General features: G+C 37.0%; 18 protein-coding genes and 1 pseudogene across 24 annotated transcripts; 11 read left to right on the top strand and 8 right to left on the bottom strand.

The window, feature by feature from the left end:
• Positions 1-9,726: 9,726 nt before the first annotated feature.
• Positions 9,727-18,373, bottom strand: LOC306873967 (UDP-glucuronosyltransferase 2C1-like). The gene is made up of 2 exons (XM_079423589.1): positions 18,170-18,373; positions 9,727-11,657 (listed from the first exon to the last, which is right to left on the bottom strand). Exon 2 carries the CDS (start codon positions 11,647-11,649, stop codon positions 10,054-10,056), a length of 1,596 nt encoding a protein of 531 aa, XP_079279715.1. The 5' UTR covers positions 11,650-11,657; positions 18,170-18,373; the 3' UTR covers positions 9,727-10,053.
• Positions 13,427-16,228, bottom strand: LOC306874334 (UDP-glucuronosyltransferase 2A2-like; annotated as a pseudogene). The gene is made up of 2 exons: positions 16,206-16,228; positions 13,427-14,988 (listed from the first exon to the last, which is right to left on the bottom strand). The product of its transcript is annotated as a UDP-glucuronosyltransferase 2A2-like (transcript).
• A 27,714-nt stretch (positions 18,374-46,087) lies between the features above and the next one.
• LOC306874333 (protein ELFN1-like) lies at positions 46,088-48,523 on the top strand (the record flags this gene model as incomplete). Its single annotated transcript, XM_079424301.1, has 1 exon — positions 46,088-48,523. The coding sequence occupies one exon, from the start codon at positions 46,088-46,090 to the stop codon at positions 48,521-48,523; it is 2,436 nt and encodes an 811-aa protein (XP_079280427.1).
• Positions 48,524-72,532: 24,009 nt separating this feature from the next.
• Positions 72,533-148,546, bottom strand: LOC306873442 (mitotic spindle assembly checkpoint protein MAD1-like). The gene is made up of 18 exons (XM_079422730.1): positions 148,483-148,546; positions 147,424-147,598; positions 146,421-146,561; positions 145,983-146,162; positions 144,908-145,032; positions 144,734-144,815; positions 144,422-144,552; positions 144,210-144,324; positions 143,006-143,067; positions 135,816-135,902; positions 131,304-131,448; positions 119,986-120,126; positions 119,459-119,515; positions 119,088-119,179; positions 116,995-117,085; positions 104,092-104,296; positions 99,024-99,214; positions 72,533-74,117 (listed from the first exon to the last, which is right to left on the bottom strand). Exons 2-18 carry the CDS (start codon positions 147,568-147,570, stop codon positions 73,956-73,958), a joined length of 2,154 nt encoding a protein of 717 aa, XP_079278856.1. The 5' UTR covers positions 147,571-147,598; positions 148,483-148,546; the 3' UTR covers positions 72,533-73,955.
• A 65-nt stretch (positions 148,547-148,611) lies between these two features.
• On the top strand, positions 148,612-154,330 carry LOC306873441 (phosphomannomutase 2-like). Of its 2 annotated transcripts, none has more exons than XM_079422728.1 (8): positions 148,612-149,003; positions 151,574-151,685; positions 151,787-151,863; positions 151,957-152,048; positions 152,494-152,593; positions 152,770-152,845; positions 152,958-153,073; positions 153,231-154,330. In XM_079422728.1, exons 1-8 carry the CDS (start codon positions 148,929-148,931, stop codon positions 153,336-153,338), a joined length of 756 nt encoding a protein of 251 aa, XP_079278854.1. In that variant the 5' UTR covers positions 148,612-148,928; the 3' UTR covers positions 153,339-154,330. The 2 variants fall into 2 exon arrangements, with proteins under 2 accessions (XP_079278854.1, XP_079278855.1); XM_079422729.1 differs by having other exon boundaries at positions 148,811-149,085; positions 153,231-154,190.
• Positions 154,067-158,628, bottom strand: LOC306873440 (integrator complex subunit 15-like). 2 transcript variants are annotated; one of them, XM_079422726.1, is made up of 8 exons: positions 158,476-158,628; positions 157,665-157,881; positions 157,216-157,437; positions 156,763-156,928; positions 156,242-156,543; positions 155,953-156,154; positions 155,819-155,858; positions 154,067-154,924 (listed from the first exon to the last, which is right to left on the bottom strand). In XM_079422726.1, the coding sequence occupies exons 2-8, from the start codon at positions 157,860-157,862 to the stop codon at positions 154,627-154,629; spliced, it is 1,428 nt and encodes a 475-aa protein (XP_079278852.1). In that variant the 5' UTR covers positions 157,863-157,881; positions 158,476-158,628; the 3' UTR covers positions 154,067-154,626. The 2 variants fall into 2 exon arrangements, with proteins under 2 accessions (XP_079278852.1, XP_079278853.1); XM_079422727.1 differs by having other exon boundaries at positions 157,665-157,869; positions 158,476-158,612.
• Positions 158,629-161,628: 3,000 nt separating this feature from the next.
• rgs11 (regulator of G protein signaling 11) lies at positions 161,629-175,375 on the top strand. The gene is made up of 17 exons (XM_079423370.1): positions 161,629-161,771; positions 162,339-162,435; positions 163,609-163,659; positions 166,045-166,151; positions 166,267-166,318; positions 166,469-166,527; positions 166,636-166,712; positions 167,808-167,889; positions 169,677-169,742; positions 170,041-170,064; positions 171,928-171,989; positions 172,220-172,333; positions 172,435-172,550; positions 173,875-173,962; positions 174,277-174,415; positions 174,780-174,862; positions 174,950-175,375. The coding sequence occupies exons 1-17, from the start codon at positions 161,709-161,711 to the stop codon at positions 175,068-175,070; spliced, it is 1,401 nt and encodes a 466-aa protein (XP_079279496.1). The 5' UTR covers positions 161,629-161,708; the 3' UTR covers positions 175,071-175,375.
• An 829-nt stretch (positions 175,376-176,204) lies between these two features.
• Positions 176,205-187,904, bottom strand: LOC306873849 (transmembrane protein 8B-like). The gene is made up of 13 exons (XM_079423352.1): positions 187,725-187,904; positions 187,403-187,580; positions 185,660-185,870; positions 185,281-185,405; positions 184,184-184,446; positions 183,756-184,084; positions 181,400-181,493; positions 181,194-181,311; positions 180,919-181,058; positions 180,657-180,835; positions 180,063-180,209; positions 178,521-178,637; positions 176,205-178,346 (listed from the first exon to the last, which is right to left on the bottom strand). The coding sequence occupies exons 1-13, from the start codon at positions 187,783-187,785 to the stop codon at positions 178,053-178,055; spliced, it is 2,256 nt and encodes a 751-aa protein (XP_079279478.1). The 5' UTR covers positions 187,786-187,904; the 3' UTR covers positions 176,205-178,052.
• A 5,350-nt stretch (positions 187,905-193,254) lies between these two features.
• Positions 193,255-194,019, top strand: percc1 (proline and glutamate rich with coiled coil 1; the record flags this gene model as incomplete). Its single annotated transcript, XM_079424300.1, has 1 exon — positions 193,255-194,019. One exon carries the CDS (start codon positions 193,255-193,257, stop codon positions 194,017-194,019), a length of 765 nt encoding a protein of 254 aa, XP_079280426.1.
• A 2,132-nt stretch (positions 194,020-196,151) lies between these two features.
• pdia2 (protein disulfide isomerase family A, member 2) lies at positions 196,152-201,001 on the top strand. The gene is made up of 11 exons (XM_079423385.1): positions 196,152-196,440; positions 197,270-197,476; positions 197,580-197,713; positions 198,116-198,253; positions 198,821-198,937; positions 199,114-199,239; positions 199,358-199,555; positions 199,752-199,872; positions 199,951-200,132; positions 200,533-200,661; positions 200,775-201,001. Exons 1-11 carry the CDS (start codon positions 196,200-196,202, stop codon positions 200,838-200,840), a joined length of 1,659 nt encoding a protein of 552 aa, XP_079279511.1. The 5' UTR covers positions 196,152-196,199; the 3' UTR covers positions 200,841-201,001.
• A 1,051-nt stretch (positions 201,002-202,052) lies between these two features.
• Positions 202,053-203,805, top strand: LOC306874331 (uncharacterized protein; the record flags this gene model as incomplete). The annotated part of the gene is made up of 3 exons (XM_079424299.1): positions 202,053-202,191; positions 202,279-202,364; positions 203,623-203,805. The coding sequence occupies 3 exons, from the start codon at positions 202,053-202,055 to the stop codon at positions 203,803-203,805; spliced, it is 408 nt and encodes a 135-aa protein (XP_079280425.1).
• A 7,401-nt stretch (positions 203,806-211,206) lies between these two features.
• trim2b (tripartite motif containing 2b) lies at positions 211,207-227,065 on the top strand. Of its 2 annotated transcripts, XM_079423356.1 has the most exons (13): positions 211,207-211,373; positions 218,093-218,246; positions 218,814-218,974; positions 220,194-220,345; positions 220,714-220,894; positions 221,415-222,177; positions 223,325-223,428; positions 223,513-223,680; positions 223,789-223,957; positions 224,098-224,168; positions 224,303-224,443; positions 225,567-225,761; positions 225,867-226,003. In XM_079423356.1, exons 3-12 carry the CDS (start codon positions 218,867-218,869, stop codon positions 225,717-225,719), a joined length of 2,010 nt encoding a protein of 669 aa, XP_079279482.1. In that variant the 5' UTR covers positions 211,207-211,373; positions 218,093-218,246; positions 218,814-218,866; the 3' UTR covers positions 225,720-225,761; positions 225,867-226,003. The 2 variants fall into 2 exon arrangements, with proteins under 2 accessions (XP_079279482.1, XP_079279481.1); XM_079423355.1 differs by having other exon boundaries at positions 225,567-227,065.
• A 915-nt stretch (positions 227,066-227,980) lies between these two features.
• On the bottom strand, positions 227,981-234,783 carry LOC306873859 (RING finger protein 175-like). Of its 2 annotated transcripts, XM_079423373.1 has the most exons (9): positions 234,366-234,783; positions 232,933-232,970; positions 232,381-232,522; positions 232,132-232,286; positions 231,030-231,137; positions 230,578-230,698; positions 230,285-230,418; positions 229,938-230,039; positions 227,981-228,850 (listed from the first exon to the last, which is right to left on the bottom strand). In XM_079423373.1, the coding sequence occupies exons 1-9, from the start codon at positions 234,384-234,386 to the stop codon at positions 228,730-228,732; spliced, it is 942 nt and encodes a 313-aa protein (XP_079279499.1). In that variant the 5' UTR covers positions 234,387-234,783; the 3' UTR covers positions 227,981-228,729. The 2 variants fall into 2 exon arrangements, with proteins under 2 accessions (XP_079279499.1, XP_079279498.1); XM_079423372.1 differs by lacking the exon at positions 234,366-234,783 and having other exon boundaries at positions 228,333-228,850; positions 232,933-233,172.
• A 1,429-nt stretch (positions 234,784-236,212) lies between these two features.
• fgb (fibrinogen beta chain) lies at positions 236,213-239,930 on the top strand. Its single transcript, XM_079423386.1, has 7 exons — positions 236,213-236,305; positions 236,522-236,725; positions 237,070-237,253; positions 237,528-237,869; positions 238,497-238,619; positions 239,000-239,285; positions 239,400-239,930. The coding sequence occupies exons 1-7, from the start codon at positions 236,228-236,230 to the stop codon at positions 239,626-239,628; spliced, it is 1,446 nt and encodes a 481-aa protein (XP_079279512.1). The 5' UTR covers positions 236,213-236,227; the 3' UTR covers positions 239,629-239,930.
• A 1,903-nt stretch (positions 239,931-241,833) lies between these two features.
• LOC306873869 (fibrinogen alpha chain) lies at positions 241,834-243,563 on the bottom strand. The gene is made up of 4 exons (XM_079423383.1): positions 243,436-243,563; positions 243,017-243,200; positions 242,580-242,725; positions 241,834-242,257 (listed from the first exon to the last, which is right to left on the bottom strand). The coding sequence occupies exons 2-4, from the start codon at positions 243,108-243,110 to the stop codon at positions 241,961-241,963; spliced, it is 537 nt and encodes a 178-aa protein (XP_079279509.1). The 5' UTR covers positions 243,111-243,200; positions 243,436-243,563; the 3' UTR covers positions 241,834-241,960.
• A 640-nt stretch (positions 243,564-244,203) lies between these two features.
• LOC306873851 (fibrinogen alpha chain-like) lies at positions 244,204-247,402 on the bottom strand. Its single transcript, XM_079423354.1, has 6 exons — positions 247,262-247,402; positions 247,035-247,145; positions 246,721-246,904; positions 246,439-246,584; positions 245,315-246,200; positions 244,204-245,044 (listed from the first exon to the last, which is right to left on the bottom strand). Exons 1-6 carry the CDS (start codon positions 247,313-247,315, stop codon positions 244,347-244,349), a joined length of 2,079 nt encoding a protein of 692 aa, XP_079279480.1. The 5' UTR covers positions 247,316-247,402; the 3' UTR covers positions 244,204-244,346.
• Positions 247,403-274,918: 27,516 nt separating this feature from the next.
• On the top strand, positions 274,919-276,820 carry LOC306873867 (lecithin retinol acyltransferase-like). Its single transcript, XM_079423381.1, has 2 exons — positions 274,919-275,455; positions 276,286-276,820. The coding sequence occupies exons 1-2, from the start codon at positions 274,928-274,930 to the stop codon at positions 276,436-276,438; spliced, it is 681 nt and encodes a 226-aa protein (XP_079279507.1). The 5' UTR covers positions 274,919-274,927; the 3' UTR covers positions 276,439-276,820.
• Positions 276,821-277,710: 890 nt separating this feature from the next.
• Positions 277,711-280,091, top strand: LOC306873868 (lecithin retinol acyltransferase-like; the record flags this gene model as incomplete). The annotated part of the gene is made up of 2 exons (XM_079423382.1): positions 277,711-278,217; positions 279,936-280,091. 2 exons carry the CDS (start codon positions 277,711-277,713, stop codon positions 280,089-280,091), a joined length of 663 nt encoding a protein of 220 aa, XP_079279508.1.
• A 502-nt stretch (positions 280,092-280,593) lies between these two features.
• On the top strand, positions 280,594-286,344 carry LOC306873856 (putative RNA-binding protein 46). 2 transcript variants are annotated; one of them, XM_079423369.1, is made up of 6 exons: positions 280,594-280,650; positions 281,229-281,383; positions 282,283-282,620; positions 282,813-282,942; positions 283,732-284,538; positions 285,297-286,344. In XM_079423369.1, the coding sequence occupies exons 2-6, from the start codon at positions 281,251-281,253 to the stop codon at positions 285,488-285,490; spliced, it is 1,602 nt and encodes a 533-aa protein (XP_079279495.1). In that variant the 5' UTR covers positions 280,594-280,650; positions 281,229-281,250; the 3' UTR covers positions 285,491-286,344. The 2 variants fall into 2 exon arrangements, with proteins under 2 accessions (XP_079279495.1, XP_079279494.1); XM_079423368.1 differs by having other exon boundaries at positions 280,635-280,756.
• Positions 286,345-288,358: the final 2,014 nt, after the last annotated feature.

Below are 288,358 nucleotides of genomic sequence, written 5' to 3'. Positions count from 1 at the left end.
ACCATCCTTTGTATTTAAAGCAGCTTTTGCCCTAGGTGCACTTGTGCATAGTTTTTCAGGGAGCTTTGCAGGTAGGTCTCTTGAAGACGTTCTTGGAGACGTTGCCACAGTTCTTCTGGATTCAGTCTGTCTCAGTTTGTTCTGTTTCTTCATGTGATTCCAGACAGACTGGATGATGATTAGATCAGATCTCTGTGTGGAGCACTGGCTGTTGTCAGACAAAAATCTCACTGGATTATTACAATTAATGGCAATATGAATGTTTGGAAATGTAAACTGATATTTCCTTCTGACACACTACAGCAAAAGATAGAAATAACTGACTTAAAACCACTTTTAGCTGGTGAAAATACTAGTGTTCTAATAATTTCTGGTGACCACTGTACTGTATATATACTGTATGTGTGTGTGTATATACTGTACACACACACACACACACACACACACACTTTTTCATAAATCACAATCCTATATATATATATATATGTGTCTCATATGCCACATCTTGTCATAATTTGTAAGATGCTAATTTTTATGAAAAGTTATATTTTTTTATCTTTATTTTATGTTGAAATATGCCTGGACATTTCCTGAGATTAAATATTTAGTTTACTTATAAGATGTATATCTTGCAGAATATATTTTCTTTTCTTGATTTTGTATTAAATTATGCCCCGAACATTTCCTGAGATTCAAATTTGCAGTGGAACATTTATCTCTGCTGTCTCTCATTCACATAAACACATGTGTACATTTGAATTTAGGAGAGAATATATATCAGCTTACTCAAGCACTCAGATTCACACTCTACGCAGCATGTATATGTGCTTGTGAAATTCCTGTGAGTGTGATAATTCATGCTTGAGGCCTCATTAGCGCTATATTTGCATATTCTTATGGTTTTTTATCTTAAATCAAAGCATTACGGTCATGTGAGATGCATATTTCATATCATACAAGGCATATGAATTTTATCTGTATAAGCACACTTTTTTTTCCACCCACTCTGGGCAGGAATCCTCTAGAGACAGAGAACTCTTCATGATGAACCTCATTCCTGCAAGGTGTCCTCTTTCAGAAAGGCAGAGAAGAGGGAGGATAGAGCCAGGAGAATGGAGGAGATACAGAGGGGGGGAAAAAAACAAAAACTGAAAAAGGCAGTAATTTTTCTCACATTACAGGTTTGAGGTACGAATCTTCTTTTTCCTGGGATGGGCAATATTTCAAAAAGAGATGGGCAAAAAGGAAAGAGAGAGAGAAAATAATAGAACATTTTTCATATAATGATGGTGTAGCTTCAGGCGTATTGAAAGGTGTCAGACCTGCACTTCAGACCCTATTTCTTGTGACACGTACCTGTTTCTGTGTGTGTGTGTGAGAGAGAGAGTTTACAAGAATACTGGCTCTTTCCAAATAAAACGTGTTTTTGTGATTTAAATTCATTTCAGGCAACACATGCATTTTTTAGAACATGTACAGACTGCAGTATTTTCAAAGGTTCAATGAAATTGTGTGTGAGTAAAATACAGTGCATATAATTGTTTTGTTGTTCAGGTATTCAAAATAATAAAAGTTCATTTCTGTGCCACTAGCATCACCTAAACGAATCACAAAAATACAGCTATATACTAGCATTTTGTTACACATACTACTGAAAAGCTGAGCTACTGTCTCACTACTGGAAAAACTAGTTATTGCCATTCCCAACCCTGGTTATATATGTAATTATACTCTCGTATTGTACTTCAAAACCTGAGGCTGCTATCACACCGGCACTTTTTATTGCAGAACAAAAACACTTACACAGAAATATTCATACAGAGCATTACACAGTGTACTGTTACAATAATGGTAGCATCAGGGAGATAAAGTGAAAAAAATAATACTGGGAATAAGTAATTTTGTGTTTTTTTGTTATTTCTTGCACCAATAGCCTATATTGGATCAGTTCAGTTTTACACAGTGTAAACAGAATATATTGAAGGCATGTGGAGGATCTTATTATGTCATCAAGCAGCAATTAAAATTAAAATACTATATTGACAATAAAACAAGAAAATATAATTAATTTGCAAGGCTACTTAAAATAATGTAAGACTTAGGCTAGGGTTTGAACACTTTTTCAATATATAGACCACATTTTGGAGTCATAAACAGCATTGACATCAAGTTGATTGACCTCTTGGCAGTCATCAGCAGGCACAAGACCCTTTAACAGTCAGTAGTGCTAGACAAACACGCGTATCTGAGGTACCTGCGGTGACAAAGTGTGGTAAGCACTGCTTTGATGAAACTGTGGGAGTGAGCTGTTACAACTGGCAAAATATTCAAGAATTTCTCATCTCAGTTTGAGCACAGATCGAACGGTTTCCACAGTGTGACACAGCTTACTTTGAACATCTTGTTTTTTCTCTTTTATTTACCATTTTTGCATTTTATTGAACCAGCATGCTATCAGGAACTGCTGACATTACACTCCTTTTAAATCGTTTTCTTTTAGGACACACATTTCGACGTAAAAAGCAACAAAATAAAATAGTATAAACCAACTAATGGTTTGATCTATAGCAGATGGTGAGAGAGAGTAATTGTAGACTAAGAGGATATGTCGTAAAAACAGGATGAGTGAAACAGCTGGAATGAGGTACAATCTTCTTGGCACAGAAAATAAATAAATAAAATTAATGGATGTGTTTATTTTTTTCTTTATGCATCGTAACTTTTAAATTCCCCTTCAAAAGTTTTGCTATTTCACAACATTCAAATTTTCTGTCTTTTACTTCCATTCTAACCCCAGTTAGCATCCTGTACTGCGGGAATGTAAAAAAAAATAAATTTAAATATTACTGAAATGAATGACTTTTTTAAATATTTAGTCACATTTTAAAATGAGTTATTTTTGAATTGGACCACATTGACAGATAAATGACCACATTGACTTTCACTGTATTGACAAAACATTTTTTTTTTTATATATTCTTTTCTGTTTTAAGTCACACAGTTGCACAGGTTTGGAACGACGAGAGCATGACAAAGTAGATGACAACAAAATCTTCATTTTTGGATGAAGTATTTCTTATAAAAAGGCATATTTGTATTCTGTTCATGAATGGATTGACTTACAGAGTTGACTTTAAAATGACATTGCAGTGCACCCTGATGCTTTTGGGAACGTCACATTTGGAATGCGTTATATACACTGACAGATTCCTCACCTCTCACACACACACACTTCTGATTTCTACTTTTAATTAGGTCATAATGGAATGAGATATGTAATTAAGGAGCACCATCCTGTGACCTTTACCCGGTTCTGTACCTGCCAATAAGAGCAGCACCTTCAGCGTAGAGACAGCAGATGGAGACCAGGTGTGTGTGTGTGTGTGCGGTTCACCTGTGGAGCCAAGAAAAAATGTGTATTTCAGTGAGAGCGTGTGAGAAAGGTGGGCAAGTGGTAAATGGACAGGTGTTCAAACAGACACAGGGCATGTCAGATGCTGTGCCCAAACGCCAGGATTTGTAGAGGATGTGTGATACTCGCTTTTCTTTTAGTCAAAAATAGTCATTTTATGAGTGGCATCTTTTACAAATGATTCACAATGCAAGCCAAACAGTAGAACTGATTGCTATTATACTAGCAAATATTTAAAGTAATTTGCTGAGGTATGCATCAGTATTACATTGTTCATACCTTATGGTGATTCATCATGAGCAAATGACGATCCAGTTGGGTGAATCAAAAACATGCCAAATAATAAATTTAAAAGACATTTTTGCAAAAGTTTTAAATGACTTTTCAGAAGCAACATTAATGCAATCCAGTAATTGGCCTTGACAAAACTAAACACGAAAGTGTGGTAACAATGCATTCATTCATTTATACAGAAGAAACTCTGAATGCTGAAAATAACTGTTTGCTTAGTATTGTTGATTAATAAAGCCCAGATTTTGGATTTATGCTCTCTAAAGAGACTGTGAAAAGTCATTAAAAGTCTTTACATATTAGTGAAACAATATGATTATTTGGCAATGCGCACATACACACATTAAATTAGACGGTAGCCAGAATACAGTAAAATTTTCCATAGCAAAATAAAAAAATCTTCTGTAATCTACTGTACTTTGCGCAAACGTTTATGACCTTCATCTGATAAATGAACACAATTTAAGGTGTTTACTAGACCCTTTACAAAATTGTGAGGTCATTAAGTGTAATCAGATTATGCATACAAACACACTCTCAATGTTCCTCTATCACATGTATTCACTCAAATACATTTGACCTATAGATTATAATTGTCCAATTTCCATGCTTTCAAATATGCATGATTGTGTAATGCACTTAGTAGTGCAATTCTATGCACTACTCAAATCCATAATTAGAATTACAATCTGCTTTCATCTGTCCTTGTCTTAGAATGTATATTTTACATATTTGAAAGTTTATATAATCACAGACACACATGCAATCAGAGATTATGATTGCTAGGATAGTAATGAGAGAGTATGAGTGTGTCTGGAGAGAGAATGTTTCTGCTCAATATACACTGTAAATGGCCTACATTTCTAAAAATTTTGATCTGCAGTGATAAATGCAATATAATATGCAATGTTTAAAACAGATACATGTACCAAACAGCAGGATGCAACATTGTCACACAACCACCACGTTGTATGTTTAAAGGACTAGTTCACCTAAAAATGCAAATTTGCTGATATTAATTTTTTTTTTTAAATGAAGTGACATGTGGCCAAGTATAGTGACCCATACTCGGAATTTGTGCTCTGCATTTAACCCATCCAACGTGCACACACACACACCGTGAACACACACCCGGAGCATTCGGCAGCCAATTCTGCGGCGCCCGGGAGCAGTTGGGGGGTTTGGTTCCTTGCTCAAGGGTCTCACCTCAGTCGTGTTATTGAAGGTGGAGAGAGCACTGGTTCACTACTCACTACCCACTACACTGACAATTCCTGCCAGACCTGAGACTCGAACCCACAGCCTTCGGGTTACAAGTCCGACACTCTATCCATTAGGCCATGACTGCTCCTGTAGTCTCCCTTACATCCACGCTATAACTAAGTTTGTCAGAGCAGATTTGGAAAGATTTTGCATTACTTCAATCACTCACCAATGGATCCTTTGCAGTGAATGGGTGCCGTCAGAATGAGAGCTCAAACAGCTGTTTGGACTCATTCTGACGGCACCTATGCACTGCATTGGTGAGTGAATGAATGAATTCTGACTCAAAAACAAACTCATCTACATCTTGGACAGCCTGAGGATAAGGAAATTTAGAGACACTTGTAATTTTTGGGTGAAGTATTCCTTTAATTCACTGAGTGCCATCCAGTTATCACCTTGAAAATTAAGCGACTGCTCTGCATTTTTAATCCAATTTTGTGTAATGACTCAGGATGGAAATGTTAAAATAGCAGCTATTATAATTTCCGGTTCATTCGCTAGAATCGCTGCATTTCCATTTCATTCGGAGTCAAGTACAGTGTAGTCAAGTGCACTGTAGGAATCAGTACTCTGTGCATACTGTATATTCTGGCATATGTAGTTAGTCATCCGGGTGTTTCATGATAGTATGCACTGCACAGCAGAAATAGCATACTACCACACTTCTCGCACTATTACAAACATATCCTGAGAAAAAGAGACGTGATAGTAGTGTTAAAACGAGCATAAGAATGAGAAACACTCCTTAAATATGTGCAATAGGTAGTAAGAGGCAAGATAAGACAGAGATAGAGAGAACAAGAGATGATGGGAATAAAGGAAGAGACACCTTGACCTTGGTGGTCTTCTCTTCAGCTGGCTCAGCAAGTCTGTGTGGTTTGTGTATGTAAATTGGATGCAGGAAGCAACCTGTCTGCCTGTGTGTGCGTGGATGGCTCTCTAAATTAACTGTTTAGAAGTTGCTTAATGGCCAGATGGCATAAAGCAAATGAGTTGGAGTAAGAACTGAGTTTGCATATTTATGAAGCTTTTCTGAATAATTAATGAGATGCAAATGGAACTGAAGTTGATGGTGAGGGCAGTGAGATGTGTAATGCATACGTGTGTGTTTGTTACATGCAGAAAGCCATCAATGTTCTTCAACACCCTTGAGTTCATGAGCAAACAAAAGGATCAAGAGGCAGCTGATGTCTTATCTCATCTCCACGTACAAGTGCTTTCACGCTCTCTCGCTCTCCTGCAGTGCACACATTTATTTAGCTAATAAACGTCTAAATGAGGATACACCATAAGCATGATTCAGATGGGATTCGACTTCTAAATGATGTTTGAGCTGCAAATATTTACATCGGATGTCTGGGATTTCACCAGTGCTATTTTAGTATCATTGAGATACTTTTTAAGGCGTTTTTTTTTTTTTTTTGCATTTTCCATTTCAATTTTAGCTAAAGTTTTAATAATTTTGTTGTGTTTTGTCATTTTTATTGATTTTTGTTAATTGTCTGTATAGCTTTTACTCATTTTCATATCAGTTTTAGTTATACAGTATATGAATAAATGAAAACGATAAATGTTTTCTTGGTAACTAGATGAAAAAAAAAATATATGATTTTAATTTGACCTAACTTTAATAACCCCAGATTTGACAAACTGATTCAGAGCTCTGTAACAGTTAAAGCAGGAGTGTCTTTTTTGTTAAATGTAAACAAAAATATATTTTTGGTTAAGTAGAAACAATTAATTCATGCTTTTAAACTCAAGATATCAATTTAGACAGCAATTGAAGTACCACACGATCCTGGTCCATAATTTTCTCACAGGTGGCGAGAGAAAAACTATTTTTTTTCCATATAAGAAAGCATCAAACCTCTGTAAAAGCTGTCGCTAAAGTGTTTTTTGTAATGTCCATTCATGCTCTGTTTGTCACAATTATGTGCTATTTTTTAATTATTTTATAGCAAATTTTGATATATGTGATAGTGTAACTAATCCATTGAATTAAACTACAAATCTCATAATTAATTTGATTAAACCAAAGATGCAGTTTTTAATCTCAATAAAGTCATAATGTTCTAGTGAACTCTTTTTCTCTAGAAACACACCATTTTTTTTGTTTGTTTTTTTGGTCTGTTTCAAGGTAAATTAAATCCCATTTTATATGTTTACTGTGGTCGATGGCCCTTCTCTGAATCGGTTTCAGTTTGTCTGAAAAGCATGACGAACGACTGAAGGACATTTCCAGCATCCCGCACGCGTGTGTCACAGTTTAAATCTGAGGGGGATGGGGAACAGCTGTAATTACTTGCTTCAGTGTACTTAAACATTCATCAAAATCCCTGCTACATTATGCTGTGTATCCATATTCTGACAGACACTATTGTTGAAGGGAATACTCTAGTCTACTCTAGCATACACACATATGCAAAAACAGCTCTAGGACTGAACATAAACAAATGCACGCCGTCCTTTGGGGGGCAGCATTTCTCCCTGTGCAGCAGTTTTGTTTCTGAAAATAGATGCACATGTGAGCAATGGAGAAACTTTAATGTGTCCGGATTTTTTAGCCCAGTTTTCACACATCTCACATCCTCATTTTTTAGAATGACTAATAGGGTAAAAGTGCTGCCCCTCAAGGAAAGAGAGAGAGAGTGACAGAGAAAAGGAAGTTTGTCCTATTTAAGTGGACAGAGAACCCTTTGAAGGACATTGAAACACACACACACACACACACACACACACACACACAGACAGACAGAAGGAGCTGCTACCCTCAGGCTGTCATGGTAACCTGGATAAATGATGAAAAGGTTTCTGTTATCTTGCTTTATTGTGCTCTAGAGTGCTTTATTATTTTGGTCATATTATCATCAAATTAGAATGCTAAATATTGCATATAATAATCTGTGGTTTAAAATAACTTACAGTGCATTTACATATTTTTTTTTAAAATCTGCTTTTTTAAAGAGATTTGAGATTATTAAGATTAAAAAATGATATTCTTTAAAGTAAGCTTAGTGTATATGAGTCGATATTGAAGTAGGCAATAACTCTAAGGTTTGTCATAGGATCCCTATATGTTACAGAGAGCATAATAAAAATGTGTGAACATCACCATCATAATGTCTAAACCTATATACTGCACCTGCTGAGACTGCTGATGTTCAGACATTGTCATTTCCTCTCTGATGTTTGCCAGAAATAGCCTGCATGTTGTCTAGGTGAAGGATAATGGGGATGATGCCAAACAATCCTTAAAATAAATAGAAAACAACGACACAAAGAAAATATGCTTGCACATACACCTACTGCATTAGACGGACATCCTTTAAAACCTCAGTTGAACTATTATGATGTGATGTCAAAAAAGGGAAGAAATGCTTTTTATATCTGCTTGGATAAAAGCTTTCAATTACGCTTATATTTTTAGCAGCTTGGTTGGCAGCATATTAAAGTACTAAAGCAGCAGAAAGTTCTGCTGTTTGTTTTGTAAAATGTGAAGTCAGGAAAATTTCAAACAGGCATACAGATTATGTGTGTTCCAGATTTTCTATGTATATGTGTGAGTGTGTAGTGTACAGATGTTCACAGCAAAAATGCAGGCAAGTGGTTAGTGTGATGAGTAAGGGAGTATGTAAAACTACCAATAAACCTGACTATAAGAGACAAGGCGAAGTGTATCTAGCTCACTGCATGAACACTGTATGCTTTGGTGTTCCATTACTTTGAGAAGGAGAGAACCATTGCTGCAGTGACTGTTAAGTTTTATTCAAACTCCCCACAACATCTTTATTTTTTGCCGTTATCTCTATATGTATATAAATAAAACAGTTGTTGCCAAAGTTGTCAAAGCATATTTGATGTATTTTAAAGTAGCATTTTTTTTTTGACTGACATTCCAGAATTGTCAGAAACCTCACTATCATACAGCATGGTGGATGTTTATGGTTGCTAATGAATGAAACTGTTGAATATTGAATCTGCATCTTGTATACAGTATTCTTTCTGACGATGTTTGACAACCGACAAAACGGCTGAACGCGGCAAACTCCTAATTACTAATAATTATGTTAATTAAGTTACGTGATTTTGAATGTAACCAACCATTAAGAGTCCTTTGATTTATTCTTGAAACATTCGCCGTTTTGAACGAATTGCTTGAATGCTAATTCAACAGTTCACTCATAATATTGGCGTATCAATGACCTACTCTTCCTCAATTGCTTTGCCTCATTTTCAAAATATATTTTGGGTTTATTCAGGTTAGATTATCTTTTATCTTTCAATGTTTTGTTCCTAGTTTTCAAGGGTGAGGACAAGTCACACAACCCATTCTGGCATCTTCCTTATTCTGTCTAAGATATAGGCAAATTATAGTCTCAAAAACGTATTTATAGCATAATCTTTTAGGCAGTGGTAATAACTCCTGGGGGCCCACATATGCTGTTCAAATTGATCTTTATCCTTAATATGCCATTACTTACAGTAAACTAAACTTGGACTATATCAGATAAGGCAGACATATAAAATGTGCAATGCTGTGCGTCCCCAGGACTGGAATTAAGAACCACTGCTTTAGGGGATTGAAGATTTCGTCCTGATCTAGGCTGCTAACACAAAAGTCAAAGATGTGAATCATAAACCGGAGACATCTACATCCATTGTGCTCTTGAGCAATACATAATCACAGTAAATAGGCTGCCCCAGTGGAACTGTCACTATTGCTTGTGTCATTCAGAATAAAACATGTCTGCTGAATGTCAAGTAATGAAATGTGTTTATTGTTTTCCATTGATGAAAAATGCCTTTGGGAAAGAAATGGTATGACACACTGTAAAAAAAATGCACATTATACTGCTAACTGGGCAGGTAGTAAAAATATATATTATTTCCCTAATATATTTTCCCAAGTATTCTTGTCTTTAGGTGCAACAAAGTATATCTGGAGATAAGCTGGGACAGATAGATGTTTAAATAACACTGTATAAGGTAAAATATTTATTTTAAACCTAATTTCAAGGTATTTTCATACAAAGCAGGAAAGTTATGCAAGAAATGCAAATCACACAAGAACATATTCATCCTCATTAGTTTAGTTTTAGTTTTGTTTTTCTCATGCATATTCTGCAGCAGAAATATTTGATTACTGCATATATAGTCAGGATTATGAGAGACACAGCAGAAAGCAGGAACAGTATGACATCAAGAGAGTGATAAGAGTACCAGGGCATTTTATAAGACTCTGTGTGCAAGTGAGCAGCACCTTTGTGCCTCATAACAAACTCAATCCAGAAGATGGCATTGTCCAGAGGTTTCACTGGAACGTCCTTGTGAAGCCTTGAGAGCCTCTGCATGTTCTCCTGATAAGAGGGATCATAAAGCACCTCTTTGACAGTTTTAAGGAAGGAGTCCTTATCCACTGTGGCAAAGTCTAGAGTCTTGGCTACACCTCGTACTCTCATTTTTGCAAGATTATCAGGCTGGTCAAAAATCAGCCCTAATCCAATGATTGGTACCCCATGGTAAATGGCTTCTTGAATCCCATTGGTTCCTCCATGTGCCACAAATGCTCTGGTCTTAGGATGACCCAGAAGATCATTCTGAGGCATCCAGTCCATCATAAGGGTGTTGTTTCCTAGAGAAGATGGTCTCTTTCCTTTGTACCTCCAGATGATCTTCTGTGGAAGTTCTGCAAAAGCTTCAGCAATCGCCTCAGCCATATCATCAGGAAGCTGACCGATGAGAGTGCCCAGAGACATGATGATGACACCATGATCACCAGAGCTCTGCACAAAGTCCTCCAGATCTTGGGGAAGAGGCTTTGATGGCTTGCATTGAAAACCTCCCATGTAGACAATGTTTGGCATAGTGGGACGCGGGAATTCAAAAATAAAATCAACTCTATGGAGCCACAGATCAGCACTCTGAGTTAAAGAAAAGTAAGATGTTCCTGGGCCAATGAACTGTTCGCAAAGTGCATTATACGTTGGAGAAACCAAGAGAGCAACCAGTATTTCAGTTATGGTGTACATCACTACATTCTTCACTCTTTCCAAGAAACTCATGCGGTCTGATAACTCCAGCATTGGAAAAGGTACATATGAAAGTGGTGAAGGAGCTATAACAAAATGAGCCTCATTGTACACTGTCCAACGGACATTGTAGACAATGGGCAGTTTGAGATAGTGACCCAGTATGATCCCTCCGAACATGGCCGGATCTGTAAGAATCAAATCATACTTGGTGTCTGCTAAGGACTGCATTAGTTGCTGGTCTTCAATCATGTTGACTATCATCTCACTTTCTGTTTCAATCATCTTTAGAGAACTTTGCCACATCTCTATCTCCAGCTTCAGACGAGCCCAGGTGGAACCTTCCCTCATAATTCCTATAAATCTTGATACAACCATCTCAAGGAATTCTTCACCAAATCCTCCATCAGACCTCAGAGTGACTGATGTGTAGTGAGGTGAGAATTCTTTGATGTACCAGCTGTCTGCCACCCGAATGACTGTAACATTGTGACCTTTGCCATGAAGTGCCTCAATCAAGATGTTCATGTTGACCCAATGACTGCCATCCATAGGAAAGACAAGAACCTTCCCGCTTTGAACAACTGTGAAAGTCGTCATCAGAAGAGTTAAAACGACTGGCCCAAGCACCTGGAAAACCTGTCCGTTCATAGTTCCTGCTGCAAAGCAAGAGAACAAGCACATTTTAAAATTATATCCATATATAAATCATCTTGCAGCACCACCCCTTTTAAGCAATAAAGCGCAGCAACACTTTAGCTGTATAACAAAAACAAAAATAAGTGAACTCAGTAATTCCGTAAGAATAAGGAAGTGGATGTTGCATTCAGTAAATTTATTATAATACAGTGAGAACAATAGTAGAAAAGTCAAATCAGTCATTTGTTCTATTAAAAATTAATTTGTCACATTGCCACAAAAAATAACTGCCATAAAACCCCAACCATTTAGACCATTTGTGCACTTGTTCACTACTCACTGCTGTGTGTGTGCACTTGGATGGGTTAAACGCAGAGCACCAATTTCGAGTATGGGTCACCATACTTGACAATACGTCACGACTTTTAGTAGAATTTCAACATCATTTAGCACAGTTCAAGAAGGTCAAAATAATAACAATCACACAAATACAGAGACATTTTTGCTGCAGCCGTGTCTGTTTTTAAGACTGCTAAACCCACAATAGATCGGGCCCTACCAGAGGATGCACTACAAATAATACTTTCCGTCACTTTGATAGACTGGGTTGTAAATTTCCCATCAGGCTCTTTTTTTATCCCTTAGTAAGCTACAGTAACACTTGGCATTTTTAATGTGATACTGACATAATAGGAACTCCTATGACAAGAGCTCTTTTAGTTCTATCAAGCGCTGGATTATGGGTACTTGGCCTTTCTTTTTATTCTGCTCTTACAATGTGAAAGGGACAACAGGCACTGTGCTCTTCTTGTCACCCAGTTTGATTAACAATATAGCATTAATTAATCCACTGCACTATAATAGGAATCTATACATTGCCGTTCAAATATTTGTGGTCAGTAAGATTTTTCTTAAATAAATTAATATTTTTATTCCACAAGGATGCATTAAATTGATCAAAAGTGTCAGCAATGACATTTATAATGTTACGAAAGATTTCTATTTCAAATAAATTGTGGTTCTATATTCATGAATCCTGAAAAAATATATAATTGTTTCCACAAAAATACTAAGCTGCACTGTTTTCAACATTGATAGTAATAAGAAATGTTTCCTAGCAGCAAATCAGCATATTAGAATGATTTCTGAAGGATCATGTGACACTGAAGCCTGGAGTAAACCAATTTTTTTTATTGTATTATTGAACATTCAGATGGTTTATATTGCAAAAATAATTTATGACAGGATGTTCAGGAGCTGAGAAGAACACTAAAGGTCATTGCACACAGTCCAAAATTTTAGCATGCGTTTTTCCATACTCCCCATCCGTTTCCTATCAAAATGCATGCTACGGATGCGAAAATGCAGAAAATCGAACCTGATCCGAAATTGTTTTGACGGACGAAAGTTTCGGAGGCAGTGTGCAAACGTGATTGACACAACGTGAGGTCGTATTCATTTTTTAACATGCGAAAATTACGGATGAAAATTTCGGACTCAGTGTGCAGTGACCTTAAGACATTAGATATATGTATGAAAATATGTATGGCACTGTATATGATACAAAAATGGCATGTTTGTACAATATTTGTTAATATATAGAGTAAATATTAGAATGTAATATGGTTAGAATAAATCAACATTTATTAATCACAATATGAAAATAATTTTAATTAAGAGATCGACCTGTTTACTTATTTAAACCAGATCTGAATATAGTTGAACACAAACAATAAAGCTGTAGAGACTCTACAGTACAACATAAATATTGCTGATTTAACAATTTAACTCATTTGCTTTTGTTTTTTGTTTTTCTCATGCATATTCTGCAGCAGAAGTATTTGATAACCACATATATAGTCAGGATTATGAGAGACACAGCAGAAAGCAGGAACAGTATAACATCAAGAGAGTGATAAGAGTACCAGGGCATTTTGTAAGACTCTGTGCACAAGTGAGCAGCACCTTTGTGCCTCATAACAAACTCAATCCAGATGATGGCATTGTCCAGAGGTTTCACTGGAACGTCCTTGTGAAGCCTTGAGAGCCTCTGCATGTTCTCCTGATAAGAGGGATCATAAAGCACCTCTTTGACAGTTTTAAGGAAGGAGTCCTTATCCACTGTGGCAAAGTCTAGAGTCTTGGCTACACCTCGTACTCTCATTTTTGCAAGATTATCAGGCTGGTCAAAAATCAGCCCTAATCCAATGATTGGTACCCCATGGTAAATGGCTTCTTGAATCCCATTGGTTCCTCCATGTGCCACAAATGCTCTGGTCTTAGGATGACCCAGAAGATCATTCTGAGGCATCCAGTCCATCATAAGGGTGTTGTTTCCTAGAGAAGATGGTCTCTTTCCTTTGTACCTCCAGATGATCTTCTGTGGAAGTTCTGCAAAAGCTTCAGCAATCGCCTCAGTCCCATCATCAGGAAGCTGACCAATGAGAGTGCCCAGAGACATGATGATGACACCATGATCACCAGAGCTCTGCACAAAGTCCTCCAGATCTTGGGGAAGAGGCTTTGATGGCTTGCATTGAAAACCTCCCATGTAGACAATGTTTGGCATAGTGGGACGTGGGAATTCAAAAATAAAATCAACTCTATGGAGCCACAGATCAGCACTCTGAATTAAGGTAAGGAAGGACATTCCTGGTACAATGAACCAATCGCAAAATGCATCATAATTTGGAGCAAACAGTAATGCGCCCATAGCTTCAGCCACAGTGTACATCACTACATTTTTCACTCTCATGCAGTCTGATAACTTCACCATCGGAACAGGAACATAAGAAAGTGCAGAAGGAGCTATCACAAAATGCGCTTCACTATACATTGTAGACAATGGGCAGCTTCAGGAAGTGGCCCAAAAGAACACCTCCAAACAAGAGTGGATCTGTAAGAAGCAAATCATACATGGCATCCCTAAAAGACTGCATTAGCCGCTGGTCTTCCATCATACTCTTTATCATCTCACATTCTACTTTGGTCAACTCAAAAGTACCTTGCCATCTCCCTATCTCCAGCTTCAGGCGAGCCCAGGTGGAACCTTCCCTCAGAATTTTCAAAAGTCTGAATGCAAACGTCTCAAAGAACTCTTCATCGAATCCTCCTGGAGAATTTATAGTGACTGATGTGTAGTGAGGTGAGAATTTTTTGATGTACCAGCTGTCTGACATTCGAATGACTGTAACATTGTGACCTTTGTCATGAAGTGCCTCCACCAAGATGTTCATGTTGACCAAATGACTGCCATCCACAGGAAAGACAAGAACCTTCCCGCTTTGAACAATTGTGACAGTCGTCAGTAGAAGGGCTATCAAGATTTGGCCACATGACTGACAAAACTGTCTGGTTCATGGCACCTGTGGTAAAGCAAGAGAACAAGAGTGAACCAGTGAAAGACCTCAAAACCAGCTGATAACTTAAATCATCTTCATTACTAACCACATATTTTTCAATATCAAAATTTACCACATATTTTATGTATATATTTGACCTTCTACTATTGTTTTGTCAGGGCACTGAATATAAAAACTGTCAAAGAACAAATGCACTTTATGGACAAAGTGATTTGAAAATGAAATGCTAAATTTGGGGAACAAAAGCTCCACTGATTGGAAGTGTCACACTTTGTAGGAGCAGGGAAACGAGGAGGCAAGGAACTTCATCAAATAACTGACTTTATTAATACAAACACTTAGGGACCGCTGGAGACATGGAAAGACAACAGAGACCGGACACAGAGGCAGGGAAGCAGAAGGCTTATAAACACTGGGGAAACTAGATAATTAATAACACATGGCTGGAAACTAATCAAGGAAACTAAAGAACTAAATGGGGACAGGAACAGGAAACTGACCAAATATTTCACTGCATATCGTACTGTGTATGACTGTGTATGTGACAAATAAAATTTGAATTTGAAATATGGGCATGAGGGGAGGGTAAACACAAGACACAGGAAGACAGGATTGACAGTAAAGTCAAGTCAAGTCACCTTTACTTATATAGCGCTTTTAACAATACAGATTGTGTCAAAGCACTTAACAGTATCAAATTGGAGGATAGAGTGTCAGTAATGTATAAAAATAAGACTAAACACTCCATTTTCAGTTAAAGGCATTTCAGTATTGAATTCAGAGATGTCATTGTCTAGCTCAGTTTAGTTTAAATAGTATCTGCGAAATCAAATTGACAATAATCGCTAGAAACGAAGTGTCCCCAACTGAGCAAGCCAGAGATGACAGCGGCAAGGAAGATGCATGAGTGTTCATGTCATCTAAAAATCAATGAATAAAAGACTATGTTGATTAAAGATGAAAATATGTGCACAAAATAAAAATATACTGCAGATTTTTGGAGAAACAGCTAAAAGAAAGACTTTTTACATTTGAAAGTCAAATAAGTAAGGTCAGCATTAAGGTCTACTGCTCCTAGATCTATATGCTGTTCATATTCATACCAAAAAACATGTTCTTACCCATGAAAATGTGGACTGCAAAATCATTACCAGGTCAGCCTTTGTTGAGTGTAAGATAAGTCAAAGAAGTACAAGTACAGCTTACTCTCCTTCAAACTCAATGTGCATGACAAGACACAAATACTTTAATGTAAGTGAAGGGTCGGTCAGTCTTTAATAGGGAAAAGAGCATTTCCAAGTGGAGGTATAGTTAATGAACTACTATTTAACGTTACAACCGTGGTGCAGAATCAGAACTGCCACAATTCCATAAAATTAAACTATTTTTACCCAAAATGTACATGCTTTTGGCAGATGCTTTTATACAAAGCAACTTACATTACTTTCAAGGTATAATTTTATCAGTTCATTCATTCGAATTGACCCCATGGCTTTGATGATGCAAGCACCATGCACTACTGTAGCTCTACACTACTGCTCTACTGAATGAATGAATGAAAGAGGCATTTATATAGCGCTTTATTGTGCATTGCTGTACACCCAATAACCAAGCTGTGTGATAACCAAGCTGTGGTAGTCAACTTTATTGCTTATGAGCTTATTAAATTAGCTACAATAAAATGAAATAAATTCCATAATGTATTCATTTTTTATGTTGAATGTAATGTAAAGGATTGGTGCATTTTGGCCTGGAATATCTTCCAAGCCAAACAACATAGATTTCAATTATACAGCAATGATTCACTGGGAGTCAATGAGATTATCATGAGTGCTTTTACATGAGAAAATATATAATGAATTCAATAAACTTTTTTCCTGGAAGCCAGCCCAGTTTCATTATATAAGCTCTGTAATATTTTATACCTTGGAAACATGACATGCTAAATCATGGTCAAGTTGTAACATAAGTCAGTTTACTCTTTTTTGGCCCTGCTGCGCACTCCCATAACAGTTCAATTGCACGTGTATACTACAGTGTGTGAGTGAAAGTTCATGTTCTCAAAGGAGCAAAGGGTATTTACCTCCAGAGCTGGAGCAAGGGAGTAAAGCATTAGGTTTAGCATTAGTAAGGTCTTTAATTCATAGTTTTTGTCTTAGCATTTGTAAAAATATTAAAATATACAGCATTGTCAAGTTCACTTTTTAGTTGTACTTGATAGTTGGGCAGTTGCTTTGGAGGAAACTTACAGACACCAAAATAATAATAAATAGATTATAGGCCAAGTACAATTTTTGCCATTGACAGCAGACGTGTGCTTCTCCATTTCTGAAGTTCCAGCTGCCACTGCAACCAACCATCTCCACAAATTTTTATCAGTATACAAAGACATAATTAAGTTCTATTAGAAACAGAGCAACAGCTTAGATATTTCAGTGACACTGAGGAAAATCTGAGAACTTATTTATTTTTACAAAATATAGTAAATGCATTTATTTATTTATTTATTTTATGATCCGGACCTTAATTTAAGACTCTGTGTTAGTTTCTTTATTCTAATTAATAGTAATTGCTACTTGGTCTTGGAGTGAACAGTGCAATGTTGGTTGGGAGTTTAATACAAGCAAATAGGCTATAATATCTTGATTTTTTTCGCTCAGTGAAGCGGGCATGTTCGTTCAGAAGATCAAATCTTCCAATTCCAATTCTGTCCAATTCACATACTATCCCTCTGAATAGATTAGTAATCTTTAATATCCTACTATTTAGCGTGTATAGTATGCGAATTGGGACTTTCGCCGAATGCATTAATTCATGCTATAAGACAGGAAAGCAGTCAGGCGGTTGAATAGAAGAGAACACGGCGAACGAACGAACGATACGAGTCGGTGCGTAAAATGTCACGAGAACAATTTGTTCAATTCAAAGATTCCATCAAAAACATCGATGCGTTCACCAACTAAACTAAACACCAGAGCAGCCCAATTTAAAGTAGCAAAGGTAACACCCTGCACAACCCCACGCAAAGCAAAAACATGGTTTCAGATGCTTAACCACCAGCACACACAGTTGCATTATAATAAAATTAGTCGCTATGTAAAAACTTTACAGGTAAAACACTTTCTTGTTTTTCTAGCACTTGTTTATACAATTATACACGTGGAACTCACCAATGCGCGAACGACAGTATTCCTCAAGAAAACTTCCACGAAGTAAACAACTCCGTCCTGCCAGCTTTTTACCACTATATTAAGTAAAACATTCGTTCAACTACACTATTTAAAACGTTTTCCTCTGATATCAGAGTACAATCGCGTTATGCTTTTTGTTCTTCAGCCAGTAACCTAATATTTTCTCTTTTTACTGAAGTGTCTGAATGATATGACAGATTTACAGGATATGGCTCGGTTTACATAAAAGGTTATGGGAGGGCCAGATGAAAGGACTAGTGCAGGGAGCCCAGTGACTATTTGTCTGTAGATCATGCAAGTTTTCCTTGCATGTATTTACATGCATATAAGCATATAAGTGTTGTGAAATAAACTTTACATGAGTAACATCTCTGATCAGAGCAACATGCATTAGTCAGCTCAGTGTTGGTTGATGCAGGTTCATAAAGACAGACAAATCATGTACTCCACTGGATTGTCAGGGCACTCCAGTTTGCACCGTGCACCTCTGAACTGTCCATAAAGTGTTATTGATTTTGTACAAACTTAAACACACTGTGGCGGGAGGAGCCAACGACAGACACAGTGGGCGTGGCGTCAAGCCTCGGAGAGGTTTTTATTAAACAATATTTAAAATAAAGTGTCCAAAGGGGGAAAAGTGTCCAAAATAAACAGGGATCTGGTGTCCTCGTTGTGCTGCGGGGCTCGTGAAGGAGGGCAGTGTTCAGGAGGGAAGGGTCCAGGTAAGGGGCGGAGTCCGGCGGCCGCACGCGCTCCCGTCTGGAGGTCCCGGGGCGCGGGTGACGGCGGCTTCTGTGGCGGCTTCGTCCAACTCCTTCATCCCCGGGTGCTCGACGGGATTCCACGGCCCGGCGTCCTTGCCCGACGGCCGTATCGCGGGTGCAGTGTCGGCCGGACTGCGGGTCCGGCCGCTCGCGTCTCTGGCGGCGGCAGGTAGTTCCCTCTACGCTCCCTTTCCTGGACCCACGAGGACACCAGCGTGCATGCACGGGGAAGAGACCGGTCTCCCGAGGAGAGGCGCGCTCGGCGTTTAAACGGCGGCGGTGATGAGGCTCTACTCACGTCAGGTGCGCCTCATCACACGCCGCCAGCCCTGGCTGTTTCAGCGCCCCTCCTCTCTCACACACCCACTCCCGTCGGGAGCCTGGTGAAGGGCGGCGAATACGGGACGGGGTGGTGATGATAGACAGGGGGGAGGCAGCCGACTCGTCACATTCCCCCCCCCAAGCGACATCCCCGTCCGAGGGTCGCCGCCCACGCAGGAGTGCTACCTTCCTCAACCAGGCTCCAGCGGTCGGAGTGGGCGGGGCAGGGATTCCTCTCCGGGCAACGCTCCCTCTCGCACCGCGCCGGAGCCGGGACAGAGAAAGCGGGTTTTAGTTGACAGCCTCAACCAACCACGGGGTAATGATGACAAATAGACAGAATGTCACTTACCCCATTGGTGGCTGGGAGGCTGTCCCCGTCCTTCCTCCGTCCCCGTACGGGCTCTACGGCTTCTTGCGAGCGAGAGGGGATGACGTCATCAGATGTTGCCCAACTGTGCTGTCTAGGCTCCGCCTGCCCGCATTCTCCACCACTGTGGCGGGAGGAGCCAACGACAGACACAGTGGGCGTGGCGTCAAGCCTCGGAGAGGTTTTTATTAAACAATATTTAAAATAAAGTGTCCAAAGGGGGGAAAAGTGTCCAAAATAAACAGGGATCTGGTGTCCTCGTTGTGCTGCGGGGCTCGTGAAGGAGGGCAGTGTTCAGGAGGAAAGGGTCCAGGTAAGGGGCGGAGTCCGGCGGCCGCACGCGCTCCCGTCTGGAGGTCCCGGGGCGCGGGTGACGGCGGCTTCTGTGGCGGCTTCGTCCAACTCCTTCATCCCCGGGTGCTCGACGGGATTCCACGGCCCGGCGTCCTTGCCCGACGGCCGTATCGCGGGTGCAGTGTCGGCCGGACTGCGGGTCCGGCCGCTCGCGTCTCTGGCGGCGGCAGGTAGTTCCCTCTACGCTCCCTTTCCTGGACCCACGAGGACACCAGCGTGCATGCACGGGGAAGAGACCGGTCTCCCGAGGAGAGGCGCGCTCGGCGTTTAAACGGCGGCGGTGATGAGGCTCTACTCACGTCAGGTGCGCCTCATCACACGCCGCCAGCCCTGGCTGTTTCAGCGCCCCTCCTCTCTCACACACCCACTCCCGTCGGGAGCCTGGTGAAGGGCGGCGAATACGGGACGGGGTGGTGATGATAGACAGGGGGGAGGCAGCCGACTCGTCACATTCCCCCCCCCAAGCGACATCCCCGTCCGAGGGTCGCCGCCCACGCAGGAGTGCTACCTTCCTCAACCAGGCTCCAGCGGTCGGAGTGGGCGGGGCAGGGATTCCTCTCCGGGCAACGCTCCCTCTCGCACCGCGCCGGAGCCGGGACAGAGAAAGCGGGTTTTAGTTGACAGCCTCAACCAACCACGGGGTAATGATGACAAATAGACAGAATGTCACTTACCCCATTGGTGGCTGGGAGGCTGTCCCCGTCCTTCCTCCGTCCCCGTACGGGCTCTACGGCTTCTTGCGAGCGAGAGGGGATGACGTCATCAGATGTTGCCCAACTGTGCTGTCTAGGCTCCGCCTGCCCGCATTCTCCACCACTGTGGCGGGAGGAGCCAACGACAGACACAGTGGGCGTGGCGTCAAGCCTCGGAGAGGTTTTTATTAAACAATATTTAAAATAAAGTGTCCAAAGGGGGGAAAAGTGTCCAAAATAAACAGGGATCTGGTGTCCTCGTTGTGCTGCGGGGCTCGTGAAGGAGGGCAGTGTTCAGGAGGAAAGGGTCCAGGTAAGGACCCGGTCCGGCGGCCGCACGCGCTCCCGTCTGGAGGTCCCGGGGCGCGGGTGACGGCGGCTTCTGTGGCGGCTTCGTCCAACTCCTTCATCCCCGGGTGCTCGACGGGATTCCACGGCCCGGCGTCCTTGCCCGACGGCCGTATCGCGGGTGCAGTGTCGGCCGGACTGCGGGTCCGGCCGCTCGCGTCTCTGGCGGCGGCAGGTAGTTCCCTCTACGCTCCCTTTCCTGGACCCACGAGGACACCAGCGTGCATGCACGGGGAAGAGACCGGTCTCCCGAGGAGAGGCGCGCTCGGCGTTTAAACGGCGGCGGTGATGAGGCTCTACTCACGTCAGGTGCGCCTCATCACACGCCGCCAGCCCTGGCTGTTTCAGCGCCCCTCCTCTCTCACACACCCACTCCCGTCGGGAGCCTGGTGAAGGGCGGCGAATACGGGACGGGGTGGTGATGATAGACAGGGGGGAGGCAGCCGACTCGTCACAACACGTTATGATGTTTGAGCATGTACTTCAACATAATTTAGCAAATATCCTTTGAAGTCTTCCACCGAGTATGAGCTTTGACATACCTTTTCTCTGAAGCAGTTTATTTATTTTTTCCATGCTGTCATTATTTTTAGACTTTGCCCCTTGACAGATGAAACTATGTTGTGGTTGAGGTGACATATGCATTATTTATAATTACAAAAATCTGTCGCAATGGACTTTTTAAGCAGTTAAACTCTCCTTTATTTTCACTCCCAGCTTCATACTGCTTAATGGAACTGCTATATGCCAAAAAAAAAAAAAAGTAATTAAAATCAGTTCATTTAATTCAGAATACAATAATGGAAGTCTTTCCTGATGAATGCCTTGTGGAAGTTGTGAGCGCATGTAAAATCTCCAATATATTATTAATTCTCATTACTAATTGATTGAATAGCTATTATTTTTCTGAATTATAGAGCCAATGGAACACTTTATGCCACAAAATGGGTTATTTGCAGCATAAATTATATAGTTATGATTACTTGGACCCTGGAACATTGTAATAATAAATTAATAAATAATAATAATAACAAATACATACATCAGTATTTATATCTTGTATTCGAGTAAAACAATATCTGAACATCCTGAAAAAAAAGATACATTAACTTGAGTAGAAAAAACGCAAAAGATATTAAGACTTCTTTTCATGCAATATATCTTGAACTTAGGCAAATTACCTTCCTGGCAATTGCTTTTCTTGCTTCAAGCATAAATCTGACCAAGTTTATTGAAATTTATGCTTTAAGAAAGCCATTTGATAGTGGGGTAGGATAATTAAACTTAATTCAAGATATATTTTTTGAAAACAAGTCTTAATATCTTATGATGTTTTGTTTCTCATTTACATATATCTTGTTTTAAGGATATTTTAATGGGGGAAACAAGCCAAAAATACTGATTAAGAAACTGCAGTGAGCATATTATTTATATAATTCTCTTTGGGAGAACCCTCTGCATACTGTCATTAATTTAGCATTTCATGTTAATCTCTTTTCTGTACTTCTACTTTCTCCTCCTGATATCTTGACATAATGAGGTATCACTCATTTCCGGTGATGTGATACTATCACCTACTAAGCTTGAAATTCAGCTGGCATCCCTAGCTATCAATTAAAACGGCACGATCTGCAGTAACCTCTGTTGATTAAGATTCTGCTGGTGTGTGGATGGTTCCAACTGGCGTAAAATTGGTTGGGGGCGGGTGGTTGATGCTTCATTTGAGTATTCAACAGATCTGATGCTTCTCCATGTGCTGTTTACCAGAACACTGTGTCATCTTTTTTGTGCCATGCAGTCAAAATGAGTGGGCTGATTTCAATGTTAATGTGAATGCATTTTCATATTTATTTATTTTTTTACAAATATAAAGCAAATTAAAAATGCACATACTGTACAACATCTAAGAATCTGAAAAAGTGTTATAGTCAGAATGAAAGAAAATAAATATTTATTTATGAGCAATGAAATCATCAAACTATTTGGCCAGCAGATATTGCAATTGATAAACTGTACACTATATTTTTCCGGTTAAAAACACACGTGACAACTTGCCCCTTTCCCCTGCTACCCCAGAGGGTAGTGCTCACTGTATCGAATGTCTGCCTCATCCTACTGTGCCTGGAATACAAATGAATATATATAAGTGTTTGGTTATTCACCCATTGATTTCTGAAATAGGTGATGCAACCAGGAGGTCCTTGAAAGAAACTCCAGAACACTCCGTGAAGTACCGCTCACACAAAACAAAAACGTACGCTTAAAAACAAAGTATACACACACTGTCGACACAATTATAGCACCTGTTCTACCAAACGTTTGCTTTCCCTGTGTTCTGCAAGGTTGCTGAAACAGGATTTGGTAATTTCTGACTTACTGATACAATTTTATGCTTTTCTGGGTCACTGTAATGTAATAGCCAAGAGATGAAGGCATGTGAGTTTTTGTGTGAGAGAATAAAAAAAGCAAAAATACAGTAAGGAGCTTACACAGACTGTATACCTCTCACACATGACCCACAAACGTGGAAAAACTCGCATGCACATTTTTACATTGATTCAGACATGCTGCTCTGCTTAGAAATGTAAATGCATCCAGTCCTGTCCTTGCCAGTATCTCATATCCATCCTCATATTTCCTGCCATTCCCTATACTTTCCTCTTTCCTTTTGCTGTATCCAGAAAGAACAACAAGGTACATAAAGGGATAGTATTTATTTACTCAAACTCCAAACCCATATGACTTTCTTCATACAAGGAACTTTCAACACAAAAAGACTCAGGCTTAATGGATTGTGTCAGCAAAATTATATTAAGTTGTTTGATGCATGTTCTGCTAAACTGAGCACTTGAAGTTTTTTATTTTTCACGGGACTCATACGCGAGCGCTCTGCATAGCAAGTGCAGTGCTGTACCAGGTGAGCTACCGAGCAAGTTTTCTATCGCAGAACATTTTTACTACATCAGCGTTTTGAGGTCATAACATAGTATTATTCAAGGAACCACACAAAAATAAGACTTTATTATTTGATAACCTTCCCCATAATCATACAGGTATGTTTTTGCAAAAATGTATGTTGAATTTTTCCAATGAGCCAACCTTCTAAACGTCGACCACAGACTGTCCAAACAGAAGAAAAAAATACAATTAAAACACAATAAAAGTAGCCCTTAAGACTTGTGCACTATATTCCACATCCCCTGAAGCCATATGATACATTTGTGTGATCATTGGAAGGGATTTAAGTGAAGATTCTTTAAAATATGAAAGATTTTCCACACACACACACAAATGCAAATGACAAAATGCAATAATGTAAAAGTTAAGAATGAAAAATGTGAACATGAAGGTAAAACTTTCTTTTTTGAGCAAACAGACACTCTAGAAACCATTTGCCGAAATGCACAACCCGCTGCGAACTCATTAACCTGGCAGTTAATTTGAAGAAAGTTTATCTACATTATTTAAGGTCACAGCAAAGATGGCAGTAATGTACCACAGTATGTCAAGTTAATTGTACTGAAAGACAGCGCTCCATAAGCACCCTGTTCATTTAATTAACACCAGTTAAAGGGACAAAAGAACAGCCACTGAATGAGGAAACACACAGAGAGTGAGAGAGAGTAGTGAGAAAGTGAGACGATTCGAAATAATATGATACTACATCTTTGACTGATTTGAATCTGACACCCAATAATCTCTCTTTTCATTCATTCATGAATAGATAGTTGGAATGAAAGTCTACAAGTACTTTATTGTGCCATCCCAAAGAGGCATAAAATCACTTTCACATACTTTTACATTAACTGTTCCCTTCTGGTGGAATGACCTGCCCAACTCAATCTGAGCCGCTGAGTCCTTAGCCATCTTCAAGAAATGGATAAAAACACATCTCTTCCATCTTTATTTGACCCTCTAACTCTAGCACTCTCTATTCTAATTCTATTTTATGTATTTGTTTCTTTATTTAATAATAAAAAAAATATATAAAAAAACTTGACCCTCTTAACCCTTGCACTCTCTATTAATTTTCTAACTGCTTGTTTTCTTTAAAACAGGCCTCTAACACTAACTTTCTCTATTGTTTTTCTATTCTATCTACTTGTTGTCTTTTTATTGTAAGTATATGTATATACACTATATTGCACTATAAGTATTGGGTCACCCCCTTCTAATGAACATGTTTGACTACTTTAGTAATTTCCATGAGTACAAATCTTAATGTTTAAGCATATAATGATATTCTACGGAATTGTGTGCTTTTAATTTTATAGCAACAGTTTGGACAGGGCCCTTTTCTATTCTAACATGACAGTGCCTCTGTATATAAGGCACGGTTCAAAAAGAAATGATTGATTCAGTCAGTGTGGAAGAACTTGACTGGTCTGCATAAAGCAAAGTCCTAATCCCAGCTGAACACCTCTGGTGTGAATTTAAATGCAGACCTTGAGCCGAAAACTCATCACCAAACCAGAAATATGCACGGATCAGGAGAGAAATATGCACTGATCAAGCACAAACAAGCATGTTTACAAGCAAAAACAGTCCAAAACCGCTCTCAAAACGTGGGTGGATTTTGATGTGAGAGGACAAGGGATGGACTTTTTCACTGGAAGAGTTATTATGGATTATGCTCTTATTTATAATAACAGTTTATATTAAAATGGCTTAATGATGGATTGGTGTTTTTACAAATGCAGAGCTTTCACAAGATGTTAGTTGAAATTAATGTTAGATGAAAAAAGATTACAGAAATGTTTCATGAACAAAATATAAATGAGAATTTTTCTGAGAATGTTAAAGACCAGATAACTTTAAACAAACATTCTATTAACATTACTGGAAGAATGTTTGTTTAGAATGTTCTTTTCCAGAACATTCCGAGAATGATCTCTGTTATGTTTGTCTTACTTTGGTAAAGTTAAATCATCTGAACATCCTTAAACATCGTTAAACAAGTAAAATTTTCCTAAGAAGGTAAATGAGACATTTTTTATTCATTTGTTTCATTCCATTCATTTTCACATATTTGGTACAAAAATGCAGATACGAATGCTTGGCCAAAGCATTGCAAGCATGTAGTTTACAGTACTGGGGATGATAGAGTTTATTTTAAATGTCTTTTTTACTAACCACATGCTGACAGTTAAACCAGCTTTGATTAGGTTGCAAGATTCTAGAGACTTGGGTAGTTAAAAAACACACCTGTCAATCACAGAGAACATTTTTGCAAATGCAAAAATACACTTACAAACACTTAAAACCCCGCTACCACATACAGAGAGAAAAAATGAAAGAAAAACAAATGGTCTAGATTTCCATGAACATATCTGCTGTGATTCTGTCAGAGATGTTGATAGGGCTATTGAAGTCTGTCTAATGGTTGCCATCACAGATCTGTGATCTCTCATAGTGATAGATATTTTGTGTGCGTATGACTGTAAAGGTGTCAGGTTGTGGAAAACGAGTGAGAGATTGCCACAGTGCATATTCCTTAGAGGCCTTACAAACCTGGGTCAGTGTGACTTAACAGAGCAGATTTCAGGAACATTAGGTTCTATATGTAGGCCACACAGATGGGTGGATCAGAGCAGGAGATTTTCCATGTCAGAAAGTGAATAAATACATAAATTAATGTCAACTACGTCTTTCTTAGGAGATGCTACAGTAGGTTACAGCTACAGTCAATTGTTACCCAATTATTCAGAATTTAACAGCGATTAGAGGAACAGGAATCTTCAATTATAATGTCGCTGCTGTACAAGATCTAAATTGGAAAAGTTTCTTCAAGATGGAATGCTGCCAGAACTTTGATGAACGAGGTGAACAGTTTCTTGGCACGCTGTCTTTTTGAAGTCATTGTAAAGGCAGTGTAATATTTAAATCCAGAGGCCATGGAAAGCATTCTGGTGCATGTACCTCTCTTGAATTTGTTAAATGTCATCAAGCTTTTGTACTGGCAGCGGAGAAATGATTTGTGTTATATGGTTGCTCATTTCATTATAGATCCATAGTGATGGTAATAGACATTGTGGGTGTATTGTGGGATCTCTGGCCTCTACTTCAAATTATTCCATATGAAGTATAAATTCAATACCCAATTATATTCATGTCAAATTACTTCTGTTATGATAAAGCAATGACATCCTTGTTTGTTAAGAAAATTAGAAGGCCAAGTATTCAGATAAAAGCCATTCTGAACCCGAGTATCAATGCCAAATTACATTTTTTTGATTTCTGAAGAAAATAATACATAATTCAGTCAAACCTAAAAGAAACAGTTGAGATTTCTGCAATAGTGCTAATAAAGTTAATGAGTTTTAAAAACAAAATAATTAGATTTATCAATAAATCCAATTTGTTTCTATCGCATACATTATAACTGAATACTGTTTGTTCCAGCTAGCTATATTTTAACCATGTTCATACTTTTTGAAAAGTAATTGTTTTTATTAACATATTTATGCTGATTCTAAGCAATTTCAATAAATGCTTTTTGAAGTTAGGAATGTCTTGGTGTAAATAGTTTCTTCACTAAATTGATTCAATCCAATTGGACATAAATGTAATATACAATTCAAAAACATAAATCTTAAATTTAGTGGGGAAAAAGTCAAAATAGGCCACTTACCAGTGTCTGTGATATTCTGGTCCATTATACATATGGCTCATGTCCCTCCTTCAATATAAGTTATTTTATTCTGCTCATTTTGTAGCTAAAAGATCAGTGCTATCATTCAAGTTCATTCATACATAAAGTTCTGAACAATAAAAATGGTGATGCTTTATTAATGAGACTGCCCTGAATCATTTTAATGACTCAAATGTATGACTCTAATCTTATATGTGTGTCTGCAGATCTTCTCAAAGGACATCTGACTGGATACTTGAGCAACTGGGAGCACCAATCAGATCTCTGCAGCAGTGTGGGTAGGACATTTACATCTACACAGATACACGATTTAGACCTCTACTTATGGCCTAATGATAGTAAGCAAGTTTGATAAATGATGACCAAAGGACAAATACAATAAATAGGGAGCAGAGGAGATACTTATCATTCCGTTTCCATCTCATTTGCTGTAGATGCTGCAAATGAGAAATGCTACTGGAGGAAAATTAAATATATTTTCATATTTTATAGGCTGTTCTTGCTTCTTTGCTAACAAATATACATATACAGTACATATACACTGGACTATGCTGAACATGCTTAGGTAACAGAAAAGGAATGCTACCAAAAGCAAACGCACAGTCAATAGTGTTGAGCAACTGAGGGCCAAGGCAAAAGGTACAGTTATTTCTCTTAGTTTTGCTGTGATGATAGAGCTGACATCGAGGTCAAGTCTAAACGTTTGTAGCTTCAATCTGATTGTCTCTCGCTGTAATGTACCTCTGGGTGATCTGGTCTTTAACACGAAGCTTTGATTTCAGAACAGAATGTTCTGGCACTGAAAGCATTTGCTATATCATACAGTCAGGCACTTGATGTTCAAACACTCCACAGCGCTGAACTGTCCTTCACAGACAAATTATACACCCCTGGTGATTGTTTTAGATGCTATGTGAAAAGCTGTCAAGGGGTAACAAGCACTACAAAGAACTGTACAAAAACTGTTAGGGATCCTGCAGAAACAGAGGAACAGGTTTTATAGGCCACGTTCACACAGCGATAAAATACAGTCGTCAGTCCTGTTTTTCAGTCATTAATACGGTTGTGTTCACTCACATTTTGGTTATTTACGGGAAGCACAACCACATTCACTCCTAAAAATAAAGGTTCCAAAATGGTGTTTTTGCAGTGATGCCATAGACGAACCATTTCTGGTTCCCCAAAAGAACCTTTCAGTGAACAGTTCCTAACAACGCTATCTCACGACCAAATCGTACGTATTTCACGAGGTGGCTAATTTGTACGACCTCACTCATGATTTTGTACGATTTGTCTAAACCCTGTAGTGAAGGGTAGGTTTAGTTTATTTGTACAAATTCATACAAATTGTGCTACTCGTAAAATACGTACGATTTGGCATAAAACCTATGAATTTGTACGAGTGAGGTCGGATGAATTCATACAAATTAGCCACCTCGAAAAATATGTACGAATTGACGTGAGATCGGGCTGTTCCTAAAAGAACCATTTTGAAGAACCTTTAGAAATCTAAAGAACCTTTTTCAACTATAAAGAAACTTTTCTGCATTTGAAAGATTCCATGGATGTTTAAGGTTCTTGATAGAACCATTCATGCCAATAAAGTATCTTTATTTTTAAGTGTTGTACACTGGAAAAAAAACTTATTTTTGTAGGAGATTCTCAACTTTTTGTTGTATAAACTTGAGAAAACTCAAAAACCTGCTGAAGTTGGTTGCCTTAAAATTTTAAGTTGGCTCAACTTCTTTTTTTTTTTACAGTGTATAACCTAACATGAGCTGTGTGTCATCTCATCTGAAGGTTTAGAAACTCTGTCCTCCACCAGAAATATGTGCGACTCAATTTCTCCACTCTTTACTGAGGTATAAAAGCTGCCGTCGGTTCATTTGATGGATGACATCGTGCCTCAACTGAACTTTTGTATATTTTATAATAATTAACTCCAAATCACTTAAATAATCTGAAAAAGTAGTCAAGTGTACACTGCCATTTACATTTTTGCAAAACTGTAATATAATGAAATATTTTTTTTTACAATTTAAAATAACTATTTGAATATATTATATATTTTGAATATGTTGTCTATATTAATATATTTTAGAATGTTGATACCTACACCATAAATCAAAATGCAAGCTATACTTCTCTCACACTAAACTATTGAGAGTTAAGGGCAGAAATCATGACATGCTCAAAAAATAAATAAACAAATAAAACTTCCTTGACATTATCAAAGAGCGAGATGACCAATCACAATGGGCCTGGCAGGCTTTTGTAATTGTTGCATCACTCTGTCTCAAATGACCTTGCTGGCTTGCTCTTTCCTGGTCCCAGCTGAATAAAGTTAGATTGAGATTCATGGGCTTTCTCCTGCACCCCCGTCCTCTGACTAATGCTTATCTTTATCCATTCCTCTTTTCTCCTCCCCTCCAACCAGCCTGTTTCTCCTTCACCAATAAAAGTTTATTTTATTTTCCTTTTTTGTAACAGAACAGCAGATTCATTTTGAGGTTGGGAAAGAAAAATGGACAGCGAAAGAAATAGAGCAAGAAAGCTCATTTCTTCTCATTGTTCTTTTTCCCTCGTGTATAACCACGCACACAGAGATGCATGCTTTTGCAAGTAGCATGCAGTGGGTCCAAACGTCTGAGACCTAATAGGGAAAATGCAAAAATCTTTTGCATGGTTTTAATTTAATACAAAATGCAACAGGTTTTTAATGTGGTCTCAGGATGTTTTGGTGTCTACTAGAAAGTCTAATTATAGGGTATAAGTTATATAGGGCATTAGGTTTATCAAATAAAATTTTAAACATCAACTATGAACAAGAAATGAAGGTAAAGCTAACCCAGATGCTTGAGGTGTTAACTTATATGATAATGTGGGAAATATTGAATAATGCAGGGAATATTTCAATATTTTTTATGTTCAAAAATGGTAATTGATCAAAAGTAAAGGCATTTATAGTGTTACAAAAGATTTCTGTTTTAAATAAATGCCATTCCTTTGAACTTTAAATTAATAAAAAAATTATTTAAAGCATCACAACTGTTTTTAACACTGATGATCATGTTTCTTAAACAGCAAATCAGCATATTAGAATTCTTTCTGAAGCATCATGTGACACTGAAGACCGGTGTAAAGATGCTGAAAATACCGCTTTGCCATCACAAAAATAAATTAAAATATATTAATAGAAAACAGTTATTTTAAATTATAATAATATTTCACAAAATTACGTTTTTTACTTTTTACCATTAAATAAATATTGCCTTTCAAAAACATTTAAAACGTCTTACCGACCCCAAACTTTTAAGACTGATTTCAGACAGACTTCCAAGGCACTACATGCCACGTCTGATAATCTACAACATATTGAACATACTGGAGTGAACTTCAGAAATAACCAAGCAAAGATATATCAACTACAATGCTGATTTTTATTTCTTTTTTATGAGTCATAAGTTTGAAGAAAACGAAACACACAAAACCACCGACAGCAAAGGAAATATCTATTCTGCCTTCAAAAAGCGATTGATGAAGGCCATCTAGACAGGAGATTCAAGAGTTTTATTTGTCATATACAATTATGCTATGTAAACACTGAATTCAGACGGGTCTTAAATGCCTTCCTACCACCGTATACAGCCGGTGGCGACAACATGTTTCAAGTTAGATTGGGATGGAGAAACCAGAATGAAAACATCCTTTAAAGGCAACAAAACAGATATGAATCAGGTTTTTAGAGACCCTCACCAGTTCTATTAGGTTGGCGTGTGTTTGTGTTGTGCTGAAAGAGAGAGGACAAACAGATGCAATAGAACACAATTGTGCGTCTGTCAGTCTTAAGGTTAAGCCATGGCTCTGTGTTGCCTCACCTCCGTATGCAGCTAATAGGATTTACAGGTTTGGGATTCATTCGCTTACAAAGCTTTGACTCCCTCAAGACAACATAATCCCTCCTTAGCACAGCTAATAGAAACCTAGCGAGCATTTACTCACCTCCGTCGAAAGGTGTACAGTTTGTCTGTCAATTTGTTTCATTCAAAAGTAAACACAATCTATCAGAAGGTCCTGTTGATCACCTTGGGACACGATAGGTCGGTTACATTGGCTGTATGATATTCAAGGGAATGATGGTTGTCCATATCAGTCAAGCTCCATAATGAGGGGGATCAGCTGCTGATAGATGCATAAGCTTAAGGCTTAAGGTTTGCTTTGGCTATGCAGATAATCTATGCAGGTCCGAAGGGAAAAACACACCCAGTACATCTAATGAATTTATTTAAGCAAAGGGCTACATTTGTCTAAGAACCAGATCCAGAACCTCTGGATTTGGATCTGGAATCTGTTATTGAATCATTTTCACAATTCAATTATGTTTGAAAGACATTAACTGTATGCTACTATGTTTGCTAGTGTTTCATGAAAAATCATAAATATTAATGTTGTCTATCAGCCAAATTTGATGTTTGAACATGACATGAGAGTTTGACATGAGAGTTTGAAATCACATAGTTTTTGATTTGTTTTTGCCCTTTTATTTGTGAACAATTCTTTTTTATTTTATTTAAAAGGCAAACTCAAGTACATGAAACGAAAACAAAAATAATAATAACATACATGAATATAAAAACAACAATGGTCTGCATGATTGTACGAGGAGAAAAGAGCAAACAACTGAAGCAGAAACAACAGAATTATCAGTTAGGATCAGGGAGAATTACTTTCCACGAGGGATGTACAGGCAATTATGTCAGCATTATCAACATTTCTGTCTAAAATGGAAATATTTAAATTTCTTCAAACAGTTATCAAAACACCTTTAGTTTTATTGTCAGTCAATTGATGCGCTTCGTCCGGTGAGTGCATTAGTTTGGTCTCGCCGTGTTTCATGACAATCTTCAGCGTAGCAGGATACTGAAGAAAGGTCTGCAGACGTGCCTCTTTTAATTCCTTCCGTATTGCACTGAAGGAGCTCCGCTTCTTTGCCGTCGCGGGAGAGAAGTTGGGGAAGAAGCTCTACATTTCACCGTCACCCGCTTTTACAGGACCGCGGCGTCTTGCTTCATTAAGAATCAAATTCCTGTTGTTGTAGCGTAACAGTTTGAAGAGAAACACTCGTGGTTTGGAGTGATCAGTTGAAGCTCTGGAGTAAACTCGATGCGAGCGTTTGATCTCGATATCTCTGCCCACAAGTGATGGGATCCAAATCGGCAGTGACCATTTCAGAAAGCCGATCGGGTCATCCTTCTCGGCCCCTTCAGGTAGTCCCAGCAGGCAGAGATTACTGCGTCTGCTGCGGTCTTGTAAATCAGTCACCTGCTGCTCGAGGTCATCCAGACGGCCAGTGTGTTCTCCGATCACTTTTTTCTGCTCTCTCTGTTCGCCGATTAAAAAGTCAACTTTAGAGCATATATTCTGGATTGTAGCCATGTGAGAGGCAAGTTCGGTGCGCATTGCTGCTAATTCAGGTCTTCATCGCTTTATAGTGACCGCCATATTGCCTTCAATGTGGCTCGGCCCACCGCGGCTGCTGGTTTTGTTTTCTTCTTAATTGGCGAGGATGATGGTGAAAGTTTGAAAGATGATAGAGTTTCCGACTGTGTGACATCTCCAGACCAATGACAAACGAAAAAACTACCCCAAATGTAAAAAAAGAAGATGAATGTGAATAGACACAGGCGCATTAAATAAGCCACACACACACACGTTTGTTTTTGTGAAAAGTGGGGACATCCCATAGGCATAATGGTTTTTATACTGTACAAACTGTATGTGCTATTGCCCTACACCAGGGATTGGCAAGTAAGTTTGGCATTGGGCCAAAATAAAATTTCGCCACTAGATTGCGGGCCAGAACATAGTCAAAGGATAATTTAAGAAATTAATTGATGAAAAATACAAATAGAATTGCCTGTGACAGACTGTTACAGTGTCTTTTGTAACTGATAGTGAGCTGTTACTCTGTATTAAATCCTGTAGGAGGACAATCATGAACAAAAAGCCACATTTGTGTGGCGGTGTCCGGCAGAGTATATGAGCGGAGTGGAGCGTCAACAATTCCCCCTCCGTGCTCCGAGCATTTAATAATCACTCCGCCCTGGGTTCAAATTAATGGCTCATTTTCTGAATAAAAATTAATTTAATTCTTTCTTTAAAAAACAAAAACTACTGACCCCAACCTTTTGAATGATAGCATAAATATCCAATTGAATGAAATAAAATTACTAATTCAGATACTAATACTAAATTACTAGTCCAGATTGGGCTTATTCAACCGGAACCGGCAATGCTTTTATTTTCTTGCTTTTTTCCAGCATTCTTCTCCACTCTCAAAGTTTAACCTTAGCGCTTGACTTTTAGCCGCATAGTGTACGAACTTTCTTTGAGTGAATTGCAACACCAAAGATATTGATGACTTGCTTTGGAGCTGGGCTGCGAGAGACAGATCTGAGGTGTGAGACCTGGAAGCAGGGTCAAAAACGAGACCCTCTGTGTCGGAAGAGAAACAAGTATTAAACCGAGCTCATGCCTTGCTTTCCTAACAGGTGGCGGACGGTGTCATCACGCTGTGCTGAATGGAAAGCCTTGAGCACTGCACAGCGGACTGCATCGCTCCTGATCTATTCAGCTCATGTTTTTACTGTTGAATTTGCTGTGATTATGTCCTCACGCTGTTGGCAGTGAGGTTGTGGGTATAGTTTAGATATAGCAGCATAAGAATGGGCAATATCACATTGAGGTGAAAGACAAAGGTTAATCCACGAGGTATGTGCCCTGAGCACTATAACAATAAAAGTGTAAAAATAAATAATAGCATTGTTATGGGCATTGTGGTTTCTCAAGCTGGCCATAATAATAAGAGAAGATAAAGAAAACCAATAACAACAGAACTCAAAGCCACAACACCATGACAGGCACAGAGGACTCAAATCACACTCAACAAGAAAACAATATAAATAAAAGAACACAAAAAGGCGAAATTATATTATAGCCTTTACCGCAGGGAGGGGGAAATAAAGAAACTAACAGGTACAAGATCAAGAGGAGATCATAGCCTGACACCAGATATTTCAACAACAGCTTTACATTCCTTCACATTTCATACTCCACAGTCACTTGGAATTACCAGATCATTCAATGTAATAGCATTAAAATAGCATACAATTTAATTCATTTAAATATTTAAACCCAAAATGTTCAGCTGAGACTATTCATGATATTATGAATATCTATGATAATACAGTACATAACCATTCCAAAGTTTGGAGTTAGTATGATTTTTTAATGGTTTTTGCAAGAAGTTCACCGAGATGTTCATTAAGGCTGCATTTACAGTATTTTTTTAAAGGGTAAAAACAGTAATATTATGAAATATTATAACAGTTTGAAATAACTGTGGAATAATATAAAGTAAAAGGGTTACTCCAGTCTTCAGTGTTACACGATCCCTCAGAAATCATTCTAATATGCTGATTTGATGCTCATTTCTAATTATTATCAATGATAAAAACAGCTGTTAAAAACAGAGAATTAAAAAGAACAGCATTTATTTGAAATAGTTTTTTGTCTTTACTGTCACTTTTGCTTAATTTAATACATCCTTGATGCACAGTGTTCATTAAAAAAATATATATTTATATATCAATACTCACTATATGAGCTCTTTTATGGAGATGATGTACAATGTAAAAGTCGTAGGCCATAAATATATATATATTAAAAAAAATTCTGAACTCTGAATTCAAAACTACAGTACTGTAAAAAGTTTTAATGTAAAATTGCTGTGAAATGAAGATGCTGTCAAAAATAATGTCAGAAATGGATTTTATTTATCAATTAACGTCTATTAACTAAATTAAATCCACATTTGGTGTGACCATCCTTTGTGTTTAAAGCAGCTTTTGCCCTAGGTGCACTCACGCATAGTTTTTCAGGGAGCTTTGCAGGTAGGTCTCTTGAAGACGTTCTTGGAGACGTTGCCACAGTTCTTCTGGATTCAGTCTGTCTCAGTTTGTTCTGTTTCTTCATGTAATTCCAGACAGACTGGATGATGATTAGATCAGATCTCTGTGTGGAGCACTGGCTGTTGTCAGACAAAAATCTCACTGGATTATTACAATTAATGGCAATATGAATGTTTGGAAATGTAAACTGATATTTCCTTCTGACACAGTAGTCTAACACAGTCTAACACAGCAGAGAACTGAAACGAAGGACATTAAAAGAGACAAAGCGCACATGTGTTTGTGCATGTAATTTTCCAAAACCCTCATCTTTTCTCTGCACATCATTTCATCTTGTCTGTTAGTCTCTCATCTTTTATACACATTCTCATCTGGCTGGTGATGCTGAACAGCTAATGGAGAATGTCATGATGACCAGGTGTCAAGAGCACTGCAGACCCCAGAGAAAGAGGAGGAAGAAGGGAGGGGTGGCCACCATCTGTGTCTTGAGCTGGTTGTTTTATTCCTCCTCTACGCTTATGTGAGAAATCCTTTAGTTTGCAGGTTTTGTTCGTGTGTATAAAGAGAAATACTGTCAGCTCTTATTCTTTAGATGTGTGTGTTTGAGTAAAAACAGGAAAGAGGAAGTGAATATTTGAAAAGAAGCTGTCGGAGTACTTCTTAAACTTCACAGTACATATTACACATAATGGATTCATTAGGCTAACGTGATCTCATGAAAATGTGGTTCTGAGACCAGGCTGATTAGGCAGCTGAGGATAAAGAACCACTCTTTTTTGTTATTAGGACTCTTAAACAACTTAGATGCTCCTCCATCTTACTAAAAAGTGTGAAGCTGTGAAGATTTCATGCTGAGTTTAAATGGACTGTCTGAATAAAATGTGAGTGGTTCTTGCTTTTTCAAAACTCGCTGCCAAGCCAAGCAATTATTAGCATGCGATAAGGTTGTTATGGGTGCTTTCATGGCTGTTATATTACATGTTAAATTAAATTAGATGTAATTCAAAAATCAGGTTTTAGAATATTTAGACTGAACTCTTTTGGTCTGTTTGAATTTGGAGATTACCACTGATATTCAAATAGTAATTTTGTCTACTATGTTGGGAAGGTTACTTTAGAAATGTTACAGATTGCAAGTTCCCCAATCTAAAATGTAATAACTATTTCAATTACTTTATTAAAGCAATGTAACTGATTACATTTGATTACTTTTCCAAAATTGTAATGTTTTCATCTGTTAATAATTTTCAAACATGTAAACCAGGAAGTTACAATAGTACTCAACACTGATTACTGGCAGATTTTATCACTTCAATTAAGATGAAAACAATTTAATAGCACAACCAACACATAATCAAGAAATAGTCCACACCAGAAGCTATACTGGTTTTGAAATCAAATATTTGCATAATTATGACATTAATATTTGCATATCAATGAAAAAAACCCTGTAAATATAAAAAAATAAAGTTAAAATTATGTCATTTATTCCAACACATGTAGGTGATATACTGTATATATATACTGTACATCATTCAACGGTGATAACTTTCTTGAGCAGCAAATTTGCAACTTTGCATTACACAATAAATTACATTTAAAATATATTTAAATGGAAAAATGTTATTTTAAAATGTAATAATATTTCTCAATGTTAGTGTATTTGTAATCAAATAAATGCAACCTTGGTGAGCCTAAGAGACTTATTTTAAATACATTAAATCATCTTGTATGTATATAAATAATATACATGCTGTAAAAAATCCAACTTTCAAAAAGTTCTACTTACAAATGTAAAAAAGTAGCCTGAACAAAGAATATTTGAGGTATTTTGATGTTTTCAGCTACCAGTAAGACTTGTCAACTGTTCAACATTACGTTTTGTGTTTGAAAAAAGTATTTTGCAGAATTACACCGATTTTATAGAGTAAATATGAAGAAAATCCGTCTGGGTCTAACAATGCAGACAGCAAGAATACAGTATTAACAGACAGCAAACGCAGTCAGCTTGTAACAACAGTTGAGATTTACACAAAAGCCAAATTACAGCAAGCATTCATATCCTTCAGTAAATATATTCACACTGCCAAAATACCGAGCGGTAAGCCACGCTACTCAGTTTAACTCTGTACCTCTGCGGTGGTTTTTGTGATTATCTTCTTCAAACACTAATACATTATTATGATTGTATTCTGGGACCGCATCCTTATAGACATCCTTAAACAGTCAAATGCAAAATTTTAATCCATGCATGCGGTGTAAAGCCTCCATGACAAAACACACACACACACGTCTGGTTTGCTATCCTTGTGGGGACTCTCCATAGGCTTAATGCTTTTTCTACTGTACAGACCGTATTTTCTATTGCCCTAAACCAAAACTACACCTAAACTTAGCCCTCACAGGAAACTTTCTGCATTTTTAGATTTTCAAAAAACGACATTCTGTGTGATTTATTAGCTTGTTTACCCGTGGGGACCTCAGATTAGGTCCCCACCATGACACGAGTCCCCATGAGTCTGTGTGTATTCAGGTTTAAGTCCCCACCTGAATAAAAAAACAGGTACACACACACACACACACACACACACACACACACACACACGCACGCACACACACTTTCTTACTCATTATAAGTAATGTATTCTGCTTTAATTAGAGAGCTGCCATCACTGTGAGGTCCAGCTGAGAAAGAGTCAGTGGGGAATCTAAACAGCATCAGCATGCAATAACAACATGCTAGAAAACTTTACTTCAGGTATTACGCAGCATCCTAAACACACTCCACTCACCATTATAAAACGCATTGTTCCGGCTCTCAACTCTGATTAAATGTGCTGAGAGAAATAGAGGAAGCATTTGTGAGAAAGTATTATTGTTTGCCATGCTTATTATAGTGACATACAAAGTGCAACAAAGTTTTCTTTCAATTCCCCCCAAAAATGATTTTTAAAGCTTCAAAATGCTGCTAACATACTGAAATGAGTGATTCTGTGGAATCCATGAACTCTAAATATTGTGTCTTTTAGAGAAGTTGTGTGCTATTATTGTTATATGGAATAAAGCCATATCTAGAAAACATCATAAACTAGAGGTTTTTTGACTTTGCAACTAAAGAACACCCACAAAAACGTTAAAATGTTGTTTTTGATCATTGAAATAAAGGTGAATTATAATAGTATACAAATAATAAATAATACTAACACTGCTAAAAATCTGTCTCAGACCTCACCAAAAATGAAACAGACGTCCCTGCCTTGCAACTTTAGTTACTGGTTTGTAGCGTGGTGTTTTTGAAATGTAATAATGCGTATTAGTTTTTGCCTTGTTCATGATCTGTGCTCTGCAAAGCAATGGAACAGATTTCTGGAGTGTGAAGGAACGTCATTTAGCATCAAAATTTCCCAGGGCCAATTTCATATGCTTAAGCACCCTCGCTCTCACACAGATACACAAACACATTTACAATGAAGTGACGCTTTAATCCAGTGCGCTTCACATCACTAATCTGCAGGGCAGTACATGCTACATATTAATGAATCAGACAGCATTTACACAATATTTGACTTCACATGAAGTGAAAGAATCTGCCTTACATAGTAAATCATCTGTGTTAATTAATGCAAATTTGTAAATAAATGACATATTGCACGAACTGAAAACAAGAGAACCGCAAAAGACAACAGCATGCATTTATCACCAAAAAATAACAGCTTAGTGAGTAACCGATGACAGAAGCTTCAGTTTCGAGTGAGCGCTCTTTAATGTTATGTGACTAGGCTTAGGCTCTCTGTGCGGAGGGAATTCTTGGTGGTCTCATCAGGGAAGATCTTTGGTCTTGCACAATCTGCACTTTGTATGTCATGGCTTCTGGGGTTTTTTTCTTCTCCCTCTTGTTCTAGGATAAACTCTATATCAATGGCTGCCAAGTTCAAAAATAGCTCCACGCTGTGGAAAGACGTGCAAATTTATGCAGCTTTCTCAAAGTTGGCAGTGAATAGACCTGACACTTTTACTCGAAGCCAAAGTGCAGTCTAATCTTCTAGTATGAGCGTATAACCACACCAGAAGAAAACACTAAAAACACACGCACACCCAAATAATGACGGAATTTCTCTCAAGTAATTACATACTTAAAATGCATTTCCTAATGCAACATCTTCAGCATGCGTCTTAAAGTCAACACTTCCGATGCATTACATTCAATGGAAGGAAGCATCAAGCTTCCGCTAGTGTTGTGTTGCATGCATGTCAAGTTTTATAATAATTTAAACTTTGACCCTGCCTGCCGCTGAAAGCACAGCAAATGAGTATCAGACAACTAGCCACATGGTGTATCATAACATGGGAGGTGCTGCAAAAAAATCAAAAGATGGAAGAGAAACCGAGGTTGTGCTTTGGTAGAGACTCTGTAGTGAAAGAACAATTGAAGTCCATCTTTTTGGAAAATCATTATAATTATTTTTTTTTTTTTTGTAATGAGATGAAAATAAATGTAGCCTACTGCTTAAAAAGGCGACCTTAAGAACAAGCAGAACATTAATTTTTTTATGAAATGCATTAAAGGAATTTTTTTTAGGATTTAAAATGCCATTTTTTTACTGTAGAAAATTAATAGTGATTTTGTCTTATACATAGCCTAACCAACAGAAAATTAAATATGTCATGACATCAGTTAACAGTTAAAATGTTTACATATTTTAAATATACCCCAATTTCTTTCAGTATGGGCAAGGGGGAGGTTTTCAATCTTGTTTATTTCCATAATTTTTCTATGGGCATGCAGAATTATTAGGTTAGTGTTATTAAGACTTTTTGGTAAGGTTTTTAATGTTTTAGCATGTATTTGATCTAAATAGATAGTAATGAAATATTGCTGCAATTAAAATAACTACTTTCTATTTTAACATGTTTTGAAATGTTATTTATTTTTGTGATGCAAAGCTGAATTTTCAGCATCATTACTCCAGTCTTCAGTGTCACGTGATGCTTCAGAAATCATTCTAATATGCTTATTTGATAATCAAGAAACGTTTTTAATTATTACCAATGCTGAAAACAGATGTGCTGCTTAATATTTTTGTAAAAAAAACGGTGACACAGGATTTTTCTATGAATAGTAAATTTAAAAAAAAAGATTTTTTTTTTTTAAACTGAAGTTTTTTTTACATACTAAATGATTTTACTGACAGTTTAGATTCATTTTATGAATTAATGCATGAATAAAAGCATTCATTTAAAAAGCATTTTTTTTTTTTTACAGTAGTGTATGTGTCAGGAAATAGATGAAATTAACAGAAAAGTATTATGGTTTAAATTTAACAAATAACATTGATTCTAAAATGACTTTTTCTGTCCTAAGCCTCAAATTCTTACTTTTCTTATGTGTTTTTTTTTTAACGATCATGTATAATTCCCACCTTCTCACTACCAAGCAACCTTGTAAAATCAGCCTTCCATGACGCTTTCCATGTGGAGGTCAAAGAATGCACCCATAAACCTCTTCTTCCTTCCTACAGTTCATTCTACATACAAGTCGCCCAATCACATCAGTATACGCGCCACTACTTCATGTTTGTCTCCTGTCTGTGGCGTCGACTAGGTAGGAAGTTCCACGCCATCTGTAGTTTCAGTCTAATCATAACTGTATAAATCAGATAGCCCTATGGGCAGCAGCTCCTGTCACCAGAAGCAGGGTAACCATGGAGACAGTCCCCAAAGACAAGTAGTGTCTTGTTTTGAAAAGCATTTCCTGAGTCACGGAAAAATTTGGATTTCTCTTGTTTTCTTAATCAGATGAAGACAGAGATGGATTGGCACACAAAAAGGCTTCCCCCTGGGCGTTTCAAGAACTCAGCAGATGTAAACTACGTGTGTTTGCTGTGCTACCTGAACCCTGTCCAATTATGTGTCACCGAACACCCACTCACTAAACAATGGCCATTACACAATTATTTCAGCTTTACAAACACACTCCAATGCACATCTACACACTAACAAATTAGCAACTGCCCATTTATGCCGCACTCTGCAGTGTTTATCTGAACGTTTGGAGGCACAGAGGAAGTTGTTTTAAGTCATTTCCTGAGTGATTATGTATAATCACTATTTGTTTGTGTCCTTTGTCTTTTCTCTGGAGATTTATGTGTTGCTGCTTTGAAAGCCACAGTAAAATCTTGCCTAATCAAACATAACTGTCATGTTCTCATAACAATACAAATCCTTTTTAAATTAACTAAATAATCAGACATATTTGAATCATTATTTAGTTTCAAAATAGTAAAAAAACTGAATTTTTTTATATATGAATGTTTAATACATATAGTTATATTGGCAATTTAAAAGCAATAAATTATATATAAAAAAAATATTTATGAATTCATACTCAAAATGAAGTTTTTATTTTTGTTTTTAAGCAGCACTCTTAAATTAAAACGTATATACAACATATGTCAATCATAAATCTAATCACTATACAAAACATACATAAAAACAATTCTCCTCAAGCTTTTGTTCACACACACTCACACACAACCAAAAAATCTGAATAATCAGTGCATATTTATAAGTAAAGATATATTATCTTTTTATTTATGTGTTTATCATCTATTCTGTATTTGATGCAGCAATTCATTAGTGTGTAAATGAATGTCGTATTACATTAATCACTTCATATCACTTTGATTCATCTTGACATGTTTACAGTCTGTTTACTTTTAGAAGACTAATGTCTCCAATATCACAAATTGCACCCAGAAACCTGAGATTGTGGGATTTCCACTTAGAAAATAAGAAGCTAGGGAGAGAGAAAGAAAATATATGGGGATAACAGCTTCTCTTATGTTTGCCCAGAGCGAGTGGCTTAATCTAATGTCACAGAGTCACACAGTTGTTTATTGATCATAAAAAGGGAGTGTGTTGTTTTAAGCCACAAGCAACTACCTTCAAGTCCACACACACACACACAGTACTGAATGTTAGTCTGACTGCTTGAACGCCTCTTGCTGTGCAGTAGTGTATCGAAGAAGCAAACACAATAAGCCATTTCCTATGAAGTTTATGAATGGTTTGACATGCAGGTTAAGTGTTTTGGGGAGAATGACTGAGCCAAAGGCTTGTTCTTATGACGACTGCACTGTTAAAACGGTCTATTGTGATACTAACATGGTTTGTCAGTTATAAATCTGTTTAAAACATTCAGAACAAATACTTCATATAGAAGATATATCTTCAGCATGCATAATAAAACATCTTTCTGACAGAGTGTAATAGTCCCCTTGATTTCTTATTTCTGTTCATTCTGAACTGCATTACACATTTGCTGAATGTCAAGTTTATCAAGTACACTTGTAGTACAAATGTCTCGCTGTGAATTGAATTGTGTGTGTGTTGTCCTATACACACATCTGCAGTGGCCCCCAAAATATTTGAGCACCACAATACACTTACAAATGTATGAATGTCATTGCATTTCATTCAAATACTAAACCAAATGGCATATCTTTAAAAAAAAAAAAGATAGTGCATACTACTGTCCCAGTTATGATCTGTTTTTGTTTAGTTATGTCTCTGTTTACCGTCCTAGTTTATCCCCATGATTATTAGTTAATTAGCTCCACACCTGTTTCTGTTCTTCCTTGATTACGTTCAGCCTTTAAAGCCTGTGTTCTCCCCTGTTTGGTTTGTCCGCTATTGTATGTGTTACACCAGCCTGAATCGTCGTGAGTAAAGTTTATTGTTTTGGATATACCTGCCTGTTGTGTCATGTTTACCTCTTGGGAGTACATACGTAACACATGCATATTTGTCAATCCATAAATAAACGAATGAATGAATAAATAAATAAGTACAGTACATACTGTATGTATTTAATGGTCATTCTGGAAAAACTAAAACAGTGATGTAACATTCAGCTTTGAGGTAGTCAACGTGCATAACACATGCATATATTATTAATATACCTAGCAACATAAAACACAGCATGTGAGAATTTCAATATTCACAGATGACAGCATATAAACAATAAATAAACAAATACATGAATATTTAAAATGCTGGTAGTGATAGAAAGGGTACTTAGGGAAACAGCGATTTGTTTGCAGTTGAGGCAGCGTATTGTGCTGTGTAACTCCTAGCACACTGAGAAGTAAGGGCACATATAGTTTGAATGCTATGAAAGATTCACGTTACAGAACTCTCTTTTCACCCTGTCTCTACTCCTGCCCGTCTCTTCTACTGTCTACAATGCTCTTGTGAAACAAGCACTTTGTAACTGTCAGAAGTCAACCAGACAGCATTACCCATTTCCCATCCACATGAAATGGGCCTGCAAACACACACACACACACACGTTGGTTTTTGTGGTTTATGGGGACTCTCCATAGGCGTAATGGTTTTTATACTGAACAAACTGTGTGTGCTATTGCCCTACACCAACCCTACACCTAAACTTAGCCCTCACAGGAGACTTTGTGCATTTTTAGATTTTCAAAAAAACACCATTTAGTATGTTTTTTAAGCCTTTTGAATTACGTGGACATAGGCAGTGTCCTCATAAACCACCTTCATATTGTAATACCTCTGTCATACCCATGTCATTATACAAATTTGTGTCCTCATAAACCACACACACACACACGCACGCACGCACGCACACACACACACACACACACACAGGCCTCAGGACTTTGAAGCCAGTCAATTTGAAGCCCAGACAGATACATATACAATGCAATTGTTGTAGGATTTAAAGGAAGAAAAATGTTCACCATCATCAGACTGATCCATTTAAGCAGCATGGAGTGCACCGGCAACACAATGTACAATCTGTAGAGCAGTACTAGCCAAACCACAGCTTATCTATCACATAATCACTGCAGTTTTACAAGATTATTCCGTCCACACCTTTCTTGAAAAGGAATAGTGTTCTAGTGGTAACTTTTTCTTAGCTCTTTCCACAGCTACTGTATATGCAGGAGTCCTCCCTCCTGTTAGAAACCAAAGCCAAAAATGTTTGAAAAAATGTACAGGTCAAGTCTGTAAAAAATGCAATCAATTGCAATGTTTCTTTATTCAAGTGATTTTAAAATACTTATTGTTTATATATTGTTTCATATTAAATAATTTAGTTGTTCAATTTAAAACAGCTAAGATACATAAAAGTAGAGTGAAAATCCAATTTATCATCATGAACTAGATAATAGCACCAGTATTATCTAATTGATGATGATATATTGTTTTTTCACTGCACTTTAATTACACTGTAGGTTATGTTGGGTCATCATATTTTTATTCCCTTGCACACAAATGCAAACAAGCTCTGTTTGGATACAAGAAATCATCCAATACATTCTGAGCAATTATTGAAATGTTTGAGTACATACAAAACCCAATTTCCTTTTTTAAGAGAGGCACATGCAATATGTTCTCCATATCTAAAACAACCATTCAGTTACCGTATGTTGTTCTTTCTTTAGCAGTTGTTTGATTTAGGTCACACTGTAATTAAAAAAGCAGTCTATTTTAAGGGTTTCCCTTCATTAGCCAAGTGGAGAGGGTCTCATAAGCTAATAAGGTGGATAGACGTAAAAGTAAACTCTTCTATATAGAGTGTGTGTTTGCGTTATCAGGATGAGCTAAGCTGTTAGACGTTAATTGGTCTTGGAGAGCGTGCGAGTGTGTCTGCGTGATTGATCTGTGCTAAGTTTAGCTCTTGGTAGGTGAGCATCCGTAATGATTATATACACATGAAAAACATGGCATCAGCTAAACAAAAATGACTTTTTAAAAATAGCTCCAAAATGCCACTAGACAATATTCTGCACTTAGTCTCACCGTTAATAGTTGGAAATTAAGGTACAATGGAACTAGTGGGTGTTCATTTGGACTTATTAGTAAAGTGCCATGGTATTAAGTTTGGGTAAGTGGGTTATTTCATAATGTGCTGTGCAAAATATTCACATTTATATAATTTTGTACTCTTGTTACTCTCACTGAGGGAGCATCGTTACGATGTGACCTAGTTTTTTCAGATATCAATAATCATGTTCTTTCTTCTTATTTCTGCAGGACGCAATATGAAAATCTGGTCATGAGTGGGTATCTGATGAGAAATGATGTCCTCGGAAAACACAAGCACTTCCTGCCCTGTGGGAGGCTATGCGTGGGAATGCTCAGATTCGCTATCTGAAAACCTATTGCACACAAACAAGACTCTGGTCGTAAATGAAGCTTCCTTTCCAGTGTGACGAGACACCAAGCGTACACTGAACAGAGAAAAACAAAAAATTGTTTCTCTCAAACTGATGTTCCAAACAGAACTGGTACATCCAATTACAATCAAAGCCTTGCTGAATATCCAGTGGAATACTGCTAAAAAGATCATAATCTGTCTAAACAACAACAACTGCTGGAATCTGCTGGAGCTATGGCTGAAGCACAGATGTCCATTTCTCCTGGGTCCAGTGGACATGGAGGAGGTATGGTGACCAGTGCCTTACTTTGCTGGGCTATGGCTCTTGTGTTCCTCTCATTGACAAGGGTGCCTGTTGTTCAGGGTGACTGTTGGCTGATTGAAGGGGAAAAGGGATTTGTATGGTTGGCAATCTGCAGCCAGAACCAGCCACCATATGAAAATATCCCATTGCATATTAACAGCACAATTGTTGACCTACGACTCAATGAGAACAAGATTCGAAGCATCCACTTTTCTTCCTTAAGTCGCTTTGGCAATCTCACATACCTGAATCTGACAAAGAATGACATCTCTTATATTGAAGATGGGGCTTTCTCTGTCCAATTTAATCTTCAAGTGTTGCAGATTGGCTTTAACAAGCTGAGGAACTTGACTGAGGGAATGCTGAGAGGATTGGGACGCTTACAGTACCTCTATCTTCAGGCTAACCTGATCGAGACCGTCTCAGCCAATGCCTTCTGGGAGTGTCCTGCGATAGAAAACATCGACCTCTCCATGAACAGGATTCAGCTTCTGGATGGTGTTACATTTCGTGGTCTGTCGAAGCTTACAACGTGTGAGCTCTATGCAAACCCATTCAGTTGCTCATGTGAGCTGTTGGGATTCCTGCGCTGGCTTGTTGCATTCCCAAACCGGACAAGTGAGCGGATGGCGTGCGACACACCCCCTAACTTTTCAGGCTACAGTCTCTTGAGTCAGAACCGAAGGATGCCACGATTTCGGAATGCCTTCCATGAACTCTCTTCTGTCTGCACCGATGACAATGTGACACCGAATCTTCAAGGGTCTTCAGACGAGTGCACTCCCACAATGTTGAGCCCTTGCGGACTGGATGATTGTTCCTCAGGAACATTTCCAGAGGAGACTATAAGCATCAGCCCCACCTTTGTGGATCCAGATGCACGTCCTCTAATGAAACTAAAAGACGTTACCCACACAAGTGCGACAATCTCGATTCAGATTCCAAATCCATTTAGAAAAATGTACATCCTTGTCCTGTACAATAACAGCTTCTTCACTGATATCCAAAACCTGAAAAGCCAGAGAGAAGACATTGAGTTACAGAACCTTAAATCTCACACTAACTACACTTACTGTGTGGCATCCATTCGTAATTCATTGAGGTTCAACCACACCTGCCTGATCATCTCCACAGGACCAAGGACATTGCAAGAACATGTGGCAAATGATTCAACCGCCACTCATTACATTATGACCATCCTCGGTTGTCTGTTTGGGATGCTGATTGTACTGGGTGTAGTGTTCCATTGCTTGAGAAAGCGCAAACAGCAAGATGAGCCAAAGAGCAAGAAGCTGGAAAAGATGAAAAGAAACTTGATCGAGATGAAATATGGAACTGAACTGGAACAAGGGACTATATCACAGCTGTCCCAAAAGCAAATTCTGTCTGCTGGTGAGACCATACAAAGGATGCCATACTTGCCAACTGCCAGTGACTCAGATCAGTATAAGATGCAAGAGATCTCTGGGACACCAAAGACCACAAAAGGGAATTACATGGAAGTGAGATCAGAGCAACCAGAGCGCAGCGTTAGGGAATGCAGCATTCCTCCATCAGAAACCAACCAGGGATCTGTTGCAGAGATATCCACTATTGCAAAAGAAGTGGACAAAGTAAACCAGATCATCAACAATTGCATCGATGCACTCAAATCCGATTCAACATCATTCCAGGCTGCAAAATCCGGCGCCGTGTCCACAGCGGAGCCTCAGTTGGTCCTTATATCAGAGCACCCACCGGGCAAGTCTGGATTTCTGTCTCCAGTGTACAAAGGAGGCTACCATCATCCTCTACAGAGGCACCACAGTATAGATGCCCCGCAAAAGCGTGCAAGCACATCCTCGAGTGGCTCGTTGCGCAGTCCACGCTCTTTCCGTTCTGAAGGAGCTTACAGATCAGAGTCCAAATATATTGAGAAGGCATCTCCACTCGATGAGTCAGGAATCATAACAGTCACTCCAGCAGCTGCGATCCTGAGGGCGGAGGCAGAACGGATTCGACAATACAGCGAACACAGGCACTCCTACCCTGGTCCCCACCATATAGAGGGGTCGATAGAGGTGTCGGGGAGCCGGAAGTCATCCATTCTGGAGCCGCTGGCGCGCTCCAGACCACGTGAGCTGTCCTATTCTCAGCTCTCACCGCAGTACCACAACCTGAGCGGCTACTCCAGTCCTGAGTACAGCTGTAGGCCTTCTCTTAGCCTGTGGGAACGTTTTAAACTCCACTGCAAGCGCCATAGGGATGAGGAAGAGTACATTGCAGCAGGTCACGCATTAAGGAGGAAAGTACAGTTTGCCAAAGATGAGGACTTACATGACATTCTGGACTACTGGAAAGGAGTCTCTGCTCAGCAGAAAGCATGAAATCACAAATCTCTGGACCAAACCAGCCAGTATCAATGATTAAGTGACAAGTCAGCACTCACTTTTAGAGAAATAGCTTAGAAATGTTGCTAGCTCTTTTCAATCATTCTGTTTGAGAATGAAAACAAAATACGAAATACTGTAGATCTTGCAGTGAGTGTACGTGCCAAGTGGTAAGAATAGAAAACTTTTAACAGTATTAACCTCAACTCAACATTTGATTTTTATATATTGGAAATAACAATAAACTACTATTATATTATCATCATCCTCATCATCATGACCATCATTGATTAGTAGTATTACTGTTAAGATTGATTCTTCTTCTTCTTACAATTAATCTTTGGTTATCGCATGGCCGTGTCCTGTGACAGTATTTACTGTTGTGTACTTGGAAAAACATACAACTCAAAATGTCTGCCGAACACTGTTCTCCCTAACCTTAGATTTTTATACAGACTGTGCAACTTTGAAAACGCTTTTTTTTTTCTTCTTTAGCGACTGTTCAACGGACAACTGCTGAATTTGCTACAGAAGCACACCTCTACTGGATTTTAAATCAACAACTTTTCAGAAGAAAAGCTTCTCTTAATGGGTTCTCCATTCCTTTTTGTAAAGTTTACATTTTCAAACATACAATGAATGTTTCAAGTCCTTAAGACTTACACCTGCAATGTGATTACATACAGACACAGCTGTGCAGGTAGAACTGTTTTTGGCTTTTTATTGTATTTCATTAACAGATCTTCAAGCAGTGCTACTGAGAAAACTGAACCCACAAACTCAACAGTCCTGCATACTGGAGAATGAATGTACTGCGTGTTAACACTATTTTTCTCCGACATCAGTTTTACAATATTTGGGGCTTAGTTCAGCTTAAACCCAGTTCGATTCTTGTTTGCAAGACCTTCAGAAATATTTCTGTCTCAGTCAAAGATATTGCTACTACATGCCTACTTTTAACCACTGTGAACCCCAAGACCTTGCTAAATCAGTCCTGGGGTTAGTTTTTTTTACTGAGATTCAACAGACCTATGTTGTCTATGGCTTTTAGGCCAGGTCTAAATTGCTGATCTAGGCAGCCCTAATTTTTCTCACCGCCGTTAATGCTCATTGACAATTTAGATTCCACTGATTAGAACAATGGAATTAGCCAAAACAAATTTTAAGACCTGTACTGTGATAACACACATTACAATACCCTGGTTCATGGAGTGAAATAACACAACATTTAAATGATATCTGAAAGTGCATGTCAAATGTCTGACAGAAAAGTTGTCAACCAAATATTAAGCCCTAGAGTGCACATAGTGTTGTTTCAAAACACGGGTAGATTGTTTGTAATTTTGTCAGGTTGTGTGCCATTTACAGAAGAAATTTCATTTCGCCAACTAATTTTATGAATGAAAATGCCATTATCAAACTGACTGTTGAACTGATTTATTGCTTATTGTACTGAAATTGGAGATTGTTTCTCTGTGGCAGCCTGGTCCTGAACATGCACTGTCATCTTGTACCTAACATGAAGATTGTTTCTGTTTTGTTACATAATTAAGTTTAAAACATTTAGGCGATTCCAGGTCATTTCTGAGCTAAATGAACGCCTCCAAGAAAGGACTAATGCATGATAGTAGGGACAAAATAATTATTTAATCAAAATGTCTGTATAATTAATGAAATCAGGGTCTTCTTTAAACCACCAGAAGATTTCTCGCATCTTTTCCTTAATTTATGAGTAAATAAATCTTAAATAATTGATTATTATACTCTTTGAAAAACATGTCCCTAAAGTGCAAATCCACACTTTTTAAGGTTCAACTTACATGCACTGTATCTAATTAACGGGTCTGTTGAGTTGATTGTCATCTCTTATACTGCAAACTGTAGCACTCCAGATTTTCCATGGACACTGAAAGTAAGCTGAAAGAAAATGACTTGGTGAATGTAGAGCAGCCTGAAAACAGCCACATGTATGGGCTTCTTGTAGGAGGGAAAGAATGGTTCAAAGGGCTTTCATGTCTGGTGGAAATGTCAAAGAGCACAATAAAAATGGTTTTATTTCTTAAAGAATAAATACTTTTTTCTCAAAGACATATTGTGCCTCAAGCAGTGTTCAGCTGCGGAGCTTAAGGTAAGTCTCCTGTTGTGTTTTTGTGAGAACAGCACAAACTGAAACGTAATTGCATGTCCTATAAGAAACCTACTGGGCCTCAGAGACTTAAGCATACCAGAAGACATGAGCTAATATCAATAGGGTATATAACAAATAATAAAAACAATGGTGTTCAAAAGTCTGTACTGAAAATCTGGGATTCAAACTCAAATACAAACCGTAGAAATATTAAGACATAAAATTAATAAGAAACATTTAAGATTTGACTTTGTATTAATAAGAAATTTTGTGACTTATCAAGTGGACTTATTGTTGCTGAATATATGATGTTCTTCCATCAGAGATGGAGCTACTCTTCAGACCTTATATGAACTTGGCACCCATAATGTCAATGAAGTTACACTCCTGATGTAAATTAATCTAAAAAGCTGCTCTGATAAGAAAGGTCAGCACTCCCTCTCTCATTCTATATTTTTTTGCTTACAAAAATTGTCTACAATGCCGGGAAAATGTGCAAATCTAGCTACACTGTAAAAAAAATGTCAAAAATTGTTTCAACAAAATAATTTATTACCCCGCTAACTTAAAATTTTTATTTTAGTCAACTTGAAATTTTAAGACAATGTTAATTTAAGGGACAACTGGAATGTTTTAGTTGACTTAGCTACAAATTTTAAGTCAGCGGGGGTAACAAATTATTTCAAGCTGAAACAATTTTTTTTTTTTTTTTTTTTTACAGTGATTAGAGCAGTTAGCTACAGCCCTCAAATTCGGCATTCAGGGTGTGCAGATATTTGCCCCAAACACAATGAAATATTTTACTTTTGTGAAACTTTGCTTGTTTTACTCGGGTTGAGTCTGCGTGCTGCTTGATGACACAATATTTCATAAATAGGCTTCTTATCACTGTAAAAAATGATAAGTTGTCTTAACTTAAAAATAAAATTAGGAAACCCGTTGCCTAAATTAAGTAATTATTAATAAAAATTATTACTTAATGATTAAGTAATTATTAATAAAAAAAAGTACAAGTTAAGTGAATTTTCAATTGTCACTTAAATTCTTTTTATTATTATTATTTACTTAATCATTTTAAGGCAAAGGGTTTCCTCAATTTTTTTCAAGTCAGCATCACTTTTTACAGTGTAGCGGGGGAAAGTTCTTAGATGTTTGGCTGACAAGTTTCTCTTGAAGTTATGAAGAGATGTTAATATATTGAACATTTAAAGTTATTTTGTCTTTAATCAAGGTCATAAACTGATAGCACAAACCCATTATGTATACACAGTTTATAGAACACATTTTCTGAAACATTTTAGTTGGACAGTAGTCTAACATTTTTTAAATGTCACTACTTCAGTGACTTGTTTTTTTACAAACCTGACCTTGAACATTCAAAGAACTTTTTGAAATTTATGCAAGAATAACATGGGATTAATGACATTTGAATACATGTGATAAACTGTAACTTTTCACAGTCCAGTGATACTCTGAATATGGAATTCAAGATTCAAGATTTTTATTCGTCACATACACAATTATACAGAATATAACCAGCAGTGAAATATAGGTCAGGTCCGTTCCAAGGACAGTGCAATTATATAGAATACAAATATGAGAAAAAGAAAAGTAGAAAAAAAATAAATATAAATGTGCAGGTCAGTATGTTGTTGACTTAAATAGTAATAAAGAGGAATGTGCAAAAAAGTTGTACAGGGTATTTAAATAGCAGCAATATGAGGTATAGAAAAATTATGAATAGCTTATTGATATGGTGATATATACATGGAGTCAAGTGATGTGATGTTATGACACAGAGTTAGAGTTTAGGAGCCTGATGGCCTGGGGGAAGAAGCTCCTCCTAAGTCTCTCAGTTTTTGCCATCAGGCTATGGAAGCGCTTACCAGATGGAAGCAAAGTGAATAGACGGTTACCAGGGTGATTTGAGTCCTTGATGATTTTGACAGCTCTATTTTTGCAGCGTTTGAGGTAGATGTCCTGCAGAGAGGGGAGAGCAGACCCTGAGATGCGCTCAGCTAAGCGCACAACTCTCTGTAGTGCTTTGCAGTCCTGATTGGAGCTGTTTCCATACCACACTACACTTTCTATGGTCCCTGAATAGAAAGTTTTCAGGATTGCTGGTGAGACCCTGAATTTCCTCAGCTGCCGCAGATGGTATAGTCTTTGCCTGACTTTCTTAACCAGTGTTTGGATGTGTGTAGTCCAAGTAAGGTTCTCGGGGATGTTCACACCGAGGTACTTGAAGCTACTCACCCTCTCCACAGGGGTCCCCCACTGATCATAAGATGAGTGTAGGGCTGCTGCTGTCTCTTCCTAAAGTCCATGATCAGCTCTTTAGTTTTGCTCACATTCAGAGAGAGACAGTTGTCCTGGCACCATGTCTCTCTACCTCATCCAAGTATGCGGTCTCATCATTGTTGGAAATGAGGCCCAGAACCACAGAATCATCAGCAAATTTGATAATAGATGTGGAGCTGTGAGAGGACACGCAGTCATGCGTGTAGAGAGAGTAGAGCAGGGGACTCAGGACACAGCCCTGTGGGGCTCCTATGTTCAGAGTGATGGAGTTTGAGGTGAACTGGCCAACTTTCACCACTTGAGGTCTGCCGGTGAGGAAGTCTTGAATCCAGTCACAGAGTGAGGAGTTTACGCCGAGGTCTGTGAGTTTAGAAGCCAGCTTGATGGGGACTATAGTGTTGAAAGCTGAGCTATAGTCAATGAATAGCAGCCTTACATAATTCCCATTGTTGCTGTCCAAGTGTGTGAGGGAAGAGTGGAGGACTTGAGAGATGGCATCGTCAGTGGATTTACTTGGGCGATAGGCAAACTGAAGAGGGTCCAAAGTATCAGGGATGGAGGAGCAGATGTGGCTCTTTACAAGTCTCTCAAAAACCTTCATGACTATAGATGTGAGGGCAACTGGGCGATAGTCATTCAGGCAAGAGGGTTTATTGTTCTTTGGCACAGGGATAATGATGGAATTTTTGAATGAGGTGGGAACCACGGAGGTAGCAAGGGACTCATTAAAGATAGAAGTGAACATACCAGCGAGCTGATCAGCGCAGGACCTCAGAACACGGCCGGTTATCCCATCAGGTCCGGCTGCTTTCCTGACGTTCACTTTCTTTAGCGCCCTCCGAACCTCATCCTCCGACACAGTGATTACAGGATCATCGCTGCTCTGCCTGCTGCTTCCTGACGCGCTGGACGGCAGAGACGCGCCGCCGCCGTTGCAATCGAAGCGGCCGTAGAAGACGTTTAACTCGTCGGCCAGCAACGGATCTGCTCTCACCTCCGCGGAGGATTTGTTTCCAAAGGCACAGATGGTCCTCAGTCCCTGCCATATCCGTCGAGAGTCATTGAGCTGGAAATGAAACTCAATTCTCTCTCTGTATCTGTGTTTAGCGGCTCTTACTGTGCATCGGAGAGCATAGCACGATGCTTTGTACTCGCTCATATTCCCGGTCAGAAGAACCTCATTGTAAGCGGCAGTGCGTGTGTTAACCACAGCACGGATTGTTCTGTCCACCCATGGTTTCTGATTGGAGAATGTCCTTATAGTTATTCTTTCTGTAGCTTGCTCGGTTAGCGTGTTTACAAAGCTTAATGCTACATCCGTGAACTCGCTGACGTCAGAAGAACTCACCCGGAACATGTCCCAGTCGACGTCATCAAGAGCCGCCTGCAGCATAGCCTCTGAGTGGGAGGACCAGCGCGTCACTACTCTCTGCACCAGAGGATCCTGAACGAGCCTTTGTTTATATTCTGGTGAGGAAAATGGCGGCATGGTCCGATTTGCCAGAAGCCGGTAGTGAGCGGGCTTTGTAGGCATTCTTGAACTGAGTGTAGCAATGATCCAGTGTGTTTGGTCCTCTAGTTGGACAGGATACATGTTGATAAAAGTTTGGCATGACCTGCCTGAAGTTGGCTTTGTTAAAGTCTCCCGCGATGATAAAGGCAGTGTCAGGATGTTTGTTAGTGTAGCCGCTGAGCACATCGTGAAGCTTAGACAAAGCCAAGCCGGTGTCTGCCTGTGGTGGAATGTACACAGCAGTAACAATGATCGATGAAAACTCCCGGCAAAAAATGGAAAGATGTTCCAGATGAGGCGAGCAAGAACGCGACAGAATGGAGATATTCCTGGGATCACACCATTTCTTGTTGATCATGAAACACACTCCTCCACCCCTGGATTTACCGGCCTCTGCTGTTCTGTCCGTCTGAAAAACAGAGAAGTTATCACTTGGCATAACAGCAGTGTCCGGGACCGAGGACGAAAGCCACGTTTCGGACAAACAAAGGATGTTACAGTCCCTTATGTCCCGTTGGAAACGAATCCTGGCTCTAAAATCGTCCATCTTATTCTCCAAGGATTGGACATTTGCGAGCAGAATGCTCGGAAGAGGAGGACTGTGTGCCCTTTTCCTGAGTCGGTCTCGATTCCCAGCGCGTTTCCCGCAGTGTTTCTTTATCCGTCGCCTCGGGGGGTTGTTGTTTATCTCTGCATTCCGAAGAATCTCAAGAGGCCACGCTGGATTTGTGGCTAAAGTGTCCTGGAACAGGTTGGTGTAGCGGTTAACAATGTCCAAAAGTGTTTCTATGTTAAAGGTGATCAGTGCCGACGTGAAATGTGTAAAAAGAGAAAGTAAAAGTAAGTAAAAAAATAAATTAAAGCAAAATCTAAGCGGAGCGGTCTGTACGGCGTCCGAACACAGCGGCGCCATGTTGCAACATTTTGTAATTACCTAGACAAGATCAAATTTTGTAATTACCTAGACAAGATCAAATCTAATAAAAAAGCATAGCTTTTTTATGTGATTGTTAAAACCCTTTTCCATAGTTTTGCTTTGAAAGAAGAGGTAAATGTAAAAGTGCCTCAAAGTAACACTTTAAAAGGATGTAAAACACATCTCTCCAAAAAGCATGAATTATCTAAATGAGGCACCTGTATGCGCTCGATGTAAAATTGTTAGCAGCTCCTGATGGAGATGACGGGAAGGTATGCAGCATATTCAAGCACTCTGGTGGCTGACCGACTGCACCTGTCACTCAGAAGAGGTCATGGCAACCCTGCACTGGCCTCTTCCATCACAGCCTGTTTGCAGGCACCCTTGATGGAGTGATGGAGAATTTTCAACACACCTATGACACTGTCTAGTGTGAAAAGCATAGCAGCTCTGCTAGTGCACCTGAAAGCCACTACTGGATTCCATGAGTATCTGTTCTTTTACTTTAAAGCATGCATTATTAAAAAACAACATATGCTGTGTCTCATTCCATTCCCTATGTTGTGAGTCAATATATTGTGAACACCAATTCAGAGACTGGCAACAGTCACTTATTCACTGAACATTGGGATGCTGATTTTAATAACAAGACAGTCCGTATAGAAATGTCCGACTCCCTGGGCAGTGACTACTGAACAAGGGAGCAGATGGAGACACACCCCATTAATTTATGTTGCTGCTTTTTCACCCAACAGAAAATTGGACTTACAAAAGATAGCAACATAAAGAGCGCTATGTAAATTATGATGTGCTATTATAACAACATAAATCTTTTAGTTTTTTTACTTAGCTGTATTCTGATTAACAGGGCCCCTATGTACAGTAGTGTTCAATGCTTCTTACATGGTCAGCTGGTGATGTCTGCATGCTTTCAATTCATTCAATGCCCTGCAAAGTCATCAATCACAGAGGTTTTAAGTATGATGAAATACTTGTTTAAAATGAATACATTTAAATGAATTTTGCTGTTAAAGATTTTGTGGTTGGTAAGTTTTTAATGTTTTAGAAAGTCTCTTATGCTCACCAAGGCTGCATTTATTTGATAAAAATACAGTAAAAACAGTAATACTATGAAATATTCACAATTTAAAATAACTTTTTTCTATATTTTAAAATGCCGTTTATAAAGCAATTACTCCAGTCTTAATGATTCTATGCATATTTGATGCTCAAGAAATATTTATTGTTATCAATGTTAAAAACAACTGCTTCATATTTTTTGAAAACTTTTTCCAACAGCATTTTAGAACATATTAAAAGTCTTTGTCACATTTGATAAATTTAATTTAAAAAAAATAATCTTACTGACCCCATAATGTATTATACATCAAAGTGTTTTTTTTCTGGTCTACTATCTGTGAAGTGATAAAATTATGTATTTGTTCCATGTATAGTGTGTGCACACTTCCTATATACAGTATATTACCTTGGAATCTTATTTCACCAAATACCCAGTGAAGTTCATTGAAGTTCACTTGATCTGAATGCACCCATTTATTTTCAATGGTTCTTATTCACTTTCTTAAACAAAGGATAGAACAGTGGCCTTGGACTCACTGTCGCATTTCAGTGTAAAAGCAGCATCATAGAAAGTTTTTCCTTTGCTCTTCTTTATTCTACAGATGTGAGAGTATGTCTCATGTGAGAGTACATTTTAATCATCATATCTGGAGAAAGTAATATTCTTTTTTTTTTTTTTTTTTGGTGTAAAATTGCTCGGTATAAATTTAATCCTCTATTATCTCATAAATACACGCTGTATCCATTAAATCAAATCAGGCTGTTGAGGTCTAAAAGAACAAACATACATCCCTATATATTTGCACACAAAGCCTCAAGTCAGTACTGATAAAGATGTCTTTTTAACTATATGCTGTGAGAGACAGTGACCTTTTGCCACTCGTTACTGGCTTCAGTAGGAGTTCACATCATGGGGTTCAGTGAGATTCAATCCGGTAATCACCACCTAATTACACTCTTTGAATGTCTGTGCTCACCATTAGCCTGTTCTTTCACTAAAACCACGAGAGCCCCAAGGAAAGATTTTGTTTGGTTAATCTGTGTGGGAAATGTAACCTCAGACTCTGTACTATCAATTTATCGTTGTAGTTCAGCAATGAATTGTACTATGGCATTTTATTATTTCAGTTTTAACATTTCAACACACAGTTTGGTGTTAGTACGGTTCCAAAATGTTTTTTTGTTTGTTTTTTTTAGTTAAGAGTGTACATTTCCTATCTTAAAATATATCAATTTGAGCAGTGTTGCATATATATCCAATATAACTGATGAATGCACATTATTCAAATATTCTCGATAGTCATACTGAGCTAGATATAAAGTTTAGAGTTGAGATAGAGTTTTCCTCAAGTATCCGTATTTAACTCAAGAGTTTTTTTTTTTCTCATTACAAACACAAAGCTTTTTACTTCACCAGACATTAACTGATGGACTGGAGTCGTGTGGATAAAGAATAAAGGATATATTTGCATGAATATATTGCATCAGCTGATGAAATGTATACCTTGAATGAAGTTGCTTCTGCTAAATGTATAAATTTGATAAGAAAACCTGTCAAAAAAAAGGAGGTTTAGGAGGTAAAATGTAATCATAATAATCAAATAAATAATAGAAATTAAAAGATGTTAACTACTCATGGATCTTCTTAATTTTTGTATTTGTAGGAATGAGTAAGGTGGGTGAACCACTTGGCCAATTACAGGATGTTATAAAATATGAATTCCTTAATTCAGAATTACATTTAATAATATATTGGCTGATTCTACACCATTTATTCATTTGGAAACTTCATTACCACAGCGGTAAGCGTCTCTGAGCTAATGAGGGTTTATCTAAAGGTTATCTGGGATGACTTCATGATGAAGTCTAGCAGACGGACTCTTGTCAGTGAGGCAGAAGGGGCATCGTGTGTGCCTGAATTACAATAACTGAATTACACTGATGTCTGAGTTCTCACACTCTCACACACAAACATGTGGCAGCTAGAGTGACAGTGTGGCTAATTAGCTAGGTTTTCATTTGCTAAAGGTTGATCAGTGACATGATCTCATGCCAGACTATGGAATGCATGTGTACAAGTAAAAAGCAAGTGAAAGAAGAATGCAGGAAAGCCGGAATAATAGAATCAAGAATCCGTTTCAAGGGTGGAAGCTTGTTTCCACCACAGGATAAAAAATAAAAATGGCAATTGCACTTTTAATCTCACAATTCTGACTTTTTTCTTGTAATTCTGAGGAAAAAAAGTCAGACTTGCAAGATGTTAACTCACAATTGTGAGATAAAAATTCACACCTGCGAAAAAAAGGGCAGAGTTGTTAGAAAGTCACAATTACCTTTTTTTTTATTCCATAGTAAAAACAAAAATGTCAGAATTCTTAGATGTAAACTTAGAATTCAGATATAAAAGTAAAAATTGAGATAAAAAAATTTAATACATTTCATTCCTAAATATAAACACACATACACACTGTATATATATATACACACACACACACACACACACACACACACACATTCATATACAGTATATATACACACACATACATATACATACATACCGTAGTATGATTCAAACCATTTTGTAAAGTTACAATTTCAGGAAATATGGAAATTCAAGCACTGTAAGTTTGTTGCAGAATGCAAATACCAATTCATGTTGACTTCAAGAAGGTTTTTACCTTACATTATGCATTTTGCAGACACTTGCATTCAAGGTTCTTCAGTTCTTGCAATCCCATCAAACCCATGACCTCGGCATTGCCAGCTGCATGCTTTACTGTTTGAGCAACAGGAAAGACACATTTCTACAGAGAAAGCTGTATCATACTGCTCCTTCATTTTTTTTTACTCTAAAAGGCACTACACAAGGCTATATAGTAATGTACAAAAATACGAAATAAATATATAGTAATACAAAAAAAGAACAAAAGATCTGATAGGATTTTTGAACATACTGCTACAGTGAATACTAAGGCTGGGAAATACTAGCCAACTTAAAGCAAGTGTGACATTACAGTAAATGGGCCATGCACCCCATATAATTGATGTGTGACAGATTCTGTACATAAATAGATGGTCTGATTACCTCATTATTATACCTCTTTGGTGAGCTAGACAGGAATATAGGGACGGTCATGGCTCTAATGCTCCTCAAGGTCAGTATAACACGGATGAAATATTGCAGGCCACATCAGAAGGCACACAGAGGGGAATAATCCACTGTAGCGATTTGTATTCAGTCAGAAACCTCAAACGGGTGCATTACTCAACAATGCAATTCTCACCAATAGGATCATATAAGGATCATGGATATTTACATGAAGTGAATGGTGGAAGGTTTAAATACACACTTCATACTTAATATCTCACAATGGCTTGTAAACAGCACCGATCTTGCTCAAGCCGTAGTGTATTTGCTTGCAACTCAAAAAGAGAGGCTGTATTGCTTCTAGAACAAATGCTGCATGACTCGAAAACTCAGGGGTTAGGGTTCATTAAAATCTAACAATTTAATCAAACAAAGTATAAGTACTGATAATATAACATTTTTAGTGTTATGTATTATGTACTAATTTTTCAAAGATAATATAAACAAATAATATATAATCAGCTGGTCGTTATCGAAAAACAATATATATATAAAAAAAATTAAATGATTACATTGCAATCTGGACACATAAAATTATGCTGAGGAGCATTCATAGCACTTGTAGTAGTTACTAGTGTTAGCCTGTGGCAAATTCAATTGAATGGGTATGGTTTGGAAAGGCACACGCCTCTTGATTAAAGGTCTAACAGCTGAAAATAAATATCAGAGCAAAAACCAAGCATGTAGAGCTCAGAGACAGGATTGTGTCAAGCCACAGATCTGGGGAAGAGTTCAGAAAAATTTCTGCTGCATTGAAGGTTCACTGAAGCATGTAGCCTCTATTATCCTTAATGGAAGAAGTTTGGAACAACCAAGGCTGCGTGTCCCAAAAGTACCGTAAGCTTAAGTTGATCATAGAACCATCGTTACCAATGGAGCTACGATCAATTTAGGCTTACGATGCTTTTGGGAAACGCAGCCCAGGACTGTTCCTAGCACTGGCCCTACTGGCCAAACTGAGCAATCGGTGGAGAAGGGCCTTGTTTAGAGTGGTGACCAAGATGCTGATGGTCACTCTAGTTTTCAGCAGCAGAGATTGGGGGACTCGTCAAGTAGAAAGAAAGCTCAACGCATTCTTAATGAAAACCTAGTCCAGAGCATTCAGATCCTCAGACTGGGCAGAAGGTTTACCTTCTAACAGGACAATGACCCTAAGCACACAGCAAGAGTAGCTTATAGACAACGCTGTGAATGTCCTTGAGTGGCCCAGCCAGGCCTGGCTTGTCACCAAGATGAATTCCTTGTGTGTAAACAGACTTGGCAATAAAGCTCTTTCTGATTCTGAAACATGTCTGGAGAAACCTGAAAATGTCTTTCAGCCCTCATCCAACCTGACAGAGCTTGAGAGGTGAAAAAGGTGAAGAGAAGAATGGCAGATAACTGCAGATGTGCAAAGCTTGTCGGATCATACCCAAAAAGACTTGAGGCTGTAAAAGTGCTTCAACCAAGTACTGAGTTAAAGGGGTCATGAACTGCCTTTGTTTGTTTTTTTGTACTGTTATCTGATATTTTCTGACCTGTTTTGACTCCCTCATCAGAACGCTCTGTTTGAATAGGCATGGCGGATTGCAAACTCGGACGTAAACGCCCACTGCTATGATTGGCTAAGAATTGTGTATGTTTGACAGCATACATTCTTCACAGATGGACACTGCTGTGATTTAGGTTAAAACGCATAAATACTCAGTACATATCAAACGGTCTGTAATAACAGCCAAAGCAGTAGTGACCACATAATAAAAACAGTTACTTACACTTCTGTGGGTGCGACATCAAATCCAATATAGTCAGCATAGCATCGTCTTCAATCTTTCTGAAAGTCCTGCATTGAATTGCGCATTGTTTGTAAACAAATCCACAGTAAAATGAAGTAAACAAAGGACCAAGTTCTTACTAACACATTCTGGAACTTAATTAAGAATAAAATTAACCAAATAAAGTTTATCCTTTGGTTCTGCTACCTACTACTCACATGAATCGGTGGGCGGGACTAAACAGGCAGCGATGTAGAAGCAGGCATCTTCTGCGGAGGCGGTGTTTAGCGACACTATTACATCATAGAGTTGTACATTCCACAAGCTGTCTTTTTGGCAGATTGGCTTCAAAATAAGCAGTTTTTAGACTAATGAGAAAAAGTTTTGAGTTCTGCTTGCAGGATGTTTCTATAGTACAATCACCTCTTATATGTCAAAAGATCACTGGAATTTAGATTTCTCAGTTCAGAATCAGACTAAGAATCAGAATGAGCTTTATTGGCCAAGTATGTTTACACATACAAGGAATTTGTTGTAGTGACAGAAGCTCCACAGTGCAACAGAAAGACAGCAACAGGACAGGACACAGATAATAAAATAATAATATACAAATATCCAAATAGGCAATGTACAAAGCAGCAAAAACACAATATATAATATAGACAACTATGTATGTACAGGTCAAGTATGTGCAAATTAGAAATGAGAAATAAAAATAAAATAAGTAAGTGTGGTGAATGGATAACGTATTATAGTTGTGTGTTCCACGTTTATTGTTGAGTGTTCATGAGATGGATTGCCTGAGGGAAGAAACTGTTCCTGTGTCTGGTCGTTCTGGTTCTCAGAGCTCTGTAACGTCGACCAGATGGCAACAGTTCAAAGAGGGAGCGTGCTGGGTGTGAGGGGTCCAGAGTGATTTTACCAGCCCTTTTGCCCACTCTGGATGAGTACAGTTCTTGGAGAGTGGGGAGGGTTGTACGAATGATTCGCTCAGCAGTCCAGACTACTCTCCGTAGTCTTCTGAGGTCAGATTTGGTAGCTGAGCTGAACCAGACAGTTATTGAAGTACAGAGGATGGATTCAATGATGGCGGAGTAGAATTGTTTCAGCAGCTCCTGTGGCAGGTTGAACTTCCTCAGCTGGCGAAGAAAGTACAACCTCTGCTGGGCCTTTCTGTTTCATGCAATGTATTTATTTATTCTTTGCTTTGTCATTATGGTGTATGAAGTGTAGATTGTAGCTGTAGATACTTTCGCAAGCCACTGTAACAATACCAGACAATGGTAAATATAATAATAAGAATGTATCGCAGAGACTGATAAGAATCAAGTATTTCAGGTGTATACAGGGTACATTTTATGTATGAATTTACTGGGTTGAGTAAGATGAGCCTTTAATAATACATTAAAGCTTATTTGTTCTAGAATAGAGAGCTTCTCTCGTACATATACAACCCAAGCATGTCTTAAAGTGTCCCAGCTGTTGCCATGGTAGCTTATGCTAATTTCTTTTTACGTAATTATCCAAAAATGGAATATTCATGAAACTTTTATTTTAAAATCCCTAATGTCAATTATTACAAGACATTTTGAAATTTGTGATACATCAAAGTGGCTGCTGGTCTCTCAATGCATTTCAAAATCAGTAAGTGACCCACAATCACTATGGCAACAGCAGCCCTGATCCGTCCCCAAAAGAGGACATACAGTACAGTGCTGCATGCTAAAGGACAGTCACCAATCATTCTTAATGCCCTCTTTTGCTAACACACACACACAATCCTTACAAAACACTGATGTCCCTAAACACACTCCCTTTAAACAGTATCACTCTGAAACAAACATACAATAACAAAACATTCCCCACAAATAAAGAAATATATACATCCCAATAGCAGCAAGTGACCTACATACATACATACAGTCAACTAGTGGAGTAGGACTATAATAAAACATTTTTTTTTTTTTAAATGCTGCCATGCATTTTAGTGTTCTCTGTGTGATATTGCAAAATAATTTGTTTTTTCTTTCTGTGTAAATTGCTTTTTGTGTCCACCTTAAGAGTTGGAACTACTAAAACAAGACGATTTTATTGTATTTTGTATATTTTACACAAATGCATATTTTATTATAAGAGCCCTGCGTATGCCCAGTGTGATTGACTACTGGCTGAAGGCACTATTACTGAACGTCAGAAATGAAAGTGCATGTTCCTGATTTGGAATTTATGTAAATGCAGAACTGGTTCATCTCTGGATGTATTATTCATCCTAAATGTACTGTAACTGAAAAAAGGCTATAGTCTTGACTATCAGTGTCTGCAGCCCAAGCTTCATCCATTTACACTGTTTATATCAGGTCTTAACACAGACCCTTCAACACCATCTGAGCTCACTTCTTAGCCAATCAATCTGAAGAACTAAGGTCCAACACGCAGTATGAGACTGACACTGTCACGATTGAGTTCATTTATAGCTGAGACAGAGAGCTGAAGATGGCAACTCAACAGAACTTGAAAAAGCACAATGACTGGACGCAAGCAGATTTTGAGGAGACCAATATTAGGTGTATACAAAATTTTTAAGCTTAGTACCTGCATATTGATGCACTGCAGCTCATACTAAACCTATTATGATGTTTGCAAAATTAGCATAAACGTGGTTTAGTTTTGAGGATTTATGTATAAACAAGTTTATTATGTATTAGCCGTTATATAAAAGCAAGTATTGCAGGGTTTTTGCAAGTTTTATGAAGGTACATAAAAAACTGTGGGCAGGTCTAACGGACCTGTACGGGAGAGTAAGACGACCCCGCCCTACCATGAGTCATAGGGGCTCACCATGGGCAAGTGACAGTACCCCTCTATGCCTCCCAACTATGGGTCAAATAGTAGATGTCAACTCGGCAGCAGGAGTTGGCAGCTGTTGTAGGGCATTGGAACGTTTCTGGGTTGATCTACCACAGCCTCCTCGGTGGGCAGATGATCCTTTGCAGGACAATGGTCAGCGAGTATCAGGCCAAGTTAGTAGGCTACTGCGTGGCAATCCTGCTTTGATCTTGACTGTCGTGCTTTGCACTCCGTCTGATCTAGTGGTGCAGGACCCAGAGGAAGGCGGCTGTCCTGGGCAAACATCCATCTTCTGCACCCCGGCACTCGGTGCTATAGCATGCATGGAAAGTAATATACATATTCAGCGACTGGCAAATCGGGAGCCCTTGCACTCAAGGGCTGTCGTTGCTCGGCAGGACACGCGTGTAAGGCAGGCGCGGTCAGGTCGACATTCTGCGACTGCCTCTTCTTCTTTGACATTGGAACATCAGAAGTCTTGGAGTGCACTCCGATCTCAACAGTGCTCCTCGGAAATCAGCCGTCATTGACCGCCTCAGAGTGGATATTGTTGCTATAAGCGAGACTTGGCTGCTTCGGTACGTGAGAGGAACTACACCCTTTTCTGGTGTGGTTACCCAGACGACCATCATCCAATGCATGGAGTCGGCTTTGCTGTGCGAAACACCCTGGTGTCCACAGTCTCTCAACCAACTGCATGCTCTCCACGTCTAATGTCCCTGCGGATGTCACACTCAGCTGGCTTTCTCACTCTCCTCTCTGCCTATGCACCCACTCTTGACGCATCTCCTGAGGACAAGGATGCCTTTTATGCCCACGTTAGCGAGGTCATTCACTTCATCCCGGCTGGGGACGATGTCATTGCCTGGAGGCCGGTCTTGGGTAATTTTGGGTTTGGTAGCATCAATGACAACGGCCAACGTCTCCTTGAGTTGTGCGCTGCTCTTGACCTATATTTACCGTGTTCCTTTTCATCTAGACCTATTAGATCCAAGGTTACCTGGATGCACCCCCGGTCCAAACATTGGCACCAACTTGATCACATTATTGTCAGGAGGCGCCAACTCAACACTGTCAAGAGGTACAGGAGCATGCACTCTGCGGACTGTGACACCGACCACGCCCTTGTCCGCTGCATTTTAAAACTCACCCCAAAGAAGATTCACAGTGCCACTCCAAAGCTAAACACTGAGCTGATGCGGAAACATGAATACGTTGCAAGATTCTGTGCGCGTATGGAGGGCCTTCAATTCAGAGTTGATGACACTCCTGAAAACATCTGGGCCAAGCTAAGAGGTTCCATGAATGAGGCTGCATCTGAGGTCTTCGGCCTTTGTAGAAGGAAACAGCCGGATTGGTTCCTTGCAAGCTCTGCTACTCTGCTCCCGGCCTTTGCTGACAAGCGTGCTGCCCGTCTCAGTGTTTTCCAAGATAGAAACGACTCCACCATCTCTCACTATCGTAAGGCCAGGAATGACGTTAAGCGTATCACACGCCAGGCCCACGAGCAGCACTGGCAGGACCTTAGTGGGAGGGTAGAACGGTGTGCAAGTACTGGGGACATACGTGACATCAATGAGGCACTGGGTCCTACAAAGAGCTGATAAAATGTAAAAACTGTAACTTGAATGCAATGTAAGTCGCTTTGGATAAAAGCGTCTGCTAAATGCGTAAATGCAAATGTACAGTGAAAAAAACAGCACCTTTGCGAGCCACTGATGGCACCATCGTCAACGACCTTCCAGGCCAGCTTGGTAGATGGGTTGAGCATTACAGCTTGCTGTATGGCACTCCTGTGGACGCCGATTTGAACGCTGTTTCTGCTGCTGTACCACAACTACCTGTCTTTAACGAGCTGGATGCGGAGATCTCAACAATGGAAATTGAGCGTGCGATTGCCAGGCAGCGATGAAATTCCAGCGGAGCTGCTGAAGTGTGGCGGGGCAGTGTTGGTCAGGCGGCTTCACTGCTTGTTTTGATGCTGTTGGCAGAATAAATGCATCCCTAGCGAACTCAAAGATGCCAACATCATCACTCTTTATAAAAACAAGGGTGACAGGCAGGACTGCAACAACTATCGAGGCATCTCGCTCCTTAGCCTTCCAGGAAAATGCCTTGCCCGTGCAATCCTCCCTAGACTGCAGCGTGTTGCTGACCAGGTTCTGCCAGAGAGTCAGTGTGGCTTCCGTGCTGGTCGCTCGACCTTGGACATGATTTTCTCGGTACGCCAGCTTCAGGAAAAGTGTGTGGAACAGCAACGCCCATTGTACATGGTGTTTGTCGATCTGACTAAGGCTTTCGATTATGTGAGTCACTCTGGTCTCTTCCACGTTCTGCAGCGACTCTGTTGTCCGGCAACTCTTTCGGCAATACTCCAAGGTTTCCATGATGGGATGCGGGCAACCGTACAGTTCAACGGTGCCTGCTCAAACGAGTTTGATGTCTGCTGGGGAGTAAAGCAGGGTGCGTTTTCAGATCCAGGTGGGGTTCTGCTGCACACCAGGTGTGATGGCAACTTCTTCAGCCTGGCTCGTCTGAGGGCCAGAACCAGGGTGAAGCGCGTCCTTGTCCGCGAGTTGCTCTACGCAGACTATGCTGCCTTCGTGGCTCACACTGAACAAGAAATTCAGGAGATGTGCAATTATTTTGCCGCTGCCTGCACAGAGTTCGGACTCACCATAAGCCTCAGTAAGACAGTGGTGATGGCTCAGAACGTTCCTGCTCCCCCTCATGTCACCATCAACGGCACAGTGCTGTCGGTTGTCGAGAAATTTGTCTATCTCGGCTCAACTCTGACAGCAAACAACAGCCTTGATGCTGAACTGAATACCAGGATCAGTCGTGCCTCAACAACCTTTGGGCGACTTCAGTCTCGTGTCTGGAACAACAGCCACCTTTCTCTCAAAGTAAAGGTACGCGTATATGAATCCTGTGTGCTCTCTGTTCTACTATATTGAAGCGAAACGTGGCCTACATACCGGCAGGAGGAGTACAAGCTTAATGCTTTTCACTTCCGTCGTCTACGACAGATCTACTACAGATACTACAGATCTTACTAACAGCAGTGACATGTAAACCGCGATCCGGAGGAGACGTCTTAGATGGATCGGCCATGTGCGTCGTATGCCGGATGAACGTATCCCAAAGTCCATCTTCCATGAGGAGTTAGCTGTTGGACACCACCCTCGTGGCCGACACAAGCTCCGCTTTAAGGATGTCGTCAAGCGGGACATGAATGTCTTTAACATCAACCCTGACCGATGGCATCACATTGCGGAAGACAGGGCAGCTTGGTGGTTTGTCATGCCAAGCTTACATCAGCTTTTGCACAGAAAGACGGCATGTTAGACACTGTTTAGATCGGCGCTTGCGCTGCGAAAGGTCTTGATGATGATGATGATGAAGGTACATGTAAGACGTTTTAAAGACATTGTTAGGACAAGTACAAAATGTGAGGAATAAATTAAAGGGAATCAATATATTCTCTTGACATAAATCTCTAGGGAACAGACAATGATTCGTACTAGCAAGACTTCAAAGTTTAAAAATACTTAAAACTGATCTCTATTAATTTTTATTTAACTTTGGAAATTTGCTTAAGGCTTGAAAAGCTCTTTCCCCAAACATTAGAATATGGACATAACGGTCACACTTTAGAATAGGTAACACTTTTTAACTACGACTTTTCCCTCAATAAATTCCTAATTTGCTGCTTATTAGTAGTTAGTAATGCAGTTGTTAAGTTTAGGTATTGGGTAGGATTAGGGATGTAGAATAAGGTCATGTAGAATAAGGCATTAATATGTGCTTAATTAGCACTAATACATGACTAATATTCTAGTAATATGCATGCTAATAAGCAACTAATAGATGTAACCGTAAAATAAAGTGTTACTGAAATAACTTTTACTGTACCTTCAAATCACACTGCAAAAAAACCAAAAAACAAACAATTCAGTCAAATAATTTTTTTTGTCTTGTTTTACAGTGTAAATGTCTAAAGATTCTTAAATCATAATACATTTAAACGAGAAGCAAAATTCTAAAATAAGTTTTTAGTGAAACTGAACAAAATTAAGTATTTATGATTAAAACTTGACGAAATATCTGCCAATGAAATTAGAAAAATACAACTGATTGAAAGATATTTTTAAACAAACTCACCTCACTCAATAAAAAAAAAAAAAGAATTCGAATAAACAACCAGATTTTTGTGTGTTTAGATAATTGTATTGGAAAACAAAAATACTGAGTGCATGCAACATTTAATTCAACATTCAATTTAAGACATTCTACTCTGACCTTTTTACAGCCTTAATTTCTGGAAAGACGAATTATTACCTTTTAAGACCTTTTTAAGACCACAGAAACACTGTATTGTGAATACAGTCTGGTCATGTCTAACAACGCTCTCCAGCCATCACTATATTCAAAATATAGCACACCTCTCATACCTAATTGCTAAAATTAAGCATTTTATTCCTTTGTAAGAATACCCTCACTGATCGCTGCAAGAGTCTTTAATTTCATTATTTTAATCTGCATCAACTGCCTACAACTGACTCCTTTAAGCTTCCCAAACTATTCCTGTCATAAAATCCTCACACAAAGAAAGTCTGTCCATTAATAAATGACAGTAGACCTGAGAGGGAAAAGAGAAATGAACAGTCAGCGCAGAACAAAAGATATAAAGAATGAGCTGGAATAATGGAGAGATTTGCAGTGTAATGGCTCATTTTTACAGTAGTATTTATTCAATCTCTGGATCCATTCATTTGTGTAGACAAACTCAATCGTACTATATTGTAATCATAAAAATCCCATACTTGCGTTTGCGTTATTTAGTGAGCAAAAAAAAAAGGTCTTGAAGGTTCTTGAAGGCGAGTGCACAATGCATTTGAAATGCTGAATATTGGCATTATAAAGGAAATGTACAGATCCATCTCTTCATTCATTCATCTGAAATAATATATTTGTGTGTGTTTATAAACATTTTTTAATTTTGAATGGCTCTTAATTATATATACTGTTTTTGAAAGAAGACACCACCAAAAAACAGTAAAACAGTAATATTAAAAATACAATAAAACAGTAATAATCTGAAATAGTATTACAATCTAAAAGAATGGCTTTCTATTTGAATATATTTAAAATTGTAATTTAATCCTGTGATGCAAAGCTGAATATTCAGCTTCATTACTCCAGTCTTCAGTGTCACACGATTTACAGAAATTATACTAATATGCTGATTTGCTCAAGAATATTTTTTTTTTATCAGTGTTAAAAAAATTTTTTTAAACAGCCAATGGAGAAAGCTGGTTTTGCTGTTACACTACAAAATATCCAAGAAGCAGGGGCTGACTCAACCCCCCCCCCAAAAATTCAATTCCAAGCCTTCACATTTCGAAGATCATGAGACACATTGATTCAAACTTTCAGCTGTTTTGAAAGACATACGATAACATTACAGATATGGTACAGATTCCTTTAGAAACCTCTAACGTCATTTCATTGTATATAATCTTTGAATCGGATGGAGCGTGATTCGGTGCAGTCAGACAATAAAGCCCTGCAGCAGAGAAAGTGAAGGAAATGGTAAACAGATCAAAAGAAACGACAGGAAGGCAGAAAAATGAAGGATGAAGAAAATTCCTTCTGGGGCTCTGTAATCTCTTTAGGGTGCCTCTAAAACCGCTTCAACCCTCTTCTGCAACATGGTGAACTGCCACGATTGGCTAGCCGAGCTTATGAGAGCTAATGTGATTGTGGCCTAGTGATATCTAACATTACTTTGTGTGCATGTTGGGAGAGATAGAGATTGAAAAAAAAAAGAGGTTGAGTGTGGAGGATTTATGACTGCTAATATAATCACAAGTACTGTTTTCTAGTTGTAGGCCATTTTCTGTAAGCCTAAGAGGAATCAAATACAGCAAAAGCCTCTACCCACTATTATCTAGAAAGATAAGTGAGATCCAAAAGCAAACAGGCAGACTTTCTAGTCACTACATTAATCTTTATTTGACCAAAATCCTATTCTCACTCTTCGAGTTGCACTAGTTAAAAATACCCTAACACAGCGAGCCTGTTCAAATCAACCACTTATCACACACACGGTTTGAGTGACAGGGGTTGTGTCTATCGAGAGAACCTGTCTCTGTCTGCTTCAGTGCTCGTCTCTGTGGCAATGCAAGAGGGAGAGACCCAGCGTGACACTCACTCTAGTTTCAAATGCCATGGCAAACTAAGAACAGATAAGGCACACAATAGAGAGATATCGCCAGTCTCATCGGTGCAACCAGCAAACCTCTATGAAGAAACACACGCTTTGACAGATGGACAATTTTCCCGGCATGGGAGACCTTGTGACCTACTTTTGGGTCTCAAAAGACAATTAGCATGAAATAAATGTTGACATACATGGCAGTACAATAGTAAGGGGACACTGGAACACTTTATGCTGCTCATGTTTCATTTGCATGGTTTTGTGTATATGCATATATATAAAAAAACAAAAAACAGTGGTACCCTTTGCTATCTACATACAAAAAGAATTGTTGAAAATACAGTGACCCTAAAAAGAATATGGATACTTAAGCAATACTTTAGCATTAGACAACAAAATATAACACTAAGCTAAATTTTCCAAAAATTATATGTACAAACAGAACGCTACCTTAATATACATGTTATTAAAAAAAAAAACTTTAATATTAAACTTTAATAAGAAATTAATCATTTATATTGCCTAACATTAAAATTTGCAATCAGAAATATTTCCATATTGAATCTCCAAATTAATGTATGTTTAATACCTTGATATCTTTAATATATATACTCACTGGTCACTTTATTAGGTAGACCTTGTTTGTACCGGGTTGGACCCCCTTTTGCCTTCAGAACTGCCTTAATTCTTCGTGGCATAGATTCAACAAGGTGTTGGAAACATTCCTCAGAGATTTTGGTCCATATTGACATGATAGCATCACGCAGTTGCTGCAGATTTGTCGGCTGCACATCCATGATGCGAATCTCCCGTTCCACCACATCCCAAAGGTGCTCTATTGGATTGAGATCTGGTGACTGTGGAGGTCATTTGAGTAAAGTGACCTCATTGTCATGTTCAAGAAACCAGTCTGAGATGATTTGAGCTTTGTGACATGGTGCATTATCCTGCTGGAAGTAGCCATCAGAAGATGGGTACACTGTAGTCATAAAGGGATGGACATGGCCAGCAACAATACTCAGGTAGTCTGTGGCGTTTAAACAATGCTAAATTGGTACTAAGGGGCCCAAAGTGTGCCAAGAAAATATCCCCCACACCATTACACCACCACCACCAGCCTGAACAGTTGAGACAAGGCAGGATGGATCCATGCTTTCATGTTCTTTACGCCAAATTCTGACCCTACCATCTAAATGTCACAGCAGAAATCGAGACTCATCAGACCAGGCAACGTTTTTCCAATCTTCTATTGTCCAATTTTGGTGAGCCTGTGCGAATTGTAGCCTCCGTTTCCTGTTCTTAGCTGACAGGAGCAGCACCCGGTGTGGTCTTCTGCTGCTGTAGCCCATCTGCTTCAGGGTTCGATGTGTTGTGCGTTCAGAGATGGTATTCTGCATACCTTGGTTGTAACGAGTGGTTATTTGAGTTACTGTTGCCTTTCTATCATCTCTAACCAGTCTACCCATTCTCCTCTGATCTCTGACATCAACAAGGCATTTTCGTCCACACAACTGTAGATTTATATATAATATCCCATCCAAAATAAGTTTGTTTACATAATATATGTATATATAAATACACACACATGCATGTATATATTTCAGAAAAATTTTATGTTTAAATATTAAATAGATTTACATATAAATAATGTAATACATAATTATTTAAATTATATAAATGTATTTACATGTGTAAATACATGTACATATTTTCAAAATATATACTGTATGTTTGTGTATTTATATATACATAATAAATATGCACAGTACACACATGTAAACAAAAACATTTTGGATGCAATTAATTGTTTGACAGCACTAATACTGTCACACATATATGTATGAAAAACCTGTTTTGAGAAATATTTTGCTTGAAAAGTGTTTGTAATATTAATATTGCCTTTCTCTTAGTTTCTGATATTACGTTAAATACATAAATTATGCAACATTTTCTTATGCAAATTTTGCATTAATAATGCATTATACATAAAGGCATTTTAAGGAAAGTGTTACCAAAGAAATCTATAAAATGTAAAATCTTAAAGACAATGACATCAATCCAACAAATTAATAATCTCACACGGTTCACCACCGAATAGAAACGTTTGGATTTTTAATCAAAGACAATGCAAGCTTCTCTCTCCTCAGAGACCATATGTGTTTTTGCAGTGTCATTGTTTGGTCTAAAACTTCTCAAATATTCATTATTTATCTATTTACAGCTCCTCATTAGCATATATAGCCTTTTCCACTCCAAAGTTATGAATTATATAATGACCTATCATGAAAAACAAAAACGTTCATAAATAACCAATGAGAGGCCACCTTATTCAACTCCAGATGATAAATGATAAAATTAATTTAAAAAATGTGATGGAAGAAAGAGGAAATGGGTATCAAAGTAGTAAAGGGGATTCGGGAATTTAAAGGCCAAAGATGCTTGACCCAATAAATTGTTAAACAAATGATATTAAATAAAGAAGCAAAAAAGTAAGAGAAAGTGTGAAAACAACCGAGGCTAAAAGTGACACAGAGCAGTGCCAGCTTGAGAGTGTGTGCAAGTAGCTGTTTTTCTGAATTGGTTTTGCCAGCCAAAGACTGAGTTTGCATATAACCGGAACAGCTAACAGCAGGGACATTGCATCTGCAATGTATTCTCTGGCATGAGAAGAAAGCAGAGATACTGGCAAAGGCCTCTGCGCACTACCTGAAACCACGGATGCAGGATGAGGGTAACGTTCTTTGCTAATTGCTTTGGCACAGTGGCACTTTGCATTGCTAGTGCGACAGATTTGAGACAAAATTCATCTGAATCATATCAGATCAAATTTAATGTGCGCAGGATATGAAACTGTGGCATTTAAATAAAGACAGTAGAAAGAAAGGAGGGGAAAAAAGTAATAATTGATGCCAGCTAAAACGGCCAGGGAATTTAAATACTCCCACATCCACTAGGATTTGGTGCCAAATTGTACAAAGCAAACGTTTAAAAGACATACAACTTGCATTTGAGCTTCTAGGCAACTATTGTGGTTTCAATGGGGATATTAGCTTATCCTCAATTCAATGAGGAATTGATAACAATAATCACTAGGTTATTTGAGTTGTTTGAAGTAGAACACAATACTAGCAGCTTCTATCGGAATCATTATTCACTTGAACACAGAGAATGCTTTGAAGTCCGTTAGATCTCAATACAAACAATAGACTGGAAAGTTTAATACGTCTTTATTTTTGTTTGTAAAAAGAGGACTGCACATTTTAAGGTTTCTTTTGCAAATGTGTTAATCTGGTTCTTAAACACAGTGTGGGTTTACAGCATTAAAAAAAGTAAAAGAAAAATACACAGTAATCACTATACTACTCAAATGCTGCCATATAAAATTGTCATGCTTTGATGACCTTCAACTATGAAACGTTTAATCCGTTCTGTAGATGTCAGTGTCTTGCTGTGTGAGTGTGTGTGTGTGTGAGAGAGAGTGTTCCCTGAACACTGTGTGGTCGAGCAATGACAGGTAAATCAGGTGACAGTCTGGCGGCTGAACAGCTCGATGGTGACCGCGCTGAGGAACACTGGGATGCTCTTCTGATGGAAGAGATGCAGATCTACCAGTCCAGTTAGAGTGCGGGAAAAATCTGTCTCCAACAGCTGCATGCTGCCGCTGCCCACTGAACCAGTAGACTAGAGAGAGAGAGAGAGAGAGAGAGAGAGAGAGAGAGAGAGAGAGGGAGAGAGAGAGGGCGAGAGAGAGGGCGAGAGAGAGGGCGAGAGAGAGAGCGCGAGAGAGAGAGAGAGAGAGAGAGAGAGAGAGAGAGAGAGAGCGAGCGAGAGAGAGAGCGAGAGAGAGAGAGAGAGAGCGAGAGAGAGAGAGAGCGAGAGAGAGAGGGACAGGGACAGAGAGAGAGAGCGAGAGAGAGAGCGCGAGAGAGAGAGCGAGAGAGAGAGAGAGCGAGCGAGAGAGAGAGCGAGAGAGAGAGAGAGAGAGCGAGAGAGAGAGAGAGCGAGAGAGAGAGGGACAGGGACAGAGAGAGAGAGCGAGAGAGAGAGCGCGAGAGAGAGAGCGAGAGAGAGAGCGAGCGAGCGAGCGAGAGAGAGAGAGAGAGAGAGAGAGAGAGAGCGAGAGAGAGAGCGAGAGAGAGAGAGAGAGGGACAGGGACAGAGAGAGAGAGAGAGAGAGAGGAGAGAGAGAGAGAGAGAGAGAGAGAGAGAGAGAGAGAGAGACAGGGGAGAGAGGTGTCAGTTTAAACATTTGCAACATGACTCAGACTACAAACAAATCAAAGTAGCAAGCACCAAACAAAACAACTTCAACTGCAAAGGTAGAGTAACAAACAAAAAAGTTAAACTAACAAAAAAAATGTACAAGTTTAAGTCAAACAAAACATCACAAACAGTTGAACAAACTACTACCGGTGGCTAACTAAGTCACTTCTTAACTAGCTAACAGCCAATGGCTCATCATTAAAATTCACTAAACTAACTAGTCATTTGGGTTTATATCTAGCTGTGAGTAATAATAATCTCTGTGTCACTAAAACTAACTAACAAACTAAACATTCAAGTCAAACAACATTTATAGGTTTATGTCAAGCTGTGAGTAATACGTTCTGAGCAAGCGATAGACAAATCAACAAACTGCTACTCTATAACTGTTAAAAATTACCAGTCATTAACTAACTACTTAGTTTAACTACTGCTGAGTAAGCAGAAGACACAAACCAACAAACTGCTGCTACATAACTAGTTAAAAAACTAACAAACTACTAACAGGAACTAAATAACAAAAGTTAGTAAAACGAAATAACTCAAGCTCTGAGTAAGTGATGAACACAAACCAGTTAACTAGCTGATACTCCATAGTTAAATCAGGAACTAAGTAACAGAACTAACTAACATTCACCAAGTCAACTTTCAGGTAATGATAAGCTCTGACTAAGAAATAGACAAACCAACAAACTACTTTATGACTGTTTAAAAAAAACTAATAGTCTCTAACTAACAACTAACAGGAACTAAGTAACAGAAGTTAGTAAAACTAACTATTCACCAAATCACACATTGTTTGGGTTTATGTCAAGCTGTAAGTAATAAGAACTTAGATAGAAATAGAAACAAACCAACTAATAGCTACTCCTAACTAGTTTAAAAAAAACAGTCACAGCATTCCCCAATTCAAACATTGTTTAGTTTTTGTAAAGCTGCAAATGAAAATCTTTAAGTAAGCAGTAGACAATAAAATGTTTCCCTGTGTATACTAGCTAACTAACTAATAGTCTCTCCTAAACGGCTTGCATGGAGTAAAAAAAAATCACTCAAACACCGTTTGAGTTTTATTTGTCAGACACAGAGTCATATTATCCTTTATAATATGAAGCCAAACGCACAACAAAACGCTGTTTCTCTGTATACATACATCCCTCAAAAACTTCAAAGAAAAAAAGCAGTGAGTCTGATTAATTGCTTACCCAGAGTAGAACCAAAAGGGAGCAAACACAAAATGAGGGCATCAATGCACAATGGTGCTTTCCATGTCAAATCTTTTTAAGTCTGACCTCCATAAGGAGAAGTTAGCATCAAATATATTTTACATTTAGAGGGCTTGAGAAAAGAGGCCTCTCAGTAAAGACGTATTCTTTTTCGCAGTTTTCTGTGATTTATGAAGCACCGTAATAGCATTCCTGCCTCATAACACCAAAGCACCCCTCGACACCAGACCTTCTAATACCTGTGCCAGCAAACCAGGCGCATATGAAAATGCCTCTCCTTTGTCTCCAACTTGGTTTTGTTTTCTATTTTCCCATATCACATTTTAATAAAAGGTCAGTCTGTGTTTTTTTTTTCACTCTGTTTTTGAGAGGGAGTTATTCAGATTGTGACCTTATCAATGTGTTTTTGTATTGCCACCACCAAAAAAGGGTGTTATGAACAATACTTGCCCTTTTGGCTAACAACAAGTGTGTGTTGATGTTAAAACCTTCCCTGAAGTCCACATGAGAAAAGAAAAAAAGACAGAAAAACTATTATAAAATGAGAAGAAACATGATTGACTTGGGGTACAGTTGGGCAAACAGACAATGGTAGAAGCTTTCAAATTAGTATCGTTTCTATTGCTGCTTCTTCATCTTTCCATTCTGCACAGACACCCAGTTATTTTGGCGTCCCCAACACTGTCAAGCTAAGATCCGTCAAACTCACGTAACTTCATGTATTGGCATCTCCTGCTGAGCTTTCTTTCTAGAAGATCAACTCCATCCATCTCGTTTCCTCACTCCTAAGAGTTTGTAAAATGGAGCGTTTGGACAGAAGGGGTGTGAAGTGAATAATTACACCATTTTGCATTTGACCCAAACAGCTGTTTTCTCTCCAAGGATGTGAAAAGGAATGCATATTAACAGTTTATGCTGTATTGTAGAGAAACAAGGGGCGAAAAAGACAGACAGTGAGGGAAAAAGAAAAATATGCTTGCCTAGACTTTGCTCAAGATGGATTTCTGTACATGGAGTGACACCTGTAATGACTCAGCCTTCAGAAGCTTCCAGGGACTTACACTGTAACAGCCTATATATCTCCTGACAAATCCAGAGAGAATCACGCACACTACAAACCGCCACCAGCACAAATACCAAATAAATACACAGCCAAGAAAGTAAAAACGGCTGGTCTCAGGAGGAGATTTCACAATATACATTCTGTCTGAAGTCATCAATCCACACACACACACACTGAAGTAGTTTTCTACACCACTCGTACTACAGTAGAACAAAAAAATATACACATTACATTACGATTCAAAAGTTTGGCATCAGTAATACGTACTGTCAAAAGTGACAGTAAAGACATTTGTATATGTTACAGAAGAGTAATATTTCAAATAATGGTGATCTTTCTACTCAGAGAACCCTGAGGGTTTTCCACAAAAATATTAAAGGGGTCATCGGATGCTCATTTCACACAAGATGATATGATTCTTTAGGGTCTTAATGAAAAGTCCATAACGTACTTTGGTTAAAATTTCTCAATAGTAGTGTAAAAAAACACCTTCTTTACCATGTCAAAATCAGCTCTGTCTTCAGCACGCTGTTCTAGTCCATGTAGCTTAGTTTAAATGCTAGTGAGCTCTGCTGACTCCGCCCCTCTCTTTTGTGGAGTGACGAGCAGACCATAGATATGTGTAGATTCCCTATTCGACTGCTCCAGATACGTTGACGTGTCAGCCATCTTGCAGATGGGGGGGGGGGGGTTGTTTGCCCCCGTTAAAACATAACTGTGGTTTATCACACCTGAGTTCAGTTTCTCTAGCCACATCCAGGCCTGATTACTGCCACACCTGTTCGCAATCAAGAAATCACTCAAATAGGACGTGCCTGTCAAACTGAAGTAGACCAAAAGATCCTCAAAAGCTACACATCATGTTGAGATCCAAAGAAATTCAGGAACAAATGAGAAAGAAAGTAATTGAGATCTATCAGTCTGGAAAAGGTTATAAAGCCATTTCTAAAGCTTTGGGACTCCAGCGAACCACAGTGAGAGCCATTATCCACAAATGGCGAAAACATGGAACAGTGGTGAACCTTCACAGGAGTGGCTGGCCAACCAAAATTACCCCAAGAGCGCAGCGACGACTCATCCAAGAGGATGACCCCAAAAAGACCCCACAACAACATCTAAAGAACTGCAGGCCTCACTTGCCTCAGTTAAGGTCAGTGTTCATGACTCCACCATAAGAAAGAGACTGGGCAAAAATGGCCTGCATGGCAGAGCTCCAAGACGAAAACCGCTGCTGAGCAAAAAGAACATAAAGGCTCGCCTCAGTTTTGCTAGAAAACATCTTGATGATCCCCAAGACATTTGGGAAAATACTCTGTGGACTGACGAGACAAAAGTTGAACTTTTTGGAAGGTGTGTGTCCCATTACATCTGGCGTAAAAGTAACACAGCGTTTGAGAAAAAGAACATCATACCAACAGTAAAATATGGTGGCGGTAGTGTGATGGTCTGGGGCTGTTTTGCTGCTTCAGGACCTGGAAGACTTGCTGTGATAAATGGAACCATGAATTCAGCTGTCTACCAAAAAATCCTGAAGGACAATGTCCGGCCATCTGTTCGTGACCTCAAGCTGAAGCGAACATGGGTTCTCTGCAGCAGGACAATGATCCAAAACACACCAGCAAATCCACCTCTGAATGGCTGAAGAAAAACAAAATGAAGACTGTGGAGTGGCCTAGTCAAAGTCCTGACCTGAATCCTATTGAGATGCTGTGGCATGACCTTAAAAAGCCGGTTCATGCTCGAAAACCCTCCAATGTGGCTGATTTACAACAATTCTGCCAAGATGAGTGGGCCAAAATTCCTCCACAGCGCTGTAACAGACTCATTGCAAGTTATCGCAAACGCTTGATTGCAGTTGTTGCTGCTGAGGGTGGCCCAACCAGTTATTAGTTTTAGGGGGCAAGCACTTTTTCACACAGGGCCATGTGGGTTTGGATTTTGTTTTCCTTTCATAATATAAAAAACTTCATTCAAAAACTGCATGTTGTGTTTACTTGTCTTATCTTTGATTAATATTTAAATTTGTTTGATGATCTGAAACATTAAAGTGTGACAAACATGCAAAAAAATAAAAAATCAGGAAGGGGACCAACACTTTTTCACACCACTGAATATAAACCGGCTGAAATGTTTTGAAATCACCTGTACCCTACCTGATCGTAAAAATCCAATGTTTCACTCTGCCTGTGTCAATTTGAGTCTTGTTCAAGATTTAAATCCCTGCCCCCAAAATTCTGTTGGAGAAATTATGGAAAGTGAAACTTAAATCTATAGAGGTGGTTGGATTTATTCAAGCACGTTAAAATATTTATTTGAAGCTTCTTTAATTTCAGATTCTTATTTATAGCATTATTTAATAGGCTGTATATTAACGTATTGGGAGAAAATCTGTAGTTTTATGTGAAATCAAACATTTGAGCACCCCCACATAGCCAAAAAGGCATGATCATAACATGAATATTCGACTGTGAGATTGGGAGTCCAATCAAGCACCTCCTATCGAAGCGTCGACTATTCGGGGGCACCCCTAGTTTTTTACCAATGTAGTAAAATTCACATTCAGACTATTTCAATAAAATGGTCAAGACTGAAGAACTCACTTTAACATTTGACTCACAATCATACTGATCAGGTGTTTATATGACAATGTGAAGTTATACAATATTTAGTTGTTACTGCATTGTAATTTAAAATAAAAAAAAACAGAACTTAATTTTTAAATATAATTTTTTTTTTGTTTTAATTCATTTCATTTGTTGCTTATTTATAGTTAGTAAGATAGTTGTTAAATTTAGGTAATGAGTAGGATTAGGGATGTAGAATATGGTCATGCAGAATATACTTTATAAATACTAATAAACAGCCAGTATGTTAATAATAGGCATGCTAATAAGCAGCTAGTTAACAGTAAGAACTGGTCCGAATACTAAAGTATTACCAAAAAATAGTACAGGTAAGTTGGAAGAACTTAAAAACGCACACAAACACTCAAAAGTTCAGAAAGAAAACACTGAAAAACAAAGTTTGCATCGAGCCCAGAAAGCACATACACAAACAAATTTATGATCCAGTTGAATCTTTGAGTCGTCTGTTGGTGCGAGAGCACCCCGCCGAGCTTAAAAAGAGGAAACGGGAAGCTGTCATTGCGTCGAATGTGAGGCGGAGGTGTGTGAAGAGCAGTAATTGGCTGTTAAATTAGCTTTATCTACTGATTAGGCAGATGTATAATTAGCCAACTGCTCCTTGCTAACGGCATATCGTGCTTTAACACATCCATGACATGACATACAGCACATGCACTGCAGATAAAAAGCTACATTAGCTACTAAATTGCACACTAAACTTGGCATATTTAGACTAGGAAACAAACATTTTAGAAGTACAAAGTGAGCACAACAAAGTATTATGACATTATGTGACATGCCACAATGTATGTCACTGTATTAAATACTAATAAAGAAAGATAAAACTAGTAAGCCTAAGAAAATTATGCTAGGTGCCACATTTGTAACATTTTGATGTATTAGTTGTAATGATACAATTGCTACTGTAATGAAAGTTTTGATATAATACATGTAATAATATCTGAATATTTTCAAAAGTACTTATGAACTGGACTACTTATCTCCATTTTTTCCCCAGAAAGAGATTCACAAGAAAAAGGCTGCTGTTTTGATGAATGTAAGGCAGTTTGTTAGAAAAACAACAGATGTGTTTAAAGGGGAAAAGCTCCATTTATGATGTCACTGACAACAGATGCAATAGATCTAGTGAGTTTCTGAAAATATGACACATTTTTCTCCATTTCACAGATGCGGCTTTGATAGTGAAGTTCTTGGTGTCCATGAAGACATGCAGACTGTTGATTTTAAGCTAATTAAGTTACAAAATTGTAATTAATTTTTTTAGTACTTGCAAGCCCAAAATCAAACTGAACTTGACAAACAAATATATCTTTAAATGTATGGAAAATGTAGGTTTAACCATAACTACAAACAAAATTGGTCCCAAACCAGCTACATTAATTAAAAAAAAAAATTATAATATATATAATATATATAAAAAATATATATATATTTTTTTGCCTATTTTATTTATTTAATAATATAGTATATAGTAATATTACTATTTAAGAGTATTTAGACATTTCTCCTATTTGGGTTACAGGAAATTAGAATCTCACAAATCTCAAAATTATTATCTAAATAAAACGTAGCCATAAAATAATAATAAAAAAAAAAACATGCTAACAGTATATAAAAATGTGAATACTATTTTCCTTGGACTTATGCCATGAATTTGAAATGTGGAAAAAACATGGATAAAAGGTTCATTGGCATTCTTGTTAGGGCAACATTTCTGCCGTATCTAGAGCGAGTGCTTTATGATCTCCTAACTGAGCGAACGTCAGCCAAGGGACTGCAGGAAGGACCGCCTCTCCAACTGGAGGAGAGAAGATGTAATTGAATAATCAGAAATATGCAAATGAAAAACAAAAAGGCTTCAATTTAAATGCAGATTTTGACATTTTAGCTTGGATGAAAAAAAAAAAAAAAAAAAAAAAAAAGGACAGCAGGATGAATGGCGGAGTAAATTTCAAGACCATCATCAAGGGCTTACTTTAGTATGTGTATTAAGTTGCATATGAGAGACGGCCTGTTTTTAGTCACGATAACTTCTGCCTTTCTGCCCATACACAAACGCTTTATAATTATTAGGTCCTGGACTAAAGATAAAAAAAAAACAAAAAAAAACCACTGATTCTCCTTTGAAAAACTTACCATCTCAGTATACATATTGGTCTATTTACGGTTTCTGTTATATGCTTAATAGAGCATATAGAAATGAGAGTTACAGTACTGCAAACACAAGACTTCACCCACCATCTGTGAGAAACAACACAAGAACAAAGTAAAAACACAGAGAAGAACATCTGTGGATTAGACAGAGAGACAACGAGAGAAGAACAGATAATGGTTTCCTCACCAGTAAAACTAAAGTTTTTTCAAATTAATTTATACTTTGTAATTTAACATGAACACTAAATAGCTGGCTGAAATGTCTGAACATAGTGACTGGATTTGAACTACGTGATAAACATAAGCATGTATCTCTTCCTGTATATCTGTCCCACAGAAATGAATTATTAAAATAGTGGAGCATTAAAGTGGATTTTCACATGATTGATGACAAAAATAAGCTGGAAAAAAAAAAAATCAAAAAAAAAAATCACAAGTTTGAACTGAAGGAGAGATTCAAGCCATATACATGTGCCAGAACATTACTTTTTTTTTTTTTTTGGTGAGTCAATAAGAAACAACCAAACATGATAAAAACACTTAGTGACCGGATACAGGGTATCTGAAGGATTTTTAAAATCAAATTTAAGACTTTTTAAGACCTACACAAATAATATTAATACCATATAAGCAGGTGATATGTATGGTTATCATATTAAACCTTGACTAAAGACTGTACAAAGCATGATTTACAGTTCAGATACAGGGTTTCTATATTCTTAATTTTTTTTCCTCTTCTCTTGTGAGATTTAAATACTTTTTTAATTTGCATCTCTCTGTCACAACAGTTGTGAAACATTCTCTTGCCTGAGTGTATCCTCAGTCTAAGCAAATTAAAATGCATCAGTACAAAGAGCTTGCTGTCCTTCCAAACCGTCTTTCTTTCCCCATGATACCCCACCACACACAAACAACTTCTGCTGTCATGACAGGCTAACATAACGGCTGACATATGCTTTATGAATGGAGAGTGAACTAGAAGGAATAAAAGCGCGTCGGTCTGGGAAAGAATGTCAAACGGAATAGAACTCAAACTCTGTCAGGAAACTCTCCACTCGACAGCTGTGTTGGACAGAGATGATGCCTGCTAGTTTAGGCATTCGATATTCAATGGACTCTGCAGTCTCTAGGGATCAAATCAAACCCCCATCCACTCAGAACATTTCATGTTCTCACTAGAACACAAGAGAGAGCTCACGCATGCACATGCTGTATGTTTAGCTGAATCTATAAACATGTTCCGCATGGATTACTCTTGACCAGATATTCTGAGATATTACAGACAGTCAAATCGTTGTTAAGGCCTGAAATCACACTTTTATTTTTTTCTTTTATTAAAAAAGAAGAATATGAAAATGAGAAGGTTAACAGATCAAATTTACTTTAAAATCCCAAACGGCACATTTTCTATTCAGTGTTCCCACCTTTTGACCAATGAATTTCCATAAAGATTTTGTACCTTGTACAGATATTCTTGAAGAGCAAATAGATGAAAGACTTTATAGCTGAGCATACCCCCCCCCCCCCCCCCAAAAAAAATAATAATAATAAAATAAATAAAATCTATGTAGCTGCTATTTTTGTAAAATTTTAGGAATATGTATGGTGGCATGCAGATGACCTCAAAGGCTAATATACATGGTGCAAAAGTTCCATAACTTTATGATTTCATGGGGTTTTTAAGTTGACATATTTCACATGTGTGACATCAAGAGCTAAGGAAAGCAATAAATATAATAATCACTGGCGTGTTAGAAGTAGTTCAAGGCACCACAGTGGATCCATGAAATTATTTCAGAGTTCAAGCTGTGAATGCAAATGTTATTGGTCAATACAGGATAGAAAGTGGTTCAGTCTGAGAAAGAGAAACTCGGCCAAAACACAGTAGTGAACCTGATTAAACAGTCCACAACAGTGTATTGACTGTGGCTGAGCAGGCAGGAGGAGACTGAGATTCACTTCAAATCAACTGCACAGACAGGGTCCAAAATTAACTTTGCCACACCTGCTAATGGTGGGTGACTTGATAACATTTACCAGCCGTTATTACTTCCTACCTGCCATAAAAATGTAGTTTGCACCTTTTTTTTTTTTTTTTTTAAGTAAATAATAATAAAAAGTGTCTACATGCTGTGTGTATCTTTCTCTCCCTTTTTTGTGGCTTAATACAAAGAAATTCCACACTTTACTACATGGAGATGAAAATCTTACACTAAAAAATGCTGGGTTACTTTTTTTTTAACCCAAATGCTGGGTTCAGCCTGCTGGGTCTTTTTATCAGGTTATTTTTTTATATTTTTACCCAGGTGCTGGGTCATTTTAACACTGGGTTATTTTTTTCTACCCAATTGCTGGGTTGACCCTGTCTCAGATGAAACTTCTCAACAACGCAGCTGCTGTGAGCATGGGCTTTTTAAGACCACAGGAGAGAGCGGTTCTCAGCGCCGCTGCCGCCGATTTGGTGGGCTCTTTCCAGGAAATAAAGGTTTGTATTCATTTAATTTCATTTATAAAGTCTATAATATTATTTTACGCAATGCAACATAAGGACGAAATGTCAGCGGCTATCGTCGTTTGGCGCTGGAAACGCCTTTGCCTTGCATAACATAAATGGATTTTATTTGTTATAATACTGAGTGTAATTTAATTTGATGTTAAAATATGTTCTCTAATTTCAGTACGGTTTGTTTTTGGGCAGGTTTTGGAGTCAGTCACGCCATCTCTCAGCTACGAGTGAAACGCGAGGCCGCGGTCTAAAGTTCATAGTTCCTCCGCGAACAGCAGCCCTTCACTGGCTCAGATTTCTGCGACACATCGGCACGAGAATTAGCACCATTTCAGTAAAAAGCGATTACAGAGAACTGTTGAATACACTTAAATTAAAATGCTACTTCTAAATATGCTTGTTAAACGAGTTTAAATGCATGGTAATATTGTTAACTATGCTGGGTTCACCCAAATAAATTCAATTTGTCTTGCATTTCATCCATGGGTGTTCTTGCTTAATAATAAATGTTCATCTTTTGATTATTTCAATTAATTAATTTCAAGCCCATTTTAAGCAATATTGTAATTTTTAAACAATAGATGACTTAAATTAAACAACCCAGCATGGTGGGTAAAAAAAGTTTCACCCAACCAGCTGGTTCAAAAAAGCCCAGCATGTGTTTTGTCCAATATTTACCCAGTGCTGGGTTGCAAAATATCCAAGTTGGGTTGTTTTTAACCCAGCAATTTTTGAGAGTGTAAAGAGCCTTCTGACAGAGGTAGGGTTGCAAATTTGATTGCCGGGAATGCTTCAACAAAGGCTAAAAAAACCCCCCAAAAAACAACAACAACGACGAGATGAACAAAAGTTATAGAACATTTGCAATAAAAGTTGCATTAATTGATTTTTGCAGGACACTTGCAAGTTCATCTATATCTATCAAAGCTATTTTTTCTTTGGGAGCTCATCTCCAAAATCTATACACGACTTAAGACCCTCAAAAATAAACTTCAAACTCAAAAGTGCAGCTGCTCATTAGCAAATGATCCAGAGAATGATTTGAAAGAAAATGTATTGACCCTGCAAGTGAACTTTACGCCTTTGATTTTTTTTTAATGTATATTGTCATAAATTAAAGCATGTACTGTTACCAGTTCTCTGACGTTCCCTCACTACATGTGCTCACTTGCAAACATATTCTTGATTTCGCTCTCATTAATAGCTCATCAGTGAGTTTAATCAGCGAGTCCATCAAAAGGTGTAATCATCCCCTGATTGGACGAGAGGAAATGCCAGAACGCTGATCAAAACATGCACAGAGACACCTGCCGTTCCAACGTCGACAATCAAAGCGGCCCTACTGTTACCATGGAGATTATCAAAGCCGGAATCTTCGTCATCCTAACCTTTGAGGTTAAAGCAAGACATTGCACCAGCAAAGGTTAACACAGGGACACATTTAACTGTCAGTGTGTGTAGGCTCAGATGATGACATTTGTGAAGCCATTATAAAGGCTATGTGGATGCTTAACATAATGAATACAGGTCAAAGCTTGAGACACAGCAATCTGCTATGAACTTTAAGTGAATTCTAGTCTTATTTAAATAGAAAACTGTAGATAATTAAGCATCAACCGGTTCATATCAAATATATGCACATAACTTTCTCGTATGCAAATGACTATTACTCATACTTATGAGTAGAGATTTGAACAAATCCATAAATGTAAGTATTAAATTTCAGCATGGACCGCTTTGTGCTATGGACATGAAGGACACATCAAACCATGTTACTTACTGAAAAGTGGTTTTCTGTTGTGCTATTTTAGAAATTATTGGAGACCAATGTGTGGTTGACCAATATGGATTTTCTTTGATGGCTGATAAATAAATGCCTAAATGAAATGGCTTAAATCACACAATTTAAAGACAGCAAATAACACATGAAATGAAAGTGATGTTCATTTTATGGAATATTTACCCAAAGAATTAGAAGAAATTATTTTAATATGAATCAATTTGAAACAAATGTGAACTTGATAAAAAAAAAAAATCTTTGAAATAAACAGATTTGTACTTCACATAGAAATGTCTTTATTCTGTCCTATTAGATCATATTTCACAAAAAGAGAAAGTTAAAAACACAAGTAAAATGGAAGTAAACATTATAACTTGCCAAATAAGTAAATATTTACACACAAAATATTGATATGAGACAAAGCTTCTGCAAAGAAAAACAGTTCAAACAGATTTGAGCCTAGACAAAGTTCAGACAAGATGGACATTTAAGGCATATAGTCATATCACTAATTACACCGCTTTTGACCACAAAAATTAAGGCAAGGGCATAAAATGCTCTCTTACCGATTTAATATTTTGAATCCATTACAGTGTACAAAACAATCATTCTGGCAAGAAGACAAACACTTCAACAATATTAGCTCAGACCTGCTACAGAATTAATATGGTTTATGGTTTATATTATTAATACGTCCTCTGGTATCCTTTTACAGTAAATACAGTTGATAACTGAGGCGCAAGATGATAGCAGCTGCGTTTGGATCAAAGCAGGAAGAATGGGGTGGTGTGATATAAGAGATGTAACAGAAGCGCCGGATGAGTAGTATGTTATTCAGAATCGCTACTGAATTTGGTTAATATTGATACTGGGGAATAACACACTTCGGAATGTTGCGACTGACCAATCAGAATCAAGCATTCTAGAGAGCTGTGTAATAAAACTGGCAACCACCCACAAACAGACCAGAAAACCCTAGCAATGCCCTGGCAACCTGAACACTAGAATCACAGGCAAGCACCACTCACTTTTTCATCAAATAATGCATAAATCAGTGGTTACAGAGAGACATTAATTTTGGCCCCCTACACCTAGCACATTTCATTCCCTGACGTGACTCAAACAGGCAGACAAGGCTTTGAGGAGTTTAAAAAGATGGACTTGATGCCCTGTTCCAATAACACCCACGCAAAAGCATATTTCTGCCATGAATAGAGCGAGAGCTCTCACGACCAATGTGCTCTTATGCTAAACCCTGCAACGAACAAAGAACGTTTTGTCAAAGCAGCACAATGACTATGGTGCGCACTGTGTGCTGGGAATAGAATGTCCACTAAAATTATAAGCACGCTAGACAGGATTGAGCCTTTTCAGCTCCATTCAGTGTATGTTTTCATCCCACTGAGTAGAGACATACAGCACGGCTTAAATATCGCAGATAAAAGGAAATTTAGACTTTTTTCCAATCCGTGCTTTGAAGGTAATTTTTTCATTGGGGACAAAATGTTTGGAGGATGAAATTAATGTAATGTGAAAACAGCAGCTGTATGTTACTAACCAAATGTACCCACCATCAAAGCACAGAGACTCTAATTACAGCAAAGATGAGAGGACACAGAGTATATAATCTTCCTTTGATTGAACGGTCCATGTTATTGCTACACTCATGAAAAATGCAAAAGTAATATAGAACTGGATTTTCACATGTTTAGGGAAAAAGGTTGCTGTAGTGATGACCATGTGTTCTACATGGTTGCTGAGGTGCTGCAATGCAGTTGACAAGGCGTTCCAAACGGTTCCTTTTTTTTTTTTCATTGTTTACAGTTGCTTTAAGATATAAGTTATTTTATATTATATTTAAGGGATAATGTGTGGATATCTGTGCATTTAATTATTTTAATGCACGAAGTGGAGGCCAAGAACTTGCATGGTTGCCTCTGCGAAGTGCATTAAAATCGTTTAATGCACAGCTATCCATGCATTATCCCTTAAATATAATAGAAAATAATAACTTAGAATTAGCACAATATTTGACCGGAAGGGTAAAAATGACGGTTATTTTTGTCAGTTACAGCTCGTTAGTGCTAGCATTCTGCTGGCTTCAAATCAGACACAGATGAAAGATCACATTTACTTGAATGAATTATAGCATTCATTTGAATGAATGAATTATATGAATTATTGATAGATTGATCGAGAGAGAGAGAGAGAAAGACAGTTGTGTGTGTAACCCACGTCTGCACGTCTTAGTATAAATTGAAAATATACAATATTGTACATCAAAGCTAGCAAAAAATTGAACAATAACCAAAAAAACGGTAACTATTTTAAGGTGCCCTTGTTACAGTGTAATTATACATTAAAGTACTGATAGAATTAGGGTTTGGCTTACGGTTACTTGCATGTAATTATGCAAAATTAATTGTTTTTATAATAGTGAGTAAATGTAATGTGTAACAAGTACACCTTAAAATAAAGTGGTACCAAAAAATTTAAACGAAATAAAAAAGAATGGCTGAATAATAAATAAAATAAAATGAATAAAAATAACTTTTTTTAAAAAGCACAAATAGTAAACAACCAAAAAGAGATCATGTAAAGATCTATCCACATGGACAAACAGTCTGAAAAAAAGAGAAAGAATCTAAATTCACCAAATTATTTCTTTAAAACGGTTTCTGACTGTTTTCGAATGTAAACAGGGCTTGGTCTGTGCATATTTCCATCCCGATTCAGACGAGACAACTTTATCACTGGAGAAAGCCTTATTACTGATAGAGGACTCATATTTTAGCCAGAAGTTTCACATATTTTGACGGATAAAACAGTAACAGATGGACTGGAGTGATGTGGATTGTGTTTTTATCAGCTGTTTGGACTCTCATTCTGACGGCACTCATTCACTACAGAGGATCCACTGGTGAACAAGTGATGTAATGCTAAAATTCACCAAATCTGTTCTGATGAAGAAAAACTCATCTACATCTTGGATTGCCTGAAGAACAGTACATTCTGAACTATTCTTTAAATTTGCATTGGCAAGATGTAGACAGCCAGCCTCGAGAGTTGTGTTGATGACATAGCCGATTACTAAAATATTTACCAAATAGAAATGAGTCAAAGAAAAACTAACAAATGCCAACTAAACAATTCAGAAACTAAAATTTAAATATTGTATAAAATTGTAAATTCAAATACCAACCTGAAAACTACAAGAATATAAACAGAGGATTTACACATTGAAGTTTAATTCATTGTAACTATGATCTGCCCTGTGACAGATGGTTTTGGTTCAGCTACACTCAAATTCAAAGTGTGAAAATCAATCAGAAAAATACTTTTCAGGTCCAGTTACTGTTTTTTGCCTTGTAGGCTGGATCAGTTCAGACTTTTGACATCTATGCATAAAATTGGCCACCAAAAACAAGAAAAGAAGAAAAAAAGAACAATGATGTCTATTTTAAAACAACAACAACATTTGGCTAACCAGCCCCTAAACTAGTTTTTACAAGTTTAAACTAGTTAAAGGATTGTGGCATCAGTGTGACACCTTCTTTACTGTCTCATGTATTCTACTTTATTCCTCTTTTAATGGTGACCATTGATTGAGTATTTTCTCTGCCTGGCTCCCTGTTGAGATGAGCTCAGCAGGGAAAGAGGCTGATTGGTTTAGCGTCTGAGAAACTTCTGATTACTACTGGAGCTGAAAACACAGCTGAGGGCAGCAATCACGGCGACCAACCTGGTCTGACAATAACTGAAACCGAGTTAAGAGACGATAAGAGAGAATGGCAACAACTGCAAAACACTGCTAGGCAATGAAGCGGATGCTTCCATAGGTGACGACTATTTTCAGATAAACACTGGAGAGCTAAAATTAAACTGCCAGATACTGTGATTGAGGGTTATGGTTAAATCTATGTGTGTGTGTGTGTGTGTGTCTGCAAATCTAAACTTTGCAGTTATTTTCATGTCAAATTCCCGTCAAAGAGTGGCTTCAAGCTTGTCAGATTTTACCAGCAAAACAAAATTGAGTATGCATAATTATGGGCATGCATTTGTTTGGTTTCTGAACTGTTTATTCACGCTTAAATTATAATTACATGAATGTGGTTAACGACTGCTATTCTCATGTTGACATGGCATGTAAACTGTTGAAACATGGCATTTAGAAGCTCTTTGAAGGAAAATCGATTTACAACTCGGGCAAATAAAACTTAAATATGAGGCCTATGAGGTCAGTTTTTTCACGTGTCAAATATTAATGAGTTCATACTAGGATCATGAATGATTTAACCACTGAACAAGAGCAATATGTGCATTTTTTACAGTAGCGAAAAAAGCTATCCCACTATGAAAACCAATCTAAAGCCTCAATCTTTTATTCAAAATGTTTTTGAACAAGATTATATTGTCAAACATTACTGACTTTATTTAATCTCTAAGTAAATATAACAAAAAAAAAAAAGCATTTTCAATGCTACAAGTGAATTTAAGCATTAAAATATCTGATTGGCTGGCAGGTATGCATTAAAGTCTTTAATGCACAGGTAGTTCCAAGTCCAAATTTGTTATCGTGACAGAAGCTCCACAGTGCAACAGCAAGACAGCAATAGGACAGGACACAGATAATACAAGAATAACATACAAATATACATATAGGCAATGTAAAAAAAAGCAAAAACAATATATAATATAGACAATTGTGTGTGTTATATGTGCAAATTCCAAAAAATGCTATAACTCATTCAAATAAATATGATCTTTACCACTCTATTTCATCTCTGTCTGACTTGCAGCAGGCAGAATTCTAGTGGTAACGAGCCGTAACTGATGAAAATAAGTCATTTTTACTCTTCCGGTCAAATATTGCACTGCAAAACCTCATTAACAGCTTTAACATGTTAATATTGGCAAATGACCAAGGTATAAGCGGGTGGTTATATCTTTGCGGCGGGGTGTTCTTGGCCTCCACGTCGTGCATTAAAATAATTTAATGCACAGCTAGCCATGCATTATCCCTTACATAATGTAAAGTATAAAAAAAAACCTTAAAAATAAAATGGCTTGATATTTAGTTTAGATTACACCTATTCAATTGTTACTGTTTTTTTTATTTTTTTTATTTAAAGTGACTTTAAGTGAGTGTTAGATGACGGCAAATAAAATTGAAATATAAAAATAGGGAAAATTAGCATGCACAATTAAATATTATTATTAAAAAATTAATTATTGATCAATACCAATAAACCCAAATGCACTCTTACGCAAGTCTTTACAAACATTAACAATGAAACAACAATTTCTACTGGACCAGTATGTGCTTTGGCTTCTGGTTTAGAAAAGCTAAATTACTAAAAAAAGACACCGTTTTCTGACCACAGTTTCTTGCCTACCCAGAATGCCCTTCAAAGAACACAAATTTAATTTCATAAGCAATAAGTCTACGATGAGTCCACGCTAACATGACGTTAAGATGATACTCCATATGCCCTCAATCAATACAAACTGGTTTATCTGCAGGAGTCGCCCGCAACTAGAATTAACAGCTGGACTGAAGTTTGCCTCAGATTCAGTTACTGTATTGAGTCACTGCAAAACCTGATAATGCAGTAAACCAAAAGTGCTTTGAAGAAAAATATATACCCGTAACATTTGCTTGACTCTCTTCACGGTCACACTGAGAGGATAACAAGGTTTCATTATATAAAGAAAATGGACAATTAGAGGACAAAATCTGTTCTAAACCACTAACCCTAAGTATTAAACTTGGGAGATTAACTCGCCCTGCACCATTTGTCCAAGAGACATGAACATTATCTCATATAGTGTGGCTCGATGAGAGATGTGCCATTACTTTTCTAGGTTTTTGGTCTGGCAAACAATAACAAAAAAGTCCTACAGACATTGACGAACCCAAATCAGAATATCAAAGCAACCTTATAGCTATTCACTACACAGTATATCACAGCTTATTATAACCACTCTGCACAGTAATATTAAACACAAACACGGTTCTCCGTAAAAGTAACAGATCAGATAAACTCATGCAAAATGCACTTAATAGGATTAAAAAAAAAATTATTTTTGTGTCCCCTGTGAGTATTTTCATGATTTACATTGACTGATGAAAGTAATGAAAGAAAAGCTCAGAACAGTATTAACATCAACTCTAATTAAAAACTTTACTCACATCTGCTGAAACTATTAGCCACGGTTAAATATGAAACTAATGAACAGAGAGACAGCAGTTGTCGCCGAAGTTTTACTTCAAGGCTCATTGATCTGAATTCAACTATGAAAAAAAAGTTTTTAAACGCTTTGAACAGTCATTTGTTTCTATGTTTTATAAAGCATTTCATGCATATTTCTTTGTCTGTTAATGCTCAGCACTCAATGCCAACATGCTTTGCTTAAAATAACAATCAATGTGTCACAACTGACAGATTACAACACATTAGAAAAGAGCATAAAATGTTATTGGAGTGTTTGTGTGTTCGAATGGTAACGAGTGTGTGTGAGATTGTCTGTATGTAACTCAAGGTTAACAAATATTGACAGTGAATTATCTTCAGCAGAAGGGTCGCAGGTGGCTTCAACAGGCCTAATTTCACAGGCAAAGAGAGAAAACACACACACACACACACACACACACTCATATGATAGCAAGCTGCTAAAAATCTGAATTGAATGCTATATTAAAAGCACTGCTATACTACATAAATATAGTAATTTCTAAGTCAAGTACAAGAATTTGTCTCAAGTTAATGGATTAGACAAGCCCTCATTCATTTAACTGCTATTAAGTTCCTTCGTTCAAGTCAACAGTTCTGGGATCTGATTCTCTCAAGGTAATATAATTACACGCCTGCTCTTGTAGTTATTAATTTCCTGAAGAGGTGATTAGCAATTAGTTTCATTTAGGCAATTGAAAAGTCAGTGTGCTCTTTATACATGTACTCTTCAATGAACGTTCTCAACTTTATGAGGGTGAAAGTGCCACGAAAAATCTATTTGTCTACTTGTGAAAATCTACATTAATGTTAAAATTTGGGACACTTTCCAAATGTCATTTAATAGTACTGAAGAGTGGGATGAACTATGCAGACAAAATATTCCAGGATCCTTGCTATTAACTGAATATATAGGAACCTTTATACATAATTTATGTTACAAATAAAAATATGCACAAATGATCAAAAATATTTAACAATTCCATTACAAAAGGTGTTATTTTAAAACACAATATAGACATTTTATTAAATTAGATAGAAAAGCGTTCAATATTCAGTACATTTACATTTGATTACAGTTTTTTTTTCATGCCTCCAGTGGTATAAAACAACTGAAGTGAAATACCGAAGCCAGCAATCATCGGGGATGCAAGCAAGTTGGCATTAACATATGCTTCCTCAATCAGTATTTCAACAGTGGTGAAAACTATTACAGATACATCTTTCATAGGCACGACGACAAAAAAACTAACTACTGAAGCACTGAAAATCCAGTTAATCCCACATTATCGGCCCCATTTTGGCACCCTGTTTTGCATGTAATAACATCTGGAAGTACTGCTATATGATCATGCAAAAACGGATTGCATTTCTGTCTCGGTTCTCCAGGTTGTTAGAAGTAATTTTTTTTTTTCAGAGAGCCGCAAAGCGCAGACTAATTTGCATATTCTTAACGTTTGGAGTAATGTCACACATTTTTCTGTATGGAATGTACCTCTGCACTTCTACTTCTTAGACGGACAGTCTGATAGATAGACACTTTATTCATTCCCAAGGGGACATTCAGTACACCCAGGCAAACTGTGACAAAGAGAAGGACACCAGATATTGAGTCGCATATTCATTGCCATCATTTAAAGCATGAGTGCAAAAGCTGAGTCATCACAGAGTTTGATGAAAAGTGCTTATGTGAACATCATATCAATTATTGATGTCATGACACACCCGCTAGCTTTTTTAAACTACTTTTAAACTGAACAGCTGTGGAATCTGTATTTAAGAATAAAATATAGGCTGCAGCATGCAGACACAAACTTAATTTCTTTTAACAAAATTCATCAGACCTGCACATAAATCCCATAAATGTTCTCACAATTTAAATTATTTAACAAATTATAATAATTTGGGAGTTTTATTTTTCCTGAAAATACTGATTGTGATTAATTGGCATATGTAATCAATTTTTCATCTGAATAATTAATTCTCTATTCAACTAACAAGAAGGAACCAAAACGCAGTTATTTAAACTTTTTAACAATAAACTTAAAATAATTATGCACCGATTAAAAGTTCAAAAGATATTTCAGTCTCATTAAAACTTTATTGATTACTTGAAATATTAAAGATAATTCTGTAATTCTGCATCTCATTTTCAGGTGGAAAAATTCAGTTCTGGTGAAAGCAGTGAAGTGACATACTGTCAAGTATGGTGACCCATACTCGGAATTCGTGCTCTGCATTTAACCCATCCAACGTGCACACACACAGCAGTGAACACACACACACCGTGAACACACACCCGGAGCAGTGGGCAGCCATTTATGTTGCTGCACCCGGGGAGCAGTTGGGGGTTCGGTGCCTTGCTCAAGGGCACCTCAGTCATGGTATTGAGGGTGGAGAGAGCGCTGGACATTCACTCCCTCCACTTACAATGCCTACCGGCCCGAGACTCGAACCCACAACCTTTGGATTATGAGTCCGACTCTCTAACCATTAGGCCACGACTTCCCACAATAAGCAAAACTCATAAAGAGCATAAGACACATATATACAAACATACATATAATACACTGATTACAAAGTGTTTTAGTGTCAAAACAGAAATCCTGTAATAAATGTGTGGTGTATCTGTCACTATTAAATTAAACTTTAAAATATTTTCCACCAAAAATGGTGGCAGGGCCAGTGCCTGACCCTTGATTCCCTTGAGCCAAGCAATGATGCAAGATAACTGGACAACAAATAAACCTGCTGTATCAGAGTCTGAGTTTTAGAACACATTTTAGCAAATTACTTAGCAAATTAATGTGTTTGCATAAAGATTCTGAAGCATTTTTGATGCAACGGTCAGAAATTGTTTTATATATACACAGAATAAAATTTATAGCAACTGGATAAGTTGTCACATCTGCCGTATTTGGTGGCGACAGCTTTGTTAAATACAATGGGTGCCATCAAGTTGTGTTAAACCAACTGTTATTCTACCCTACAACCACTTTTATAAAGTGAGAACACACAATAGTTCCAGATTGGAAACCGGCTTTGGCACCAAACTGTTGAAATGACACTAGAGAGGATTAATTGAGATTGAACGCACTGAAGTGTTGCAGACATGATCTAATGTTAGAAGCTGACAGTTAAGGGATTGACTATTTGACTGTGTTAAAAACAGCAAATATCTAATCTCTCATTTAACACTGAACAAATGTTTTTGCTTTTTAACATTTAGGAACCCATGTAAATGTGTTGTCAAATTTTAGAAGAGCTGAAAGCTACACAAACGCAAAACAAGGAAGATATTCAATGACTTTGACAGATTTCCAAAAGAATGTTGAGGACAAGGAGTCATATTTTGACAAATAAGAGGAGAAAAAAAGGCTCTCTCATTATCTTTCCTCCTTCTCAGACAGAAACGGAGAAGAATTTCAAAGCCGTTCTTTGACTCTTTGGGAATCAAATCATAATATAACTAAAGCATTGCTCTAGTGCACTTGTCTAACATTTGGTGGGGGGGGGGGGGGGGGGGGGGATTTCACTCATTTATCTTCAAGTGCCCATTCTTTAAAAAAAAATCCAGTGGCGATTATATTGAGAAAAAGAGAATAATAAACCATCTTTCCTAAACACAGTGCACATAATGCTTTTTTTTGTGAAGACTATGGCATATTCTCAAGGGTCTTTAGAGTTTCTGTAATATTGTGCCCACTTAATTGGCCATTACAGTTTGCCAAACAAATTACTACAACTTCTTCACTACATAGTTTTTTCCTTGACTGGTCACAACTGAAAAGCTATTAGTGAGTGCTCTCTAGTAAGCAAACACAACTAGTTTGCAAATGGAAGTTTGCATAAGCAAAACAAAAGTGCCTTAAACTTGACGTGTATAATTTGTGCGTCAGTAGTAACAAAGAGCCACAGTGTTTACATTCTTCAGGGAAATCAGCATAAAAATGTCTTGTTTCGTCACATTAAACTGGTATATAAGTAGTATTTTACACCAATTTAACATCTACAAAACTGACACATCAACTTTAATAAAAGTGCTTAAATGACTCATTGTGTTTCAGTTGTGTGCTGGCTTTTGCATCATGAAAAAATAAAAAGATATTTCGTTACTCTAACCTTACAGATTTTTTCTTGTCTTTTTCACATACCATTTCTTTTCACTTTTCAGTCAGTTTAACACTCAAGCACATGCAGTTCAATACACATTCACACAGAGAGAACTACTGGAGCGCTTCAGATGAGTCAACTTGTGCTGGACTGTAGACACTTCAGTTCCTTCAGACATTCAAATCCACTATTTTAAATACTTTTAGTTTTTAAGTTCTTGATAGGGCTGCAAGACAATCAGAAGTGGCTACATACACAGAATATGAAAAAGAGCAAATTATTTCCTTAGCACATAAATAATGTGTATTATTAAATTACCCCAACACACCTAGACGCACACAGAAACGTGAGTAAATGCTTGCACTCACACAGCAATAATAACAGCAGAATGCAGACGCACTGAAGCTTTACTGCAGCTCTAATTAAACAGCCCGAGGAAAGTACCGATCAAATAACAAAAACTTGAATCCAATTATTGCAGTATGTGTGCATGTGTGTGTCTATAAGGGATTACTGAACATTTCTCCAACCCACAAAGGAAGAGCATTAATTAAGAAAGATAAATTACATTTGCAGGTACACCATTGTAAGAGCATGCGGTTTTACACTAAATATGCATCTTGCATCAGATATATTGCATTAATAACACTTGGTTTATCATATACAGGCCTGTCCAAAATAAGAACAAAGGTCTTCTCATTTGCATTAAAAGAAGGATGATTACCATCATAAATCAAGTGGATGCACATTAATGTGCAAACTGTATGGCGAAAAGCAAAACTATTGTGCACGGAACAGTATAAAAACCTAATAAACATGAAATACAAACTTTTCCCTAGTGAAATTTGATGATTATCAATACAGATTTGATACCACAGTAAAAAGTAATATACTAAACATGCTACAATTAACAATACTTCTACAGAATTTATTAGTTTATATACATTTTTGAATATTCACATTGTATAAATTAACATTAGGTGATGTATTATGAATAAACAATAGTATATTTAGGAATTAACATTAACCATCCTGCGGTGCGTTTCCTAAAAAAAGCATCGTTAGCTAACTATGGTGGTAAGTTCCATTGAACTCTATTCAATGACGGAACTTGTGACCATAGTTGCTTTTGGGAAACGCACCGCTGGGCGGTTTGACCAAAAATCTGTATCACCTTTTTTTTTTTTAGGATTCTGACAGTTTTACAGTTTATCGTGGTTTTTCCACTGACTGTGCCTCTCAATTCACTGTGCTGTCTACGTTGCTTAGCCACTTTTTCAAAAATTCATACCGTGTGCGTAATTCAAATTCAACAGCCCAAAACAGTTTTAAACTAAATATTCACTGCATTGGATCCATTCGTGAACAAGTGATGTAATGCTAAATTTCTCCAAATCTTTTCTAATAAAAGAAACAAACAGATCTTGAATGGCCCAAGGGTAAGAAAATCTTAAGCAAATTTTCATTTTTAGGTGAATTATTCCTTTAAGTGTGTTAAAATGGAATATAGCCCATGCAGAATTTTGAAGTAACATTGCCTCAAGATTTAAGAAAATATTGAAGCAAACAGTCAGTTTTAGCAATTTAGATATTAGATAATTAGATATTAGATATAATTAGATTATTTTAGCAAAAATAAACAAAAGTGCACTATAAAGTAAAGAAAAAGCACAAGGGTGTATTTCAATGCATTATGAACACTTTCATTTGATTTACTCTCAGATCCTGTGCAATCTGTCTGCAAGTTCAAGTGTTATCAATAAAAATTCAAAACACTCCAATCTTACTTAATCAACTGAAAGTATACAGTGAAGTCCCATCTCAGGGGCTGACACTCAACATACTACCGTACTTGTTACCAGAAGAAGTGTACTCACAGAAATTTCCTTGATTAAGAGTTATTCTACGTCACTGTTTTTCTCTACTTCCTGCTGTTAAAGTAAAAATGCCAATTTCCTATATTGTTGGTACGCCTTCATCTGCACCCACCTCAGCAAATGCAGTCACTGACTGAAGAGGATATGACCTCCTGTAGAGACTCAGATGCACCTGAGGCTGGAGGAGTTGCTGAGCTGGTTCAGATGAGGTTAAACACAACAGCAGTTCTTCAGATGCCTGACCTCAGCCTTGGGTTTTAAAGTCCCTTTTTCGATTTTCACGCTTCTCAGAATTGTGAGTCGAACAACAAACCACCAACTGTGGGTACGAAGCTTCAGGCTCTAACTAACACATCTTTCTTTTCTGAAAACCCCTATAGTTTTGCCAAGGCAGCCCTTCAAAGTCAATCAAAAGCTCATTGATGTTAATGTCATTGTTTTATAATTGAACAAAAACTCAGCATAAAGCCTTTGATTTCTGGTATGTTTTATCTGTAACATCTGCTCGGCCTAGACAGAACTCCTAAAATAATCAAGTGACCATAAAATCAACATTCAAACTAACTCTAAAACTACAACAGAGATTCAATAAAGTTGGTGTACTTTCAACTTTTCTTCTAGTTAGTAAATACATATCCCATGCACTCCATGACTATGTGTCCAAATGTAAACACATTTCTGTAAACCGCATGGGTCATGTAGTCACAAACATGTTTGCATATGAATTTACCTTGAACAGTAATGAATCCTCCATATGCTCGGCATACACAGAAGTGAGCCGGTACTGGTTCTCCACAGTAATGTCGATCTGGTACCCGGTGAGTACGTAACACGCAGTACGGAACTCTTGAATCTTCTTCTGGAACACTTCCTTCAAGCGCTGGTTCTTCAGTTCTGCACTTTCCATCTGCTTGCGCAAGTCTGAAGAACATGCAAATTGTATTTAGTCATAACCATTACAACATTCAATTAATATATATAAGGTCTGAACAAGAGCAGAAATTTAACAAGTTATTTAAACCATGCAATTTCAAAATTAAACGGAAAATATTCAATATTCAAAGTCAATCTGTACTAATGCCTGAATTTAAGATTTTTTTTTAATTGAAAGAACAGCCCAACAGTTCAATTTCACCTAAAAGAGTGAATTCTATCATCATTTATTCACCATTTGCACACTACATTCTATGCCTTTTAATGTCAGCTTTGGGCTACAACCAAAATTTAAGTCGCTATTAAATGATAAGTTGATTAGTTTACTTCATGAATTTGAGACTGCTTTTCTTAAATGGCACAATTAAATCTTTGAAAAGATTGAACTCACAAGAAAGGCTTGTTCATTAATCAGACATTGTTACTTTTTTCAACAACAAAATGCTGGTCCTCTAGCAATTGCATGAAAAAATTGTGAAAGTTTGTAATGACATGAAAGCGAGTAAATGACCATTTTCATTTTTGAGCAATACAACAATGTTGTACTGACAAAATATGAAAGAGACCAAAAGCAAAATGTAAAAAAAAAAAACAATCTAAAATTCACATAATGAAAGGTGAATCTCGTGGCAAAGTTGTTGGAGCACTTTTAGCTCCAACTTTTATTTTCATACAGATTGCCAGATTTGTTTTTTGACCTGGAGATTTTTGCCATTTACCGCAGTATTTCAACTTCTAATCAAAATGCACTACCAAGCTACCAAGATAATAAATTTAATAGTTGATTCTGACAAATCAAATTAGTCAAGTTAAAAAAGGCACCAATTCCATCAAGGTCTTATCTCAGTATTCATTTGAATATTTAATTAGAGAACAACGCAAAATTGACAATTTCAATTAGCCGAAACGCCACCTGTGTCTTACTGCTTCAATATAAGGCTTCTGTATGTACAACAGAGGTCTCAACAGCAGTTTAAATTCTCTTATGAGGCTTCATGAAAATTTGATTACGAACAATAAATGTTCTGCAGGAAAGAGAGATAAGTGTTCTGCTACTGTCTACTGTAATTGCACACTAGAACAGTGCAGTTAAACCGCTAAAGTTTCAGTCATCACATAACTGAATGCACTGATGTGCAGCATACTAGAAGAGTCGGCCTTTTGTTCAGTTGTCCTTTTCCTTTAACCATTCATCAGGATCACTTTTAATTATATATCATGTTAATGTCTCTTCTTTTTTGTCTCCGCTGGAAGCTTTTTAAAATCACTTTGTTCGTTTTACGTACAGAGAGTAGGATAGAAATTACATACTAAACACTCAACGCATCAACTTTAAAATGAGCTGTAATTAAAAAGTGCTGTATGTGGCCCTCATCTACATCAGTACACTCACAATTACCATGTCATGAACTTTACTGAAGCTTCACAGACTGTGTTGAGATATGATGCCCTGTCAGGAGGGGAGTAGTGTTTCCTGAGGAGGCTAGGTTCATTTGTGCTTTCCAGACTTACTTTATGATTTTAATCTCTTCTGAATTGAATAGTGTTTTTCCTCATATAACCTTGGTAAAAATGATTGAGCAAATTTTCTACCTTTTTTTTTTTTTTTTTTTTTATATACCCAGGGAAATAATTAAGAAATCTACTTTCGTATGGTTAGGGATATTTACAACAGGATATTTGGCAACCACACAAAGTTATCAAATTGTATTTATTCTAATATTCTAATATATTTCTTCAAAATGAATGCCACAGGTCTGATTATTAAAGACACTCATACATCTTTAAGGGTGGCTTAAGTGTCCAAATTCTTTCTGGAGCCACTGTTTATCCTCCGCTTGCAATGTTAGAGAAGGCATAACCAATACGATTACCTAAAGCTAGTACACAAAAGGGAAATATGGATACACAATCTTCTCAGTGTTAGTAATGGTCATACATTTAAACACATATAAACACCCTTATGCACTGAGCATGTGTTAAAAACAGGCCCCAAGTTGAATTTCAGTAATGGTAAATATTGCACACTTTGTAAGTAATTTATGAACCGTTAAACATGCCATGCAAAAAAGTTTAGTTTAGTTTCCATTTCCATTACTTGAATAGTTTCTAATCTCTGTAAAAAATGATCAATAACTAAATTAAAAGAAGATTTCCTCTATAAAAAAAGATTGTTAGCATACAAACCCAAAAAGCTGTTTATGTGCTTGAGAGAACTTGTTCTTATCATTTGTAAAGACAACAAAGCCACAAAAATCACATTTATTCACTGATTTTGAACTAGATTTGTGCAAACACATGAGCTTGTAATCAAACATTTGAGATGGGAGCGAAACGAGGTCATAAAATGAGGGAGGAACAGCGAATAGCAAAAAAGAAAAACAGCAGCAGCGGCCAATTTAAAAGCAGACCTCAGGGTGTTTGTTTACTCATGGGTCTGAGTACTAATTATACTCTTGCCTCATTCAGAACTCATTCAAACTGATGGCAAAAGAAAGAAAAAAAAAAAAGAGAAGGTGAGAGAGAGAGAGAGAGAGAGAGAGAGAGAGAGAGAGAGAGAGAGAGAGAGAGAGAGAGAGAGAGAGAGAGAGAGAGAGAAAGAAAATGAAGTAAAAAAAGTGAGTCCCAAAGAAATATGGATAGCACCCGCCACTCGAGTCCAATTAAACATTTAGCCCTGGCTCGCTCTATCTATCTATCTATCTATCTATCTATCTATCTATCTATCTATCTATCTATCTATCTATCTATCTATCTATCTATATCTAAAAACAGTGTTGGGAGTAACGCGTTACAAAAGTAATGCATTACAGTAACGGATGCCTTTTTCTGTAACGCAGTAGTGTAAGGCATTACTAATAAATTTTCAGTAATATTTTAGTCGGTACATGTTCAGTAACACTTGCGTTACAACACACTTTTAGACCAAAATTATTATTATAATTTTTTTATTTAATTTAAATTCGGGCTCCAACTTTATGTCCCTCCGGGCCAATATTCACGTCATAGTTCAGACGCGGGCCGGTGCTCGGGCCTGTCTTAGGCTTCTCCTTAGCTTTATATTTTAGACATACATCAATTATTGATGAAAAAATTGCCATGCTGGTGGAAACAACATGAGTCAGTGCTGCCGCGACTGTCAAGAGCGGCTCGACGGTGTTTAGTGTCCCGCAGCAGCAGCGAGCCGTCAGCACTGCTTAAGAGTTCTGCTTTCAAATACACGCAATAAATCAAAAGCCCCAGCAAAAGTAATTACCATGAATGTGTCCGGGGGAAATAGTAAGGATTCGCCATCTCCTCGTTAGACGTGCCTTTAGAGAGAAGTGCATCTTCACGGATAACGATTATATTAAATTGTTTTTGTTTTTATTTATTTCGTTAAGTAGTAATTTAAAGCTTTCTATAGAAATATTTATCATGTCTGTGAGGCATGTATTCGCTGACTTTCGGTTCATTTTTGTGAAGCGCTCCTGTTCAAGATAAAAGCACAACGTTTTGTTGATATTGGGAGTTACAGTTACAAATGATGTATTACTCGTACCTTTATGAGCAAACATTACGGCGTAAGTGGTTTCCATTGAAAAAAAATTGCAATTGATTGCACTGGTGCCTCCATGTCCTGTGCTTTAGCTTCCACTCTCCCCACAAACTGGATACAGCGCACATTTATCCAGGTTTAACGTTCTAGTACATTTTGTCATTTTAGAATGTTAAGTTCTACTTCTGTAGTTATTTTGGTGAAAGTAACTCAAAAGTAATACAGTAGTCATGTAACGCATTACAATTCTGAGACAGTAATATTGTAAGGTAAGGAATTACTTTTAAATAACAGTAACAAGTCATCTGTAATGTATTTCAGTTTGGAAGTAACTTGCACAACACTGTAAATAAATGTCTAAATCACCATGAGCACAGGATGTGGAATTAGGAAGATATTTTCCCCCACAATCCTTGTGTTGTCATATCCAACTCCACAGGTGGAAATCCATTTGCTATCAATCCGGTCAAATGGTCAAAATATATCAACTTGTATTTAAATATATCAAATTTGTATTTAAAGGAATAGTTCACCCAAAAATGAAAATTTTGTCATCAATTACTCACCCTCATGGCGTTCCAAACCTGTATAAGTTTCTTTCTTATGTTGAACACAAAAGATAATTTGAAGGCTGCTGATAATCAAACAGTTGTTAAGTCCCCATTGACATCCATAGCATTTCTTTCCCTATGATGGAAGTTAATGGGGACAACAACTGTTTGGTTTTTCAAAAATTCTTCAAAATATCTTCTTTTGGAACAACCTCAGGATGAGTCAATTTTTACACAATTTTCGTTCGTGGGTCAACTATCCCTTTAAGGTGCTACATGTACTATGGTATTTGTGCATTTCCTTACTAAAATTTACTTTTTGATCTGCTACTTACACATAACTTGAGACTATAAATGCTTGCTTTCACCCAGCTGAAAATCATGAAATTATTTTTCATTCTTTTGTCATCCCTGAGAATTCACCGGAAACCTGATATAAAAAGCGGGGACTGTTTATAACTTCTGGTGATGAACTGGACATTAAAAGTCAACAATGCCATTAAATACAGATAAATGGACTGTTTCTCACAATCAGAATCAAAATCAGAATTAGCTTTATTGCCAGGTATGTTTGCACATACGAGGAATTTGTTTTAGTGACAGTAGCTCTACAGTGCGACAGAATGACAGCGACAGGACACAGATCATTAAAAAAAATAAAATCATCATCATAATAATGTACAAATATACAAAATGGACAACATGCAAAATAGCTATTCTCTCCCTGACTATTAAATCACCCCACTTCACAAACACTTGTGTAAAAAGGTATTTACCCAGTATTTCCTGTGAAGGTGGGATGATGAGAGTAGTGTCATCTGTTGTCATGCCACCACCTGCCTCAATTTTCCGGAGTCGTTCCCTCAAGCGTTGACACTCCACCCTCAGCTGTTCCACCTCTTCAGTGCGCTGCTGCTTTGCGATGCTGGTGGGGTTCATTTGCAGGTGGATCACCTTTGTCTTGACAGGATCATAGCCTCCCTAATACATGGAAAAGGGTCCAAAAAAAGCATAAATTCTTAAAAAAGTATTTTTTTCATAAAGTCTTTTGATGTGATTCTTCCAAAGAAGAAAAGAGTGCAGACAATATGCTTAAACGCAAAGATATTACCATTTATTTTAAAGTCCGTGTAAAGAGAATTCTGAGAATTGTTTCTAAATACATTACACATGTTAGAAATGTATTGCTGAAACACATTACAAAGACTCTGAACTATGTAGTACTTAATTGTGGAGTTAAACCGTTTTTCACCAATTCTGTGTTCAGGATGTTTTGGGCGGGGCTAAAACGGTGGCTCGATGACGCAATGTAGCAACCGAGCGTGGCCCTGCCCCTAACACTATAATAACTGTTGAGAGGTCAAGTTCTTAGTTTGTCTTTTTGAATATCTGTGATGTTAGATATACAGATTCTAGGCAGGGACGGTTCTAGGGTGAATGGATACCTGGGTCTTAGCCTAGAGACATCAATATGTAGCAGAAAACATACAATTTAAAAACATGGAGCATTCACAATTCACATCTAGAAACGCGAGCTGTACCACTTTCTCTTCTTTCAAAGCGAACCGGAGCTTGCGCTCTCATGGTGTTTGCCGTTGCTAAGCAACCATGAGCCACGCTCGCCTTGAAGACGTGAAGGTTTCAACTCACTGCAGCGCTGACGCGCGTCTACAATTAAATTACGAACTTGCACACTCAAACATGTATGGCTGTATAAATCCAATTAAGCTACTAGAGGTAGTATCAGTAGCATCCATTCAGGTTGGAGCGGTATTTGACAGTTGAGAGAGACGGACGCTTTCCCGCGAGTGGGCGTGGTTTCAGCACCGACACGCCCCCAGCGTTTGTGAGCAGAGAGTCCTGCTTATTTTTCAAAGATTTTGATAACTTATTTTAGTTACTTGGCGGGTTTTATCATCATTCAAATTTGGCTGGGTCCTTAACACATTTTTCGGTTCTGTGACAAACTCAGAAAACATATTTTAATATCTCTTTACTAATTGTTTTGGCATGTGAAACCACTGTAATTGTTGACTGACGTAGACTTTGATCAATGAAATCAACATTGAAAAATAAATAAATTAAAAAATAAACTGAAAATAAACGAAAGAACTCTGTAAAGCAGTGGTCAGCAACAGGCGGCCCACGGGACAAAAGTGGCCCGCCAGCAATAATATCCGGCCCTCGCCCGTAGCCAGATCATTTTGATAGCGGCTGGTTCTGAAATAGATCTGTCATGACAGCTCAACAGTTACTCACAATCAGAGTATGTGAGCGGAGCGGAGCGATTTTGAATGGAGCGAGGAGCAGATTTTTTTTAAAAGTCGAAGCGTAGTGGTTTTCACTCGCTCCAAGAGCGCTCCACCACCATCATGAGTACAATTCATGCAAACGAATTCAGTCCCCCCCCCCCCCCCAAACTGGACTTTAACTTGCAATTCTGAATTTATAACTCGCAATTGCAATTTTATATCTCACAATTCTGAGGGGAAAAAAGTCAGAATTGCGAGAAAAAAAGGGGAAATTGTTGACTCTCCACTCCGCTCACATACTCTGATCGGCAGTGGCAGCTCCAGGATTTTTTTGTTGGGGGTGCTAAAAAAAAACTAATTAAATTGAGAGAAAGTAATGAAAGCCTAAACTTTTTTTTATATAAAGCAGCTTCTAAAAAGTCATATTTTACTTTTTTCCTGTGGTATTAAACTTCTCATCTGCCACTGTTATTAGTAATATACTAATGCCAACAGCCAAATATGACACTTACAAAGTAATATAATTTATGAACGAATATAGAAAAGAGAGATTAAATTCAATAAAAACTACTTTTTTTTTGTTTTGTTTTTTTACTTTTAATAATTTTGGCATGTTTAACTATTGTAATTGTTGATGAATTACTTAAATCAACATTAAAAGTAAAAGTGAATAAGACAAAATGAAAGATATATATATGGAAATAAATAAGCTCAAGAGAGAGAAATTAATAAGGTGGGCCCAATAGCTCATTTGTTTTTTTACTTTTTTCCCAATTCATAAAACTATTTCCACACGGGCACACATTGCAGGTGATAACCTCCCTGTGCTGATTTGCAGGATATCATGTGTCGATGATAGCCAGATATAAGCATAAAAAAAATTTACAATATTAAGAGGATTTAGCATTTCCAATTAATGTAGGCCCGTTACATTCGTATTATTATTAGGCCTATTATTGTTATTATTAGAGTACTTTTATTAATAAATTACATGAAATTATTGCCCCGCAATAATGTTATAGCGCATCACCGCATGATGCGCTGAGAGGATAATAAAATAGGCTATAGCTTACTCCTCATTGTTTTTAAAAAAGATTTAAAACAGGTCTATTAATTTGTACAATGAATTATAGGCCTATAATTATTATTACTAACATTATTATTATTAACACTGCAGTCAATGAAAATTCAGAGCAGCTTTATTTCATGATTTTCAAAAACGAGCTTATATACGAGCCACAAGAGAAATATTAAGGGAATAATTTAAGACAATTATATACCATTATCAGCATATGTTAGAGTAGAGTCGTCTCTCGTTGTCTCAGAGAGAATATGCGCCGTTAATGCAGCATTAGCCATCAGTTTTTATTTTTTACTTTCACTTTCTCTATAGTGACGTTCACCGGCATTACTCTTGCTCACAGTTTGCGCTTGCCCCCTCCCCAATAATATCAATTGTTTATAGGCCACATTAGGTACTTTTTTTTTAGTTAAAGAGAGTGACACCGAGAGTTAAAAAACTCATTTGGAAAATCATTGGGGGGGGGGGGGGGGGGGTTGTGCTGGGGCTAAGTAAGTTTCTGATGGGGCTATAGCCCCGTCAAGCCCCTCCCTAGCGCTGCCACTGTTGATCGGACACCGCCACACAAATGTGGCTTTTTGTTAATGACTGTCGCAGAATTTTACACAGAATAACAGCTCACTACCAGTTACAAATTACACTGTAACAGTCAGTCACAGGCAATTCTGGTTGCATTTTTCATCAATTAAAATCTGAAATTATCCTTTGACTATGTTCTGACCTGCCATCTAGTGGTGAATTATTTTTTTGGCCTGATGCCAAACTTACTTGCTGACCCCTGCTGTAAAGCATGTTTTTTTCTAAAATCCCATCTGAAAATCAGTGCCTTTGAATTGCATTTTGCTTGCACAAGTACACAAATTCAAATAAAAAAATACACTCAAAATTGACAGTGAAAATGTGAACTCCAAAAAGACGACAAATTGCTCAATAGAACTTACGAACAAAAAGATGTTAAGAGAGTCAGAAAATTTAGTAGAAATTGTATTAAAACAAGGATGAATGAGTTTGCATTTTTGAAAACTATTTAATTGTTCCAAAGAAAAGAGGGCAGACAATACACATAAACGTGAATCTAATACCATTCCTTTTAATAATTTTGGCATGTTTAACTATTGTAATTGTTGATGAATTACTTAAATCAACATTAAAGTAAAAGTGAATAAGACAAAATGAAAGAAGTTCATAGCATGCGGTTTTCTACAACCCTTAAAACACATCCAATCTGAAAATCATTTCCTTTGAATTGTATTTTGCTTTTATAAGTATCAAAATACTCTCAAAATTATGACAGTGAAACAAAATATATATGGAAATAAATAAGTTCAAGAGAGAGAAATTAATAAGGTGGGCCCAATAGTTCATTTGATAAAAATGAGCTTCATGAAAGCTAACCAGTTAACCCGAGAGGTTAAAATCAAGTCCAATTTCGCCTGAAGGCTCTTTACACAGTAAAAATACATTTATCCGAACTACCCTCCAAACAAAAGGACCAAAGAAGTGATAGTTCATCCCTGTCTGAAACGAAAGGCTTTATCTTCTGGAACGATTCTTCATTTGGGTGTAAAACTTCAGGGGTTTAAAAGCCATTACTGAGCCTACTGGTGAATTAAGGGCCCCATCAAAGAATAATGCCTCGATCTGAACATCTCATTACTGAGCAAATTACATCACCCTGAGCTGAAGACAGAGAGGCAGAGAAGAGGAATAGAGACTGAGGGGTAAGGAGCAGATGACATAACTGCAGAACAGAAGGCGATGAGAGAACAGAAACAACTAGAATTACTAAAAATGAAAGATTAAGCTTTTGTTAAAGTGTTACACGATAAATTGGGGAAGAAGGATAACACGAACAAACTCAGACATGCCACAATGATCTATACTCTTGTACAAAGTAAAATGCTTTTTCGAAAGCATTTTAATTAAACCTAATTAAAACTAAATTCAGTACAAAAAAAATTACAAATACATTTTAAAATTGCATTCAATTACTCTTACAATCAAGGATTGGAAAATTTCATTACTACTGGTATCGGCATCTGAAATGCTGGTATTGTGACAACCCCAATAGCACAGCTATGAAGTCCACATATACATCTCTGTAACCTTCAAGATGAATGTTATACAGCCTGAATCGTAAATTAATCTACAACATAAGAAAAAGACATGAAAACAATTAAAGGTAAGTCCTTGGGCCAAAAATAAACCCTCTTCAAAATGACAAGTGCTCAGTGGGTGGGTATTATTAACTGTCTGAAGTTGCTTATTTTTACTGTGACACTTGAAGCGTCATAGATAATGGATAGAAGAAGAGGCCTATAAATATTAGAGCCAAAGTCTAAGCACATTAAGAAGACTGAGTGATTGAGAGAGCAGGACGAAATGAGTGACGCAGCTCTTGAATTCCAGACTTTTCAGTTTGTTTTGGGCTGGCACCAGTGTTGAGGTCTAATGGAGCATGTCTGACTGTATTTCAGCCCACTGATCGCATCATTGAGTCAGGAAGTGAAAAGGAAGGATAAATGGATGGGAGGCCACTGATAAATATAGCAGCGCCACAAAAATGACAGAAAAGTGACGTGGCCTTACATTTTCTAATTACGTCACTGACTATAATGGTTAAATGTTGCCTATAACAGGCCAAACCAATACCTTTAAAGTGGGACAGCAGTGCAGGAATTTTCAGGTATTTACCAACACGGAAACTGAGTTATTAAATAAACCTACCATGAGAAAACCTAAACTATCTCATTTTAGATATTTTGTTCACATATTACATATATGAAGTCATTTTGGCACTGATTTTAGGCTTATTAATTTTTATGAATAATACAAATAATGAATCATGTCTTTTGATATGTTTTCATCAAGTTTCTAATAAAAAATAAATCAGATGTGATGAAGAATTCAATTTAAATTCAAAGAATAGTTACAATGTTCTATTGCAACACAGATCAGGAAGTTATTTTATATTGCAGATTTTTTACAGATTTTATCCCCACCGCTAGAATATAAATAAAGTATACCAATACACAACCACAAACCTAAACAACATAAAAATTTAAACACTAGGACTTATAGTCTGAGTTTCCTCTAAGTGCCTCTACATTATTTATTGACTAACAGAAATAAATAAAAACACCACGGTGCTATTATTAAACTAATATCTTTAAAAGCATATTAAAAGCTGGCAATCCTCAGCATGCCCAGAGTAATTTTCTACAGTACATGTGTCACCACTGCGTAAAATCATATTATATGTGAAGAGCCATCAAAGCTCTTGAAGTACAAGGACCAGGATTTACTTCAAGTATACATTTATCAGGATAATTATTTATTTTTTTCCTTCCACCTATAAGTGTAAACACCAAGTTGATGGAAGGAAAGGGAATAATAGGACTTGGTCGTAACTGACTAAAGGAAAATTATAGAAAAAGTGATTTGAAGAGGACTTGTAGGTGTGGAGATTTGCAGGCAACACACAATATGGTCTCAAGTGGCAATTAAGAAGAAACACATATTCCAGAGTTACTGTGGAAACCAGATGAAACAAGTGTGGCTGAGCATTCATGAAAACAAACCCACAGCTAGTCTCAAACTGAGCCTATTGCACATTCATTTTCAGTACTGCATCCCAAAATGGCTTATACCAAGGATAATTTGCCAATTAACAATTAGACCACCAATGTTGGTTTAAGAAAAAAAATGGGAGTTTGAAAAAAAATAAATAAACAGTTTTGTGAAGAAATCATATTCGATTGAATCTACATACTGTTTTTATCACCAGAATTACAAAAGGAATACCAAAATAACCTCACCTACATGTAAAAATTGATCAGCTTTGATGATAATATAAACTCAATTTATTTATTACTCAAGTCTCTGGAATACTTGAATCAGATTGGTCAATCATTGCATTCAAATGTCAAATATTTATGAATAATGACCACTAAGCCGAGATACAGAATTCATGCTGCAATGTTCAGGTCTTGTTTCACTCCACATAGAAATTGTTACAATAAAAAAAAAAAGAATTAAAAACTTACAATAGCTGACTTGCTTGTATGCACTTTTTGCTAGGGATGCACGATATTATCGGACTGATATCGGAATTGGTCGATAATGGCTTTAAATGTAAATATCGGCATCGGCCCGATATGAAAAATTATGCCGATATGTCTTGCCGATAAAGGAATATTAACTCACATGTGCTCAGGGTGTGCTAGTGATTAGATCACGTCAACAGTGTGGCTCATTCTTGAAGCACAGTTTTGTCTGAATGATGATTAGATTAACTCTAATTTTGGATAGCTGCATTTAATCTGTGAAAACACTTACAGAATGACGCGTTCGGTGTGTGATAGAGTAAACAGTAATAGCCTCCCCCGGGTCCTAATGCCCATTCGGTAAGGAGTTTTAATCTGTAGGGGCGCTGTTGACTTCTAATTAAATTAAAAGTCAAATAGTCTTCACAAGTAACATTTAGACTGTGTTTCTATTTAAATAAAGCAGTAATTGATGTCATAAAATTATAAGTATGTTTTGATTTAAAAAGGTCAGAGCTATAGGTTGAATGAAGGAATAAAAAAAAGAAAAAAAAAAATCACAAACATGACACTTGCAAATTAAACTAATTTGATATATACTGATTTATTCATTAGTATGTAATACGTTTTATTTTTCAAACAAATCATAAGCTCTAAAAGATTTTCAGAATTTTTACAACTCTTTTGCTTTAGACCATCTACAAATGTTAAATCTTATAAATAAAATAAAATGATAGGGTTTACACTGCATCTTTCTAGGGGGGAAAATGCAGCGATTGCTATATAGGTTTATTTATAGTTATTTTCAAAGCTGCAATGTGCTGTCAAAAAACCTTCACTATGGTTTATTTAATTCTAACAAATATGTTGTTTTTAAAAACTAACCAATATTAAGAATATTTTGCTTATAATTTCTGCACAGGAGAAACTTGGTGTTGTTTCCAAACAAAAAGGAAATATATCAGTATCGGCCAAAATGATTTGAAAAATATCGGCATATGGGATATTGGCAAAAATCCAATATTGTGCATCCCTACTTTTTGCTAGCTAAAAGCATGCCTAATTATGAGGTAAATCATTGCATGTCCTTCAGTCTGTATCATGAAGGTCAGATTATTAACCATCAGGCTATCATCAACCACCACTGAGGCCATTAGCCAATCTTAAAGATGAAATGTGCTATTCTTTCCAATGTTAAAATCTCAGTTTAATAGAAACTAGAGCCCCATGATTACGATAAATCAGAATTGTGGATTATTTCTAGGGATGCACTGAAAGGAAAATTCTTGGCCGAAGCCAAAGCCGAACAAAATGAAACACAGGGCCGAAGGCCGAATACCGAACAAGGTTTTTCACATTTTTTCCCCCATGTAGTCCTATTTTGCCATTTTTTTTCACCATTGCATGAACTAAATAGCCAAAATGTGCTTTTCACTGTTTTGTCCTGCTTTTCATATAAATAAAAAAATATATTACAAAACAACAATTTCAAAATATTTACTTAACACCGAACATTTTTTAACATTCTATCAGACATTATATCAACAAAGCACAATTTAACTTAAATTGATAAGTTACTCAAATATTTTTGGGCCATTTTTGAGACCGTACAAATATGTTTTACTGTACAAATAAGTGCAGCCTTGCTGAGCAGAAGAGACTTCTTTTAAAACATTAGAATATATTACAGATTGAACAATTTGAACACTATGTGTGAATGTTAAAATAAATGTATAGAGCTGTTGTAGGGCAATTATTATTATCATTATCATTATTATTGTCTTATTTTTTTATTTTATTTTACAGAACAACAGTAAAATTACAATACTAACATTTCTGAATGTTGATGGAGTGGTTGCTTTTTCTTAGATTTTGTTTTGGCTCAACACGCTGCAACTTCAGAAAGCACATGCAAATAGAAAAAGCACCAGCAAATCAAGAAAACATCTCCATCAATTTGACAGCAGCTGCTGCAAATGCTCACAACACAAAGAAAGAAAGAAACACTTTCTTTTTTTGGTTGTGTTGTGGGTATTTGCAGTGCATTTCTTTATTTGGTTGTGTTGTGAGCATTTGTAGCGCTCGTGTGGTCAAAATTGATGAAGTCGTTTTCTTAATTTGCAGGTGTTTTTTCTATTTGCAGCACGTTGAGCTCTCTCAGCCACCGTAGAAACCCACAGGAAGATATTTTCTTCTTTTTGTTGACAATAGCATGCAGATATTTAAATGATTCTCATTACGAATTTGGGAAGATGTTTGTCGCACATATCACATTGTCACGTCTTTAAAAAAATTATAAAAATGTTACTGAGCAAATAACGAGTAACAGTGTTTTAGCGCAGATTTTTCTCGCGCTTTGGACTTTGAACCCTGGCACCGTGAGCTCATGCAGCACTGATTGAATGCATGCAATCCGTGCGTGTATTAGAAAACATAACATTCTGCAGTTTATTTACTAATCGTTTGAGGCCATTTCACGATTTCAATCATCACGTCAACAACCACCCCTTCCTCTTCTCATCGGAGACATGAGATGCAGCGCTAAGCAGTCTCTCGCTGTTGGTGCTTTGTGCTTGTAAAGTTTTTTGCATCTTTCTCTGACAGTTTTAAATACTTTCACACTGCAGACATCTTTGCTGCATTAGTGCACGCTTCTATTTGCTCACGTCATTGTTTCACGTCACGTGTCATGTCAATTTTCAACATTTCATTACATCAAATTTGGTTGCTGAACATTCGGTCCATCCCTAATTTTTTCCCAATACTGTGATCAATATTGTGATAGACAGAACTGAGAACCAGAACTGTGTTGCTTAATTACTTCATTAAACCATGACAGTGAACTTTACACTGGCTTGATTAAAGGGATAGTTCACCAAAAATGAAAATCTTGTAATTTACTCACCCTCATGATGCTCCAAACTAAATTTCTTTCTTCTATTGAACACAAAAGAGGGATGGTAATCAAACAGTTGACGGTAGCCATAGACTTCCAATAGGATAAAGAAGAAAGACATTTGGAACAACACACAGGTTTGGAGCAACAGGAGGGTGAGTAAATCATGAAACTTTTCATTTTGGAGTAGGGGTGGGCGATATGGCAAAAATATATCAGGATTTTTTTAGAAACATCACGATTTCAAGATTTTAATCACAATTCTTTGTCATGTTGGTTATACTATTTTGTCTGCACAGTACAGCCAAACTAATTTCCCTATCATAAAGACAAAGCCTTTCAAGGTAACAAAATCTAAAAAAGAATGGTGGATATTTAGGCCAAAGTGGGCGAAGATAAAAAAATCTGTCATCATTTTATTTGTTATTAAAAAAATAAGAACAAAGATACACATTACAAATACACATAATATACAAATAAAATAAAGTGCTTTATTTTCAGGTACAATTAGGCACATGTAGCAGGAGCATTCAAGAAATTGAATGAACAAATATAACAATACAACTCTATATAGACTGATTCCTATTAAAGATTGATTAACTTTTTTTTTTTCAGTCAAGAGTAGAGTTATTTTTTTTCTTTGCGTTTTGTTGTTTTAACATTAAAGAATAAAAATTCTGTTATCTGTCTATCGATTCTGTCAGTGTTTTATATTTATACCATCATTTACTCACACAAAATTAGTTTTAAACCTGAATGAGTTTCTTTCTTCTGCTGAACATAAATGCAATTTTGAAGAACGTGGAAAACCAAACAGTTGCTGATCCACAGTGACTTTCATAGTATTTTTTTCCCTACTACCAAAGTCAAGGTGGACCAGCAACTGTTTGGTTATCCACGTTCTTCAAAATATCTTTTGTGTTCAGCACTAGAAAGAAATTAATACAGGTTTGGGACAACGTGAGTGTGTAAATAATGACAGAAATTACATTTGTGGGTGAACTATCCCTTTAATGACAGTCGGCTGCATGTTTAGTACCGTCCCTTTAAGACCTGTACGCATCTAATATACAGGCATGCATCCGTTTGTCTCGGCTGTTTACTTTCATTTTAGACATAACCAACTGAGTCTATATGTAAACCTTGTGTGTTTTGACAGTATTAGTTCAAAAGTAACTTACTGGAGTAATCAGGCGCTGTTAGACAGGCGTTTTAGTGCGTGTGCTTCAGGTGTACGGGCTCAGAAAAAAGCGCACAACAGATCAGCGCACGAATGAAAAGCTTAACCGACAAGACTTTGAAGCACGCAAATAATGCACTTTTGTTACTGCGAATAAGTGCAGTGTCCCGTGAGTGTAACTCTACCGTTGAGTTAACACTGATGTGAATGTACAGGTACATCTCAAAAAATTAGAATATCGTGAAAAAGGTCAATATTTTGTGTCACTCATTTCAGAAAGTGAAACCCATATATTATATAGATTCATTACACAGTGAAATACTGCAAGCCTTTATTTGTTGAAATTTGGATGATTATGGCTTACAGATAATGAAAGCCCAAAATTCTGTGTTTCAGAAAATTTGAATATTATATAAGATCAATAAAAAAGGATATTTTAAACAAATGTCAGGCTTCTGAAAAGTATGTTCATTTCGATGCACTCAATACTTGGTTGGGCCTCGTTTTGCATGAATTGCTGCATCAATGCGGCGTGGCATGGAGGCAAACAGCCTGTGGCACTGCTCAGGTGTAATGGAAGCCCAGGTTGCTTTGATAGCGGCCTTTAGGTCATCTGCATTGTTGGGTCTGGTGTCTCTCTTCAATCAAGCACAGTAACACCATGGTCACTGAGCCAGCTTTTGGTACCTTTGGCAGTGTGGGCAGGTGGCAAGTCCTGCTGCAAAATGAAATCAGCATCTCCATAAAGCTTGTCAGCAGAAGGAAGCATGAAGTGCTCTAAAATTTCCTGGTAGATGGCTGCATTGACTGTGGACTTCAGAAAACACAGTGGACCAACACCAGCAGATGACATGGCAGCCCAAATCATCAATGACTGTGGAAACTTCACACTGGACTTCAAGCAGCTTGGATTCTGTGCCTCTCCACTCTTCCTCCAGACTCTGGGACCTTGATTTCCAAATGAAATGCTAAATTTACTTTCATCTGAAAAGAGGACTTTGGACCACTGAGCAACAGTCCAGTTCTTTTTCTCCACAGCCCAGGTAAGATGCTTCTGACGTTGTCTCTGGTTCAGAAGCGGCTTGGTAGCCCTTTTCCTGAAGACGTCTGAGCGTGGTGACTCTTGATGCACTGACTCCAGCTTCAGTCCACTCCTTGTGAAGCTCTCACAAGTGTTTGAATCAGCTTTGCTTGACAGTATTCTCAAGCTTGCAGTCATCCCTGTTGCTTGTGCACCTTTTCCTACCCAAATTCTTCCTTCCAGTCAACTTTGCATTTAATATGCTTTGATACAGCACTCTGTAAACAGCCACACCTTTCAGTAAAGACCGTCTGTGACTTACCCTCTTTGTGGAGGGCGTCAATGTTCGTCTTCTGGATCATTGCCAAGTCAGCAGTCTTCCCCATTATTGTGGTTTAAAAGAACAAGAGATACCCAGAATTTTTACTGTAGGGATGGTTATTAATTGAAACTCAAATGTAAATATTCTAATATTTTGAGATACTGATTTTTGACTTTCATGAGCTGTAAGCTCTAATCATCAAAATTAAAACAAAAAAACTTGAAATGTTATACTTAACATGTAATCAATCTAAAATATATGAAAGTTTCAGTTTTTGAAATTACAAAAAAAAAAAACTTTCACGATATTCTAATTTTTTAAGATGTACCTGTACAATATATAGAGACGCTGGCGCCAGAACTGAACTGATAGAATGTGCGCTGTAGCACAATACTTCTTCAAAAGCAGATCGTGGAGACATTTTTATCGTCCATATCGAACACCCCTATTTTGGAGTGAACTATATTAACAGCATGAGAAACAAAATTAATACTCCTATCCCAATATACAGTAATCGTTGAAGCGGTCACAACAAGTTTACTGGTTCACGTAACAGTTCAGCGTGAACTCAATGACCGTCTGCGTACAGGGTTATGGACTCCAGCAAATACTCCATTTATAAGCAATGAAGCCGTTAATCAGCACAGGCAAACGGTCAGTGCACCTGAAACAACAACACACGATCCTTAACAGGCTCTCTGAAATTCCTATCACTAGAGATGGCCACAGAGCACTTATCCAATTTATGAATTAATTAATAATGAAGTTAGTTGTGGATTCTTTTTACTATTAATCTTCATATTATTTTAATTTATATTGTTGCACTCTTACTGTAAACATGTTTTAGGTTCTAGAAATCTTGCACAAAATGAAAGTATCACCTGGAGGTTATGGCTCTCTAGTCTCATCTCCAGAACGTTGTTTTGCTCTTCCAGCTGCTGACGTTCTGCCTCCAATTCCTCGATCTTCAGCCTGAAAAAACAAACACATACACCCATACATATACAAATGTCATTTCTCATCCAAGCATAATGAAAACCATTGTCAAAAATGTAAATCTCAAAAATATTCAACATCTGTTTTTCAGAAAAGCATGGAGGAACACGGCCATAACAACAATAATAATGTTCTACCATGAAGAGGTAAATAAAAGGTAAACACAACAGGTTCAGAAGTTTGAGTAAAACATTCTATAAATAAGTGGGGTTCAAAATTCTGAGACCACACTGACAATGAGGATTCAAAATCAAATAACTTAATAGTACATAAATAGTCATTAATTAAAATCTTGTCATTTTAGAATTTTCTGGTGTTAAATTAAATACTTAAACTTTAAGAGCATTCCATTTTTGTAATCAAATAAATGTGTGACAAATCATGAGCAAAAGGACATATCAAATACTATGAAAAACAGTTCATATTCAATATCAATTTGCACATTTTAACTCAAATTGATATGCCTGCAAAATAACTTGCAATAAAAAAAAAAAAGAACAATTTTCATTAGTGGTCTCGGATATTTAAGAAGACCTTTTTGAATTCTTACTCTTGAATGTTCTGTATAATTTCTCAGAAAGTAATATGGTAAGCATTGGTTGGTTTAGTTTTGGTTCTGAAGATTACCATGTGGGGTCTTGGACTTGTATTCAGTTCAACAAATATTAAATTAAGGTGTAAACAGCTTAGTTCCAGGAGTGATTAAATGCAATTCTATAGAGAATAATTACAGGATCATAAAGAAAGAGGAAAAAGGAGAAAGTAGGCACAGGATGAAAGCTCACTTTTCAAGCAAGGCCACAAAAGCTAATGTAGTATAATCACATTTCCATAGTAATTAGGCAATGCAACAGGCCATGAAAAAAACCCACAGACTTCAGTTTCTCTCAGTCTAAAGCTCCGTTCACAACGCCAGCGACTTACAGTGACCAAGTAGCATGAACATTTCAATAAGAGATGGCTATTTTCAGCGACATGAGTGGTAGCGACTGTTGCTTGTATATTGGTTATCTATGCACTGAAAAAAAAAAATAAGTTGACCTAACTCAGAAAAAATAAGGCAACCTATCACATTCAACTTGCTAAGTTAACTCAACTAGCAACCGACAACTTAAACACTTTAGTTCGTCTAATGAATAAAAGTCAGTCTATTAAGTGTTAAATGAGCAACCAAAGATTTTTTTTTTTTTTTTTTTGCATTTAGCAATGCTAATCTTTTTTTAACAATCCTCTTTCTTTTAGATTTGTTTATTTTCAAAGCCTACATAATATGGGTAGCATTTACCTCTTAAGACTAAAGGCAAACATTTATGCTGATAGACAAATGTATTAAACAAGTTGCAATGAGATGCACATATACAGTACCTCAACACACGATTCACAACCATGGTGAGGATCAACTAATTTTAAATCAATAAAAATATGAACTCTGATCCAAATGACAGCTAAGTGACAGTGACAGCAGCAGCAGCATAAATTAAGCAAGTAAATGAAAAACAATGATAATATTTTAATAATAATTAACATAAAACGTTTTCAAGCTGCAATGCATGCTGGGAACTTGTGCAATGTAAATTGTTTTGTTCAGATGACTCAATTTGAAAAGTTGGGAGAACATTTGGATATGTTGTGAACAAATACTTGAGCATCTAAGTAAGGTAAACAAAACTTTTGCTAGCGACATGTTTAGAGTATTTTTGTTCGGTTCACAAAAAAAAAAAAAAAAGGTAAACTGACTTCTAAAAATTCGATGTTCAGGCTACTTTTTTTTTTTTACATTGGTTAGTAGAACTTTTCGAAGGTTGGATTTTTTACAGTGTGGAAGAATCAACCACAAAAATCACACAATCAATAAATCACCAATGTGACTTCATTACTTATTTTATTTATTAATTTTACACAGAAACAGGCTTCCATAATGATCAGATCAGACATGACGCAAATATGAAATTTCATTTCTCACATATCACTTTGTTACCTGAGAGAGCTGACTTCCTCCGCTGTTGTTAAGGTGTTTTTCTCTGCATTAGACACCTGCTGCTCTTTCAGTGCCTCAAGTTCAGCAGTCACCTGAGCAAATGATTAAAAAAAATTATAAAAAGGCTAAATAATTGGCACTGTATTCCAAAAACAGTAATTTACTGTAAATCTCAGCATATGAAACACCTGCATCCTAGCGGCAATGTTATTTCTGTATTTCTGTTAATATCTTGACTTCTGCCTTATGTGATTTTCCACTTCTTGCATGCATTATAGCACAAATTTTAATCAATTTTTTATGATCGGAACGGTAGCTGACAATCGTATAAATGCCAAAAGGAAGTTCCCACGGTGATGAATGTGACTTACCATCTGAGCTTGTAATTTGAAGGTGCCTGCCTCCTCCTGGGCTTTAGACAGTTGGGTCTATCAGAGTGAAACAGATTATTCCCATAAAAACAAGAACCTAGATACTAAACCATAAAGTCCTTGATTACAAAGTCATGAGTGCTATCAACATCAAGGAAGTTATCTGGATGCAACTTCCAGACAGACCAGTCTGCATGAGTAGAGGTGTAGAATTTTTATAACACCAGCACAGTTTTTTTATAACATAGTATAACTTGAAATTAATTGAACCACACATTTTATAACATGAAATCAACCATATAGCTAATATTAACATCTAATAAATATTTTTAGTCTCATAACATATTGAAAATTCGCAATAACTTATTACTAAATGCTTCTGACAGATCTTTCTGCTGATGCATCCAAGGGGGAAAAAACTATATATTAGTCAATAGAGCTAGGCAATATAGCTAAATGTATTTTGTCCATCGTGGCCAAGCACCTTACATTTAAAAAGTTTACTATAATAAGCACCTAGTTCTCACCTCCATCTCTGTATTATGTGTCTGGACTTTCTGCAGCATGTCCTCTGCCTCCTTGACCCGGAGCATGAGCTGAGGGGAGTATTCACTTGTGGCCAGCTCGCTGTCGTACGACTCTAATATGGCCCTCATTCCATCGCGCTCCTGACCCACATACAAAAGCACAAGCTTCAATTCCAGAACTCAATTCAGGCCAAGCTGGGTCAGTACAATATAAAGATATCATGCATATAAAACTAGCTGAAACACTTGTAGGACCATAAATGGACGATTCTGATCTTCATTGTCGGGTGAACAAGTAAAAAAAAAAAAAAAACAATTTCCAAATGAAAGAATCTGCTTACTGTCTTAATGTAAATTTAACTACAACAGCTTGATTGCGTTTCACTTATTACTGAACTTAATTCACATGCTATATCGGTCAACTTAATCAATGTACTACATATTAATTGGCAGGCTTCAGCTGTAATGTCATTGTAATGTTCTAAATACAGGAGGAGAGACGCAAGAAATATTAGAGGAGAATTAATGGGGTGAACGAGCTCCCATCTGAGTCGGAGTCATCTGTGTAAATATCTCATTTTAGAGTAGATTAAACCGAAATTAAATCTAGTCTAGTCTCTAAAGCCGAAACCAGCAGGATCAATAAAACATTGTGATTCATTATCCGGAGTGTGAACTGAGAATACAAAAACAACCAACAGAGTAAAAAAAAAAAGCTATGACAGGCACATGCCCATATATGCTCCCAAACAACAAAGGTTGCTAAGGTTAATGCTGAATAACCCTCACTAAAAGACCTTTAAAAACATTTTAAAGAAAAAGCTGAGGCATTTGTAGAGCTATAGTTAAGTTCATCTGATGTAATAATCAATGTAACTGACGTCAAAGCTTCCATAAAGATATAGCAGTAAATTTGTGAATGTCTCACTTCTTCTTAAAAAAAAAAAAAACACGTCTTTTTTTTGTGCAATGTGAAATTATGGCAAATATTAAAAAAAAATTATAGAACACTTCTCCTCTACTGTCTCAATGGAATGGATGGACAATGAATTGATTGTTATTTCCAAAGGTAATTCTTATGAATGCAATATTTTTTTAAATGTATGAACGTAATAAAACAATTTCTTTTAACCATTTAAATCATAAAATATAAAGTAGTATTTAAATTATTGTGCATTGTTGTAATAAAGTAAATGTATTAATTATTTATTAATTTCGGAATGAAATACATAATAGACATACTTATTGCAAGTTGAAAGAAAGAAAAGAAAAGATTTTATTCTTATCTCTGCACTACTTTTTAAAGGTCAACGAGGTATCCGTTTTATTACCTGAAGTCATGAAAACAGTTCAGGTTTAATATGAGTTATACCACCTAAGGGGTTCAACACACTAGCACATATCAGTATATTCACACACATACGTATAACACACACACACACACACACACCTTCCAATGCTATTTTTCTACTTTCATTGTAATGAAATTCACCCTTGCTGTTATCTTAAACTCAGCTCATTCGTCCCACAGATAGCAAACTCTTATTTAGGACTCTATTATTTTGGCACCGGCCTCTGAGTTTCTGTGCCGGAGAGGGAATCTATGTGGGTGAGTGAGTAAGGAAACGAATCTGTGCCGCACTGCAGTTTTTTTCCCCACCCCTATGGATCTTCATTTAATGGAGAACTTGGGTCAATGCTACAATAAAAACCTTTTTATCATGGCTTTTAATCATAGCTAGAAAACGGTTCATCAAATATGCTCTAAAGACAGCCAATGCATTTTCCTGGTTTTGCAGCACATGAAGTGCTGAAGTTGTCAATAATGGCTAGTGACAAACAGCCTCCAAATTCTAACATGTCAATTCTATTAAGTCTATGAAACTCTGCACATGTAAACAGGTTTATCATCATATACATAAGTCAAAAGTTTGGACACTACTGAACTGATTATGGCTGCATGACAATTGTTAATGAGACAATCTCGATTAGATTTTAATAAATTATTCTCATTTGAGATATACAGTGCCCTCCACAAGTACTGGAACAGTAAGGCCAATTCCTTTATTTTTGCTGTAGACTGAAAACATTTGGGTTTGACATCAAAAGATGAATATGAGATGAGAGATTAACATTTCAGCTTTTATTTACAGGTATTTTCATCTGGATCTGATACACAACTTAGAAGATAGCACCTTTTGTTTGAACCCACCCATTTTTCATGTTACCAAAAGTATTGGAACAGATAGAATTATCATAGATTAAAGTGAAAAAGACTTCTTATTTAGTTGCAAATCCTTTGCTTTCAATAAATGCATCAAGCCTGTGACCCACTGACATCACCAAACTTTTGCATTCTTCTTTTGTGATGCTTTTCCAGGCTTTCACCGCAGCCTCTTTCAGTTTTGGGGGGTTACTCCCTTCAGTCTCTTCTTTAGCAGGTAAAATGCGTACTCTACAGGGTTTAAGTGTGGAGATTGACTTGGCCAGTCTAAAACCTTCCACTTCTTGCCCCTGATGAACTCCTTTGTTGCTTTGGCACTATGTTTTGGGTCATTATCTTGCTGCATGATGAAGGATCTCCCAATCAGTTTGGTTGCATCTTTCTGTAAATTGTCAGACAAAATATTTCTGTAGACTTCTGAGTTAATTTTGCTGCTGCCATCATGCGTTACATCATTAATGAAGATTAATGAGCCTGTCCCAGAAGAAGCGATGAAAGCCCAAGCCATTACATTACTTGTGTAATGTGTACTATAATGTACACCTGTGTACATTATAGATGAGCTTGTATGTTTGGGATCATGAGCAGATCCTTTCTTTCTCCAAACTTTAGCCTTTCCATCACTTTGGTCCATAAAATCAGCCCATAAAACCTTGTCCCAGAATTTTTGAGGCTCGTCTCCTATTCTTCTTGCTAATGAGTGGTTTGCATCTTCTGGTGTAGCCTCTGTACTTTTGTTCATGAAGTCTTCTGCGAACAGTAGATTGTCATACCTTCACTCCTGCCCTCTGAAGGTTGTTGCTGATGTCACTAACAGTTGTTTTAGGGTCTTTCTTTACAGCTGTCACAATGTTTCTGTCATCAACTGCAGATGTTTTCCTTGATCTACCCGTTTGAGGTGTGTTACTTAGTACACCAGTGGTTTCTTTCTTCCTCAGGAGATTCCAAATGGTTGTACTTGCTATTGCCAGTGTTTGTGCAATGGTTTGATTGATTTTTCATCTTCTCTCAGCTTCACAATTGCTCGTTTTTCACTCATAGACACCTCTCTGGTTTTCATGTTGGTTACACATCTAACTATAAATGCAGTCTGCACGGATCTGAAACTGAGCGCAGACATTCAGTGCTATTTATTGTTTGAATAATCAATTAATAGGACACACCAGGGCAACAAAGTCAGTCACATGTTCCAATACTTTTGGTAACATGAAAAATGGGTGGGTTCAAACAAAAGGTGCTATCTAAATTGTGTATCAGATCCAGATGAAAATACCTGTAAATAAAAGCTGAAATGTTAATCTCTCATCTCATATTCATCTTTTGATGTCAAACCCAAATGTTTACAGTCTACAGCAAAAATAAAGGAATTGGCCTTACTGTTCCAATGCTTTTGGAGGGCACTGTATATTTTTAAATTTAATCATGATTATTGCACGTTCATGTAACCTCGAATCAAGAGAACGTCAAATCATATGCAGGGTTTACCTCATCCAGTTTCCTGATTTATCATTTTATCTTAAATATTAACACGGTCTCTTCTGGTAAAACCGTAAGTAGCTCTCAAAAGCTAAAACAGTGCAACTCCTAATATTAATTCCAAGAATTACAAATTATCTTAACATTTTTTTCCATTAAAATATCTATTAAAAATTACTTTGTATATTTGTCACGTTTGGATTTATTACAGTTTGTCATTGACAAGGTTTGTTTGCAGATTTAACTGCAGCAAATAGCACAAGCGGCCTCGTGAAGGAACATGGACTGACTGCATTAAACTTTTTTTTTTGAGCAAAACATTACAGTGAAACTCCAACATACACATTTTTCTGTTTTTAAATCATCAGCACTTTTTTTTAACTGTGTGTGTGTGTGTGTGTGTGTGTGTGTGTATGTGTGTGCAAATGGTTGCCAAGTTTAGAAAAGATTAAGTAATACACTGGGCAGAAAACATATCCATTTAAGAAAAAAAATAATAATAAATCCCCTGATTGGAGGATTTAAACACTTGACATCTGACAACCCCAGACATGAAAGCTTATTTGAAATGCAAGATAACAAAAATGTCAAATTAAAAAAAAAGAAAAATTCTCAGGATAAATAACCAGTAGGCCAATAATGAAGACTATTACTCTTCATTAATTGAGAGAAGCACAAAGCGTGATAATGATTAAAATACAATTAATTACATTGGGATGAAATTGACTAAATTCTCCTGTCTAAACTAGGGCTGTGTATCACCAGCAAAGTCACAATACGATACGAATCACGATACAGAGGCCACGATATGATACGTATCACAATACGGGACTGCTCTGAATTTCACCTCAGAAGAATTTAGTAAAACAGCTGTTTATTAAACACTGCATACTATAGGGCCATTGCTATAGTACTATTGGCAGAGCAGGCAGTTGACCTCTGCATTAAGAAAGGGCCTCCATAACTGTACCACAATACGATATAGGTAATGGCATTTGTTTCATGTTTACATTGTGTACTCCCCACCAGGTACAATATTCTGATTGTTTGCATCTCGTTTTTAAGCCCATAAATAATAATGTACTCGTTCTAATAAATTTATATTGTAATGTACTCATTCTAATGTATTAAAATCATCTTAACATTGCTGGTAGGTTATCATTGCACACTCCCTACGTTTAAAAAAATACAAATTAGAAGAGTTCCTCACGCACACACGTTTAATCACACAGATCACGCTGTCACAGGCACTCTTTTTAGCGCTCAGACAAACCTTTTTGCGCTGCCCCGCAATTTTATCAATAAAACAGCTAAATCGCTGAAGAGCTACATTATCTTTCTTAACAAGGAGCTGGTAACATCATCGTTTCTAAAGCAATTAACTCCACAACTTCACTGTTAATAGAGAAACACTGCAAAACGGTGGTAATTCATACATACACAGCCTCTCTCCCTCTCTTTCTCATAAATGAACACTTGATAAATTACACTTTTCTGAGAATAAAATATCGAAGTGGAGATCGCTAAACTGCAAGCTAACCGGTGCTTTCAGAAACAAGTGCGTTTATCCAAAGTGGAGAGAGCGCGCATACACATGGTTGCCAGGTTGACAACACACTAAGCAGATATTTCCGTATTGCGCAAGTGGGAGGCTCCGTTTCGGGGATTACATCTCTTTATATCTGGCAACCCTGGTTGTGTTCCTCTGCGGCCAGATTAAACCTTGTTGTGGCCTATATAATATGCTCTATTCATTATATTTTAGAAACCTTGCACTTTTCTACTCTGTTTTAAACGGTGATCCTGAATTCAAATTAAGCTCGGTTCACTGCTGCACATGTGCCACAGTATCGATACAGAAACAGCTGTATCAATACTCGTACCGTCAGATCGCTGTGACGATACATCGTCGTATCGATGTATTGAACACAGCACTAGTCTAAAAGTTGTTTTGTTTGAAATTAGATTTGTCGAAAAGTTGTGCAATGCTATTACAGCTTATACAAAAATTAGAATTAACTGGACAAGCATTTAACTGAGCATAACACCAACATAATTACTGAATAATAGAGAAACAGATGCGCGTGCTAGCTTATCTTTACTTTTAATTACTTGTTCTGAAAGCTCTAATTTTCCATGTGTGTTTAAAGCAGGGTGGTACGCTGGAGGAGAGGATGTTCTAAATGTCTCTAGTGTGGACATCATTACACTCAAACACTGACCTCATTAAATCAAATACCACCTATTCAGGAGCTTATTGAACCCTTTGTTAATTACCAGTTTACCAAGCTGTTGACAAACAAAGAACAAGAGTATTATTCGCATACACAATAAGGCGCTGCTCCAGTGATTTATCTAAATCTCATCCTAGCCTTTGGAAAGAACATCACGCCAGGAAGGACACTTTGTAGATTTCTATAGGAGTTCCAGCCGTCCATACTGCCTATGAGATTAAGGTTGAGAGAATGATAATGGGTCATATCAGAATTTTGGCCATTTTCCCTCGTTTAAAGGTTTTCTCACCCTATTGTCATTCCAGAAGTTCATCTTCGAAACAAAAATGAAATTCTGTCCCTCCACGGAAAGTCCACAAAATATAATGGTGTGTTCACATCAAACGCGAATGTAATTATTCGCGCGATACAAAGTCAATGCAAAGACGTGAATGGAGGGGAATTTGCATCAGGTGAAGCGAATGAAACGAAATGCCCAACGTGTTTCCCACGAACGCGCGATATTTGCCTCAATCACATCTTCTGCGCAAGTTAAAAAATTTTTTTTAAATCGAGCGGAAAATTCACTTGATGCGTTCTCGAGCAATCCAATCAGCAAAGAGTTTGACACGTCCAGTTAAATCAGAAAATGGAAGAGAGCATTATTGTAGCCATCTGTTATGATATGTCTGGAGCATAGAAAATAATTAAAATCAGTGGTATTTTATTAGCATAGCTACAGAGATGCAACTATCAATAATAAAAAAAATAATAATATCAGTGTACGTTATATACAGTAGTAAAATCTAACACACATTAGCGTAGGATCAATAGCCTCCTCTGGATGGCGGTGTTTTGCGTTTGGCTTTCTATTGTATTTGGGACTTTCACAACAGGTACAAAACAGCGATTGCGGTCATCTCCACCGTGGTTTATCGCGCTGTGTTTTTATTCACGCGAGTGACACAAAAAACATCCCGCGAGTAATCTAGAGCAAGTTATGCGATGTGCATATTCGCTTCGTATCTGGTGTGAACACACCATAATGCTTCAAAAATTCTTAAGGGGGTCGTATGTAGGGCTGGGTATCGTTCAAAAATTTTCGATATCGATACCGATACCTTGAGTTCGATACCGGTTCCTGAACGATACTTTTTTCGATACCAGTTTTATGAAATCAGTTTTAATAAGATTACATCATCTTAAAAAACTATTTTTTTTATCTTGTTGATATTTATACAGACTCAAAGCCTCATCTCCTGAGCCACTGCACAAAGGAACAAAATATATCCAACACAAATAAATTTAATAATGTTCAAATAGTTTTCAGTTTACACATCTGTTAGGCTACGTTTACATTAGTGCGTGTTCATTTTAAAACACAAAGCTCAGACAGAATCATCATTTCTAGGTTGTTAAAGACTTCAAGAAATTTTAAATCTTCATCCACTTTCATAAGTGGGTGTTTTATTTTATTTCACCATATGTTTTATTGTTATTAAATTCTGGTGTAGTATGTCTAATTATTTGAATGCATAAAAACAACTTAGTTTATTTAAATTTATTCTTAAAATAGCCTTATGAAATGTTTTATTTTTCCTCAGAAATTCTGTGTTCTGTATCTGGTTTTCAAATGAAGACATAAAACATTTAATTTCTCTTTAAATTATTGAAAATCAAAGTTTATTTATTTTGGCAAACAAAGGGGGGTTACTATTAAAATTAAAACATGGAATAACTGTTGTGTGATCATTACTAAAAAAAAAAAAAAGTTTTAATTTTAATAGTAGCCTAGTATTAGTAGTGCTGTCTGCTGAACAATATTAATATATTTCTGCCGCAGTGTCTTCCAAGTTAAACCGAACTTTTATTTTGACGGGTTGTCTGTAATACCTTTACAGTTCTGTGTGTATATGAAATGACGCTAGTTTTATTCGAATCAAACGGTAAAATGCTCATGAAGTGACTCTCAGAGCAGGGGCCCGTTTCAGAAAGGAGGTTAAGTGAAAACTCTGAGTATGTTAACCCTGAAATCAGGGAAACTCTGGGTTTTCCGTTTCAAAATGGGAGGTTTGTCAAACCCGAGAAAGCAGGGTAAGTCAAGCCTGTTTCTGAGAGAGAGGTAACTTATACTCAGAGTCAGTTACCGTAGTAACTTACTCTGTGAACCTAACCTGGTCGGGAGCAGGTTTTCTTCGGAAAACCCAGAGTTTCTTTCAGTCTCCTCTCCCTTTTTATAGTGTTAGCGAAGTTTAAATACCTTATTCATTCATTCACGCTGCAAAATAGATTTTCTTACTGAGTATTTTTGTCTTATTTCAAGTACAAATATCAAAAAAATTCTTAATATGCATTTTATATATAATTTTTTTTCATATATATTTATATTTTATATATATTTAGTCTTGTTTCCTGGGGGATTTTCCTTTTAAGTGCATTTTACATAAAACAAGTAAAACTGTAAGCCATAGGGTAAGAAAAATAATCTTAATGCAAATGGAAACAAGAATATATTTAATTTCTTACCCCATTGGAAGATAATTTGCAAAATAAGAAACACTTATCGGAGATGCAGAGCACATTATAAGTCCGCTGTATGCAGATTCTAAGGAAAGTGTGCATCCTTCTCACACTCATTCTGAGAATTTTCTCCTGGGCCCAAATCCGCCAAAGAGGGGTTTCACAGGACTGTAGGTCAGTGGTGTAAAAATGGGTTTAAATGAGGCTAATCTGATAAATGATAAAATAATTTTTAGGTCATCTTTATTTCCTAATACAAAAGCAAAAGTTAGTTTTTTTTTACTTTTGGATTTTAGAAATCTTCTAATACTTGACCATCATCTCTTCATCTGTCAGTGGTGCTGGCGCACTGGTTCTCCCTCTGCCTTCTTGCTGTGGACTAGTCAGTAGTTCATTTTATTACTCTAATTAAGAAATGTAACTGGATTAGAGAATATTTAATTATGTGAAAAAAATGTTGGACTATGTGGAAAAAGCTGCAGTGCATTGAAATAGACATTGAATGAAATTTAATGTCAAATGTTTGTAAAGTCATTTAGCCCACACCCATGAACCTTTCATGCTTAAAGCTTTACCTGGATTGAATTGTGTTTTTATACATCATTTTTAGCTGCCACGTTCTTGTTTCTTTTTTCTGTCTTTTTTTTTGTGGGTGTGGTCATGGGATACCATTAAAATGAATATTAGTTCAGTCATTTACAGTTTTCACCTCTGATTATTATAACAGTTATTAAGTTATTGACAGTTATGAAGAATTAAAGTTAGCTGACGTCTTTTTGGCGGGAGCTGTTGCCATGGTGAATCGTAATTTCGGCGTTCCTCTGATCATGACTTTTCATAGTCATGGTGCACGCGCTTAACTCAGAGTCAACCTACTTAGAGTTGAGTAAACTAACTCAGTTCAGCTGTTTTGTAACCGAAAACTCAGAGTTTCCCATCTCAGAGTAAGTCAACTCAGAGTTAAAGTTTAAACTCAGAGTTGGTTGAACCTCCTTATTGAAACGGGCCCCAGGTCTGGAGATGTTGTTCATGTGTTTATGTCCTCATTTAGAGAGGCGGCGGACGCTGAAATGACCGCGAGCGTCACACGCGCTTCAGTCTGTGTATAATAAACAAACCGCGCGATTTAAAGAGCGGACTGCGTGCGCTTTCGAAACGCTTTTGCGGATGTCAAACACTGATCAAGCAGCGCAGCGCCGCTTCTAGTCAAACACACCTAGTGGTGCAGGATTATTGGCTCACTGACGGTGATGAGATTAACCCCTTAGGTATCGAAATTTGGTACCGAACGACAAGACGTTTTTCCGATACTCGGTGGTATCGAGGCAATTCGGTCGGTGCCTAAAAAGTATCGAACTCGATACCCAGCCCTAGTCGTATGACGTTGCTAAAAAGAACAAAATATTATTGTGTATTTGGTATTTATGCGGTTTAAGGTTCAAAAAACACATTGTGCACATACTGTACATTATTTTTGCTCCTCTATGCCCCGCCTTTCTGAAACACGTCGATTTTTACAAAGCTCATTGTTCTGAGAAGCAAGGCGTGCTCTGATTGGCCAGCTATCCAGTGCGTTGTGATTGGCCGAATACCTCAACCGTGAGACGGAAAATGTTACCCTTACTGTATTGTGATGCCGTGTCCCGGCACGACAACACAAAAACAATAAAACCCATTATAAACAAGGTATTTGTTGCATCCAGTGGGGACATGATTACTGATTATAATGACTTATACAGTCAGAAGCGTCAGACTGTCCTTGCAAAGTTGGAATTGCCCCACTTTATAGAAACAGCCTTTGTGCAAGCCAGCATTGTAGGCTACTCTTCCAGGTTCAGGAAATAGTCCTCCGTGAAATGCGCTGCACACACTCTAATATTTGGGTTGAACTGTTCTGGAACAGTGTTGTAAATACAACTTCACCACTGATTTCTAGTTGTGTCCTCTTTTGGAAGCCTAAACAAAGTACTTTCGCTTTCACAACGAAACACAGCATCTCCAGGAAATGGCGCCAGCGGCAGCAACAATACTATAGTGAGAATAATAGTTCCGCCTTCTTTCACTGCGTAAACATTTGGGTGGTGTTTTGCAAATCTTCCCACACCGTGACGTAGACATGTGGGAGCGTGTTTAAATGATCCGTTTTAGGGGGGCGTGGCAGAGTCTTAACTTTTATAAAGAATATCTCTTTGGTTTTGAGACTTTAGTCTTTGCAACTTCAGGGATCTCATCTATGCAAAAACAGCTTGCAACACTCCAAAGAGAAAGGAAAACTTGAAATCGCATCATATGACCCCTTTAAAGATATCACAAATCCATCTGAATCGAGTGCTTAATTGATGCATGAGAACAATTCTCATTGGTTAAGTGCTCTATTTATACGGATTTCTTTTTATGATGTCCTTATGAACTTTTTGAAGCATCAAAGTTGTGGCTGCATGCAGTGGAGGGACAAATTGTGAAAAAAAAGTCTTACAGGTTTAGAATGACACAAAGGTGAGTAAATTATAACAATTTGTAGTTTTTTAGTGAACTATCCCTTCAAGAAAGTATGTTTAGATGGTTCAAGTTTCTGATCATCCAACAGAACTCATTCTAACATGTTACTTTGGCATATCATATATTACCATAGCAGGACTGAAAATGATTGTTCTACTTTATTAAATGTTTTAAAGTTACAATACTTTCTTAGTTGTTAATATCATGAGTACACTTGCGTTATAAAATTTTGAGTTTTACCTATCTATTGTTCTAGTGAGAAATAGCCACTTTGCACTGGGGAGAACGTCTTCGGTTCTGAAATGTATAGTATGTTTACAAAGTATGAACCTTTTGTTTTGACGAGAGAGTAACTGAATGGGTTTATTTATACGTTTCTTTTTTACCTTGGTGAGCAGTAGGACTCTCTTCTGCAGGCGACGGACAAGCGAATCCTGATTCTCTCGTTTCTTCTGTTCTTCTTGAGCTTTGGCTCGCAGCTGAGCGATCTCGGGCATGAGGTCAGTGCGGGCCTTCTCCACAGAGCGAATGCTGAAAGAGACCGATCGGAAACGGCAGAATAACATTAGGATAGAGCAGCTCTGGGGAGAACACAAAAGAACTGAATCCTCTATATCCTGGAAGGTCATTTCCATATAACATAAAGGCTGCTTTCTGAGTGTTCACAGCTGAATATATGCTCTTTGTTGCTGGGCCGTTCTGGGAAATGGCACAATGTTATGTGGAAGACAGTGAGCCATAAACAATTCCCAGACACAGCCCTGAAAACACCCCCCTGGTGAAGATAAATGAATGTGCATATCTGATTGTGATTAATCCATAATCATTACAATCATTAGCTTAACTAGTCACTAACTAACTAGTCATGGATGTAGTGTACTTTGATATAGTTAAACAAATGCTCACATTGTCATATGAGACATGTATAACCAAATATTAATATACATATTGCAGGGTGAGGTAAAAAAAAATGTTTTCTGCTCCAGATATACACTTTTCAAACTAATGTATTATTTTTAAAAAGTAACATTAACACGACAGTAATTTGAACATAGCTTTCATAAAAATATAATTCATTCATTCATAAAAATATACAGCAAAACATAAATGTGCAATTATTATTTTTTAATTTGTTTTGACTACCTAATATCCCCATTCAGCCCAAAACCATTGTATGGAAAGCAAATCCTCACCTTACATTATTCCTCTCAGATGTACTTCACAATACACTTCATCACAACTTCAAGTATAATACTCAGATGCAGAACCATAGACAATATAACAAAGAAAAATAAATGACCATTTTTCAGGTTCACTGTTTTTATATTATGTCTATATGCAAAGCAATTCCATATTTCACTTCTACAGCTCTGCTTTTCAGCGAAATGAGCAAGATTGATCTCTGGCATTCCTAACACTTACCGAACTGCCGCCAGGTATCGAAATTAGCGCAATTTTACACTTTTCGCATTTTCGATATTGCTGTATTTGATACTGCTATGGGGCAGTTCTTAAGCGATGTCACTGTTAAGGCACAATAACGGACATCAAAACAGTTAGCAAAATGGCAGCACGTATTTATATGACAAGAAGCTGTTTGTTTGTGTACGCATGTGTCTTCTGGAGATAAAGGAAGGATGTTTGATACAGATAGACTTTGACTGGGGGAGCACTTTTCCACTTGACCTTGCAGAGTGAGAGAAATTACCCACAGCAAGAGTTCAATTCCATCAAATGTGCTAGAAAAGTGTGTGCGAGTCTTTGAATCTGCTGGATTAAAGGGAGCGAAAGTACTAAGACAGTACGGGTGGATGTAATTGTGCTTTCTGGAGGTAGTTAACAAGGGAAATTTGTTTGTTGGAGGAGGGCAGGTGAGTTTGTGTGGGCCGGCGTTTGCAAGAGCGAGTCAGCGTGTGTGTGTGTGTGTCCTCATAGCTAAATTGATTAACTCCTCTCATCTCTTCCAGATGCTAACTATCCAGCCCAATTTGAGCTGTAATGAAAATAATCATGGCCTGCTGTGGAGGGTCAATAATGCACAATCTAATCACAAAACCATACTCGTCTCCTATCAATATGACCTCAGCACACACTGAGGCTTATTATGCAAATTGCCTCTATTCGTTAGTGTATATAGGGTAATTGATTTAGTTGGCCCAGTTTCTCAACATAGGAGGAGTAGCTTAATGGAGTGATTCAACCAAGTGGACCCCATGAATGCACACCAACACACACAAACACGTATGTAAAGCGCCTATAAGCACTTGCATTATAACACAAAGAGGGTGATTTTACGGTCCACATTATTCCATTAAGGTAATAATTCACAGCCACTGCATTTCTATTTAAACGTTTGAAAATTATCACCAAAATAGCTGAGGGTACATCCTCCATACGGATTATCGTCTGGTGCGTATCGTAGCCTATTTAGGAAAAAATTCACCTGCCAACATGCATCCAACATGTTAACCAAACAACCTTGTTTATTAACATGGTGTTTATGGGCAACAAAATAGGAAATACATGATATCACAATAACAGACATGCATTTTTGGTTTAATTCGGTTTTTATTTTGCATATTTGATTTTGGTAAATGAGATTTTTAAATGTATTCATTTAGTAAAAAGCAGTAAGTGATTACAGTCATTATTTTTGAACTAGTGCTGATTCTTGCAATAAATAATTTGTATGTACTCTACAAAAATAGCTGTTCCATCCAAATCATGTCCTTTTTGTTAGGGTGCAAATTACTTTTTACATTTTTTTCAGGAGTAAATGCAAAAATAGAATGATAGGCCAATTGATATGATTGAATATCACAAAACATGAAAACAATATTGAGATTCAAATGTTTTGCTATATTGCCCTGCCCTACTCCAGGTGGCTATATAAATAAAAGAGCCAATCACGAATTGGTAAAGTCATCGCATCACTGCAGCTTCTATAGAGACCCAACCTGGGACCCACGTTTTTTCTTCTATAAATGTCAGAAACATTTACAACACAGATCATGTTAGATTTTATTGCTGACTCAAAATATGTTATTCAAAATATGAGTATTTTCCCATTAAAATAGATAGAAATTGGTCTTGTAAGCCTGAAATATCTGCCTGGAGCGGTTGAAAATATGGCTGACAGAGTGAACTGGCCTTCCTTGAAAGGGACTTTGAGCATAAGCAGCAAATTATCCCAATATATGCAAAATATGATACCACTGTTGTCAGATTTCATACCTAATATGAAATAAGCCATTTCATTTGTAAAAGTCTGAAATGTGTGAAATTGTGACAGTTGCTCGTGTTCTGTTAGTATTACGGCATATTAATAAAGTTAATTACAAATTCACATCATCTGCTACATTCTGCATAAAAAAATTATAATAATAATAATAATAATAAATTGCGATTTATTGACACTTAATTATTGAAATCTATTGACACCCCTGGTTAACTTGCATTTGTCAACCAAAAATAGTGTATTTGTTGCCATTGGTATTGATCAGGTATTACTACCGAGGTATCACAGGCAATTATGGTTTTGAAACCAAAATGTTATAAGACATCGATCCATGCCTACGTCAAGTAATGTCTGAAATTAACAACAAGAACCACAAAAAAAAGTATTGTTCACAAAATTATTGTTTAGACACCCTTCATTCACCAGAGGTGAGTTTCTTTGCAAAAATAGGCCTACATCTGATAGAAACACATTAAAAAGTAAGCAATAAAAAGAGGAGGAGTTTTTTTGGAAAGAACCAGACAGCCCCAACTTCTTCCATAAAGAACTTGAAGAAATGACAGACTCATTACTTTGCAAAGCTGTTTTAGACGACATCATAGTTCATAATTAGCCCAATCTCAACACTCAGCTCATTAGTGAGATCTGATATTGTCAGAGTTTCGTTTGACTTGACTGCTCAAGTGACGAGCCGCGCAGCGCCGACACGCACCAACTCCCCTCAACCAATGTCTGACAATTAGAGAGAGGGAGAGACCAGAGATAGACTGAAAGAGCATCAAAGAGATCGGCTAATGCTGGCTGGCAAAACTCAAGAAAAGACCCCATTACCGCCTTTGAAAGAACTGCACAGGATGAAAAGAGACCCACATTAGAGGCCTTGTCAAATAATGACATTTTTAAGCACAAAAACAGACATGAACCCACATAGCGAGGGAGAGACTGTCCCAATCTATCACTTGAGGGACAGATCACACGCTCTGGAGTAGAGCTGTCGCTCACGAGCGAAGGTTCAATAGAGACTGTCCATCTCAATTGTTACAGAGAACGTCAAATCTCACAAATCATGCAGTGACAGCGGGGCTCGAATATATCAAATATTTAATCTGAAATTACTTTAGTTCTTACCAACAATCAGCTCTGTGACATTAAAGAAATAACTTTGGAACTGTAGTGTAAAATTCTCAAATTTGGTTACACTTTATTTTGATAATCCACTTTAGACATTCTACTAACTATTATACTAGTATACCATTCTACTAGTAATTTTACAACAACATGTCATCTAATCCTCATTAATTTTCAACTACATGTCTACTAACTCTCAGAGTAGACTGTTAGTTTAAGTTTAGGGTTTGTAGAATAAGTTGACATATACTTGCAAAGTATCTTACAGTCAGTATATTTTATGTTGTGGACCCATCAAAATAAAGTGTTTGAAGATATTAAGCAGACAGTCTATTAATAATCTAATGACTACTAGTTCACATGTAGTTACAAAGTTACTCACGTTAGTAGAATATCTAAAGCGGACTATCAAAATAAAGTGTTACCTCAAACTTACCTCCACAAAACTTTTTAAATCATTGAGTGATGAGTCAAAATTTATGACCCAAAGTCAGTGATTTATACCTTAATGCATGTGAATGTGTGTATTCACCTGCTATTGAGTGAGTAGTTCTGCTGTTTCAGGTTCAGTTCTCGCTGTTGAATCTGTATGACCTCCCTGGACAAATCCTCAGGTTTCCTACAACAAAATAATTTGAAAGTAAGAAGAGACAGGCAGGTATTTCATAAAAAAAAAAAAAAAAAAAAAAAAAAAAAAAAAAAAAAAAATCAGAAGAGTCAAATTCTGCAAAGAAGAAGAAAAAAAAAAAACTTTATTGAACTTTATTGACTTTATTCAACAATTCGTCTCCTCTGTCTCAGCGTAGTGCCATTTTGGAGAATATCCTCTGGATGCAAACTGCATATGCTGTTCTGTGTCAGCCATGCCACAGGGATACTCTGTTTTCATTCAAATCAAAGTTTAAAGAAACGTAGAAGACATATCCGTGAGGTGCGGCTGACCCAGAACAGAATACGCAGTTTGCATCCAGCGGATATTCTCCAAAATGGTGCTACGCTGACACAGAGGAGACAAATTGTTGAATAAAGTCGTTTTTTTTTCTTTGCGTACAAAAAGTATTCTCATAGCTTCATAACGTTAAGGTTGAACCCACTGATGGCAGATGGACTATTGTGACTGTTTGTTTTTTATACTTTTCTGTGCCTTGACCGTGTTAATTGTTTGGCAGTCAATGGGACAGTCACAAGCCTCCCGGTTTTCATTAAAATATCTTAAATTGTATTCCGAAGACAAATTAATCTTTTACAGGATTTGAACGACATGGGTCCTGGTTTTCATCTAAAATATCTTAAAAAGGGAAAGGGAAGTGGTTATGCTCTGCATTTAACCCATCCAAGTGTACACACAGTAGTGAACACACACCCAGAGCAGTGGGCAGCCATTTATGCTGCGGCGCCAGGGGAGCAGTTGGGGGTTCGGTGCCTTGCTCAAGGGTCTCACCTCAGTCGTGGTATTGAAGGTGGAGAGAGGTTATTTTGGTTATTCACTCCCCCCACCTACAATCCCTGCCGGACCTGAGACTAGAACCCACGACCTTCGGGTTACAAGTCCAACTCTCTATCCATTAGGCCACGACTCCCCGAATGGTGTTCCGAAGACGAACAAAGATTTTACGGGTTTTGAACAACATGGGGGTAAGGGATTAATAACAAAATATTCATTTTGGGGTGGAGTAACCCTTTAACCTTCAGAAAATGTGGATAACCCACCTCAAGGTCAAAATATATCACAATGAGCCATTTATAATTTCCAATTATTATTACAAGGTTTGCAATTCTATTTCCTAAATTTGGGACGCGTCTAAAAAAAAAAAGTAACAAGTAAAATCATGTTTTTTTTGTGTGTGCGCGTGTTATTTTTTTTTTTAATTACACAGTAAGTGTATAAAAAAACTAAAATCTGACATTCTTTAAATTAATTTTCTAGCAATGTATTTTGTATGGAGTAACGGACAAGTAAATATTAATTTTGGAAATTAAAATTAGTTAATTGAAATAGTGTTCATGCAATTAATCAAATGTTAATTCAACAGATTGTGTCAATTATGATTTTAATTGGTAAGACAAGTTAAAATGACTTAGACATCTGAGGTGTTTAAAGTTGAGATGAAACTGAAGTAGCGACACACTTTGCCTTGCATTTTGTGATCTACTGTGAAGTATAACAAATTATCGGGATACAAAAGTAGGGCAGGGACTCGGTTCGATCCATCACTTAATGTTTCAATTTTATGTTACAAGCTATGCATTCAAAAATGGAGGCAGATCTGAATGTGAGCTTGTGGGAGCGGCGTTTAAGTAGACTGCATAATGTTTAATTAAAGTAAAAAAAAAAGATGCACGGATAAATAATTCACATGGATTTACAAAATAGATAACTTTAAAACTGTCTATGTTTTATGTTCCATACAAGGGCTAAGCAGGGCTCAAGACTCATTCTTCCCACTGGTCGCACTTGTGCAACTAACTTTCTCAGTTGGCACGAGCACATCATTTGGTCGCAATTTTTTATTTATTTTTTTGATACAACATTTGATTAATCAATGCATGTTGATGAACTTTTATCATAGTTTATAGTTATATGGTAACGAAAGTGTTCAACATTCAACCCGTTCTTTTTCATCAGTATTATTTGTGATTTAAATTTTGTGAACAGGAATTACCCTTTTTGCTTTCCCTTTCAAATTCGCAATCTTGGTGTTACGCTTTACCTTTCACTTTTTAAGACTAAAACAAAAGATGGATTCATTGTTATCCTTAATTAAAAAGCACAACAACAATAAAATAACAGTACGTTACAATGACAAACTATCTTACATAACATTTAACAAAAACGAATAAGATGAGGCATGTTTAGCAAACACTGAGGAATCAAATAATAATAATAATAATATTTAAAAAATAAGGAAAGCCTCCATAGCATGAGGTAAACAGCAAAGATAACAAGCTTTTCAAAACGAAAACAAAAAGAAAAGTAAACCTAAACTGGCTGTCCTTGACAGAACGTGCATGTTTTTTCTACAAGAATACCAACATGTTCACCTTCTCTGGTTTAAGAAATGGTCTTTTACTTTAGTTTGAAATCCAAATCCTCCGTTGAGCTCCGTCCGCGGCGTGCACCATTGCGCTCGTGCTGACGAGGCGAGTATAAAAACCAGACTCTACCCACGAAGCGCTCGCGCTGAAAGCGCCTCTCTTCACGTGATCAGTGAAATCTGACTCCTGCTACAAAGTGCTGCGGCTGGCAGCGCGCGCTGTATGAAGCAGCGCAGACCATGCACTCGCACAAGTGCAACCACGTCCAATTTTTACTCGCACACTCTTAAAAAAGGGTCGCAGTCTAGAGTCCCGCTAATTATGATCCACAATAGTTTACCTAAAGCATCTAATAGTTCTGACAAAAAAATTAAAAAGAAAGTGTTTTTCTTGTCATAATTGTAGAGTGTACCTTATTCATGAAAAGCATTCTATAAAAGCCCACAAACTGTAAACTCTGAAAACTCATTCTCAAACTTAAACTCATTCTATAAAAGACTCATTAGCGCCTGCTAATGAAACAAATTCATTTGTGAACTCATGATAGAATCGGTTTCCTAAAAGAGATGAAGACTATTTCTCCAAAGTCCAAAGCTATTTACTTTTTCTAATTAAAAGTACAATTGTTTCCTTACGTATTGCCCTGACTATGTTTTCAAAATGTGTTTCTCTTTTAAAATAGCTCTTTGTGAAAACACCTTGACTTTTCTAATTCGTCAAGCCCACATACATTTCAAAATTACTCATTGTTCAGCTGGTTTTTTTTGTTTCTAAAACTTGAAGTCATAACAGAAGTTATGCAAGTTAATAATCACTAGGCCATGATTTAAAAAAAAAATGCAATCTTCATTTGAAAGATTTGATATAAAGTCTTCAAATGTCATTCCGTTACACAGGATTCTTGTTATTTTCTCAAGCATTCTCATAAAAGCAGGTTGACAATTCTGCAAATTCACTTTATAAATGCTGTTTTGCTTGCTGGAAGTACACAGCACAAGAAATCAGTAGCATTATATATTCAAACTGCCTAATATATTCACATTTATTTGTATATAACATACATAGCTAACCACTGGGTCATGTTTCAAATGATCATAAGGCATGTTAAATTACATCTGCCTTCTTTGATTTGCATAATTAACGGAGCTGTCAACATCAAACAAAAGGCACAGGAACTTAAATCACACCCACAGACAGAAAGGCTTTGAATGCATTTGCTCAATTTTGACAATTTTTCTTTAAATTTCTGTGATGAAAGTGCGATCTTATGGCTGACACTTTTGTTCTGTATTTGAGATGAAAGCTAATTCTGAAGACAATTGGTTAAGCATTCAAACAGTAGGAATATCACAGCAGAGGGAACATAAAGGAAAGGAATTATAAGACAGAGTACGATAAATTTGAGTATGTATTTCTCTTTCCCTCTTCATTTTTCAGAAAGTTATCTTTCGTTTCCTTCACAGCGAGACAAAATGAGTCTACGGTACAAAAAAGGAAAGTCCCAACCGCTGCACTTTTCTTTGCCGAGACAAAACATTGAGAAGATTTGACACCGGTTTCTTTTATTTGGAGAATCCCCACGAGAGTTACATTGCTCACCCAGGTAAAACATGAGAGAGCAGAATGAAACTACTGCCTGACATATTTATACTGCCGGTGAATGTGGTGGTTCATAGGCCTGGAGAGCAGAATGTGTAATGTTCAATGATCAATCAGAATCCAAAATCAGATTTCTGCTCCACCAAAGCGAGACGGGCACTTTGGCTCATTCGCTGTGCCAATATCCTTTCAGAGCAATGGAAATTCATTGGGAAGAGTTTGATTACATAAAGTGTTTTACCTATGTGAATGTAAGCATAATCAGCTGAATCTCGCATTCAAACGCCTCACCCAAGGCCATATCATACTTCAAAGACAAGAAGTGCATACAAACAGAAACAAAAGACCTTCGCTGAGAAAAACAGACGTCACTGAGAACAAGGAGGAGAGAAATTATCTGAGGAGGAAGAACCTATATGAGAATTAAGATTCTGCCCAGATACATGAAGGATATTGACTCTGCAAAACTGTGACCAATTACGTGCCGTTTGAAGTTAATAATCATTATTATATACGGAATAGTCAAAGAGGGAGGTTTATGCTCTACCACTTTCAAACACACACATACATCTAAAATAATCATTACACGATCATTCACAACAAATTTGCAATGACTTTGTTGGAAATGTAAAATTATGCACCGTCGTGAATATCGCAATGGTTTTTATTTGCCCATAAGTGAAGACTGAAGGCGAGTAAATGATTAATGAATTTTCATTTTCTGGTGAACTATCCTTTTGAAAGGCTTCAGCAAAAATATATGTAGGTAAATATAGCTGTTTATTATGATATGGGTGAATATAATTGAAATCAATTAAATAATGTTCCATTTGTTCATTTAAAAGAAAAACATTTCATGCATAATTTCGACCAGATTTTTATTTATTTTTTCTTGTATTAAACAGTTTAAATCTAATTGGATGCAATTTCTGTTTGGAATGATAGTTCCTCTGATACCCTTAGTTAAAAAGAGCTGAAAAGGTTTTGCTCAAAGCTCTTCCACCACAATCAATTGACGCAAACTTAAACATTTCATCTGTTGAAAATTACAGCACTTACACGACACTACAAACATCTGTTTTCAGAGTTAAGATGTGTCAGACGAGGAACAGAGCCGTCACGTCTGCAATGTATTAAACATACAAAAATAAATAAATAAAGGCTGTATTAAAAATACAGTTAAAAACAAAACTGTAATATTGTGACCAAATTATTACCAGTTAACAACCATTTTCTCTTTTAATATATTTTAAAACATCATTTATTCCTGTGATGCAAAGCTGAATTTTCAGCATCATTACTCCAGTCTTCAGTGTCACATGATCCTTCAGAAATCATTCTAATATGCTGATTTGGTCCTCAAAAAACATTTCTTATAATTATCATAAATACTAGGCCAAGAGTCTAAATATATTCTTAATTTTGTCTAAACTCTAAAGTTATTGTAGCTCCTGCAATATATTAACGGTGTATCTCACAAGTGCACATACTCGAAAAGTGTCTGCAACAATCTATGCCTTCACCAACTAGTCAGACTTAAAACATGAAAGGGCGAAGCTTCAGTGCAGAAGTGTGCGTCTAGCTTAAGATTTCATTCTGTGAACATCCTAATATGTCAGGTTGTCATTCAATGTCATTATTCAGTAACCTACATTGAGTTAGAGTTTCCATTCCTCTATAAATAAAACATATACTGTGGAAACGCACATCAACACCAAAACATGCCGTTCACCACTTTTTTAATTTTTTTTAATATATTAATACAACTTTGTATTAATATTCTATACTTTTTTTGTGGTAAAGACTAGTCACTAGACCTATCAATAAATCTGTCAAATGATATATACATATTAGTAACATAATTTTCAGAGAGTGTAAGAATAACTTTTATTATTTATAATAGAGAGCCAGCACTCAGTTTAGTGATTTAGTCTTGCATTACCATCTTCCACCCTCGCTTTGACCCTAGATCACCAAAAATGAAAGCCCTATAACTAATTTATTAAACCTGTATTTTTTTTCCTTCAATGGAAAACAAAAGTAGAAACTTTAATAATTTACTAAATCACTGTATTCACTGGCACTGCTACATGAACATCTTTATGTCAGGTCTTCAGCAGTCATACGATAGCTTTATGTGAAAACTTAGATAGTTATTTTTCTCCTCTTTAAATCAGATGAACTCAAGAAAGAAAATCAATGAATTTGTCCGATTAGATTAACTGACTCATTGCAAAGACACTCAAACGAATGACTTGTTTTTGAACCTGTTAACCAGATTAATCAAGATTCTAAAGAAATGACTTAAAATTCATTCTGTTCCTCACACAAAGCTATCATATGATTTTGCAACTTTTTGAAGCTTCATTATGACTGCAGAAAAAGGAACTATTCTACTCTGGAACTATTATTGTTAGTTTTCTATCAGCAGATGTTTAGATACTCATAATATCATTAAATATTGGTAAGGGATATTAAACAGATAAGATCTGTCACCCGCTCTGGTATCTGACGTTTCAGTACAGTGATTGACTAATAAGAGACTCAGTGTTTGTCATTTTGAGGGGTACTTCAAGAGCACTGTGTGTGTGTTCCACCAAATCCACATAAGCCATTAAACAGACAATGTTTATATCTTTCCACATGACTGACAAAGCACATTTACACCTCACACGATCAATAGAACACATGCATATGCAAACACACTAAAACTGCTCCACATCAGCCACTGTTTCAGCATCTATAACAAGCTGACCTTGAAAACACTGCACAAGCAGAGAGCATGTAGAATTTACAAGCAATAACACTGACTGACCTAACACAAGTCAATAGACCTACACAGGCACAGATGCAGAGGAGAGAAACAACATGTTTCTTGGGATCAGAGCGCCCTCTGGTGGCATTGTAATCCACCATATGAACCAAAAGTATTGAGTTTCTTGGATTATATAACAACACCCTCAAACCTGCCTTCATATAATGATTGTCAGTTATCAGTCAGGCTTTTAAGGCAATATTTCCAGCCAAATAATTACTTTAGCTATGCATTTATTAAATAATATTTAGAATTCATAAGAAAATACCCACCTAATATTAAGTCCTGTGGACTGGCCAATGTTTTCCCAAGCCTGCAGTTCATGCTCCAGTTTCTAGAAGATCCACAATGTTGGATTAAAACCGTACAATAAAATTCAAAATACAAAACACTATGATTACACCCCTTTTGGGAGTAAAATATCAAGCACAATATAATTTATAATCAGAGCGTCAATTTTGCATAGCAAGACCAGACTAGGGGTGTGTGATATTGAAAAAATATGATCTCAATATTTTTTTTTCGATAACGATAATTAGACGATATTTTGCAGAGTGTGTTATTGTGCTGATATCTGACTACCGTGGACAGCTGCAGTTTTTGATATTCTTCATATTCGGTGTGCTCAGTTCACATCAGTGAACAATTAATCTTTTCATTTAAGTTTAAATTGATTTTTACCTTTAATAAAGCTATTTTTTGGTTACACTTTATTTCGATAGTCCACTTTAGAAATTCTACTAACTATAAGTAACTTTGTAACTATGTCAATGACATGTCAACTAATTCTCATTCATTTGCAACTACATGTCTACTAACTCTCAGTAGGGTAGGTTTAGTAGAGTAAGTTGACATTTACTTGCAAAGTTTCTTATAGTCAGTATGTTGTGGACCAATCAAAATAAAGTATTAGAACATATTAAGCAGACCGTCTACTAATACTCTAATGACTGCTAATGACATGTAGTTGCAAAGTTACTTACTGTTAGTAGAATGTCTAAAGTGGACTATCGAAATAAAGTGTTACCATTTTTTTCTAATAGTGTATATCTTTTGAGTCAAATTGTTACATTTAATCAGTCAATTAAGATAATACACATTTAGGCTGTTACCAAACAAATGAAACCAGCATCATCAAAATTAATTTTTGATGCAGAAGTTGCATCTGAAGTGGCATTTAGATGCATTTACACACTGTTTAATGCAGCTCAGAGGAACATGGAGTGCTTTAACCAGTTAAAAATGCATAATGTTTTGACATTTTAAACACAAAACATTGAATACTGATATGTAAAATTATTTTAAAAATTAAAAGACTTTAATTACGATATTAATCGCAGACAATATATAATCACACAGCCCTAGACCAGACATATTTAGCAAATACTGCACATTAAAAAGGCACCATATAAAAGCACATATTCTTGTTCACATATTCAATCTCAAACTGGTCTCTGCATGTGTGTAACTGTTTACCTCTTTCTCCAACTCTACTTTCAGTTTCTCCTCCATCACTCTCTCCATTCTCTCCAACTTCCTCCTCAACCCCTCAGTCTCTTCTCTCAGCAGACTGTTGTTCTCTTTTGTCTCTCTGAGAAGGAAATTGAGAGATAATTGACCGTAGTTATAAATAATGATTTATGCATGCATTCATCACACAAAAAGTTTGTTGATAACACTGTTGATACCTTAAGTAAGTATTTTCCTCCCGCAGACGTTTAAATTCCCGCTCCAGTTCAGGCAGTCTAGCCACTTCAGATTTCATGTTTTTCACAATCACAGAGTCTTGCTCCTGAAGAGCCAAACGCCTCTCCAACTCCTGCAGACGGACAGCACACATAAGAGGGAGCAAGGCACAAATAAGACAATTTCTTGATGTAAAATATAAGTTGAGCATTCTTTTTTTTTTTTTCACCGACTTGGTAATTAATAGCATTATTTTTGACATCCCTCAGTGCTCCACACATAGAAATTGAAGAATAAGACTGAAACACAAATACCTTCATCTTGAGTTCACTATCTGTGCTGGTGGAATGAGATGACTGCAGATTTTGGTACCTCTGACTGACATCCTGGAACTTCCTATTATTATCAGATGAAAAACAACACAGTACATATGTATTAAGTAGAAGATATGAGGAAAAGTGTACATTTGTGTATGTGCGAATTCATACTTGCGCTGCACATCCAGTTGTTCCTGCAGGGCCTGGATCTCCAGGTTCTGGGTGGAGAATTTGGACTCCTGAATCTGGATCTGTTGTTTGAGCCTTCGTGTCTCATCTTTCAACTCACTGATCATCTGCAACATGAAAAAAAAATATTTTAATTAAACAATTGCAATCCTAACGGTATTAACAGAAACATAATTGCTATAAAAAAAATCATATTTGTAAACAATGATTGCCATAGGCGTTTTATTTTTTGTGAATGTACAGGGGTCTGTTTCATAAAACAAGTTTACCAAATAAGCAAGGTTTATTTCAGTTAGCCTGACATTGTCAATTGATTTGGTTCAAAATAAGTCAGACTAACTGCAATAAGCCTGGCTTGTTTGGTAAACTTGTTTTATGAAACAAGAGTGCCCCCCACACTCTTTAAAAAGTTCACGCTCAGTGAGATTTGCTTTTTTTAAAATTTAATTCAGCAAGGACGTATTAATCATAAGTGACGGTAGAACACAGTTCTGTTTTTTTTAATAAATGCTGTACTTTTACTTTTTATTCAAAGAATCCCCAAATAAATTCCACAAAAAAATATTAAGTATGATGTGTTTCTTGAGCAACAAATAAGCATATCAGCATATCATGTGACTCTGGAGACTAGAGTAATGGCTGCTAAAAATTCAATACTTAAAAAATAGAAATTATTTTAAATTGTAATATTATTTTGCCATTATCCCCCCGGTTTTTCTGTATTGTTTTTAAAAAATAAATGCAAACTCGACCCCAAACTTTTGAGATTCGATGTATATACATGTGTATTAAGTTATCAGTCACAGTCTCAGCCTCAGACGTCACGCCCACGGAACGTTGGCTAAACGTCTGATGCATATGGCACACAAAAGTGGAAACACTTCAGGAGCTTCAAAGTCATCCTAGCTATTAAAAACAGTTACAACCATTGATATTTTACTCTAATCTCATGTGTCAATAAAACAAAACATTTTAATAATTCATCAAACCATTTCACGGGAGCATTTTTTCATCTTTCTACAAACACTAATACAAAAGAAACATAATAAACACACACCTGGTCTGCCTCAGCAAGTTTGCTGTCTTTTTCATTTGCTTTCTTGTGGAGTTCCTCAACGTTACGCTTTAAAGCCTTGTTGTTTTCCATTTGTTCATTAAGAGCTTGATTTCCTTTCTCTTCTCTTTCTTCCAGACGTCTGATCTTCAACAGTAACTCCCTGTTACGGTCAATTTCCCTCTGCAAATGCAATCAGACAGACACATACACACACAAGGTCAAATTAGGTTTTTCACAGCAAAGACTGGACAATCTTGCCTTGAATGCACCAAATCACATCCTAATGGATTTTGCCTACAGTGTTTCTCACACCTTGTTTTAGGCTGCAATAGTTTTTTTTAATATTGAGGAATATGTTTAAAAAATGGGAGTAAGGGGACAGTAAAAGAAAATCCAACAGAGCCCATGATTTACAGCACTATGCCACCTATCACTCACCTGTAAGTCTCTGGAGCTGCTGTTCGCCTCTTTCTCCAGCTCTATCCGGGCCCGTTTGTGACTGAGCACCATCTGTTGTTTCTCTTGAGTGAGCTGTAGCAGGCTAGTGTGAGAACGGACGCGCTCTGCAGCCTCCTCCAACTACACACACAACAACAAAATTCAATAATTTGCTCTACACATACTATATTAAAGGAACAGTTCACACACAAAAAAAAAATTCTCTCATCCTCAGGACATTCAAGATGTAGATGAGTTGGTTCCTTTATTAAAGAAATTTAGTATTACATCACTTGTCACCAATGGATCCTCTGCAGTGAATGGGTGCCGTCAGAATGAGACATCACAATAAAAACATCACAATAATCCACACGACTCCAGTCTATCAATTAATGTCTTGGGGAGCGAAAAAAGCATGTTTGTAAGAAACAAATCCATCATTACAAGTATTTGAACTTTAAACCATCGCTTCTGGACAAAATATGACTCTACAATCCATAATAAAGCTTAATCAAGTGGAAAAGTCCATTCCCTGTTATCCTCTCATATCAAAATCCACAAACATTTGTTTAGAACTGTTTTGGAATTTTGTTTGCAAGCCATGCTTGATCGGTGCATATTTCTCTCCTGATTCAAGATGACTTTTGCACTGGAGAAAGTTTAAAAAAAGTTTTAACATTTGAATGACTTAATTTTTGACTTCACAAAATGTTAATTGATGGACTGGAGTTGAGAGGATTGCTTGTAGATAACTGTGACGTTTTCATTAGCTGTTGGGACTCTCATTCTGACGGCACCCATTCACTACATTGGTGAGCAAGTGTTGAAAATGCTCAATTTCTCCAAATCTTGACTTGATAGTGAGTAAATGTTTAGCTAATGTTCATTTTTGGGTGAAATATTCCTATAAGAGACATACTGCATATTTTTGAGATCATGGAATTGAAATTTAGATACTTCGGTAAAAATGAGTTCTGAAATATGAAAGGAGTCTGTGACTTGCCTCCACTCTTTTAGTATAAAGATTCTGAAGACCACTTCTTCCAAAGGCTGGCTCAGTCTCCAGTAAAGAGCGCTCTGGACATGATATCAAACTCTTGAAAGATTTCAGCGTTGAGAAGATTGTGGTGTCATCCTCCATATCATCCATATTGGCAATGTCTTCACAGCCTCCTCAGCTGAGTATGGAAAAATGTAATTATATAAAATCGTAAAAAGTCATTAATAAACCTCCTCAATTCCCTCAAGAAACCTACTGATTAAACCAAAAATTAAACAATACATGTAAAATATGGTCAGTTCAGTTTAAAGTAATGAGCATGTATCTGTACCCCATTTGGATGCTATTAACATTTAAGCAGCTTATTATTGAAATATTGAAAAATATAAGTACATCCGACATCATATGATGAAGAATAAAATGTGTTTCAATAATTCTCAAATAATATGTCGCCATATTTTAAAAATACACCAAAATATAGCTTTCTCTAGTATGTTCCCACTGTTGAACAGCACGTAACAAGAATTTTCATATTTTGTTAAAAATGAAATAAGGGGTCTAATGTAGTAAAAACTGACACTTGACATTTACTGAGTGGGGAAATATTTTCCCTCATGGTATTGGATGACAATACCATGGTAATTTGCTACATACCATGGTACTAATGGTCTGCCCCATTCATATATCATGACATTTAAACGGTATACAACACAGAACTTCAAAGAGTACTATGGTATTATCACAGTTCATGGTCCAAAACATAGTATTTCCTTTTACAGACTCAAGATCTCATTAAAACAGATTAAATAACGAATTAAATGAACTGTTTTACAATTCTTATTAATGAGGTAGCCATTAATAGAGACGATATATGAAGTTAAATGACACATGCTAACAGTTCAGTGTGTTTAATTAGCAAGCGTTCAGCTAACTTACCTCACTAATATTCGTCAAAAAGACGATTTTTACAAACAGGCTAAAACGCAGACCGAATAAAAACGCACTAACATAAGTTAGGTGTCTTTCTTTCGAATTAATATTGAAGAGAAATCCGTAACTCACTCTTGACAGCCAACTCTCTCTGCGCTCGTGTCTCTAGTTTGAACTTGCAGCAGTTTTGTTGTCGCTACTTCGTGTGTGTGAGGAAATGAGCGCTGCTTCGCCCAACAACACAACAGCGCCACCTGTGTGGATGGGCGGAACAGATTCATTCATTCTATATACCGCTTTCATCGAAATTTGAATTGGTCGACTAACTAAAAATACCATGTAAACCCATGCTGGAAAATCCAACTTATTCTTCTTGTTTATTGAACTGGTGCGTAAAATTGCTATCACACAAGCAGGCGCTAGTGAGGTCGTTCACTCTGACGCGTCACTCACGCGCTCCAATACACGGAAGATGTGACGTTGCGCTGCTGAATGGATGAAGCGAAGCTCTGTGCTGCAGGATTGACACAAACCTCACACGGATCGTACAGTGATTTACTAAGTTTGCAAATTTTACAATGGCCAGTTCTAGCGCGGATCCGACAACACTGTGCCTGTTTGATGTGGACGGGACTTTAACAGCAGCTCGCCAGGTGACAGGATTAAAGCGGAAGGCGTTATCTAGTCTTGTTCATACAGTAATACCATTCAAGATTGATTTTATGTATAAACACTGTAAGTCAAATATAGTTATGAACTGATTTTAAATGAAATACATCCTGGTGAATTACATTTTGTAGTGCAAGAATTTAATTCAGTAGTTTGCTACCTTAAAAACTCCAGGGACCCCCATTGTCCACAACAATATTCAAAGGCCCAGTGACTTTTCTGGTTTTTCTTGATTTACTGGAATTATATATTTAAAAATATTTAACTAAAACGTGTATAAAAATCATTATAAAATGCACTATTTATGACATTTCTAGAAATGAAAAAAAAAACACACTTTAAAAATATATACCTCATATATGCAGTTTTTCCAAGATGGTGAAAATATATGAATCATTTTAATAAGTCAGTAAAAATGAGACATTAATGGATTATTTTACTGCTTGTTGAAGTCATTTAGATGCCCCCTTGGAAGTGCTGAGACCCCCTGATTTAACTTGATTTAAGTGACATGAAATAAAAGATTGTAAGGTTGCATTTCAAGGCAGAAGAATAAGTATTTCTGTTTCAAATGTTGATGTATGGAAGATTGTGATTAGTTGTGACACTTTTAACCTCCAGTGAATATGTTCTCAGGGGTACATTTACTTTTTGAAAGTCAGTTTCTCTGTAGGCAAACGTTAAATCATTGCTACAGAACAGCTTTTTAATGTTTCAATAGATAAGGGGGAAAAACTGTAACACACACTTGGACCCTACAGCAGGGGATGTTGTTACCCAACATTTAACCTGAAAAATAATTATGAACAACATAGCAATTCATGAAACCTCACATAATGGAAAAGGTAAAAGAAAAGAAAATCAATATACAGGTGCTGGTCATAAAATTAGAATATCATGAAAAAGTTTATTTCAGTAATACCATTCAAAAAGTGAAACTTGTGTATTAGATTCATTCATTACACACAGACTGATATATTTCAAATGTTTATTTCCTTTCATTTTGATGATTATAACTGACAACTAATGAAAGTCCCAAATTCAGTATCTCAGAAAATTAGAATATCAATTAAGACCAATGCAAAAAAAAAAAAGATTTTTAGAAATGTTGGCCAACTGAAAAGTATGAACATGAAAAGTATGAGCATGTACAGCACTCAATATTTAGTTGGGGCTCCTTTGGCCTGGATTACTGCAGCAATGCGGCGTGGCATGGAGTCGATCAGTCTGTGGCACTGCTCAGGTGTTATGAGAGCCCATGTTGCTCTGATAGTGGCCTTCAGCTCTTCTGAATGGTTGGGTCTGGCGTATTGCATCTTCCTCTTCACAATACCCCATAGGTTTTCTATGGGGTTAAGGTCAGGCGAGTTTGCTGGCCAATCAAGAACAGGGATACCATGGTCCTTAAACCAGGTACTGGTAGCTTTGGCAGTGTGTGCAGGTGCCAAGTCCTGTTGGAAAATTAAATCGGCATCTCCATAAAGTTAGTCAGCAGCAGGAAGCATGAAGTGCTCTAAAACTTCCTGGTAGACGGCTGCGTTGACCTTGGACCTCAGAAAACACAATGGACCAACACCAGCAGATGACATGGCACCCCAAACCATCACTGACTGTGGAAACTTTACACTGGACCTCAAGCAACGTGGATTATGTGCCTCTCCTCTCTTCCTCCAGACTCTGGGACCTTGATTTCCAAAGGAAATGCAAAATTTACTTTCCTCAGAGAACATAACTTTGGACCACTCAGCAGCAGTCCAGTCAAGACGCTTCTGACGCTGTCTCTTGTTCAAGAGTGGCTTGACACAAGGAATGCGACAGCTGAAACCCATGTCTTGCATACGTCTGTGCGTGGTGGTTCTTGAAGCACTGACTCCAGCTGCAGTCCACTCTTTGTGAATCTCCCCCACATTTTTGAATGGGTTTTGTTTCACAATCATCTCCAGGGTGTGGTTATCCCTATTGCTTGTACACTTTTTTTCTACCACATCTTGTCCTTCCCTTCGCCCCTCTATTAATATGCTTGGACACAGAGCTCTGTGAACAGCCAGCCTCTTTAGCAATGACCTTTTGTGTCTTGCCCTCCTTGTGCAAGGTGTCAATGGTCGTCTTTTGGACAACTGTCAAGTCAGCAGTCTTCCCCATGATTGTGTAGCCTACAGAACTAGACTGAGAGACCATTTAAAGGCTTTTGCAGGTGTTTTGAGTAAATTAGCTGATTAGAGTGTGGCACCAGATGTCTTCAATATTGAACATTTTCACAATATTCAAATTTTCTGAGATACTGAATTTGGGACTTTCATTAGTTGTCAGTTATAATCATCAAAATGAAAGGAAATAAACATTTGAAATATATCAGTCTGTGTGTAATGAATGAATCTAATATACAAGTTTCACTTTTTGAATGGTATTACTGAAATAAATCAACTTTTTCATGATATTCTAATTTTCTGACCAGCACCTGTATATGCATATTACATACGTAAAGAAGAGCTGGCACTTTATTATTTTGTGTTTGGTGTATAGTAGTCACCCCTGTGTATGTTTTTGTCTTTAGAAAGCAACTCCTGACATGAATCGGTTCTTGAATGAACTCAAACAGCGAGTGAGAGTCGGGGTGGTCGGAGGATCAGACCTGGACAAAATTAAAGAACAGTTGGGTGATGATGGTGTGTATAACAATTGCAAAACTCTGTTTAAATACATGCACAAAACATTCAGTGTATTTATAGTGTTCAGGAGTACTTAAAATGTTTCATATCCTTTGCAGTTATTAATAGAGTGGATTATGTGTTTGCTGAGAACGGTTTGGTAGCATACAGGTTTGGGCAGCTGCATTCTGTGCAGGTCATTTTAATTCTCAGTTTACTATTAAATCTCAAACTTGTTTAGCAAATTATATTTGTTGCTTTTTTAAAATGTATTTATTTTTTTAATCAGAATATTCAGGCATACATGGGAGAGGAGGTTTTACAGGATTTTATCAATTTCTGCCTCAATTACCTTTCAAAGATAAAACTGCCTAAGAAAAGGTGAGGATATCACAACGTGGCGTCTGTAGTTGCTTGTGGAAAACACATTTTTTATTGTTTTACTTTAAAGTCGGTCAATATCGATTGTGTATGTTATAGTTTTAAATTTCATTTCGAATATATTTTAATTTATTGATTATTGATAATAATAAGAAATGTTTCTTGAGCAGCAAACCAGCATATTAGATGATTTCTAAAGGATTATGTGACACTGAAGACTGAAGTAATGATGTTGAAAATTCAACGTCAACATTACAGGAATAAATTACATTTTAAAATATATTCAAATAGAAAAAAAAAAAATCGTAATAACATTTTACAGTATTTCCCTTTTTGCTATATTTTTGATCAAATAAAATCTTACTGACCCCAAACTTTATGTATATATAAACACCATCTTTTGTCTTGCAACCATAATACTTATGGTATTTTTACTTCATCTCAGAGGCACATTTATTGAATTCCGTAACGGAATGCTGAATGTCTCTCCAATTGGTCGAAGCTGCAGCCAAGAAGAAAGAATTGAATTCTTTGAACTTGATAAGGTATTTTTTTTTGTATTCATCAATACTAACACACACTAAAATACAATGTGCATCCATACTGGAAAATCCATGCAGTTATTTATATACAGTATTATATATATGTAATTTTTTAATTGTCTTTTGAAAGGATGTCATTAAAAGTTGAGTGACTTTTTTTAAATATTCTTATTATGCAGAAGGAGAAAATCAGAGACAAGTTTGTCTCTGTTTTAAAGGAAGAGTTTGCTGGGAAAGGACTAGCTTTCTCCATTGGTTTGTAACATTTTGAGTACAGTAGATATGGTTGTATTGCCAATAATATGTGTGTGTAGTGTATGAATAAATTATATGCATAATACGTATGTTTTTTGGGTTTTTTCTGCAGGTGGGCAGATCAGCTTTGATGTGTTTCCAGAGGGTTGGGATAAACGATACTGTCTGGGAATTATAGAGAAAGACTCATATCAGCGTATACATTTTTTTGGAGACAAAACTATGCCTGTGAGCCCAAAAATGGACTTCTAGGATCTTGTACAATCTTAACTATTAGTACATTTGTGTATTCATGCATACATGTGCTGCTGCATAAATGTCTCAGACTTGCTTGAATTAAGCAGTTTTGTGATTTATTTTAATTTTTATTTTTTTTTTCAAACAGGGAGGAAACGATTATGAAATCTTTGTAGACCCCAGAACAATCGGTCATGAGGTCAAGTCTCCTGAAGACACACAGAGGATCTGCAAGGAGCTCTTCTTCACCATCTAGAATTAAGTACAGTAGAAGAATACAATGTCCATGAACTGTGCAATTATGAATAGAAATCTCACTTGACATGTCCAAGCCATTATTGTCTTTGTGTACTTCAATGATTGTACCTCATGACAGGTACTAGATAAACCTGTACATACAGTTCATTTTATATGAAATCTGATATTATATACAGGTTTAAGGAACTGACTGGTGGTAGCGTCACTAGATCTGAACGTCTGTGCCTTTAATCATGTCAATACTGGAAATATACACTATAAACTCTTATTTTGTTATTAAACACTTTGGTCCAAAAAGACAGATATTATTCAGTTATGACAGGATGGGTTTCATCAAATGTTACTGTATGGGTTGTTGTTTTTTTTAAATCGGGAGCAAAAGTGATTAATAAGAACTGGTGTAGGCTGGACTTAAATAAAATTAATGGTGAAGGTACTACAATTTAGGTCTAATTTTCAGAAGTAGAATTTAAAAAGGCATCAAGACAAAGGGCTTTTAACTGATCTATTTTTGTTCAAATTAAACTGACTTTAATAGTTAATTTCCTTACAACAAAACCCATAGTTTTTGCTTGGCAGAGTTAATCTACATGCTGAAGTCAATAATAAACAGGAAATATATTCTGATTGGATATAATATTGCTGCACTGTGCCAGCCTATATATATATTTAACGAGTTCAAACCTGTAAGAAAGAGTACTGTATATATTCTGAGGTAAACCAATAAAAGGTGTAAAAACAGAGGTTCTTATTTTTATTAGCAACACATTTGAAAAAATCAAATTGCAATTCTCAATGTTTGTAATAACCTACTCGCATGCACATTTTAGATTGATAAAAGTATTTACTGAACTGCTACTTTGTTTTTTGTTACAAATTGCTTTTTGAAACCAAAAATGAACATTTTCACTTGGAAAATATTACAAGTATAAAACGTGTTTGATTTGCTACTTAAACTGTCCATTAAATAACCACAAATGTCACTTTTCCAAAAATATATTTCATGGTTTGTACAATATTATATTTTAAAAGGTATGACTGCATTTTTTTTTTACCTGAAACACCACAATCTGTACAAGTGCTTTTTAAAGTCCATTTCAAACCTAAAATTATACAATGCATATCTATATTTATAACATACAAGACCATATAACCTGACCAAGCTAAACATGTGACTACAAGTTCAAACCAAAAGTTTTTAAGATAATCTAATATAAAACATAACAAAAACCGATTGTTCTCGTCCCAAGAGGAAGCAGAGTAGTCCAAATGTCCTGTACTGCTGGTTAACGAATGGGCCGGTATGGAAAAGCCATGGCAGCAGGATGGAAGGCGTGTGGAGAGAGAGAAGGGTGTGCGGCGTGGGCCGTTAGCGGGTGATGCGGGGACAGCGCTGGGTGAGTGGGGTGCGGTGACAGTACGGGGTGTGGGCTGTGTGGGGAGGGGAGGGCAGACTGGTGCGGGCTGTGGGGAGAAAGAGCGGAGGGCCGACCCGGGTGGATGTGTGGGTACATGTTGGGCTGGAAGGGTCCGCTGTGAGGTGGAGGCTGCACTACTGGACCAGACATCACAAGCTGTAGCAGACTGCAACACAAAACAGACTGTTACTACACAATGCTCATAAATTACCAAAGTGATTGACTGATGTGGGTTTCTGAATGGTTGATAGGATGTCGATACGTACAGATATATCTCATCTATGTGATAATACATCATAAATTCTAAATATATTAGGGATGGTAAGCTTCACCGTTCCACATCGGTGCATTGGTAGGCATATGACGGGATCAAATTTACATATAGCGATTAATTGCTAATGCTTTTATCACAATATTAGAATTTAGTAGCAAAAAAGTGTTATAATACATTATAACAGGTTTAATAACTTTTTTCTTACAAGAAAAAGAACTGAACATTTAAATACAATAAAGCAATTCACAAAACTTCTATCGCAATGCATCTTTTCTAACATACTTGCATCGGTACAAACTGATTTATCTTTATATAATGGCTGTCTGTCTGAACCAAGGAAGTAAAAGTGAACTGTACCATATGGAATTGCATAGCATCATATTTTTAGAATTGCACCGTATTGCATTGAATCGACTCGAAATCGGATCACACTGCATCGTAATAAGGGTGAATCGAATCGCAACATTTGAGCAGATTCTTACACCGTGCTGATTGGTCACTGTATTCACGCGATCAACAGATATGACTGTGATTGGCTACAACAATCGATACGGGAGCATTTGAAAGCCATGTCTATCAGCGCTGTAAGAATCTGCTCAAAAGTGCTCAAATGTTAACGGGAAATGGACGTTTTTAAAATTTCTGTAACTAATGGTATCTGATATGATAGCGTCAGTACTTTTGCAATGCTAGCCTGTACTAATCACAAATCATGGTCAAAAATCATTCAATATCATTTTAATATTCAATTCTGCATGATCAGGTTTCATGTGATCAGTGACTTACTTGTTGTGGGGAAGTCTGGAGCACAAAGTCCGTAAGTCCTCTGAGGGATAAAAGACATGACAGGAAATGACATCACTGAAATGCTGCTCTTTTCAGATCAAAATCCAAACAGGCCATTATGAAGCATTACTTACCTCTGGCACACAGAAGAGCTCCTGTTGCCATGGCGACCTGAAGCGCTTGCGCCAGCCTATCCAGTGCCAGCTGGATATGATTGGCAGCAGGGAGGGGCGTGAGCTTCTCACACAGACGGCTGACTTCCTCAACCAGCGTGGCAACAGACTCCACAGGAAGCACAGCTAGTCGACCAATCAAATTCTGTTCTGTCAAGTGGACCTGCAGGAATTAAAATAAAAACACATTATATAGTCGAATACTGAATGGAATCCTTAAAGCCTCGCACAGTTTTAAGAAATACAACACCTGCAGCATGAGAAAGACTTGAAGAACACTCAGGTGCAGTTTAGAGTACAGCTCTTCATATGCTGTCCCTTTTTCACTTCCTCCATGGCCATTGGTCAAAGCTGATTTCCGGCCTCTCTGATAGGCTAACGGAGCTTTCACACACCACCGGAGCAGACCCAAAAGAGGCGTGATCTCAAGGCAGCCTAATGGCAGGCTCGAATTGAGGGGTGTGTTGATGAAGGTGAGAAGCAGCAATCTGGGATCTTCTGTGATCCAACCAACCAGCATCTCCAAGAGTGCAGGGGGCGGAGTCAACTCATCTACAAGCAACAATATCAAATATATTATGTATAACTTTTTCATTTAAATTTTTTTTTAGTTTCTATTATATTTTTAAGGAATTTCTATTAAAACATTATAATTTAATATCATAATAATATTGTATACATTCAATATTTTATAATATTATGCACTTTATAATTAAATTAGACAAATATATATATATTTTTTCAAGTTGTTGAAAAAAAGAAACCTAGTACCTGAGGAGAAATCATACAGAGCCGTTACTGCAGTGATGAGCTGACAGCAAAAGCGAGGACTGGCTGAACAGATGTTTTGCAGGGTAGAGATGGCACATGGCACCAGTGTGCAGTAATCATCCATCAGCACTTGAGCCAAACGCACACACCATGCAGAGTGGGTGCGCTTCACAAAAACACATCAGAAACATTTCAAAAGCTGTCAGGTCACATTTCACCCATTTTAGCTCTCTGTTTATGTCTATGACAGTCCAAATATAAAAACATATTATACGTGTACAGTAGTGATTCAGGATAAGCCAAAAAAAAAAACGGTTTGGAAAATGGATTCATGATATACTCGCCTATTACATACATTTTGTAAATTTTGAAAACAAAAAAAAGTTACGGACTGCCGCTTTAACATTATAACAGGCAATTATGACATAAAATGAAAGCTCTAATATCACACACCTGTAGCCAGGTGGCTGCACACTCTAGTATTGGCACCCGGCACACGGCTATCGCCATTGAAACTAGCTTCCCAAGCATGGCCATGCGGCTCTCATCAGCCTTGTTGCCTTGAAGACTGAAGAGTGTGGAGAAAATGATCTGTCGGATTGCATCTTTGCTCTGTTCCTGGAAGTAACTGCACATGATCTCCAGCAGCTGCAATTCTTGAACGCAGCTCATCCTCTGGATCAAACACAACACAGCATTTAGAGTAGTTAAATCAGCATTTAGAATGACTTTTGAAGCATCACGTGACAATGAAGACTGGAGTAATGATGCAGCAAATTCAGCTTTGCAGGAATAAATGACATTTTAAAATATATTACAGTAGAAACAACTTCAAACAATGGTATTTACCACAACACGGTTTTTCTTTTAATCAAACCAGACTTGATGCTCATGTTCCTCACCTTAGGCTGGGTGTTCCTGTCTTTAGGGACGTGAAAGATGAACTCCTCCACCAGCTCCACCGTGCTCTTCTCTAGTCCAGGCGTGGGGCCGGTGGAGCTCTGCAGAGCGCTGCCCAGCGAGATGTCCAGATGATACAGAACCTCTTTAGCCGCGCTCAGCGGATCACGCCGCAGCAATGCATGCCGAATATCACTCATCTCTGCTCTGGAGGAGAAACTACAACATCAAATACAAGCAAATGAGAAATATGAAAGACATTAATCAGTCATAAACACAAAAAAAAAACTAAATATATCATTATATGTATTATTTCTGGACATGCATATTGGTAATACCTTGTTATTTTGGACATGCATTATGGTAATACCACAGATTCTGGACATTTGCCATGTTTTTGATATAATACTAGAGTAAACCATGGTATATTTTTCTTTCCTAGCGTGTATCCTGTGGTCTCACAGTATCATCTTGTACTATCACTGTACTGATACCGCACTATTTTGTTGTAAGGCGTGTCAAATTGAAAATAAGTGAAAGAGAAGCTCTGAATATATATATATATATATATATATATATATATATATATCACGGTCATGTAATGTATCAACCCAATCGGATTGTATTGTAATACCTCTTATTGAATTATGAGTGTGTTAATCGAAAACTGATTATTCTCTATGGTGACACTCATTGTCTGAAGCGATGCAGTAATGTTATACACAGCGCGATTCCTGCAACACCGGTTTCTTTAAATGTTAAATGTTTCCACGGTTCACACTACATACATATTCATACTTACAACACCCTTACCTGGTTAAATAGTTAGGCTTGTTGCATTAACTTCTCTCAATCTGCAAATGTATATCGCCCATAACTGACAATATGAAAGTTGTTCATCACAAAATAACTACGGAACCCCATAAAGAACACTGTAGACTCGCTTGAGTGAAGACCAGCGCGGCTGTTCAGCGCCTCCTGCGCACCGGAGATACTGTACTGTGCATCCAGACTGTATTTGGAATAAAAAGCGTTTTAAGAAAAAAATATTCTTACTTGGATTTTTTTTTAATCTAATTCAATGACATTCAGACATTTTAATTATGATTCTTGAGTCCAAACAACCTCCTTTTAATCCCATGATATATTTAAAAATGAACTAAAAATCGAACAGCTCCAATACTATTTAGTTACCTCCTCATGCAGTTAAAATCATCCTTCGGGACAAATTTGGGTAAAAACATTTTGATTTGTTTTTAAAAATAGTTTGCTTAATCTGAGCGGTTCAAGACTTGGCTACTTTTCTTAAGTTTGCCACCTGACCACACAAAATTGAGGACTCGATTCAACAATGTTAAGTGGTTGCAAAAAAACAAACAAATAAAACTCTTAATTTGACCACCTTGGTCAAATTCACCCATAGGAAATGAATGGGAAATACCCAAACAAGATCCAGGGGGTGTGGTTGGATCTACATCCAACTCCTCCCACCTTACATATACCTAAACCTACCCGTCTCCACCCCCTGATCCCTAAACCCACCCATCTCCACCCCTAAACCTACCCGTCTCCACCCCCTGATCCCTAAAACCCACCCATCTCCACCCCTAAACCAACCCGTCTCCACCCCTGATCCCTAAAACCCACCCATCTCCACCCCTAAACCTACCCGTCTCCACCCCTGATCCCTAAAACCCACCCATCTCCTCCCCTAAACCTACCATCTCCACCCCTAAACCTACCCGTCTCCACCCCCTGATCCCTAAACCCACCCATCTCCTCCCCTAAACCTACCATCTCCACCCCTAAACCTACCCGTCTCCAACCCCTGATCCCTAAACCCACCCATCTCCTCCCCTAAACCTACCATCTCCACCCCTAAACCTACCCGTCTCCAACCCCTGATCCCTAAACCCACCCATCTCCACCCCTAAACCTACCTGTCTCCACCCCCTGATCCCTAAACCCACCCATCTCCACCCCTAAACCTACCCGTCTCCACCCCCTGATCCCTAAAACCCACCCATCTCCTCCCCTAAACCTACCATCTCCACCCCTAAACCTACCCGTCTCCACCCCTAAACCCACCCATCTCCACCCCCTAGATGTGGATCCAATCCCGCCCCTAGATCTTTGTTCTGCAGTGAGGGGCTGCTGCAAATGAATGGGAAATACCAAAATTCAAAGCATTTTTTTATTTATTTTTTTGTCCAAGAAAAATCAACAAATCCAACACAATGCAGCTCAAACATACACAGAAATGAAGGTTTGAGCCTATACAACATCCATACTACAGACAAATACTGGCATTGAAATGTTTGATATTTTTATATTTTTATACCATTTTATGTCACCAGATGGCACCAAAGTCACCAGATTTTTATGTTTTGGTTGTCTGAACTTACTGCAATTATATTTTTTCCTGAAGTAAAAGAAATATTAAATATGACATTAAACATATGCATATTTTACATAAAATGTATGTATGTATTATTATCATTATTATCATTTTTACTTCTAACTCTAGCACTCTCTATTCTAATTCTATTCTATCTGTTTTCTTTTTATTTATTATATAATTTTAAAAAAAACTTGCTAAGTGTACTGCGTTAAGCTAACCGAGACTTGTCAAAGCTCTTGCAAATCATTGCTCTTTTGTTGATTTTGATTGCTTCCATTGTCCACATTTGTAAGTCGCTTTGGATAAAAGCATCTGCTAAATAACTAAATGTAAATGCAAAAATCCTTCTGGACAAATTTGGGCATTTTTTATTTTTAAATAGTTTCCTTTAGCTGAACAGTTTTTTAGCTTTAGCAGACTTTGCTACTTTTCCTAAGTTTGCCACCTGAACACACACACACACACACACACACACACAGAAAATAGAGGACTTGATTCAACGAAGTTAAATGGTTGAAAAAAACCCCTGAAATTTCTCCCATAGTAAAATTAATGGGAAATACTAAAATTCAAAGCATTTTTTTTTTATTTGTCCAATAAATCCAACACAATGCAGATCAAATACACATAAATAAATGAAGGGGTGAGCCTATACAACATTCTCAATGTGTCAAACAATCATACTCTCTCTCTCTCTCTCTCTCTCTCTCTCACTCTCTCACTCTCTCTCTCTCTCTCTCTCTCTCTCGCTCTCTCTCTCTCTCTCTCTCTCTCTCACACACACACACAAACACACACCGAAAAAAAAAGCCATTGAAAACTACTGCCAAATAATGTAGTGGCTATTGATTATTTTGATATTTTGATACCATCATAAGCCAGATGCCACCAAAGTCACACAATTTTATGTTTTGGCTGTCTGAACCAACTGGAATTATTATTATTATTTATTATTATTATTTATGAAGTACATAAAAATATGGTACTTTTAGAGGTAATTAAACAAAAAATTGCATAAATTGATAGAAAAAAAAAATGGAATCACACCTGAGACCTTCGTGGACAAATTTGGGCTCAGATTAAGGGCTGTTATATGAAGGATGTCTGAGGGTTAATTTAGTATTACTATTATAGTTTCTACTAATATTTAGAATTTGTTTTTATTTTTATATTTTCTATGTTCAGTTTCATTTTAGCTTAACTTTTGTAATTTTGTTGTGTGTGTGTTTTTATTTATTTATTTATTAGTTTTATTAGTTTTTTAAATTTAGTTTTGGCTATTTTAGTACATCAAGTTAAACTAAATGAGAAATATATATTGTATTTGTTTTTCAATAGTTGTATATAGTAGTCAACATTTAAAGTGGATCAAAGCTGTCCTAAGACAAGAATGCATTTTGTTTTTAGGTTTTAGGACAACTTTAATGAAAATGTTGACTCTATAGTGTACTGTATATGTCAAGGTCCACAATTATCAATTTGAATCAATCAACACTGGGAGGCGCTATTTTATTTCTATTTTGTAGTCGGATGTAGCGCCACCCCATCGGCTCTCTGACGGGACAGCAGACTCTCCAGCATCAGTGTGAGCATCCTCCAGCTCTCTTCAACTTCACATCCAGACTCAGAGCACACGAGCAGCAGCATGACCATCAACACACTCAGTCAGGATGGAGTGCAGCGACAGCAGATGCCCTGTTTGACTAAGGCAAGTCCCTAAAATCGATTTTCATTTATCTCTAACAATCATAAATCTGCTGCAGAACATTGTCGTTTTTGCAAACAAGCCAGAGTTTTGTAAACCTGCAGTTGTTGCCTGTAAGACACAGTAGCTATAGGAACTTTTCCTCGCATTATTGAAAATGTGTTAAAGACTAAATTAAAGTTTCTTTACAGTAAATGTTCTGAATTTGCATAGTTGTGTTTGCATTTTCTTAGGTTACTTATATAATTGATTTTTATATATATATATATATATATATATTTTTTTTTTTTTACATTAAATCAGCTTGTTAATTTATAAAAATGTATATAATGAGAATGTATGTTTTGTTATAATTTTTAAAGGGGTGCATCCTGTTTTTTATTTCTTTATTGTTAATAGCCTGAATAGTAGGCAAATGGCAGTCTTTTTTTATTCAAGATTTAAGATTTTTTCTTTATGCTGTTCACAGTTTTAATCACATTTTAGCTTTTGTGTAGTTCACAAAATAGTTGTGTGGTGTGATAAATGAATATTTAAAAGTACTAATATTTCACATGCGCCCTCATACAGATGGAGCGCATGATCATATCCATGCAGGACCCTGATATGGGCATCAAGTTGCGCAACCAGCGTCTGCTTATTACGGTCATACCACACGCTATGACTGGTGAGTCTCTCTCTCTCTTTCTCTCTATGACTGCATCAAACTTCAAGCTTCACTCACTCTCTCTTGATAATCCCAAATGGACATGACTGTTCCACGTATTTTCCAGCCTCTGGCACGATAAGAGAGACAGCTGAGGCACGATTAGAATAGTTTCCCCATTACTACTGTGGAAATATTCTGCATTTAACAGCAAAGTATCCATGCGTATCTCGGAAAGTCTTGAGTGTGTATGAGGACAGTGAATCAATAGAAGCTTGCGCAGTGAAATTAGACTCCTGTGTGTGCTTTCAGTCTCTGTGCTCATTTTTCTCGCTATTAATTAGTCTAACAGTGCATGTTTTGCACCTGCACTTGTGTCTCAGAGGTGAATAAACAAATTACTTTCTTCAACAAATTAAAGATAAATTAAAATCAAAGTCACTTAAAGGAATAGTTCACCCAAAAATTTTAATTAGCTGAAAATGTACACACCCTCAGGCCATCCAAGATTTAGATGAGTTTGTTTCTTCATAAAAACAAATTTGGAGGAATTTTAAATTACATCACTTGCTCACAATGGATCCTCTGCAGTGAATGGGTGCCGTCAGAATGAGAGTCCAAACATCTGATAAAAACACCATAATAATCCATAACTAATCCACTCAACTCCAGTCCATCAATTAACATCTTGTGCAGCAAAAACCTGTGTGTTTGTGATAAACAGATCATTGCTTCCAGGTAGAATAAGTTGTCTCTTCTGAATCAGGAGAGAAATATGCACAGATCAGGCACTGCTTACAAGCAAAAACAGCCCAAAACAGTTTAAACACAAATATGTTGGTGGATTTTGATGTGGGAGGACAACAGGAGAAAGACTTTTTCACTGGAGGAAACATAATTATAGATTATGGACGTGATGCTTTAAAGTTAGAATGCTGCTTTTCACTTTGCAAGACATTAACTGATGGACTGAAGTCATGTGGATTACATGTGGATTATTGTGATGATTTGTTTCTTACAAACACGCAGCTTTTCACTTTACAAGACATTTACTGATGGAATGGAGTGGTGTGGATTACTTGTGAATTATTGTGATGTTTTTATCAGCTGTTTGACCATTCATTGCAGAAGATACATTCTTTTGTCTGACACAGTGTGCTTATGTTGACAGTAATATTCTTTGATTTCATACAGGTGTAGACATTGTTGAATGGCTGATTAAGAAGTTTTCGATCTCTGATGAAGGTAGGACATTAATATAACCTAAATAAATATATTTTGATTCTTTGCCTTTGATACATAACATTGGAATTGTACTTGATTGCAACAATGATGATAACTGATATCTATAGTAAAAGAACAAAGACGTTGTTATCTTTATTAAACTAAAGTGTCAGCAACTTTTGCATGGACAAGCGCAATTCATATTTTCTTCAAAAAATGTAACCGTGTGCATAAAAGTTATAGATTTAAAATTAATTTAGAAAGTGCTCATAAACTGCCTTGTAGCTCCAACATTATTTCAGACTTACTGTGTGCATGTAATAATTTCCATGCGGTCTGCTCTGGTGTATTTCTTGGAGTTTTCCAGTCACCTGTGTGTGGTTTATAGAAAGTGTTCTCCAGAGATGACATTATTCTCCATGTGCCATCCTGAGGGACTTCAAAACATACACACGCGCACACACAAACATGGGGAGCTAAATTGCATATGAAAGTTGCTTATTAAAGTCAGATTTTATGTAATGTAAGCTGAGTTGTGTGCAAGATTTTTAATAATAAATGCACAAATGTCACACTCTCAGAGAACAGGCTGCATGGTTCAGAAAAGCACTAATAAACAAGTAATGCTGCACACAGCTGTGTCTGGAATAAACAAGACTCCAGAGAGTTTGGCAGATCTGTGCACTGCAATGAGGGAACACCTTGTGTAGGCAACCACTAGATGAAATGTATGTATTCTCAAATCATTTACTACGATTCTAGTTAAAGGGAAATGAAAAAATGAAAATTCTGGCATTATGTATTCACCCTCATGTACTTCCAAACCCGTATGAGGTTCTTTCTTTTGCTGAACACAACAGAAGATATTTTGAAGAATGCTGGAAAGTATTGACGGTACCCATTGACTTCCATAGTATGGAAAAATTCTTCAAAATATCTTTTTTTACATTTAGCTGACACTTTTATCCAAAGCGACTTACAATTGCTATATATGTCAGAGGTCGCACGCCTCCGGAGCAACTAGGGGTTAAGTGTCTTGCTCAGGGACACATTGGTGTCTCACAGTGGATTCGAACCCAGGTCTCTCACACCAAAGGCATGCGTCTTATCCACTGCGCCATCACCACCCCTTTGTGCTCAACATAACATAAATAAAACAAAGATTATTTGCTGTACAGGTACATCTAAAAAAAATTGAATATCGTGAAAAACTGCATTTTTTTGTAACATTTCAAAAAGTGAAACTGTAATATATATTTTAGATTCATTACATGTAAAGTGTTTTAATTTTGATAATTAGAGTTTACAGCTCATGAAAGTCAAAATCCAGTATCTCAAAATATTAGAATATTTCCTGAGATCAATCAAAAAAAGGATTTGCAAAGCAGAACAGTTCAAATTCTTTAAAGTATGTTCATTTATGCACTCGTTGCCTGAGTCAGACGTCTTCAGGAAAAGGGCTACCAAGCCACTTCTGAACCAGAGACAACATCAGAAGCATCTTACCTGGGCTAAGGAGAAAAAGAACTGGACTTGTTGCTCAGTGGTCCAAAGTCCTCTTTTCAGATGAAAGTAAATTTTCCATGGAAATCAATGTCTGGAGTCTGGTTGAAGACTGGAGAAGCACAGAACCCAAGCTGCTTGAAGTCCAGTGTGAAGTGTCCACAGTCAGAGATGATTTGGGGAGCCGTGACGTCTGCTGGTGTTGGTCCGTTGTGTTTTATCAAGTCCAGAGTCAATGCAGCCGTCTACCAGGAGATTTTGCAGCACTTTATGCTTCCATCTGCTGACAAGCTTTATGCAGATGCTGATTTGCTTTTCCAGCAGGACTTTAGCACCTGCCCACAGTCCCAAAACCACTTCCAAGTGGTTTGCTGACCATGATATTACGGTGCTTGATTGGCCAGCCAACATGTCTGACCTGAAGCCCATATGGAATCTATGGTATATTTTCAAGAGAAAGATGAGAAACAGTCGATCCAACAATACAGACGAGCTGAAGGCTCAATAGTGCCTCAGCAGAGCCACAGGCTGATCGCTTCCATGCCATTCCTCACTGATGCTGGAGTTTGTGCTAAACGAGCCCCGACCAAGTATTGAGTGCATAAATGAACATACTTTAAAGAACTTGAACTTTTCTGCTTTGCAAATCCTTTTTTTGACTGATCTTAGGAAATATTCTAATATTTAGAGATATTGGATTTTTGACTTTCATGAGCTGTAAGCTCTAATCATCAAAATTAAAACAAAAAAACTTTTGAAATGTTTTACTTTACATGTAATGAATTTAGAATATATGAAAGTTTCACTTTTTGAAATAAGTTACAGAAAAAAAAATAACTTTTTCACGATATTCTAATTTTTGGAGATGCACCTGTATATGAATATTTTCTCATCTTTATTTAGAGGCATTGCACGTTGGACAACTCTTTGTTAAGTATGGATACATTTACCCTTTAAAAGAGCCAAGAAACCTTATTCTGAAAGCTGACGATTCACCATATCGCTTTCAGGTATTTATATATGCACACACTTACACAATATTTACGTAAAATCCCATGCCATATCAGCAGTTTCTAAATTTCCATTTTCAAAATCAGCACATCTGAATTAATCTGTCTTTATCAGACACCGTATTACTGGATGTCGACACGCTGGCCTGCTTCAGAACTGGACTATGGTGAGATCTAACTTCCTATGGTTCAAAACAAACATTTATTTACCAAATGTGCCAAACCAAAGTACATTTGCTTCAATACAAAAGGAGATATTCCGCAGCAGGTTCAGAAGGTAAATATATTGTACATGGATTTACTTATATGTCTTCTAGCAATCTACTTGGCCAAGAAGAATATCCGAAAACAAGGAGAACTAATTGAGTATGAAAAGGTATGTAGGTCAAATGCCAGCCACACCATAGAGAAACAAGACTGTACAATGTAGTCACGAAGCCATGAAGCCATCTGTTGTTCCTTTTTCAATCTCTGTCTATGTTAGGAGTGCTATAATGCTTTACATAAACGTATCAACCACACCTGGGACTTTGTTGTGATGCAGGCAAGAGAGCAGCTCAGGTAACTATCCTTTTCCATTACTAAACGTGCACACACACACACACACACACACACACACACACACACACACACACTTAATGCTCCCTTCGGCCTATTACATTTAGCCCTCTATTGTCGACATTATAAAAGTAGCATATAAAAATAATCAGAAAAGCATTTTCTAGCACAAAATGGACCTCATTACTAAAATCAAAATGACATTTTTGAATAATTAGAAATAATATAAAACATTTGTAAATCATTTTTTAATCTAGTAAATGCTGAAAATACCATCCAATAGGTACAACCATGAAAATAAATATATATTTTTTTCTAAATATTGAAATATTTGTAATTAAAAGTGTCTATACATTTTCATTGATGTTAGATTACTAGAACTGGTTTAAACAACAAAAGACAAATAAACCATTTTTTTTACACTTTACTCAACATTAGCATAATATATATTTTTTTACTTTAGCCACTTAAAATCTTAAAGAATCTTAACAAATTGGCCCCTAGCTTAACTTTTATAATTTTTATTATAGTTAACTGAAAATAAATATACTACTTTGCACTACTAAATGCATAATAAAAGTTAACTGAAACAAAATAAAATATAAAAAATTGAAATTTATTTTATTTTATTTAGTTTCCAAGGCATAATTTCTCATTTCACTTTACCTTCATGTACTAAAAATAATTAATAAAATTATTTATTTAAATAATTGTATTATATTAATAAAAAGTCTATACACATATACAAAATAAGATAATTAAATGACAAAAACCATAACAAAATTACTAAGACTTTAATTTAAATTAAGAAGAAAAATATAATTTATAATGCAAAAAAAAGGCATGAAAACCGCAAAATTCTCTGCAGTGGCTGCATCCACTGTTGCACTATACTCCTTTATAATTGAAGCAATTCTTCATAGCATACAAATAATTTATATAGCTCTAAATTTTTAAACTCAAGTTTTATGCACTACTAAATATTAATCATATTTTTGATGGTTGAAAAAATCAATATAAAATATTTTTCTCAGGGTTGTCTAGAGTTTCTTTATGTCTGTGCATTGACCTTATTATGTTCATTTTCTTGTGTTTAAGGGCATCAAAACAGCGTCGAAAAGCAGATCGTATCGTGCTGGAGTGTCAGCAACAAGCTTACTGGCTAGTGAACAAACCTCCTGTAAGTCCCGAACACTATGACTCACAACACTAACAAAACATTCCACGGCAATACTTACACCATGGTATTCTTTGAAGTACATTGGAGTACTGCCATCAGGATTGACATATTTGTCAGTTCATAAATTAAATAAATAGAAAAGTAACATACTGGGTATAACCTTTCAGAAATGTGCTGTAGAAATGCAAAGCATGTCAAATGCATTAGTCAGTGTATGATACTTAAGCAGCGACGACATCTGCACCCATCTGGCACGTGCCTTTATATCTGTATCCAGACTCTGCTTATGAAATATTCAGCCAGTCAGTTAAAAGCATCGCAAAGCAGAGGAAAAAGGGGGAAGTGGGCGGAGTGAGAGGAGAACGGGAGAAAGGGAGGGCAGATACTGGCAGAAGAAAAGGAGAAATAGAGTGGAACACATTGGTGCCTTTAAAACACACTCACACATGAGTGCAAAGGATATGTATATGTATTGCTTAACATGAGCTTAAGTGTCTTGATGGATGAAATAATAGCATAGTGAACTGTGTGTGTGTGTGTGTGTGTGGGTGGGCGTCCATCTTTTGGCTGAGCGCTTAAGAGGATATTCTATTACTAAGTGACTATGTGTGTTTTAGTGTATGTGTGGCTGTGTGTGTGAGAGACTGGCCACTAGTGTGTGTGTGTGTTACTCCTGCACAAGGCCATTTTAATAGGAGTCCAGCTGATGATTTAATCTGGGGTGGATTTAGAGACCATTTCATTCCTATATTGTCACTCTGTGTGTGTGTGTGTGTGTGTGTGTGTGTGTGTGTGTGTGTGTGTGTGTATGTGTGTGTGTGGTGTTCTGCTTCCATGAAAAGGTTGTAAATCCACCTGCCAGACATTACTGGGATTTGGGTTAGTTTAAAAGCCTGTAAAAACAAAAGGCTCACAATATTTTTCAAATATATTTATAATAAATTCTATGGACAACAACATATACACATTCTATGATGAACGTGTTTTGAATTTTTTGAATTTTGAGTAAAAAATATATTTTAATAATTTATGGTGAGGATAAAATCAAAATGTTAAGGTTGTGTATTTATTCTCAGATTGTTAAAAAAGATCTGAATGTTTTTTCACCGCACTGAAAAAAAAAAAAAAAATCAATCAGAAATTGATAGTAATTTTCACAAATAATTATACAACAAGTAACAAGTAACACATTGAGCTAAACATGGAGTTTTGAAGTAAAAAGGCTGAAATAGTGTTGTCTTGTAAAATATATTCCAGTAATCTTTGAAAGTTCAAAAAGTAATTTTTGACAGTATAGATTGAAGTATATAGATTCAGTGTGGCATAGGAAGTCATTTTATTGTCTTATGACGATACTATAAAACAGGGTGTGATGTCACAGAAAGGAGGACGTCTTTAAATCCAGCAAGTGGCAGGTTTAGTTTAGGTTTGTATGAAAACATACCCATGAAAAAAAATAATAATAATGAAAATGTTATATTTATAATTAAGAAATATATGATTAAAAAAATACTTTTGTGAAAAATATATTTGAAAATAAAGATTAAAATGTACTCCAGGTTTTATTTTTTTTAATTATTATTATTTATTAATCTTATTATTATTATTTTTTGTTACACCAATTGACATTTTAGAGTGAAAGCTTTTGTAAAATGGTATGCAGTTCAAAAGATACTGTACCAACATGAATACAGGTATCGCATTTCTAAGGGCTTGGCACATGCGTTTGATCATAAACATCTTATTTTGCCATTGATCCATATATCTCGTTGTGAACACATTTTCAGCCCGGTACGCAGCACAGTCTAGATCATGGACCGGAGAGAAGAACCATGAACACACGAGTGCAGCTGGTCAGTGAACTGACCACCACAACACATTACCCACATACACACAGACACAGCACGTTTCAAAAATATATGAACAAACATTCACAGCAGAATCTCTCATGTTCAAGCATCATCTACAGCTTTTTTCTCTTTATTTCTGTTTGTATCATGCATCCTTGTTCAAGTAAGTAATCTCTCAAACACTGCCTCATTTCCTGCAGTCATTTCATTCAATTGCAAGATCTGAAAATTTAGTTTTAATAACTTATTTAGGAAAGCTAATATTTTTCATGATATTTTGTCATTGTAAATTTCAGAAAAGAATGCAGAATTCTACAAAAAAGAGGTAAGTAATTTGAACGCCAGGTGTTTGTCCTAATAAATATATTTAATGATAATAATTATAGTGATGATTTGATTTTATGTGTGTATATACTTGTACAGTTGTGTTCAAAATAATAGCAGTCCAACATCACTAACCAGATAAATCACTGTTTTTGGTAGAAATTATATTTCTACATGGCAAATATTTTACTAGTAGGTGTGGTAGAGTAATAGAAAACCAACAGACCCAACAGTCATGACATGCATGCTGTTGATTCTGTGTAACTGAATCATTAATTGAAAAGGGCATGTTCAAAATAATAGCAGTGTGGAGTTCAATTAGAGAGGTATATCATTCTGTGAAAAAACTGGTGTCAAACAAGTGGCCCAAGCAAATGTTGTACTGTGCATTTCTTGCTGAAAATCTGCGTAAAATGAGTCATTCCAGACATTGTTCAGAAGAACTGCGTAGTAAAAAGTTGATTAGAGAGGGGAAAACATAAAGAAATGCAGAAAATGATTGTCTGCAGAAAACTAATAGCCAAAATGGCAAAGACTCAGCCAATGATCAACTCCAGTCTAAAGTTACCTGTGAGTACTGTAATAATTAGAAGACGGCTATGTGAAGCCAAGCTATCGGCAAGAAGCCCCCGCAAAGTCCCATTGTTGAAAAAATGAAGAGGTTATAATTTGCCAAAGAACACATTGACTGGCCTAAAGAGAAAGGGCGTAATATTTTGTGGACTGATGAAGCAAGATTGTTCATTTTGGGTCTAGGGGCCGCAGACAGTTTGTCAAACGACCCCCAAACACTGAATTCAAGCCACAGTACACTGTGAAGAAGACAGTGAAGCACGGTGGCGCAAGCATCATGATATGGGGGTGTTTCTCATACAACGTGTTGGCCCTATATATCGCATTCCAGGGATCATGGATCAGTTTGAGTACATTAAAATACTTAAAGAGGTTATGTTGCCTTGTGCTGAAGAGAACATGCCGTTTCAACAAGACAACAACCCCAAAAACACCAGTAAGCAAGCAGCATCTTGGTTCCAGACCAATAAGATTAATGTTATGGACCTTAATCCAATAGAATCTTGTGGGGTGGCATCAAAAATGCTGTTTCTGAGGCAAAACCAAGAAATGCAGAGGAATTGTGAGATGTAGTGCAATCATCCTGGGCTGGAATACCTGAAAATGAAAGCTAAGTCTTCAAGCATTTTTCTGTTTATACAGTAAATGTTTGACTTTGTAAAGAAAAATGCAGTCACTGCTATTGTTTTGAACAGCCTAATATTCCTTTTTCTTCACTTTCTGTGAAGTAATAACAACTTTGCTCAATTTTTCTTCATGTTTTGAATTATAATAGAATGTTCCCAATGCATTTGTGTGTATTGAAGTAAAAGTTATTATTAAGGATTTTGAGCTTTACTCTCTTTTTTAAACACACTGCTATTATATATATATATATATATATATATATATATATACATATGCACACACACACACACACACACACACACACACACACACAGAGAGACTCATGTAAATACATGACTGCTTAAAATTCAAATAAATAAAGTACATTTAAAATATATTCAAATCGAAAAAAAATTCTATTGTGACCATATTTCACCTTTTTATTGTATTTTTTGATCAAATAATTGTAGTGTTTGTGAGTATAAGAAAAAAACGTATTTTTACCAAAAAATAGAGAAAAGCATTAAAACTAAAAGATTCTTATATCTGTAACAATAATATTTATTTCTAACAAGTGTAGTTAGCTGATTAATCTTTACTTATCAGCACATACTGTACTGTGAAATATAACCAAATTTACTTACAGTCATACTTGGTTTTGTGTTTTTATGTGAAACGACTTTAGATTGAACATAACAGGACAAGTCTGGCGAGGAATCGTGTAAAGTCCTCCATTTGCCTTGAGAGGTACCGAATGTGTGTGTGTGTGTGTGTGTGTGTGTGTGTGTCTGTGTGTGTGTGTGTGTGTGTGTCTGTCTGTGTGTGTGTGTGTGTGTGTGCACTGCCGAAGTCTCAGTCTCCAGGCTAGAGCTAATGGACTGTCCTAAAAGTATCTTTTAACAGGAACTCTTACCATAACCCTTTGTGATAGCCTTACATGTGCATATGTGTGTGTGTGTGTGTGTGTGTGTGTGCAGTTACGTTAAGTACTGTGAGCAGTACCAGCCCCATGACCCCATAATGCAAGGATGTCTTCCCAGCAACCCCTGGATCACAGATGATATCATGTTTTGGAACATGAATTCTGAAACGTGAGTCACACATAAATAACCAACCATTTTAAACTAAAGTACACTAATGTTCTGTCTGAAGGTCAGTAATTGCTCTATATGTCTGTGTTTTGCTGAAATAGAGTTGCTGTGCCGACTAAACTGCGCGTGGAGCGCTGGAGCTTTAGCTTCATGGAGCTGCTCAGTGACCCAATGGGAAGAAAAGAGTTTCTCACGTATTTGGAGAAAGAATTCAGCGGTATACACAAACCAATTTTAGTCAAGATACAAATCCTGTATAAACTTATATTGTAATTATAACCCTTAAAAACAGTAGTGTGTTGGTACTATGCTCTTGTTATAGCACCAGATAGTAGCAACATAGTACATAGATATATAGTGTACTGAATAAATGTAGACAGACAATTGGTTTGATCAATACTTAATCAGTTTAATAATTGGTTTACCAATAAATGGCGCCATCTGGTGGACTATATAGAATAATATGACTATAACAATGCTATCAAACAACAGATTACAGCTAATGATTGCCATACAATATTGGACTTTTTACATAACAGCCACTCATGCTTACAATACCGTTCAAAAGTTTTTTTTATTTATTTTTTTAATGTTTTTGAAAGAAGTCTCTTATGTTGCCTCAGGCTGCATTTATTTGAACAAAAATACAGTAAAATCAGTAATATTGTGAAATATTTTTACCATTTAAAATCACTGTTTTCTATTATATGTTTATATTTATAATATATAAGTATATTTTAAAATGTAATTTATTTCTGTGATGCAAAGCTGAATTTTCAGTACCATTACTCTTCAGGTACACATCTTTTGTAACATTTTAAACAGCTTTCATTTAATTTCTTAGAAAAAAAAAAAAATCTTACTGAAGCCAAATGGTGTATGTCAGATGTGTTATAGAAATATTGGATGTATATCAAAACAAAACAAAAATAAACTAGCATAGTGAGCAAAATTGTGCAAAGTCTTAGATTACAAAAGACTTATTTTCCATTTTAGTTACATTACTTTAAGCAGCTTTGGACAAGTGTTAATTATAATAAATATACAGGTTGATTGAAATCTTTGTAACAGACTGTTCATCTTTGACTGGTGATGAATAATTTAGATATTGTGTCAAAAAAGCAGAATTAAATTGTTTCCAAATCAGTTGCATATCAGACACTTGTTTTGGTCACATTAAATCAATATTAGCTGGTCTCTAATACTAAATAATAATTATACATATATAAATGGAATTTACATCAAAGAATACCATTGAATTTTCCAAAAATCATGGTATCGCTGTGGTATTTTTTCAATATTCGTTTTAGTTTGAATCCCTCTTTATATAAACATCTTTTATTTTAACCCAGTTCTGAAGAGTTGTCTTTTGGAGCTTTAATAGATTCCATTTTTATCCTGCTGCACACTCTGTATATATGAATAATGTAACAACTTCTGATGTTTCTCTCTTCCCCGTTCTCTATCTCATCGTCTTCTTTTGTCCCCTTTTCTGGGTGCTTCTCTCTTGTTCCCCTTCTTTGTTTCTCTCATGTTATCAGCGGAGAACTTGTGTTTCTGGCAGGCCTGTGAAGACGTTCGTCATGGCGAGACTGCAAAAATTCCAGAGAAAGTGGATGAGGTTTACAAGTATGACCTTAATATTCTATCCATGCAACAATGTTAAAGACATTTATAAGGTTACAAAATATTTTAAATATGCTGTTCTTTTGAATTTTTTATTCATCAAAAATGTACCATGTTTTCATAAAAATTTTAGCTTTCCCATCACAAAAATAAATTACCTATATGCTATAAATACTAAATCAGTAAGTATGTACTATATATACTTAATCAGTGTGCCATATGAATAGAAGTCTCTCAGCACCTCTAGTTTGTCTATGATTTTTTTTTTTTTTTTTTTTTTTTAAACCTTGTAACTGATCTCCATTATAATCTATCAGGCAATTCCTGGTTCCTGGTGCAAGTCGCTGGGTGAATATTGACAGCAAGACCATGGAAAAGACCCTGGAAGGACTCAAGCGCCCTCATCGTTTTGTTTTGGATGATGCTCAAATGCACATTTACTTCCTCATGAAAAAGGTATAATATTCAGCTCTTTGATCAAATGCAGAATGCGCATAAATATATAGTACTCTGCCATTCAAATATTTGAAAGTCCCTTATGCATGCCAAGGCTACATGTATTTGGTCAAAAATACAGTAAGTACAATAATATTGAGAAATATTATTACAATTTAAAATAACTTGTATTTTGTATTTATATTTAAAGTCATTTTATAACTGAAGAAGTGAAGACTTCCAAGTGATTGATAGGGTGTAAATGAATACGGGTCACTTGAATATGGATATTAATATTATAAACAAAGCTTTTATGGTGTGAAAAGATGCTAAAAGGATTTGAATATTCTTGGCAAAATGCAATGTCTTTTGTGGTTCTTTGTAGGATTCGTACCCTCGTTATCTCAAATCTGAACTCTACAAGAACTTATTAGCCAGAGCCATCGTACCACAGGAGACCAAGAAAAGGTAAAAGCCTAAGACACCTACAACCCATTTTGCTCGGTCTGCAGAGGAAGAGCCATCTTATCAATGTTTGTCTGTGTGTATGCCCAGTGTTTTCCCGTTCATGCGTCGTCAGCCTCACTCCAGCCCCTCACCTGCCCTCGCTACCCAAACCGCAGAGGATGATGGGAAGGCAAAGAACTCTAACTCTGGAACAGCATCCCGGCTTTAAACATGCACACAACATTTACTGTTTTTATTTTGTGCTATTATGTTACCTAACACAGTTGTAATCTACAAAACAGATGTTATAACTAAAGTTCATTATACAGTATAATAAGAATGCTTGATTCCTCTGTTCACATTTCTCTATACGATATATAGAAACACAGCTTTTCATGCATTTCAAAGATACTATCAGATATATTACCAACTTTCAACTGTTTTTTCTTCAGTGTTTTAAGTGTAACTTGCCTTTTTCACACATTTGTCACGTTTTTAATGTATTTATTTGATATAAAGTTTTTCCTTTCTGCTATAAACTGTCACAGTTTATTTACATATATTCACATCATATAACAGTGATTCAATGAATACTTAAATGGACAGGATGGTACAAAGTACAACTGTAGTTCATTTGTAAAACTATATGGTAAATTATTGTTAATCTGCATCTGCTAAATTATCCTTAGAAAATAAATGTGTCAATAGAAAGAGTCAAAAGGTACAGGCCAACATAAAACCCATTAGCTTTAATGTTAATCACTCTAAACGAAGGAAATGCCTTAAACTTTGACATATGTAGTGTTACAAAAGTCTTTTATTGAAAATATATGAATTACATTCACAATTCCACATTTATCACAAAAAGGCAAGATATGTATTTATATATTTAAATATGTACTTTTTAAAGGAAATATCTCATGCTTACCAAGGCTGGTAATTATTATATAGTAAAAACAGTAATACTGTGAAATATAAAAATTTTTGTTCAATATTTTAAAATGGAATCCATTTCTGTGATGATTTTCAGCATCATTATTCCAGTCCCCAATTTCACATGATCCTTCAGAAATCAATTTAATATGCTGTATTAAATTGCTTACATAAATACAGAAATACATACATACTGACTCCAAACTTTTGAACGGTGGTGTATGTTTATTTTTAATATTATTTACATTTACTTTTAATGTTATTGCACATCATTAGCTAATTTGATGGTAATATTTAAGAAACTATAAAGGTTATCTACAATAATAAGCCTTGCTCTAATGAATCTGTTTGTGAAAAGTGTGTGTGTGTGTGTGTGGGGGGGGGGGTGGGGGGGGGGGGGTGTCTTAAATAATCACAGAATTATTTATTTCTCCATTTATTGGCATATAGATTACAGATCATTTTAAGAAAAAAGGAGACCGGAATCAAGAGCACAAATAAAAATGACTACAACCAACAATAAAGAAACTTTAACATTAAACATATTCTCTGTGACTGCACTGCCTCGTTCTCAACCCCAAACACAAGTGCATATTTGTGCAATTTACAAGGCCTACCAATGGACACAAAGAAGAACAAGGATTGTCATGGTAAGCAATATTAAATCAAAACTAAATCCCATAAGAAAGAAGAAAAGGTTTTGAGATTCACAGATTTACAAATAAATGTACATCTTAGTTTAGCTCATATTTCTTTTCAATATCAATTTCAATACAAAATGAATATAAAACATTGTAAAACATCCGTATAATATTCCAACCCTGCTTAACCTCTGGAAAAACAAGAGATGAATCACGTTAAATTGAAAACCGCGACACTGATTTACATACATTTGATCTTTAAAGGACAGCTGCTATGTAAATGTAAATCTTAAAAGAACGTCCACAGATGCCTCTTCAAGTTTAAACTGGCCTGAGGGTTCACAAGTACAGTATAATGCATATCTATGTAAAGCCTTGACCAATACAGAAGTTCATCTTAAATACATCAGGTCATCATACATTAGACACCATTCATACTGGCATACAAGCATCATTTCACATACTGGCTCAAGCAAACGCAATTTTAAGCAAGTTTAAGAAGTTGTTCCCCTCGGAAACGTAAGAGCAACATCTCAAGAAACATTCCAAGGCTTTTAGGGTGGAAGAAGGGAGGTAATTTCTTGTACATTCCTGACAGTGGTATAAATAATAGTGTAAAACAATTTTGGCCATTAAACAAGGAACTATTGCACCTGCTCTCTAGTGTAAGCAAACAATAGCGCAGAGACACAGACAACAGTCCTCTCTGGTAATGAAAATGTCCAACATGATTTAACGTCCTAAGTAGGTACAGACAGAATCTGCAATTTCTTTTTCTCATTTCCTGTGCTGATTTTGAAAGAAAATCTCCAGAAATCTGTTAAAAGTATTTAACTACAGTTAAATGTGTTATTTAAAAAAATTATTTCTGCAGAAACAATCCCAGTTCTGTGGGTGCAGATTCAATGTGGTTCTACTCATTAAAAAAACAACTGAAAAAAGTGCTGAATATACTAAGAATTCTGTAGTTTTTTTCTCAAAAAAAAAGATATTTGTCTACAAAGAACTTGACAAACTGATAAATTGATTCTTCGAACTCACAAAAGTGCTTCATGGAGTAAACTGGGCCAAATGACATTCACTAAGTTGCCTTTTGTTCATTTTCATTCTTAAATTATTGACATTGCTGTTGTTCTCTGTGAAATCACTCATTTGAAAAGTTAAAAAGTGTAAAAGTATACTGTTTAAAGGAATAGTTCATTCAAAAATTTAAATGATGGCATTATTTACTCATGTCATTCAAAAAGCACCATAAATGTAGTCTACATGACTAATGCACTATATTCCAAGCTTTCTGCAGTCGTACAACAGCCTTGTGTGGGAAAAGTATAAGTTTGTTATTCACTTGATTGATCTGGTCGCTATGAATTGTCAAGAATCTCCTGTTGTGTTCCATTGATTAGGTTTATGGGTTTAGAATGACAGTAAAAAATTTTGGGTAACAAAAGGGTTTTTACCTTTTTGGGTAAACTATTCCTTTAAGTAGTTATTAGTGTGTGTACAGTCGTACTGGCGACTGCAGAGGAGAATCTTTCAGATAAAGCTTGATGTGTTTCTTAAAGCTAACCACTAATGTTTGTAAAACTGTTAAAATGCACATGAAAATCCAGTTTGTGCAAATTTCAATAGCAGTGTATTTAGGTGACAGTGTAAAAATCTACTTTCTCATTTTTACATCTCCTGTAGCTACAGATTTTGTTGGTCCAGCCCCAGGGGGGAATGTGTTTTTCACGGGGTGGTAAGAGGAAGACCACGCTCGTGGCCACCATGACATGCCAAATGGAATGAGTGTAGTAGTAGTTGCTGTCGGTCTGAGCGAAGACGTACACGCACACTCCAATCAATGCAGACACGATGCCCGGAAGCAGGAACAACACCCAGCGGCGCCACAACGGAGGGTAGCATTGATGCCGTTTCACTCCTCGATAAACCTGTAACACAAGTAAACAGGACAGGAAATATTTCAGCACTGCTCATCATTACACGGAAATATACTGTTTACTGTAAATAAAAATAAATTAAATTCCTATCATTAGTCAGTCACAATATCAAAAAACAATCTAAGAATATATAATGTTTTGGAGTAATGGAAAAGTCAAACTCACCCAGGAAGTGACCATAATGACCACAGCAAACAGGACAGGACCTAAAAGGTTCCATAGCCCCCTGCGGTCCAACTGCATTGCCATAGAAATGATGAGAGTGCCCACCATGAACAATAGCTGCAATGTAAAAACAATATGAGGTATTAAAACTGACATGCAACATATTTTAAATAAATAATTACTCAAAGTGTTTAGCATATACATGCAAAGGGGTCATATCGTAAATCAACATTTAATTGTTTAAAAAATAAATAAAAAAATTTCATTGTAACATGTAAACTGTTTTAGAACCTAAAACTTTCTTTACAATCTACTGAAACTAATCTGTAGAAACGGATTGAAATCTGACATCAGAAGCATGAGAACATTAACAATAGATGGCCCACATTCTACTCATTATAGAAACACTTAATAGTTTGGGGGCGTTTACTCAAGTGTAATATTTCATTCTAAAGGTGAAGAGAAATTGAAAATTGACTAGGCAAACTTACAATTTTAATGCAAGAATCCTTGACTAAAAGGTGGAAAAACTATTTAAAGTTTAATATAAAATGTTATGTTTATTGATCATTTAACTCATTCTTCTAATTTATAGGCATAATAATAAGATTGTAAATTTATACATAATACCAGTAAATAAAAATGTTTTACTGGCTTATGGTTTGTATTGTTTCAAAGTAACAATACCTGGTATTCACTATCACAACATTTCCTTTAAAGAACAGGTAGGTCTAGTTAAACATGCCATGCTATTTAAGGCCCACTCCACAATAGTTCCATTGCAGTTTACAAGGTGATAACAGATATTTGACACTTTCGTGAATGTACATGGCAGCACAAGGGTACAATTTAATGGCAACATTCAGTTCCACCCTGCAGCTTTCTGCTGGTAGGTTGTAATTAAAATTTTCACACTTGAACAAAAACAGACATAAAACCAATTTAAAAAAATCAATCTTCAATCTTTAGATTTTAGAGATGCTGTGTAACCCCTTCCACCAATGACAAGGCTCCAACACATCTACCATGACTCCATGGGAGATGTGCACATTATTTACAACAATAATGGCCATTATTGATTAAAATGAAAATATACACAATATAGTACTTACATATTTGTATGTATGTGTTTATTTTTTATTCATTCATTCATTTAGAAACTTAACTTTTAAATCAGAATTTAATTAACTTATATAATTATATAAGTTTGGGGGAAGTACGATTTTGTGTATGTGTGTTTGAAAGATGTCTCATGCTCACCAAGGCTGAATTTATATAAATAAAAATACAGTACAAACTGTAACAATAACTGTAATATTGTTAAAATAGTTGAAAATCTGAATTTTCAGCAGCTATTATTTTGTGTCACATGATCATTTAGAAATCATTGTACATGCTGATTTAGTGTTCAAGAAACATTTATTATTATAACAGTTGAATACATTTATGCTGCTTAATGCTTCCATGGGAGATGTGCACATTATTAACAACAATAATGGCCATTATTGATTAAAATAAAAATATACACAATATAGTACTTACATATTTTACTGGATCCTGGAGCCGTGCCATGCACACAATGGTCACCCACACCGACACAACAGAACCCAAGAAATCACAGAACTGGAGAGTGTCGTAGTCCATGATGCACATCACAGTCACACCGGGCTGGTCACAAGCATGATAAAACTGTAAAAGACACACTATTTATGACTACAAAATATGCAATGTGTATTATAAACTGACTGACTGACAGACAGACTCAGAATGTGTGAGACAGACAGACAGACAGACAGACAGACGAATGTGTGAGACATGTTTTGACACAGGCAAATCCACCAACCAGAGAATTCTATGCCACAAACACAAGAATATTTTTTAACTCTATATTACAACACAATATGAATAAAAAAAATACACTAATAGAAATACAATATACCTTGTATAATATAAAGTTACTAGGATAACTGGGTCACAATTCATTATTGATAACACAGTGGTTGTGGTGAACACACAAACAAACAGACAGACAGACAGACAGACAGACAGACAGACAAATACAGACAAATAGACAGACAGACAGATAGACATAGACAGACAGATACAGACAGATAGAATTATAACATAAAAACACACCGTGGAGAAAAACATGGTAAAGAAGTAGAGGGCGGCCTCGACGTGGTAGCCTCTGTAAAGTGCTACAACGATGGGTGGAATGAAGAATAAGTTACTGAGGGTGAGGAGCAAAGCCGCAGCCATCTGCCGAGAGTACGACTGCGCAGTCACTCCGTCCGTACAGCCCCATCCCTGCCAACCTGTCAACAGCAAACAGTAACAAACTCAGTAGCTTTAATTATTAATGATTTATGGACAGTTGTTTGCATGTGTGTTTGTTTACCTGCTTTGCACACACATGCGCCATAGAGGTAGCTGTACGTGCGTAGCAGTCTGCACTCTCCATACGGTCCACAGTCATCAATGCACGCACTCACACTCACAGACGCACTCACTATAGCGGATGCGTTCCTGCAGTCGACACTGGAAGGACAACACAGGAGCATAAATAATGCTCAGGTGCTTTATGAATGTCTGTAGTAGTCATACATTATAAATGTATAGGACAGGTCTATCTTACTGTGTGTGCTAGTTCTGCACTGAATTTGCACAACTGACCTGTCATTGCACACAGTCTGGAGGCTGAGGTACCACACTGCTGCGTCTGGAAACGGAATCCTCAACAGTGCCTGTGATTCATTGCTGCTCACGCTCAGAGAATAGCCCTGCATAAGCCCTACATGCACACATATATGCAGAGAGCTTCAAATCTGACATGCAGGACAATAGTAAGCATGCATTGCACAAATTTTTGTGTGACTAACCTGTAGCACAAGTCTGGCTGCGGTTGACATGAAGTACAGGAGCAGAACGTGTGAGACATGCTTTCACATGAGCAAATCCACCAACCACAGAACTCTATGCCACAAACACAAGAATAAATCTTTTTTAAATCCATATTGCAACACAATATGAATAAAAAAATACACTGATACACATATATACCTAGTATAATATGAAGTTACTAGGATAACTGGGTTACAATTCATTATTGATATGAAAGTGGTTGAGGTGAATATGCTGTGCTCAAATAAAATAAGTCACAAGAGGCTGTGATATATATATATAAGAAAATACCAATACCAAAAATATTGGAACAATGAGGCCAAACCCTTTATTTTTGCTGTAGACTGAAAACATTTGGGTTTGACATCAAAATATGAATATGAGACAAGAGATCAACATTTCAGCTTTTATTTACAGGTATTGTCATCTGGATCTGATACACAACTTGGAGGACAGCACCTTTTGTTTGAACCCACCCATTGCTCATGTTACCAAAAGTATTGGAACATGTGACTGACAGGTGTGTTTTGTTGCCCTGGTGTGTCCTATTACATTGATTATTCAAACAATAAATAGCACTGAATGTCTGCACTCAGTTTCAGATTTGGGTTTTTGCCTGTGCAGACTGCATTTATAGTTAGACGTGTAACCAACATGAAAAACCGAGAGCTGTCTATGGGTGAAAAACAAGCAATTGTGAAGCTGAGAGAAGATGAAAAATCAATGAGAGCCATTGCACAAACACTGGCAATAGCCAGTACAACCATTTGGAATCTCCTGAGGAAGAAAGAAACCACTGGTGTACTAAGTAACACACCTCAAATGGGTAGACCAAGGAAAACATCAGCAGTTGACGACAGAAACATTGTGACAGCTGTAAAGAAAGACCCTAAAACAACTGTTAGTGACATCAGCAACAACCTTCAGAGGGCAGGAGTGAAGGTATCACAATCTACTGTTCGCAGAAGACTTCATGAACAAAAGTACAGAGGCTACACCAGAAGATGCAAACCACTCATTATTAGCAAGGCGAATAGGAGACGACCCTCGAAAATTCAATTTTATGGACTGATGAGACAAAGATTAATCTTTACCAAAGTTATGGAAAAGCTAGAGCTTAGAGAAAAAAAGGATCTGCTCATGATCCCAAACATACAAGCTCATCTGAAACCCAGTGGAGGTCATGTCATGGTTTGGGTTTTCATGGCTTCTTCTGGGACGGGCTCATTAATCTTCATTGATGGTGTAACACATGATGGCAGCAGCAAAATGAACTCAGAAGTCTACAGAAACATTTTGTCTGACAATTTACAGAAAGATGCAACCAAACTGACTGGGAGATCCTTCATCATGCAGCAAGATAATGACCCAAAACATAGTGCCAAAGCAACAAAGGAGTTCATCAGGGGCAAGAAGTGGAAGGTTTTAGACTGGCCAAGGGAGTAACCTACCAAAACTAAAAGAGGTTGCAGTGAAAGCCTGGAAAAGCATCACAAAAGAAGAATGCAAAAGTTTGGTGAGGTCAATGGGTCACAGGCTTGATGCAGTTATTGCAAGAAAAGGATTTGCAACTAAATATTAAGTCTTATTCACTTTAATCTAGTTTAAGTCAATCTGTTCCAATACTTTTGGTCACATAAGCAATGGGTGGGTTCAAACAAGTTGTGTTTATAAGATCCAGATGTGAATACCTTGAAATAAAAGGTGAAATTATTTTTCTTTTTTTGATTGATCTTAGGAAATATTCTAAAATTGAGATACTGGACTTTTGACTTTCATGAGCTGTAAGGTCTAATCATCAAAATAAAAAAAATAAAAAACTTTTGAAATGTTTTACTTTACATGTAATGAATCTAGAAAATAAATTAGTTACAAAAATTGAAATTAGTTACAAAAAAATTAGATTTTTGAGATGCACCTGTATCAAATTTAGCAATTTGATACACTGATCAAAATTGAGAGTAAAGAAATTTATAATGGTTAAAGTCTTCTTTCAAAAAAATGCTGTTCTTTTAAAGTTTTCTATTTATCATGGTTTCCACTAAAATATTAAATCAACCCAACAGTTAAACAGTTTTCAAAATTGATAACAATAAGAAATGTTTATTGAACACCAAATCAGCATATTTGAATGATTTCTAAAATTGAAGACTGTTAGAAATAGAAAAGTTATTTTAAATTGTAATAATATTTCACAATTTTAATGTATTTAGTTTATATTTTACTGAATAAATGCTGCCTTGGTGAGCACAAAAGTCTTCTTTCAAAATCATTCTAAAATCTCACTAACAATATTATATAATATTAATATATTATATTAAATTATGTTCTTACAGTGTTCAAGTGGAGCTGTACAACAAACGTGCCGCCACTGTCACCAGGAGAGTGCTCAAGTGTGAGCACAGTGGGAAGGTCTGAGGTCACGGTTAGGTTGCTGCTGGAAACGATGAAGCGTAGTGAAAGCACATCCTGTTCATCTCTGAACACTGAAGGGCTTCTCATGCACACTGGCTCAGTGCTGTTAGTACGGAGGCCCGGTTGGTCTCTCATGGAAACAGATGTGTTACTGAGGCCACCTGAGCTGTTGCTTTGGGGAGCAATGATGGTACGAATGAAGGCTGATGTGTTGAAATCTGAAGAGACGCTCAAAGGTTTACATCCCACTGTGTGTATGAAGTGAAAGAGGAGGGAAATACATTTAAAAATCAAGCAGAAACTGGCAACATAAATGAAATTAAAGTGATAGATTAATCAAAACAAACCTGTGACATTGGCAGAGATGCTGAAAGGTATGGTGGTGTTTGGTTGACTAGTCTCAACCGTAACCAGCAACCAGCTGTTCCACGGGGGAATGAGGACTGATGTGGAGCAGCTCTCTAACCCTGAACAGTTCTGTTTCACCTCTGAGCCCGGCCTCAAAGTGCTGGAGCCTACAGTGATTGACAGCCCACAATCATTTCCCAGCTTTACAGAACAGTTCAAAATGAAAACATCCAACCTGGAGGAGAACTCTGGAACAAAGACCCTAAACAGAAAAGGTACAAAAGATTTCAACAAAAACAGAAACTTTGTTTGCATACATACATACTTATACATATACAGTATACACTACCAGTCAAAAGTTTTTGAACAGTAAGATTTTAAATATTTTTTAAAAGAAGTCTCTTCTGTTCACCAAGCCTGCATTTATTTGATCAAAAGTACAGCAAAAACAATAACATTTTGAAATAGTTTTGCTATTTAAAGCGACTCTTTTCTATTTGAATATATTTTAAAATGTAATTTATTCCTTTAATTTCAAAGCTCACATGATTCTTCAGAAATCATTCTAATATTCTGATTTGCTGCTCAAAAAACATTTATTATTATTATGTTGAAAACAGCAGAGTAGAATTTTTTCAGGTTATTTTGATGAACAGAAGAGCGGTATTTATCTGAAATAGAAATCTTTTGTAACATTATAAATGTCTTTATCATCACGTTTGATCAATTTAAAGCATCCTTGCTAAATAAAAGTATTAATTTCTAGAATTTCTTTCCCCGCAAAACATTTTTACTGACTCCAAGCTTTTGAATGGAATAGTGCATAATGTTACAGAAGCTTTTTATTTCAGATAAAAATCAGCATATTAGAATTATTTCAGAAGGATCATGTGACATTGACTGGAGTAATGATACTGAAAATTTAGCTTTGATCACAGGAATAAATTATATAATAAAATCTTTTTTTAACCGTAAAAATATTTCACAATATTACCGCTTTTGCTGTATTATCAATCAAATAAATGCAGGCTGGTAGTTTATATATCTAACAAACAACATGTTCTACTTAATACAAACACATGAACATAGATCATACTTAAACAGTGCTGGAGTTGTAGTTAGTGTTTGATCGAGTGGAATGTTGTGCTGCAGGATTGGCAGGTCAGCAGCTCTCCTTAAAAATAGCTGTGCCTGAAATAGGTATGAGCAAGACGGCAGTCCCTAAAACAGAAAGCAACAAACAATCACACATTTACTTCTACTGTTCTTCAAAAAAGAATTCAGTTTTGCATCCCAGGAATAAATTACATTTTAAAATATATTAAAGTAGAAAATTAGTTATTTTAAATTGTAATAATATTTCACAATATTACTGGTTTTTTTTGGCATTTTTAACTAAATACAAGCTAATGTATTGATCTAGAAAGTTGTCACATTTATATAGGTAATCCTACAAAATATATATATGCACATACCTGCTGCTCTATCTTCCCTTCATCCTTGGGCAGGTGAGCAGCAAGGAACCAGTCTCCAGGTTTGGGACGGGTCACATTGAACAGTGTCACATTGCCGCTCTGTCCACTGGGAATGGTCAGCGTCAAATTGTGAGCAAGAGACACTGATGTGGAGTTTGGAAAGGCTGTTTCTATGGGGTTGATGACCGGGGGCGCTCCTGCCCTAAAGTGCCTGTTAATTTACAAAAGATAGTCAATGTTAAATGAAGTAATTAGAAAACGTATTACTACTTTGTCATTTAGTTGCTCTTAACTATGTTTATAACTAACTATTCTACTGTACAGTACTTCTTTCAGGATGAGTCTCTAGTGCAACTTAGGGTTAAAGACCCCATGAAATGGTTTGATAAACAATTTTCCTTAATTTCTTGGTGCATTTTAGCTGCTAAAAATGTATTTTGTCGTCTTTTAGGAGTATATTAGTATATACATGAAATGATTTGACATCTGTATGTGCTCTTTAATAGTTTGTATGTTTCCGAGTATTTTTAAGCAGGTCTCCTGATATTGATGCAGTACACAGTAATCTTGGGCTTCTCAATTAAAGAGCTCTCATGAGAATTTGTTTTCTGTATACGGTCTCCAAGAAGTGATCTCTAAGAAAGACCTCCAAGGAGATCATTCTTAGATGCATCAGCACATTCTGAAATATAATTATTTTCATTACAAGACCTGTGAAAACAAAAACATTAAAGTCACAATGAAACGGTAACAGATGGAAAAAGGAATGTAATGTAGGGCGAGGACTTGGTTCTGTGTATCTGTGTCTGATTGGATTTTGATGTTGCACTCAAAATGGACGCAGATGAATGCAATCTTGTAGGGACGAGGCTCAAGCGGATGACAAAATGTGACACTGGACCACAAAACCAGTCTTAAGTTGCTGGGGTATATTTGTAGCAATGGCCAAAAATATATTGCATGGGTCAAAATTATTGATTTTTCTTTTATGCCAAAAATCATTAGGATATTAAGTAAAGATCCATTTAGATATTTTGTAAATTTCTTACCGTAAATATACCAAAACATAATTTTTGATTAGTAATATGCATTGCTTAGAACTTCATTTGGACAACTTTAAAGGCAATTTTCTCAATATTTAGATTTTTTTGCACCCTCAGATTCCTTTTTCAAATAGTTGTATCTCAGCCAACTATTGTCCTATCATAACATACCAAGCTTATTTATTCAGCTTTCAAATAATGTATAAATCTCAATTTCGAAAAAATTGACACTTAAGACTGGTTTTGTGGTCCAGGGTCACAAATGTCTGGTTCAAAACATTTTTAAAAAATGAAACGTATTCTTCACAATAAGATCTATAACATGCATTTAGTAAATAGAAAGGGTATATTTTAATTGCATGCTATTCCATCAGAAACATTAAAACCCACACTTGATATTGGACATATTTTCAAATGGGTTTCCACAGTAACATAATTCCTGCCAAAATACCATAGCAACTACAGCTATTATTACAACTATAAAACCCTGTAAATCTCCTTCAAAGAGGTTTTCAGGATTTGATCACATTTCATCACAGTGTTGCATAATAGCAAGTTCTCCATTAAATTTGCCCAAACTTTTACCTAGAAGCATGATGACATTGTTATCGTGGGAAAGCTTTCAAAAGATTATTTCAATACTGAAAGCACTTCAAATTCATGGATTATTCAGCAGTATTCATAATTTCACCATACATACACAGTGATGTTTTGGTTGCCACAGTTCAGTCCGGATCCCCGTGAGACGGTGAGCAGCCACCGCGCGAGCACCGCATCTTCCGGTACTCTGAAGCGATGGAGCCGAACATTACCGAACCAGCCGTACTTGGACAACCTCTGAGGTGTTTTAGAGTAGAACCCGTTCAGGTAAGTGAGGTCTGGGGGGGCAGATGTAAACAATCACAATAAGCGAGATCCTTTCATTCGCTTTAAACTTGTAGTTATATGTTTCATATTTCTGTGACATTTGGGTAAGAGCGAAAAACTGCAAATATATCTATGATAGGCTATCTAAAACTCACCTTCAGCAAAACAGCCAGCGATAACATACAGTAGAAGGCACGGTGCTAAATATTTATCCATAATGCAGTCTATATTGTCCTCAGTCAGCCCATTGTAGTGTTCTTCAAATGTCTAAGGTACTGTTGTTACACGTTACTTCCGGTGTTCTGAAATATTCGGTGTCTGAGATTTTCGGTGACGTTGGGCGGAGCAAACATGAATATTCATGAGTTTCCTGTTTCGCGTCAAAGCGCCACTGAAAATATCAGCGCACTCTAGAATCATCACAGCACAGAAAGTTTGACGTAATGTAATTATGTTTCAGTGTCAGTGGCGATCTACAGTGATCTTTTTTCTTTTCTTTTTTTTTCTTTTAGCTTTTGAAGTTTTGTTCATATGAGCACAATAGTTTGTAGATTGTATATGTCATGTTTGATTTCATGATTACAGTAATTGATTTGCCTGCCTGTCATTAGGATATGCCATTAACATGTGTTATAATGACAAATCATCCCGGACAAGTAAAATGTATATACAAATACAGTGCCTTGATCTGTTAGGAGTCTTTTAGGGGCACCAAACTGCAGGGCCTACTATGCAGGCTGTTACCTCCTGCACTTTTGGTTTTCAGTGAGAAAGCCTCACACCACTTTGTGAAGTAATCTACCATCACACTGATATTCTGGTAGGTAGCCTTCTTTCGTTGGTGTAAGCTTTCCCACTAAATCCATCCCCACAATATCCCAATGCTGTGTCACCTAATAAACATTCATGTTTACCATATAAAACAGCTGTAACAAAAATATTCCTTGTGTTTTTCATAAAAACATGAATTACCACGATAGGGGTATATTCTGTTGGGTTCTTCAGAGAAGCACTTGTCTTTTTTAACAAGCAGCACAGTGTTTGACCTAAAATATTTTTGATGGCAATAATAGATGTATGAAACTTACATTTTACTGCTGGTTATACTCTGTATAATTGTGTATGTGACGAATAAAAATCTTGAATCTTGAATAAAAACATGACGAAGGATTCACATATTAAACTCACCCATTTTTTTATGTCCACAGACATACCAGGCCAATAAAAGCGCTTGTTTATGGCATCCAGGGTTTTTTAATGCCAGTGAGCACCTATTGGGCTGCTGTGGAGCTCTTCAAAAATTTCTTGGGCATTTTTTTTCATGCTGACCACTTTTGCCAAAGTCCCTTCTTTTTTTATTCAAAGCTTCATCTAAAAAGTATAAAAATCATTATAAACAACCAGTGAAGCCACTAGGTGTACATTTTACATTACTTTAAAAAATTAAGCTTTTAGCCCTTCTTAGAAATATAAATTTGTCTTGTCTGGAAAGACCCTGAGGTATCTTTCCAAATCTTTTAAAGTCTGTCAGTGCTTTGAATTCAGCCTCATCCATCTTCAACACAACAGTGCAAAATCTAATAAATGAGTCTTATATATAATTGGTCATTACATGTAATTGTGCATCACTGGTCTCTGTCATCTAGCCATTCAGTCAATAGAATAGAATAGAATAGAAATGAGGGGGGGGGGTAGAAAAGGCTTAGGTTAAATCGTCTTCTCTATACACACATTTGCGATTAAAACTAGCACCAAAATAACCTGCTGTCTTTATTGTATTCACAAATGCTAAATAGCCACATAAAGACTTTAACTTTTATCATCACACCATGTCTCTAACCATTTGAAACACTGTGTTAAGAATGTTTATATTATAATTTAAATATATTACAAAAACATGACTTTATTACTAAAGCTGTGTTGATGTTATATAAGCTACCAACAGAACAAACAAAAAGAATCACCCCAGAATGATCACAACTGAAACTTTGTCAACACAGCAAAGATACATTTATATCAGTTATTAACAGTTTTAAAGATTGTCAAAATAAATTAGGTACATAAACAAAAATGTATGTTGGCTCAGTAAGTTGGAGTGTATCCTCAGGCACATCAACAAATTAATAGCTGTAATAATTAAACATACGACACAATCTACAAACTATTGTGCCAAAATTAACAGTAGCCTAAATACCTGCTGAACTTCACACTTTGAAGCATTTCTTATTCTGAAAACAGTCAATATTTTCAGTGGCGCTTTAACGCGAAACAGGAAACTCATGAATATTCATGTTTGCTCCGCCCAACGTCACCGAAAATCTCAGACACCGAATATTTCAGAACACCGGCTCAAAACAGAAATACTGGATACGTACGCATTGCGTCCTCTTCGCCGCTGTTGAAGGATTGGCTCATAAACGTTCGTGTCGTTCTTCCAAAAGGCCAATCGGCTAGTAGTTCTGGTTAATTAATATTCATTATATTCTTCTTCGTAATATTCATAAGATAAGTCTGCGCTGCAGAAGGATTTCCGGCTGCTGGACCTTCAGAAAGGTTGCCAAGCAACGTCATCAGGACCTGATTAATATTCATGAGCCAGACCTTCGTCATACTGGGATTAATTTCGCAAAAAAAGATGTCAATTGTATTTACTTACTATTTATTTATTTACTTTTTGATCATTCAAAAGTATTTGGAATAAAACAAAACAATAAAACAAATAAAAAATATTGATAAATGAGTCTGAATATATAAGATTTCAGCCATATTGCAGCAACTGATGGTTTGTTTGTATGTTGACGTTGTTATTATTATTATTATTGGTAGTATAGGTACTGCGACTATCATCCACCAGATTTATGGTTACAGTGAGAATTCATGAAAACAGCAACAGTGCTATCTGCTGGTCAAGACCTCATACTGTTATGTTGAAAGGCCAAAAACAAACAAACAAAAAACATGAGAAAATTGCCATTGTATATATAACATTTCTAAAATGCAATGTATGCATGTACAGTTTGTATTATCCCTCTTTACTCAATAAAACCTCATACACAAACTCTCTCTCTCTCTATAACTTTTCCCTATTTATAAATCAATAAAATCCATCTCTTCATAAATTCCATCATCTTGTATTTATTTTCGAATAATTGGCAGATAATACTAAATTCCTATTCTGGCGAAATTCATTTGTATTAAGATTAACAACCCTTTAGGATCTTCTTTTTTTTTTTTTTAGAATATAACAAAACTTGTAAGTGACAAAGAACGTCTCAGTGGTTGTCTTGTGCACTTGTGCAATGTGAAATGTTTGATAATTGTTTTCGTATACATTCAGTGTTCTAACTGGTGTTCCTTTAGTGCAATTTATTTTTAATCTTTCATAATATTTCATATAGTATTCCTACACTCTTGTACATAATGATCTTCTACAATAATGAAATATATATATATATATACATACATACATACATAGACACACACACACACACATATATATGTATATACAGTATATATATATATATATATATATATATATATATATTCGATTTTTAAACCATAATGTAGCACTTTAGTTTTTGTAAAATAACAGAAGGACAGTTCTAAATCTTGTAATCATGTGTAATGTCCACCTGTGGCTGATGGATGGTTAAGCCATTACATGCTGTCTGATCAACCTGAAGCTGCAGTTAAGTGTTCTTGTTCTCTGACATATGTTAGTCCAGATGCTGCGCTCTCCACTGCTGGTCATTAGCTCTTCTATTGCCCTGCGTTCTGCTCATATTCACACACACACACACACACACACACACACACACACACACACACACACACACACACACACACACACACACATTCTCTCTTGTTCTTCTTCTAATCTTTAATGTCACACACACACACACACACACACACACACACATAGGCCTACATGTTAAGGTGCTACTACTACAGTATATTCCTCCGGCCACCTCATAGACTGGAACTGTACAAAGCATGAATGTGGCATAGGCCTATTTATTTTTGGACAGTCTGACATTTTACACTCAATTTATAAATGCACATTTCTATACTTATTTATATCACACAATGTGTAAAAAAAAAGAACTTGAATTGATTGTTTCTTATGACCTTAAAATTGTTTTAATATTTTATACTTTATCATTTGCCTCTAGTAACTACATTTAAATTGAATTTTTATTTTATTTTGTTTATTATGTTGTATATAATTTTTGTTTGCTATAATCCCCACTTTTAAGACCAGAGTTAGTTGTAAAACTAGCCCCGGTCTGTCCTAGATCTTAAATTTAATTTAACATAACTTTTTTTATGATTTAGTCTCTTTTCTTTCTTTGTAGTTTGCAGACACAACACTTTACTGTTGCGTGTTGTGCACTAAATAAACTTTTGATTTGCTGTAGCCTATATAAAGTTTACACATTATTTATAAGGTCAAACGCACCTCAGATCAAAGGAGTATAATGGGCGTCATTTGGCTTGCTTGTCTTTTTAATGGGGTTTTATAAAGTGGCTCATTCAAAAGTCAAAACGGCGTAAGATGCGATTTCACGCCTATTTAAGCTCATTTTTAAGTGTCCACCAGTACACGATAACAGCTGTGAGTCAGACGCGCTGAGCTGAACTGACACTTGAGCGTCCCCCGGCAAACGAAGCGGCCGCCGCGCGCACTAGTTTCCGTTCTTCTCTCCGGTTGCTGGGAGCTCACGCTCTGTTTGAGCAGAACACAATTACAGACGCGCACCTAAATATTTGCTCATAAAACAGACTCCCCTCGAGCGATGGGTATAAATGAGCAAACCGCTACTTGTCCATAACGCGAAACGGACAGCACGACTTCACGCGCGACATCCATCGAGCATTACACGGTAAGAAAGACTCACATTTTAACATTTTCTAAAGAAATACTAGATTCTTTCTTTCTTTCTTTCTTTCTTTCTTTCTTTCTTTCTTTCTTTCTTTCTTTCTTTCTTTCTTTCTTTCTTTCTTTCTTTCTTTCTTTCTTTCTTTCTTTCTTTCTTCTTCTGTTAACAAAGTTGTCACATTTAATCTCACACAAGTTATGCCATTTTTATTGTCCAAAACATTTGTACAGAAAACAACAACAATTAAAATTAAAATAATTAAAAAATATTTATTGGTAAGCTGTCACATTTATAATCTTTTAAACGTAATAAAATTGTATTGTACAAAACATTTTTACAGAAAACAACAATAATTCAAATTCAAATAATAATTAAAATGATGAAAATCCTTTTTTCTTTCCTTCACTCTTTCTTTGTCATATTTATATCAGTTTAATTACAATTTATTAATTGTAAAGCTGCATTTTTTTAAATTAATTTAAAATTATAATTTTTTTTTTTACAGAAAATATAATAATAATTCATTAACAAATAAATACATTTTAGATATATATATATATACATGTGTGTGTGTATGCATATACATAATTTTTTTTATAAATAGATATTATATATACAGGTATGTATGTGTGTGTGTATGTGTGTGTGTACATATGTTACATTTATTAAACAAAAAAATACTTGTTATGAGAAAACTAAATTTCTGCATCGACCATACAGTATTACAGAGAAATAGCCATTTTCTTCAAGACAACTGTCCCCAGTCTTTTGTATATTTATGTATACATATAATTTTCTTCATAGGATGGCAGCAAGTGTTATCAGAACACTGAGTAACCTGGGTTTGGCGAAACCCTTCCCTCCCTGCTTCTTTCCGGCTGAGGATGAGGAGGAGACTGAAGAGGAATATGAAGAGGAGCTGAGAGAGGACAGTTTGGAGGAGGACGAGGATGCAGTAGCCAGTGAGTCTCCAGAGGAAGAGCCGTGGAGTTTTGATTTGTTCCCCAATAACGCTGAGATGACCAATCAGCTCCTGCGGTTTGCTGAACTCATCAGCAGCGATGTCCAGCGCTACTTCGGCCGAAGCCAAGACCCTGATGCTTGTGACATCTATGCAGAGAGACCGTGTCCAAAAGTTGGGGGCCGCCAGCGGTACTACGCTGACTTCATCAAAGTAGCATCATCAGGACAGGCGGAGGAGCCTGAGTCGCTCGGGCCCCTTGCAGAGCTCTTTCAAGAAGCTCAACGGAAAGGACGGGGTTTACCCATGAACCAGCGTCGCCTGCCAATCAGCTTCTGGACAGAGCCTTATGCACATCAGCTTGATGTATTAGGTGATGCAAACACACAAGAGAACTCGCTCAGTATGATTAACACATCAGAGGGCTCCAGTAACATCAACACGTCACTGAGTATGTTCAGTAACACGAGCGTTTGCACCATGACCAGCTCCAGTATCTCAGGGACTCTCAGTAGCTCAAGCACGCCAGACTTCAGCGATTTACTTGCTCACTGGGCCATGGACAGAGAGAATCCCAATGAATTCAACTGTGACTATCCACTTTCATAATCAATCAGCCTGTCTTCTACATTGCAAAATACCATGTTGTTAATTTGTTCTGCTTTTCTTCTTGCTCTTTTTTTATTTTATTTTTTTATTTTTTTATTAGGAGTGCAAAACATACAACATACGTTGAACACAAAACACAAAACAGCAATAGAACTGCAATGATGATAACAGCAATGAAAACAAACAGCAATGACTATCTGAATAATAGTAGTATTTAAGTAGTATTAACATGCATAATAATAATAATAATAATAATAATACTAAAGAAGGTGCTGATATCAATAATAATAAAAGTAATAATAATAGTAACAATAGTAATAATAATAATGTAATAATGGCACATACCCAACACATACCACACCTATCCTAGCTTCTGTGTCAGTGGTGAATTTTTTATTTTTTTTCCTCCTCCCATTCACAGTAAGATAACTATATGTATATGTACAGTATGTACTGAAGTTGGTTTGCTGGTGAGTAATTGTAAAAATGTGGGGCTTCTAAGCCTCCTAAAGATTTGGATTCTTGTAAAGTGCTTAATTTCATCCGTGGTGGTGTATTTTTCCAGTAGAATCGGGTGATGATGGAGTCTAAAGATTTGAACCAAGTGAGAGTAGGTTGGGTTGGGATCACAATTTTCTTCTTGTTCTTAATGTCTGTCTTGTTTTTCAGTAAAATATTTGCACAAGACAAAAGTGCTGTTCTCAGTTGTTTTCATTTGAATATTTATATGTTATTTTATTAATTAACTTTTGTTTTTGGCAGTGCGTTCAGTATACAATTTTTCAATTTAAAATACTACTCATTACAACATTTTCTTACTCTCAAGTTTGTTTTCATGTATAAAATATATATGCAACAAAGTGCTATTAAAACACCCTGTTTGCGATCAATAATGCTTCTAACTCCTCACACAGAGATGATCAATTACAAGGCAGAAATAAGTAAGAAATGATGCATAGTTAGGTCACAATCACAAAATAAATTGCAACAACTGAACCCCAATTTGTGAACCCAATGAAACTTGCATTGAAGGAAATGACCTACCTGCACTTCAATTAAAAACTAAATAACTTTAAAGCAAAATAACTTCTAACTAAAATCACAAAAATGCATAGAAAATTCTGTAAGTTTAACTAAAATGTGAAAACAGAAAATATTTTTTAAATCTTGTGAAATCAGAAAATATATAAAAAATCTAAATATATAAAAAAAATATAATAGTATATCAATGATACTTAAAATAGCACTGCCTAGTCATTTTTACGGAATCAAGTATTTCAGACAGCAGTGGAATAACACTCACATTTATGTTCATTATAGACTTTGAAGCAACAGAACAATGACAGAAAACAGAATGAGAGGCACTTGGTAGTTTCAACACATTTCCTGGTAATAATGATCTGAATCTGCCCTGTCGTACTACATGCACGAAACACACTGAACTAGATGTCTTTGTCCACATAACCACAGGCCGTTAAGCTAAATAATTCACAGGTACAGGGAACACAAGTTTTGGTAGCACAGATTGCCACATCTGTCTATGCAGTGAGTGTGTGGGAAAATGAGTGCATGTCCCTCTCTATATTTCATAATTTGTTGAAATAGTACATGTGTGCAGATCTTAATTTCGGTCCTCTGAGTGCTTACGTGTCTGAGCAGGGTGAACTCGCTAGTGGCACTGGCAGAAAGGCCAGATATGGACACATGGTTAATTCTCACTCTCACACACTCTCACACACTCTCTCACACACACACACACACACACACTCACACACTCTCACACACTCTCACACACACTCTCTCTCACACACACACACACACACACACACACACACACACACACACACACACTCACTCTCACACTCTCACACACTCACTTGTTTTTTCAATCTACTGGACACTATTCTAGATAACTGGAACAATAAAGACAGCCACAGTATATTCTCAGGATACTAAGTGATGTGAATTTGTCTGTAATCTGATATTAATTTTCCACTCTCCAACGGCTCACTTTCAGAGCTCATGCAAAGTGGCAAGTAAGACCAGTAGATTTGCACCACGCAGGCTTTTCAATGATTCGTCAGCGTCAGTTTTCTCTTATCAGCACCACAAGACCACACAGCAGCAGGCTACAGCTCATTTCAGAGCTCTTCGTCTGTAGGCCCCTGAACCGATCGATCATGAGGCTTCTACACATCCTGGGTTTCACCCTCTTGCTCTGCAGCCTGTGTGTGAGGGCAGAGGAGGAAACAGCTGAGGACAAAGTAGAGGAAAAAGATGAGGACAGCTCTGAAGAAGACACAGAACCAGAGAAACCAGAGAAGACAGAAGAAATAACAGAAGAGAAAGACGTTTTGGTCCTTCATAGCGTCAACTTTGACAGGGCTCTCAGTGAGAACAAATACTTGCTTGTGGAATTTTGTAAGTACTCTATGACTTTCCTTTAAAATATATTCTATGACTATAATTGTGCTTACAAATGGTCATTCTGATCTTTGCGTAAATAATGCAAGAAAACACTACGCTACAATATCATTTTACTGAGTGTGTTTCAAAATTATTTAAATTATAATTTAAAAAGTTTAATATTCAGTTGCACGCATTTAAAATATCCTATCAAAAGCAACACAAGTTCAAAGATTATTAGCATTTGTTGGACACATCATCCATTAGGAGCGCACCTGTTATTTCTCCCACGCTTGTAAGGAGGGCCAGTTATGCAAATGTTACAATTGTGTATAATGTTATTGTCATTGCAGTAAAATGTTAGAACAACGGTGAAAAAATTCTGATGTTATTAATGTCAACATTTATGCGAATGCATTTTGAAACTGGCATTTAATTCTGAACTGCATGCTCTGAACCTAAAATATAGGGAATAGTTGTAACACGTTTGACTCTTGTAATATTTCTTAAACAATTTCAGAGTAAAGTTAGGGATTGCAAAGGTTTGAAATATCATTATAAATAACTGTTTTATAATATATTTTAAACTATAATTCATTCATGTGATAGCAGCCATTAGCTACTGCCCTCTTTAGTGTCACATGATCAGTAGAATAATATGCTGAATTCTTTCAACATTTTTTTTATTACTATCAGTGTTTTTCAGGATCTGTTTAATAGAAGGTTCAAAAGCATTTGAACAGTTCATAAAACTATATGCGACTCAAAACCTAGTTATAGAAATATTGCCTTTGTGACAATATGCTGGTATGAAACTTGCTCTTGTCATTTAAAACATAAAAAGATGCTCCATGGTGTGGTCACTGTCGCAATCTGGAGCCCATTTATGCAGAAGTGGCTGGATTACTGAAAAATGAGTCATCTGAAGTACGACTGGCCAAAGTGGATGCTGACGAAGAGAAAGACCTTGCCACAGAGTTCCACGTGGGCAGTTTTCCCACTCTTAAATTCTTCAAAGACGGCAATAGGCAAAACGCCACCGATTTTTCTGGTAATGCATTTATTTGTTTGTTGCATTTGCATGCATGATGTTATTTTCATACAGTGTGTTTTATAAACACTAGCTCATAGGCATTATTCTATGATTTGAACAGGAAAACGAACGGTTAAAGGAATCACGAGGTGGCTGGAGAGGCACACGGGGCCCAGCGCTGCTGTTCTCAATGATGTGAAGACTGCAGAGGCTCTGCTGGATGCACATGATGTGGTTGTGGTTGGATTCTTCCAGGTAAATGACCTATTGTTTGCATAAAGTAACTGACTTTTTAAGATATGACATTGCCTTATAGCCAAAGTGTTCTAGTAAAACATATCATTGCACTCTCTATTTATAACAAAAGTTTTATCATTGAAAAGTTGGTAACACTTTAGAATAGGGGACACTTATTAACTATTAACTACAACTTGTCCCTTAATAAACTCCTAATTTGCTGTTTATTAATAGTTAGTAAGTTGGTATTGGAGACGGTCATGTAGAATAAGGCATTAATACGTGCTTAATTACAACTAATAAATGGCTAATATAATATTAATATGCATTCTAATTAGCAACTAGTTAAGAGACCCTAAAATAAAGTGTTACCGAAAAGTTATTATTTTAATTTATTTTAATTTGTTCTCTTTGTTCCAGGATTTGGAAGGAGATAAGGCAAAGACATTTTATGATGTAACTTTAATAGCAGTAGACTTTAACTTCGGCATCACAAGCAACCCAGAGCTCTTCAAGAAGTATGATGTAAAAAGCGACTCATTGGTGCTTTTCAAGAAGGTAATTCCAAAACCCCTACAATTTGCTACTGCTATTGGTGGCTATTTTGATTCATCACACTGATGTAAATCTTACATATTCGTTGTCTATTTACATCGCAAATTGTGAGTCACAGAATCATTCATTCAACTGATTCACGACTAAAAGAATTCTTATGGTCATTGCACACTGGGCCGTATTTATTTTTTAACGTGTGAAAATTTTGGACTCAGTGTGCAATGACCTTTACTATTCTTTGTTAAAAGTCAACCAATGTCAGTTGAACTTTGTCGGTTCAGTCAACCAATAAAATGTGTGTTCTCTTTCCGCACTCGACAGCTATTGGTTTATGCTATCATCAGTCTTTGAGGACAGTGAAAGCCATTCGCTTAATAGACTTAGGTGAACAAAATATCCAGTGTGTGCCTGAAATGGAATATTACATCACCTTGAAGATTAATTTATTCACACCCCAAAAATCTCTGCTTTCTTGTTTAAAAAATGTAAATAAATAAAAAATAATGTGTTGTTTGCTCCACTATGTTCCTATCACAACCCCACACATTCTTCTCTTTGTATATATTCCAGTTTGATGAAAAGCGGGCAGACATGCCACTTACTGAGGACAGCAAGCTAGACAAAGGAGATATGATTTCATTCATCCATACCAACAGCATGAAACTTGTCATTCCATTTAATGAAGAGGTAACACTTCAAAATTCACTTCACTAACCAATGAAACCAATTGCTAAAATAATTAAAAACTTTAATACTTCAAAATAAAATAACTAAAATAAATTAAAATGTATGCTAATTAAATTAATCGCGATTTTGGTGATTAACATCATCATATATTTTTTATTTATATTATCTTTCTGCAGAATGCTGAGCAAATATTTAGCTCTAAGGTCCGTAATCACATGATTCTATTCATTAACACAACTGTGGAATCCCAAAATGCATTGCTAGAAGATTTCAGAGAAGCTGCCAGTGAGTTCAAGGAAAAAGTAAGTGTTTTAACTTAATAGCTAAATTATAATTAAGTTAAATATTGGGATAACTTAACTCATATTGGGATAGAGAGCTGGTTTTAATCTTGCTCACAGTCTGTGTGTATGTGCGCAGGTGCTTTTCATCACATTAGATGTGGCGTCTGACAAATGGGATCATGTGCTGAAGTATTTCAGCATCTCTGCAAATGATGTTCCTATTATTCGCCTGATCAACATTGACAAAGTGGTGACATATGCAATGGAAGGATCAGCCATCAACAAAGACACGCTGAGAACATTTTGCCAGGGTGTTCTGGATGGTACCATGAAGGTGTGTTTCTGTAACTAATCATCTTCATTCACAGCATATGTGCAGCTGTAAATGTATTATACAGTACATTATGAAAGTTATGTTATAGCTAATGTAATTTGCCAAATTAATATTTTAATGGTAAGAACTGTACTATTCAGCAAGCTTTTGAATCAGTATGATGAAAAATTAATTTAAATATTGCACTTCAATCTAGCCCTTTTTGAAGACTCAAGAAATTCCAGAGGATTGGGACAAGAATCCAGTTAAAGTCCTTGTAGGGAAGAACTTCAACGAAGTGGCTTTTGATGAGACTAAGAACGTCTTTGTGGAGTTTTGTAAGTTAGCACTTTGTTTTTTCAAGTTAAAATAAAAGTATTGAATAGTGGCTTTAACATTTGTGTCCCTCTCACAAGATGCTCCATGGTGTGGTCACTGCCAGCAACTGGCTCCTATATGGGATGAGTTGGGTGAGAAGTACAAAGACCATGAGAATATAATCATTGCGAAAATGGACGCCACAGAAAACGATGCAGATGATGTCACTATACAGGGATTTCCCACCATTAAATACTTTCCAGCTGGGGCTGAAAAGAAGGTTCGCAACAACATTAAATATTAATATTACCTTTGTGTTGAAAAGGACATTAAATTGTGTTTTTTTCTTACACTGTAAAAAAAAAAAAGTTGAGAAAACTCAAAAATCTGCTGAAGCTGGTTGCCTTAAAATTTTAAGTTGGCTCAACTTCCGAGTATGGGTCACCATACTTGGCCAGACACCACTTTCCTTTCCCCGTTTCCTTTCCCTATAAAGTCTGAGATTTAACTATGTCCAACTTTATCTTCATGTAAACTTTCATAGGGCGATACTGTATATAGCATATCTCAACTGCTTGATTGCTTGTATTGTCAAAATCTAACCACCAATACAAATAAATTTGACTTGACTTGAGTATGTATGTACTGACAAATGCTTTTAAAATACTTTGTGCAAACAGATCGTTGATTATAATGGAAACAGAGATTTGGAGACCTTCTCAAAGTTCCTGGATAATGGAGGAGTGCTACCAGAAGAAGAGAGTAAAGATGATGATGAGGACAATGATGATGAAGATGATGAAGATGAGGTTAGCCAAAAGCCAACAGATGGCTTTGATTATTTAGCCTGTTATTAGGAGCAAAACAACTTGAACTTTTAAATTTGAGTAATATAGTTGGTGTGTTTCTTTTTGTTTTTCAGGTGTCAGATGAACCAACAGAGGAGTCACCAAAATCTACCAAAGAAACCAGCAAGGATGAGCTTTAAAAACAAGGCATAAATAAACTAATTTGTAATGAACAAGATCAGTGAGAGATGCCAATGGGCCAAATGTGTTTTATCAGGTTAATGTCATTTTTTTCTGCACTGGACCATTTCAACAGACCACACCTGATGGAATTGAATAAAACAACTTAACATGTTAAGGTTTTTCATTCATGGTTCTGGTCTTTAATTTATTTCTGTCATGACAACTCTAAGTGATTTTCATAGTAATATACATGACAATGTTAATGTATTTGGTCTTGACGGAGTAGATCTGCTATGCTGCTGCTGCTACACATATAACATGAATAACCCCCATAGCATACATGATCGCCCCGTAGCAGATCTATACAGGTGGAGCTGGGGAAGATGGAGGGCTTCTGAAGTGCACTGCTACAGCAAACACTGCCAAGTATTGGAATGTTGAGCAGCGAGCTCATTGGCTACCAGTACAGGAGAGAACCAATCAGCTATGCCATGTGATAATGTCATTATGTCATCATGTCATATTGTGTTAGATCAATCAGACTGCACCATCTACACTTTAAAAAAAAAAAGGCGCTAAATAGCACTAAGAGTGGTTCTTTGGCTCGTAATCATAGAGGAAACACTTTTGGTGCTTTATAGCACCAAATCTTGGTGCTTCAGTGGTTCTTCAGCGGTTCTTCGGCATGACTGAGGTGCTATATAGCACCGCTACCATATACAGAACCCGTTAAGCTCCATGGTTCTTTGGGGTGATTAAGGTGCTATATAGCACCACTGCCGTATCTGTTAAGCCCCTTTAAAGGTTCTTTATGAGCCAAAGAGCCACTGTTGGTGCTGTTTAGCATCGTTTTTGTTTAAGAAATACAATGCAGTATGGCACCTCTTATGGTTTTACATAGCACCATTTGACAAAAGTGCTGTATTGCACCTTGAAAGATATGGTGCTATATAGCACCAAAAGTGGTTCCACTATGATTACGAGTCAAGAACCATTTTTAGAGTTTCATGCCAGAACTTTGTACTAATTAAAGTAATTATTTGTATTACTTTAATTAGATTTAGTCAGACTGTTTGACTGCAATGACTGAATCAGCACCTAACTGACTAGTATTTCTATTCAAAGGTAATGTACACAGATTGAATACTGTCGTATTTTCATGTTCTTCAAAAGCTCAATGACTTTAGTATACTATCTCATTATATCCAGTAATAGATGGATATTCCCGCATGTACTTCAGCAACAACAGGGTCCACATCCCCACCTCCCATGACTTTAATAAATTTCCCCTTTATGAGGAAATAATACCAGATTCACCGCCACCCGATTATACCGCCGACATAGTGCCACCTGCTGACAGGGAGAGAGGTGAGAGCTGCAGCTGTTGAGGGCAGCATATACATGGCATTTATATAAGAATGAAAAGTATAAATTAATATATATTTTTATTTACAGTCAATCTTCAAGAGATTCCTCAAAACCCTAATAGAAGGAGGGCAAACCCTTATCCTGTCCTCAATGTGCCCCCTCGAATCGAAATAGTCGAACACAGAGAACAAAGTAAGTGAAATTAAAGGAATAATTCATCCAAAAATAATTTTCTGAAAATGTACTCACTCTCAGCCAATCTGAGATGAAGATGAGTTTGTTTCTTTATCAGAACAGATTTGAAGAAATTTAGCATTATATCACTTGCTCAACAATGGATCCTCTGCAGTGAATGGGTGCCGTCAGAATGAGAGTCCAAACAGCTGATAAAAACATAAAAAAAAAATCAACAAGAAACCCACATGACTTGAAAAGTTAATATAAACAAATTAAGGCATTTTATCTTCAGACCATTGCTACTGGCCATAATATCCAAAATATTGCCTTCACCAGAGAAAAAGTCATCTTGTCTAAATCAGAAGAGAAATATGCACAGATCAAGCACTGTTTACAAGCGAAAATAATCCAAAGCAAATATGTCAGTGTATTTTGATGTGAGAGGACAAAAGGGGATGAATTTGTTTCTTACAAACACACATCTTATCGCTTCATTAGGTGTTAACTGATGGACTGGAGTTGTGTGGATTATTGTGATGCTTTAATCATGCTTGAACTCTCATTCTGACGGCACCCATTCACTGCAGAGGATCCATTAGTGAACAAGTGGTGCAATGCTAAAATTTCTCCAAATCTGTTCCAATGAAAAAACTAATTCATCTACACTTAAGCAAAATTTCATTTTTGGATGAACTATTTCTTTAAATCAAGCATTTATCCTTAAAGTCAGAACACTTTTGTCTACATAGTATGTATGTAGGGGTGTAGATTACACGGGGGACGTGTCCCCCCCACCCCATTTTTAATATCACGTAAATTCGTCCACCGCACTATATATTCAAATAGAAAGCAGTTGCACATAGTAAAACTGTATTTTGGATGAAATAAATGCAGGCTTCGTGAGCAGAAGAAACTTATAAAAAAAAAACATATATATATTACATTTCTGTCCCCCTCACTTCTGAAATTATGGCTATGCCCCTGGGTATGTATGCACTGTGCACAGTATGTACATGTTTCGGAATGTATTTTTCTTCTAAGCAACCCACAGTTTTGCTGAATGAACCAGTGTTTTTGAAAAATTGAAAAAGACAGTCAGTTACACCTAATGGCGTAACGATAACACTGTAAAATCCTCACCACTAATGTACATACTGACAGTCTGTCTGGAATACGCACAGAAAAACAGAGTGATGAAAACACCATCAATGGAACATTGATTGTTGACTGATTCTAAAAAGAACTCACTAGCAGATAGTGCAGCCTGTAGCTCCTCATGCGGTCGTTGTGCAGCCACAGCAGATGCTTGTTCTTTTGAATGACACACCGACCACGACTGTGTGCATGTACTGCCATAAGAGCATCATCACTAATGTGAAATATAAATCTGGTTCTGCTGCATGGGGCATGTGCTGCTTATTAACTGTACTTGGGTAAGAACTGACACAATGAACAAGAGAACCAATGGAATGAATCAAATTACAAAATAAAAGACATGAAGACAAGAACATGAAACAGAACCCCAAAAACCCCACGTTACAATTTAGGAGTAACAAGATGGCAGCAAAGAGGAGACAAACACTTTCCAGCGAAGATATAACATTTTGGAGTTATATCATGATATGGAGTTGATAAAATGATACAAACTTGATTGTCAAGATCAAAAAGTCTTATTTTTTTTTGTAACTGACAAAGTAAGAAATTTTATAACCTCTTCCACTCAACGAGTCAATGCTCTAACTGCAGAAATTAAAGTAAATTTTTTTGGTTTGGAAAAATGCAGCAATGCACCGGGTCTTCCATATTGTGGCACTAACCCCACTAAACACAACAGTGGCCAAAAGTGATGTGTGGATTTTTATTTATTTATGTAAAATGTGTTTCCATCATATTTATGCGCATAACATTTTATTGGAGAAAAACACTATCCGCCTCAAATGAGCCCATACGTTTTTTGTGCACATTTTTAGAATTTCTACGCATCTTGACATTTCCATCCTGCATTCCAAAATTAACATAAAAATAGTTGGCAACACAGCTAGTGACTGAACCCTTATGTGACAGGAACACAGCACGCGCACACACTCACGCACGCACACACAGGGCCCACTCTAAAAACAGAAAATCAGCTTTGGCATCAGGGGGAGGGGTTATCTAGGGGGTGGAGATGGGTGGGTTTAAAGTAAAGTAAAAAGTAAAGTCGTGACGTATTGTCAAGTACACAAATGCACACACACACACACACACACACACCGTGAACACACACCCGGAGCAGTGGGCAGCCATGCTGCGGCGCCCGGGGAGCAATTGGGGGTTCGGTGCCTTGCTCAAGGGCACCTCAGTCGTGGTATTGAGGGTGGAGAGAGCGCTGGACATTCAATCCCCCCACCTACAATCCCTGCCGGCCGGGGACTCGAACCCGCAACCTTTCGATTACGAGTCCGACTCTCTAACCATTAGGCCACGACTTCCCTACTACTTATATTTAGGTATATCTAATCTAGATCCAACCACACCCCCTGGATCTTGTGTTCTGCAGTGAGGACCATCTGGATGGGCCTGACAGGCACAGGCCCGCCCACTCTGATAAATAGCCCCACCCCCCCCAGTTCATTAGTCTAAATATAGGCTAAAATGTGTTAAATAATTATTGTTTAATCTATTTTAATGCAAATGCAAAACTATTACAACATCTCAAATAGCCTAGCTAAAATAAATAAAATATGTTTTTGTCTAATTCTTGATGAGTTTGATTAACAGCTTAGGCAGTTAGGTGTTATCCAGGCTGTTTTGGGCATGTTGCGCTTGTGAATTTGCACGTGTTCAATTCAGTTAGCCTGTAATCTGCAGTTGTATGTTAGAAAATGTTAGAAAAACACCAGCCATGCATAATTCTGTAAAAATTACTTTTAAAAACTCGCACTGAGGTGGAAGAGAACCCGTCCATCAGCCCGCAACTATCGGTAAGACTTTTCAGTTCCAAGAGCACGCTTAGCTGGCATTAGCGGAGTAGCGAACTAATTAACAACTCTATTTCTTTTTTTCTTTTTTTGGCAAACGTATTTGACATATTTGGCTATTTTTTTCATCTTCATGAATGAAAAGTGAATCTTTAAAGTGAATTTGACTGCACAACTGTGGAGTTAAAAAATAATATGGCTTTAAAATATTTTTTAATATATGTATATTAAAGTTAGCCTGTAGGGTTATAATTTTTCAGTATTACAAGGAACTGGAACTGTGAAATAGCTCCGTAGTGTAGCTATCACTAGAAGAGACACTAGACAATACTCGAAATCTGAAAGAGGAAGTCCAAGGCTTATAAAGCGTGTCTGAATGGATTCAGCTGAGTATGTGTAATCAGTGCATTCAGCTGTGTGTGTGCAATCAGTGCAATGGATCATGGGAACTGTAGTGTGGAGTGACATGTAAAAGTCTGTGTGGTGTGAGAGGAAAATGTAAAGAGAAGACGATGTCTGGTGGTGAGCAAACGGAAGTGCATGGAAAGCATTCGTGACAGGTATGATGTAAGCAACACAGCTATACAACAAATACAATTGATAATGTGTGTGTTAGATTTATAGTGTGCAAATAATTAAGCATTGACAATAACCAGTCGTATTGGCGGCACCGAGGGACCCCCAAGTAAAATTCTGCTTAGGGCCCCATAAAGGCTTAGGCCGGCCCTGTGTGGCTTTATTGTGTTAAAATGTTGGCTTTCCAATACAAACAGTCTCTGAGAAACTGAAGGAAATACAAAAAGTGCTGCAACCATCTACACTCTCCCAGTAGCGTTACACGGCAAGGTTTTGGGAGTGACAAACACTACAAAACGCTCAGCGATTCACAGTGATAACCACAGCGTTATGGTTTTGTGTCTCGTGCTGTAAACAAGAAACATGGATGCCAGTAGTTTAACCAGTTTGGTTTTTCATCATTTTCGATCAGCGACTAAAGTGTAGCATCTGTAATTCTGTGTCAAAGTCTCCTGAGGACAGTAAATTGTCAGAGCATCACCCCAGCTTTCTGGAAGTTGTTGGTGATTTTACAGACACGTCTTTTAAAATACATTTTCACAGCTTTTATGATTTGTCTGTCATCAACTACTGTTGTTTTCTCAGCCGATCAGGCCGTTGTTGGTTGCTGGTGGTTTCCAAACTCTTTTAATATCTGAAGAATTAATGCAACAGGACACAGCTGATCACTTAGAAAGACCTGGGAGGCAACTGTTACAATACTTATGCTCACATCAGATAGAGGGATGAAACTCTAAAAGTGCTGAACTTCTTAGCTGGTAAAACATCTATGTGTTGAAACGGCGAATAATAAAATGTGACATTCTGTAGTTTTGTCTCATATTCATATTTTAATCATATTTGTAAATGTCTTGATTTTTGTCTTTACTGATCCAATACATTTGGAGGGCACTGTATTTAGTTTATATTGGTGAGGCATTAATGTGGCTTGGTTTCGTTAGACCCTGTTGTTTTTGAGGTCTGGAAACACCCTCTTAACTTGTAATAAACAAAACTTTGCAAACATGTTTCAAGCTCACATAAAGTCCCGGGTGAAGTATCTAGTATCTAGTAAAGATAATGGCGAAAATGCAAAATCATCATGACATTTTAACTTTTAAACTTAGCAAATTTTGTGATATTTGCTCCTTTTCTTGCAGCTTCTGTACTATAAATGTACTCAATTAACGTATTAACTACTTTTTCAATAATTTACCCATATAATTTACCCAGACTTAATTATATAAAAAAGCGATATCATTTTCATATTTTTAGTGGTGGAGAATGTGAAGAAATTTAGTTCTAACACACTAAATTTCTTCAATAACTAACTAGAGTAATAAGACTTACTCATCATATGCAAAAAGAAAAGCTAAAAATATAGACAGGTTCAAGTTGTAAAGAAAAAAATGACCTTGTTTTCATGTTCATTTCATACTTGAATTCTACAAAACTTGTTTAGATTTTTACATGGTCAAAGGTGTTTTGTAAAGTTGTTTGATGTGTTTAATAAAGTATTTAATGATCAAACAAAATCCTGTCTGTTTGTTATGCCATGCATTTTTTAAAGATTATGAAAAAAATGTTATGCTCCATTTTATTTTCAAGAATTTCAGCCTTTTTTCAGACTTCATTATGAATTAATTGCATTGCACCTAAATAACTCTATCCTCACAGAAACAATGTCTTGAACTCGGAGGAAACCTTGCATCTATCCACAATCAAGTCATTCACAATTTCCTAAAGACCTTTCTGAAAAAAATATGCTAATGGATTCCTCCGAACCTGATTGGTGCTCATGATGCAATTAAGGTAACTGAATTTTAATTTCCATTAAATATCAATCCAACCGGTGTCATATTAAAGGTGGGGTATGTCATTTTTCGAAAACACTTTAGAGCCGAGTACCAAAACAAACTTGTAGCCAATCAGCAGTAAGGGGCGTGTCTACTCATGATGTGGAGGAGAAAGCGTTCAGTGAACAGCCAAGTGACAGAAAGATAGAGATGGCGGATAAAAAACAAAAGAGGAAAACGTCTGTGGAGCGATAAGGCAAGAAGTAGGACCCTTGTAAATATCGGATCAGCTTTCCAGCACTGGAGAGAACTCAAGGAGCGGAAGGCCTGCGATCGGACGCCGAGGTTGCTTTGGTTCTTCTCAATAGGTGAGTAATACCGTGTCTCCACCGGACGCGGCGCGCCGCAACAGCTAAAGTCTGCATACACTGGACGCGATAAAGCAACCATTGGAAAGCATTTGGAATTTGTGTCAGCACGTCATAAATAGAACGTGACAGCAGTTTTGTGTCAGAGATTTGTCATGCCGCGCAGCCTCCAGTGTAGACAGCATCACTGATTATAATGACTTCTATAGTATTTTGTCACGCCCCTTGCGTCCGGTGTAGACACGGTGTAACATTGGTTTTGCTTTGTTTCACAGAACTAATCGTTGCCTGATAATGGAGGAGGAAATGAAAAGTGCGTGGAGATGGGCTATGGAGGTAATATTTACATGTTGTCTATATCTTTAAAGCTATTTAACAACATTTTTATTTAGTATAAACATGTAAAGGTTTCAAACCTTGCACATTTTATTACACATTTATACTTATGGCTTCATGTTTGCACCAAAGCATATTTATATAATTATATAATTAATTTTCCTGAATAACGTAACTGAATATACACAGATGAGCAACGCTGGAATGATGCACACTGTGATACTTTTCTCAGTTTCATCTGTTACAGAACGGCTAGAATTGATTTCTAATCCTAATTTTGATTGCTAAAATAATATCTCATGTCTGTCCATCACAGATTTCTAAAGTCTCCAAATTTCTGATTATTACATGCTTTGATTTTAATGAATAAAATAAAATGAAATAGACTTTAAGCTGAAACACATCTGCACATCTGTTTTTATTTGTTGCCCTGAATCACTCTCTTTTTTTTTTTTGAGTTCCTTTTTTGAGAAATCCTGTGCTGAAAATCATGTTTATAATCCTGCTGAAAAAAAATAAATAAAGAAATCTAAAACCTATGATGGTTGGCTGGTCTTAGTTGACCAAAACCTCTCTAAAACCAGCCTGCAAACACCAGCTAAAACCAGTCAGCCAGTAGTTTTATTTTAGTTTTATTTTTTCAGACATATGTATCTGGTGTTTTTAATATGCTTTGTAGAGTTATATTTAAGCTAGCAATAATTTACACTGTTAAATATGTAAAATGTGAAAAACTATTAAGTATGTAATTTTGATTATGTTTTAAGGGATAAAGTGACAGCAGGGGAACTTTAATGAACAAAACAAACCTTGATGGTGTAGTTACGACATTTACCACGAGAGGGTACGTCTAACCTGCCAGTTACTGTCTGACTTAACCAGCCGAACCTTGACTCCTTAATATTGACTTAAATATCTTATCTCAGGGGTCTCAGAGCTACTTTTTTAAAAAATGAATGTGGCTGAGAGCTACCCATGGTACACAACACTTAAATTTCTTAAATAACGTATCGATCCAAACTGTTATAGCCTACACAGTAGTGTTAAAATGTGCTGAAAATGTTCAAAACGTAGGTACTGATATACACTGAAATCATTTTACTAGTGTTATGCCAAAAACCAACAATTAAAATTAGCAGCACTATGCACTTTTTGTTTGCATGAACTACTGAAATGTAGCACTGCATGCTGGCCAGGTCACTTCTGTAAAAGAGAGTTGGGGGAAAAAAATCAGCCTTTTTTCAGCCTTTCAGCTTTTTATGAAAAGGATGAGTCAGAATTCTAAATTATATTTAATTTGTTCCTTAAACAGTTCTACATATGCATTCTAAAACTCTGAACACTTCAGATAACATGGTAGACTATTTTCCATCCAACGGTTAAGATTTGCAACAAAATTTGCTCCAATATTCGCATAGGTTTGAACAAAATAGGCATACAGGCATAATGAAAATGTAAATCCACTGTCTGACAGCAGGTGGCACTTTCACACAAAAAACGCAACCTACTCTGCGATTTGCTCCTGCTTGAGACTCTTACTATACTTTGCTTAACGCTGAGCAGCAATATCAATCAAATACGGGTTAAATGATCACTAAAATATGAAACAGGATCATTAAAATAATGTAAAAAAAACGTCTTGGCGAACTACCTCCAATCAGAACACCAGTTCACGAGCGACAAGAAAAATTCGGATCAGGTTCGATTTTCTGCGTTTTCGCATCCTTAGCATGCATTTTGATAGGAAAGGATGGGGAGTACGAAAAAATGGAAAAACGCGAAAATTTGGACTCAGTGTGCAATGACCTTAATCATTAGGATTGTGAAGGATGGTTTACTTGTTTAGAATTAAATCAGAATTAGTCACTGGTTGTTTTATACCCCAGTGTTTACTAAGCTCAGTGTCTTATTGTGTGAATGATCAAACAGAATCAAATTAAAGATCTTAACATTATGCACTAATGCACTGTTATGCACATTATGTGTGCTTTTTGTTTTTTTTGTGTGACCTTTTGTGGCTTTTGTTTAGTTTTATTCACTTGGGTGTGTGTTTTTGTGTAAGTGTGTGTATCTGCACTGAGAGTACCAGGCTGTCCCACTCTTATTTTCCAACTTGGACAGCATTCAAAAGTGCCTCAATGCTCTCTTTGGTTTTACTGGAAAAATCAAATGTATTTACCAAGACACTGTCAACAAGTATGCCACTACCAAAACATATTCGGTCAAAAAAAAATAAAAAAACTGTAATGAAGTACATGTAATAAGGTTATTTTTTTGTGAATTGCCATTTTAATTTCTACTTATATCTAATTAAACATTAATTTAATTAAATCTACTTATCATTCATGCAAACAGGCAATACATGATTTTCCTGTCTTCCATGCATCTGGATTTTAAATACATTTGCACTACATTTAACTTAAAATTAAAAATTTTTTTTTCAAATATTTTATATAGAAATATAGAAATAAATGATATAATAATTTACAGGTGAATATTGTCTAGTACCATCAAATCCCCTGAAGATATAAAATGTTAAATAATACATTTAATTTAAACGCATCATAATATATTCTTTTTATTAAATAATTAAAAAATATATAATAATAATAACAATAAACATTGTTGTCTGCTTTGAATACCAGAGGGTTAATCGTGTTTTTGGTGTGAGAGGAGGCAGACAGACAAAAATAAAAATCAAGGTAGAGGGAGAGCACGGAGATTATTTGCTTCAGTCAGTCTGTGCTTCCTGTCCTGTGATTGGCTACTGAGTGGCAGCCCGCGCCTGGCTCCTCCCCTACGGCATGCTGGTAGGAGTTGCTTATGTCGCTGTAGTGCAGAGAGAGAGGGGGAGCGAACAGAAACGAAACGAGTCTGTGCAAAACAGCCCCCCACCCCTCCTCTACGGGAAATGGGTCTCAGGCTGATGAGTAAGGCAAGAAGCTCCTGTAGCGCTGGTGCATCTGAAGCTACGCAGCTATGGAGGAAAGGTAAGGCCCAAAATACAGACAGATACATAGAGAACAGCACAGAAAGGGAGGCTGGTTGTTTTGCAGTCGGGGAATTATGTTGCAGCATCTGCGATACACCAACGCACCATGTTTCCATGGGAAGCAAGAACGGGGGTGGGGTGGAGGAGAGGAGAGGAGATGGATGCTCACATATATACTGTGATGGAAGGTAGTACTGTTGCGTTCGCAGGCTTGTTTCTTTAGATCAAGTGGTTTTGGTGCATGTAATGCATGAAGTCTGAACTTAACCTTCGCTGTTCTATTGAAGACAGCATATGACTCATGCAATATCAGGCATTTTTTAGAATGAAAGTGAATGTTGCATCTTTCTGATAGGCCTCATGCACAGCAAAACTGCTATTTATTTCTTTACCTCTGCACCAAACCTAATACTCTGTTGATTTCATTTGTCAGGCTTTCACGTATACTTACATTTTTTGTTGGTAGCTTCTAACCAGCTGATTTAGCATGATGTCAATATGCTGTGCCCCTTGGCCTAAATGCAATGAATCTGACATAAAAAAAAATAAATAAAAAAAATCAATTTGTCTTTGCACTGAAATTTGCTTCACAATGTGTAATACTGTAATACGTATTATTTTGTAATGTCATACTTAATTAGAAACATACAGTAAAAATACAGAAAGTAGAAATATGCCATAAATATGTAGTAGAATATAATTATTTAAAACATAAAAAAAATTATATGCTGTGAAATATATAATGCTTATACAAATTAATACATTTTATGTGTATGAAATTATGCTTCTGACTCTTAGAGAAGTAAAGTTGCAATATTGAAATAGGAAGCACTTTCCATAATTAGGGAACACTGAGATTTTTTTTTTTAAACAATAGAGGCACAAATCCAATTTGTAGATAGAATGTTAGATAAACTATTTTCTCAAATTATTTTCTAGACTATTTCTGTGTGTGTGTGTACATAGATAGATATTTTAATTTATTGTTTAATGTTTTTGCAAAGCGCAGACCAGGGTTTTAAACTGTGTGATGGAAGTGCATGCTCTTCTTGTCAGCTACTGCTCTGCAGCCAGGCTGATTGCATCACTTTTCCCTTTTCCAAGAGTAGGAACCATTTCTTAAAATGTAAAGTCTCCTTGTCAGAGACTGGTTCTTGTTCATAGTCTTCTTTGGCAGCTTCAGTGCTGTTTGGCTGAAACAGGATACAAAGCATGGATCAGAGAACATGTTTCGACATTTGGGCACCTTCAGCATAAACACTGTATTTGTCTGAAGGCATCTGGCATTTCTTCTGGAGGCTTTTTGTTTTTTTTTATATGACCACATAAGAACTGATGGCCTTCCTACATTGTTCTTTAAGAATTACTGCAGTGAACTAGTTTCCTGCTGCCTACCACAGTAGTTCATGTAAATGATCCTCCTTTTTCAGGATGTTTCATCTAAGTGAATCAACCCACCAGCAAATCAATACAAGTATAGGGGTGGACCTCTTCCTACCTTTACAATCGTCAGATGAAAGCAAACTGAGAGTGAAGTGGGTGTTTCTTAATTATACTTCCAGGTGTTTTCACAATCCTAGGTCATTTGTTTTCACATTTAAGTGTTTCCAGACCAGGATGCAGTATTGAAATTGTATTTAAATACCATCTCAGAGCTTTGTGACTTTCTTTTTCATTCATAATCTTTAATCTTAATCTGTTACCCTTATAATCTTTAATGAAAAACATTAATTTACCCTCCCCCTCATAACAACATCTCTTCTATGATGGCGTGTGCACTGGCATGAGCAAACAATCCAGTCAATTTCAATTGTTCCTGTCCCCAAGAAACCGCAGCCCACCTGCCTAAACGACTATCGCCCTGTAGCCCTCACATCAGTGGTGATGAAGTGCTTTGAGAGACTGGTCAGAGACTTCATCATTGCATCACTACCAGACACACTGGATCCACTACAGTTTGCATACAGACATAACCGCTCCACGGAGGATGCCATCTCACACCTCCTCCACACCACAACAAGTCACCTGGACTGCAGAAAAGGGAATTATGTAAAAATGCTGTTTGTGGACTACAGTTCAGCGTTTAACACCATAATTCCCTCCACACTCACCTCCAAGTTGGAGGTCCTTGGTCTCAGCACATCCTTGTGCCAATGGATCTCCAGCTTCCTGAAGGACAGACAGCAAGCCGTACGGATGGGTAAACACACCTCATCCTCCATCACCCTAAGCACCGGAGCCCCTCAAGGTTGTGTTCTGAGCCCCCTGCTGTACTCACTGTACACTTATGACTGTGTGGCCACTTCCAACTCCACCACCATCATTAAGTTTGCTGATGACACTGTTGTGTTGGGCCTGATCTCAGACAACGACGAGACGGCCTACATACAGGAGATTAAGAACCTGGAGAGTTGGTGCCAGGTGAATAGTCTACACCTGAACATCAGCAAAACTAAGGAGCTGATAGTGGACTTCAGTACGAAGCAGGAGCGGTCGTACCAGCCGATCGCGATCAGCGGGACTCCAGTGGAGAGAGTGGACAGCTTCAGATACCTGGGTGTTCACATCACGCAGGACTTGACTTGGTCCTGTCATACCAGCACCCTGGTGAAGAAGGCCAGGCAGCGTCTGTACCATCTGAGACGCTTAAAGGACTTTAGACTTCCCTCTCGGGTGCTTAAGACTTTTTACACCTGCACCATCGAGAGCGTCCTGACGGGCAGCATCACTTCCTGGTTCGGGAACTGCACTATGCAGGACAGACGAGCCCTCCAGAGGGTGGTGCGTTCAGCGGAACGTACCATTCACACCGAGCTCCCTGACCTGCAGGACATCTACAGCAAGCGGTGCCTGACCAGGGCCAGGAAGATAGTGAAGGACCTCAGCCATCCCAACAATGGACTCTTTTCTCTGCTGCGTTCAGGGAGACGCTTCCGCTCCATGAAGGCGAACACAGAGAGAATGAGGAGGAGCTTCTTCCCGCAGGCCATTCGGAGTCTAAACCACTCTCCACTCTAATCACATCACCCCACACTTCCACTTTGCACATTTTTCAAGTACAATCTGCACTAATTTGTAGAAGGTTACGAAAGGATAAATGAGTGGGACTTACATGCCATTTGTCTTTGTCTTTAGTATCCTTTTACTCACTTATACACTTTACTGCACTGCACAGCACAGCACACGGACACTTTATCACTGACATACACTTTACTTTTTATAGAATCTATATAGAATCATATTCTATTTTTTATTCTCATATCTATTTGTTATTTTATTTTATTGCTAGTTTATTCTGTATATATGTTTACTGTACTTTTTCTATTTGTATTTTTGTAAACTTGAGGTTTTTCTAATTTTGTTGGACAATTTGTTGGACAGTCGTACAATACATTTCACTACATGTCGTACTACGTATGTATATGTATGTGACAAATAAAATTTGAATTTGAATTTGATTTACTATTTCATGCTGACTTCAAATAAAAGTTTGTTGTTTGTCAAATTAATTTTCATCCAGGCCAAGATTTCCATAACTGTAATTAGAGTTATGAAAAGAGTTGATGAAAAGCTGATAGTTACTGCTAAATGAATACATGTAAATGTAAGTTACTCAATCATTAAATAAAAAAAAAAAAAAAAAAAAGAATAAAAAAGCCCATCAAAATAAAATACGTACTAAAGAAATATTTTTAGTTCTTTTGCTGACAAAAAGTTTGGGAATCCCAGTTATAATCAAAAAAGCAGTTTTGCTTATTGTTTGTAGCAATGGCAGCTACCTGGCTAATCGGCTAGCGGTATTTTAAGCTTGCAAGTTATTAAGTTAGCAGTGTGCTAAGCTAGCTGACTAATCAAAGTTAAGATAACAAGATAAATGGTTAGTAGACTAAACAGCTAGTTTGCTAACTGGTTAGCTTGATAGTATTTTTAAAGGATTCTCAGGTTGACTATCTACGTTTTCTGAAAGTTTAGCACCTATATTCACTGACCACTATTTTTGAGCCCCAATTTTATATCGATTATTATTATTTTTTAAAATTTATAGATTTGCAACGTAACGCTGGCTGTGAAAGCTCATGGTTGTGACAGGTTAGTGCTTGTGCCATCATGAGAATGACATGTCCTATTTGTTCTGTGAGCTGACAGGAAAACTATCGGGTGCTTTTGGATCTTCTGTCCAGAATGCATGAGTGGTTTTACCCTGGGGAGATTCTGCTACAGTAACTCTAAATAGTCCTTCACAAAATCGCTTGCTTGCCTTTGCCAGGATCCTTATGGTTAACGTTCCTTGTCCTGTGTCATTATGATCTCTGAGATGGAAAGAGGGGCTCTGGTTCTAACACTGAGAGCTTTTTGTGATAGAAATGGCATTGTCTGAAGAGTAATGACATATGGCAGCTCAATATTCCATTTCCTTGTATTACATCATCATATGAGCATTATCTTTTCATCCGAATGAATTCGCCCATGACCTCATTCCCATTCAAGTTTAAATTCCCAAGTAACTTACTTTATCAGTATTCATGAGTAGTTGTGCGTTTTGAATAATTTTCCAGTGATTATGTGGGGTTCTATCACAACATATTACTTCCTTTGAATGTGAGTGCTTGTAGTTAAATTGTGACCCTATTTCAGTTACCTTTTCAATGAAAACTAAAAATGTTGTGGGAAATAAATGACTGAACCAGCTGTTATCCAAAGCAAATAGAGTCATTATTGTAATGTTTAGTCGTTTAATCATGTTCTGCCTAAATCTTCATTAGTCTGAAATCCATTCGCTTGACAACATGGGAAACATCCATTTATTTCAGTCAAAATTCACTGTCTGTTTTTACAGTGGGCATGAATGGAAGCTGTTAAAGGATTAGTTCACTTCCAGTATGAAAATTTCCTTATTTACTCACCCCCAAGTCATCCAAGATGTTCATGTCTTTCTTTCTTCAGTCGCAAAGAAATTAAGTTTTTTGAAGAAAACATTCCAGGATTTTTCTCCATATAATGGACTTCAATGGTGGCCAATGGTTTGAAGGTCCAAATTGCAGTTTCAATGCAGCTTCAAAGGCCTCTACATGATCCCAGCCGAGGAATAAGGGTCTTATCTATCAAAACCAACATTTATCTTCTAAAAAAAATAAATAAATCACATTTATGCAATGCATTTGCGTCTTCACACATTCCGTAATCACGTTGGAAAGGTCACGCATGGTTAGTTCTACGTCTGTGTACTTTGGTTCAAAAAGGAGGGTAGGTTGAAAAACTCAATCTCATTTTCTCCTGCAACTTCAAAATCATCCGACATCATTGTTCTACCCTTTTTTTTTGTAAAATGAGTTTGATTTTCTTTGCACATTTGCTTTATAAACACTGAGTTGGTGCGTCCGCCTACGTCACGTGTGACCTTTCCAACATGACTATGTAATACGTGAAGTCGAGCTATAGTGTAAGACAAGCCTTTGAGGTTAAAAAGTGTATAAATTGTATATTTTTTAGAAAATGACAGATCATTTCGCTAGATAAAACCCTTATTCCTCGACTGGGCTCATGTAGAGCCCTTTGGACCTGCTCTTAAACTGCAGTTTGGACCTTCAGTTCGCTGATCCCCATTGAAGCCCACTATATGGAAACAAATCCTGGAATGTTTTCATCAAAAACCTCAATTTCTTTTCAACTGAAGAAAGAGAGACCCCATCTGTTGGGAAAATACACGTCTGAAATCAGTACCAAAGATCATGGTACACCTAGAAAAAAGAAAGGACTTGTGTGTTTGTTCTCTGCCCTGTGTCTGGGTCAGAATATTACAGCCTTCTGTAAATTATTAATTAAGTTAAAGGATTAGTTCACTTTTTAAAAAAACTTTTGTTAAAAATATAAATTATTAATTAAGATAATGTGGTAAAGAGTACAGTATATTTAAACTTGCATATTTAATTCTTCAAAGCAGCTGGACTTGATAACAACAAAGTGGCAGTGAACAAAGTGAACTTCACACACATTTTTAACACTGCTCATATTTTGTGGTGGATTGTGGTATTATACACTATTTAAAAAGTTTGGGGTCGGTAAAATTAATATTTTTTGATAGAAATTTCTTATGCTCACTAAGGCTGCATTTATTTGATGGAAAATACAGTAACACAGTAATATTTTGAAAAATTATTACAATTTAAAATAACCATTCTGTTTATATATATTTTGAAATCTAATTTAATCCTGTGATGTCAAAGCTCAACTTTCAACATCTTTACTCCAGTCTTCAATGTCACATGATCCTTTAGAAAATCCTTCTAATATGCTGACTTGATGCTCAAGAAACATTTCTTATTATTATTACAGTTGAAGACATAAAAAGCATCCTGTTGAAATGTGTTCAGAAATACTTCAGCTTTGAGACTGTGCTCATTAACGTGCTTTAAGAACATAAATTGCAGAATGAGAAAATATTCATGTGACTGCAGCACTTGTGAATTGCCAACTTAGGCTACCATAGTAACCTGTAGGTCTCTGTCAATTTGGTGTAACCCAGTGAGATTATTTTTAACTCTCATTCATGTTCCATGTAAATTCATTTACCATGGTATCATGGCAATGTGCTTTTAGACATACAGATACATGGTTGTGTGTTTATTTTTCCTGCTTTTCTACATACTACAGGGTTTTTGTGTGTATGTGTTTGTGTTTATGTGTGTGTTTTCATTTATGCTCCCTCTTTTTCTTTAGGGCCCAGTGTCAATTGAGGGGAGACTGTAATTGGCCCCTGCAACCTGTGGTCTGTTTGTGTCTCCAGTGGATCACCTTCTTCCCTTAATATCCCTGCATTATATAAGAATACACACATTTATATGCACAACGCCTAAGCTTCATCTCTCTTAAGGTGAGAGAACTTATTTTTATGAAGTCTTACATTACACCAGATTTCTTCATTTGTTATATGCTTATGTTAAATACTTAACCTGACTTCCACTAACTTTATGGCTTTTATGCTGTATTTCTTATGGAAAATATTCCCAGTACTGCAAAATGGCAAATCACACTTGTGAGATATAGTCACAGTTATGAAACTGAATGAAACTGAACTGTATGTACGTTTTACTTTTAAATATCAATTTCAAAATCAATGTAATGCTACACTGACTTCTAAGGAGAATGATTTCTGTTTCTTTCTCATGCTCCCCCCAAACTGTCTGTTCTGAGAGTATGTAAGTTTGGTTAACGGGTATGAAATTCCACAAAAAGGGATGATTGCTTTACGGCAGCAACAAATGCACATGTACAGCTATCCATGCAATTTATGGGGCTTCAAAGTCGCAAACACACAGAAAACAACATACAGTTGCTTTTAAATTTTAAATTAATATTCATCAAACTATTTTCCTCAAAAATAATGTACTATTAAAACTCTTAGTTAAGGATGTCCCATATTGTTTTTATCCTGTTTCAGGTTTGTGCTTTCTGCGTCCTTGTATTGTGGGTGCAGTTACATCTTCCAACCGCATGGAGACGCAGCAGGCTTCTCCTGACAGCAGCAGTGAGGAATGTACTGTACTAGAGGCTCTGCCTGGCAAGGGAACAGTGCTAATTTGCTCTCAACACAAAGGAAAAGTGAGACCTATTTCAATACACACATTCACATAAACACACACACACACTTACCATAAATTGATTGCACAGATGGGTGAAATATCTCTCACAGGCAGTGTTTTCCCATGAGCATAAACTTTCTGTCCCAGAAAAACAAGTGTACCTTTATCTCAGCTGGTTCCTCTATAAATATCATAAGTTGAATATAAAATGAAGCTAATAGGTTAGGGAACAGTTAGGATGACAGTTCCTACAGAAAGTATTTCTCACAATTTGTATGTGTTTTTTAATTATATTATATTATATCATGGCATGTAGCACCTGAAATGCATCCTACTTATTCCCATAAAAGATAATGAGCTTATTTTCAAGCATCACAAGTTTACTACAAGACAAGCCTATCTTGAAGGAGGGATCAATGAAAAGGCCATCACAGTAAATAGAATAGTAATCTATTAATTGTGGTTCACTCGTATGGCCTTTTTCAGCAACCAATTTTGATTCAGATACTCTGAGAACATGCAGTAGCCTTATTTAAGCAATATCATATTGAAATAAATCCAAAAGAAGCCTATGCTGCATCTGAAATCAAATGCTTCCCTACTGTATATTATGCAAAAAACAGTATGGCAAAAGTAGAATGCCCGAATTCACAGTAGGCGAAAAATACCTGATTCTGAAGCACGCATTACTTTCCCATGAGGCCACAGGAGAGGATTTGTGAATTACATTGAAGTGGCACAGCTGACGTTTGTAGGTCACGTGACAGTGACAACATAGCAAATGTAGTATGTCCAAATTTTTCTTTCTTTCTTTTTTTTTTCAGATAAACATTTGCATTCGTGAAGCAGGTTCAAACTTAAACGTCGTACCTACTCAGACAGCATGCAATTTTGGATGCAACAATTTAATTTACATAATGGGGAATTTTAATAGAAATGATTTTAGAAAAAAAAAGATAGAATAGAGAAGTATAGAAATATATTTAGAAAACAATATAAAAGAAAGATTTATAGAAATAATTTTCGTAACAATTAATAAATGGAAAATAGAAGAGAGATAATTAAAAAAAAAAAGCTATTTGAACAGTTTTCTGAATTATTTTAATATAAATAAATTTATTAAAAAAATAATTAATGGGCACTTAAAAAAAACAAAAACATTTGACAAAATAGAAAATCTATTGACATGTTTTTGTACATTTAAAAATGTCTCTGTTATTTTTCTGTGCTGTATTCAGGTGTCTGCATTGTACTGTTTATCCTGTGAGAATTCAGTATGTGAGGACTGTGTGAATGGAGAACATGCTGAGCACCCCACTGATTCACTGGAAAATATTGTGGACCAACAGCTAGCGGCATTGCAGGACAGAGTGGATTCAGCCAAGAACAGGTGTTCCCATGATGCACATCATGTCATTCTCAGTACTGTAAAATAAATAGGCTTACAAATAAGAAGGCCCACACAGAATATACACATGTACCTCTTCTGACACTTTCATCCACCAATAAGATCAATTTTGCCACACATTTTACCATTTTTAAATCCATTCTACAAATTTTGCCTTACCATCAGTACAGAAAAAAGAATAAGTCTGCAGATTACATGTGGGCCTCAGACTAAGAAAAAAAATCTCTCTCCTAATTGCTTAATTCATTAACTGATTGCTTAATGATTTAGTGTTTATGTCTTCAACAATGGTAGATAGATGAAACGACAGATGAATGGATATTTAATGGACCTATTTAACTAACTCACAGGCTTCCTCAGATCAGAGAGGCAGTTCAGAGTTTGAGAGACATTCTGCAGCAGTTGAACTCTCAGCGGAGCTCCATAGAGGAAGACATCCACTCCTCCTTCAGCGAGCTCCACAAAACCCTCGATACACGCAAGAGCGTCCTGCTCATGGAGCTGGAAGTCACTTATGGACTGAAGCAGAAGGTATGTGCACAGAAGATTCAACTCACAATCGTTTGCATGTTACTAAGCTAACAGCATGATACTATAATAAGCATTAAAATACACGCTTCACAAAACAACTAGCTGTAAATAAAATAATTTTAAGTTTTTTATATATTTTATTTCACGTCAGCTAATGCTTATTTTCCAGTAATGAATTTGAATTGAAATAACGAATCTAAAATAATGAATTTGTTTTTGTTTTAGTTTCAGTTAATGATAATAACCCTGACAAGGCTGCATTTATTTGATTAAAAATACAGTAAAAACTGTAATATTGTGATATATTATGTTTTCTATTTAAATGTTTTGATATCCTGATTTTGTTTTGTTTTTTTAATTTCTTATTATTATGTTGAAAATATTATTTACCATTTCTAAAAAGTATATTAGCATGTTACCTGAATATAAAATAAATAAAATAGAGATAAAACTTAGGAATTTTCATTAAGCAGCTAATCTTTTGAAACATTGCTCATGCTTAATTTTTTTTATCCTAAAGGTATTGCAGGCTCAGTTGGACACTCTTCTGCAGGAGGAAGCTGCCATTAACTATAACTGCGGTCTGACCGGTGAAGCCCTGGACGGGGAAAACAAGGCTGTCATACTGCAGACCCATAAAGACGTAGGAGAGAGACTCAGTGACCTGGCCAGCCAGGGCCTTCCTCTTCAGCCTGAGGAAAACGACCAGCTGGATCTCATGATGGAGATCGAAGGACTTCGCAAGTCCGTCCACAACCTGGGGACTATCGTCACCACCAATGCCGTGGCCAGTCAGACCGAGGCGTCGGGGGAGGGTCTGGAACAGTGCGTTGTGGGCCAGCCGGCAACTGTTATCATAACCACAAGAGACAAGTCTGGAGGACTGTGTAAGACGGGTAACGCCATCATCTCAGCTGAAGTCTGCACGCCGGATGGCAGCGTTGCAGACGGCGAAATTGTGGACCATAAAAATGGAACGTATGAATTCCAATACACGGTGAAGAAAGAGGGAAATTTTAGTCTAGCGCTTAGACTTTATGATCAGCATATTAAAGGAAGCCCCTTCCAGTTAAAGGTCACCAGCTCTCCGGATGATTCTCCAACCACCACCACCGCAGCCAATGCTGCATCCACGGGTTCCAGCGATGGTGGGGCGCGGAAACGGAGCGCTAAGTCTCCGGGGAGCCGAAGCCGGCAGAAGGGCGTCAGACAGGGAGGAAGCTTGTTCAGCACCCCAAAAAAGAGAGTGAACCCGATCGAGGATGACCTCATTTTTAGAATAGGTACATGCATTGAAAGACTAATGAATGGGGTTTAATAAATCATGAGCTGCTTTTTCCCTGATGAAAATGCCAACAGCCTCACTAGTTTTGCTGCCTCTTACATCTAGAGTTGCACTAAACCATTATCGTCATATTACATTTACATTTAGTCATTTAGCAGACGCTTTCATCTAAAGCGACTTACAAATGAGTAACATTGATATAGTTTTTGGTAATAATATGGTTATTTTTTTTCACAATTTTAACTTTTTTCATTTTAATTTTAGTTAAAGTTTTAATAATTTTGTTGTGCTTTTGTTATTTTTATAAGTTTTTGTTTCTTTCTGAATGTCTTTATAAATGTATTAGTTTTAGTTGATTTAATTTCAGTTGTTTTAGTACTACATTAAACTGAAATATTGAAAGGTTTTTATATATTTCAGTTAAAGTTTGTGTCGAATAACTTTTTTTTTCATTAACAATTATAACCCTTTCACAGGTTTGGGGTTGGTAATATTTTTTTAAATGTTTTTGAAGTCGTCATGCTCACCAAGGATGCATTTATTTGATCAAAAATATAGTAAAAACAGTAATATTGCAAAATATTATTACAATTTGCAGTAACTGTTTATTATTTGCATATATGTTAAATGTCATTTATTCTTGTGATGCAAAGCTGAATTTTCAGCATCATTACTCCAGTCTTCAGTGTCACATGATCCTTCAGAAATCATTTTAATATGTTGATTTGGTGCTCAAGGAACATTTATTTATTGTCAATGTTGAAAACAGTATTGCTGCTTAATATTATTGTGGAAACCATGATACATTTTATTTCCAGGATTCTTTCATGTGTAGAAAGCTTAATGAACTCATTTTAAAAAAAAATAGAAATAATTTTAACATTGCAAGTTTTTTACTTTAAAAAAACTTACTGACCCAAACTTTTGAACAGTAGTATAACTACCATAAACCAGCCTAGACCAGCATGGAAGTGCATGTTAACATGCATACTTGTACCTCAGCTAAAATATAAATAACCCCGAATAAATCCAGAAGAACATCTTTAGATTACATGACCTAAAATAAAAAATGAAAATCCCTAGCATAACCACCTTTGGATGTTCTTCATCCCAAGTCTTTAAAACAACATCTGTTTGTTTTATAGGAACAAAAGGGAGGAATAAAGGAGAGTTCACTAACCTCCAAGGAGTAGCGGCTTGTTCAGAAGGAAAAATCTTAATTGCAGACAGTAACAATCAGTGTGTGCAGGTAAGAACCCCCCCGTCATGGAAACTGGATACAGAATATCTTCATGCAGAATCTGATAACTGAACCCAATCCTTTGTTGATCAGATATTTTCAAATACAGGAGAGTTTCAGAGCCGGTTCGGAGTGCGTGGCCGTTTACCGGGGCAGCTGCAGCGGCCCACTGGAGTAGCTGTGCATCCAAACGGGGACATCATCATTGCCGACTATGACAATAAGTGGGTTAGCATCTTCTCCAGTGAGGGCAAATACAAGGTCAGTTATATTTAGTTAATACTCACAAGCAGTGTGCAATTGTTTCATTATGAATTGTCTCTGGAAATAAACTTTAGTTTTATTGACAATATTCTGACTTTTCTGAAGGCTAAGCTGGGCTCAGGAAGGCTGATGGGCCCAAAAGGTGTATCTGTGGATCAGAACGGTCACGTTATCGTTGTGGACAACAAGGCCTGTACGGTTTTCATCTTTCAGCCCAGCGGGAAACTCGTCACTAAGTTTGGTAGCAGGGGAAACGGTGACAGACAGTTTGCAGGTAGGTACAGGTCTGTAGCATCTGAGGAAGGGCTGCAGACTGCATTGTAACATACAGATGCCAATGAGTTGATACAATTATGTGATCTAATCATTCATTGGTTCTGTATGAATTTAACCTAGCCCTTCCTTTCCACGTAGGCCCACACTTTGCAGCAGTCAACAACAATAATGAAATAATCATCACAGACTTTCATAACCACTCTGTTAAGGTAAGTTTCCTAACAATGTCATCACAAATATTACCATGGTGTGACATGTTCAATAGAGTGTATTTTTTATTTTATTCCTAATGTGTAATATTCTGTAATCTTTCTAATGTTCCTATATATTATTTCTCTAATAGGTATTTAATGCAGATGGAGAATTCTTGCTGAAATTTGGCTCAAATGGCGAAGGGAACGGACAGTTCAATGCTCCCACAGGGGTTGCTGTGGATGTCAATGGGAACATTATTGTGGCAGACTGGGGAAACAGTCGAATACAGGTAATGAGTCCTTGTGAAGTCTGTTATTAACTTTGACAAACACAAAGGTTAGTCAATATAAACTGCCCCCTATCTAGACAGAAACATTTAGCTAGCACCTTAAAATCTGATGTAATCAAAGTCAGTCTCCAATAGCTTACTTTTAAGAATGGTACTTTCTTAATAAGAATCTTAATAGTTGTCTTAAAAACCTTCACCTTGTGATTGTGACGTCAGTGTTTCATTATTTAATTTCTGTTCTGCACTTGGAAACACTTCTGATTTTTATCCTAGCTTTTAAATTAACTCACAACACTAATTGAGTCAGTTGACAATGTTTTGAAAGCAACATTTTTTTAATGTTTTTGAAAAGAAAGCTTCTTACGCTCTCCAAAGGCGGCGTTTATTTGAAAAATACAGTAAAAACAGTAATATTGTGAAATATTATTACAATTTAAAATAACTGTTTTCTATTTTACTAGATTTTAAAACATAATTTATTCCTGTGATGACAGCTGAATCCTTCAGAAATCATTCTAATATGCTGATTTGAAACATTTCTTATTATCATCAATGTTGAAAACTGTTGTGCTGCTTCATATTTTTGTGGCATCTATCTATCAGGATTCTTTGAAGTATAGACATTTCAAAAGAACAGCGTTTTATTAGAAACAGAAATCTTCTGTAACATACTTTACTGTCAATTTACTGATGGTTTAATGAATCCTGCTGAAGAGAAGTATTCAGTTCTTTCAAAAAGAAAAATCTTACTGAGCTTAAACTTTTTGAATAGTAGTATATAGTTGTCTCTACACATTTAAACTGTGTATTTTAACATATATATATATACTGTAAATATATCAAAACTTAATTTTTGATTAGTAATATGCTATATGCTAATATTACTGAGAACTTAATTTGGACAACATTAAAGGCGATTTTCTCAATATTTTGATTATTTTGCACTTTCAGATTCAAGATTTTCAAATAGTTGTATCGAAAGCTTATTTATTCAGCTTTCATGTGATTGTATAAATCTCAATTTCGAAAAATTGACCCTGGTTTTGTGGTCCAGGGTCACATATATTAAATGCAAACTTACAACCCAGAACATTATAAAATGTAATTCAGGAATCATTCTCAGGTGTTTGACGGAAGTGGATCGTTCCTGTCCTACATCAATACGGCGGCAGACCCTCTCTACGGGCCGCAGGGTCTCGCTCTGACCTCAGATGGCCATGTTGTGGTGGCTGATTCTGGGAACCACTGCTTTAAAGTGTACCGCTACCTGCAATGACTTCAGAGAGACTCTAGATGGAAAGAGAATCAAAGTCATACTGTATGTGTCCAAATCTTGCACTTAATGTAATGTAATGGTATTCTTCCTCAGTGGTTTTCACATATTTTTGTATTTGTTACTATTGTCGGGTGACCTTCTATGAAGACTACAGCTTGTAAACACTGTTATGGGATGCCTTGGAATGCCTTTGCCAAACCTCCACACTCTACACTGTGGAAATACTGAGACATCAGAATGCATTGGTGAGTGAACTACTACCTAAGCTGAAACTCTGCGCCTGTGTGCTGCATATGTGGACCATGCATGCGCCGCCAACTTTTGGACACATCCGAGCTCCGTCTGACTTCTAGGATGCTGTTAGAACACTATCTCAACACTTTTATGAACCTTTTGATAGGGACATGTTAAAGAGATACTCGTATCCCTACAGCCAAGAGAGCAGACAGCGATATCTCATGTCTTCAAGCTTTAGCACTCCCTCCTTGACCTGTTTGTATCGTTCAGTTGACTAATAAACGAATGGTCAAAAGTTTGGAATAACTATGATTTCTTTAATGTAATAAAGTATTTTAAGCTCATCAAGGCTGCATTTATTTGATCAAAAATAATTACAGTTTAAAATAACTGTTTTCTATTTAAATAAATTTAAAATATAATTAATTCCTGTGATGGTAAAACTGAATTTTTAGCATCATTACTTCAGTCTTAAGTGTCACATGATCCTACAGAAATCATTCTGATTTGCTGCTCAAGACACATTTCTTAACATTAACAAGGTTGAACAATTGTGCTGCTTAATAATTTTGTGGAAACCAAGATAAACTACTAATCAAAACTTTGAGATGGGGAAAATTAAAAGAAAAGATAATAAATTCTGTTATTCAACAAGGATGCATTCAGTTATTTAAAAGTGACAGTAAAGACTTTTAAAATATTACAAAATGTTTATATTTCAATTAAATTGTTAATCAAGGAATCCTGAAATAAGTGTATCAAAGTTTCCACAAACATACAATAATTACACAACAGCGATAATTGTTTTCAACATTGCTAATAATAAGAACCATTATTGATAATTGAGCACCAAATCAGCGTATTAGAACGATTTCAGAAGGTGATTTCCGTGAAAGAATGATTTCTTGATGTGACACTGAAGACTGGACTAATGATGCTGAAAATTCAGCTTTGCCATCACAGGAATACATTCAAATGGAAAACAGTTATTTTAAATTGTTATAATATTTAACAGTATTATTCTTTTTACTGTATTTTTTTTTTTAATCAAATATATACAACATTGGCGAGCATAAGAGACTTAACAACACTCAATAACATTTAACATTAAAAAAAAAAAAATCAAAATTATTCAAAATGTTTGACTGGTAGTGTTGGCCTGATTTTAGTTTCACAAACTCTGATCATATTCCACTTGTGTCTGTTTAATTCATCACTTTCAGTCCAATCAGTGCAACTGCAATATGCAAAATTACAGTGTGGTATTGAAACATCACCAACATTTGAATTATGTGTTGTGTGTAAGAGACTTAACAGTAGACTACACAACGCACTGTTGCCTTGCATACTTATAGAATGAAACTAGCAGCATTATGGTTCTTTATTTAGAAAATATTAGGACTCTCTATTTTCCTTACAAATACTATTAAAAACTGGAAATATCTCTATATTTGTGTATTTATCATAAATTACGTTTCAAAGAAAAGATTTTTGGGTTTCCACTGCAAACGTAGTTAAAAGCCACTGATTTTGATTTGTCGATCATTCTCTTGTGTATCCCAGGATTCTTAGAGGCATGATTCACATACTGTAGTAGTAATGATGTCATACAAATTCAATCATAACTGAATGGCAATAGTATTTCATCATCATAACAATGCAAAGGTCATTTTGTGTTCTTGCTTTTATATTCAAATTCCAGAATGTTTATTTTGTTTTGGTACAGTTAGTCTGTACTGTAAATTGTTTGCATATGCTGATTTGATTTATTTTCTGTATATAAGGATTGTATGTAAAGAATGTTTGGTATGTTCATCAGAAAATAATTTTACTTGAATGTTATTACGTCTGTACAAAAAAGATCAGCCTTAACATTTACATCTGGCAACATTTATCATTTTTTTTTCACTTTATTGATGAAAATGGTTTCAGTGGAATATTTTATTTGATTTAGTTAATCTTGATGTGTGGCTGTTTACGACTTATGACAATAATCCTGCTTGGACTGTGTTGATTTTTTTATTAATATCGCTATCATGTCATATCATTATCATGCTAACGCATTAAAAAGTGACTTTGGAAAAGCTTGTCCTGTGTTGTAATAATTGGTATAAATGTAAATGCTATTGTTTTGTTTTTTTGCAACAATTTTATATTGTCACTTTAAAACACATGATCCTTCAGAAATCATTGCAATATGCTGATTGGCTACTTAAACATTACTTATCATCAATGTGATGAGTAATGTGATGTAACTAGTGAGATATTTCAGTTTGCTATCAAGTCAAATCTAAATTCAGCCTAAAATTTGAAAATAAACTAATAACACACACTCAAAGTTGCTCATTTTTGCAAATTCATTACATCTTCTACTCATGACAGACTCCAGTAAAATGGTTTTATTGTGCACAGAGCAATTTGGCCAACTCAACATAAAACAAAAAAATACTGATTTGGCAAGCAATCCTCATCATTTTACCCAAATGAAAACATATCCACTCAATATCCACACCAACATAAAATACACCACAACAATGCTAGACAGACAAAATGAGGCACAGTTTTGATTAGGTGTGATAGACAGCAGCTTTAGAGGGGCTTCTGTATGTCTTTGATGTATCAGCGTAGGTCACTTCTGAAAGAGTCGTGTGTGTCTGAATGAGTCCGTTTCTGTTTGATTTATTATAAAGTGTACAATTTGTCAGATTTACAAATAAATATTCAAAAGGTCAACACATGCACAGTTTTAAATTGAGTCAAATACTGTAGCTGTTTATTCAAGTCCAAGTGAAAAATTTATTCCGTGCACGATTCCAATTATGATGGGTTGCCAGGCGACCAGGTACCTCAACCAATCCAGAAGTTGTCCATATAAAACATGTGTTCTCTCCCAGCTGATGTTTAGATTCAAGGCGTAAATATTACAAATGGCAATCTGAAAACATGATCACATTTCAAAACATTCTCAGTATATATCTATATGTGTGTGTGAGAACACCAGGGGTTTTCGCTCAGATAATATTTCAATTTTTTTCTTTAAAGTTTAGAAACAGGGTAACTTGCAAGGCAATCATCATATAATGGGGTCCTTCACATCCAAATGTTTAAAACCCACGATATACATATAAGTAATTAATGGTTTTAAGAAATTATTTTACTCCGCAAGGATGCTTTTAACTGATCAAAAGAGCAAAACGATGTATCAGTTTCCACAAACGTATTAAGCAGAACAAGCATTTTCAACATTAATGTAATAAGTTAGATATTAAAATTAGTGCTGTCAAGCGATTAATCGCATGCAAAATAAAAGTTCTTTGTTTACATAATATGTGTGTGTACTGTGTACATTTATTATGTATATATAAAGACACATATTCTTCAGAATATATTTTGAAAATATTTATATTCATATCATTTATATTCTAATATATAAACATAACATTTTTCAGAAATATATACATGCATGGGTGTGTATTTATATATACATAATAAATATACACAGCACACACACATATATATTATGTAAACAAAAACTTATATTTCGGATGTGATTAATCGCGATTAATCGTTTGACAGCACCAGTTTATATATTAAATATATATATATAATATAAATATTTTCAAAATATATATTGTGTGTGTGTGTGCATTTATATATACATAAATATACACAGCACACACACATATATTATGTAAACAAAAAAGTATTTTGGATGCGATTAATCTCTTGACAGCACTAATTAAAATACAATACAATAGAAAACATTTATCTTAAATTGTAATAACATTTCATAATATTACTGTTTTTACTGTATTTTTGACTAAATAAATGCAGCCTTGGTGAACATAAAAAAACATTTTTTAAAAATCTTACCGACCCCAAACGTTTGGATGGCAGTGTAGGTGTTCTGGAAACCCAGTAATTATTTAACTGAATGTCTTGCATGTAAATTATGACCAATTTAACAAAATTCAAGGATACGGGTTATTCATCATCCTTTTGAGGTCCACCTTCTCATTGCAGTATGGACACGTCTGCTTTTTTCCCACTATGCACCAGCCACGAATACAGAATTCATGAAATCTGTTGATCATAGGTAGTTAAGAATAAACAGAATAATTGGACTAATTTTACAAACTAACAATTGCTTACAGAAACTTCTACTTGCGTCCTCATACAACAGAAAGTCATTTTTAAAAAATCAAGTTGAAACATTAATTAAATTTGCTAAGCATTCAAACATACACTTTTTTCCATATAACAATAAAACTTCTTGTTTCCTGTTAGGAAAAACATAACAGACGAGGTTTAGGGGAAATGAAGGATACATGTGGTTACAGGAGAGCTGGTAGGTGTCCTCAATGACGCCTTCTTCATCTACATCCACAAAAATCTTCTGACCACACACGGCACACACATCATCACTGAGGTTTCGGGACGGCATACCACCCATGTTATAATACTGAAGAAGGTAGACAGAAAAACAAAGAAAAAGCCCAACAGAGAATTACTTGGAGAAACAACCAAAACATTTAGGAGATATATAAATATGTATATTTTATTTTTTGAAAATGAAACGTTCTTAAAGGAATAATTCATCCAATAATTTGGTGAAATTTACCCCTATTGTGGATGCCATGTAGTCTGAGCAGATTTCAGCAAAGTCACGTCCCATTACCCCATAGTACAGACCGTAGAAAAGCATAATCACACCCACATCCATTGAGTCCTCTGCTTTAATTCTGAAGCACATGAACAGGGAAGGAATAAGGAACAGTGTTGAGGACCTGGGGTCTGTACAATTGTTCTTTAAACAATCAATGCACATCCTCTAAAACATACGTTACACCAGAAGTATAAATCTATTTCTTTTCAGACTTGCAATGTCACCAAAGGAGTAATTCCTTCCAATCAGAATGCCATTGTGTCAGCATTCCCATGGAAACTACTGACTCACTAACTCAGACGCAGCCAAATTCTGTTTAGGATTTTAGAATCAGAATAAAGGCACCGTTTCACTTCTAAGCAAATACGTCAAACAGCATGTTTCCAATGTCAGTCAAGCTCACACACCTGAAAAAAACGTTGAATCCAAACATGGTAAACATGATGGCGAGATATCCAATCACACCCACAACGTAGCTCAGCTTGTAAATGAGGAGGAACCACTTATACACCATCCTGCAGAAGTGAAATAGGCTTTATTTTAGAATGCATGCTATAGAACACTGCTAAAGCAACACATTCGGCAAGGGGCATTACACATCTTATAGTGCACTCATAAAACTAACCTTCAGTTATATTTAAAGCTTTAAAACTTTTTTGAAGGCCCCCCTATTGTCCAACACAATATAGTATTTAAAGCCTACACACCAGTAAAAGCCTATTAAATATATTTTTGGTATTTCTGCTAATGGCAAAGCGGTTTGTTTTCAAAATTCTTGCTGATATATTTAAATGAATTAAAATCCGGAACTGTATTTTCTTCAATTAAAATAATAGTTATTGAAGGAAAACATTTTTTAAAAAATCTAGTTTTTGATTTTGGTTTTCAGATTTTGATTTATGTATTTAATTTAGATCAGAGTTTAATAATTTATTCATTTAAATAGTTGTTTATTCATTGATATATTTAATTCTGCGGCAAGTTTTCTAAAGCCTCCTGGTTGAGAACCACTGCTTTAAAGGAAAAAAAAAAAAAAAAACGAAACAAAAACGAAAATTCAATATTGAAAGAGTCATCAAGTTTGCTCATTTCGGTCAAAATCAAAACTTTCTTTACGCTGTAGGACACAAAAGAAGACATTTCTAGGAATGTTAAGCCCATTGCACGCTGAGTCCGAATTTGTCGTCCGAAATTTTCGCACATTGAAAAATAAATCACATTGTGTCAAACACATTTACACACTGCCGCCGAAACTTTCGTCCGTCAAAAAAAAATTTTGATAGGTAAGGATAACCAATACGAAAAAAAACCTGCAAAAACGCAAACAAAAATTTCGGCCTCTTTGTGCAAGGACCTTTACAGTAAACCAAAGATTACTTTTATGTTGGACATTTGCCCTTTTAGCTTGTTAACCTTTGATACAATACAATACAGAACGTTTTAGAACAACATACAGGTCAGTAAATGCTGACAGAATTGCAATTTTCTCTCCAATTTTCCATGCATTACCGAGGCGTTCTGCAGGAGAGCGGTTTGCGTGTGGCTCTGAATATGACATAGCTGGTGATGACGGAGAACATGCCCCATGTGGACAGGAAGCGCCACCAGTAAAGCTTAATGGTAAAGTAAAGAGGAACCACCCACATCTGCAATAGTGTGACCATCTACAAGAGAAACAACGTTAACAATATTCATAAACTTCTTTATATTAAAGCATAGTGATGTTAAGAGTCCTAAAATGTATAATATGGTACTCACATTGTAGGATCTGCAATGTCTTTGTTTCCACTGAACCAGGACAATCTGTGCGACCACCAGCGTGGCAATGAGAATCAGAACCATCTCGGCATGCATGGCCTCATGACCTCTGTGCTTTACATGCATCCTCTCGTGCTGCATCCTGGAGTTACACACACGCAAGTGCATACAAAAGTCAGAAACAGTCAGAGAATGTTTATGCCAAGAAATCAAAACTAAAACAGAGATAAACAATCCCAAATGCACAAAACGAGATGCTAACGATACAGAAAAATAGGCCAGGATTTTGTGAAAAAGCTGTTCATTTTGCAGGATCATACACGAGGCCAGACCTACTGAGGCCACCTGCAAGACACTGACAGTGTTCATTTATAATAATGACACACATATGCTCTAGAAACTATTTTTATACAGAAGGTGACAATCATAAGGTACTAAAAAGACAGGTTGTGACGGTTTGGAAAAGCTGAACACCCTTCTACAATCCACTTTTACCTTTCTGAACATTCTATGCAACAATCATTGAAAAGGTTTGATCATGAGAGTACTTACTTCCAAGTTTCTCTCTGGGACATTTTTAAAGGATCATCCTGAGAAGAAAAAAAGAAAATTAACAATCCACATATTTCAACAATCTTCATATTTGCAGGACTGAAATTTGACATGCTTCATCAGCATATTTAGTTATTTGACAATTATTATGCTTGTAGTTTGTATGACCATATGTGACCATGGACCAAAAAACCGTAAGTCATAAGGGTCTTTTTTTTTATATTAAGATTTACATATCGTCTGAAAGCTGAATAAATAAGCTTCCCAATGATGTGTGGTGTGTTAGGATAGGGACAATATTTGGCTGAGATACAACTTTGAAAATCTGAGGATGCAAAAAAAACAAAATATTGATAAAATCGCCTTTAAAGTTGTCCAAATGAAGTCCTTAGCAATGCATATTACTAATCAAAAATTAAATTTTGATATATTTACAGTAGGAAATTTACAAAATATCTTCATGGAACATGATCTTTACTTAATGATACCTTACCTAATGATTTTTGGCATAAAATAACATTTTTAAATTTTGACCCATACAATGTATTGCTGGCTATTGCTACAAATATACCCCCGCAACTTAAGACTGGTTTTGTGTTCCAGTGTCACATATAAGATATCACCCTTCAGGTTTTTACAAGACTTCAAAATAAAACCGATAGAATAGAAAAAGAATAGAGCAAGCTAGTGTTAGAGATTAAAACTATTTAAGTGAACTACAAAAAGAAAGGGGAGATTAAACCAGGTGGATATCCCTTATACATTTATGCACATTTGAGCCCATAACCCTGCTGACATCATCTCCCTTAAGTCACAAGAGTGTGAGATAAACATGGCCATGCTTGTCCTCTCATTGAAGCTTCAGCTAGAAGAGAGCTTGTGTGTCTAGCAGTCAGCTGGCCCTTTATACAGGAGGATATATTTCAAACTTGTCATACACAGTATATATGAAAAAGGTCAGACATGCATTTATTCATAAATAAATAAATATGCACATACAATTGCATTGCATTGCCCAATGATTCACATTTAATAAAACAGACAGGCTATGGTTTTCTAATTACTGTATCACCCAGATCACCCCATATGTTATGATAGTAACCTACAAATACAAGTATTGACAATCAGGTGTTCCTGCCACGTTAAAGGGCGTTTTACTTGTAGTCAGCTTTCACAACAAACTAAACTAACGTTAAACTAAACTAAAGTAGCCGTCCCCATTATAATCAACGGATCTATCTATGTGTGTGTCGACTAAAGAGCGGTGTAAACAGACTAGTTCATTATAATGGCAGCATACTAGCTAGCGTTAGCTGCATAGCTGGTAGTGTACAACGACAGCTACTACATAGACCACACAATTAGGGCCAAACATAAAATGTTTTAATTGTCTCGGGACTGTCTATCGATAAAATAGATAAAATATCGAGTACCTGGGGTTGCAAGCCAGCCATTATTAATATCGGTCTAGATTCCGGTCATCTATTAATGGCTCTGTTTCTACCGGCAGACATCCTGGTCGTGTTTCATCGCTACCTGATTCGCGAACGAATCATTCTTGTGAGTCAAATCTTTTCAATGAATCTTTTGAAACTGTCCATGGGACTAAAAAAGATTCACTTCCAAATCAGAAAGAGTCCGAGCGGTGACCCTATTGCATTAACCAGCCGACTGATTTATATACAGTAAACTCTACTCGAGCCGAGAACTAATGAGTCCCTATGAATGAGTCACGTTATGACGTGAAAGAATCATTGAATCGTCTTTACTCGGATCTTTCAAGTGAACAGTTCAAAAGAACCGACGGATTTCCTGTAATGTGTTCATGACGGTCTGTTGGCACGCGTCTGCGCAGGAGCAGCACTCACTCACATCTACACAGACTACACTGATACAATGTCAGTAGATTTCTATTTCTGTTTTTCACAGTATTAAATAGCTGCTGACATACATTCAATTAGGCTACAGTTTGAGATACAACATTTTTGAAAATTTCATCCAACACAAATCAAAAGTTAATTTATCAATAGTAATTCAATAAGATCTGAGAATTATTTCGCAGTCTCACTTAACTGGTTATCTCTGTAAACGGCATAAATAATACTAAGAGAAATTACGATTATATATATATTATATATATAATCGATTATATAGATTATATATTATATATATATATAAGTTTGCATAAGCAGAAACTTAGCAAATGCAATTTTGGTGCAATTGTTGATGTTTACATGGCATGGCCAAAATCTTTTTTTGATGAAATCACCAAAAAGTGTTGAAATATTACTAACAATACAAAAGTTTTACTTACATTTACTTTTTAAAAATATGTAAAGATTTCACAGCGAAAAGACATATGCAATATGACATAAAGGGGTAAAAAAAAAAAAAAAAAAAATCAGTCTGTCAGATGACAAAATGCATGTAGATTATGTACAACAGGTTTTTATGAAAATATTGATAATGTTGATAATTTAGAGGCCTTAGAATTGTCCATATTAAATATTATACAGTAGGTTTTACGGGGTAAATACAAAGCTATAATTTTATAATGAAAGCTGAGAGTGATTGAGAGCATTAGTGTTTTTAATATAAATATTTCACTACACATTGAGTACAAGGTGTCTGTTTGTCATAGTCATGTCTGTTAACTCTGAGTCAAAGTCAGAGATGTGAGTGGCTGAAGATATGGCAATAGATCACACTGGCCAAACAAACAGCAACAGTTTACTTGCTGAGTAATGCAAATTTAACAGAACATCGACAGAGTGTTTCTCAATTGGACATCCTTTTGTGCTTAATGTTAATCAAAACCTTAACTGTGTTTTTTTTTGCACAATTTTCCCCAGAACACTGGAATTCTTTTCTTTATTCATACATTTCTTTATTCTTCTGTTAGCAGGAGCAGTGGCAATTTAATTCAAATGCTGCCAGAAGTAAAAAAAATGTAAATTTTTTTATACATTCAGTATTCACAGTAATATATAATATACAGAGTTTTTTGGTATAATTTGTTTGGTAAATATGCATTTTAATAGACATATACATTGACTGCTTCATGATTATTTCTCATTGCTTTGTTCATATCATTTCTTAATTTCCCAAAAATGATGCCGTCCCTGAGCTGATTACCAAAAGCGACATCTCAAGGATTAAAGATTAACCAACACTGCAGTCCCTCCTGTTCCAGTGCGGGGGCTCATCTGGTATAAATTCTGGGAGAGCAGCACTGAATTATCTACAGCTGAAACCCTCACACTTTTACTGGAACTGAAGTGTGAGCTCCACAAAAATGAAGCTTCGCTTTTTACTTTGCCTGTGTATTGTAGGAGCTCTTGCACAGAACGACTATGATGAAGAGGATGGAGCGGTAAATATTATTTATTATAATATTGTCTATAATTATATTGTTACTTTTTGATAATATAATGATTACTGTTTGCTTTCTTTTCCCACTTTTTTCCTTTAGGAAGACAAAAAAGATGTAAGTCTTTATATGACTTCAAATCATATGAACATTTTCAAACAATTTCATTACAAAATGTGGTAAGGTAACATTTTTAATTGGATTTTGTATTGCTTTTAGCCTAAAGAAATCCTAGATCCCAGGGGTCATCGTCCCGTCAGTAGAGGTCGTGAGACGTACTCCTCAGGCCCAGCTGCCCCACCCCCCATCAGTGGGGGAAGCCGTTACCGGGGAAGACCAACTACAGCACCAGTGGGAAAACTTGTGCAGGAGAAGGAAGAGCCGCAAGATTCTGGTGGATGTACCCACATGTCGGAGAAAATGGTCAGAGTGCCAAAGTGTTTTGATTCTACTTGTGCAATATGTGTTTAGATGGGCAACATAACTTATACAGGAATTCATTTCTGATAGTTTAAAATTAGATGACAAATATTGTAAGTGTGGCCAAGAGCTCTTAATAACAATATAGAACTAAAAATCAATGACATAACTAAATGTTCAATATTGGGGAGACCAAATTTACAGCATTAATAAACTCACACTGAAAGCCCATTTTGTCAACCATTAATCTGAATATTGGTGTTTATGGTGGTTATGGCACTAATTCAAGTTAATACTGCACAAACAAAACACAATTCAAATTTGTGTGTTTTTTTCTCTCTCTTCAGGGTGTGTTGTGTCCCACGGGTTGTGATCTAAAGAAAACCCTCCAGAAGCAAGAACGTAATGTGAGGCCAACTGTAGATCAGCTCAAAAGATCTGTGGATGAGCTGACCCAGTCCACCAATTCTGTCTATGGCTACGTCTTGGATATGACCGCAGAAGTAGCACAAAGACAAAGAGTCAGCGAGGGTAACTATACTTTCTAAGAGAGCATAGAAACTTTTGTAGATCTGCAGGTAATAATCTATCAGACAAGAATAATTCTTGATGTTCCTGTAGCTCAACTGGTAATGCTGAGGACCTGGGTTTGATTCCCAGGAACTATATAATCTAATCAAAATCATTGAGTAAGTCAATAAGAAAAAAAAAAAAAAAAAAAAAAAAAAAGTGAATTCCTTTGTCAACCCATTTTTCGTTAATTAGACATTCGGAATGATTTAACACTGTTTGTGTTTGTTCATAGGCAATGGTTTGCTGGTTGGTCAGTACACAGACAGCCTAGAGAACCAGCATGCTTATATTAAGGACGCTGTGGACATCACCTTCCCCCAGAACCTCAAAATCCTGCAGGGTGTGCTTGACAAGATCCGTGATAAGATTCAGCGTTTGGAGAAAGCCATCACTACTCAGAGGGCCAAGTGCCAAGTGCCTTGTAAAGTCAGCTGCCCGATTCCTGTGGTTTCCGGCAAGGAGTGCGAAGAGATCATTCGCAAAGGAGGAGAGGAATCTCAGATGTACCTCGTACGGCCTGATCCACTCAGCATGCCTTACAAGGTCTTCTGCGATCAGGCGAGTAATAAAGGAGGTATGTCCACTTTTGTCCTTTAAACAAACCCCTAACCCTAACGTAGCTCAGGATCTCAAAATCATGTGGCCTGTCGAGGAAAGTTATGAGAAACATCCAATTTAGGCTTTTCTGCAAAGTGATACTACGTTTTGTGATACTTTCAAATTTAAATGTCCAGTGAGTGGTACTGAAAGTTCATTTAGTTTTATCCAAAACCTTTTTATTTCATTGGCTGTTGTATGTGCTGGGGTTCATACCTGAAATGTCCACTGAAATAATAACAGAGCAACTACAAAAAACCCTACCCTAAACCTAACCAAAAATGCCATCAAAAACTAATGTAAGATAAAAAGCTAATTTGCTGAAGCAACATTGCCATTTTAGCTAGATTCCACAAGTCTTTGAGCTCTTTTGTTGTACCTCATGTTTCACAAGACTCATACCGAGTGCTCCACACTCACAAGTGCAGTGCTGTACCGGGTGAGCTACCAAGCAAGTTTACTGATGTAAACAGCAAGTTTTCTTGTCAGAAAAGCCATATGTGATACAAACTAATTAACAAATCATCAATCATGCTTTGAGGTATGCTTAGAGGCACATTTTGCCATTGACGCAACCATCATAAACTTCTCTACTATTCCAAAGGTTGGGTGCTCATCCAGAACCGTATGGACGGCAGTGTTGATTTTGGCAGGCGTTGGGATGACTACCGAAGAGGCTTTGGAAACATTGCATTTGATGTGGGCAAAGGCCACTGCCAGACTCCTGGTGAGCTACAGCTAACAAATGATGTGTGGTGATTCTGCATTTGGGAGTTTTACTGATGTAACCTGAAGTATCTAGACAATAACTTAAAATGTAGCCTAGTAGTGCATATTATGTGGTTAAAAAAGACACATATATGTTGTGTTTTGGATGCTGGTGTGCTGATTTCCTCAACCAGGCTTCTTAACAAGCTACAACAAGCTTCCATGGTCAATCAGTATTACCAAAAACTAGTGAACAGCATTTATATAAAGGTCCACCAGCACCAAACCAGCATAATCCAGCCTAGACCAGCATAGAAGTTTTAAAAGCTGGTCTTTTCAGCAGGGTCTCAATCTACTCAAAAGTCAATTCTCTAATGTACTTGTTGTGGACTGTTTTAGGGGAGTACTGGTTGGGTAACGACCGTATTAGTCAGCTTACAAAGATGGGTCCCACTGAGCTTCTGGTTGAAATGGAAGACTGGTCCGGTTCAAAGGTCTACGCTCAGTATGAGCAGTTCACGGTGCAGGGTGAAGCCACAAACTACATCCTAGCAGCTGGTCGTTACTCAGGAACAGCTGGAAACACATTCTTGGATGGTGCAACAGAACTGCTTGGAGAGAACCGTACCATGACCATTCATAACGGCATGATGTTCAGCACCTACGACAGAGATAATGACAAATGGTGCGTATGGTCCTAAGAGTCTGTCCTAATGGTGGCCAAATTGAAAACTGCATGGATAAGTTGTGCAGTATCTCATATGTTCTTTCTCTTTCCAATTGTTTGCATCTCAAACAGGATACCTGGAGATCCTTCTAAGCAGTGTTCAAGAGAAGATGGAGGAGGATGGTGGTACAACCGATGCCACTCTTGTAATCCTAATGGGCGATACTACTGGGGAGGATCTTATACAAAATATATGGCCAAGCATGGGACAGATGATGGCATTGTTTGGATGAACTGGAAGGGCTCGTGGTATTCGCTCAAATCTATCAGCATGAAGATTAGACCTTTCTTCAAACAATAAAAAACTTCAAGTAAATGAGCACCAACCTCCATTCTTGAGCACATTCCCATTCAGTAGCATTCATTTCGTTTAGGCTTTTTTGAGAATAGGAGGATAATAAAACCTGAACCTAAACATTTCAAGAGACACTGTTCATATATGCATAAAAAAGAGTGAATTAACTTGAAAAGTTTGAAAATGCAAAAGAATGTCAAACAAGATGTAACACAAGGACTGCAACAAGGATTGTAAGGAATGTAACACAATCTAGTTCTCATTAAAGCTCACCTATAAAAAAATTAAACATGTCTTTTTTTTATTTATGTAATGTTTTCTTATTTTGGAGCATTTGGGCACTTTTGGGGACTTCACGATTGTGTCTGACTTTGTCAGCTTCTAATAAATACGCTTTCTTAAAACACTTTTCACATCTCTCACAAGTTTATATACATGCATCACAGAAGAATTCTTCTTTGTCATGAAAATTTTCACCACATTTCAAACTGTGCTTCCATTCTCAAGAAAATGACATTTGTAAAAATAAATAAATAAAATTTATTTGTATTTGCATTTGTAACTATATTGTCTATATCCTTAACATAGACAATTAAAAAAAAAAAACAATTTTGTGGTGGAAACAATGTACTTTTAATGTGAACTTCATATACTGTATATAACTAAAAGAAAAGAAAAAATAAAACATTAAAAAGTGAAATCATTCAAATCATTCCCTGACACATGGAAGTAGCCAAAGATACATCTAAACATAAATATTCATATTAAAATTTCAGATTAATATTTATTTGACACTCACTACATAGTTTTACAAAAATGTTTTTCACAGTTTTGAGATATTTCATTGAGGTATTTAATACATTGTGTGTGAAATGGCATTTGTACAGTCTCTCATACACATTTCCGTCTGCATTGCAATTAAGACGGAGCCTAGTGCTTTTTGTTGTTTTTTTATATTTTTTACTGCTGTAAAAATAGTGATATTTGTATTTTCTAACACTATACACTATTTCACATAAGTTAAAAGTATACTGAAAAAAAAAGAGAAACTGAAACTGTAAACATGATATTGGCAAAATAAATGGCACAGCGGTCAAATAAATATGGAGTAAATGGATAACAAACAAAGTCACAAGAAATAAGTACAGCATTTGTGACCCTGGACAACAAAACTTATGTCGCTGGGGTATACAGTGTAAAAAATAAGTGTAATTTTAACTGTATTTCTTTTTAAAACGCTACTGAAAAAAACAGTTAATAGGTTAACAGTAAGTTTCCGTACTATATACAGGGAAAAACGGTAAAAGATCTAATCAGGCATTTCATGTAATTTTACAGTAAAATGCTGTTAATTGTACATTTAAAATGTACAATTAACAGCAATAAATGTACAATAAATTTTTTATTTAAAAATAAAAAATAACAAATCAATGTATAATTTACAGTCAAAAACGGTAAACTGATATTCCCAGAATTCCCTGCGTGACACTCCTTTGAAAGTATTTTGTTTAAATAATCATGTTTTTTAAATAGTTTTTGTTATATTTGTGTATATTAGTATAGACGTCTGTTGGTGGTGAAGCTACTTTTGATAAGCTTTGATTCTTCATGTGGCTTTCTCTTTTACCACCTGCATTATTATGGTGGTTGTCAGTATGTTAAAGGTACAAAACAGATTTTAATAGCAGTGTCTGTTGTTGAATTTAGTGGTTTTCAAATTTCCTTGTTTGTAAATTACAGTTTTATACTGTAAATGTTTACAGTTTTTCTGTATTTTTTACAAAATTATTCTGCAACCACAGCTGCCAAAATTATTTTGTAAAAACTACAGAATTTTTTTACAGTGTATATTTGTAGCAGTAGCCAAAAATACATTGTATTGGTCAAAATTATAAATTTTTCTTTTATGCCAAAAATCATTAAGATATTAAGTAAAGATCATGTTCCATGAAGATGTTTTGTAAATGTCCTACCGTAAATATATTAAAACTTAATTTTTGATTAGTAATATGAATTGCTAAGAACTTCATTTGGACAATTTTAAAGGCGATTTTCTCAGTATTTAAATTTTTTTGCACCCTCAGATTCCAGATTTTCAAATAGTTGTATCTATTCCAAATATTGTCCTATCCTAACAAATCATGGAAATACATCAATGGAAAGCTTATTTATTCAGCTTTCAGATGATGTATAAATCTCAATTTCGAAAAATTTACATTTATGACTGGTTTTGTGGTCCAGGGTCACATTTGTCAGTATATTACTCATAAATTACTAAACCATACAGAATATCAGACAAAAATAATCCCTCATATTTCTAATCTAGGCATAAATCTGATTAAATATCTTCTAGGAGTTCATCTAAAATCACCTGATGCTGCTCAATGTCTTCAAACTTTGTAAGCAGCTCAGTGCGAACAATGGGAATTTTGCGGTAAGAGGGGGACACACTAGGCCGATCAACAGACTGAAGTTTTAGTTTTTTGTTTTTGGAGAATGATTTTCGCCTCTTTGAGATAATGCTGAACTGCTCCATTTTGTTCTCCATAGCTTTGAAGGCTTCGTTATCAACGGCATGGTCAAAGGTTTGCTTGCATGATCCTTTGCACGCACGGATTTTGATGTCAATGTCCACCTTCACTCCAAAAATTAAACAAAAACAACTCTGTATCAGGACAAAAGTTACATTTTAACTTCAAGCAAATAATGAAATCCCTGACTCAAACGTTTTGGCAGAACATCTGATCAAATATATTGATTATGTGAGCCTGAATTTACTGACTTTCCAGTCAATAAAATAAACAACAGTGGTTCTCGACCAAGGGGCTATATAAACTTCTAATGATGCAGAAAATAAAATTTTTCAGAGATATTTAGTCATGCTATTTAGGGGGCTTCGAATACTGACTTTGAAGAAGGTTAAGAAGTATTCTGGCACATGCATCGATTTCACTTACCTCAATTCGACGGATTTCATTTATCTGATCGCAGATCAACTGATGATGCTTCTGTAAGTCTTTTGCAAGTTCTGCAGACCTCTTGTGCAGGAATGTTAAGTTCCTGTGAAGGTCTTCAGCAAACTTAGCATATCTGATCTCCTGCACTGCACAGAGAAAATACCATGAGGCCACCTCATGTAGTTCATCTAAAAAGCCTTTTGTTCCTATTAATGTATAATTTAATAAGTAAATAAAGTAATTTATGAAGGTAAATTTAGGTTTTTGATATGAATATTGTAAATAACATAACTGTTCGCCACACTGGTGAAACCCTCCGGAGAACCTATTGGAAGGTGCTTATGGTATCTTTACATTTTTACCTTGTTTATAAAACACACGAATAGAGAATTAGATATAAAAGCACATAAAATAATGAACTATAACGTTTAACATACTATATGTCTGGATGATAGCTTTTCTTTGTGATCCATAAAACTGCACACTCTTTTGCATTACAGATGAAGTGACGTCCTGATTTTCTTGAATCATTTCACAAATATTCCTCAGACGTTTCCGAATGTCTTCATCTGCAAGATTAATAAAACCCTCCAGATGACACCCAGATGGACATTTATCCTCCTACAAAGAAAAAAACACTTTAAAAACTTCCATAAACAATTGATTCCAACAACTGCAGAATAAATTTAACCATTTATTTATTTTCCTGTGCTAGAATTAATCATTATCTTTTCTTATATAATTTATAATTATTATATTTATCAGTGAATGTATTTTTTTATTATCAATTTACTTACTAGTTTATTTAAAACCACTTTTTGGAAGACAAGTGATCTGATTCTCCAAAATAACTCACCCTCTCCTCATCAGAGCACAAAGGGTATGTTGGCCGTGTTGGACAGTGTCCAAATCTGGTGTAACCATAGTGATTATGTTGTTTGAGACCAGATTTCAAGGTCGAACACACTGCAACAAACCACACACTTGCATTAAACTTGATTATAATGTTTATGCTTCAAAGATGGGTGATGGCTAATGTTGAAAATTGCATTCATGTTGAGAGGATTATATCATATGATTGTGAATGATATATAGTGGTAATGTTGTAGTCTCATTGTTTATTCACAGCCTTGATGTGAAACCATCTTATAAAGTAACAAATAAACAATCTAGAGTTGTATATTTAAAACAGTAGGGCTAAAGGTAAATTAATGCCTTTTGTATGATTAACTAATGGTCAAAATCATGAAATGATCTTTAGGATACACTATCAGAAAGAAAATGTGCAAAAATTGTACTTAAAGACAGCTTGTCTTTATAACAGCTTGTCATTGGCACAATATACTACCTTATTTACTCTAAAGGTGCATATTCGTACCTCAGTGATATGTACTCTCAAGGTATGAGCCTTTTGGGGGCAAATAAGGTAAAACAAACTGTTGTAAGGTATGTTTTTTGCACTTTTTTTTTCTGAGACAGACTCAAATTTATTGAAAAGTTAAAAAAGCTAAATTATCTAAGCACATCGTGCTTTTTTGTGGTTATGAATTAGCTGTAGGATGTCTATTTCCAGAAAATTATTTTGAAAGCAGATACTTTTAAATAAAAACACAAACTCCAAAACTTGAAGTGAACACATTTTTATTGGAAACATGAGGTAAGCTGGTTGTGTGAAAGTGTACATGGCAACATGGCGTCTTCACATTATGACAAGAAGATCATTCAAAACAAAAAATCTGTCCTTTTCACCATCCCCTCTTTTCGGTTTTAGACAGGTCTGATCTTCATTCTCACTACTTTGAGGGAGTAATCAGCTGGTTTGAAAGGCAGCCACACGACACCATTCTCAATCTCATAAGGGACTGTGGTGCCGGGGTCGTACTGGCCTCCTTTATAGTAAATCCCATTAAGGTTGGCCGACTGGCAGTTATTGTACCACCACCCTCCACCATACATCTCCGCACAGTTCTCCTCCCACTTATCGCTGTCCCTATCAAAGGTGCTAAACTTCATGCCAGCATGTGAAACGAAGGATCCGAGGTTAGGCTGACCTTGCACTAACGCATCACCTGAGTCACCCACGTAATCCGACACGGTCAGTGGAAAGCCTTCGGTTTCCGAGCCAACTTTAACGCTGTACTCGGCATAGGCCTCTTTCCCATCCCAGTCCTGCAGCTCCACTCTCAGAAGACTCTCTTTTTGAGTGAGAAGGTGTAGGACTTTGTTGCCTATCCAGATCTCGCCCTTACCCTGCTGGTCTAACCGGCCAAAACCATTTCGATACTCCTTCCAAGTGCGATTGAAGTTAACAGACCCATCCTCCCTCTGCTGAACCAGAGTCCAGCCTCCCAACCCAGTGCCCTGGTCACAGTAAACCTCTACTACCTCCTCCGACCCAGCCGGCTTTATTTTGAACAGTCCGCTCTGACCGCCATTCGCATGCTTCTGCAGGATTTCAGCGCAATCTGAAAGAAGATTACACACCTGCTGATTAGAGCAAAGCTGCATTCGTTCCAGAGATCCATATAATTAATTTCGGAACTAATTATGTGGATTTGTTTCTGGATGAGCAATTAAATGTGACATGTTATTGGAAATTACTTGGATATTAGTTTAGTCCATTACACCACATGTTTCCAAGAAGCTCTAACAAACTCTTGCTAGTGTTATCAATAGGATTATGTTTGCTAATGGTTCACTTGTGTATGCTGCTTAAGAGTTTCACTCTTGTGTACCTCCACCAACAAAGCCAGCCTTGCGTTCGTCGCGCGATTTCAAGCTTCGTGCGTGGATGTCTGGTAGATCCTCTTCCACGTCGCCATGCATGAACGCCCCAAGGTCATCCCCAAAAATTGGGTCTCTAGAGAGGGTGGTCTTTGAGTAACTCTTGCTTCCATCTGACACGACTGTTTTCGTGGAAGATGATGATGAGGAGAACCTTTGCCTATCAGTGCCAAGACCTGTGAAGAAACTTCCACCGAAGTCACCTAGGTCGTCGGTGCCATGAGAGAGAGAAGTAATGGACTTTTCATTCCCACCGCTATCAGTTATTCTGACTCCGTCACGGTTCAGACCTCTCCCTTCTTTGGCTGCCGTCAAAAACTCTGTATCTGAAATTCCCATTTTTTCTAAATCTTCACATCCGGGACCGCTAGCCGAAACCTCAATCTTCTCCACGGGGCCGTCTTTGGTGTGTGTTATCACCTTGCGCACTGACTTGGTGCACTGCTTGACGGTGGAGGTGGAGGTGGAGGTATGTGATGTAGAGGATGAAGTTGAGCCCATACCTGATGTGGGGAACTTGCTAACAGTGGCGGCAGATTCGGCAGTGGAACCCTCCGCCTCCAGAGTAAGCTGCATCTGACCCACGTCTCCAAAGAGGAGCTGCTTCTGCTCGGCTTTGCCCGTTCCACTCTTATATATGGAGGGTAACACCACGTCCTTCAACGGCCTGCTCTTCATGATTCCCAGAGAACTAACGGTCTCCACACTCTGTACACGCAAAGTGTTGAGATGGTCCATTTGCTTGTCCAGAGTCGCATAGCTCTCCCTGTCCACCGAGAACTCACTGTAGCTGGCACAAGAGCCCTTGCATGTGCGTAGTTTGATGTCAATGTCCACCTGCGCCAAGAGGTAATATTGGGAGAATGTGCTTCAATAGTAAGTTATGTCACAAAATCAATGTAGTGAAAAAATAATTGTGACATGCAATTAAGGCTTAAATAATTTTATTATATAAGTATTTTCAACTTTCCCTTATACTTATCTTCTTTATTTTTATTTTGAAAGGGCTATCATAAATTTCAGAATAGAAATTTTTTAGAATAGAAAATAATTTTTACATAAATATTTTGCTCACCTCAAGTCGCTGAATTACAATTACTTGATCTTTGACCTGTGACTTCAGAGCGTCCAGTAATCGGAGTTGACGGTCAATTTTAATCTTGATATCAGTAATCCTCTGTCTCAGCTGTTCGGCCAAGGTGGCGTACCTGTTATCATTACCTGAGAGAAAGGAGGAAACATTTTCTATAGTGACTTCTAAAAATACATCTGTGAACTTCCACAAATTAACTTCATGCTTGGCATGAATAATCAAAATTTCCAAAAAATCAAAGATTGAATCGAAACAATTTCTTACCAGAGCTAGAGGTCAGTCGCTCTCTTAGGTAAGTGTAAGTGTTTTTGGTCACTTGATCAGTGGAGCGATACAGTTTCCGGCCCTCGTCCAGAAGACGACGAATCTTCTCAATCTTCTTGAGGATATCGTGGTCAGCTTTGTCCATGAGGCCTTGAACTCGGCAGCCAGATGGACATTTGCTTCCCTGAAGAATTTAAATGGGTATTTGCTATATTTAGCCAACTGGTTGGTGGGCATTATTACATTTTCAGCGCTTAATAAAAACCTTGACTTGATATTTATGACTTAAATAATAAGGAAATAATAGTACTTACCCAGTCATCATCTGTACACATAGGCCATTCTTTCGTCTTACAGGTGTCTTGTGCCTTGAAGCCGTGTTCAATAGGACGAGCACCTCTAGGGTTCACAACTGTGTCGTCTGACTGAAAAATAAAATAAATAAATATTTAATTATTTAAGAATTCAAATGGGTTCAAATAAAGATTGAATAAAGGAAATATATCTACTGTTTGTTAGTGATTAGTGATCAGAGACTCACCAAGGCAGAGGACACAACCACGAACAGGCAGAGGAGCGAATGTGTGAGCTTCATCTCTGGCCTCTCTGTGCAGAATACAGACTGTCACTGCTCGCACATCCCATATGAACCCTTCTGATTGATCAACCGATTGGCTCATTATTGACCATGGACACTCAGTCCCCAGCCCCCGCAGTCTGGAACACAGTGTTTGGACAAAAAAAAAAAAAAAATCAGAGATGGAGAGAGAGAGACATACAAATTACACAACTTTCAACCGTTATCAGCTGGTTTACGGGAATGACAACCTATGTGGTTGTACAAGAACTAGCACTGCAGTATGAGATTTGACTTTCCTTAGGAAGCTAAGAGAATAACAGTGGAAAATATTTTCATACCTCATTATTGTATCATTGCAAAAATATATATTTGAAAATATTTATATATACTTTGGGGATTGGAGAAAGATTTTTTTGAAACTAACACTTCTGGGTGCATTAAACTGATCAAAAGTAACAGTAAAACAATACATTTAAATAAATGCTGTTCTTTTAAACTTTCAATTAATCAAAGAATGCTAACATATATGATGGTTTCCACATAAATATTAAGCAGCACAACTGTTTTCAACATGATAAGAAATGTTTATTGAGCAGCAAATTAAAATGATTTCTGAAGCATCATGTGACACTAAAGACTAGAGCAATGGTTGCTGGAAATTCAGTAAATTACTTTTTAAAATACATGAAAATAGAATGCAGATATTTTAAATTGTAAAAATATTTCATAATATTACTGATTTTACTGTATTTGTGATCAAATAAATATAGCATTGGTGAGCATTAGAGATGTCTTTCAAAAGCATTTTACTAAGTACTGTAGGTGTTTATTATATGACAGCAGATTGTTTAACATTTGAAATTTATTTTGCCCTTAGGGCTGTGAATGAATCGTTGCTTACGGACAGATTCGACTGTGTTCATTACATTGCATTTTTGCAAACAGGTTGAATCATCATTATAGTCTATGATTTGCAAATTCAAATCAACAATTTGCAAGAAAGATGCAGGAAGAGGTGGGAGTTTGAGCCCATGAGGATCATTTCTGGGACTGTCTTTTCAGTTACACAACCAGTGTTTGTTTTAAGTTGTTTTGATGTGCACATAACTCACATTGCACAATACAGATCAGATCACATCTCCTCTGTTAATGAAAGAAAGCTCTGCACTGATGTTCTTCATTACTATGCTTTGTGTACATTTACAATACAATCAAAAGTAGATAAAGCAGATCTAAGGCTACAATGACAAAATCATGATTTTGGAAGAATATCAATTTTGGCTGCCAACCTCCAAAAGAATTATTATTAATAAATTACTTATATTACACACACACACACACACACACACACACGCACACACACACACACACACACACACACATATATATATAGATAGATAGATAGATAGATAGATAGATAGATAGATAGATAGATAGATAGATAGATAGATAGATAGATAGATAGATATAACCATTACTTTAGCAATGGCTAGCACCTTTCAACAGCCATAATCCTAAAGTGACATTTTCCTCTTACTATAGCCTTATAAACTATAATCCCAGACCTTTCTGAATACTTTCAGATGTTGTTCTATATCACTTGTAATATAGGCAAATATAATATACAATTAAACCTTTTAAAGTAAATATGGTGACAAGTTTAATTTAGTAAAAATTTCAACTTTTCACCTACCTATAGGCTGCATGCATACGTAAATTGGTGAATAAATAAATACATTTTAATTATATATTTATGTAATTTTTCCAAATAAACAATTTAATCTATTTTAATAGAATAATCTGTGGTGCATTAAATGCTAGAATTGTCATTTAGCCTAGTAATGACTTTGTCCTTTCATGGATGAGATTTTTTGTGGTACGAGATTGTACTTTTGACTGTCAAGTTTTGTAGTAGCCAAAGTGCACAACCGTCTGTGCACAGAAAGTTAAGAAAATAAATAAATTCAACAAGAAATGCGTTTGGCGAGCATGCAGAATCTCGCGCGCATATCCGGGAGTTTGCATCGGTTGACCGTGAGAGTTTTTTCAGCCTCACCGCTGCCTTTCTGCAGGAATAATGTGTTATACTCACACAGTTTCAGTGAATCTGCAGCTGCTGTCAGATGTTTTAAAAGAGGCTCGCGTTATAGAAGCAGTGCCAGACATTGCGCCTCCTCATCAGCATATACAACTGTTCGTGTCAGGTGTGCGTCAGGGTTTTGGGGTGAAACTGTAACGTCAGGTATTTGAATAAAATTGCTTCATATGATTTGACACTGACTATAAGTGATTATTCCTATGCAAGAGTTCTTGACTGACGGTCGGACTTAGAACAAACGAACTATACAGGTGCATCTCCAAAAATTAGAATATCGTGAAAAAGTTTTTTATTTCTTGTAATTTATTTCAAAAAGTGAAACTTTCATATATTTTAGATTCATTACATGTAAAGTAAAACATTTCAAAAGTTTTTTTTTGTTTTAATTTTGATGATTAGAGCTTACAGCTCATGAAAGTCATAAATCAGTATCGCAAAATATTAGAATATTTACATTTGAGTTTCAATTAATGACCATCCCTACAGTATAAATTCAGGGTATCTCTTGTTCTTTGAAGCCACAATAATGGAGAAGACTGCTGACTTGGCAATGATCTAGAAGATGAACATTGACGCCCTCCACAAAGAGGGTAAGTCACAGAGGGTCTTTACTGAAAGGTTTGGCTGTTTACAGAGTGCTGTATCAAAGCATGTTAAATGTAAAGTTGACTGGAAGGAAGAATTTGGGTAGGAAAAGGTGCACAAGCTACAGGGATGACCACATACAAGCTTGAGAATACTGTCAAGCAAAGCTGATTCAAACACTTGGGAGAGCTTCACAAGGAGTGGACTGAAGCTGGAGTCAGTGCATCAAGAGTCACCACGCTCAGATGTCTTCAGGAAAAGAGCTACCAAGCCATTTCTGAACCAGAGACAACGTCAGAAGCGTCTTACCTGAGCTGTGGAGAAAAAGAACTGGACTGTTGCTCAGTGGTCCAAAGTCCTCTTTTCAGATGAAAGTAAATTTTGCATTTCATTTGGAAATGGGGTGGTGATGGATAAGACACATGCCTTTGGTGTGAGAGACCCGGGTTCGAATCCACTGTGAGACACCAATGTGTCCCTGAGCAAGACACTTAACCCCTAGTTGCTCCAGAGGCGTGCGACCTCTGACATATATAGCAATTGTAAGTCGCTTTGAATAAAAGCGTCAGCTAAATTAATAAATGTAAATGTAAATGTAAATGATGGTCCCAGAGTCCGGAGGAAGACTGGAGATGTACAGAATCCATGTTGCTTGAAGTCCAGTGTGAAGTTTCCACAGTCTGTGACTGTGTCTGTGATGATTTGGCTGCCATGTCATGAAGGCTGGTGTTGGTCCACTGTGTTTTCTGAAGTCCACAGTCAACGCAACCATCTACCAGGAAATTTTAGAGCACTGTTATCAAAGCAACCTGGGCTTCCATTACACCTCAGCAGTGCCACAGGCTGATTGCCTCCATGCCACGCCGCATTGATGCAGCAATTCATGCAAAACGAGGCCCAACCAAGTATTGAGTGCATAGAAATGAACATACTTTTCAGAAGCCTTACATTTCTGTTTAAAATATCCTTTTTTTATTGATCTTATGTAATGTTCAAATTTTCTGAGACACTGAATTTTGGATTTTCATTATCTGTAAGCCATAATCATCAAAATTTCAACAAATAAAGGCTTGCAATATTTCAATCTATGTGGAATGAATCTATGAAATATATGGGTTTCACTTTCTGAAAAGAGTTACAAAAAATATTGACCTTTTTCACGATATTATTATTTTTTTTAGCTGTACCTGTAATCCTTTCCGTGTGTAGTTCCTTGAATGACCACTAGATGTCATCCAAATCATAAGATCACGCCTTTTCACTCTTTCTAACCTCCCTGACTAACCCCACAAATATTTGTTACAACATTCGATTAAAAACACATCAAAATAACAGTGTATCTTTGTGAAAATCTCAGTGAAAATTAATCTGCATTGTTAATCCTTTTGATCTTTTATTTAAAAAATTCACAAAAATTTTCATTGGGTAATAACAATTTAAAATGGGGGGAAATATCATTATGAAATAAATGTTTTTCTCAAATACATGTTGGACACAATTATTGGCACCCCTAGAAATTAAGTAAAATATCTCTGAAGTATATTCCCATTCATATTCCCAATTTTGAGCACACCAGGGTGCTTATGAACATGAAATTATCCAGCCATGGCTTCCTGTTTCACAGAAATATAAATAGGAGGGAAAACAAAGCCCAAATTCCCTTAATCATCCATCACAATGAGAAAAAACAAATAATATATTTCTGATGTGCAGCAAAAGATAACTGAGCTTCACAAATTAGTGAAGTGGCTTTAAGAAAAGAGCTAGAGCAGTGAAAATGTCCATTTCCACCATCAGGGCAACAATTAAGAATTTCCAGTCAACATAAAATATTACGAAACTGCCTGGAAGAGGACGTGTGTCTATGTCGTTCTAATGCACGGTGAGGAGGAGAGTTTGAGTGGCTAAAGACTCTCCAAGGACCACAGCTGGAGAATTACATAAAATAGTTGAGACTCGGGGTCAGAAAACCTTTAAAAAAAATTTAAAAATGTTTTTGTTTTTTTTAATTGCACCTACATCACCACATGTTGTTTGGGAGGGTTTCAAGAAAAATTCTCCTAGCTCATCCAAAAACAAGTTCAATTCTTATTATCCAATGAAAGGTTATATTTTTGTGATTTTTTTTTAAAATAAAAGATCAAAAGGATTAACAATTCAGATTAATTTCCACAGCCTTCTTTGATCATATTTACCAAGGGTGCCGTGCCGATATTCTTGGCCATGACTGTATATATATATATATATATATATATATATATATATATATATATATATCATGAATAATGTTCATCTTCAGTCATTTCAGACACACTGAAGATGTGCTGTTGTGTCCTGCAGGTATTCGTGTGGTCAGTAACGCTGGAGGTGTCAATCCTCTTGTCTGTGGAGCAGCTCTACGGGAAGTAGTTCAAAAGGCGGGGCTTGACTTGAAGGTAGCCGTGGTGACTGGTGATGACCTGATGCCACAGGTACTGAACTCAATTTATGCTTATGTAATTAAAGGGCATTTACTCGTCTCATGGGAGCTGACATGTTGACATCACATGACCAGGCGAATACTACTCATTTCATCTCAGTAACCACCGTCTTACTGGACACTTTCACTTTTACTTTTAAGATTATTTAGCATGATGCTGCAGCCACACCACTAGGTGTCAGTGTAATCTAAGATGAAAATCATATCAGATACATACAGCACAACAAACAAAAAACTTTTGAATATTTATTGTCTTAGCATTTGTATTCATCGCATATTGACTGCTAGTTACTAGAGTTTTACAAAATATAAATACTACTGTACTAATTCTACTGTTCACATTAAATTGATCGAAATTGACAGTAAAGACATTTATAATGTCCTAAAAGGTTTCTATTTCTAATGAATTCAGATTTTTTTTAAACTTTCTATTCATCAAAATAAATACATTAATTAAATTCAATTAATTTCTGAAAAATAAAATGTATCAAAGTTTCCACAAGAATATTAAGCAGCACAACTATTTTCAAGATTTATAATAATAAGAAATGTTTTTTTCAGCACCAAATCAGTATATTAGTATGATTTCTGATGGATCATGTGACACTGAATACTGGAGTAATGATGCTGAAAATTTAGCTTTGCAGGTAGTCTATAGTTAATAGTTTGATACTACTTTTTTATGCATTAATTAATTGTTAGGGGTTTGTTCAAATTCCTAAACTAAGTATGAGTGATAGTAGCAGTGATTACTACATAGCCATAGCACTCATTATAGTATATCCTTACTGAGAAATGTTCAGACAGTGTTGAATGTGATCTTCTGGTTTGTTGTGTATCCTAGAAAGACTCTTTGAATGAACTCAGGATGACTGATTCAGAGGGAAAGAAACCACTTCCAACGACCGTCCACAGCATGAATGCGTATTTGGGGTATGAACCACAAGTTAATTACAGCGTGTCATTGGTTCTGTCTGTTATTCATGCCTGGAGGCGGACTGGTGGTTTTAGCATATGAGGTTCAGGTTTCTTGTGTCTGTATTCCACAGCGCCCTCCCTATTAAACGGTGCCTGGATCTCAGGGCTGATATTGTAGTGATGGGACGTTGCGTGGACAGTGCTGTGGCCTGTGGGTCTTGGATCGCTGATGCATTCAGTACGGTTTGTCACGCAAGAACGTTCTGTCACGTGCAACAGCTGTTGTGCCTCATTTCTCCTCTGTGACGAATTGTGTTGGTAATTTTAACCCCCTTCATCGGCACAAAACTAAAAAACAGAAGCAAGTAACACACCAGCAGCAGTCATTTAAGAAAGAGCCAAGTTTACTTTATCTTATAAAGGCAGATTTATAGACTTAATCCAAGAAGAAATTTACATTTAAATTTAAATCAGCTACCTTTGTTTTCTTGTTAAGTCTCTGTTGTTGCGGTGGTTTTTAATAGTATTTCTGTATGTATATTTGTATATGGGTAGTCGACGTATGAATGTGTCTTATGGTGTGACGGAAAAATGTAAAAACAAAACATTAAAAACCTCTAACATTGAAGATAAACCTCTCTCATGCTATTTGTAACTCCAAGAATGAAGAAATATTTTTCTCATGTTATTTGTATGTAAGGACACAGTCCAATTTTTATTTGTCAACTACCCATGTACATACAGTGCCCTCCATAAGTATTGGAACAGTAAAGACAAAATTGCTCTGTTGGCTGTGGAGTCAAGACATTTGCAAATATGATTAAAAGATGAATATGAGACAAAACTACAGAATGTCACATTTTATTATTAGCCGTTTCAACACATGTTTTACCAAATAAAAAGAACAGCACTTTTAAAGTTCATCCCAATCATTGATGAGCATAAGTATTGGGACAGTTGAACATAAGGCAGATATAAAAGATTAAAAGCTATTATTTAGTTGCAGATCCCTTGCACACAATCACAGCAGTGAGTCTGTGACCCATAGACATCACCAGACTCTTGGTCTCATCCTTTGAAATACTTTTCCCAGCCTTTAATGCAGCCAATTCCAATTGTTGCTTGTTTCTGCCTTTACTCTCCTCTTCAGCTGGTGAAATTCATGTTCAATCGGATTTAAATCTGGAGATTGACTTGGGCAATGTAAGATTTTCCATTTCTTTGCCTTTATAAATTCCTTGACTGAGCTGCCAGGGTGTTTTGGGTCATTGTCCTGATGCAATATGAAGTACTTCCCAATGAATCTGGTGGCATTTTCTTGAATATTGGTAGGCAAGATGGTTTTGTACCTTTCCAAATTCATTCTGCTACTGTCATCATACATTAAGTCATCAGTAAAGTTGAGAGGGCCTGTTCCAGAGACAGCCATGCATGCCCATGCCACGACACCACCTCCACCATGCTTTACAGATGAGGCTGTATGTTTGGGATCATTGCAGTTACCTTTTTTCTCCACATGTTTGCTTTCCCATCACTTAGATAAAGGTTCATCTTTGTCTCATCGGTCCATAAACACAGTTCCAAAACTCTTCTGGCTCACCTTTGTGCTTTTTTGCAAACTCTAATCTTGCCTTTTTATTTTTGGTGCTGGTCAGAGGTTTGCATCTTGCTGTGTAGCATCTGTAATTCTGTGTCAAAGTCTCCTGAGGACAGTAGATTGTCAGAGCATCACCCCAGCTTTCTGGAAGTTGTTGGTGATTTTACAGACATGTCTTTTAGGGTTCATTTTCACAGCTTTTATGATTTGTCTGTCATCAACTACTGTTGTTTTCTCAGCTGATCAGGTCATTGCTGGTGTCGCTGGTGGTTTCCAAACTCTTGATTTATCCATGCCCTTTGTTTTTGCTAGAGCTCTAACTGACTTCCTCTTTTCTTTTAGCATCCAAATTGCTTGCTTTTCTCTCAAAGTCAGCTCCCTCGTTTTCATCCTGGTTTGTGTGTGTCATCATCGAATGCAAGATTCAGAATGCAGAAGTAATGGATATAACTGATACAACACATTCCCTGCTTTTAATATCTGAAGAATTAATGCAACAGGACACAGCTGATCACTTATAAAGACCTGTGAGCCAACTGTTACAATACTTATGCTCACATCAGATAGGGGGATGAAACTCTAAAAGTATGTGTTGAATCACCCAATAATAAAATGTGACATTCTGTAGTTTTGGCTCATATTCATCTTTTAATCATATTTGTAAATGTCTTGACTCCACAGCCAACGGAGCAATTTTGTCTTCACTGCTCCAATAATTTTGGAGGGCACTGTATATTTGTGCATATACAGTATATTTGATTTGTATGTGTGTGTGTGTGATGATCTTCCACTCTCTTCCACAGTTTGGTGACTGTAGTGGGTTTCTTAGCCATAACTTTGTCACCAAAGATTTTCCAGAGATTTTAAATTGGATTTAGATCAGGACTCTGGCCCGGGCCTTTTCATTATTTCAGTGTTCTCAGCCTCAAAGAACTGCTTTACTCGTTTTGCAGTGTGACGGCAGTATTGTCCTGCATGAAAATTGCAGGCTGATTGGGAGATGAACGCAGCGAAGGAACTGCATGTTGCTGCAGGAGGTTCTGATAAACATTTGCATTCACTCTGCAATGTAGTTGCATAAGAGGGCCCAGCTCCTGCTGTAGAAATCATCCCCCTCACCATGACACTTCCTCCTCCACCTTTGACTGATGTAGAGACAGATCCTTACCCTGTTCAGCGCAGAACTGGCAAGCAATTCCAGCTGTAGTGTTGAACCCATATCCCATTGAGAGTCTCTGCATTATTCTTTCCTCTCGTGCATTTGTCTTGCATGGATGATCAGCCTTTTGGGGGGACTTGAAGGAGTTAGTGACATTGTAAAGGTGCAATATTCTAGAAATCACAGATTTGGAATGACCAACTTCTCTTGCTATAGTATGGTTGCTATCGGCCTGCTGTCGGAGGGTTTCAGTCACTTTAGAACGGCTCACCCTCTTGCAAAGTCAGTGAAAACTGGAAAGTTAGGCTGCCAGTTATATAGGGTTTGCCAGATAATTAGGGATCCAGGTGCCAGATTAACACCAATAACTGAGAGTATCTGAAAGTGTTCTCTATTTTTTATCAGTGTTCTTTTTCAAATATCTCATGAAATATGCACTTTTACTCTTGTTAGCATAACTTCAAATAGGAGTTAAGTGACTTTGAAATTTAGGAAATTGTAGGTTGCTCTTTGATCTCCACTGCGTATATACACATTTATCAAATTTATGTGTGTGTGTATGCAGTGCCCTCCAAAAGTATTGGAACAGTAAGGCCAATTCCTTTATTTTTGCTGTAGACTGTAAACATTTGGGTTTGACATCAAAAGATGAATATGAGGCATTTTTTTTATTTACAGGCATTTTCATCTGGATCTGATACACAAAAGTATTGCAACATGTGACTGACAGGTGTGTTTTGTTGCCCTGGTGTGTCCTATTAATTGATTATTCAAACAATAAATAGCACTGAATGTGTCATGATACGTGCAGTTAAAATGAAGCGAGAACTCAAGTGCAGGGAAATGGTGGTTTTAATTATAAAAGGAAACAAAACAGAAACATAAATTACCCCGAGGGGAAAAACAGACCGACAGAGCAATGCAAAAACGAGGACTAGAAACACACATGACTTACTGCACCAAGAATATATGACAACGTGGCCGAACAGGACTGCAAACACCAGGATCATTTAAAGGAGACAAACGAGGAGGCACCAGGTGTACATGCTGAGACAATTAGGGAATAACAAGGAGGGCGGGGTCAAACAATCAACCGGGGAACACATGGAACAATCACAACACAAACCCATGTGCTCAGACAAGACAGTGACATCTGGTGGCCAACCAGGGCACACCCACAGGATACGTGACACTACCCCCCAACAAAGGAGCAGCTCCCAGATGCTCCACCTGCAACACTAAGAAGACACAAAAACATGAAAAATGAAAATACAAATGTCAAGAAGGGAGGTGGGCAAGAGAAGGATCAGGGGGAGGGATGGTGGACCAGGCACGTGCAGAGGCAGGGGGCCCGCAGACCAAGGCCGAGCAGGAGACCAGGACGGATCCGGAGGGACGGACCAGGGGGTTTCCGGCCCAACAGGAACCCCAGCGAACGGCCAGGGTGGGACCGGAGGGACAAACCAGGCGGGCACCGCCGCCTCGGGAGCGCTGTGAGCGGGTACCGCCGCTTCGGAAGCCTTGAGAGCGGGCACTCACTCACGTTCACTCACGTTCCTCCTGAGAGCGCGGCGTTCGCTCACGAAGCTCCCGAGACAGCTGTGGTCACTCACGTTGCTCCCGAGACAGCTGTGCTCACTCACGTTGCTCCCGAGACAGCTGTGCTCACTCACGTTCCTCCCGAGACAGCTGTGGTCACTCACGTTCCTCCTGAGAGCGCGGCGTTCGCTCACGAAGCTCCCGAGACAGTTGTGCTCACTCACGAAGCTCCCGAGGCGGCAGTGCCCGCTCTCAAGGCTTCCGAAGCGGCGGTACCCGCTCACAGCGCTCCCGAGGCGGCGGTGCCCGCCTGGTTTGTCCCTCCGGTCCCACCCTGGCCGTTCGCTGGGGTTCCTGTTCGGCTGGAGTCTCCCTGGTCCAACCCTCCGAATCCGCCCCGGTCTCCTGCTCGGTCTCTGTCTCCAGGCCCTCTGCCTTCACACGGACCTGGCCCGCCATCCTTCCCCCTGTTTCACCATCCCCCGGTTCCACCTCCCTCCAGACTTTTGCGCTTGGTGGAACGTCTGGAAGCCGTTCCTTTAGGGAGGGGTAGTGTCACGAGTCCGGGTCCTGCACTTCTCCCTGGCGCCACAGGAGGCCGCCATCTCCCGTTCTCCCAGACTTCTTTCCCATATCACATACACCTGCCACATAGCACACACCTGCCGCATCATCATCACACTCAGTACACCCACAGCTGTTCCCCATTTGCCACTGACTATTTAGTCTCCCCTCTCCCACCACTCTGGTGTGGGTTCATTACTTGTCTTGCCATTTTGTTATCTGTCGTGCTGAAGTGTTTGTTGTGCCGTGTTGGCCTTTGTTTGTTTTATTAAAGACCTCACCTGCATTTGGACCCTGACCTCGTCTTTTCCTCTCAGCGATCCGTGACAGAATGTCTGCACTCAGTTTCAGATCCGTGCAGACTGCATTTAGTTAGTTAGATATGTAACCGGCATGAAAACCAGAGAGGTGTCTATGGGTGAAAAATGAGCAATTGTGAAGCTGAGAGAAGATGAAAAATCAATCAAACCATTGCACAAACACTGGCAATAGCCAGTACAACCATTTGGAATCTCCGGAAGAAAGAAACCACTGGTGTACTAAGTAACACACCTCAAACGGGGAGATCAAGGAAAACATCTACAGTTGATGACAGAAACATTGTGACAGCTGTAAAGAAAGACCCTAAAACAACTGTTAGTGACATCAGCAACAATCTTCAGAGGGCAGGAGTGAAGGTATCACAATCTACTGTTCGCAGAAGACTTCATGAGCAAAAGTACAGAGGCTACACCAGAAGATGCAAACCACTCATTAGCAAGAAGAATAGGAGACGAGCCTCAAAAATTCTGGGACAAGGTTTTATGGGCTGATTTTATGGACCAAAGTGATGGAAAGGCTAAAGTTTGGAGAAAGAAAGGATCTGCTCATGATCCCAAACATACAAGCTCATCTGAAACACAGTGTACACAGGTGTACATTATAGTACACATTACACAAGTAATGTAATGGCTTGGGCTTTCATGGCTTCTTCTGGGACAGGCTCATTAATCTTCATTAATGATGTAACACATGATGGCAGCAGCAAAATTAACTCAGAAGTCTACAGAAATATTTTGTCTGACACTTTACAGAAAGATGCAACCAAACTGATTGGGAGATCCTTCATCATGCAGCAAGATAATGACCCAAAACATAGTGCCAAAGCAACAAAGGAGTTCATCAGGGGCAAGAAGTGGAAGGTTTTAGACTGGCCAAGTCAATCTCCACACTTAAACCCTGTAGAGTATGCATTTTACCTGCTAAAGAAGAGACTGAAGGGAGTAACCCCCCAAAACTGAAAGCTGCGGTGAAACTGAAAGCTGCGGTGAAAGCCTGGAAAAGCATCACAAAAGAAGAATGCAAAAGTTTGGTGATGTCAATGGGTCACAGGCTTGATGCATTTATTGAAAGCAAAGGATTTGCAACTAAATATGAAGTCTTTTTCACTTTAATCTATGATCATTCTATCTGTTCCAATACTTTTGGTAACATGAAAAATGGGTGGGTTCAAACAAAAGGTGCTATCTTCTAAGTTGTGTATCAGATCCAGATGAAAATACCTGTAAATAAAAGCTGAAATGATAGTCTCTCATCTCATATTCATATTTTGATGTCAAACCCAAATGTTTTCAGTCTACAGAAAAAATAAAGGAATTGGCCTTACTGTTCCAGTACTTTTGGAGGGCACTGTGTATATATATATATATATATATATATATATATATGTGTGTGTGTATGTGTGTGTGTGTGTGTGTGTGAACACAGTGGTGGCCACGTCTCCAAGATGCTTCAAGAGACCTACCTGCAAAGCTCCCTGAAAAACTATGCACAAGTGCACCTAGGGCAAAAGCTGCTTTAAACACAAAGGATGGTCACACTAAATATTGATTCAATTTAGTTAATAGAAGTTAATTGATAAAGAAAATCTATTTATGACATTATTTTTGACAGCATCCTCAATTTACAGCATTTTTACACAAGTGCCTAAAACTTTTAACAGTACTGTAGCTTTGCAGGTAGATTTCTTCAAGTCTGTCTCAGTTTCTTCATGTGATTCCAGACAGACTGGATGATGATCAGATCTCTGTGTGGAGCACTGGCTGTTGTCAGACTCCTTGTGCAAACAAAAATCTCACTGGATTATTACAATTAATGGCAAAATTAATGTTTGGAAATGTAAACTGATATTTCTTTCTGACACAGTACAGCAAAAGACAGAAATAACTGACTTAAAACCATTTTTTAGCTGGTCTAATAATTTTGGCCGCCACTGTATATACTTATATACTTTATATACATACACTTTATTGCTTACAAAATACATCTAATGAATGTATAAATCATTTATATAACTTTATTCAATGTGAAAAAGTAAACATTTTTATTTTTGCTTTTTTGGACAGTTTGCATGGGACTGCAAAAAATTTGACCTGTTGGCTGCTGGAAGGTACTGTAAACTCTGAGCTCTTGAAATGTATGTGCACACACACACACACACACACACACATTGGTGCAATGTATCAGACAAGTTTGTCTGCTGAAAACACAGATCAGCGGAGGCTTGACAAAGATATGTACACTATACTCTGAGGTGAACATAAGGGCAGACAGCCACGCATGATTCATTTGTTTTTGTCTCATGGTGTGAAAGACCATTCAGTGTAAGAATATTTGTGGTTAACCACATTTATGTTGTTTGTCAAGTTCTGTTCCTTGTTTTGATTCCTGTGAAATTTCATTAAGCTGATTTTTTCTTTTGCAGCCTTGCTGGTCATCTGATTGAGTGTGGCGCACAGGCCACAGGAGGAATTTTTACAGATTGGCACACGGTTCCTGACTGGTAAACACGTAAAATCTGATATATTCATGGCACATTTCACACGCGCACACACGCACATACACACACACACACATGTTGTTTTTTGTGGTTTATGGGGACTCTCCATAGGCGTAATGGTTTTTATACTGAACAAACTGTGTGTACTATTGCCCTACACCAACCCTACACCTAAACTTAGCCCTCACAGGAGACTTTGTGCATTTTTAGTTTTTCAAAAAAACACCATTTAGTATGTTTTTTAAGCCTTTTGAATTACGGGGACATAGACAGTGTCCTCATAAACCACCTTCATATTGTAATACCTCTGTCATACCCATGTCATTATACAAATTTGTGTCCTCATAAACCACATAAACATGCACACACACACACACACACACACACACACACACATTTGTTTTTGTGAAGTGTGGGGACATTCCATAGGCGTAATGGTTTTTACACTGTACAGTATATCTGTTATCATCAAGAAATACATACAAGAAACTTTGTGCATTTTTACTTTCTCAAAAAAAAACCTCATTCTGTATGATTTATAAGCCTTTTGAAATATGGGGATATGAGGAAAAGTTACCTTCTCCTTGTAATACATATGTCATACCCATGTCATTATACAAATTTGTATCCTCATATGTCACAAACACTCTCACACACACACACACATATATGGTGCAAAATTTATTTTTTTAGCATCATTACCTCAGTCTTCAGTGTCACATGACCCTTCAGAAATTGTTTGCTGCTCAAGAAACTTTTCTTATTATTATCAATACTGAAAACAGTTGTGCTGCTTAATATTTTATCCTAAATTGTAAAACAAAATCCTTTGATAAACAGAAACTTCAATAGAAAATATTTATTTAAAACTACGATTATGTATAAATACTTTAATTGAAATATTTTGTTGTTTTACTTCACAGTAATGAACATGTATTATTGTGATTATGTGCTTAATTGTCATGAAAATAATGTGTAAAAATCCTAATGGTCCTGAAAATAGGCTTCCTTCTCTTTAAACAAGTGTTGAAATCTGTGTCATATTTCACCCCAAAATCAAATTAATCAGAAACCATTTAATTTGATTTTGGGGTGAAATATGACACAGACATGTTCTCGACTCCTTGACACTTGAGATGTCTTGTATCCTAGAGTCTAAGATCACTTCATTTATTATTATTGTACTTTTTTTTTTTTTTTTTTTTTACTGTAACTAACTTAATTGACTTCAAATACATTCTCACCTTATTTCATTTTATTTTCAGGGATAACATGGGCTTCCCAGTGGTGGAATGTTCTGCTGATGGTTCATTTACACTGTCCAAACCTCCAAAAACTGGTGTGCTGGTTTCATTTGGTACCGTGGCAGAGCAATTAGTGTATGAGATCGGAGACCCACAACGTTACCCCCTGCCTGATGTCACATGTGACTTTTCCAATGTCACCATTACTGAGATACCAGGTCAGTAGACTTTTACTGGATTGTACATGCATGATTATTTCTGATATTCATGCGGTGGCATATTTATAGATATAATAATAGTAATGTCTTCAAAATTGTGGAGAGATAACTTTAAGCACGACAAAGCTGGTTGATGACAGTACTTATCTCCAGAAGAAAGTCCTCATGCAGTGATCAGATGGTTGCTTGTTTATTATCTCTAAATGTCTGACTCAGAGACGCAGCCCATTGACTTTACACCAGTTGTCTAGACTGGCTACCTAAGAGCTGGTTCCAGCAATCTGCTATAAACTTTGCAACCACTTTCATTTAACTAATGTTATTTTCTTTGCCCCCTAAACTTCCATCTCATTATCTGTGTAATCAATAAGCTAATGTATGCACACTAGCTTGATTTGATCTGAAGTAAAACTGTTGAACATTCAAAACTCTAGGGCAAAGCTAATACCTTATAAATTCTCTGACATGATCACCTTTTCTTTTAATATTTTAATAAGTGCAGATCAGAATAAGTATGTTGTTTCATTTTTACATAAATATATATTTTACACTGAATGATGATGTGCATTATTTCACCCATATTTTTATATTTATTTTATTTGAGACATTAAAGTAGACACTTTACTTGCTTTTAATATGCTTTCTAAGTGTATACAATTTTCTCTTTCTAGATCGCCAGTGCTGAAACCTTTCTTTTTCCTGCACCCCAAAGCAGATCTGGAGGTATTGCTATTATTATTTTTTATGAGTAGTATGATAATACCTTGTTTTATGCATATGGTAATACAGTGTCATAGCACGTGGTGAAATCATGTAAACTGTCACATTTCTTATTGAGATGAATAGAAAAAAGTGGCCTGATTATCCTGAATTCACGCTTTATCAAAGTCCATCACTGTATACAACAAAATCTAAAAGTTCATTAACTTAACAGGTCACTCTAAGTGAATTGGAGAGAATATGGAAATGGACCAATTAAAGTATTCACATGAATCGTTGAATGAATGAATGAATGAGCCTTAATTGGTGACTTCAGATGCACATTCATGTGAATGGGGAGCTTGTGGAGACACACAGAGAGGCAGTATCAGACACTTCATTAGCTGAAGGACACGACCCCTCCCTCCACTCAGACGAACACAGCCCAACACCCACAGGTAGTGTTCATGGAATACATAGGAAACTTAGTAGGGTGAGAAATTAATACTTTTATTCAGCAAAGATGCATTGATTAAATTGATCAAAAGTGACAGTAAAGATATTTATAATGTTAGAAAAGATTTATATTTCAAATAAATGCTGCTGCTATTTAACTTTCTATTCATCAGAGAATCCTGAAAAAAGTATTGTGGTTTCCACAGAAATATAAAGCGGCAAAAACAGTTTTCAACATTGACAATAATAAAAACATTTCTTGAGCACCAAATCAGCATATTAGAGCATGTGGCACTGCTTTCCTCTTACAGGAATAAATTGCATTTGAAAATATATTAAGTTATCTTAAATTGTAATATTTTACAATTGTCACACTCTGCCAGGGAGCATGGAACAAGGAAGCCAGGAGACGAGGAATTCACAAACGAGTCTTTTAATCAGCAACTGGAAGCATGGGAGGCACAGGAAACAAGAGGAATGACGTTCAGAACCGACAAACATTCACAGAAGGACTGGGGCTTTTAAACATAGGATAATAGGGGAAGACGACGAGACACACCTGGAATCAAATTAACACAATCAGACTGGGGAGAAACTGGGTCACAGGGAACACATGAGGAGCAAAAACACAAAACAGTCCAGGATCCTGACATTTCGCCCCCTTCCCGGAAGGTGCGTCCTCGCACCATAGTAACAGGGGGCGGGCGGTTACTAAGGAGGAGGCTCAGGAGGAGGACGGACACCCGGGAGGGGGCCGGCAGACAGAGACCAGGGAGGCGACGAAGGAGGGAGGAGCCAGGGAAGAGCCAGGAGGGACCCGGAGCAGGAGGCGCACAGCTGTACCCAGGCCACAGCCGTGAAGATGGCTCATGGTGGAGCCGACGGAGGGAGGAGCCATGGAGGAGGGATGGCCACCGACTCCAGGGGGCTGACCAACGGCGGCAGAGCAGGTGGTGGAGGAGCCCGAGGCGGAGACGGAGGGCCAACGAGCCAGGGGGATGCCGAGGATCTGGGGGGCCAGGGTGGAGCCGAGGGCTCTGGCAACTGAGGCGGAAGCGGAGGCAGGGAGATCCACGGCCGAGCCGGAGCGACTGAAGACCCAGGTGGAGCTGAAGGGAGGAAGGAGCCCAACGGAGCCGGTGGGACGGAGCGACGAGGCGCAGCCAGAGGAGAGGAGTCCTGAGGCGATGGCGGGGCGATGGCGGGGCGACGCCCGACCAAGGCGGAGCCGGAGGGACGAGGGAGCCCGGTGGAGCTGGTGGATCGATGGGTGACGGTGGAGGCGAGGGACCTAGGAGCCGAGGTGGAGCCACTGGGTCTACGGGCCGAGGTGGAGTGCGGGCCTCGGAGGCTGGAGGCGGAGGTGAGGGATACTCCAGCCCCGGCGACGCTGGAGGATGGCAGACCCACGGGGCCCGCACCGTACAGATAGGGGGCTGAGGGCGAGGGGGGGGCTGCCAGACGACAGTGGTGGAGGAGGCAGGAGCGGGTGGGAGGGTGGTCATTTTCGAGGAGTGGGCACAGGACAGCATTTTCGAGGAGCGGGCACTGGAGAACACTTTCGAGGAGCGGGCACTGGGGGGCACATTCGAGGAGCAGGCACTGAAGGATCGGATGCCCCCTCTCTGTCCAGCAGTCCCAGATCTATCCTCAGCTCACCCTCAGCCGCGGTGCAGGGGGTGGAGCTCCACTCCGCGCTCACACCGTCCACGGCTTGCTCCCTCGTGATGGCCACTGTCGCCGGCTCTCGCACCTGGTTTGATGGGTTGGGCTCAACTTCCGGGGCGATCATCCGCTCAGTCGCTCGGCTTAGCGCTGGCTCGCAGATCGCGGTGGGAATTGGCTCTCCGTCATCGGTGGGCTCGGGCTGGTGCTCTGCACCGCGGGGAGATGGTGGGCTGGGCTCTGGGTCTGGAGTGGAGTGGGAGACTGTGAGGAGCGATCCATTTCTCGCCAGAGTCCACTCCACAAAGGTGGCAAAATCCTCTCGATGACCATCTTCGGACAACAGCGCTCTGCACGCGGTGTTTAGGCTTCCATTATAAAATGAGCAGAGCGCGTCGTCTGGGTAGCTGGTGGCGTTAGCTAACATCAGGAACAGTCTTGTATGGCCCTCGAGAGATCTGTCCCCCTGCTCCAGCAGGAGGAGGAGGAATTCGGGCCGGACGAAGGGATCCATAAGGGAAACACAATGGAAAGAAAAACACTGAGGGAAAACAGAAAACAAAACGGAGGGTACAAACGGAGGTAACGGTTTAGGTCGGTTCTTCTGTCACACTCTGCCAGGGAGCACAGAACAAGGAATCCAGGAGACGAGGAATTCACAAACAAGTCTTTTAATCAGCAACTGGGAGCATGGGAGGCACAGGAAACAAGAGGAATGACGTTCAGAACCGACAAACATTCACAGAAGGACTGGGGCTTTTAAACATAGGATAATAGGGGAAGACGACGAGCCACACCTGGAATCAAATTAACAGACTGGGGAGAAACTGGGTCACAGGGAACACACGAGGAGCAAAAACACAACAAAAGAGTCCAGGATCCTGACAACAATATTGCTGTTTTCACTATATTTTGGATCATATAAATGCAACTTTGATAAGCATAAGGAACTTGTTTCAAAAACATTAGACAGCAGTGTACGCAAGTATGTGGTCACCTTTAAGTTGAAACCTTGTATGATGACAAAAATGCTCTGACTGTAAAGCTCCGCAAGCACGCACCACTTTAAAATTTTTCATTTAATGACGATAAATAATCCCTTGTAAAAAAAAAAAGTTCACTTGTAAAAACATTAATTTACATTGTAGCCAATGAATCCTACAGAAAAAGTGAAGTTTCTATTTTAGATTTCCATAACACTTTAGTACAGGGACCAATTCTCAAGCTTGGCTTATTAGCATGCCTATTTTTAATATGACCATATTCTAGGTCCCTGATCCTGTCCAATGCCTAAACTTAACACCTACCTTACTAACTATTAATAAGCAGCAACACACTCAGCGGTCACAAAACACAGCAAGAATTGAACCTTAAAATAAAGTGTGACCTACATTTCTTACTTAATTCTATATACTTTGTTCAAAAAGAGTCAGAATGTGACACAAATAATATTGCATTTCTTTCCTTTCAAAGATGTTGTTCTCTTTTTCACAGAGAACATATTTCATGCTTTGTACACTTTCCAGCGCTTTTTTTTCCTCCTAAATTTTTCCCAGATCAGCATGTAATGTGATTTTATGAATGACAGACGCTTTTGTGTATCAAAACAATTTTTTCCACATGGAGACAATCATTCAGTGTTTGATATGACCTACTTCAAGGTGGAGGTGGATGGAATGTTTGAGCAACAAACTCAGCTGAAAGAACTGGGCTTAAGCCTGGGTGGTTTTATAAGATCCCTTGCACTGGAATCCAAGGCTGCTTGTTTTCCCAGAGTCCTTTGCTTTAGGTTCTCTCAAAGGCACAACCTTTGTAGTGTACTGGCAGTGTTTGCTCGAGTCTTTTTTATATATCTGCCACTTCTCAGTTGCACTAAACATGCAGCTAAACCCTTTAAATAATAAGGGACATCCTTTCATCAGATCTAGTGTTTGAACGCACGCAAGCGTGGACTGTTACGCACACACTCGCATTCATTCTCAAATACTCAAGGGCCATGCACACAAACACAGGAGGTCTTAAATACAAATGAACACAATACAAAGCAACATAGTCTCTGCGCTTTTTCTTTTCACTTTGTTTCACTTTCCTTCCCTCTCAAATCTGCACAGACACAAACAGACAGGAGAACCTGGAGCCACGGTCATTAGAGCATCACAGAGGGCTGATTGTAAGACAGGCTTCTAATGTTTCCGCAGCCCAAGGGCTTTTTCTGAGACAGAAAAACTGATTATATGCGATGTAGCTAATGATAACCAGATAAAAATTAGATTGACAATGAGCTGTGTTTAGATGAACAGAGCATCACTATTATTATTGATAGTTCACCAAAAAATTTAATTCTTTCAAAATTGACTCACTATCATTTCGTTCTAAACTTGTATGGCTTTCTTTTTTCTGTGGAACATGAAAACACTCATTTTGAAGAATGTTCATGCTGCAATAAAGGTGTTTAACACCAAAAGCTCCAAAAAAGCACTATCATTTTTTTTAGACATGAGACAATACGCAACCTTCAGCACACCCTAAGAACTGCATTGCAACACCCTGGTAAAAAAAGGTATCTTGTGCTCACCAAGGCTGCATTTATTTGATCAAAAATACAGTAAAACAGCAGTGTTGCAAAATCCCATTCCAATTTAAAATATAGATTTTAATATATCTATTTAAAAATGAAATGTATTCCTGTGATGCCAAAATTGAATTTTCAGCAACAATATTGAAAACAGCTGTGCTGCTAAATTTTTTTTCAGAATCTTTTGATGCATAGAAAATTCAGAAGAACAGCATTTATTTAAAATAAAATGTAATTATAAATGTCTCTACTGTCATTTTTTTTGATAATTTTAGTGCATTCTTGCAGAATAAAAACATACATTTCTATAAAAAAAAAAACGCACTGACCCTAAACCTTTGAACGTTAGTAAAAATGCTTATTTTATTTGCTTATTCCAGTTTAAATGATCAATTAGATCAAGCAGTCTGTAAGTTGACTGAGAGCAAAACTGTCTTTGAATAGATTCAGATGCTCGCTGTTAGTTCTACCTGCCAATTGCTGAATTTAATTACGCTGAGAACAAACTTGTCTCTCTCTCAGATCTGCCCTCTGGCCCGCATACCTTCAGACTGGAGGAGTTAGCATACACGCGCAGTGGAGACAAAGGGGACTCCTCAAACATCGCTAAGTGTCTTCCCATGTGCTTTCACACGCAGTGAATAATATTTCAACCATGAGACAATTTGCTTACTGCATGTCAGTGTAATACCAAAAAAGCATTCTGGCAATAAATGCTGGGAAAAAACTGGGTCAGACCATGTTCTCTGACCACAAACCACAAATCACAGCCCACTGTTTGCAGCCCAAAAGGCAACACTCTCTTGTGATGTGGCAGCTTGCCCTAGTCTTAACTTCATTTTAGATGTGACGGGTGGTTATGTGTTGCCCACAATAGACTGAGAGTCTATGTGTTTTTCAAATTGAACTACTGAAATATCTGTCTGTCTATCTGTCTGTCTGTCTGTCTGTCTGTCTGTCTATTTATTAGGGGTTATTGCAATTCACCCACTGTATTTCCCCTACCTGAAAAAGTGTTTAACTGCTGAAGTTGTGGAGCAGTATTTCCAACATTTGATTAGAAAGGATCAGACTGATCTACCCTCCGTCATACGGTAAAAAGAAATAATAAAAAAAAATGTATTAGTAGACATTGTCCAGTGTTGAAAGATGTTAATGGTTTAATGAAAAAAGCAAAGATGTCCAATCTTTAAAATAAAATATCATAAAACACAATGTAATACCTACTTTCTTAGTAGCTTTTACTTTTACTTAGTAGCTTAAGAAAATCATTACTTGTTAAAGTCTGAAGCTGTAAGGAAGTTAACGTCACACAAAATAAACATTGTAACACCTTTATATTGAGCTACTCCACATCTGTAGCCTGTGCAGCTTTTTAAAGACCTGCGTGTTTGTTTGAGGGAGAGAGAGCGCATACATGCAAGCCTCTTGTTTTATGGGTTGGGGAGAACTCCTTTGGTGCCGTTAATGAGGACCACCTCATGCTGGGGACTGACTGTCTAGGTGCCTGTCTGCGTGAGAGTGTGGTGTGAGCTAATGCACAGATGTGTGAAAACCGGGAGGTGATCTCAATTAAAATAATATATTTCACATGTTTGTGGTGGCTTCCAGGTACGAACTGCCCGGCATTCATGGTCTGAACTTCATTCTTCCAAATTCACTTGGAGGTGGAGGGGTGGCGTCTTTGTGCAGCGACCCTCAGGTAATACACACATACACACACACACACACACACACACACATCTTGCAAATGAACGTAGACACAGTGACTTCAACTAGTGTGGGTGTTTTTGAAGGTTAAAAATCTGTAATAAAACTATAGGGTAAACTCTTAATGTTAGGATACTGGACTTTAGTTTTGTCTTTTTCTGTTTTGTCTGGCTTTTCCTGTGTTGCCTTATTTGGTTTTGTTCCTAGCTCATTAATTCATCTGCCTGGTTAGGTCATTATTATTTAAACCCCTTCACCTGTGTTTTGCCTAAGTTGTTGCCTATTTAAAGTCTCCGTTCAGTTCAGCTGGTGTCGGTTATTGTTTATGTTACACGTTTCTAGTTCTTGTGATTAAAGCCTATCGTTTTTGATATTCCTGCCTACTCTGTATTTGTCTGCCTGCCTGGATTATACGTAACAGAATAACCGACCGAAACAGTATGAAGCTAAGACTGGCTTCAGGGGCTACTATGTTTATTTTCCAAGATGGACGTGACCTGGAGGAGTATGTATTAGAGTTTGTGGATCATTGCCATCTCGCCACATGTGATGACCTCACCCTAATGGAGGGATTTTGGTGCGGTGATGACGAGATCCGCTTCCTCATGCCCAGAGCTGATCCGTGCTGGCCGCTCAGGAATTACATCAACTGCGCGCTGTGGATCGCCGTATCAGCATCCACCCTGGACAAAGCGGATTCCAGCCCAAGGTTGTCAAATGTGAGTGCTGACAACCCATAGCCCAGTCTACCACCACCCGTCATTGAGCCATCGCTTTCAGGAGCGACAGAGCTGACGATTGCCCCGGAGCGTGTGCCTCATGTGTCTGACCGGGTGCGTGAGCCGACAGCGCAAGCGACGGTGGATATTACTGTGGAGATTGCGGGGGCTAAGGAAAGCCCCGCCCATTCCGCCACCCTCAGCGGCAACAATGGCAAGAAATGCCATTCTTGAGAATTATGGCAAGAAATCCCACGCAACCTCCCTCTCCCACCTCCTCTTATGGATCTCTCCCTGTTATCATTCCCCATTTTGCTGAATCCTTTCAGCCCCACTCCTCAGCCCACCATCTGCGGTGTGGGTTCGCTGTCGGTCTGCCCATCTCCAGCTTCATGGGCGTCGAGTCTGGAGGATCCCTCGACTCCACCTTCAGCCTCCGAGGCCCAGACTCTGCCTCAGTCCTGCGACCCAGCGGCTCCACCATGGGTTCCAGCTCCCTCGTCTCCACTGGATCCCGTCAGTCCACCAGCTCCACCGGGTTCCCTCGTCCCTCCGGCTCCGCCTTGGTCAGTCGTCCCCCTACCTTCACCTCCGGACTACACTCCTTTGGCTGCGCCTCGTCCCTTTGACCCTCCGGCTCCGTTGGGCTCCTCCTTCCCTACTGCTCCACCTCAGTCCTCTGTCGCTCCGCCGCGGCCTTCCGGATCTCCGCCTGTGCCTTGGTCGCCGAAGCCACCTGCACCGCCTTGGACCTCCGGATCTTCGGCCTCACCCTGGCTCTTCGGCTCTCAGTCGCTGCCTCAGGCTCCACCTCCACCTGGTCCGCCGCCGTCGGTCGGCCGGCTCCCTGGAGTCGTCAGCCTGTTCTCCACCATGGCTCCTCCCTCCGTCGGCTCCACCGGGGGCTGCCATAAAGACTGCGGCTTGGGTTCTGTCTGGCTCCTCCTGCTGCAGCTCTCTCCAGTCTCCGTCTTGGCTCCTCCCTCCGTCAACGCCTCCTTGGTTCTTGGACTGACCTTCCCCCAGCCGCATTGCGACCCCTACCACACGCCTTCCCGTCCTCCACGGAGCTGCCTGCTTTGGCGCGTGGACGCGCCTTTCGGGGAGGGGGAGTAATGTTAGGATATTGGACTTAAGTTTTGTCTTTTTCTGTTTTGTCTGCCTTTTCCTGTGTTGCCTTATTTGGTTTTGTTCCTAGCTCGTTAATTCATCAGCCTCTTTAGATCATTATTAGTTAAACCCCTTCACCTGTGTTTTGCCTAAGTTGTTGCCTATTTAAAGTCTCTGTTCAGTTCAGTTGGTGTCGGTTATTGTTTATGTTACACGTTTCTAGTTCTTGTGATTAAAGCCTATCGTTTTTGATATTCCTGCCTACCCTGTATTTGTCTGCCTGCCTGGATTATACGTAACACTTAAGTAATTTTTATGAAAAAAAAACATGCACACAAGGTACCACTTACAAAGTTACAAAGTTTGGGGTTAGTAAGAATTTAATATTTTTATTCAGCAAGGATGCATTAAATCGATCAAACGTGAGAGTAAAGACATTTATAATGTTACAAAAGATTTGTCTTTAAATAAACTTTCTATTCATCATAAAAAAAAAAAATATTTCCACAGAAACAACGCATAAGTTTTCATCACTGATAATAAGAAATGTTTCTTGTACACCATATCAGAATATTAGAACGATTTCTGAACTGAAATTGTAATAATATAATAATAATATAAAAAAAAATGCTGTAATTTTAATGAAAGAATTCAGAAGTGAGCAGAAGAGATTTCTTATAAAAACATTTAAAACTTTACCGACCCCAAATCTTGAATGATAGCATTAAAATCAACATTTAACCTTTGAAATTTACCAGATATATAAATCCCTCACAACATAGTTTTATGTCATGTTTTTAGTATTACTAAAAATGTGTTATTGTGTGTGTTTCTGCAGGGAAAAGCCCACGGGCAAATGCTACTTGACTACAAACTGAGAGGCCTTCCTGATTTGAAACCACTGGACGATTAAAATAGGACAATGACTGAATGATGTCAGGGTGTGTGTTCAGACTCTTCAGACATGTAAAAGTGCTATAAATAGATATTAAAAGCATTAAAAAAAAATTATTTTATCAGAGTAAACAAAATGAAGAGCTAATTGAAGCTGAATGTCAGTTTTGGTGGGTTGTTGTTGAACATGCAAGCACTTTGATATGTAGTGAGGACATTAGAGAACGACGTCCTTTACTTAGTTGTGTTGAGTTGGCCATGTCTAACAGGCGATGGCAAAACAATAAACCCTTGAAGTCTCTATCGACACAGGAAGTCAGAGAGCCGAAGGTTTTTCCTCTTCTGATGACTGTGTTTATGTTTACTGTTGAGAATACATGTGTATTCTAAGAAACAAGAAGAATTAGCTTTAATGCTGCAGGGAACAAAAGTACTTGATGATCAGTGAAGTAATGTTTTGAATGATAGTCGAAAATGCTCCAAACTCAACTACCTCATGCATTTTTATTCACCGTGACGTTAACACATTCTTTTATCAGGTTTTATGGGAAATCGTTCAAACTGTGATGTTTTGACCCGCATTAGCATGCGCTAACAGCATGACCTCAGCGGCGCAGAGTGATCAATGGCAAGTGGAAGGCGAGACATGTGAAGAGTTCATTTGTCAACGGCCGACAGACAGATCCAGCAGTTCCTTATTGTGTGCATGCAGAGCTTCTTGGCTTCATCTCAATGCAACAGAGTGTCATTCACAACAAACACATACATGCTCACATAAACTGAAATCACTCTCTCTCAAAACTCGCACATTTTTCACAAGCGCATTCAGCTGTCACATACAGACACTGGGATGCTTGGGGACAAAACAGGGAAGGAAGATAAATGGCTTGTCATTTATCACCCAGTATCTTTCAGCGCTCCACTGCTGTTCAAACAAGCAACAGCCTCGAGAGAGAACCGAATAATCACTAATCACTCAACATTCAGCTTTTGCCCTCACTGGGACACCTTTGTTACCACTGTGACACTGATTTCTCCTCCTGTCCATCATCGCTCTCCCACTAAACTGAACCTCAGGGGGAGGGCGGCTTTTTGGGGCAGCTTTAATCCTTTGCTTTATCTCTGAGTTAAGACTGTTTTGCATTGTTTTGCAAACGCTTTACCACTTAAAGTCCTCTAAAGCTCAATGTGGGTTTTATAAACTTTGCATTAAGGATTGTATGGAGCTGGACTATTTGCAAGACAATCAGTTGTTTTCATTGCATTGACACATTCTTAGTTAAGACCATTAGTGCTATTGGTATTCATCAGTAGTGCTGCTGAACTCGTGGTGAATTCAGCCCATTTCTGTTTTGGAAATGTGATGGCTGTATTTCTGGGGACTTTTAATAAAGTGCTGACATGTGCTGTGTCTGCACGTCCTGCAAACTGGTCTGTTGGTAAAAGGAGCTCTTGTTTGGTGCGGTCTGCGTGAACGTATTGAGGCCTTTAATTATTGCCACATGGCACGAACCAGCTCTCAACTTCAAACCACCGTTAGCCAAACTTTCTGCTCTCACTTTTTCCACATTCATCTACCCTGCATGTACATACATCAGAGAAAGTCCAGATACCCCTGGAGCTCTGAGATCTTCGGTTTAACTTGTTTATTTGTACGCTTTCCAGCAATAGCCCCATGAATAAAATAAATAGATTTGCAAAACTAAGTAAGTTCAGAAATATATTATTAAAAGATAAGTCAATAGATAAATTACACAAATATTTATAATTTAAAAAAGGTTGTACATAAAAATATTTTTGTATCAATTATTGAATTATTAATTATATTGTTGGAGTAGGTTTTAAACAATACAATTTCAGTCTTTTTAATTCAAAATTTCATGTTTAATTTATTGGAACTTTCCATTTTTTTGTAATTATTTGTAAAATGTACTAGTAATTTCTGAGTGAAAATTGTTTGGGTAAATTTTCAGTTTTCATTCATACAATAAATACACAATACTCCAGCATGCAGAATGTTTTTAATTAACAATTTTTTTAACACTGCTTTATTTACCAGAGCTTTTGTTTAAGAATAAAGCAGTATAAGCATTACAGGATGGCATATTAAAATTAAAATGAATGCTATGCATTTTCATTTATTTAATAGATTTATTTGATGCATACATTACAAAATAAAAGTAAAATATGTTTAAAATAAAAATAAATTTTATTTATACAGATAAAATACTATACAGATATATTTACATATCAGCTGGAAAAGGTGTAGACTGGAGCCTTATCTTATTTTATCTAACTTTTTTTCATAATAAGCATCACCTCCACTCCTAAATCTAATCTATACAACAACAACAACAACAAAACACACGCTTAGTTAAGACAACATTCCTTATGTGTGTCTAAATTATAGGTTACATTTGACCATATACGATTAGGTAGCTACACTTTTAATGTATCATTATTATATTCTTTTCCACATTTTTTGGATCAGCAGCCTCCATAGCGCCGTGACGTCACGAGGGACCGCTGCTCCTTAGAATAAAAAGAAGCAGGGAAGTGACTCCTGAGCAGCACTGCAAAATGTTAGATTCTCTTGCTTTGCTTTTGGAGAAAACCTTTCTTCTTGCACATTTTAACTTTTTCAGCCCAACTGCATCTAAGCAAGAAAGATGCGCAAAGCGCCGCGAGGACAGCGCTTATTTCCAGCGCGGGGATCTGCTGGAGGTTCCTCGCACTTTGTTCACTCACTTTGGTATTTATCTCGGTGACAACAGAGTCGCGCACCTTATGCCTGACATACTGCCGGTTCTGACGAGCAACAGATCTCAGATCCAGAAAGTTGTGACAAACATGAGATTGCTCCTCGGCGTGCTCTACAAATACGCCTCTATACGGGTCGACACGGTGGAGGATTTTGCCTACGGATCTCCTATTTTGCTCAACACAATGGATACTACCCTGAGAAGACAGCCTCTGGCCGCTGAGGAGGTCGCCAGGACAGCTGAAAAACTTATCGGTCATTTTCCCTACAGTCTTCTGTGGAATAACTGCGAACATTTCGTCACGTTGTGCCGCTACGGGACAGCGGTCAGTCTGCAGACAGAGCAGGTAACTCTTAAACGCGATTGGGAATCGACCCGTGCATACTCCAGATTGTTGATTGAAAGTTAATCATTAAATGTGACCAATTTATTGGCTTTCTGCTTTGGATGTTACGCACAGATATACATTAGCAAGATTCGTATAAAAATAGGTGTAGACCGATTAATATTTATTCTTAGAAATGTGTTATACACTTTAAAAATACTATATATAAAAATCGTTATTATCTTATTTTATGTTATCATTTATTTTATTATTTTTTATTTATTTATTTTTACAACTACTATGACCCCCCCCCCCCCCCCCCCCCCCCAAAAACACACACACACACGTTTTTTTTTTTTAGGTTTATTACCGTACTATTTTCCATATATAATTTTATAGCTTAGGCAGACCTGAGGATCTATAGGAGTCTTCTCTATTGTCACATGATATTTTCAGCTATTTTTGTACGGATAGATATAAAGTGCTACTAAAAGTAAGTATTAGGCTACTAAAAGTTAGTAGCACTTTAGCACTAAAGTTACTAGCCTCCTGAAACCTCCCTAAGATGCTTTTATGAAGTGATGGGTGTTCCCCTTTCCACCTCTCTTTAATTTATTACTCCCATCTTGACAACGTATTTTTTCACGTCATTTGGCTGACCGTGAGCTTTTCGGAAAATCTGGGTCATTTTAGCGCAAAAAGGAACAACAGCTTCTTTCAGTGGCAAGTGGGTTTGGAGAGATACGCGCCCAGAAAAACACAGCAGCACCGTCTCAGATGCGAATGACAGATTGTTTTTTGTTTGTTTTAGCGCTCTGAATCTCATCTGTTCCATCTCTTTCCCTCAACAGTTCTGTGAAAGTTTAAAATCAGTAATTCGGGACCAGAGGAGTGTTCTTCTGACCACTTTCATCGGAATACTTTCCATGTTTTTTCTTGGAATAGCGCCGTCCACCGCACTTCCAACCTTTATCATTCCTTTCATCCTGTGGATGGCTGGATAACAGACACATATGAACTATTTAACCTATCAAAAGTTTGTATTTTTGGCTTTATTGTAGAATTCCTAACTTAATCTTTTTCATTGTTTTACCCTATTAACATTTTACTTTGTTGTACATTTTTATGACACCCTGTCTTTGAAAACTTACTGTACAGTTTTAGCAAGTAAATAAATGTAAATTCAAATGACAAAATGATGTTTTATATGCTTTTGCCTAATTATAGCACAAATACAGGCTAAAATAGAATTACATTTCTTTTTTTAATTTCACAGGGTTCCAAGAAGAATCTTTAACATCAATGGAACCTCTTTTTATAAAGTGGAAAAAAGTTATTTAGATTATTAAAATGTTCTTCAGACTATAAGAAATAAAATGTTTCTTTAAAAAAAAAAAAAAAAAAAGTTAACTGAAAGGTTCTTTGAGGAAGCCAAAATGGTTCTTCTATGGCACCGCTGTGAAAACCCCTTTTGGAACCTTTTTTTTATGTCCACATGAATAAAACTTTTTAATAATATTAATAAAAAAAATAAAAATAATTCATACACTGTAAAGAGTGATAAATTGACTTAACTTAATCACTCCAAAAAGTGATACATTTACTTAACTTAAAAAAATGGAGGAAACCCGTTGCCTTAAAATGATCAAGTAAATAATAATTAAAAAAATTAAGTTAAGTAAATTGTCAGGTTCACTTAACTTATTTTTTAAAATTATTATTTACTTGATAATTTTTTTTAATTTACTTTTTACAGTGTATCTATATTTGTTTATGTTGTCAGTTGTTTACCAAAGACAATAAACATCAGTTGTTTTTAATTATTAAAAAGGCTATATATATTTTATAATTAACTTTTTTTTCAATCTTAACAAGTAGTTTTTAAAAATGTTAATTTGTGTTTCTGATCAGGCATAAGAGTTTATTTTATTTAAATGCGAATCTTGAAAAGTTCTCTAATTAATATTTATAATTAATGTATAATTAATTTTAAGGAATTAGATATCGTCATTGCTGCAACATTTGTTCATTATACAACGAGCATTGCCTTTCTTTGTTACATAAGTAGAAAACGTTAGGTAATTTAATCCACAAAGGGTGAGAAAGTTACCGGGTAACTATGAATTGTTTGTTTCATTAGGCATGTGACGTACTTATTACAGAGTTTTTTTTTCTGAAAATAGCTCTGGGTTTGTAATCCTCAAGCCCCTCCTTAGTCTGCCTCAAGATAAAGCCAGCAGGTGCCAGAGCATCTAGAAACTCACCACATCTCCAAGATGTTTCCGCTACTGTTCCTCTACAACTTCTTCTACATCGCTGTGGTCAAAGACTTTGAAGAAAAGAAGAAGAAAGCGGTCCAGTATGACATCTCCATGTACAAAAGAGGAGATCTGCTAGAGGTCCCTCGAACTCTCTTTACGCATTTCGGAATCTATCTGGGGAACAACCGTGTGGCTCATCTCATTCCTGATATCCTGCCCATCTTGACCACCGATGAGAAGGCCATTGAGAAAATGGTGACTAACAACCGGCTGATTTTGGGTGTGATAGCAAAAAAAGCAAGTGTCCGGGTGGACTCCTTGGAGGACTTTGCGTGTGGAGCAGAAATTCTGGTCAACCACATGGACAAGGTGTGCAGTCGGTCTCCGTTCGAGGGTGAGGAGGTGGCTCAGAGAGCCGAGAAGCTCTTGGGCTCCGTGGTTTACAGTCTGCTGTGGTACAACTGCGAACATTATGTCATGTACTGCAGATATGGCACCAGCATGAGCTTTCAGACCTACCAGGTGAGATTTTTCAGCAGAGAAAGGGAGCAAAATCAGGAGTCTGTGATTATATCCAAAATAAATCTGCTTACAAACAATGAAGAAATAAATGAATCAAAGAAGTTATCAAAAAGATTTTCCTGAAATAATTAATCTGAAGCTTTGGTATACTTGCAAATATCTTTCAATATTATCAACAACTTTAATATGCTGTACTAAATTACTTCTGTTAGACAAAAACAGCTAAGGACTAAGGGAAGTAGTCTTAAAATTCATTAAGCATTGATAGTTCTTTGCTACTTTCAATCAGATAATGTGTGACATGATCGAGGATACTTTTTCAGCAACATTGCATTGACTGTTTATCTTGACATTTGGATGAAAATGATTCATTTGCATTGTAATGCTGACCAGCTATTGCTGGTGAACTAGGTTAAGGATGTGAGGCAATAGCACTAATTCCTTTTCAAATGGGATTACACGCAAAAATCAGGTTAAGAAATGTACTGCGGTTGAGAAATAAACCGCTTTTATGTAAGGCTGGTGAATGACTGCTGGGTTTGAAGTACAGCATAAGTGAACTGGAATTCATTAGTTTGGAAAAATTTAATATATCTGTATATATGTATATATATAAATATATATATATATACAGCTGTTTAAACCACAAAAGGTTCAGTTCACAAACAGGTCAAAGAAAAACCTCTATTAGCTGGTATCAGTATTTAAGATAATATGTTAATTAAACAATGTTCATTTAATGTTTTGAAATAAATAAAGTCACTGTATAATGACCATCATGAGGAAGAGGACAGACAGGACATCACACATGTATTTAAATTATATGATCATTGACCTTTGTGGTGTTTTATTCATTTATATCTTTATTCAGTTGCTCCAGTTGGTTTTGAGCAAGAATGTTAATCTGCAGATTCCAGGGAACAGGCTGTAATCTCTTTGAAACTCTTTCAACAAACACACACACACACACACACACACACACACACATATTGGTTTTTGTGGTTTATGGGGACTCTCCATAGGCGTAATGGTTTTTATACTGATACTGAACAAACTGTGTGTGCAAAGGAGACTTTGTGCATTTTTAGATTTTCAAAAAAACACCATTTAGTATGTTTTTTAAGCCTTTTGAATTACGTGGACATAGGCAGTGTCCTCATAAACCACCTTCATATTGTAATACCTCTGTCATACCCATGTCATTATACAAATTTGTCTCCTCATAAACCACATAAACATGCACACACACACACACACACACACACACACACACACACACACACAGATCTCATCTCGCTTTCTTTTTTTTTCAGTCTAATGAAAGACGATGATATTCCAATAGCATGTATGATAAAACTAACCACTCTCCAGCTGTGGTCGAAACATGATTTTGCCACAAAAATCTAAAATATAGGCTCATCAAAGGACAGCTATTTTGTTTTGTTAGACTGTCCAAATGATCTGTTTTCCATTAAATGAAAATTAACCATGGAAATCAAGAAATCTGCGGTATACTTTAGAAAAATTGTGCATTTATAGATTTGGGAAAATTCCACCAATGCAGCACCAAAGAAACTTTACTGTCACCTAGTGTTAAAAAAGACTTAAACTCCCCAGCTGACCTTTCTCATTTTTATCTTTACAATTTTTAGAAAGATTCTTCAGAATGCAAATGCAAAATCCAAACTTGTATTCCTTTCTTGTTTTCTCCTCAACAGTTCTGCAAAGTCGTGCGCAAGATTGTGTGCAGCAAAACAAGTTCTCTTTTAAGCTTTCTGTTATGCTTGTTCATCATGATATATATGGGGTCTGTGTCTATCTTTGGAATTTTACCCACGCTTATCATCCCCTTCACTATTTGGATGGCATCCTGAAATGGACATTTTTTATTTCATTTTTTATTTTTTTTTGTTCATCAATGAGTTCAAAATAGTTGTTTATTACCCTGTACACCTATTGGGCCATTGTAAAAAACAAAAACAAAAAAGAAATACTGTACTGTTAAGTACTGACAAGTACTGTCATGTTAAGATACATCAAATACTTTATTTTCTTACTGTTTGTTGTGAAGTAAAATAATGCCATATCAATATTAAAGAAAATGTATATTTTTGTCTGTATAAATGTATATGTGTGAAAGCTAATGATTATCATGTACTGTACAATACTCAAAGGTTCTTTAAATAATTCCATAGACCATGGTATATTTTGTAAAAGCATGGTTTGCCAGTCAGTCTAAAAATAAATAAATAAAAATGCCAGATAACATTTTTGTTCTCTCTTCTCACTGGACAATGCACAAGTTAAAAGTGAAAAAAATAAAATAAATAAAAAAATCATAATTTTGATGACTATTTCCTTGCGCATGTAAAGTGCGGATTAAATGAAGCCCTTCAGCGGAAACGCTCTGATTGGTTGAAACTCGACTGTCAGGTAAATAGTGTTTGACGGAACAACATCGAACCGTCGATTATCGAGTGTCACACAAAGTTATCTCCATATTTTACGTTTCTTAATACATTTATTGAGAGGCCAGAAGGTAAGAGAAGCGGTTTAAATGCATTCATATCAGTTTGGAGATTAGTTCCAATGTCATTTTTTTTCAGGAGAGTTGAGAGAAGTGTCTCACACATTAACTAACTTAAATTATAATATTCGTCTCACGCAGCTTGGTATATAAAATATATTCGACTAAAAACACTTGGTTGGGTCGACTTTACAGTTTCCCGCTATTTTAAATGGTTTGGCTGTTCTGTTGTCACGACTATCGAAGTTTTTATAAAATAGTGATTAATTTAATAATTTATTGTTATTTGTATAGGTAGGTGTACATGAGATTCGTATTAGACCGTATATTTTGTTACTTGACAGTTTGATAGCTGTGATGCTAGTTAATTGTGTTTGCTAGCTGAGCTGCACTTACGTCATTTTAAGTAACGTTATCCTATAAATAAAAGGCCTCGAGTGTGATACATTTAAGAGAAACCTGACACAAAGGCTTTCTTTGGTAGCACTGTGTTTTCTGAAGTGGTTATGGACGAAGGCAGCACTGATAATAGCAAGATGGACAGCTCTAAAGAAGCTGCTCTTCTGGCCCTGATGGACAGGACAGGCTACGGCATGGTTCAGGAAAACGGACAGAGAAAGTTTGGTGGTCCACCTCCAGGTAAACTAGGAAATCTTACTGTACATTTAATCATATTAGCTAGATTCTGTGTAATATGTTTATATTCACATGTTCATAATGTAATGTAAATAGCATAACGTACACACACACACACACACACACACACACACACTTGTTTCACTATCCTTGTAGGGACTCTCATATGCGTAATGGTTTTTCTACTGTACAGACTGTATATTCTATTGCCCTACACCAACCCTACTCCTAAACTTAGCCGTCACAGGAGACTGTTTACATTTTTAGATTTTCAAAAAACTTAATTCTGTGTGATTTATAAGCTTGTTTACCCATAGGGACCTCAATTTAGGCCCCCACCGTGACACAAGTCCCCAAGAGTGTGTGTATTCAGGTTTAAGTCCCCACCGGTATATAAAAACAAAACACTCACACACACACACATACACACACACACACACACACACACACACACACACACACACACACAATAGGATAAATGTATATAAAAATAACATAACGTACACACACACACACACACACACATTAGCCTTTCTAAAATCTCTGAATCCAAAATGTTCACAGTTGTCTGCAAACTCGCAATGAGCTTTTTCATCATATACCCTCTTCACAATCCAATCAATTTAAGATAGAATAGAATAGATAGAATCAAACTTCAGCCCCTTTTCTTGCATAATACAATTACATTATGGTAGTAAAATGTAAATGCAATTTCATGTTGACTTTACAGTTTACTATTAGATTAATTCACAAGTATATGATTTATTAGTATTGAAAGTTTGTAAAGCTGTAAAACATTACTGTAATAAAAATTTGTACATGTATGGTAAGTATAGTACAAACCTTATTTTTACATAGCAAGATAGTGCTGTTCATAATAATTAACTAAATTAATTTCTTAGGTTGGGAGGGCCCTCCTCCTCCAAGAGGTTGTGAGGTGTTTGTAGGTAAAATCCCAAGAGACATGTATGAAGACGAGCTGGTACCTGTATTTGAGCGGGCCGGTCGCATCTACGAGTTCCGTCTGATGATGGAGTTTAGCGGGGAGAACCGTGGCTACGCCTTCGTCATGTACACCACCCGAGAGGGAGCCCAACGAGCTATTCAGCTCCTGGACAATTACGAAATCCGCCCTGGGAAGTTCATAGGGGTATGTGTGAGTCTGGACAACTGTCGCCTTTTTATCGGCTCCATCCCGAAAGACAAGAAAAAGGAGGAGATCCAAGAAGAAATGATGAAGGTCAGAATATGACACAACTGCACACATTAGAAACTACACAGAACTAAAACAATATGAAAGACATTGTGTGAAACCATCTAGCACCATCTAGTGAACAAGAAATTAGCATATTAATACATTACAGAAACCATAATAAAACAGTCGGTTATGAACTAATATCTAGTTGCTTTTGTATTGCAATTCTAAATACAGGTGTCTGAAGGGGTCGTGGACGTGATTGTGTATCCCAGTGCAGTGGACAGGATGAAGAATCGTGGCTTTGCCTTTGTTGAGTTTGAATCCCACAAAGCAGCTGCCATGGCTCGCAGGAAACTCATACCAGGTGCAAAAGCACGACAGAAATACATATTTAAAAATATTTATTTGTGTTTCTTGATATGCCATGCATCACTGTTTCCATTGCTCATATTTTAAGGGGGTATTGATCAAAGCATACTGAGAAAAAATCATAGTTTCCACAAAAATATGAAGCAGCTCAAATGTTTTCAACATTGATGATGATAAGAAATGCTCTTTGAGTACTAAATCAATATATATTAGATATATTAGACATATATTAGAATTATTTCAGAAAGATCATGTGACACTGAAGACTGGAGTAATGGATGCTGAAATTTCAGCTTTGTCATCACAGGAATAAATTACATTTAAAACATATTAAAAAATAACTATATTTTAAATTGTAGTAATATTACATTTTGGATTAAATAAATGGTCAGCCTAAATAAACACAGATAGTCCCTGCCCATCCTTTTATTTATTTTTTTATTAAACATACAGTATCTTAGCTGATTCAGGATACACTAGATTATAGAAGTAAAACAAGTGATCTTTGCTGGGAAATCCATTGACAATTTCATCTCTGGATATGCTACCCATTTCCATTGTATACCTGGTGTTTTCTAGGTTTTTTCAACTTAACATACAATAATTTTACCCCTTTTTCTTTTGAACAGAAAGCACATTTACCGAATTCCCTAGAAAGCAAACATGTACTTATTTTTAAGGGAAAATCTATGAGGGCCTGACAATGTAATTTAAACATTACACTTGTTACGACTTTTCACAAATATGCAACTTGCTGTGTGTCAATGTCAACTTAATGTTTTAGGAACATTTCAACTGTGGGGTCACACCATTCAGGTTGACTGGGCCGAACCAGAAAAGGAATTAGATGAGGAAACCATGCAGCGAGTGAGAGTCCTCTATGTTCGTAATCTCATGCTGAGCACCACGGAGGAGACACTTCGCTCTGAGTTCTCGCTTCTGAAGCCTGGCTCTGTGGAACGTGTTAAGAAGCTGACGGATTATGCCTTCATCCACTTCTATAACCGTGAGGATGCCCTAAACGCTCTTGAGTCCATGAATGGGAAAGTTATTGATGGTTCGCCCATTGAGGTAACTCTTGCCAAGCCTGTCAGCAAAGATGGGAACAAAAGATCTGGGTCGCGGAGTAGCTATGGTGGAGTGGCACCTACTGGAAATTATGGTGATTCCAACTTCTTGTTCCAGAGCAGAGATGATGTGACCATCGGCTTAGGAACTGGAGCAATAAGCGATTGTTTAAATGCGCGCCCCATTAACCTCCCACCTCATTTGGGTAGCCCATATGCAGTAGACTTAGATCGCTGTGTGTATCCGTTCCTACCTGGATCCACTTTGGTCCCGGTCAGCCTGAACACCCTGAAGCCCAGCCAGTTGAGCACAGCTGTATTATTGCTTGATTTCTACTGCCACAAGAATGACTGGTCTCTGCCAGAGTATCATCTCTACTCCCTAGCCGGACAAGAGGGAAAAATGCTGCTCATCTACAAAGTGGTCATCAACAGCACCAGGAGCAGCTTCATGCCTGATAAAGCCTGCACCATACTGGAGGACGCCAAGGAGCTTGCTGCGCAGAATACGCTCTGGAATCTGGGTTAGTTTATCTCAGTTGTTCTCTGGTTTCTGTAGTTTTCATTTCTGTAAAGCATTTAAAGGAATACCGGGTTACATACAACTTGAAATTAGGAGTGCACTGATATTAAAATTATGTCAGATGCATACAGTATAACAGAAATGACTTTTATGTTATGGTTTATAACGAATAAATGACCGATTATAAAATTTTACTGTTCTGTTTTGTCTAAATAAATCAAAACTACTTGAAATGCAGTGAATGTAGCACCACAACATTACTCACCCTCATGTCGTTTCAAACTAGGGGTGCGCGATATGAGCTAAAATTATAAATAAATATTAATCAAAGAGTCCTGAAAAATGTCACTGTTACCATACAAATATTAAGCAGCAAAGCTGTTGTCAGCATTGATGAAAATAATAACAAATGTTTCCTGAGCACCAAATCAGCATATTATAAAGATGTTTGACAAATCATGTGACACTAGACTTGAGTAATGATCCTGAAAAATCACAGGAATAACACTTTTATCTTACAATAGAAAATGGTTATTTTAAATTCAATATTACTGTTTTACAGTATAAAATAATATGAATACTGTAAATTAAGCCTTTGTGAGTGTAAGGGGCTTCCTTTAAAAACGTCCTTTCAAAATCTTACTGAAAAAGTCTCTAATATTGTTCAAATGCTTCACATTTCTGCTTTTTGGTTAAGATTGTACTGTAAACCCTTTGTGTGTGTGTGTGTGTGTGTGTGTGTGTTTTTCCATGTAACAGATTGCTCTATCAGTGCCCCTGCCTCCCCTGTGAATGTTTCTCCTCCTGCACCTTCTGGCTCTGGTTTCCTGTCCTTTGGATGTAGGTCTCTGCCTTACCCAGCATACCCCATGGCCTCCATCTCACCTCCCCTGCCCATCTCCTGCTCTTCTGCCCAAAGACTCTTCATCCCCAACCAGTCATCCTTCCTGTAGTCAAGTCATTCAGTATCTGAACTTTCTTTATTTACAATGTTTTTCTTAAATGTTCATATGAAACGTTTTTATTGTTTCACTGACTTTTTGTTTAGTGTTGTTTCAGTTGAATGACTAGCATCAGTGGCAGTATTTTATGTATTCTGTTTGGGTGTTTATTTCCCTTTTTAAGAAGTTAGTTATTTACTTGTGTTAAATACACAGTGTTTGAATGGAAACGAAAGACATAAACTGTTACGCTATTAAAATGGATACATATTCTTAATTAATAATGCAATAGTGGGTAGGTGATGTTGCACGTTCAAATTTGTGTTACATTTCCCTGGCAGATTAAATCTCATAATTCCATTTTGATTGTTTATTTTTTATGCATTTAAAAAGGACATTTTGATAATGCTATGACAATGCTCAGATATTATAACCAGGGTTACACTTTATTTTAAGGTGTCCTTGTCATTGTTATACATTTAAGTAATATGAATTAACTACTAACTAGTTGAAGTAACTACTACTTATATGGTTAGGGTTAGGATTGGGGTTGTTTTAGGGTTACTTGCATGTAATTATGCATAATTTATATTGTTATTATAATAGTAAATACATTTAACATGTTTAACAAGGAAATCTTAAAATAAAGTGTTACCATAACCACTTAGTCAAACATATCATCACATTAAGTTAGAACATTAAAATTGCACTTTTGATTTGTTTATTTTGAGATAGATGGCAACATGAATGCAGTGTCATGCAAAAGTAAAACTCTTCAGTTATCTCAACATGTCTACCTTCATGATGCTACATGCTCATTGTAAGATAAGTTTTTTATTAGGCTTTTAGAATTAAATTTTTCTTTTAACATTGTCTCATACTTTTATGGACTTTTATGCAAGACATTTCAAGTATATTTAACAATTATTTAAGACAGATATTATTCAATTAAGATAATTTAATTAACTAAATATTCAAACAGTATAAAATAATAAATACATCTTTATTAATCTAGTAATTTCTGACATTAGGATAAAGACAAAGTCAATATATGGCTATATTTGCATATTTTGCATTCAAGTAAGTATATCCAATGACTTAGAGGAAAAAAGCTAAAATTAAAATCTGCAAATTATATACATGTGGTCAGAATTGTTGGTACCCTTGGTAAATATGATCAAAGAAGGCTGTGAAAATAAATCTGCATTGTTAATCCTTTTGATCTTTTATTTTAAAAATTCACAAAAATCGAAGCTTTCATTGGAGAATAAGAGTTTAAAATGGGGGTAAATGTCATTATGAAATAATTTTTTTCTCTAATACATATTGGACATAATTAACAGTACCCTTTTTATTCAATACTTTTTGAAACCTGCATTTGCCAAAATAACAGCTCTGAGTGTTCTCCTATAATGCTCCCCATTTTTGTGTTGTTTTTAAGGTTTGTTTTTGGATTATTGTCCGGTTGGAAGATCCAAACATGGTCCATTTATAAGATTTCTAACAGTCAGTCACTTTTTGATTTTTTTATCTGTTGGTATTTGATAGAATCAAAGATGCCATGCGTCTACAAGATGTCCAGGACCGCCAGCAGAAATATAGGCCCATTCTGGGGATTGTTTTTGGATGAGAGCATTTTCTTTTCTTGATTTTTTTTTTTCTTGAAACCCTCCCAAACAACGTGGTGTAGGTGCTGTTTGATATCTGACCATGAGACTCAACTATTTTCTGCAATTCTCCAGCTGTGGTCCTTGGATAGTCTTTAGCCACTCAAACTCTCTTTCTCACTGTGCATTAGGATTATATAGACACACGTCCTCATCCAGGCAGATGTGTAATTGGAACTTCTTCATTATTGCCCTGATGATGGAAATGGGAATTTTCACTGATCTAACTCTTTTCTTAAAGCTCAATTATCTTTTGCTGCACATCAGAAATATATTCTTTGGTTTTTCTCATTGTGATGGATGATTAAGGGAATTTGGCCTTTGTTTTCCCTCCTAGTTATATTTCTGTGAAACAGGAAGCCATGGCTGGATAATTTCATGTTCTTAATCACCCTGCTGTGCTCAAAATATGAATGGGAATATACTTCACAGATATTTTACTCATAAGAATTTCTAGGGGTACCAATAATTGTGTCCAACATGTATTTGAGAAAAACATTTATTTCATAATGAGATTTTCCCCCATTTTCAATGGTTTTAGTTCAACGAAAGGTTAGATTTTTGTGATTATATAAAAAAAAAAATGCAAGTTTATTTTCACAGCCTTCTTTGATCATATTTACCAAGGATACCAACAATTCTGACCACGTGTGTAAATAACTTATAAAGGTTGTGTACATTGTAGTATAACATTTTAGTATAATTGTGTCAAGCCTTGGGTTGGCTCTGTGCTGTCCACTCCTTAGTTGTTTTTCAGTAATTGGATAGCATCTGCTATGCTCCAATTCTAGATCACCTTAGTCAGGAATTTTAAAGAAGTAGCTTAAATTGGTTATGGAAATGCTGTCTGTTGTGCTGTGCTGGGCCTTTCTTCCAGTCTTGCTGTTAACAGAATGAGCCAAAGCATATGTAGTAGGACCACTCCAGTGATTTTTGATGAGATTTTTGAAGCATTGAAAGCAGTTTATGTTCGTAGCAGTGAGAGATGTTAACCATGGAGGATGAAATGGAGAAACACAGAATGCTCTAAAAATAGGAGCTGTTGAAGGTTTGTTTTTAGGATACAAATTAGATGTTTCTTCACAAAGTATAGCCAGTAGTGTACTGTTTGTGTGTTTTTCTATCCATTTACTATACAGGAGAGTAAAGAGAGAAAGGAAAGTGGTGGGATCTGGAAGAGTGGACTCAACCTGAACCTTCATAGCAAAAATTG

The sequence above is a fragment of the Barbus barbus genome (genome assembly GCF_936440315.1).
Source record: "Barbus barbus genome assembly, chromosome: 8".
Taxonomy (NCBI): domain Eukaryota; kingdom Metazoa; phylum Chordata; class Actinopteri; order Cypriniformes; family Cyprinidae; genus Barbus; species Barbus barbus.
This window is presented reverse-complemented; position numbering and strand designations above follow the sequence as displayed.

Excerpts from the sequence above, each read along its gene's own strand:
- LOC306873967 (XM_079423589.1), bottom strand. The coding sequence starts at position 11,649 with ATGAACGGACAGGTTTTCCAGGTGCTTGGGCCAGTCGTTTTAACTCTT.
- LOC306873442 (XM_079422730.1), bottom strand. The coding sequence starts at position 147,570 with ATGGATGATATGGAGGATGACACCACAATCTTCTCAACGCTGAAATCT. Across the intron at positions 144,325-144,421 it reads GAGGAAAATACTTACTTAAG|AGAGACAAAAGAGAACAACA; the intron begins GTATCAACAGTG and ends TTTCCTTCTCAG. Across the intron at positions 74,118-99,023 it reads AGGATTCATTACTGTTCAAG|TCTACTGGTTCAGTGGGCAG; the intron begins GTAAATTCATAT and ends CTCTCTCTCTAG.
- LOC306873441 (XM_079422728.1), top strand. The coding sequence starts at position 148,929 with ATGGCCAGTTCTAGCGCGGATCCGACAACACTGTGCCTGTTTGATGTG. Across the intron at positions 151,864-151,956 it reads GGCAGCTGCATTCTGTGCAG|AATATTCAGGCATACATGGG; the intron begins GTCATTTTAATT and ends TTTTTTAATCAG. Across the intron at positions 153,074-153,230 it reads TTGGAGACAAAACTATGCCT|GGAGGAAACGATTATGAAAT; the intron begins GTGAGCCCAAAA and ends TTTTTCAAACAG.
- LOC306873440 (XM_079422726.1), bottom strand. The coding sequence starts at position 157,862 with ATGAGTGATATTCGGCATGCATTGCTGCGGCGTGATCCGCTGAGCGCG. Across the intron at positions 156,544-156,762 it reads TCTGTATGATTTCTCCTCAG|ATGAGTTGACTCCGCCCCCT; the intron begins GTACTAGGTTTC and ends TGTTGCTTGTAG. Across the intron at positions 155,859-155,952 it reads AGCTCTTCTGTGTGCCAGAG|AGGACTTACGGACTTTGTGC; the intron begins GTAAGTAATGCT and ends TTTATCCCTCAG.
- rgs11 (XM_079423370.1), top strand. The coding sequence starts at position 161,709 with ATGACCATCAACACACTCAGTCAGGATGGAGTGCAGCGACAGCAGATG. Across the intron at positions 166,528-166,635 it reads AACTAATTGAGTATGAAAAG|GAGTGCTATAATGCTTTACA; the intron begins GTATGTAGGTCA and ends TGTCTATGTTAG. Across the intron at positions 174,863-174,949 it reads CCACAGGAGACCAAGAAAAG|TGTTTTCCCGTTCATGCGTC; the intron begins GTAAAAGCCTAA and ends GTGTATGCCCAG.
- LOC306873849 (XM_079423352.1), bottom strand. The coding sequence starts at position 187,785 with ATGGATAAATATTTAGCACCGTGCCTTCTACTGTATGTTATCGCTGGC. Across the intron at positions 185,406-185,659 it reads AAGGGAAGATAGAGCAGCAG|GGACTGCCGTCTTGCTCATA; the intron begins GTATGTGCATAT and ends TTTCTGTTTTAG. Across the intron at positions 178,638-180,062 it reads TCCAGGATCCAGTAAAATAT|CTATTGTTCATGGTGGGCAC; the intron begins GTAAGTACTATA and ends TTTACATTGCAG.
- pdia2 (XM_079423385.1), top strand. The coding sequence starts at position 196,200 with ATGAGGCTTCTACACATCCTGGGTTTCACCCTCTTGCTCTGCAGCCTG. Across the intron at positions 196,441-197,269 it reads ATACTTGCTTGTGGAATTTT|ATGCTCCATGGTGTGGTCAC; the intron begins GTAAGTACTCTA and ends AAACATAAAAAG. Across the intron at positions 200,662-200,774 it reads ATGAAGATGATGAAGATGAG|GTGTCAGATGAACCAACAGA; the intron begins GTTAGCCAAAAG and ends TTTGTTTTTCAG.
- trim2b (XM_079423355.1), top strand. The coding sequence starts at position 218,867 with ATGGAGACGCAGCAGGCTTCTCCTGACAGCAGCAGTGAGGAATGTACT. Across the intron at positions 220,895-221,414 it reads CTTATGGACTGAAGCAGAAG|GTATTGCAGGCTCAGTTGGA; the intron begins GTATGTGCACAG and ends TTTATCCTAAAG. Across the intron at positions 222,178-223,324 it reads TGACCTCATTTTTAGAATAG|GAACAAAAGGGAGGAATAAA; the intron begins GTACATGCATTG and ends TTTGTTTTATAG.
- LOC306873859 (XM_079423372.1), bottom strand. The coding sequence starts at position 233,045 with ATGTCAAATTTCAGTCCTGCAAATATGAAGATTGTTGAAATATGTGGA. Across the intron at positions 230,699-231,029 it reads GGATTCAACGTTTTTTTCAG|AATTAAAGCAGAGGACTCAA; the intron begins GTGTGTGAGCTT and ends CATGTGCTTCAG. Across the intron at positions 230,419-230,577 it reads ACATGGCATCCACAATAGGG|TATTATAACATGGGTGGTAT; the intron begins GTAAATTTCACC and ends TACCTTCTTCAG.
- fgb (XM_079423386.1), top strand. The coding sequence starts at position 236,228 with ATGAAGCTTCGCTTTTTACTTTGCCTGTGTATTGTAGGAGCTCTTGCA. Across the intron at positions 237,870-238,496 it reads TCAGGCGAGTAATAAAGGAG|GTTGGGTGCTCATCCAGAAC; the intron begins GTATGTCCACTT and ends ACTATTCCAAAG. Across the intron at positions 238,620-238,999 it reads AGGCCACTGCCAGACTCCTG|GGGAGTACTGGTTGGGTAAC; the intron begins GTGAGCTACAGC and ends GGACTGTTTTAG.
- LOC306873869 (XM_079423383.1), bottom strand. The coding sequence starts at position 243,110 with ATGATTCAAGAAAATCAGGACGTCACTTCATCTGTAATGCAAAAGAGT. Across the intron at positions 242,726-243,016 it reads AGCTATCATCCAGACATATA|TGCAGGAGATCAGATATGCT; the intron begins GTATGTTAAACG and ends TTCTCTGTGCAG. Across the intron at positions 242,258-242,579 it reads ATGAAATCCGTCGAATTGAG|GTGGACATTGACATCAAAAT; the intron begins GTAAGTGAAATC and ends TTTGGAGTGAAG.
- LOC306873851 (XM_079423354.1), bottom strand. The coding sequence starts at position 247,315 with ATGAAGCTCACACATTCGCTCCTCTGCCTGTTCGTGGTTGTGTCCTCT. Across the intron at positions 247,146-247,261 it reads TGGTTGTGTCCTCTGCCTTG|TCAGACGACACAGTTGTGAA; the intron begins GTGAGTCTCTGA and ends TTTATTTTTCAG. Across the intron at positions 246,201-246,438 it reads TTGTAATTCAGCGACTTGAG|GTGGACATTGACATCAAACT; the intron begins GTGAGCAAAATA and ends CTCTTGGCGCAG.
- LOC306873867 (XM_079423381.1), top strand. The coding sequence starts at position 274,928 with ATGTTAGATTCTCTTGCTTTGCTTTTGGAGAAAACCTTTCTTCTTGCA. Across the intron at positions 275,456-276,285 it reads TCAGTCTGCAGACAGAGCAG|TTCTGTGAAAGTTTAAAATC; the intron begins GTAACTCTTAAA and ends TTCCCTCAACAG.
- LOC306873856 (XM_079423369.1), top strand. The coding sequence starts at position 281,251 with ATGGACGAAGGCAGCACTGATAATAGCAAGATGGACAGCTCTAAAGAA. Across the intron at positions 281,384-282,282 it reads GTTTGGTGGTCCACCTCCAG|GTTGGGAGGGCCCTCCTCCT; the intron begins GTAAACTAGGAA and ends TTAATTTCTTAG. Across the intron at positions 282,621-282,812 it reads TCCAAGAAGAAATGATGAAG|GTGTCTGAAGGGGTCGTGGA; the intron begins GTCAGAATATGA and ends TTCTAAATACAG.